The sequence below is a fragment of the Mus musculus genome, chromosome 10 (genome assembly GCF_000001635.26).
Source record: "Mus musculus strain C57BL/6J chromosome 10, GRCm38.p6 C57BL/6J".
In the NCBI taxonomy this organism is placed as follows: Eukaryota; Metazoa; Chordata; class Mammalia; order Rodentia; family Muridae; genus Mus; species Mus musculus.
In genome coordinates, this window is record NC_000076.6 from 70,428,563 (window position 1) to 70,716,920 (window position 288,358).

Genomic DNA, 288,358 nt, shown 5'->3' on the forward strand with positions numbered 1-288,358 from the left:
TAAGCAATCATCTTAGATACTGTAGCAAAGAACAACAAAAGCGAGAAGGCCTGGGAGACCCCCAAGAATGCAAACCATGACACCCACAGAACTGAGGTGTGAGGTGTGTGTGGAACTGACTTCACTCTTCAGCTGCCTTGATAATATCACTGTTCCAACTGCCCCATCAGTCTGATCATACCAGGTCACTCTTGTCTGGGAAGACAAGTGTTGACAACACATGACTCCCCCCACCACCACCCCGAATCTTCCCCTAAGAATATTAAATGTCTATCAAATGACTCAACTCCCTAACAGAAAGCACAGATCCGGGCTGACTCTAAGAAGTTACATCATTCTAATCGGGCCTCCTCCCATTGGTAGACTTACCTTGAACTAGACACCAAAGCTCATACATATCCTAAGTATGGCATCTTTACATCAATGGGGCATCAAAACTCAGCCAAGACAGAGTCTCTTCCTTACCCAGAAGAGGATCAGCTCAGCTTTGTTTTATCAGTTGATTGTTTGGATGGTAAATGGGAATCTGTTTGTCATTCTAGTTATTATAACATTTGTGTCTATTAGAAAAGTTTTTATTTATTTATTTATTTATTTATGTATTAAAGGACACCTGGGCGTGGTATAAAAGGTTTAAAATTCAAACACTTTGGAGGTAGAGGCAGAAGAGAAATCAAGGTTATCCTTGGATCTACAATGTATTGAAAGGCAGGCTGGGATATGTGGGTTTCAATTGCTGTGGTAAAACACCATGGCCAAGACAGCGTATAGTAGGAAGAGTTTATTGGAGGCTTATCAATCCGGAGGGATAAGAGTCCATCGATGTAGGCGTATCATGGCCTCGAGTGGCAGACACAGCGCCAGGAACACCAGAGAGCTCAGATCACAAGCAGCAGACAGGAAGCCGGCAGAGCTAACTCAAAATGGCACGAATCTTTTGAAACATCAAAGCCCGCCTCCAGTGATGTACTTCCTTTAGCAAGGCCACACCCCCTAAGCCTCCCTAAACAGCCACCAACTGGGGACAGGGTATTCAAATGCTTGAACTACGGGGAACATCCCATTCAGAGACTCAGTCTTTTAAGCAAAAAAAAAAAAAAAAAAAAAAAAAAACAACAACAAAAAAAAAAAACAAAATAAAACAAAACAAAAAACAAAAACAAAAAACAAACAGACTAGAAACCTTTGAGTTAAGACGTCACTGGCCTAGAGGAAGAGAGCTGCAGAACTGGGGACGAGAGCCACAGATAACATGAAACGTAGGACAGAGGCAGCCCCTGTAGCCGCTTCCTCTGGTTCCCATTAGTTGCTATAGCTTGAACCTACATCTCCAACTCAATGTTTGACCACATACTGTACAGCAGGCAATGCCTGGCCAACTTCATGAGAACCACAAGGTAGGCCCCCAACCACACCACCATTCTCACAAGCACGCAGTATCAGGGACCACATTCACTCTACACCCTGGAGAGCATGAGTGGATTCATTCACCATGGGGCTAACTCTCATAACGTTAGAAAGAGCGTGGATCAGAAATGAATAATACCAGATCTTGACTGGAAATGTGGGTGTTCCCCTTGCCCCCAACCAGCCCCACCCCTTCATCCCACCAGGCCTTTGATGCTTCTCATCCTTGGCGGTCTCCTCGGCCTTCCCCTTGACCTCAGAAGCCCTCAAGCTTCAGCTACCGCTCCTCCTCCTCTTCTTTCTCCCCTCCTTCCTCCTCCTTATAGTAGAGGGGAGATGTGGGGCTGTGGTGTAGGGGAAAGAGGGAGGAGGGAGAGAGTTCTGGCGCACTGGTCGGGCAGACTCGGGAGGACTGTGGGACGCTTTCCACTCGGTCCTGGGTGGGTGGCTGTGTGAAGCCATTGACCCCACACGGCGGGGGGTGGACAAGGGGCAGCCTCCATACCAGGTTCGCAGTCTCTGGCATCCCACGCTGGATATGGCAGAGGAGCTGAGAACAGAATAGGAGCTCTTCCCTTTTCGTTTTCTCTTCTCTCTTCTCTTTCAAAAATGAGATATACAAGTTTAATTTTACATTTACCCAAAAATCCTAGGCTTCAAGGAGACCAAACCACTAAAAACCGTGAGATCTAGCTGACCATGTCTTGGGCGCACTGGGTTCCAGAAATGGTTAGCTACAATGTTAGTTACTTCCTTGTTGCTGTAACAAAATACTTCACAGAAGAATCTCAAAGGAGGAAAGGTTGAGGCTGGCTCATAGCTTCTAAAAGATTTTGGTCCATCGTGGAAAGGAAGACATGACAGTCAGAGTGGCTTTGTCCTTCGTAGCAGCAACACGCAGCAGAGACAGGAAGAAGCTAGAGCTAGACCCAAATCAGTGGTGGGTATAGCTGTCAAAGGCGTGTTACAGGTGATCTGCAGCTACCAGCCAAGGAAGCAGGGGAGAGCTTTCAGGTGGCCTCGCAGGTAAACTGGTGATAGCCCAGGAAGCAAAGGATGGGACCTAAACCTGGCTAGGCTGTCCTTTGTCTATGCCTCTAAGTGGTTTCAGATCCTTCAAATGAGTGCCAAAAACTGGAGACTTCCTTATTGTGGTAACAACAGGGAGAGGGGAGGGGAAGGGCGGGATACCAAAAAGGAGAAAGGGAAGGGGTCAGGAGAGCATATATGTCTCTGGTCACTCAAGAATAAGGTACACGTGATGAAAGGACACTTCTGGGTCCCCAAACCCCCTGTGTTCTGAATTCCTTCCTTTCTTCCTTCCTTCCTTCCTTCCTTCCTTCCTTCCTTCCTTCCTTCCTTCCTTCCTTCCTTCCTTCCTCAAGACAGGGTTTCTCTGTGTAGCCCTGGCTGTCCTGGAATCACTTTGTAGACCAAGCTGGCCTCCAACTCAGAAATCCACCAGCCTCCACCTCCCAAGTGCTGGGATTAAAGGTGTGCACCACCACTGCCTGGCCCAAACCAGTGCTCTGAACAGCTGAGCCATCTCCCTAGTTCATGAACAGCATTTCTGTAGGAGGTAGACTTTGAAACCACTTTTTAAACACATTGAATTTTAATTTGTGTGTGTACACTTGCACATGCACGTGTCTATGTGGAGATCAGAGGACAGCTCCTGAGCATTGGTTCCCTCCTTCTATCATGTAGGAGCCAGGAGACTTCAGGTTGTCCAGGCTTGGCGGTAAGCGCCTCACTCATTGAGCTGTCTTCCCAGCCCCATTCAATGCTTTCTTGAGGCAAGTAAGAGGTCTGTTGTCACCAGTACACAAGGCAACTCTAGTGCCGATAAGGCCAGCAATGATGTGAGGTAAACCCTGCATTGAGGGACTCAAGCAAAATATGGGCAGTCGGGTCTATACTTCAGAGCCCCAGGGAATGCTACTGTCTGTGGGTATGTGTGCACCAGTCAAGGGTGATGAGTGGATTATGTCAGAAGGTTAGTCAGTTGTGGAGTTAGATGTGAGGCTGCCAGAGCTAGACACGGATTTATCCTATTCAAAATGTTGAATTCAATGTATTCAAATGTTGTATTCAAAATGTACACCATTCCTGCCTCAACTTTACCGAAGCATACCGCTTAGCTATTTTCCCAGGACAATTGGTAGCTGCTACATTTTTCTAAGTCTTGTTATGGCAGTTTGCAGACCCTCAGAGGGAAAGGCCAGAGGAAGGAGAGAGAGAGAAACAGAAGGCAGGACCAGACGGTGTTTCACTAGTGCTAACCAATAGCAAAGAATTTCAGATTTTTTTTCTGTAATTGGATTTTGCCCAGCTGTTCTCCGGGTGGCTACCACTTCTTGGGCAGCAAAAGGCTCTAAGCTACACATTTTAAAACCTTTTGTTTTTGTTTTTTTCTTCTTCAAGTTGTGGATGATGGATTGATGTATGATGGTTGGGGTGTGGAAGTTTTCTATCAGGGTGCCTTGGTGATGAGCAGTTTCCAATGGAAAAACTGTAACAAGTCCATCCCTTTGTCTCCACTGATGAATGGAGTTAGATATGTATGCATACCAGATGGAGATTACTGCAGAGAAAGAGTTGGACCTTCTCTAATTTATTATTTAAGAACTGAATTATTCACAATTGTCAATATTTGACAAATGACTTACAAGTTGTAATACACCTTGCAGTTCCTGGCATGACAGGCTGTTGAAATGAAACTGTCTATGACTGGTGCTTTGTGGTAGCCACTTTGATGAGGCAGACACACTACCAGTGGTTTGTATATGCTTGACACAGGGAGTGGCACTATTAGGAGGTGTGGCTGCGTTGGAGTAGGTGTGCCACTGTGGGTGTGGGCTTTAATACCCTAGTCCTAGCTGTCTGGAAGCCAGTCTTCTAGCTTTCTCCAGATGAAGATGTAGAACTCTCAGCTCCTCCTGTATCATGCCAGCCTGAATGCTGCCATGCTCCTGCCTTGATGATAACAGACTGAACCTCTGAACCTGTCAGCCAGCCCCAGTGAAATGTTCTTTACAAGAGTTGCCTTGGTCATGGCATCTGTTCACAGCAGTAAAACCCTAAGGAAGACACCTGGCTCATTTCACCAGTGGGGACATGATCTCTTGTCAGAAGTTGGAGGCGCATTGAGACACCTAAATAATGAAGCGACGCCTAGTGAAGTTAGGGAACACTGAGCCATTTACTGTGAGAGTGAAGACACCATTTTGAAAGATGGCATCCAGCCACATAGAGGTCCCCCCTCCCCTGCCCTCCTGCAGAACTACAAGCACCAGCCATTAGCAGCCCAGCGGTAGCAGTAGTGGAACTTTCCTGAAACTCTTTCCTGAAACTCTTGACCCTCAAAATTGGAACAAAAAGAAGTGGTTGCTTTAGGCTATTGAGACAACAGAGGATAATGATAGCCATGGCTTGGGAATTTTAAAGAGATGCGGGGCTAATTGTGTGGAAATTAGACCTGAGCACTTCTGTGAGGAGTACTCAGGTGAGGTGTGGGTAGCCTTGCCTGGGTCCTTTGTCAGAGAGTACTTATAAAGACTTCCAACAGAGGAGTAGTTAATGGCAGCTGTGGGAGGAGAAAGAGCTTACAAACTTCTCTTCCAAGCCAAGGCGTAGGAGGAAATGCACTTTCTCTTTCCTTGGGGCGTGGAGGTGGTGCTTGGCTGAGTCTAAGAACTTTTTTTTTTTTTTTTTTTTTTGAGTAGCCCTGGCTGTCCTGGAACTCACTCTGTAGATCAGGCTGGCCTTGAACTCATAAAGATGCGCCTGCTTCTGCCCCCCCCCCCCCCCCGACTGCTGGGATTAAAGGCACTCGCCACTCCTGAGTTTAGGTATCTAGATTGTTCAGATTTATGTTAACCAAGGATTTGTTTTTCTTTTGGGTTACCGCACTGTGATGGTTTGAATATGCTTGGCCCAGGGAGTGGCACTATTAGGAGGTGTGGCCTTGTTGGAGTGGGTGTATCAATGTGGGCGTGGGCTTTAAGTTCCTACTCCTAGCTGCCTGGAAGCCAAGTCTTCTCTTAGAGGCCTGCAGATGAACATGTAGAACTCTCAGCTCCTCCTGCACCATGCCTGCCTGGATGCTGCCACATTCCTGCCTTGATGATAATGGACTGAACCTCTGAACCTGTAAGCTAGCCCCAATGAAATGTTGTCTTTATAAGAGTTGCCTTGGTCATGATATCTGTTCACAGCAGGAAAACCCTGACTACGACACACATCAAATTTCCATTTGTGTTAACTGGAGCTTCAGTTCTGCCTCTTTTCTGGGCAGTGATGATGCTGAAGGGCAGAGAAATGCTACCTCTGCCTTCCGGGATTCTTGTCTTCTTGCTGCCCCAGAAGCCTGGCCCCAACCCCTCAGCTATTTCTCATCCTAAGCGTACCTCCGATATTGGGGATGAGATCTTTTTTTCTCACTTCTTTTCTTTCTACACAAAACTTGCAAAGAAAGTGATTTCACGTAGTCTAAATACTGATATTTTAAATGATTATTTTGTTACTTCCCCTAATTTATATGAGCCAGACAACATGAATTGAATGAACCTGTATTTAGTAAATATTACATCTCTTTGAAAGAGTTATATCCACAGGCTACTGAGTCTATGAAACTGTAAGGGCTGATAATATTATCTTTGCTAAATCATGTAGCAACAATGGATCCAAGAAGTTGGGTTTAAGAGTATGAAATACCAAGTCAAACATTTTCGTGAAATATATGCAAAACTGGCTCAGACATTCAGTACTGCAAGAATCCAATTCCTCTCCTTCTGGGTGGCACAAAGGAGGTTCTAGAACATCATTTAACTTTGAGAATTGTAGGCAAGACACAACTGGGAAACTCCCAAGGATCCTGGGCCATAGACAAGAGCTTACTGTCCAAGTGAAGGAGGTGGAAATCATGTTTTACTCTTGTGGATAGACCATGCCCAGACTCACATGTGCAGGGAAGGGGCGGCTTCTACATTTTATTCAGTGTATAGAAAGATTCCAGAGTCTAAGCATGTCATATGGGGATCTAAAGAAGAAACTGACAATATTTGGCTAGACAACAGAAGATGGAATAGATTAGTTCTGAGGGTCACCCCAGCCAGAGGTGGAAGTAACAGGGGCAGAGGACTCAATTTGTCATGTTTGTTTGTTTTGTTTTTGTGAGGTTTTGTTGTTGTTTTTTGTTTTTCAGTTTTGTTTTGTTTTTTATTTTTGCAAGAACTAGAAGATCCAGAAAGGCAGTTTTATGGAATATGAATTTCTGGACATCAAATATGTAAAGACTAGAGAGACAGTTTGTCCTGGAAGTTTGGGTGTTAAGAGCAAGAATCAGACAGGGTAACTCCAAAAGTCAAAGGTTCCTCAGAACCACATCAACATCAAGGATGGTTGGCTCTATGAAAGTTAATTCAAGTGCCAGGACTGAAAGTGAAATATGTTTTGTTCTAAAACAGTCTTTAGTTCCATGGGTTCCATGTTGAAACCTCCGCTGTCTGACCATATCCCAATTCTACCACCACTTGCAGACATTTCTGAGGAGCCAACTTATACCTCTCCTGGTTGGACTGGGACCCACTGAGTTTGTCAGAACAGCATGGGTCTGTTTGTTGTCCCTGCTAAGCAAAGGAAGGAGGAATGCCTGGTCGAGGATAGACTTGTTGCCTAAAAATAACTTGTCTTGAGAAAAATCTTCTTTAAAGTGAGATTTTTATACCAAATGGGGGAAAGAAGAGGGGACAAAATGGTAAACAGAGCATTGTCTTGAAAACTGAAGTTAAATATCCACTCATTGATTTCCTTCCACAAATATTTATTCATTAATTGACTTGGTAAAAAGTAATTTTAGCCCTAGGATTACAGTGGTGAATAAGATCCATGGTTCAGCTATTTAGAAACAATCACATGCCAACTGCATGAAGGTACACCAAACGCCAACACAAAACAGTATGGAGTCGATGAAGCAAATAAAGGGAGAAGAGTGGGAGCTTCCAGGCTTGGGAGGGCTTCAGGGAAGATGTTCTTAACTCCAGAAATCATGGTTGAATATCCCAGCTAAAGAATGGCATTCCCACAGGCCCTAGGATAGGATGACATCACCTGTTATCACACCGAGGGAGGCCCATGTGGTTAGATAGTCACCCCAGGGCTGAAGAGGCATGATCTGATGAATGTATACTAGGATTCTTAGCTTTCATTGTAGACATAATTGGGAGAGCAACCTAATTCTTATAAACATGAGAAATTATATCCTTTCCATTAGAGGGATTACATATCTGTTTTTACCTCAAGATTACTTATTTGTGTGTGTGTGTGTGTGTGTGTGTGTGTGTGTATAGGTGTGTATGTAAGCAGGCCTGGCACATGCATGCCATGGCATGTTCATGGAGGTCAGGAGACTACCGTAGGAGCTGGTTCACTCCTTCTACCTTAAAGATCTCCGGGATCTAACCTGGGTCCTTGCGTTCAGTAGAAGAGTCTTAATTCACAAAACCATCTTGATGAACCTTTGAAAAATATTTTAATAGCTCAAATTGATAACCTTTGCCTCACATTCAGCATCCAATGTATTATGGATACATCATTTATGCGATTAATTTTATAAATATTTTCAGGTGTCTTGTTAGGGTTTCCATTACTGTGAAGCCATGACCAAGGCAACTCTTACAAAGGCAAACATTTAATCAGGACTGGCTTATAGTTTCAGAGGTTTAGTTCATTGTCATCATGGTGGAAAGCATGGTAGCATGCAGGCAGACACGGTCCTGGAAGAACCCAGAGTTCTGCATCCTGATACAAAGGCCGCCAGGAGAAGCCTGATTTGTACAGGCAGCCAGGGGGAGGGTCTCTTCTGCGCTGGATGGAGCTTGAGCACTAGAAGCCCTCAGATCCCCCTCCCCCACAGTGACGCACTTCCTCCAACCAGGCCACACCTCCTCATAGTGCCACTCCACATGGGCCAAGCATATTCAAACCACCACAGCAGGTATCTATTCCAGCTTGTTTTTATTTGATGTCATCCTTACTCTTTTGCTCCTCATACAACATCTCCACCCAACACTGGTTTTAAATGTTATTTAAGATAATTCTCACACCACGAAATCCAGAATCCTCTGTAAGATTTAATACTTCATTTTCCCACCTATCTGGACTGAATGTGCCCTTTAAGTTAGGCAGAACAGAGAGAGACTGTGTGACAAAGTGGACAGGGTATACACAAACATTAATTTAGAGATATGTGCTTTGATGGAGGTGACCCAGCCCATAAAGAGAATTTTACCTGTGTCTGTTGAGCACTCAATAGCTTAGACAATAACCACTCAGAGAAATGAGGCCCCCTTTTGCTATGGTGTCAAAGACTAGGCGGGGAGGAAGGGTTAGAGGATACAGATATAAGCAGAGGGATTTAATCTTTTTAGTGGAAAATTATCTCTGCAGGGAGGCAAGAGTCCTCTGTGCATACACCAGGAGGTCTGGCTATTCCCTGGAGGACTGGCAGGAAGCACCAAGTCACTGTGTCCAGGCCAATGGAGCAGGCCTCCGTTGACTTCCTGGCATTGTAAAGATTCTGGCCCGATGCCCCAGCATCCCTCAGAAAGTGATTTCTCAGAATTGTCTGGTCCTCCAGGGATGTGCAAGCATTTTAAATTGAGTTACAAAGAGAATACACAAACATTGTCCGTGGAGCATCTGGTCAAACGTGATGATTTTCAGAGACGTTAAGAAGCCATGGAACAGCATGAAAGCCTGGGCGTAGAAAGTCAGCAGTGTCTATAAACCTGTTATCCATTTGTAGTCATCTTTTCTCTTTCAAACTCCATGTTTACATGTTTCTTATTATAGCAATAATGAGAACAAGGATAACGTTAGCATTTATTAACTGTTTAAAACAATTTTAACTTCTCAGTTCCAAAAATGTCATTTAATCTTTGGAATAACCCCTGTAACAGAGTCTATCTCTACCTAAGAATGAGGAAAGCAAGTCATAAGGTGATTAAAAAAAAAAAAATTGGGCTGGAGAGATGGCTCAGTGGTTAAGGACACTGATTGCTCTTCCAGAGGACCTGGGTTCAATTCCCAGGACCCACATGGCAGCTTAGTCTGTAACTCCACTTCTAAGGGATCTGACACTCTCATACAGACATACACGAAGGCAAAACACCAAGGCACATAAGATAAAAATAAATAGATAAGAATACTGAAAAAATTAAGAAGGAAAAGGGAACTATTAGAACTAAGTATGAAATTCAGATGGTTTGCTTTCAGAAAAACTGAAACTTTTAACAAGAAGGTGAGCTAATTACATTCAAATTCTAGCCTATTTTTCCCCAGTTATTCTATTTATTGAATTGAAAACCACGCACCCTGTCCATTCTATACACACTGGCATACCTAAGAGCAAAGGCTTCCTGTTAACAGGGACTGCATCTGTGATATCGTTAAGAATGTGCATCATTAGTTCAGCAAACAACGCCAGGTGATGTTTTCTCTGAAGCCCTTTGTAGGCATGATGGTGGTCGGTCTGTTTAGCCTAAGTTACATTTTACTTTAAGGAGTTTGAGAAGCCCAACTACCCAGTACCTTTGTTTTTCCCTTTTGTTCTCCACTTGTGCACAACATTCTGCCTACCTAGGTGCAGTCTCAGAGTTGAAAAGACAGAATAGCTTTCTTTGCTGTCCTTGAATTTGTAACGTCTCCTCTCCTTTAACCCCCCCCCCCAAAAAAAAAAAAACCAAAAAACCATGTTTTAGCCATGCTACATACAACCACAGAGAAGTCTGGACCCTGTCGCTGGCCTGGGAAATACTCTGGCTTCCTTACAGATCTCTGTGACAATGTTCCTCTTCTCCCTTTGAACTTTTCCCAAACTGTTGTTCAGATAAGCCGAAGGCTCCAAAGGAACCTTTGCTGATATCCATCAGTATTGTTCATTCCAGGGTGAACAGGACATCTCATTTTAAAAAGGCACTTGAAAACCTCTTACCAAAAAAAAAAAAAAAAAAAAAAAAAAAAAAAAAAAACAGATGAAGATACGATCAAGAATTGGATGAGTGTTTAAAAACCCCAAGTGGTTTCCATCAGGGTTTTAATCTAGAGTATTCTTAACTTTTAGCCATAATATACTGAACTGACTGTCTTTCTTCTGTATGAATAGTTCTTACAAGCTTTTCTGGATCCTTTCTGTTTGTGGGCTGTGGAGAACTAGTCTTTTCCTCCCTCTGGGCATTATTGAATCTCTGGATTTGTGGAGCACGTTTATTATTTCATTTTATTTTATTTTTATTTTTTAAAAATTTATTTATTTATTTATTTTTATTCTGGTCTGCCATTCACCCCGCCCCCGCTCACCATTCCATCCCCGCCCCCAAGAGGATGTCGCCACCCCCTCCCCTCACTTTACCAGACCTCCCCACTCCCCAGGGCCTCAAGTCTCTCAAGGGTTAGGTGCATCTTCTCTGAGGCCAGACCCAGCAGTCCTCTGCTGTATATGTGTTGGCCGCCTCATATCAGCTGGTGTATGACGCCTGGCTGGTGGCTCAGTTTCTGAGAGATCTCCGGGTTCCAGGTCAGTTGAGACTGCTGGTCTTCCCATGGGGCTGCCCTCCTCCTCAGCTTCTTCCAGCTTTTCCCCAATTCATCCACAGGGGTCCCCCGCTTCTGTCCATTGGTTGGGTGCTAGTATCTGCATCTGACTCTTTCAGCTGCTTGTTGGGCCTCTCAGAGGGTTCATTATATTTTCAACTGGTCCACAGCATATTCATATCAACTGCTGTTTTTCAGGTGAAAGCATTGTTCCTTCTGTTCTAGATGAATCACTGGAGATGTTTACGCAATCAAAAGGCTGGTCTTTCTTCACACTGAACTACCCAGAATGGGCACCACAGCCCTCGAGCGCAGGGGCGTTTGGGAAAGTGACAGTCTTTGGATCTGAGGACAGGAAGATATCCTGTGATTAGACTTCACGTTGCCATCTAGAACCTAGTTCCATGGGACAGTAGGATTAAGAACACATGCATAGTATAGTTCAACACGTAAGTCTGTGATCGTATTTCAAAATTCAGAGGCAGGTCTTTCCAAGTCAAGGTCAACATGTCAGGAAACATGGACAATGGGAACGGGGCAGGGTAAACATCTCCAAGCAAGAATAAAGCGGGGTGGGGGTGGGGCTGACCGGCCCTCCCTTCCCCCAACAAAGTAGACTCCATCAAAGGGAACAACGTTTGTGAGTTGTCATTCCATCCTTTGTGAAGGTGCGGGGCTGCTGTGGGGGTAGGAGTCCATCTCCCCGCCTGGCACGGTGTCCTAGGCATCAGCGAAGGCCTGGAAAGCATTCTACATTCGCCTGCATAGGTTCATTCACATCTCTGTGGTCCTGCGCTGGGCGCTTCCTCTAGCGGAGTAAAATAACAAGAGCGCAGACGGACCTGTCGGGATGCAGCCCGCCCTTGGGAGCCCTTTTGTTCTAGGCAATAAAAACCAACACACAGTGAAAATAAATCAAAACTCAGCATCCATATCCCTCTCCTCCTTCTCGATCTCTCCATGCTTTCAGGAAAAGCGACAGAAGCATCTTTGCTCGTTTGCATCCCTAGGGTGGGGTGGGGGCTGGGGAGGTAACAAGCCATGGGAGGCGGGCATTGTATCCACTGGGGGGTGGGGGGGACGACGCAATCTGTATTGCCAGCTGAGGCTGAGGTGGCAGGCTCAAGCAGCTTGGACTCTCTGTAGCTCCTAGCTGCCTACCAGGGTTGCGCGGAGCAGCTCCAGGTTCCTGAGGCTGAAGCCCCCGGTCGCGCGCCGCCGCGCCCCGCCCCATCGTCCCCGCAGCCTCGCGGGCTGCTGGGCTTTGTGGTTCGCCGGTGCCGCTGGGCCCCTGCTGGGGGTGTCGTCAGGAGCATGTGCAGACAGCAGCCCAAGGTAGAGCGAGCGTGCCGGGCGAGCCCTAAGACTTGCCTGGCAATGCCATGTTTGTGTGGGTGCTCTAACTCCGGGAGAGCAATTAGGGAGACGGCTCCCCGGCCGCACTTGGCTCATGTTTTCTTGTTTCTGTTTCAGCCTTCAGGATAATTCCTTCGGCAGCGCCGCTGTAACTGAGTAAGTGCTTCTTGCCCTTACAATCGACTTGCATTCCTGTCTCCGAAGCAACTATGGTGAAGGTATCCCCTCCCGCTGCCACCCCACTCCACCCCACCCCACCCCTGTCCCCAAGCCCTCTTTCCAGGCGATGCATTGTCTCCTGGATCCTGAGGCTGCGAGGCTGGCGGGGCCCACAAACCTCACACAGGTTGCAGCCAGTATTTTGGCAGCTCGGGGTGGAGGGTGCGCGGGGGTAGGGAGTGAGGAGCGGAAGCGGGGGGTGGGGGGAGTAATAAACCTAGCTTGATTGCTGCGGGAGGCTCCGTGGCCCAAAATATGCAATCTTGGAGCTTAGCTTAAAAAAAAATCTATGTGACATGTCAGAAAGGAAGCTGGGTTGTATTTTGCCAACATGAGTGTCAGTTTTCATGGAGTGCACGCAGTGTACATTTGCCCCAAATAGACGGATGTGAGCTAGCAGGAGTTTAATTCCAGCATATTTAAACAGGGTAAACTCACCTTCCCTCTCCGTGTGTACAGATTTTTAAGACACAGTGCGGTAAACTTTTCTAGATGCCTTTTTGTGATTTTTCTCGTCTGGCCACAATAATGTGACTATAGAGAAACGCCTTGCCTGACTAACAACCTAATAACAGTTCATAGTGGAGGGAAGGGAAATAATGTTTTACTCTAGGCCAGCCCGTGTGTGTGCGTGTGTGTGTGTGTGTGTGTGTGTGTGTGTTGATATTGATAGTGCTTTGTTTTTATTTTGGTCATCTCTTCCTTAGTATTTTCTTAATAGAATCTATATATCAGAGGTGAACGTGGAGTAGATTTTGCTGGCACTGTATGCAATTCACATATAGCTGGGAGTATAAACTATATGTATTCCATTTTATCGTAGGGAAATTAGTGTTTACTTCTGGGACCTTTTGGTAAAAGCTACTCGGTAAAAGCTTTTTGCAGCAGGCTGTGTGTGTGTGTGCATGCGCAAAGTTGTGTATCCCACTACTTAAGAGAATTGTGAGTTTCATACAGAGGCTACAAGTGGCTTAGAAGCTGTTTGCTAAAGAAACCTGAACAGTGACGAGAGCATCTTTTGGCTTTCAGATCCTGCCACTGTTGCAGAGACTTGGAGAGGGAGGGCTGAGGTTCCACTGTGCTTTCTGGGCCTCTTCCCCATGCACTTTTGCTTGTCTGGTTTGCTACTGACTTAGTACCCCGCTTTGAGCTCATCTAAGTGGGGTCTCTTTAAAATAAGGACCAGGTTGACTTTCAATGATTCACTATGGCCTGTCCACTGGAACCCTGGACACGATAGTGACATTGCCTTGCAATAGAAAGATAGAGAAAGAGAGAGGTGGGGAGAGATACCTGTGGGCCAAGGATGAGGCCTGAATTTCCTGGATAAGTGGTCAGGTAACATCTCTCTTTTCCTCTGGGTTCCTTGGCACCACATGTTTTTCTGGGCCTGATTCTTGGGAGTGTTGTGTGGCTGTATTCCTAGAGTCAGCCATAGTCACAGGCCCAGGAGTTTCAAGATGGAGACTTTTAGTTCCAGCTTTCATATGGTGTGTGTGTGTGTGTGTGTGTGTGTGTGTGTGTGTGTGTTTGTTATGGTTAAATGCTGGGGAGACTCTTGGTGTCTTGTCCTTGGATACTCCCCAAGGAGTTCTGATTGCATAAGATCACGTTACCCTCAGAGAAGTGACAGAGGTTCCTTTTAAAAGGCTGTGAGTAGTGTCTGGGAAGCCATCTGGCTAATGCAAGAATCTAAGGAACTTGCAACACACCCAAAGCCCCACAGGTGTGACCCGGCTCAGCTGAGGGGCGTCCTAAACCAGTGGTTGTCAAAACGGAACATTGTTCATCTTCTCCTCTCAATAATATGAAACTGTTCCTGGGTCTGTGGACTCCCGGCAGGACCAGAGGGTGCTATCCTGAGACACAGACATAGCAGCTTGTCCTGGAAGTGTTTGGGTGCCATGTTAGTCTGTCCCGAGGAGGTTCTTTCCTCTTCAATGTTTCTGAGAGGCAAAGATCCTCTGGCTCCTGTCTTCACCCATGTCCAGTGCCTCCTCTCCAGACCACTGAAAGTTCAGGCCTCTGGTGTTGATCCTTATTAAAATGGAAATTAAAAACTCTGTGCCTTGGAAGGCGCATCCAAGCAGTCATTAGAGTTCCCTATGAATTATTTTATCAGATAGACTTATGTGAGAGGATGCTGCTTGACCAGTCGTGATTATTTGTATGTGCGCGCGCGCCTGTGTGTGTATGCATATGTGTGCCGTGTGCGCTCATACAGTGTGTGCATGAGGGAGCCTTTGGAGGTCAGAGGTTAACATCCTATGTCTCCTTTGATTTCATTCAACCTCATTTCTCACTGAACTTGGAGTTTATGATGGGTTAAGACTGGCCAATGAGCTCTGGGGAATCCTCCGGTCTCCATCCATCCCCAGACCCAAGGCTTTATAGGTACCACCACTAGGATGGACTGACTTTAAAGTGGTTGCTGGGGACTCACATTCAGGTCTTCATACCTGAGCCTAAGACAGTGTCCCACTGAGCCAGGGCTCTGTCTCCCCAGCTGGAGGTCCTGGGAAGAGTCACAGGAAGAGTGGAATTAGGAATCAAGGGGCAGAATCCTTTTCGTTTTGTTTTTCTCAGGCCTTGAAAGGCCTGTGCAGATCTGGGTGAATTTAACTCATTCTCTATACAATCCCTCCCCCAGCCCCCTCCCCCAACATCAGAGTGGCCTTAGCCTTTTGTTACTTCTGCAGCATCTTTTCAGGACGTGCTGTTTTTAAAGTCTGTTGCTGGGTCACTGTGTTTAGATTGGTGCCTCCTTTGCCAAAGTCCTGCCTAGGAGCCTCTAAGGGTGGTTAACACAATGACCTGATAACCTCCACCTGGAGAAGACTGACTCTGGTGAAAGCTATAGACCCTCCAGGCTAAGAGAAGACCTAGAATTTGGATGCGAGTCAGGTCAGAGGTAGCTTGGGTTCTAGAAACAGTTAGATGACATCATTTTAGAAGCATATACTAGTTAAGTGGCTGGGCAATGCTGCTTAAAAGTTTACATTACAAGAAGCTGGAGAGATGGCCTAGTGGGTTACGTGCACTGGCTGCTTTTCCAGAGGATCAGGGTTCAATTCCCAGCACCCATGTGGCTGTCTGTAACTCTAGTTCCAGGGGATCTGATGCCTTCACATAGACATACATGTAGGCAAACACCAATGCTCATTAAAAAAAAAAAAGTTTACATGACAGGGCTGGGGGGGCCCTGGGTTTGATTCCGAGCACCAAATAAAACTGAATGGTGGTAGTGGTTGTGAATACCATAATCTCTAGTACTTGGTGGTAGAGACAGGAGGATCAGATTGGAGTTCAAGGTCATCTTTGGCTACACATAGCACAGTTTTAGACCAGGCTGGATTACAAGAGATGTTTCAAAAAACAGAACCCTACAGACAACCTGCCCCATTACACAGTTTCACATTTTACCTGAGCTCAGAGCTGTATGGGGCTGAGGCGGGGCCAGGCTGGTGTCTGCTCATCTCAATCAGGTGGTCCATCGAGCACTGGTGCAGGTGGCTCAGGAAAATTCCCCAAGAGGTTGGCTCTCGGCAACTTCGCCATCAGGGGTCTGATGTTGCAGGGAAAGAGAAACCATTTCTCCTCCACCCAGGCAAGCTGGGGCCTCTCTTCCTATTTAACCAGAGAAGATAACTTCTCATGGACACACTTTTAGCTCCCATTAGAGATCCCATTATTCCAAGAAGTCTGGTTCTCCTGTCTCCCAAGCCTGTGGGAATATGGACTGGCAATGTCACGTGACTTCTGTCTGTCGTCTGTGAGGTGTGGTGCAGGAACTAGTGAGGTTCCCTGGAGTAAAATCTTGGAATCTTGGGTATTAACTTAGCCTTCCTGGGGCGGTATTTCTTCCTAATGTCAGGCTGGACTGAGAAGTCGTGGACGGTCATGTGGGCTGTGACCTGGGCACCTCTTTCTTTTGTTTGTGCTTGCCAGAGCGAGCCAAAGTAAGAGAGGGAGAAAAGTCACAGGTCGAAGTTGTGGCAGCCAGATCCAGACAATCCCAGGTGAAGGGCTTTCTGACTTAGTCTGCTGAGGAGAGCTACTGAGGGCTCACTGGCTAGAAGTGGCTTTTTTTGTTTTGTTTTGTTTTGTTTTCCTTTTACCATGGCCAGTCATAAGAAAACCATTCTCCATCACAGTCGGGTCGCACCCAGACATGGGATTTCAGTGACATGCAGGAAGCAGCTTTGTTGGCATTTTCTATTCTGCCTAAGCACACTGGCCGTATAATGTTGGTAGCTAGGCTCTGTGCACAGACCCGCTGGGATGCTCTCACAATAAAGTAGCATGTCCCGATGCTCTTCATTCTGATGCTACTTTATTGTGAGACTTTTGAGATTTCCTTCTATTGAATTCATGACTGATTACAAATATTTATGCAACATGCCACGCTTCCAAACAACCACTTCTGAACGCATCATCATGATGGGCTATTTTTTTTTTCTTCTTCTTTGAGTTTATGTTAGTACCTAATAATAGGTTTGCTTGCAGTGCTCTCATGCACCCTTGGTTTCTGTCAGGTGTCTTCCTCCATCCCTCCCCACATCTCTCTACGCCTGCCTTTCCTCGTCCGTATCTTCTAGTCTTTTCCCTCTTGTGGATCTTCTCTAGTTTCCCAACCTCCACCCTACCCACTCCTACACAAATACACTCAGACAAAAGCCAGGATCCTCATCTGCAGTGTCTGCTTTTGTGAGCCTATATAATACTTTTCAGTTTTGAGAACCTACAAGGGAAATCAGAAAACGGATGGGCTCTTAAGCTTCCGTTCAGCACTCCAGGGTTGTAAGAGAACCCTGTGCTCCGTCAGGAAGCCTCTTGGTCTGACTTGATGGCCTTCCAGACATGGAGAGCCAAGCTCATAGCTCTGCATGGCAGAATCCAGTTTCATAAGTGGGCTGGTATTGTCCTTTTGTAAGGCCCTCCTGGGCGAGGACAGAAATGAGGTGCTGATTGAGTGAGGGTCCATGGTCCCCTAGGAGAGCAACTGAGAATTTTCTACCCCATGAAAAGAGCAGAGATGGGCTCTGAGGTCTGTGATTTTCACTGCTGGGCCAAGGATCTTGAGCTTGTGTGTCCTGAGTGCCAATTGGCCATTGGTTAGGAGATATTTCTCCTCTACTAATTTGGTCCAGCCTTCATGGCACACCAAGCACCTACCCCTCTCTGTAGGTTCTGGTGCTGAATTTCCATCTTCAGGCCGTCATGGTTGGAGGAGAAAACAGCAACTCACAGAAGGTAGAGACACATTACCACCCAGGTAGCATTGCTGAACTCAGGGCTGGGACTGTGGGTTAAACCCTAGTTCTTAGAACTGAGGTCTCTAGGTTTCTATATTCTGTGACTTCTACTTTATTCTTGGAAAACACTGTCCTTCACTTTCCAGAGCCTACACCACTGAGCTGTGTCTGAACACCAATGACGAGTGAGAACACAAAAACTTAGGAACTTAATTGCTCTTTTTCGTGAGATAAATAAAATGGGGTGGTTGGTTGGTAACCAAACACTTGAGAGAGCAAAGAAGTTTAGATTATTCAGTCAAAAAAATGAGCATTTTGTTAACTTGGCCAACTTTATTTTATTGCCAGAGGAACAGAATATTCTGTTAGATAAAGAGGGTTCAAGTCTGTAGGTGGCCTTTGTATAATTCACTACAAAAGCCGTAATTTAAAAAGAGGCTGTAAGGGAAGGGAACGGGCGATTTCTCCAGTTAATTTTGTGGGCTAATTATACAGCATTTCCAGTGATGAATATATAAATATGCCATTGAATGTAGCATAAGCACTGTATTGTATTTGCACATATGTGTTTGTTTTACATTTGCCTACTCACTCCACAGAATTTCTCAGAACAGGATCCAGTTCTCTCTAAAATCTTGTATACTTTAGAAATAATGTTTCTTTGAGTGTAGATACGTCTAACTTGAGTATAGGTATGTCTAACTTGTCTGAATCAAGAATAGAAAGAAGGGAAGAGGGCATTCACACGTAATATCTTTAATAGGAATTTGATATTGCTGTCACACATTTACCTTGGTGGATTGGACATTCAAGCAAAATGAATAGGTTGTTCCTTAACCCTAGAAAATGTAAGACACATTGGTTCAACGTTTCATCTTGCTGTGGCAAGATAACTTGACAGAAGCAACTTAGGGAAGGATTTATTTTAGCTCACAGTCTGAGGGGATGGTCAGTCCATCATGGTGGGCAAGGCACAAGGCAGGGGCTTGAGGAGGTTGCCCACATTGCATCTAGTCAGGAAGCCACAAGAGATGAGCCCCTGGCATGGCGCTGTCCACAATCAGGCCGGGTCTTTCCACATCAAGTAACATAATCTAGAAACTCCCCACTATCAACTCTCACAAAAGGCAAACTGAGCGCCTGGGAAGCAGTCAAAGGCTTAATAAACACTCATCTTTATAGTTGTTTAAACTGCTCAGTTATTCTGCCTAGGGAGCAAAGTCGTTCTAAAACCAAGGATTCTTCGAGCATCCTCTGGAAGCAATGCTATGCTTGGGAGTCATGGTGGTGTCTCTAGAAAAAGAATTGTAGTTGTTTTATAAGTATAGTTGTGTCCACAGATGCTTCATGCAATAAGAAACCAACTCAAAGCATCCCAGAGGCACAAAAGCCATCAGAACCTAAGGATGAAGAGTAATCATTTATACCTGTTCCTGGTACCTCCTGGCTTTGGCCAGTGAAAGGTGAACATGAATGGCGATGGGAAACTGTTCCAGGGTGGGGCTGGGCGGGGCAGGGTGGGGCTGGGAAAAGGAATAAAGGCTTTCTCCTACTTAGGGAGAACAACACTCTCACTCTAGATTCCCCTGGGGAGTTGGAGACACCAGGGATTTTTTTTTTTTTCAACGTGGAAGAGCCAAGCCTTTTTCATCTGGCTAATTAGGAAGTCTTGTGGAAAAAAAAAAAAAAAAGATAAAGTCCAAGGCCAGTGGTTGCTGTTGTAGCTTGGGGAAACGGACAGAGTGCCTGATACAGAGGGTTGTGGGCTCTCTTTTGAGAGCCCTCCTCTTAGTGCCTGGTATTCCCCTGGTGGGAGCACACCTTGGCATTAGTGAGGTCCTGTTAGTTTAGTCCAGGCTGTTCTTAACCCGTGGGTCGGGACCCCTTGGGTGGGGGGCTGACTGACTCTTTCCCAGGGGTCCCATATCAGATATCCTGTATATCAGATATTTGCAATTTGATTCATAACAGTAGCCACATTACAGTTATGAAGAAGCAACAAAATAAGTTTATGGTTGGGGGCCAGAACAGCATGAAGAACTGTATTTAAAGGGTCGCAGCGTTGGGAAGGTTGAGAACCGTTTGCTTAGACTACGGAGCTGTGGAGGTGAAAGTGAAAAGTTACCGCTGGTTCAAAGTTTTTAGCTCAGGAGCTTTGGTGTGTACGTCTTTATTGTATTGTTGCCCGGTCGACATGATGACTCTAAGCTGAATGCTGTTCTGTTTGTCTTTGGAGAGACAGTGGTGAGGATCATTGCGTTTTATTATTTTTCCACGCTAGCCTTGACACAGTTATAGACTTCTTCGTTGCTTGTACGGCAGTAGGCGTTTGTATCTGACAAGCCATTCTCCCTTTTGCCTCAGGTGTGACGAAGATACAGTCTCTGTACATGAAGACGAAGACGACTGCTCTGGGCTCAGGTATATCTCAACCTTGGTTCTGATCTGTGAGAAAAAGAGACCACCTGGATCTGGCATCCCGGTTTTTGAATCCAAACATCCTCTCTCTGAGGTTCTTTCTCCTCAGGGAAGTTTCCCGCTTGTCAGCTTTGAGATCCTCAGAAGAGAGCCTTGTATTGGAAACGTCTCCGTTAAATTCGATAACATGCCCTTCGTTATTCACCACATTGAACGTGTCAGACTTTGTTATCGAGGGTTTCAGATTCCTACCAGAATGAGGAAGAAACGTTCCTGTAAAAGATGCTGTTCATTTCTTTCTTTGGAAAGAACACGCGTAGCTGCTTAGCGTTCCTAGGACAAGCCGTACACTTAACTAGAGTGGATTCAGTTCTCAGCCCTGGCTGGGAATGTCCAAAGCCTTTGGTGATATAGTAAAAAGTTATCAGTTGAATCACCAGTTGTTATTTCCCCCAGCTACTAACCCACTTGTTGGATGTCCCACCGGAGAGACTCCACTTTAACTGTTTTGAATACATTTATTCACGCCCCTTGCTCTCTGCCCTCAACCCACGCTCAGGACCACCAATCCTGGCGTTGCTCCGCCCCCTTGCCTCCCTTCCCCCCTCCCGCAGCTTCGTGAGTTTAGTCTTCACCAGTAGGAAGGTGTGTGGGGTGGGGCTGGGGACCCTTCCTTGCTGGGGCTTCTCTCTCTGGCTTTATGTGTGTGAGCAGCATGGGGTGTCAGGGGAGGGAACTGCTGCTTCCTATTTCACCTTACCAGAGCGTTGTTTTGGGTGCACATATGAAAACATCTGGGAAGCAGCCGCTCTCAGCGAATCGCCACACAGTTATCCGATACTGATCATCTAAGGCGAAAAACCCTATTTATACCGTCATTTAGTTATGGCTGCCGTTACTTGTATTGCCTAGCAATATGGAAAACAAACGGCGTAGAGGTTTAAGAGGGGGAAATGAATTCAGAGACCATTACCTTTTGGGTATGCACTATATGGAGTTTGACGGTTGACAGAAAACTTACAAGAGCTATCCCTACCAGAACCTAGTAGGATGTGTGCATGTGAGACTGGGGATTGAACCTGGGACCTTGACTATGTAAGACATTTACTCTGCCTCTAAGCCATATCTCTAGCTCCCATCTTCCATTCTTTTATTTTTTGTTTTGAGTTGCGGCTAAGTTTCCCCAGGCTGGCCTTGAGCTTTTGATCTTCTAAAATAGCTGGGATGGCAGACCCGTGTCTCTCAGTAACTCAGCCTTGCGGGAGCCCACACATCGGGATCTTCTATGTTGGGTCTAAGGCATTGCTCAAACGCCTGGTGAGGGAAAATTTATCACTTGACTTAAAAATTGCCTGGGTGACTTGCCTCCTCTCCGAACAGATCCATGTGGCAAACTATCTTTGCCAATGGATCTGCTACAGCCTAAGAGACTGACACCTGTTCGATCATTCTGGGAGTGTTTGAGTTGGTCTGTCCGCTACACGCGCCTGCTGTTTAACCACTGCGTTTTAGAATCTTAATCTATAAATTTGGGATTTTAGGATGTAACCTGAAGGTCTCACCTTGTGAGGGAAATAGGATCCCCTTGGGAGCAAACTGTTTTCAAGAGAAGACCAGGAAGAAAGAGTGATATGAAGAATGAAATTCATGGGGGCTGTCCTCAGTTCGCCTGGGTTCAGTTCTCCCTACATGAAACAGGCATGATGGTACATGTGTGTAGTCCTAGCATTTGATGGGTGTAGGAGGAAGGACAGGAACTGAAGTAACACAAACCAAAAGCAAAGCAAAACAAACAAACAAACAAATACAACAAAACTCAAGAAACAAAACAAACAAGGATGACATTCAATTTTTTTTTATTTTATTTATTTATTTTTTTGATACAGCGTTTCTCTGTGTAGCCCTGGCTGTCCTGGAATTCACTCTGTAGACCAGGCTGGCCTAGAACTCAAATCCACCTGCTTCTCAAGTGCTGGGATTAAAGGCGTGCGCGCCACCACTGCCCGGCTAGTTTTTTTTGTTTTGTTTTGTTTGTTTTTGTTTTTGTTTTTGTTTTTTTTTAAGTCTATAATATTGCCTGTACCTGAGCTCCCTTTGAAAAAACAGCCTGGTGAATTCCAGCAGCTCATTTGAAAACAGGTTTATTCTGTTTAGGTGTATTCTAAATTGGTCTTTTTTTTTTTTTTCTTTTTTTCTTTTTTTCTTTTTCCTGCAGAGATGAAGACAATAAAGAGAATTACCCCCAGGTGGCAGCTCGCTTAGATGAGCTCGCCCTGCCCTCCCACGAGGCTCAGCAGCATGTAGAACAGACCCTGCCTGTGGATGGAGTGCTGAGAACCAGTATGGGCAACTTCAAGTCCCGAAAGCCCAAATCCATCCTCAGAGCCGAGAGTGGTCGGAACCACGGAGAAAGCCAGGTACAGCTTCACTATCCGATCTCGGCCATGGGGAGGCCTCCGTGGTGCAAGGGCACAGCCTGCCTAGTGGGGGTGCTGCAAAGTTAGCGCATATGTGGTCTGAGATGTAGCAATACCGTCTTTAGGGACTGGGTACTCCGAGAAAGCTAATATTTTGTGGCATCCTTCCAAACTGGCATCTTTCCTCTCTCTCATCTCCCCCCACTCCCCCTTTCTTTCTAAGGTAGGGTCTTACGTAGGCGGGTATGAATGCCATACGTAGCTGAAGCTGACCTGCTAATACTCCTGCCTTTGCCTCCACCCACCAAGGATTACAGATGCGCAGTTTGTGTGGTACTGGGGTATCAAACCGAGGGCTTCATGTATGATAGGCAAGCATCCTACCAACTGAGCTCTACCCTCAGCTCCGAACTGGCGGCCTTGAATAGGAGATTTCCATCGGAAGTTACACTATGCTCCTTGGAGAGGGCTTGGCACTCATGCAGGATGATGTAGCCTTTGTATAGAACTGGGGATTCCACTCAGTGTACTAGGAGTCCCCCGTTGATCTCAAGCCATTCTCCTTAGCTAAAGAGGAGCCTCTTTGTGTGATCAGCTATGCATGTATGTTTGTTGTGTTGTATTTGTATGTAGCATTTGGTTTTCTGAAGTCAACTATTATTAAAATGGATGATGAAGAAAGCATCTTACCTAGTACTTTGCTAATAAGTTTATATATATACATATATATATATACACATATATATGCTTATTTATTTATTTGTTTGTTTATTAGACAGGCGTTTCCTATGTAACTCAGGCTGGCCCCAAACTTGCTAGCCTCCTGCCTCAGCCCCAGATGACAGTGCTGGATGACAGATGTGTATCATCACTACACTACTCTGATATTTTATATGTTTAAAATTTTTCTAGTTGTCTAGAAATGCAGCAAAGAAAACAATCTTTTAGTCAAACAGTCCCTGATAATTTATGTTCTTAGAAGATATTTAATAAACAGGACCTATCACAATCTCACTGGGAAGTCACATTTCCCATCCTGAGATTACATTTGTAATGTACCAAACATAACCTTTGGGGCATGGCAAATATTAGGTTTGACCTGATAACATCACCTAAAAAATAATGCAGGAGACCCAAGGCATGGTAGGTTAATTCCATGTTAGTGTTAAGTCTGGTCCAGGTTGCAGACTGTCACCAGGTGATCTTCCGGTCAGAACAGCCCTGGCTAGGTGGCTTATTTGACCTGATTGTTTGTGCATTTTTAGTTTTTATGATTTTGGCATTTTGACCTCTTAGGTGTTTCATTTTTCAGCGACTCATAAATATTGGTTGCTTTGTGAAGGTGAGAGATAATTATCTTAAGCTTCCACTGTTATTGTGGAGAGAGTCAGGCATGTGAAACATCCCTGGTTTCTAATAAGCCTGAGACTCTAAATCCACTGCACCCTCTCTGTAGAGGAGGGTTCTGGTGGGGATGCAGGTTCCAAATGGATTGGTTCTGGGGTGGGGATCTGATCTGATCATGTCCCAGGGGACTGCCTGTGACACTTCAGGGTGACCAGCCGCTCCTCTCAGAATGCCTTCCTTCTTGCTGTTCTCTAGTGTGGCCTCAAAGAGATGACACTGTCATCACTTGTAATAAGGTGGCAATGGGGCGCGGAATTCCCAGCCTATTGCTGAAGGTTACAGGAGCGAGGCGAGCTGGCTGAGAGCTCCCTGTAATTCTGCACTGCAGTCCTGGTTGGAAGGTAGACCTCCCAGTAGAAGCTAAGTGGCCTATTCTGATTCAGTGAGCTTCGTTCTCAGAGGCAATGCCTTAGGCAAAACCGATTTTCCCCAATTCTGTGTCCTGCTTAAAGGGAATACCGTGTATGATTGAAGATCTACAAATAGCCCCATTGCTGTGAAAACATGCAAATGTAGGGATATGGATGGGGTAGGCACGGATATGGGGTAGAGGGGACGAGGTATCGCTTTCAAGTGTTTCTTTTAGTTCACATAAGCACCTTGCACTAAATTGTGAGGGGTTACCAATAGGTGAAAGTGACAGAGGAAATGTGTATGATTTCAAAAAAAATAGCAAAGTGCTAAACCAGAGGTTCTCAACCTGTGGGTCTTGACCCCCTGCAGAGTTGAACAACCCTTCACAGGGGTGGCTCACAGCTATTGGAAAACACAGATATTTATATTACTGTTCATAGCAGCAAAATTACACTTATGAAGTAGCAGCAAAAATAATTGTATGGTTGTGTGTATGTGGTGTCACACAACATGAGGAACTGTATTAGGAAGATTGAGAACCACTGTGTTAAAGGAGAAGCCATGATGAAATCTTCCTGATTGGCCCATTGGGTCTTTAACTCTTGTTCCTCCTATTCTTGGGTTGGCTGTCGTGAAGCCGTGACCTTTTCATTAAAGTTTTTTTTTTTTTTTTTTTTTTTTAAATCCTGCTTCCACTCCACTGATGACATCAGGGTATACCCTAGGTACTGGCTTTTCTTTGTCATGTCAAGGGCTTAACGTATCTTGTTCTTCACGATGAAGGCGCTTGAGGTTGTTCTTGGTTAAAGACCCAAACCAGCCCTAACACTAACACTAAGATGGAGATTAAGTACACTTGAGATTAAGTAGGATCCCAAGCCGACTCTGGGCGACCAACAGCTGCCTACAGGTGACAGAAACGGAAGAAGGAGCTGTGACAGACTGACTCCCAGTCATTTTGAAATCTGAAAGGTCTGAGCATCCGTCATACCAGCAATGCAAACAGATAATAAAATAAATTTGTCCAAAATTAGAAAGAGTACCTTTGTAGGATGGCAATTAAGGCTGTGTTCAAAGGAGATAGGCAGTCTAAGTTCTGAGCTTTATAAAAATGGGTGGTTATAGTTCTTACATGGGAAACAATACCTTAATCTATAGCCTGATCCTAGAAAACAGTTCTAAGAATATCAGAAAAGCAAAGGTCTGTATTTTTATTAAGCTCTGTAGGCCATCTGCCTTGCTTTTAGCTAGGATATAATTGGGAAAGAATCTATTATGCAACCAGCATTTTATCTGCATTGTTATATTTGAGATATGAAGTTTGTTTTATCAGAACAGGCCACATAGTCCCACTGGGAATGTGGCCTCTAATGAAATGTGAGCTAACAGTGTACCTCCCCATCTGAAAACCAGTGGCTTTGGTAACTTAGGTTCAAATGAAAAAGGCTACAGACAGGCTTACACAAGAACCATGATCACCCCTGACACTTAGCACTGGCTAGTAGCGTGTAAAGCCCCACTGTGACTTGGATAAACATAGACTGGGTCATTCCATAAGGGTTTGGGTTGCAAGGTAAATGTGACATTTACGCGGTTCATCTTACAGGGTTATAGAGAGTTCTTGGTGTAAGACTAGTGGATTCTTTGGAAGGGGGCTGGACCTGAGCCTCCTTTGTAGCAGTAAACTCTGCCTGTTACAGGCTTTCCCCCAAAACACCTGCGAAAACCCACAAGTGTCAGCTTCTTAAATTTAAAAGCGTTGTCTTGGAAGCTGTAGAGCGCTCCTGTAGGGCTATGGTTGCAGCTGGTTCGGAGTTTTCTGTTCATAAAGTTAGAATGCACAGCCTTAAAGTTGCCCATCAGTTCGATCCTAACCAGTGTTAGTCTTAAGAGAAAGGAGGCCCCCCGCAGTTATAGACAGTGTGGCTTCATTCCCCTACTTTTCTTGCTTTCTCTTAATAAACTCCATATTCAGAAATAGCAGGTCCCATCTGATAGGCCAGGTTCAGCAACCTTTCTTCCCTCTTGACCTTGGCCTCATCCATGAGAAGGAAAGTACAGTAAGAAAATCTGGAGGTTGTCTTTGTGTTTGAAGGTTCCAGGTTTGCATCCCACTAAAACAATTTAAAGAGGGAGGAACTTAGGCAGACTTAATGATAGAGGACCAGGAACCTTGGAGAGAATGCAAGACTACATTCTAAGATGCTAAAGTGTTTGAGATTTGAATGTTTCTTTGAGCCACAGTTTTCCTTTATGCTTGCTTATTGTACTGGCTGGTTTTGTGTGTCAACTTGACACAAGCTGGAGTTGTCACAGAGAAAGGAGCCTCCCTTGAGGAAATGCCTCTATGAGATCCAGCTGTAAGGCATTTTCTCAACTAGTGATCAAGCGGGGAGGGCCCAGCTCATTGTGGGTGGTGCCATCCCTGGGCTGGTAGTCCTGGATTCTATAAGAAAATAAGTTGAACAAGTCAGGGGAAGCAATCCAGTAAGCAGCACCCTCCATGGCCTCTGCATCAGCTCCTGCCTCCAGGTTCCTACTCTGTGTGAGTTCCAGTCCTGACTTCCTTTGGTGATGAACAGCAGCATGGAAGTGTAAGCCGAATAAACCCTTTCCTCCCCAACTTGCTTCTTGGGCATGATGTTTTGTGCAGCAATAGAAACCCTGACTAAGACACATATCCTTTTATCTCTTAGACCATAAGCTATGTGGGAAAACATGGCAAGGGACCCCTATTGAGTGGTCCCTTGAAAAGCCAGGGTAACTGTTAGTAAAATTCTTTGATATGGTGGAAGTCAGAGCAAGGTGTGCTCTTCCTAAAGCCTGGTCCGGCTAGAACCCAGGGACAGATTGTCCCTGTTTAGAGTGTCAAATCCAATAAGCAAACACTCTACCCAAGGAGGGGAACTGACTCAAGGCATGAATCATCTCTCTGCGTGTTTTGTGAAAGATTACAAGCTTCTGTTTTGAGTGCTGTAGAAGTCAGAACATCTGTCCCCCACAACCTGAAGTGGGAAGATGAGGTTTGGATGGTAGAAGCAACTTCCTGTGTTGGCGCTCCAAGCTGTCCAGAGGGCATTCATTCTTAGTGTTGGAAGATGAAGTCTTGTCTTCCTCACGTCTCACCATCTGGCACTAGGCTGCACCCCACCCGTATGGCCTCCCCTCTGGTGGCTATTTTAACAGAAGACAAAAAGTAGCAGGCTCGAAGGAGAGCTTTTCCGCAGTTGAGCTATGGACTGCCAGCCTCCCGCTAACCCACTTCCTTGGGGAGACCAGCTGTTTGGTCTGGCATATATAAGCACCGGGTTTCTTCCATTTGGCTGTAGTTAGGTATGTTAAGAGGCTGGCACACGATCCAGGTCTATTTGTGATTTTTTTTTTCCGTTTTCATCCTTCTGCAGAAAGAAAGAAAAAAAAAAAACCCTGTAAATACTTTGAGTCAAACTAACCTATTAAATATTTACTGTCTTTCTCTTTTTAGTAGACATAGTTCTTACTGGGATTGACACTAAATTAAGAGAAAGATAGTTTTCATTCTGTGCCGCTGTCTCCTGCCACCATAAACAACTAAGATGTCGTCTTAGGGTTTTACTGCTGTGAAAAGACACCATGACCAAGGCAAGTCTTATAAGGACATTTCATTGGAGCTAGCTTACAAGTTCACAGGTTCAGTTCATTATCATCAAGGCAGGAACATGGCAGCATCCAGGTAGGCATGGGGCTGGCAGAGCTGAGAGTTCTACATCTTCATCTGAAGACTGCTAGCAGAATGCTGGCTTCTAGGCAGCTAGGATGAGGGGCTTACAGCCCACATTCACAGTGACACACTTCCTCCAACAAGGCCACACCCACTTCAGCGAGGCTACGCCCACTCCAACAGGGCCACACCTCCAAATAGTGCCACTCCCTGGGCCAAGCATATCCAAACCATCACAGATGCTATTGCGGTTTATGGATCTACCTTGAATGCGGTTCTTTTTCTTCCTTCCTGAGTCAGTTGAGAACATGGACACACTGTGGTTCCCGCACTTGTTTGGGTCATTGATTTCACTCACAGCTTCTGTTAGCCGACCTCTCACGTATGATTTCTCAGCACCGTGTAGATATTTTACTTCAATTCCTGCCATGGTATAGGTTTCTGTAAGATCTTCCCCGGTCAGAAAGAAAAGTGGACCATTGATTTCTTAGTGTTCTTTCTTACAAGAGGAAAGCAGAGTAATGATCCAGCGGATGGAGTGGAGTCCTGGTGAGTTGAACATCTTTGGAAGTGAGGTCAGTAGGGTTAGCATTCAACTTCTCTGGTATCCTACCATGGCCCCTCAGCTTCAGAAGTTAATCTTTTGATTAACAACCCACTAAGTGATGAATGAAACGGATGAAATGTATTTTTAGAAAGGAATCTGGGATGTCTATAAAGTAATTTTATCACTTTGGCATTTATTTTATTTTATTTTTTACTTTGTGTTTAGTTATTTTAGCTATTTAGTTAGCTATTGGGTTCTTACACTGCTACCTCCCTTCCAACCCTTATTCCACCCTGATCCCTTACAACCCCCCCCAGCACTAGGTAGGAGAGAGAGGAGGTTAGAGGAGAACCAACAAAACAGACTCCCTGCTGAGTAAGGGTTTTGGGTTCCTTGGGAACAAGTCCAAACTTTGTCATCAGGATATCAAACTCCTTCTTGTCTCTTTGCTCATGAACACTTGACAAACTACAGTAACAGGAACCAGGAGCAGCAGACGCCACAGGCTCTCTCAGGGTTCTCCCATTTATGCTCTCTCCAGAGCCCCCAGAATAAAACTCTCTGCAGCTGGCAAAGATCACGTCCCTGCTCGTGCACGAGGCAAATCATAATCACCTGCTGTGAAGCAGCCTCTTATCCCACACCGGGGATTATAATAGAGATATTCACATAACTTGGTTTTTAGAGAAGCCAAAATTCTAACTACATCACTTTTTCCGAATAGACAAATGCATTATGCTGGATGGCGTGAACCCTCAAACTGTGGGTCAAAATAAGCTCTTCCTTCTGTGGCTCCTATCCCGTGTTTTATCACAACAACAATATCACCTGGTCAAAGAAGGAGCAGATACAGGAGTGGATGGATGTGGGCTCCCACGCCTCCGTAGTCATTGGCTTTCTGTGTGACTTAGGGAATCAAAGTCACTCCCTTATGTGCCTTTTCTATTTTCATAAGATGAAGATGATCAAATTTCTCTTAAGAGGTTTTTGAGGATTAGACGGTATGAGACCAAGCTCAGTGCTTGAGCACTTGTTTAATACCCAGAAAGCCTTGGGGTCCATCCCTACAAGTTAAAAATAAAACAGGTAACGATAAAAACCTACATGCTCAGCAACTTTTAGGAGTGGGGTACAAGTAGTTTATAGGATGTGTTATTACCATTTGGATGAGTATATATTAAACCTAAGTAGACGAATACCCTGACTTAAAGTAGACTGCTAACCGAACCAACAATCTGGAGCTTTAGTGATGTAAACCCACAAAGATGCACTTCTCCCGTATGCCGTGTAGCCTTGGTTGATTGATGGGAGGGCCCTGTTCACTGAAGTTAGTCAAGAAGCTCTGTTTAGAAAAACTGAGCACTTCCGGTTTTGAGTCTCAGAGAAATCAGGATCTGGAGGTTATTATGCTAAGCACTCGAAGTCCCACGGCTACAGGGCTACACTGAGCTTGTGTTCTCTCCTAATTAATTATCCAGAGCTGGTCATGTGCTAGCCTGCTAATTACAACCCTGCAATGCACTGGACCAGGAAGAAATGCTCTACACAGTGCTGTGGGGGACAGGGTATGACTGATGGCCAATGGCACAAATGACTGTCACGTTGTTTATTCAGAAGAGCGTCTAACCCAAGGAACACTATATTAGTTGGCCCTTTCCTCTTCTTCTGGTCCTTCAAAATACTGAAGTATTAATGATGTTAATGGCAAAGACCAGAAGAGAAAAGAGCAGTAATCAGCGTGGTTGTCATGTTATATTATTGAAGCGGGAGCTCAGGTTTCCTGCAGCATTCCATCAATTAAGCGCTCCCTTTATTCTGAGGAACAAGAAAAGGAGGTCTAGTTTTAAATACTCCCCATGGCCAAGTGAAACGTCAGAGCCCACGAATCTTGCTGTTTTATTTAGAGGGCAAAGAAAGAGTAGTCTTTCTAACTAGGTGCATGGCAACTAACCTTTGGATTGGGGACAGCTGTGAGGTGTGTCACAACTTGGAAGCATTCTAAAACGTGATATAAAAAGACTTCTAATAGGACGATTTGACCATCTGTATATCTGTGTAACATGGGAGCTGCGCTCCTACTTATCAACAATCCGCACCCTCCCGTGCTTAGTGACATTGTCAAGAACAGACCTTCATTCTTTTGACAAGATAGAAGATGGTTTAGTAAGTGCTGACACAGACTGTTCTGGAGCTAGGAGGAAAAGATGTTTAGAAAGTCTGGACAGCAGAAAAATAATGAGCTGACATTTTGGGTAACTAAGAATTGCCACTCTAAATGTTGTCAACTCTGGTTAGGTCGGACGGTGAGATTATGTCCATTGCAAGCCTGCAGTTTGGAGCTCTGCTTTTCAGCAAGGTATAGTTGCCAGATTAAATATAGACTGGCCTACTAAATTTAAATTTCAGATTAGTAATATTTTTAGAATAAAAGTGGTCTAAATATTATATGTTACTTAATTAAACTACTTAGCATAAACTCAAGGTTTTTCTGAAACGTAAATTCCTATATTTTATTGGCTAACTCTGGTGAACCTATCAGGAGTGACCATGCTACCTCTTCCTAGGGCACATTTGTACAATTGTACCTCTGCCACTCCAGACCTGTCAGAAGTTAGAATTTTCTTAGCAGGAATTGGAGAGATAGCTCAGTGGTTAAGAGCACTTGCTGCTCTTGCAGAGGACCCAGCATTAGATCCTAGCACCTATATGGTGCAGCTCACAATCACCCGGAACACCAGCTTCAGTAGATTTTACCGGCCTCTTCTGGCCTCTGGGGGTGCTGCACTCATATGCACATGCACATAAAATTAAACCTTTAAATAGTTTTTGTATACCTTTTGAGGATAAAGGTGATTTAATAAGGGGACTGTGTTAGGGTTTTATTGCTGTGAACAGACATCATGGCCAAGGCAACTCTTAAAAAGACAAACATTTAGTTGGGGATAGATTATAGTTTCAGAGCTTCAATCCATTATCATCATGGTGGGAAGCAAGGCATCATGCAGGCAGACATGGTGTTGGAGAAGTTTAGAGTTCTACATCTTGAGCTGAAGGCAAACAGGAGAAGACTGGCTTCTGGAGGCAGCCAGGAGGAGGCTCTCTCCACATTGGATGGAACCTGAGCATAGGAGCCTCAAAGCCTACCCTCATAGTGCCACACTTCCTCCAGCAAGGCCACACCTCCTCCAATAATGCCACACCTCCTAATAGTGCCACTCCCATGGGCCAAGCATATTTAAGCCACCACAGGGACACAATAGTTTGTGGAAATCAAGATTTGTTCCAGTATTTGTTTTCTGTCTAGAGTTTAAATCATATAAATACCCAGAGGAAAGTTGCTGACAGTCCGGATGAGGAGGTACCTAGAAGGGTTGAAACTCTTTACCCAGAGTTTTTGGACTATTACAGGCTCTGCCTTGCCTGGGTAGTGGCCATGATAACACAATAAGAAGTCTGTCTGTCTGTCTGTCTGTCTATCTATCTATCATCTGTGTGTATATATGTATGTATCACCTATCTGTGTATCTATATCTATCTATGTATCTATCATCTCTGTATCTATCATCTATTTATCTTATCATATCATATCATATCCATCCATCCATCCATTTTTTATTAAGAAGGCTGACTTCAACGAGCTACTTCTGTATTAAAATCATAAAAAGTGACACACTTTCTGCCACTGAAAAATAGTACCATGTTCTGTGCTCTAATCCTATTGAAGATATGCAGCCAGCCCAATCTTGCTGGTTTGGAATCTTGCAGCTTTTTACTGAGGCTTGTGTTGCATGCATACTCACACATGAGGACCACTGAACTCTAGTACCGTGTCCCATAGCTGCCTCTGGCATGGCTATCTTATCGATCCTCTGTGGTCATGGTTAGACTTGGCTTTCTCATCCAACAGGTCTTGACTTTGTCTGCAGAGAACGTTCTTGTCCCCCACGAACCTCCCAACTCCATGGCTTGATAAGCTGCAGTCACTAGAAATAGAGCATGGGGGCTGGAGGCTTGCCTTCCTCACCGTGCTGAGTAGTCGCACTGTTAGAATTGCTGGCTGGGTAATGGCAGGGGCCAGGGAAAGTTACTGCAGCCAAAGCTCACTCAGGTATCTGATTTGAGGGATGTTTAGCTGCAACTAACATTCAACCCCAGCAGGAAACTAAGGGTTAGAGCTAAGTCAGTCAACCAGCATGGCCTAAGCGTTATAGTTGACCCGTTCCCTTCACTGTCTTCCTGGTCTCTGTTTAGTTTGCACATTTATGAGAAAAAATGTGACGTGTATCCCTCTGTGTGGTTTATTTCATTTAACATGGTATTTTTCGGCTTCGTCCACTTTCCCGCAAGGGACATGAATTCCTGTTCTTATTTTCTTTACCCACTCATGTGTTCATGGGCACAAAGGCTCATTCCATCTCATGGCCATTATGAATAACACTTTAATAAGTATGGGAAGTGCCATTCTTTAATTTCATTTAATTTGATTTAATTTTGTTTTATCTGTTACATGCAGGGACTCTGACAGCTCTGATGACCTTTTCTACCCACGAGGAGAATTAAAAGACAGCAATTCCCTCCACCAAGCCCCCCCCAAAAAAAAACCCCCAAAACAACCCCCTTGTTGATTTCCCAAAGGTTTCACCCTTGTGCTAAACAAACAAACAAAACCCCCAAATCACAAAGCCCAACATCATGGGAAATTAGGAACCATAACTGGTGGGAGAAGTGTCTGTAGGGACAAGGATTGGTGGTTAGAGGAGTTGGTAGGCCATGTGCTGGGCAGGAATCACGGCGACTTCAGAGCTTGCTGTTCCATCAAGCCACTTACAGCTGTGTGCAGGCCTGGGTGGTGCAATGGTTAGCAATTACAGTTTGATTACATTGATCAAAGCACTCCCTTGCGTGTGTGCAGCAGGGGGCAGCTTCCATAGACCGGAGGCTGGCATGGAATAAAAGAGAAGAAGGAAGAGGGAAAATAAACTCTCCCTCCTTTCAAGGTGTTTGCCTGGAATGACTTCACAGTGACGAAAACGTCTGACTAGCGAGAGTGGACTCAAGGTAGATTCAGGGTTGTCAGTCAGCATGAAGATGCCTCAGGCTCATGATGGGTCAGTCAAAGGCTCTAATCTCTGGATGGTAGGCACAGAATTCTGATTCGAAACATCGTGGAGGCCTTTGTGGACTCCATTTTTAAAGAACCATTTTTTCAAAACTCAAAACTTGGTAGCTACGACAATTCTTCAGCTTTATTCTGCTTTCCAAGAATTGAACTCTCAGTATTTGGTTCATGTCTTCGAAACGACACAACCGGAGCTTATGACGGTATCCATTTATGGGATGCTCCGCCTCTGAATACATTTTGCTGACTAATTGCTTTTGGAGTTGGTTTACTTCAACGCTTCTTCCTGTGGTCAAGGTGGAGGTAACTGATTTCTGATGCTCCATGCATCTCTGCGCTTACTCCATCTTAACACTGGTTGATGGTGGCTTCTACACTGGGTGTCTGTGTGCAGCCTTGCCTTGAGTGTCAGAAGCAATAACTCATTTAAGTCTCATAACGACCCCTGGAGGTCCATTGGCTCTCACGGTCCCTTTTTGCCATTGAGGAAATGGAAGAGCAGAGAGAATTCATTTGCTCCAGGTCATAGCAACTGAATAAGAGGCTGAGAGGGGGAGGTACTAGACGGTGATGAAAACATCTGACTAGCGTTGGTGGACTTCATCCCGGTGATTGCATTAAAAGCTGACTTGGGCTGCTTATTGATTTGGAGGGCATATTAAACACACAAGGAGTTATCAATGCCCACAGTAAATGGTCTCTACTGAGTTTGCATGTGTCTAGAACGTTGGAGGAGAAAGCCTGCCTAGACTCAGGAGAAGGGGAATTTCCTTCCAACTCTAGGAGATTAGGTCTAATAAATAATGCATTATTTATGTGTACAGATGTTTTGCCAGCATGTATGTCTGTGCAGGGCATATATACCTGGTGCCCACATTGGCCAGAAGAATACATCACATCCCCTGGAACTGGACTTACAGCTGTGAGCCAGCATGTGGGTGCTAGGAATCGAATCCTGGTCCTCTGGAATTGCAGCCAGGGTGTTCAACCACTAAACCATCTCTCTAGTTCCAAGGTCCAAATTTTTCTATGTGAAAAAGAGTTTTGTTTTGTTTTTCCAACTTACAGTTACAGACACTTATTGTGAGGAAAGCAAGAGAGGAACTTTAAACAGCTAGTCGCATCACACGTACAATGAAGAGCTTAGAGAAATGAGTGCAAGCATGCTCGCTTGCTTACCAAGGTCTAATTTTTAATAGAGAGATCCATTAAAGAGGTGGACTTCTTCAGACCTCCTTGTGTTTGTTGAGAAGAGATGGGGTGGGAATAGAGAGATACTCTGGTGTCATCAAAGACCCTTCGTAGTATATAAATACTATGATTTGTCACTTTCTATATGACAGTCTTGAGGCATTAAGGGGATACTTGTGTCTCAGGTACTGTCTAAGTTGAGTTTTACTGCTGTGAGCAGACTCCATGACCAAGGCAACTCTTATAAGGACAACATTTAACTGGGGCTGGCTTACAGGTTCAGAGGTTCAGTTCATTATCAAGGCCAGAGCATGGCAGCATCCAGGCAGGCCTGGTGCAGGAGGTGCTGAGAGTTCTACATCTTCATCTGAAGGCTACTAGGAGAAGACTGGCTCCCACATGATTAGGAGGAGGGTCTTCAAGCCCATGCCCACAGTGGCACATTTCCTCCCACAAAACTACACCTGCTCTAACAAGGCCATGCCTCCAAATAGTGCCACTCCCTGGACCAAGCCTATTCAGATCACCACAGGTAGTAGTGACCAGGGCAGTTCTGTTTAAGTGTAGTGTAGGAGCAGAAAGTAGCAAGGTAAGTTTCTGCCTATTTCATAGAATTGTGGAATTCTGTCTGTCTTTATGCTTCTGGGAGCTGTTGTCTGCAGAAGCTGACACAGGCTGATAACAGGTTTCTTGAGTTTAAGCAGTTTTATTTAGGATGAAGAATGAAATCTGAAGTAATTGGTGACCAGGTAGACTATGTGACCTTTAAGGTCTGACTTTTTTAAAGTTACAGTTGTAGAAGACACACTGCTCCAAGTATTAATTTACCACCAACTTGGGTCATGGTGGGATGGCAAACTGCAAAGATCATAGACATTAAAACTAGGTTTTGAACTATCAGAACATCCCAGGGTGTTCTCACTCCCCCCTCCCCCTTTACTATGATATCCAGTATCTTTATACAAGGTACCTTGAAACACTCTTGTTGGCGTGATGCAGAGAGATGCAGAGACTTGTGCTTGTCGCTCGGATGGATGTAGAATCCACCCAGGAAGAGACAGTGATACCTACAGACATGGCCTTTCCCATCCTGTCTGGTGGAAGCAAAGTGTGTCATTTTGCTTGTATTTGGATCCCAGTGTGGTACCTCTGATGACCTGTCTGTAAAATGAGGGATGACCTACTTGTAAGTCCTTTTGGAGATTAAATGAGGTAATCCTTTCGAGCACTTACCGCAATGGTAATGGGAGATACCTGGTAAGAGATCAGTAGGTATTAGAACGAGAGCCACGTACCATGGCTGTCACATCCTACTATGTTGTCACTGCAGTGAGGATGAAAATGAAGATGTCTTTTCCTCTTAGGAAAATGCTGGTGTTTTTCCTGGCCCCGGTGACAAGGAACCATTAAAGTCATTGGTTTGGGCAGGGTTTGTGTTTCTTTTAGTCAGCGCACATGACAGTGGACCTAGTTGTAGAGGAAGAGACGAGCTTAACTCTAGCATTTGTACTTCTTTGACTTTACAGTCAGTAGTACTCCAGCTTTGCTCCTGCAGTGAAAGGCAACCAGGTATCCAAAGGTTTCACTTGTGACTGTAAGGTTCTCAGCCTGGTAATCTAAGATCATGAAGCTGTCTGCCCTGCTCAGGAAGTCTTTGTCCCTTAAATGATGGCTTCCCCTTGGCTTAGCATGCAGTAAATTGGGCTTTCTGTTCAGCTCTTGAACTGGGACTTCCTCCCCCAAAGATAGAGATCTGTATGAATGATAGAGGGTCATGAATATGGGGCCATATGGGCAAGTTCACCCAGTGGATCCAATTTATGCAGTAGAAGTTTCTTAGTGGAAAAAATGATAGGGAAGGAGGTTTCCAAAGCTGAGAGAATACACTATACATGACGAGAGAGCACTGATGGGCGTGCAAAGGGGTCCTGTCACGTGTCACTTGCCACATCTGGGCTGTCATACATGGAGGAGAGGTGCACATGCAGTTGGACTGCAAACACCCCATAGAGGCTGCACTATAAGGATTGTGGATTTTATCTCTCCTACTTAGCTTCAGCCACCAGTTTGACAAGCCAATTTTTATCGGAGGGAGCATCAGCTGAGGGGTTGACTCCATCAGAGAGGTTTGTGGGCATTTCCATGGAGGCAGTTCCCTTGACCGTTGATTGATGTGGGAGGACTCAGCTTGCTGTGCTGGTGCCATCCCTGAGCAGGTGGTCCGGGGTTACGTATGTGGGCACGGTCCACAGGGAGCCAGGCTGGAGGCAGCATCCTTCATGGTCGAATGAGCCACAGAGCAAGGCAGTGGGAGGCATCCTTCACAGCTCCTGCCTTTGTTCCTACTTGAGTTCCTGATCTGATTCCCCAAGGTGATGGATTGTGACCGATGATAAACCCGAGTAAACCCACTCCACAGTTGCTTTGACCATGGCATTTATCACAGCAACAGGAAAGAGAACTAGGTCACCATCCAAGAGTGGTTTCTTGTCTAGGATCTTTTCGGACATTTCCCAAGTCTGAGCCTTATTTTAAGAGGAGGTGTCTTTGGAAACCCTCCATACAGAGCATAGTTCTCCTATTTTGGCCACCATGCTTCAGACTTATGCATAGAGAATTTCTCATAGGGGGAAAAAATCAGACCCCTCCCTCACCATACAGAGAAGAAGAAAAAGCCAATGTATGCTTTCCCACCCTCCCTGTCAGGACATGGGGCACCTTGGATTTGGTCACCTGCCCCATTCTTGGCTACAGAATGTATAGCTCATAGAAGGGGGTTCTGGGGTGGAGCCCATGTAGCAGTACGTGAGATCTGAGTGGATGCAGTGGTTGTAGTATGTAGTGTAAGCATTGGACCGTGGTGAATTACTAGTCATCAATCACGTGGCCTCATATTTTAAAAAAGGTTTAAGTTCAAATACGTGTGTGTGTATATACATACATACACACATATATATACACATACGCACACATATATACACATATACACACATATACATATATACACATATATACATACACACATATATACATATACACACACACACATATATACACATACACACAAATATATATGCACATATACACTCATATACATACACACATATACACACATATACACACATGTACACATACACACATATATACATATACACATACTTACACATATATACATATATATATACACACATATCACATATATATCCACACATACACATATACACACATATACATACACACACATATACACACATGAATATTTTGCCTGCATGTATATTGATGTACCATTTATGTGTGTCTGGTGCCTGTGGAGGTCAGAGCAGGGCATCGGGTCTCTTAGAACTGGAATACAGAGAGGTATGAGCTGCTGCCATTTGTGTGCTGGGAACTAAACCCAGGCCATATGGAAGAATAGCCAGCAATGCTCTTATCCAATAAGCCAGTTCTCCAGCCCCATGTTCTTATATTTTAATATCATTTAAATCAAGATGCCTTCTACAGCAAATACAGTACAGTTTGATAACAAGCATTTAATTAACTTTTTAAAAGAAAAACCAACTGTGGCCTCAGATCAGCAGCTTGGACTTGGTACTCAGGGTTCTAGTGAAGCCCCCAGCTGGGTCAGTGCTGAGCTCATTTTAGAGTCCTCCTGAGTTCATAGCCTTGGATGCTGGTTCTCCAACCCAAGTAATTTTCCCTCCTTCCCTCCCTCTCTCCCTCCCTCCCTCCCTCCCTCCCTCCCTCCCTCTTCCTTTCCTTTCCTTTCCTTTCCTTTCCTTTCCTTTCCTTTCCTTTCCTTTCTTCTTTTTCTTTCTTCCTTTCTTTCTTTTGACTCATTCTCCCTTTATTCAATCATTTAGTTTTTTCTTATCATTTCTAGTTAAGAGTCTAGACCCTTCTTTCATGACGTCATTTTGAGACTGCAACTGTGTTAATTATGTTTCTTGTTCCTAAATAAAAGGAACGTAAGGAAGTTCTAGAGAGTAATGGAGTCCGCGGGCCCACTAGGCGGCCAGCCATATCGGGTCCGCAGGCAGGGAGCCCAGAGAATGAGGGTTGTGCTCTCTTTGCCTCTTCCCTTTTATCCACTCCAGCCTGAGGTGCTGCTGTATGGATCCAGGGCAGTCTTCCCACCTCTGCTACCCGTGGTCATCTCGCACAGGCGGGCTTAGCGATGGTCTCCTTTGCAATTCTGAAGCCTGCCAAGTTGCTAGTCAGTATGAACCATGATCGATTCATGTCTTTTGGTTTTTGGTTTTTTTTGTTTTGTTTTGTTTTGTTTTTAAGTCAGGGCCTGTTTATTAATATTTTTAAACTTTTTTGAGATTTAAGTTTTTAATTTGTATTTAATATGCATAGGTGTCTAGCCTATGTGCATTCTGTGCATCGAATGTTCATGCCACCTGCAGAGGCTAGAAAAATTAATATTAGAGTTACTGAGTGTTGAGAGGGTTTTAAACTACTATATAGGTTCTGGGAATCGAGCCCAGACTTCTGGAAGAGCAGTTGCTGCTCTTAATCACCGAGCTATCGTCTCTCTGGACCCTGTTAATGAATTTTAACCAAAAGGAAAAAAAAATGACTCTCAAAACTGTGTCCTGCTAAATTATTCATGTTAGGAATTCATCAGCAAATAGTTACTGGGTATCTGTTACAGATCTTATGGAGAACAAGTCCTTCGAGGGAGGGACCCTTGTGAAGCTTCCGTTTCTACACGTGTCTGTTGGTTGGCAGTGGCAAACTATCAGCAAAGAGAGTGAAGCATCGTTACCATAAGGCCATACCTACTCTGATAAGGCCAACAAGAATGGGCGAGATTGCAAGCTTTCCTCTCATAGATTTGCTTCTGTTATTCTTGCTATCACTGGCCTGGTGTGGTTCTGTCCCCTTTAACCATCCACCAGCTCTAAGCCCTGTGGAAATGAGTTTGAAGCATGGCCTATACGTTAGAAATACTGGGCACCTTCATCCCATCTGTGGGTGCTATATTGAGTGCTGTGCTGTGTTATGTTCCTGTTTTCTTTCATTTTGGCTGCTGTGTTTCGTCTGACTTACAGCCTTCCTGGAAGAAGAGTCAGTACAATTAATATTTTAATCTCATAGCTTTTCTTAGGCTTTCCTCCAACCCACATCAACAGCTCCTTCTGGGCTGGGAGATGGCTCAGTCAGGAAAATGTTTCCCGTGCAAGCATGTAGACATGACTTTGGATTCAGGCAGAAAGCCATGTATGGCAGTGGGCCTGTAGTCCCAATTCTTTGGAAACAGAGACAGGCAGATCCTGGAGGCATGCTGGTCAGTCAGCCTTGCCTAAGGGTGAATATATGAGAGAACCAAACTCAACAAGTAAGGTGGAGATAAATTGAGGAAAACACTTGATATCAACCTCTTGTCTGTAGTCTCTACATGCGTCCTGGTTTGAATATGCTTGGCCAAGGGAGTGGCACTATTAGGAGGTGTGGCCTTGTTGCAGTAGTGTGTCACTGTAGGCATGGGCTTTGAGACCCAACTCCTAGCTGCCTGGAAGCCAGTCTTCTCCTAGTTACCTTCAGATGAGGATGTAGAGCTCTCAGCTCTGCCTGTGCCATGCCTGCCTGGACACTGCCATGCTCTCACCTTGGTGATAATGGACTGAACCTCTGAACCTGTAAGCCAGCCCCAATTAGATGTCCTTATAAGAGTGGCCTTGGTCATGGTGTCTGTTCACAGCAATTGAAACCCAAACTTAGACAACATGCATCCTTCGACAGGCTTGGGAACTTTTACCCACTGGGGTATCTTGTTGACCCAGCATACAGCTCTTGCATAGAAGACCCTTATTTGGAATAGTTCAGTCCAACATGTCTTCTCATCTTTGGAAGTGAAAGCTCTATACGTTCTGCTTGTGTCTGAGAAGTGCATCAGCCGGCTTTGGATCACTCTAATGAAAGACCGGATGCAAGCTTCTTTAAAAGTAAATAGAGGGGACTTTAGCTCTCAGCTTTTTACATTTACAATCCAGGATTGGGCCACGGTGGTGGCCTTGTACTTGACTCTGCTAATAGAAGTGGGGATTGGTACATGGCAGCTGGAATTTATGCAGGAGTATATGGTCCCCTGGGGAAGTGGGGCAGAGAGCAAGTGTGATGCAATCCTTTCAAAGGCAAAGACAAACCTATGTCTTAAGGTTTTATTGCTGTGAAGAGACTCCATGACCAAGACAATTCTTATAAGGACAACATTTAATTGAGGCTGGCTTATAGGTTCAGAGATTCAGTCCATTATCATCATGGTGGGAAGCATGACAGCATCCAGGCAGACATGGTGCTGGAGAAGGAGCTGAGAGTTCTACATCGTGATCTGCAAGCAGTAGAAAGAGACTGTGTCCCATGCTATGCTGTGTTGGTGTCTTGCCTTGCCCCTTCCCTTCCCTTCCCTTCCCTTCCCTTCCCTTCCCTTCCCTTCCCTTCCCTTCCCTTCCCTCCCCTCCCCTCCCCTCCCCTCCCCTCCCCTCCCCTCCCCCCCCTCCCCTCCCCTCCCCTCCCCTCCCCTCCCCTCCCTTCCCCTCCCCTCCCCTCCCCTCCCCCCCCTCCCCTCCCCTTCCCTTCCTTTTCCTTTCCTCTTTTTCTTTCCTCTTTCTTTCCTCTTTTTCTCTCCTCTTTCTCTCCTCTTTCTTTCCTCTTTCTTTCCTCGTTCTTTCGTCTTTCTTTCTTTCTTTCTTTCTTTCTTTCTTCCTTTCTTCCTTCCTTCCTTCCTTCCTTCCTTCCTTCCCTCCCTCCCTCCCTCCCTCCCTCCCTCTCTCCCTCTCTTCTTTCTTTCTTTCTTTCTTTCTTTGATTTGTTTTTTGAGTTTTATATTTCTCTTCCTTCCAATCTTTATTCCACCCTAATCCCTTTCATGCCCCTACCCCCACCCCAACACTCGGTAGAAGAGAAAGAAGGTTAGAGGGAAAAGGGGCTGTAGATCTCTTTAGGCTTCTTCCTGCTGACTAGGGTTGTTGGGTTTCTTGGAGCAAGGCCAGTCTTTGTAGTCAGGATATCTCCTCTCTTTGCCTATGTCCACTTAACAAACCGCAACAATAGCAGCCAGGAGCAGCAGCCTCCTCTTCTCCTGAGTATCTCCAGGCCCTCTTGGAGCTGACATTTATTCCTTGCCCAGAGTCCCCAGAACTCCAAACATAAACTCTCTGCAGCTAGCAAAAATCATGCCCTCCTAGAGCAGGAGAGAATCAGAGTTAATGGCTGAGGACAAACTGAAACAGCTCCGTTTCCCACACCTGGGATTAAAACAAAAACTTATGCACATCACATAACTGGGTTTTTTAAGAAACCAAAAATCTCACTACAACACTGGGTGGGTGGGGCTTTAGCAAAGGAGAGTTCAAAGCCAGGCCCCACAGTGACACAGTTCCTCCAATAAGGACACACATACTCCAACAAAGACACACCTCCAATAGTACCACTCCCTATGAGCTAAACTTTAAAATTTGTGAGTCTATGGGGTCACACCCATTCACACCGCCATACCTAATGATTTAGGAACTTCCTGCAAAGGCTTACAGGACCAAAGCTCCTCCCAGGGCCATCACTATGGTGACCAAGCTCTTACCCATAGCCAAAGTGGCTATAAGACTCAACTAGGAAACCAGATGTAGAAGCCTCTGCATGTGGGCTCTTGTTTTTTGCTGTATTATAGACAGTAGACTTTTAAGAAACTTGTCCCCAAAGCCTCAATCTTGAGGAATGCTAAAGAGGAAGTATTGTTCCCTAGACATTAAGGACAGGGCATCTCAATAAAGGTTGTCAAGTCCTAACTGCTGGTAAAGTTTGCGATTCTAGGATTGCCACTGTTTTCAATGTTGGTTCTCTTGAGACATCATAGTGTCCTTTCCTGGTCAGAATCTCCCTCCTGACGATCAGTTTATGTTCAGTTTGCCAGTCCAGTGTACCATCTCATATCTGCTGCTATTTCTTCTCATTGAACCTCTGGTCCCTGAAGTCATAGGATTTCCCAGTCTGTTGAGATCTCCATTCAAAGAAAGAAGTGAGCACACGTGCGCAGAGGAGAGAGAGAGAGAGAGAGAGAGAGAGAGAGAGAGAGAGAGAGAGAGAGGAGAAAGATAAGAAAGATATACACACACAGACACAGAGAGAGACAGAGACACAGAGAGACAGAAAGAGACACACAGACACACACACACACACACAGAGAGACACAACAGAGAGAGAGAGAGACACAGAGACAGAGACAGACAAGAGAGCAGAGACACAGAGAGACAAAGAGAGAGACAGACAAACAGAGAGAACTGTTGCTAAGCCCAGGGAGAATTGAAAGCATCCTTAAAGAGGCAGCTTGGGCCTACTTGCTGGTTGATCATGCTCCTCTTCCAATCCACAATGTCTGGACCCATGGAAAGCTAGGCACACATTTCTTGATCAGCTTGCTTAGCGACCCAGTGCCCAAGGCTGTGAACCCTTGCTTGATGCCTTGTTTTGTTCGACTCTTGGAAGGAGCTTAACGTTACACAAGTAAATTGAAGGCCAGTGGATTTAAATATGCTCAGAAATGTCTGAGAAAATTTCTGATTTGAATTTTATGAGACCATCATCCCTAAAAGTTTGTTTTGAATAATGATAAGGCAGAAAGAAAAAAAAAAACCTACTGAAAAAAATGCATACTTGACAAACACCCAAGTGCTCACATAAAGCCATCCTTGAAAAGTCAGGCTAACACAGGGATGCCGCTGGAAGAATCTGCATTTTGCCAGTGCTAATGGCTATGTTTAGTAGTTTATTTTTTTTCAGTAGAACAAGCCTTGCCTGAGGCCAGGCTTTCCCAGGCTCAGTCCAGCTGCAGCACACTAGAAGGTGTGGGTGGAGAGAGAGATGCCCTGTAAAGAGGTCTATTGCCTCGATGCATGCTTTGCCAAGCTCTGGAGTACTAGTCAGGTAAGTGTGGGGAAGACAGATCGGACACTCTGCTTTCATGCACTAGCGTGGGAGGAGCCCGTTGTGGAAAGCTGTCTCCTTGGCCTGAGTGGCATGGCTGTTGCCCTCCAGAACTATTAGCATCTCTGATTAATAGTCAGAGACCTGTGTAAGATTGGGCTCGTTAGCTTTCCAGCGTGGGGTGGGGGTGGGGTGAGGGGCTCACCAGGCTTTTGAGCCTTTCCTGAAGATCTATAAGCAGTTAATGGTTGCTTGGGAGTAGGGGCTCATGAGACCCTGCCCCTCCATAAGGATTTATCATTAGGGACAATTTGCTACTGGGGAGGGGCTCATTAGCCTCTTATCAAGTTTCTCTATGGATAGTTTAATGATTCCTCTGCAAAGGGGCTCATAAACTCCCCCTTGATTTGTAATCAACTAATGGATTACTAATGGAGGGGTCCATGAAGCCCCTGTCAGAGTTACTATTGCTACAGTGAAACTATTGTTACAGCATGACCAAAAGCAACATGGGGAGAAAAGGGCTAATTTCACTCACAGTTCCATATTACAGTTTATCATCAAAGGAAGTCAGGACAGAAACTCACACAGGGCAGGAACCCTGGAGGCAGGAGCTGATGCAGAGGCCATGGAGGGATGCTGCTTACTGGCTTGCTTCCCATGGTTTTCTCTGTCTGCTTTCTTATAGAACCCAGGGCCACCAGCCCAGGGATGACACCACCCACAACGAGCTAAGCATTTCCGAATTGGGGAAATTAATTGGTTATTAATTGGGGAAAAAATGCCTTGCAGCTGGATCTCATGGAAGCAATTCTTCAAGGGAGTCTCTTTCCTCTCTCATGACACTGGCTCACATCAAGTTGACACACAAGACTAGTGCAGCCCCCATATGCTTATATTTTTTTGGATGTTTGATATCCCATTTGTGGAACTATTTGGGAAGGATTGGGAGGTCTGGCCTTATTGAAGGAGGTGTGTTACTGGGGGATGGGCTTTGAGGTTTCAAAAGCCCATGTTAGGTCCAGTTTGTTTACCCTCCCCTACTTTGTTGCAACTTGTTGATGAGATATAAGCTTTCATCCTCTGTTTCACATCTGCCTGCCACCGTCCTCTCTGCGATGATGATAATGGATTGTCTTGGTTAGAGTTTTACTGCTGTGAAGAGACACCATGACAGAGGCAACTCTTAAAGGACAACATTTCATTGGGGTTGGCTTACAGGTTCAGAGGTTCAGTCCGTTATCATCAAGGTGGGAGCATGGCAGCATCCAGGCAGGCATAGTGTGGGAAATGCTGAGAGTTCTACATCTTCATCTGTAGGCTGCTACGAGAAGACTGGCTTCTAGGCAGTTAGGATGAGGGTCTTAAAGCCCACACCCATAGTGACACACCTACTCCAACAGGGCCAAACCTCTTAATAGTGAGACTCCCTGGGCCAAGCATATGTAAACCATCACATAAATTAACCCTCCAAAACTGTATGCAAGTCTTCAATTAAGTGCCTTCTTTTATAAATTGTCGTGGTCATGTATCTTCACAGCAACAGAACCGTAACTTTAATAAAGGACAACATTTAATTGGGGCTGGCTTACAGTCTCAGAGATTCAGTCCATTATCATCATGGCAGGAAGCATGACAGCATACTAAGGGAGTGGAGAATTTTACATCTTGATCAGAGGACCACCAGAAGGAGACTTGTCTTCCGCAGGCAGCAAGGAGGAGACTTGATTCCACATTGGGCAGAGCCTGAGCACAGAAGACCTCTAAGTCCTGCCTACACAGCAATTCACTTCCTTGAACAAGGCCACACCTCCTCCAATAAGGTCACACTTCCTAATAGTGATATTTCCTGTGACGAAAGCATTCAAACACATGAATCTATGGGGCCAAGCCTATTCAAACCACCACACTCACCTAGTATTTGACAGAGAGAACTCTTCACGAATGGAAAACTTTATGGTGGATCATGGTTTTATTAGCATTTTTCTACCCACCTTCTCTCACGAACGTGGACAGAGCACCATGGCAGCGGGACCTTCACAGCAGTAGATACTAGAGCTAGAGGCTGGTTTGCATTTCTTAGCAGACAGGAGAACAGAAGATGTAACCAGGAAGCGGCCAGGAATGATACACTCTCAAAGACTCCCAGCCACCTATATCTGTCAGCAAAATTCAACATCTTGAATCGCCCATGCCTGCCTCCTGGAATAACACCACCAGCTGGACATCAAGAGCCCAGTGCAAGAGTCCACAAGGAATGTTTCACATCTGCTCCATAATGACGCCATTCCAAGAGCCTCTGCGGGCAAGAGGCAGGAAGGTGTAAGTTCCTGGAAAGAGGCAGCCAGACTGGGAGTAGTTCTTTGTCAAAATACCCAAGGGAGCTAATTCTTACTTCCCACTCGATTTCCTCTGAGATGTTCACTGAAGACTTTTTCTTACAATTCTCTCCCCACTTCAGAGCCCCTATTCAGTCGTCGTATGGGGCAGAGACGGAAAACAAGTATGGAAGCCACATATGATCGATCAATCTTGTCCTCTACTACCAGCAGGCCAGCTGTTAGTGTCTTTCAGTGCAGCTGAGCCCACACGGGTGGCGAATGGATCGTTGAAAGATGTCGAGACCAACTCTGGATCTGGATTAGGGAGATTAGGACTAAAGTATGGGCTCTGTAGCTCAGCCAAGTAACATGGAGTGGTCCAGTTTTATTTTGAATTAAGCACTGAATTGACTTTATGGTCTCTCTTAATGAAAGCCACTTTAAATAATTCAGTTTTTCTTAGCTTAATATGAAATTATATAATTTCAGTGATTTGAGGCCTGTTAAGTTGCAAGCTGTACTTGTTACTAATTTAGTAGGTGAACAGAAATGTCTACTGTCAAGGGAACAGTCTTAAAAATGTATAAATGGGGCTGGTGAGATGGCTCAGTGGGTAAGAGCACCTGACTGCTCTTCCGAAGGTCCGGAGTTCAAATCCCAGCAACCACATGGTGGCTCACAACCATCCGTAACAAGATATGACTCCCTCTTCTGGAGTGTCTGAAGACAGCTACAGTGTACTTATGCATAATCAATCAATCGAACAATCAATCAATCAATCTTAAAAAAAAAGAATGCTATACCCTGCAAAACTATCAAAAAATGTATAAATGTCAGGTATATATTTCAAAGTCCTTTTGAATTCATCTTTTGCATAAAAGGCCATCGTCCTAGCTTGGGTAGGTCTCTCTCTCTCTCTCTCTCTCTCTCTCTCTCTCTCTCTCTCTCTCTCGGCAGGGTTAGTTGTAGCATGAATGTTTTTGTATTATTCACTGCGGCTCAGCCCTCAGAAGGGTTTTTACATCAGTGGCAATGACACCGTGGGCACTTGGGAATTGGGGTCTGTGTGGATGCTGGGTAAACTGATGGGCATAATTACATACAGTGGAGAGAGAGCAGGCAGACATGGGACTGGAGTACATGGGACAAGTGTGCCTTAGTGTTCAGACTCGCTTTAAGTTATTTCTTCATACAGAAAGAACATTTTTCTCTGTTATAGAAAATTTGGGAAATCTATATGGAACCCTAAATGTAGCAAAAATGACATCTTCACAGAGAATTATTAAGATTTTAGTTTAGCTCCTCCCAACCTGTTTGTGTCTGTGAGTATTCAGACATTATTTTCCATAAGAATGAATATCTTGTAAGTGTTGATATGTTAAATTTATAGCTATTATTATGAGGTATTCTATAATGTTCTTTAAAAAACTATTTCATTTGGGCTCAGCAGTTAAAAGCACTTGTTGCTTTTTTAGAGGCTCTGGGCTTGGTTCTTAGCATCCACATGGTGATTCACAATCATCTGTAATTCTCTTAGGGGGTTGAAAGGGTGAAAGAACAAACCGACAAAGTAGCCAAAGTCAGACTACAATGGTCTGTCCATGACTGCATTTTTTTTTTTTTAAGATTTACTTATTTTAAGTATATGAGTACACTGTAGCTATCTTCACATACACCAGAAGAGGGCATTGGATCCCATTACAGATGGTTGTGCGCCACCATGTGGATGCTGGGAATTGAACTCAGGACCTCTGGAAGAGCAGTCAGTGCTCTTAACCACTGAGCCAGCTCTCCAGCCCAACCATCTGTAGTTCTAGTGCTGGGCATCCAATACCTCTTCTGGCCTCTCTCTGGATACCCAGCCAGCATGCACCTGATGCATACCTACATGTAGGCGAAGGACTCCCAAAACACAGGAATCTCTAAGCATGTTTTAACTCTTTAACACTATGCCTCTGTGCATGTGTGCACACTTGAGTGCAGCTGCCTTTGGAACCTAGAATGGTGGGATCCCTCTGGGCCTGGAGTTATAGACAGTCGTGAGCTGCAAGTATGGGTGCTGGGAACCGAACTCACATCCTCTGCAAGAAGAGTACAAACTCTTAACTGTTGAGCCATCTCTCTTGTCCCTACTATATAATTTGTAATGCCTAAAAAATCTTTTATTTTTGGAAGTGGTATCCCCCCCCATAATCTCAGGTCATCAATTGAGTGGGAGAAAAAAAAATACCTATTAAATTTGGTCATTGAAATGTCTCCTTGCCTCTTGCCCTGAACTGAGCCCAGCCCAGAGGTAGTGCCATGGAAATGACTGCCTCAGACAGCTCATCTGTAGGATGACTACTTTTTTTTGTCTTGTAGGAGACAGAGCATGTGGTACCCAGCCAGTCAGAGTGCCAGGGCAGAGCAGGAACACCGGCTCATGAGAGTCCACAAAGCAGCATCTTCAGGTGCCAGGAAACGGTGCGACTTCAACCAAGGTGAGTGAGCCTTTGTTCAGAAGCTACACATCATCTCTAGTTTGCTTCCTAGATGTGCTGACCTGTATCAGCATGTGAGTCAAGGATTCCTGACTTTATTGGCTTTCCTCACAGTCAGGGAAACTACTTAAAGGGGCCTTGAAGGGAAGAAGCCCATTGCATTAAAGAGAGAGGCTCAGGGCTGTCCTCGTCTTCTGTTTGAAGATCGCAAGTCCTGAGATTCAGGGAGGATAGGGTGGTAGGTCTGTTTGTGGAGGAGAATTTGTGTAGCCCATTGTTTTATGGCTGAGAAAATTCAGTGCTCATTTGTGATCTCTGTCGATCCCGACGTTTAATGATGGTGGTCGAATCCACACCATGCCAGTTGCTTTTGACTGAGATCACAGTAGGTCTCTATGGGCTCAGAGATCAGTTGCATGGAGGACCTGAGCCTGAGAGATGCTAAATAAGTTCCCTTAGCCTGGTCTGGCACAAATAAAGAACTGAGCTGGAGTGAGCACCTCCAGCGCGTGATCCTGGCAGGACAGGTGTAGTGTCTGTGTCGACGTATGTGTTGTCGAGTGACCTCAGTCCAGAAGCAGCCCAGGACTGGCTTCAGTCCCACTAGACCTCCTTAGAGAGAGCTCTGAATCCAGAGCCAGGATATGGGTGGAAAGCTGCCTACAGAAGGTTGGCATGGCCCTCTGACAGGACCTTGGCATGGCAGCTGTCTACGGAAAGTCTCTTCTGGAAATAAACAGAAGGAAGGATTCAACGGCTTGTTCTGTGAGCCGTCTTGTAGCACCCTGCTCTTGGATCATAGTAGCCTTCACTCAGGGGACGGGGAGTGCTCTGCCTCTGAGCGTGACCTTTAGGAATTTGTTTTTGAAGGCAGTGCGGTCTGAGTCATAAAGAGAACGCAGCCTGGGCCCAACATACTAAATTTAGGAGCATAGAACCCTGAAAGGGACGGTCCACTCTTTGAAGTGGAGTCATGGCCGCCATTTGACTCTGCTGTGGTTGGAGTGGGGAATTTCTCCCATAGGTTTATATGGTTGAACCCTTGTTACCTCTAGGAAGGTGGGTCACTAAGGGGAGGTCTTAAGACTTTAGAGCCTGCACCCCGCTCTCTGTTTTCTCTGTGCTTTCTGACTGCACATGCAACATAACGACCAGTTTTAAGTTCTTGTCACCCTGCTTTTCCCACCATGATGACCTTTGTCCCTTAAACAGTGACCCAAAGTAAGTCTTCCTGCTGCATGTTGCTTCTTGCAGGGATGCACCCTCCTTCTGGGTCATTGCCTATTTTATAGATTGTTTGACCTCAGGAACTCACAGTTGTACGCTCTGTTATTTCCTCACCGATGAGGAGTCTGTCCCTCCTGTTTGAGGCTTTACTCTAACAGACCTCTTTTCATCTGGGCTTGACTCTGTTGTGCAGTGACCGGCTCGCCTGTTCTCCCACCCCAACAGCCTGATGAAGGCTGTTCTCAGCCAGAATAAGGTCAGCCCATTCCCATGCATATTTCAGAACAGCACGGAACAAACAAAAAAAACCAACCAATCCCAAAGCTAAAGCATGCATGCTTGTGTATGGAACATGGGGTATGGTCCTTTGGGTGTGGGCGTTTAGCAGAGGCTAATGGGGAAATGGCATTAGCCAGCTAAGCTTCTCCAGTTCAACAAACTGGAAACCGTGTTATGTTGTATGTGTGGTTGGGATGTTAACTGGGAATTTTACTGTGGTCAGAAAAAAGGATGAGGGTGTTTGGTGATCATTTGCGCATGACCCGCTAAGAAAAAGTATGGACCTGGATGGTTCCAGGAGAGACCGGATAGAGCAGGAGTTCTGAATTATTGGGGTTGGTGAGTTGTGCTCAAAGGTGATGATTGAAAAAAAAAAAACGTGATATGGGCTGGAGAGATGGATGGACCAGTGGTTAAGACCATTGACTGCTCTTCCAGAGGTCTTGTGTTCAATTCCCAGCAACCACGTGATGGCTCACAACTATCTGTAGTGAGATCCGATGCCCTCTTCTGGTGTGTCTGAAGACAGTGTACTCATATACATGAAATAAATAAACTAAATCTTTAAAAAAAAAACATGATATACACCTGTGTATATGTATATAAGACTTTGAAAAGTTCCTAGACTATTAACTGTGAGGAAAACCAGGCGTTGAGTCACCAGTAAGCTTTCCTAATTCAGTGAGCCTGCTGCAGTCCTCAGCGCCTTCTGGTTAGCAATTCTCCAGAGATCCCTGCCATCCATCCTCCAAGCCTCTGTGCCTGACTTTCTCCTTTCCACAGGATCTAGCTTTCTGAGCTCGTAGCATTCCAGAATATTCTGTGCGCTGTGCTGCTGTTAGCAATCACAGGGTCTTGTGCTAAGTCACAGGTCATGAGTGATGTCATGCCAGTTAGGACTAGTCCTGTTGGTTTCCCAGCTAGATTAGACTGGCAGCACTCAGCTATGGAGTCATTGAGCACAACCATCGTGTTGTTACCCAGCGACAGTCTCAGGGAACTTTTAAAAACCTCAAAATATTACAGGAATCATGTAATGGGATGACCAGGTGAGATGAGATCTCTGGGTGAACATATCTTTGAGTCCAGTATCTCACATTCATCACAATAGGCCCAGTTGTATCAGCCCAACACATGGCTAGACTCAGGCATATGTGCGTCCTCCTCCTCCTCCTCCTTCTCCTTCTCCTCCTTCTTCCTTCTCCTTCTCCTCCTTCTTCCTTCTCTTCCTTCTTCCTTATTCTCCTCTTTCTTTTCCTCCTCCTCCTTATTTCTCCTCCCTCCGTCCTCCTCTTTTCCCTCCCATCTTCTTCCTCCCTCTTCTCATCTTTCCCCTCTTCTTCCTCCCCCCTTCTTCCTCCTCCTCTTCTCATTTAAAAGGCGATTTTTATTTTTTTAAAGATTAGCAACTTTTTGGTAAGTATACAAAATACAAAAATAATTAACTGGGTCTCATTGTGACATTGTTATTCATGCAAATCACTGTAATGAGACTTTGTCACATTTTCTCCTCTATGCCACCCCTGCCAAACCCCAGTGTGCCTTCCTCATTGTAACATCGCCCTCTGGCTTTGTGTATGTGTGCGTTTAAATCTTGGTTCCACATCAACAGAATGTGATAGTTGTTTGTCTGTCTGTCTGTCTGTCTGTCTCCCTCCCTCCCTCCCTCCCTCCCTCCCTCCCTCCCTCCCTCCCTTCCTTCCTTCCTTCCTTCCTTCCTTCCTTCCTTCCTTCCTTCCTTCCCATAGCACTTGAGGAAAAGGGGACCTCACCTGAGGAGTGGCTTCCATTGGAATCACCTAGGAGCATGTCCATGAGGGCATTTTCTTGACTGCTAATTGATGTGGGAGTGCCCAGGCCACCATGGGCCATCCTAAGGCAGGTGGATTCAGGCTGTATAAGACAGGTAACTGAGCAAGCCAGCAAGCAGTGTTTCACCAAGGGCTCTGCTTCAGTTCCTGCCCCCAGGCTCCTGCTTTGGGTACCTGCCTTGGCTTCCCTTGATGATGGAATATGGAAGCCAAATAAGTAAGCAAACCCTTTCCTCCCACATTGCTTTAGGTCATGGTGTTAAGACAGTAACAAAAAGCAACAGGGGATCCAGTATCCTCTCTTGTTCTCTCTTTAAATCCCTTCTCTCTCCTAATAGTTCCCTCTACTTTGACACCATATTCTTTTTTTTTAAAAGATTTATTTATTTTATGTATATGAGTACATCATTGCTCTCTTCAGACACACCACTAGAGGGCATCAGATCCCATTACAGATGGTTGTTAGCCACCATGTGGTTGCTGGGAATTGAACTCAGGACCTCTGGAAGAAGAGTCAGTGCTCTTAACTGCTGAGCCATCTCTCCAGCTCCCAATGCCATATTCCTTAGATGTATGCATGTCTGTATTTAAATGAAGACTATGTATGAGAGAAAACATGATTATTGTCTGAATCTGGCTTATCTTACCTGACATGATCTCAAGGTTCGTGTGTTTTTCTGAAGGTTATATAATGATGTTGAAAGTGATATTTTCTTTGTCATTCATCCACGGATGGACATTTAGACCAGTCCTATTTCCTAGCTATTGAAAACAGTGCAGCAATAGTCACGGAAGTGCAAATACATCTGTAGGGTGTTGACTTTTTTTTAGTCTTTTGGGTATCTGTCCAGGAGTGGTATGACATGTTGCTTGTACTTGAGGTTTGTGAGGAACCTCTTCTGTGATGTCTGTAGTACTGCACGGCTCTGCGTCACAGCTACTCGTGTCTCGTGTGTGTCTCCCCACACCCTCGTCAGCATTTGCTGTCCCTTCGTTTACTCTTATATGTGTGTTGTGTGTGAGTACACGCATGGGTGTGCACGAATGTGTGCACGGGGGTCCTGAAGAAGCCAGAAGCCAGAAGAGAACAGTGGACCCTCTGGAGCTGAAATTAAAGAAGTAGTTACGAGCTCCCTCACAGAGGTGCAGGTAGCCAAACTTGGGTCCTCTGCAAGTGTGAGCCGACACTGTTAACCACTGAGCCAAGTCTCCAGCCTGAATCATTTGTTTTCTTGATTGGGGTCATTCAGGCTGGGGTGAGTTGAATCCCAATGTAGCATTCATTTGCTGGCTAAGAGTGGTTGGGGATTGGTACCAATGCTTTGAATTAATCCCCCCTCCCCCAAAATTGGGACTCTGAGTGTCTAAACCCTGAAGGTCTTTGTCCCCAATTGGTTTTTGATCAATCTATAAAGAGCCAACAGCCAGTGGCTGGGTAGGTAGGCAGAGGTAGGACCTTTAGATGTGCATGGGCTAGGAACTGGGAGAAAGGAAGGAGAGAGAGAATCTCCATGACTCGGGGGGGGGGGGGGGGGGATGGGACGTAAGAGCTGCAGGAGTGAAAGCCAACCAGTCATGTAAGAATTCAGCTAAGTGGCCACTGGCAGCATCCCTGATTGGGCCTGGGGTAGCATGGGAAGTTTTAGGTATCTCAGGAGTACTGGAGGGTATGTTTGCTAGCAGGGGAAGGTTTAGGAGTGTCCAGCCTTTGAGATACTCATTGTATGTCAAAAAGTTAACTGACGTGTCTGTGTGTCTGTGTCTGTGTGCCATTTGAGAGTCCAGATAGCTCCTGGGCGGGTGAGTGCATGCAACCCGCAGGGAGCCAAATTAGTGTAGCCAAACTTGCAGCTACAAAGGATGTTAACCAGTTTTTCATTTGATTATTGACCATTTGTGTTCTCTTAAGAACTGCCTCCCTTCATTTCCCCATTTATTAATGAAGTTATTTGGTTTTTTTTGTATTTAATTTTTATCTCTTCATTTATTCCAGATATTAATACTTCATCATGTGTATAGTTTGTAATGCTCTCCTTTTATTCTGCAGGTATTCTTTTCTCTTTGGCGATTGTTTTCTTTGCTGGATGGAAGGTTCTTAATTTCATGTGATTCCCATAATTCAGTCATAATCTCGAGTTATCAGAGTCCTTCTCAGAACGTCCTCACCTGGGCTTATATCTTGAAATGTTTTCCTGGATAGTTTCAGAGTTGCAGGTCTTAGATTAAGGTCTTTAATTTTTATTTTTTGGTATAGAATAAGAAATAGGGTTTTGTTTCATTCCCTCACATGTGGATATCCAGCCTGTCTAGCACCACCTATTGAAGAGGCAGTGTTTTCTTCAATGTATGTTCTGACTGTGTTCTTGAAAAGTAGGTAGCCATAGACAAATGGGTTTAGTTCTACATCTTTTACTCTTGTCTTCTACGTGTCTGTTTTTTTGTTCTTTGTTTTTGTTTTTGTTTTGTGTGTGTGTGTGTGTGTGCTAATCCCTGTTTGTTGTGATTGTTACGAGGCCTCTGCAGGGTAATCTAATTTGATCTCCGCTGTTGTGATGGTAGCACCAATAGATTTCTGATGGAGACATATATAGACATATATAGTAACAGGATCCTGCCAGACTCTGGTCTGGGTCAGAAATGCTTGAAGAAGTCGGAATGGAATCTCAAGAGGGTAAAGTGCTACGTTCTTGGTGTTGGGAGAACATTAAAGTAGTGAGTGTCAAAGATCATTCTGTGACAAAGGCCTTGAAGGGGCCATTCATGTTTGGGGTAATTGTGAAGGGTAGTCCTCAGGGACTTCGTCAGTCCTTGTAGCTATGGTGAGTTCTGGAGCTGCTGGAGACAGAGGACTAGATGCTATATCTGCATCTCAGATGCTGGAGACAAGGGACTAGATGCTATATCTGCCTCTTAGGTACTTTATACCCACAGCCTGATGCATTGACAAAATTTGGACATATCTTTTTTTTTTTTTTTTTTTTTTTAATGTCAGTGTGACAAATGATCACCATGATCACCAACTGTGGCCTAAAATAACACTCTTAGGTCTTTTAGGTTAAAGTGAGAAAAGTATGGCGTCCTGTCTGAATGCACAGAAGGTCCTATGATGGGCGCAGGCAAAGGCTGAGGTTAAGGACATCTTGGGTGGTTATTACACTGTACCTTTTCAGGAACAATTCCTAAAACATTTGTTGGGGGAACTCTTTTTAAAAAAGTTTTGAAACTGTTATCTTGATCTCCTCTTCTTGTAAGACTCCCATGGCTGTCTGGAATGTTCTCTTAGCCACCTCAGGTTATTTTAGCCTCCTCACTCCACTTGGCCTCCTGCCCATCTGCCCTTCCTGCCCCCGTCCTACATCCCTCAGCAGTACAAATACAGCGCCTATGTGGATGTGTAGTGAGGGGACACATTCGACTCCCACAGTGTTGTAAACGATTATGAGTCTGTTTTGAAAAATCTAGAGTTTTCAGCTTTTGTTTGAAAACTTCCAAGAGTGGGGCTGCCTGGCGTATGCATACCTTGCCTCGGTATGCATACCTTGCCTCGCACAGATATAGTGATCAGACAGTCTCCCTGACCCCGCCCCCCATTTACTTATGCTGGCTACTTGGCATTTGATTAAGGATGCCTACTTCAATCCTCTTCCTGGCAACTGCTCATCTTGCGAGCTCCAGCTAACTCCTCATCTAGAACGCAGAGGCCAGCAGTGTTTTTTTTTGTTTGTTTGTTTGTTTTTTTTTTTTTTTTTTGAGACAGGGTTTCTCTGTATAGCCCTGGCTGTCCTGGACCTCACTTTGTAGACCAGGCTGGCCTCGAACTCAGAAGTCCGCCTGCCTCTGCCTCCCGAGTGCTGGGATTAAAGGCGTGGACCACCACGCCCGGCCCGGCCAGCAGTGTTTTAAAGACCCTTTTCTAGTTGACAGTTTACATGTTACCACGGACTTTTGGTGCCTCTGAGTACTTTTCAGATGTTTGGCTACTCTGGATGCTCCTCTGTGTCTGGTATTTAACGAGATCAGTACACCTAGAGAATTGCTTTTCCCCTCGGAACTAGAAAGCCCACCAATGGCTTACCACACACAACCCAGAGAGGCTGTGGCTTCCTTCGGTTCTCACTCCCGTGGGTTCCAGGGCCAAGACAAGAACTGTAAATCAGTTTAGAGCAACTGCATGAATATGCATCAGTTTAACTGAGGTTTATTGCTAAAGCCTATGCCTTCAGCTATGAGAAAAGAGGGGGAATTCAGGAATCTCAGAGACTGCTAATGAAGGTGGGGATTTCTTCCCCAGCCCAGTGAATTTACTTTGGAGAGTGATTAACTCACTTGTATTTAAAATACTGTATTAAAATTTATGACAAAATTAAGCCTTCAGTGTCATTAAAGACCTCCTCTGTATCAACAGGAGCTGTTTCTCAGCAGCATTGGTATTAATTAGGCCGGTGGCTAAACTGGAAGCTCACTGGCTTCTTTATCTGTGAGTCCCCAGTTTTCCAGGGAGCCGTGGACCCTGCGCAAGCATAATAGCCTTTGATGCTTTTCCTGTTTCTCTGTTTGTGATCCTTTAGATGAAAGGAAAGCCTGAAAGCTTTGTTGCTTTTTGGAGAGAGGAAGTTTTCTTGGCAGCTACTTTTCCTTGGGGGGAATAAAGCCTTTTATCTTTTGTTTTGAGACAGTGTGTGTGTGTGTGTGTGTGTGTGTGTGTGTCTCACTAGTTGTTTTTATTTAAAAAAATTTTTTTTTAAAATAGAAGTGAGCAGATTCCTAATGAGTTCCGCTTGAAGGAGAAAAGATGTTTAAGAGGCGAGCGAGCGGGACAGAGCTTTCTAGCAATACAAAAGGAGCTATCCCCATGCGCATGCGTGGACTGTTCCAGGGCAGGGGCTCTGAGCATTCCCACACCTGCTTTCTCTTTATTGAGCTACTTGGGTTCTGTTTGGTGTTTTGTGAGAAGGGCAGGGATGAAATAGAAATAGCAAATAGCTTCTCTTACTGATGTCAAGACTCCCTAGTACACGCTTGGGTCATGAGCGGGTTCTCTGGGGTGTGTTTCAAACAGCAAGTCCCAATCCCACTTCCTTCCTCCCCTATAGACACAGACCAACCTGTGAGATACAAGAACATTTGCATTAAGAAGTTCATGGTCTTACAGGTGACCTTGCTCGTCTTGGTCTTTTTTATTTTGTTTCTTGGCTAATGAGAGCAGAGTCTCATTAGCCATAAGTATTCCCAAAATCACTCCATGGCTGAAGATGCCCTTGAACTTGTGATCTCCCTGCTTCCGTCTCTCAGGTTCTCTTCTAATATAAAGAGTTGGTTCTTCCAATGAATGGTTAAGGCCCTTTTGGCTCTCATATTGAAAAAGCCCACTGCTTTAGCTGTGTAAAAGCTTAGACATAGATGGACATTAGTTTAAGAATACTGGTTCTCACTGACACAGATAAAAATATTTCCCTCCTCTTGTTATGGAGACCAGAGTTCCACACGAAGTCCTTGCACTGATTGAAGAAGACTTCGTGATCATTACGGGAAGGAAACCCTGTAGGTATTTTCTGCTTCCCATCTTCCTCCCCCTCCTCCTCCTCTAAGAAACCCACCCTTGGACATTTGATACATAGTTATCACTTTTATCTAACATTGGTGTGGTACAAGGCAAAGGGACATTTATTAACATTGACAGTAATAGTAGTAATAGTAATTAAAATAATAATAATAATAATAATAATAATAACAATGTTGGAAAATGTAGAAATTCATCCACATGTTAGTCTTGTAATCTTTCCACTTATATAGAACCACTATTGTAATGTTCACTTAGGCCTCGTTGCTACTGTTTCAATGTTGATGTGAAAAAGAATTGTGTGTGAAAGAGAATTCCTGCTGGAATGATACTTGATTCCAGTTCAGACCAGTCTCAGAGTAGACAGGACCACCAAGAATACTTTCGGAGCACAGAATACTTAAATGTATCCACGAGTTTGTTCAAGGTCAGAGAGCACCAAGTAGGCTGATAATTATCACAAGATGAGTTTGCTTCTGTCTAAAAGGAACAGTCTTAATTTCTAGAACTAAGCATTTGAACATCCAATTCCCAGAAGGAACATGTTTGATAAGCTTAGGGATCATTGTTAGATGCATTTCCTGGAGAAAGAACATGCTGTCCTTGATGACTGAATGTTTTAGAAACCTTGGTGGTTTAACGTGGGGTAGAGTCAGGAACAAAAGAGACAGAGGTGTATATGAGCTGAACGTCAGCTGAGGACTCGGACAGTGGGTTCAAGGGCTGTGGTCAAGGCCACTTGGAGACCGGGAAAGTTACTTCTCATCTTCTCAGTGATGCAATGACTTCTCTTGTCAACAACGCTGTCTCTTTTCAAGATGTACACTACATACTATGTATGCACTACACACACAACACACAAAGATCCCTTTCGTCTCCTCTCTGTATTTTTTTCTTCTGTTCATAACCTGTGTGGGATTAGAGTTTTGAAGGACTAAGTGTGTGTGTGTGTGTGTGTGTGTGTGTGTGTGTGTTTTACACACATTGCTGAGTTATTTGTTCTACTTAATTTTGTAGTTGCACATTTTATAGTAGACTCTGAACCACATTTACTCTTAAAGACTTGTTTTAAAATGTGTGTGTGTGTGAGAGAGAGAGAGAGAGAAGAGAGGGGGGGATGTTTATGTCACGTGTGTGGGTACTTGCAGAGGACAGAAGAAGGTTCTAGATCCCCTAGAACTGAAGTTACAGGAGCTTGACATGGGTTGTAGGACCCAAACAACTCAGGTCATCTGCAAAAGCAATACATGCTTCTAACCAGTGAGCTATCTCTTCAGCCTCTAGAATAGAATGAATGAATGAATGGATGAATGAGTGAATTTATTTATTTTAGTTTTTCAAAACAGGGTTTCTCTGTGTAGCCCTGGCTGTCCTGGAACTACCTCTGCAGACCAGATTGGGCTCAGAGTCACTGAGATTCAGCTGCCTCTGTCTGAGTGCTGGGATTGAAGGTGTGTGCCACCACTGCCCTGCTTAGAATGGAAGTTTTCATGGTCATGGTGGTCATTATGATTTAGTTTAGCTGGGAATAAAATATTAAACATGGCTTTTATAATGAGGTCAGATGATGTTTAAAATCAATCTGTGGCCCAGTCACCTGTTGCTCTAAGTGATTTATTTTTGTGGGTAAAGGTTTTTTTTTTCCCTCTTGCTGAGCAAAATTGCATTTCTGGAGAAGCCCAATAGCGCAGAGAAAGTTATGAACAAGCACCCAGTCCCCTGCGGGTGCCAGGAACAAAGGAAATTCCAAGGTCCTTTCACGTGGGTGGGGTCTGGGGGAGAAAGGCTGAGAAGAAGAATCAGGAGTAACCTAAATGTCAGAGGCTTCTTAGACTGCGCCCTGACATTAGACAACAAGCTTGCTCACACATTGAATAAACCTGGACCCATGGCAAAGAGCCCCCTGGGAAAGGCCTTGAGCTATGAAAGGAGGGACTTTGGCAGTGGAAGAGCCCTGAGTGTTAATTCTAGCTCTGCTTCTTTCTTGGGTGTATTTCTTAACAAGGGAATGAAGAGGTCTATGGCCCAGGGTTACTGTTGTTAAGGGTTAAATGAGGGGTCTTGCCTAGGGCTATGCACAGACGCTGGCTTCCAGCAGGTGCTTTACTCACTGATACTGGTGGTCCACTGGTGATCATGTCCTTGCCCTCCTTCCCACTCCACAAGACTTGATCTACCTTCTTCCCACAGTCCCTCTTCTCACTAACACTTCTCTTCTCCCCTTCATTTAATTCCACCCCGACCTCAGAGTCTTGTTCTTCACCACCCCAGCTTTCCATGCAGTTTTCCCCTCTTTTTTTGAACATAAATTTCCACATTTAGAAGGATGTTCTGTGGATCCAGCCACCTGGTTGACCTCAAGAGTTCTTTGGATTGTTGCTTCAAACAGCATCCAAGCTGTTAATCTCACCAGCTGAGAATGAGACCACTACTGCAATTTCAAGGCAAATTTGAAGCAAGCTTTAGTTAAATACTGGACAGACTGATGGGCTCTCTGGTCAAGTCCATCTCTGGGTTTCTAGAGAATGGCTCCGAGTCATGTTTTGCATGGGCTTAAAAAGGCAAAACCAATGATTCGTAGTATTTACCATCTTGTCCAATCAGGGGCAAGCATACATCCTGAGGTACTCCCTGTTCACATACCTCCCGCCCAAATGTGGTCAAACACATCTGGTGTGGATCAATCTAACAAACTTGTTTAGGGGAGTGAAGCCTTAGGGAGTTAGCTTGTTATCGCCCACAAATAATAGCTGGCAGCATTTCAAGAAGTTTTTATCCTTGGGCAAGGGGCTTTTAGGGTCCATGGATCTCTTCAGGACAGTAATTAAAACTTAAAATATAACTTTGGCTTTCAAAGAGCTTACTTTAATTCTTTGGAGTGAGTGGTTCTCTCTGTATTCAGGAAATGTTCACTATGATGCTTACTGTTTCCTAGGTAGGCAAAACCTTGAAGTCTAGATCACCCTCCATGGTCCCAAGATTTCCTTAGCAACATTGTATTATTATCATAGGGTCTGGGTTGGGGGGCATCTGCCCTGTACATCTTTAAGCTAGACTTTAACTTCTCCTTGGTTGGATAACCGAACTCTGCGTTGATTTGCTAGTTGAGGCTCTGGTGATTTGGATCCTTCTTTGCTCAAGTTATGATGAGGTTATGATGTTTCAAAGACATTTGCATAGAGTATACATGGCAAAGGTAGCCCTTGGCGGCCATGGTGGCTGTTGGAGAATCAACGTCAAGGAACGTGGTCCTTCCATGTGTAGTTTCTGCCTGTCTTGCTGATCTTGTTAGTGTATAGCCAATGATCTCCAGGGTGTCAATGTCCAAATGGTTGGTTTTTTTGGCAACATTAGCGTCTGTGAGAAGATGATGAGTTGATGTGCTTTGAAAACTCAGGTGGTTTGAAGAAGGACAGGTGGTCTGTAGCTGGCTAGTTTTACTGTCAAGTTGACAAAACCTGGAATCACCAGTTGTATTAGTCAGAGTTCTCTAGAGTCACAGAAACTATGGAATGCCTCTCTATATTGAGGGAATTTATGGTGATGAGTTACAGTCTGTAGTCCAACTAACCCAACAATGGTCAGCTGTGGATGGGAAGTCCAAGAATCTAATAGTTTCTCAGTCCCATGAGGCTAGTTGTTTCAGCTGGTCTTCTGCAGAAGTAGGTTCCAACAGATGTGCTGGCAAGTAAGTGCAAGCAGGCAAAGAAGAGTAAGCCTTCCTTCTTCCAATGTCCTTATGTAGGTCTCCAGCAAAAGGTGTGGCCCAGATTAAAGTTTTGTGCCACCATGCCTGGATCTGGGACTTGCTTGTCTCAGGTTGTCCTTGAACTCAGAGATCTCCTTGCCTCAGTCTCCTGGGATTAAAAGCATGTACTACCTTGCCTGGGCCTAAGCTTTTCATGGCCACTGTGCCTCAAGATCTCCATGCCAAGATCTAGGTCAGAAGCTTGTATCTTCCAGCTTCAAGATCTGGATCACAGGTGAGCCCTCCAATTCTGGATTGTACTTCATTCCAGATGTAGTCAAGTTGACCACCAGGAATAATTATGACACCCTGCAAAGACAGCTTCCCTAGATTAGGGTGGCACATGAGTATGTTGGTGGGAATTGTCTTCCTTGGCAGAAAGACCCACCCTGTTCATGAACGGGCCCATTTCATGGGCTGGGCACTGCACCGTTACAAGCACACAGAAAGCTAGCCAAGCATAAGCAAGCTGGCAGTGTGGATGCATTTAGGAATTGTAAGCGCAATAAACTCTCTTCTTTTTCTACCATAGGTTGCTTCTGGGCAGAGTATTTTTATCACACTAACAGAAATGAATCTTGAAACAGGATCTGATGGTAGATTATGAGACTGGCTTCCTGAATTGAACTAGGGACAAATGGTCTGGCTCTGGAGCTAGAAAAGGATCATGCTTGGTTCATGGAGTTCTGGCATGTCAGGGATAGGGGGTTGACCCTTGGGGTGTCACATTTGGAGATCAGTGCTAAGGACTTTTCATTGGTGCTTGCATTACCATAAAAGAACCAGTGACTTTTCTATTGCTGTGCTAAGATATCATGACCAATGCAACTTATAGAAGAAATAGTTTATTATGGGCTTATGGTTTCAGAAGTTTTGAGTCCATGATGGGAGAGTGGAGGCAGCAGGTAGTAGGCAGCTGGAGCAGTTGCTGAATGTTCGCACCTTGAACTGCAAGGAGGCAGAGAGAACACTGAGACTAGATCTTCTGAAACTTCAAAGACTGTCCCTAGTGATACAAGTCCTCCAGCAAAGCCACCCCTCCTAATCCTTTCCAAACAGTGTGGCAATTAGAGACCAGCTATTCAAACATAAATGCTGCTTAAATATTAACTTCCAGAGAGAAGAAATGGGTGGATCCCCCTGAGACCACATGACATAGAAAAGGAGATAGGCTTCAGAAAATATGGGTGCTTGGGATGGAACGCAGTGGGTAGCTGCGGTCAGTCTTTGGTGGCTTGGTTTTAGGAGAACCAGGAGCCTGAAGAAAGAAGGGAATTAAGCATTAGTTTTGTGATGACTTCAAACAAGAGTCTGGTGTGCCTTGTCAGATTTGAGGGAGACTGGGACTATGCCTCTGATTCTCCAATCACTTCGCCCTTCCCTCTCAGACTGACCCTAAGCCAAGTACCGTTTATCATGAAGTAAGTAGGCCCATATGAACAGGACAAGAAAGGCTGAGTGCACCCCACATTCAGAGGTTGCTTTCTGCCACATCCATGTCTGTTTACCCTCTTTCCTTCTGCTAGTCCAGAGGCTGGCCCATAAGTCTAGGATCACTGTTCTCCTAGCATCTGGGTAGTGATATGGTCTTGGCTGTGTTCTCTGTAGTATCACACCAACATGAAGGGTATACTTAGCCCTAGGAAGCTGAGATGTCTTGAGTTTGAAGTTTTGCCAAATGACTTTAGGAAAAATATTTCCTTCTACAGTAATGTGTTTCCTGGGAGAGATTGATTCTGCATTGGTCGTCTGCTAAACTATTGCCTGTGGGCTTTTAGAATAATATTTTCCAATAAGGAATCCCCCCAAATTGTTGGTTATTACTCTATATCTCTTAATATTTTGATTTAGTAGGTCTGAATTAAGTCATGTCTATCTCTGTTTGATTATTGGTATTTGTTTGTTTGTTTGTTGTTATTGGGGACAGGGTTTTTCTATGTAGCCTTAACTGTCCTAGAACTCGCTCTGTAGACTAGGCTGGCCTTGAACTCATAGGGATCCACCTTCTTCTACCTCCTAAGTTACTGGAACTAAAATTGTATGCTACCATAGCCTGCTAGTAGATATAGACCCTAATCTCCACGAGTATAAGGTAGGAGGTGGGGCCTGAGTCCTTAGTTACTGGGAGTGTGCTATTGGGGATAAGCAATCCTGGGCTTACCTAATGACATCTTTGTCCTCTCAAGAGGAATTTGTTGACCTGGACAAGTGGATGTATGAATTACTAGTCAGTTGATGAGCATCTCTTGACTTCTAATTTTTCGATGTGTGAGTTTCAGTCTGTGATAATTTCTAACTCAGTGACTTTAAAGTTAAAACCTGTGCTCTTTGATCTTCTTTATTTGGCTCAGAAGTTTATAAAGAACCAAGAAGAGGGCCTAGAGAAATGGCTCAGCAGTTAAGAGTGTTAGCTGCTCTTGGAGAAGACCCAAGTTGAGGTTCTGGTTCCTACGTTGGGCAGCTCACAACAGCTCTAGGGATGTGATGCCTTTTGGCTTCTGTGGGCACCTGCATTCATGCCCACATACCCTGAAACAGAGTATATATAATTAAAAATAGGTGTGTTTAAAACAAAGAACCAGTAAGAGATTGTCTTTGGTGTGTACTAGACAACACAGAGAGAAGCCCTTTATAATGCCAGTGCCAAGGGTGGTGGTTGTTTCTAATACAATACTACTGGAGTTTACTGGCATCTCGTCTGTGTCTACGTGTAGAGCTATTGTGTGATGTGAAGAATGTTTTGTTCAGGGTTACCCTCTTGGGATATACCTTTTGTTTTCAGAAAGAGTTTCAGGAAATGACAGCAATCCCACCAGCCAGTAGCCATCCGGCTATACATTCCTGCATCCGAATATCGAGTGCTGCGTCCTAATATTGAGGAATATTGTAAATCTTGTGATGACATTTGTGGTCAGCTTTATTTAGGCCTAAGGCCCAGTTTTCTGTGAAGCACTCTGAATACAGTTAGGTGCTTATCTTCTACTCTTTCTGACAAGGTTCTCTGAATTACAGGTTAGCTGTCTAACTAGTCTTAGGCACCAACTGGCTAGTCAGCCTTCTCAAGGAAGAAACATACTTATGGGAGTGAGAGTCATTGCAGCCTGCAGGCTTTGCTGGCATGCCTCAGGGAGAGAAGGGAGCACGGGTCTTACACACTTAATAATTGATCAGAATTGGCAACTATTCAGGAGTCTGAGATAAATACTTTATTATCAAATATATACATACATATAAATGTATATACTCATATACAAATATACAAACACACACTCATACACACACACATCATACTGGCTGTTGGGCTAGGGAGAAATAAACAGCTTAGAGGACTCTGGGTTAGATCTGTCAGCCATTGGCTAAATGCATGCTTTTAATTGAAGCAAGACTGTTCCATTAACTAAGTGAATTATAATTAAAATGTTGATATAAAATTAAAATCCTATATCCTGTGCTGGGATTGGCTGCAGAGATAAATGTTAAGCAAAATTCATGGTTCCTGTCCCACAGAGCTTGCCATCAAAAGTGACTTTTAAATAATTATAAATATATGGAATTGTGGATTGAGTAGTTCCCTATGCAACAGGTCCCCTTAAAAAGAAGACATATTTGGGAGGTACATGGTTTCTAAAGGATAAATGAATTAATTCAGAAATGGATTGGGAAGGAAGAATTAGGTAGGCACAAGGACATTTTGGTGGTTTGAATATGCTTGGCGCAGTGAGTGGTACTCTTAGGAGGTGTGGCCTTGTTGGAGTAGGTATGGTCTTGTTGGAGGAAGTGTGTCACTGTGGATGTGGGCTCCTCCTCCTAGCTGCCAGGCAGCCAGTCTTCCAATGGCTTTTGGAACAAGATTTAGAACTCTTAGCTCCTCTTTATATGCCTTGAAGATACTGGACTGAACTTCTGAGCCTGTAAACCAGCCCCAATTAAATGTTGCCCTTTAAAAGACTTGCCTTGGTCATGGTGTCTGCTCACAGCAGAAAAACCCTAAGCAGGCATCATGCCTGAAGGCATGAGCTTGGAAGGAGTGTAGTGCTTGGGAGGAACTAGAAGGATGCCCTTTTAACTACAGCACAGATGGGCGTGGCCTGAGAAGACAATGAAGAGGTGGGCCAACACTAAATCCTTCAGACATCATAAGACATTTTCAGAATTGTAGAGTGAGTGTCTCTCTGGGAACTCATGGTTACATGGGTTGTGCTTCACTCCTCCTGCCCAGGTTGTCTAACTCATTCGAGAGCTGCTGGTGAATCCTTAGTAGATTTTCTCAGAATGGTATGCGTTGAGTGCAGTGGGCAGAGGGTAGTGAGTGGCCAGATCTTTTGTGGGAAATGCTCTGGGAAAGGAGGAATAGAGAGACCAGAAGGAAACCTTTGTTATTTCAGCAAAGAGATAATAGCAGCTTTGCTCAAGATGGTAGAGAAGGGTGTGGAGAGGAGGGGACAGATAAACAAGTCATTTGAGGTAAGAAGTTGAAATCCTGGTAACATATTGGCAAGGGAGAGATGAACAGTTTAGGGGACGCTGGGATAGCTTCTCTCAGCCACTGGCTAGCTGGAAGCTTTTCACTGAAGCAGGACTGTTCCATCAACTAATTAAATTATAGTTAAAATGCTGATGTAAAAAAATCAAACCTTGAGCTAAAATACAGTGTTTCTTTCACAAATTATCACATCCTGTGGTCTGAAGTTGTTCTGGGGCCAAGAAAAATATTTGAATGCTTAGTTGGTTTTGTTGTTTTGAATTCCTGAACACCTCCCCAGAGAGGCCCACTGCAGGATGGCCCTGCAGCCCGACTCTGCAAACACTTCAGGAATCCAGCAAAAAGGGCATGCCAATTTTTAAAGCTGCCTTTCAATGGGCTGTTCACAAGCTCAGAGGCATAGATCCAGAGGAGAAGCCATTTTAACATCAGTACACAATTACCGTTGGTATTTCTCTATTGAAGTTCATTTTAAGCATCCGTATTTTTACTTACTGTATTGTGTTGATTTTGGCACTGATGGTGGAGGTATGACAGTGGTGACACTTTAGTCATATAAGAGTGGTGGCATTGCTCAGGGTAACGTCGGAAGTGTTGCTTGTGGTGGTGGTGATGTTACCAGGTGGTGTTGGTGGATGTATTGCTTGTGTGATGTTGGAGGCATTGCTTGTGTGATATTAGGGGTATTGCTCATAGATGTTGGAGGTATTGCTTGTGTAACATTAGAGGTATTGCTTGTGGTGATGTTGAGGTGTTGTCCATGATGATGTTGGAGGTGATGTCAGAGGTATTCTTGTGGTAATGGTACTGGTGCTGCTGCTGGTGCTGCTGGTGGAGGTATGGCTTGTGATGCTGTTAGTGGTGATGGTGGTAATACTGCTGATGGAGGTGAAGATGCTAATGGTGGTGTTGGTGGCAGATGCTGGCAGTGGTGGTGGTGATTGTGCCAGCCATTGTTGCAACCAGAATGATGGTATCTGTGATGAACAAGGCATCAGTATTGAGGGCCACTGTTGGGCTCTGGAGAGTACACGCTGCATGCCTTCTTGCTTACCTAGGCCTTGGCTAGGAACCAAAGTTGTGATGGATTGGCAGTGTTCTGAATTGCTCATCTCTGCCTTCCAGAGATGTGGGTTTGATGGAGACATGTAGCTGTTTGCCTGCTGCTGTGGGTGGAGGGAAGGCAGTAGAACTGAAGGGAGAATTTCAGTCTGGTGCGAATATTATGTATAAGACAATTTCTTGGCAGGATTGACCATGGTTGAAGCAATGTCTTAAGGGTGTGGGGGAGAAGGAATTGAACTCAGCTGCATACTTGTCTCCTCAGTCACGACTGAGCTTTTCCAGTAAGACTTCTGTTTATTTTTGCCTCCTTATATGACCTTTAACACTCTTTATTTTACATGAGTATACTGTTGCTCTCTTCAGACACACCAGAAGAGGGCATGGGATTTCATTACAGATGGTTGTGAGCCACCATGTGGTTGCAGGGAATTGAACTCAGGTCCCCTGGAAGAGCACTCAGTGCTCTTAACTGCTGAGCCATCTCTCCAGCCCTGAGCTTTAACATTCTTATGTCAGGCTGTCATGCTCCTTGTCTCTGGGTGATTGGCACTTTCTGACTGTGAGGGTTTGAACAGTTTTCCTTCTAGTCTGGTCTCATGTGCCTTGCTTTCTGTTTCTCCACAATCCTGCCATCCGGTGGGTCATCAGTTATTGTTGACTTACTGTTTTTTTATGTCTTTGTTCCTTTCATGAAAATACAGAGCCTAGGGCTGGAGAGATGGTTTGGCAATAGACAGCACTGGCTGCTCTCCGGAGGACTTAGTTTGATTCCCAGCACCCACATGATGGCCACAAGCATTTGTAACTCCATTCCCCGAGGATCTGATGCCCTCTTCTAGCTTCTGTGGGGACCAGGCACACATTTGGTATACAGACACATATACAGGCAGAACATCCATACATGTAAAATTAGAGATAAATCCTAAAATGAATCTATGACAGTGGACTTTTTATGCACTGTCTTGTCCCAATACCTGATCTAGATTAAGGTACATAATTGATACTTACTAAATATGTGTTGAATAAACAATGAATTATTTAGCTGCCCTTCCTTCTATTGGGTCAATGGGTATAATAATGTTAATCTCATGTGGTACTCTTGAGGATTAATTGAAGTAATTTGATTAAACCACCTGGCATGACCAGCTGGATGCTGGAGGGCTGGTGAAGTCTTGGATTCCATTATTTTCTTCCTTAAAACTGCTTTCTCTCTGGTAACTACAAAACAGGTTCTGGTTAGCTTCTTGTCTTCGTATGCTGCTTCTTCATTTTCTTCATGACTATCTTTCCTCTTCCTCTCCTTTCCTCTTCCTTCCTTCCCCTCCCCTCCCCTCCTCTCCCCCTCCCCTCCTCTCCCCCTCCTCTCCCCTCCCTTCTCCTAGCCTAACCTATTCCCTCCCTCCCCTTCCCTTCCCTTTTCTTTTTTCCCTTTCTCCTTCCCTTTCTTCCTTCATCAGGTCCGGGATCCAAACCCAGGGCCTTTCACTGCCGAGCAAGGACTCTGCCAATGACCAACTCCCATGGCTTGTCTGTCTTTTGTCTTCTGGGCCAGTTCTAAAGAAGATAGTAATAGCTGCCTCATGGGACATGAAGGGCTGTTCATAAATGATGCTTACTGTTACTGACAGCTGTATAAAAACAATACAGGGGGTCTAGTGTCACATAAAACAGCACACTGGAATCATTACATAATTCTGATGACTAATGGCATATTTTAATAATAACCAAGTTTTGGTGAGCTGCCAGAGAAGCCAACATCCATGACAGATGGCTCACAGCTGCCTGTGGCTTCAGCTGCAGAGGTTGCAACATTGCCTTCTGGCCTCAATGCACCCTGGGCTCACATGCATATTCTCATATACAGACACATGGGCCCATAATTTAAAATAAATCTTTAAAAACACCACACTCCTAGTTTCTTTGGTTTACAACAACCGTGAAAGCATAGTTTGAGGACCACCATAGATAACAAAGAACTTAGGACCAATTCAATGATTTGGAAAGAAGGGATGGCTTAATCTCTGTCCCCAGGAGTCCTTTTGCTACCTTGCCATGTTGGTGGCTCAGGAGACCAAGAGAGGTGGTGCAGCTGAACCTCAAAGTCTTCCTCATTCTCTGCTCATTGTGGCTGTGCATACTTGACCTGGTGACTGGGAGCCCGAGCCTTCTGATGACTGCAGGAGGAAGATGCTAGCCTGTGCAGGCGTGGAGGGCATCCTCAGTGTGCTCCTGCATGGTCGTCCTGTTCCGCCACTCTTTTATATACTCTCAGAAGCACACTGACCCAACTTTCGGCTACAGGGAAAATTTCGCTTATTATTTTGAAGGAACCAGGCCGATGGTGTTGCTCAGTGTACCTTTCTGAATGGGTTATGGCATGCTGAACTCATTAACCTCCGGAGCCGTTCAGAGAGCGTTGTCTTTAGTATCTAAGTTGACTCAGTGTTCCAGCTGTAAATGACTCTATCTGCAAAAGAGTCTTCTTAAAACAAGTTAACTCATGGACTAAGCATCCTAAACTGTATTCAGCAAGACAGCTGGCCTTTTAATAAGAGCTATAATTTGTTTATTACAAACTAAAATAGGAGCTCTGGCAGACAAACTCAGGTGGTGTCTAACATATGCCACCGGGCATAGAATTTGACAAGTCTGGATTTGGACCTGAGCATCTACCAGAAGTAGGGTTTCTTGTTTTATTTTGTTTTTAAGCAAACAAGGGACTCAACATCATACACCTTGCCTTTCTTTCTGCTCCTTTTTCTTCTATTTGGAGATATTGAGTGGCAAAACCCAGCTTCAGTATCTAACCCAGCATCGGCTATAGAATTTGTTGTGTAAATTCAGTGACAGGACAAAACCTTTGTGAGTGTGCATACATATGGTGTGTGTTTGTGTGTGTGTGTGTGTGTGTGTGTGTGTGTGTGTATGGGTCCAGGTGTACATTGTGGAGATCACAGGGCCACCATGGGTGTAGGTCTGTCCCTACCATTTATTACAGTGATCTCTATTGTTAACCCCTGCATATGCATGGATGGGGAGGCTGAGAAGGCCTCCCTGGGGAGGGGATAGTGAGCCGAGCTGATGATTGATTGGCAAGAGCCAGCCATGTGAAGATCTGGGTAAAGCATCCCAGACCCAGAATGGCTGGAGGGGCGGGGTTTGAAGTAGAATAGGGACTGTGTGCTTAGGAAACAGGGGTGACCAGGATGACTGGGAGGAGGGCTAGAGAAACAGAGGAGAGCAGGTCAGAGAGGTTTCCTGTGCTCACATCCTCTGTGTATCCCAGACCACTGAAGGAGGCTGAACGTTGCCCTTTGATGGTAGGGAACCACTTGGGATTTTCAACAGGAACATGACCAAGATCTATGGCCGCCAGCTTCAAATGTGTGTTGTCAAAATGGTTCTTTCAAATGGACATAATTTTCCTTTATATTTTGTAGAATAGACCAGAGGGCTACCATTTGGCCAAAGGATGCTTTTGGAACTCAGCAGGACTTACATGAGGTAGGTGGAAAAATTACGGGTTCTACGAACGTGAGCTAGCCAGTATCAGAACTGCCTATTCTTTTCACAGCTACAGCAAAAACCAATTTTTTCCCCCAATTAAAACCTTCAATCCTTTCCCTTCTAAGTGAACTTTTAAATTTTGGTAATAAAATGTTACTTCTCTAATGTTTTTCTTTGTGTTGGAGCAAATCTCTTAAATGGCATTTTTGGGAATGCGCACCACACCTTGGCCCTTACCCAAGTCTTGTCATTCCTTTGTATACTTTCCAGCTTCACTTTGGGATTATATAACCAGGTCTGGGATAATTAACATTGGTAGGACTTTGCCTTAATTGAATTTTATCTGGATTTCCCTTTCCCTGTTTCCCACTGACTAGTGTTTGCAGCCTCAAACATAATTGGGCTGACTGTTTCTTCGCTGAGCATAATACAAGTCGATGTCTACATCCCAGTTTTCCTCATATGCTTTGAGGTATGGGGGCCTTAGTTTCCGATCCAAATCGCATCCCGCTACACAGGAGAGACAGCACATTAGTTAGCTTGTTCCGGAGTTTCTTTGAAATCTGTAATTGGATTGTAACGTCGGAAATCAGTACAATATAATCAGATCACCTGCCGTCGTGAATGCCTTGGCTGGAGAACTCAGCTGGCTTCTCTCGCCGTCATTAAGCTGGAGCAGTGGGTGGTACGCAGTATCTCTGATTAGGATCAGAGCAAAGAAAATAAATAGACTTGATACCCAGATGCCCAGGAGAGGAAAGGAGCAGCTCCAGGAAGATTACAAATTCAGCATTTTGAAGATCTGGTCCTCTTCTGCCCCTTAGTTCCTAGGCCCCGTAAAAGGCATTTAAATATGTAAGGGATTTATCTCTCCTTACCTGATGATGGTGGTGGTGGTGGTGGTGGTAGAATTTGGTAGAGAAATTTAACCAGGTGTCTGGTTAAGCCAAGTTAAAATATAACACACATGAGAATGCCAAAGGCTGTTAAATTTGTGTGTGTTCAGACACAGCTTTCAGGTAGCACGTTACTCATGGTGGACAAGAGCGGTGAGCTTGAATCAGCACACGTGTCTGTCTCCCTTTCTGCCAGTAAGCAGAGAGCTATATGCGAATCTGCATTTTGTGAATCTGCTGCAGATTGTTTTGACCTTCGCTACTGGGAATGGGCGTGGCCTAGAAGAGGGGGCATGCCCCCCACCCCCAAATCACTCTATGGCTTTTTAAGCCTAGGGAGAAGCTCTGAGTTTTGAGATTGAGATGGCTTGAACAGTTGTGAAAGAGCTCTCTTTGCTCTCCCGTTCTTCTCTCCTTCACTGTGTCGTGTCTTCAGATGGCATGGACTCTATGTAGGAGACTTGTGCTTCTGAGTGGAGACCTGGGCCACCTCCAGGCCAAAGTGGCTTCTTTGGACCCAGTGTGGGAACACAGAAAACGTGTGCTCAGAGTGGCTTAGTCCCAGTCCATGGGGCAGGCTGAATGTGCAGGCCCACGTCCTTGCAGGCATTCCAGCTGTGATGAGAACCTGGGACATGGAAAGAGAATGCAGAGAAGCTAGAAAGGAGGGGAAGGCAGTGGAAGTGAGGCCACAGTGCTAGGAGCCCGGTTGCACTCACTGCTGGAAACATCCCAGGGAGTGTAAATCTAAAACGTGCGTTAAACTTAACAACACTAAACAAAACTTACAAAACAAAACAAAACAAAACAAAAAACAAAGAAAAACCCACTAATATATTTCCAAGTGATAGTCCTATGGGGGAATATATGTATATATATATATATATATATATATGAACTATTATCTTAATGAACGTAGAATGTGCATGCAGAAAAGTATTCCTAGGAAGTGTATGACCAATATCACATTTCTCCATCAGTCTCGAGTATCTAGTTCTTGACTTTGGGTCTCTTGATAGGATTATGGTCTCCATTCTACCCTCTGTACATGCTTCTGGGGATGTGAATCTGCTCTCAAACACTGTATGCCTGCCATTCACCTGAGCTATCTGGCTCCAAACCTAACTGTGTGCCTATGCCTGTCATTCACCGGAGCTATCTGGCTCCCCCTCTGTAAGACACCTAGACTAGAAATCAATCTGTTTCTCATTCATTTTCATCTCTAGTCCAGGCTGTTTTGCCTTGTCCGTATTATTAATAGATCACTAGATCCAAAAAGCACTTTAAAGCTAGAATGAGGGAAAATGGTATTTACCCTCTGTAGCTCATAAGTGTTATTTCTGATTTAAATTCCCCATGAAGAAACTAACAGATTGGTGAAGAAACCTAATGGATGTCCTTCCCACCAAGCAATCATGCTGTGTTAGGGCTTCAGAGATTGTTAGGTGCTTCTGGCAGGAGAGCATGGCTACTCATGTCCCATTGAGAGAAGAATGGCCCTTCTCCACAGGAGAAGGTTACCTTCCTTGATTGAGCATAAAGCCTCAGAAGAAATACACAGAGTGGCAGGGAAGAGAAGGAAACAACCAGGTAGTTGCTGAATCAACCCTGCTGATCAACTAGGTGCCAGATGTCACAGCTGTTATTCCAAATCCTAGACTGCATATCACAGAATAGAAACTAATTTGAATCTCAGATCTGTCAGACTGGAGAGAGGTTTTGAATTAAGTTGACTTTAAAAGGCTTTTCAGTCTTCTATCTATCTATCTATCTATCTAATTAATCATTCCATTCATTTAATCTCTAATGATATCCCACTTCCCAGTTACCCCTCCACAAGCCCCCAACCCCTACCCCCCATCCTGGCTTTTCAGTCTTAACAGGGTGATTCTACACTGTTTTGATTTTCTCCTTGCTTACAGAATTTAGTTAAGGGCACTGTTAGGGAAAGGTTGAAGTAACTTGTTCCAGAGTTATGCAGGGGCGAGACTTCCTCTTAACCAACCCTCTAAGCCCAGATGGGTGTCTTAGGGTTTCCAGTGTTGTGAAGAGATACGATGACCAAGGCAACTCTTATAAAGGCAGGCATTTAATTGGGGCTGGCTTGCAGATTTAGAACACTCATCATAATAGGAAGCATGGTGGCATCCATGCAGACATGGTGCTGGAGAAAGCTGAGAGTTCTGCATCATGATCAGAAGGCAGTAAGGAGAGACTGGCATCCTTGGGCAGCTAGGAGGAAGCTCTCTTCTATAATGGGTGGAGCCTGAGCATAGGAGGAGACCTCCAAAGCCCACCCCACAATGACACACTTCCTCCAATAAGGCTTCACCTAACAGTGCCACTCTCAATGGGCCAAGCTTATTCAAACCACCACAATGGGAAAACAGAACCATGTTATATGAATGACATAGATGCTTATTTATCAGTTATTCAATGGTCTCATGGGTGGGCACCAAGTTATAAGATGAGGGTTGGGAGTGACTGAAGGTCTGAAATGTCCTTTTGTTGCAAGCTGCCATTTTATTTGGTAACTCTATGGTCATTTACATAACTGTCCTCTAAAGCAGTAGTCTGATACCCCTTTGGAATGTAACTGATCCTTTTATGGGGGTCATCAAAGACCAGAAAAAAACATATATTTACATTACAATTCATAGTAGCAAAATTACAGTTATGAAGTAGCAATGAAAATAATTTTATGGTTGGGGTCACCACAACATGAGGAACTTGATTAGGGTTATAGTGTAAGGAAGGTTGAGAACCACTGCTCTAGAAGAAAACAGTCGCTTAAAAATTGTTCACTGTCACAGATTTCTCTGCTCATTTTATTTTTTTCCCTCATAGATGTCATGAAGATGTTGTTTGTTTAATAGTGAGGTGTCAGATAGGCTTGCTTCTGAATTTGCCTTTATCTAGTATGTCAAAACACCAGAGAGGCTGTCCGCTACGACATGAACAGCTCTTAAAGAAAGCTCCGTTTTAGATCCTTCTTATGTTTCTAGCCAAGAACCTACTTAGTTTGGGTCTTAGTTGACTTCGTCAGGCATCCTAGCCATGTGTTTACACTTCTCTGGTTGCTTTGAAATTAGTTTGACTTCACAAAATTAGACGGGAGATTTCCACATTTGTGTGTAGTGTCCAATTTCATGTTCAACAGAGGACCGTAGAGAAGATGCTGAAAGTAGTAATACTGGGTTCAGTCCCAAGTTGTGTGGTATTTTGATGGGGGTTCTACCCACCAGGAACAATGTATTCATTACTTTAATATTCCTGTTAATAATACTCTGATGAAAAGGCACCTTAAGGGAAAGGGGGTTTATTTTGGATCACTGTACCAGAAGCGTCCCAGTCCATAGTGGGGAAGACATGTAGCAGGGACAGGAAATTGACTGGTCATGTGCACACCACAGAGGAGAGAGAGAACCAGAAGTGAGGCGACCTCGTGGCTCCTACCTAGTGACCTGTTTCCTCCAGTGAGGTTCCACCTCCTCCAGGTTCCACAGTCTGTGCCAACAGCACTACCAGTTGGAGATCAAATGCTCAAACCCCTGAATCTGGGGGAAAGTTCACTGCCAAACAACAGAACCCCATTGTAAATTTCCAAACTGGTGTAGGTGATAAGATATAGACGACAAACTATGAGCATGAAACCAATACTCATTGATCTCCTGATAGCAATAGAAAGCTTCACGGAGTCTTAGTGATGATTTGTTCAAAGGGGATATGCTTTTAAGTGTTTACAAATGATCAAAGCGAAGGGTTGGTCCTTCCTTTACATAGTACAATTGCGGACTACCTGTTGAGTTCTGTTTGTCCTAGTAATTCAACGTCAGCCTCAGCGTTACATACCTTGTTTCTCCAGTGTAAAGATAACTGAATACTTAAAATTTCTTAAAAGAGGAGCAGTTGAACATGTGAGTGCTGTCTCTAGTCTCAGTGTGTGTCTACACTTGTGTCTCTGGGAGGAGGGCCTATGTCCTTATCAGCATCTAGAATGTATGAGAGAGATATTTTGATATCAGACCATAAAGACCTCAAGAAGGTAAGAGTTACCTCTTAGCATCCTTTGGTGATTGGCTCCAAGACCCCCACCTCACCCCCAGTTATAAAATCCATGCATTACTAACTCCTTATGTAAAATGGTGTGGTATTAATGAGCAGTCTAATCACACCTCCCTACGTACTTTATTACATCTCTATAGCTTATTACCAACTCAACATACAGTCTGAGTAACTAATTATTATACTGCATTGCTAAAGAATACAAATTTTGTGTACATTAAGTACAGAGAATTTAAAAGTAATTGTTGACCTGTGGTGGATTAAATTCATGGGTGCAGAAATTCACAGATTTGGAGGACTGGCTTTATCGTTTGATTGAGATGACTTCTTCAAAAGTGCTTTAATGCTAAGAAAAAAAACCCATGAAAGCCTTTGATGACACTCCAGTGTTGGCTGAGAAGTGTTCTTTCTGTTAGGAAAGGCAGCCACATTTTTCAATTTAAGTGAAAACCCAGCCTATCGTATTGGATCTGAGTTCAGGTAATGAAGAATATTTTGAAGTATCTGAGGTTTTTTTTTTTTTTTTTTTTTTTTTTTGACACGGTTTCTTTGTGTATCTCTGATTGCCCTGGAACTCACTCTGTAGACCAGGCTGGTCTCGAACTCAGAAATCTGCCTATCTTTGCCTCTAGAGTGCTGGGTTCTAAAGGCGTGTGCCACCATGCTCAGCTCAGTTTTCTCTCCTTTTCCCTTTCTTTCTTCCTTTCTTTCTAGATTGGTTTTCTTATTTATTTTTAAAGATTTATTTTATTATTTATATGAGTATAGGTGTCTTCAGACACACCAGAAGAGGGCATCAGATCCCATTACAGATAGTTGTGAGCTACCATGTGGTTGCTGGGATTTGAACTCAGGACCTCTGAAAGAGCAGTCAGTGCTCTTAACCACTGAGCTATCTCTCCAACCCTATTTGTTTGTTTATTTATTTGCCAGTCAGTCTTGCGCTTTATTGTTGTCGCCGCCTCAGGCCTTGACTGCATACTTGCGACATGGGTACAGCCACTCCTTCCGCTGCTGCTTCTTGGTCTTCAGCTTCTCCTCGTGCTTGGTGAGCTGGCAGTGGCGCATGGCTCTAGTCTTCTTGGGTCGCAGGTCCAGGGCCTGGTCTTCTTGCCCTTGTAGAATTTCCTGAGGTTTTCTTTTGGAGTCTGGTTAAAGGCAGTGAGGACTTGGGCGATGGATTTGCGTACGACTCATATCTTGGGGAGCTTGGACAAGGCGCTGCCTGTCACATTGGCAACTCGAAGCTGGGACAGTTCCACCTTCAGACGGCCCAGTTGTTTCAACAGCTCCTCCTCCTCCTTGCCGAGTAGGCCTCAGTCTTAATCTTAGCCATTGCTGCGTTGTTCACGGCTGAGGCTGCCTGATTTGGGAGAGCTATTTATTTATTTTTTATTAATCATTCCATTCGTTTACACCTCAAATGATATCCCACTTCCCAGTTTCCCCCTCCACAAGCCTCCCCATCCCACAACCACCCTCTCCTCCCTCCCCTTTGCCTCTATGAGTGTGCTCCCCCACTGACCCACCCACCACCCTCTCCTACCCCACCCTTCCAGCATCCCCCTGTGCTGGGGCATCAAACCTCCACAGGACCAAGGGCCTCCCCTTCCATTGATGTCAGACAAGGCCATTCTCTGCTACCTATGTAACTGGAGCCATGGATCCCTCCCTGTACACTCTGTGCTTGGTGGCCTAGTCCCTGGGAGCACTGGGTGGTCCAGCCAGCTGATGTTCTTCTTCCTATAAGGTTGCAATCCCCATCATCCCCTCCAGTCCTTCTGCCCCACTAGGGTCCCTGTCAGCTCAGTTTTCTATTACTATTATGGTGTAATGCATCACCCAGTCCTTAATGGCTTCAAACATCCATTTATTAGCCCATGGTTATATAAAGCAGCTGGAGTCTCTCTGCTCAGGGTCTCATGAAAGAGACATTAAGGCTTCAGCCAGGCTGAGTTTTCATCTGGAATAGCGGCCGTGGGCAAACTCCTTCCGGTTGTTGCTTTAACCCAGGGTCTTGTACAGGACTGTCATCTCTGCCTCTTTGCTGGTTGGCAGCGGGGGTCATAGCATTCAGTTTCCAAGTCTGCCACACTCTGCTTGTGTGACTGGCTCTCCCTTCAAGCCAGCTATATTGCTTGCAATCTGCCCGTGCTTCTGATGCCTTCTGCCACCAGCTGGAAGATGCTCTGCTTTTAAGGATTTTACTTGATTTGGCCAGGCACACCCAAATAATGGCTGTATCTTTTGGCAGCTGAGTTAGAATTCAATTACCTCTTGGGAGGAAAAAAAAAAAGCCCTTCATAGCAGCACATAGATTAGTATGTGAATAACCAAGGTATGGAAACCCTAGGGGGCATCTTTAGGGTCCTGCCTGCCACATAATGGAGTTAAGTCTTCTAAAACTAGAAAAGTTCTACAAAGCCTTCCCCTTGAGTCTCAGTCATGACTGGGGGCATTTGTCCTTCCTAAACTGTTTGCGATGCCCTTGGTGCTTGGAAGGAGCTGGTTGGCCAGAAGAGGCCCACATTTCCCCCTTTGACACTGGGAATGCTGGTCTGGAGTGGATAGATAATTGGATGTTGCGTCTTTGGAAGCATGTGCTTCAAGGTAATTTTCCTCTTGGCTGCATCACGGCAGGATGCCACTGGACGGTTTTTTTCTGGTTTGGTTTTGAGTTGGGATAAAGTGACCTTGCTCCCCTACCCACTGGTTCTTCTTCCTCAGCTGGAGCAGTGTCCTGTGAGTCATTTAATTTTAGCCACCCTTTGTTGTCAGTGTCAGCGGGGACCTCTTGTGGCCGGCGTTGTCATGGTGTGAGTTTTAATTCTCATTCCCAGGTGAGTGAAGCAGACAACCAAGGAGCTGGACTGCTTTTAGAGCTGGTAGATTCCGCCCAGCACCCTCCCTCCTTCCATCAGAGGCCACTCTCCAGCCTGGCTGCTTATTTCTAGGAGAACCAGGTCTGTCCTCACCTCCAAGGGAATCCTAAATGGAGCTGTACATAAAGGAAGAAATCACGCCAATGCCAGCAGGTGCTCACATTAGCTTGGAGAAGCAGGCTGACTCACCTCGTTTGCTTCCTCCTTATCAGCTGTCCCCACGGGTTCCCCTATTTTTTGCTCTGGCGTGCCGTCTCCATTCTTTTCCTTCGTATCCCCTTTGTATTCATTCCACTTCCAGCTACTAACTCCCGCCCCCTCATTCCACTTCCGGTTACTAATTTTCATCCCCCTCCCCCCATTCCACTTCCTGTTACTTATTCTCTACACCCCCACCTCGATCGCACGTCCCCCTCCGTTTTCATGAGAATCCAGAGAGGCTGTTGGGTTCCATAACTGTTAGGGGCCAGCCGGGTGTTGCAGTTTTTGCTGCTTTCTGACAAAAGGATAAATGCAGAAACCACGTGCGTCGTGGGCTTTCCACGAAGGTAACAACATCTATGAGTAGCTCTTTCCTTTTAATGTGAATGTGTATGCATGCCTATGGGTCCTAAGGCCAAATTTCGACTGGGAGCTTTGCCTGTTGGGACTTTTTTCCCCCTGCTAAGGAAATAATTAGGTATTTCAGTAGTATTTGTGGAGAAGCACTTGTGTGTCCCAATCCAGGACTGTTATGATAGATAGCGGAGCACTGTCAACCCAATATCCTAGAAGTTCACAGACCAGTGTCCTAGAGCTTAGCTGTCCTCGCGTGGATGCATCGCGTGTCTCTTTGCATATTAGGCAATTACGGCCCTTCTTAGGGCCATAAAGGTCAAGCTTCAGGGCAGGAAGAGATGTTAAGTTTTATGATTTTCCAACAAAATATTAGTATTTGGGAAAATAGCCAATGCTTTCTAGTGTGATCCGTCATCCTTAACGAGGCAGGAGCCTCACTTATTTCGTAGGACGTCCAGCAGGAGAGTTACTGGTTTCCAATATTCAGCAATATCTAGAAAGTGGGTTAAAGTAGTGTCCTCAGAAATAAGAGTGGACTGGGGGCAGGCAGAGAGAGAGAGAGAGAGAGTTGCCCCAGTGGCACAAAATGGACCATATAAGGGATCAGTGGGTTTTCTGTAGTGTCCCTTTCCTATTGAGTTTAGTTATCTGTAGTGGTTTAGTTCATTTTTACTTATGTAACTGGACCTGTGTCTGCCATCTGTGTGCAATACCTCTTGCGGCCAGAAGGGGTCTCCCTAGCTCTCTGGAGCTGGAGTTTTCGGAAGTTAAAAGCTTTCTCGGCTGGTGCTGAGAATTTCACCTGGGTCCTTTGCCAGAGCAGCATGCCATCTCTCTAGCTCACTGAGGTTAGGTTTTAGAAGGATTTTTTTAAAGACTGATACAAATTGCTGCAGGAATGGCCACAAGAAGTAACCATATGGGCAATACTATAGAGTCCAACAACCGAGAGTCCAATCCCATGAGAGACAACTAATGTAGACAAGGTGGTGTGGATTTATCATAACACCCTCCTTCTTCTCCTCCTCCTCCTCCTCCTCCTCCTCCTCCTCCTCCTCCTCCTCCTTCTTCTTCTTCTTCTTCTTCTTCAAGATTTATTTATTATTATACATAAGTACACTGTAGCTGACTTCAGATGCACCAGGAGAGGGAGTCAGATCTCATTATGGGTGGTTGGGAGCTACCATGTGGTTGCTGGGATTTAAACTCAGGACCTTTGGAAGAGCAGTCAGTGCTCTTACCTGCTGAGCCATCTCTCCAGCCCCAACAGCCTGCTTCTTAGCAAGTCCCTTAGGAAGTGCACTCCGTAGGCTACACATGTTGTGTTTAAGGAAGAAAAAAAAAAAAGCCTTACCTAGAAAACCTCTGACTCAGAATATGAGATTATGAAGGACTGTTTCCTGTCCTATAATTTGCTTGTTAATTCAGTGAGGTAAGGGCAACAAGAGTCTCCCCGTGAGATGTGATAATCTGGGCTCCCCACTCCCAGGAAGAAATCCTTTGGCTGAAAGGAAGAGCTAGCTGTTCTGTTTCTGTGTGCTGCAGCTGTGTCATTTCTGGTTTTTAAAAAGTACGGACAGGATGCAATCAAGAGCTGGATACCTTGGTCAGCACTCTGGCTCCTTGATTCGAGTAGCTGCTGCTTAGTTCTGCCAGCAAGAAAGCAAGAGAAGCCTGTTTGCATCCTATATAGAGGGACGCTGGACTGTGTGAACTGAGGCGTGGCCTGACGCAAAGCATGCTGGGTTATAAGCATACTGTCCCCAGGGAGGCTAGTGACAGCCCAGTGCCTCTACAGGGAGAGAGAATTTGGGCTTCTCCTTGAAGCAGCAATTCCCTTTCATGGGGGTTACCTACGGCCATTAGAAAACACACATTTGGCTGGGAGACTATTAATGACTGCTTCTATTTCTTTAGGGGATATAGGACTGTTGAGATCATTAACCTGATCTTGATTTAGCTTTGGTACCTGGTATCTTTCTAGAAACTTGTCCATTTCATCCAGGTTTTCCAGTTTTGTTGAGTATAGCCTTTTGTAGAAGGATCTGATGGTGTTTTGGATTTCTTCAGGATCTGTTGTTATGTCTCCCTTTTCATTTCTGATTTTGTTAATTAGGATGCTTTCCCTGTGCCCTCTAGTGAGTCTGGCTAAGGGTTTATCTACCTTGTTGATTTTCTCAAAGAACCAGCTCCTTGATTGGTTGATTCTTTGAATAGTTCTTCTTGTTTCCACTTGGTTGATTTCACCCCTGAGTTTGATTATTTCCTGCCTTCTACTCCTCTTGGGTGAATTTGCTTCCTTTTCTTCTAGACATTTTAGGTGTGTTGTCAAGCTGCTAATGTGTGCTCTCTCTAGTTTCTTTTTGGAGGCACTCAGAGCTATGAGTTTTCCTCTTAGGAATGCTTTCATTGTGTCCCATAAGTTTGGGAATGCTGTGGCTTCATTTTCATTAAACTCCAAAAAGTCCTTAATTTCTTTCTTTATTCCTTCCTTGACCAAGGTATCATTGAGAAGAGTGTTGTTCAGTTTCCACGTGAATGTTGGCTTTCTATTATTTATTTTGTTATTGAAGATCAGCCTTAGTCCATGGTGATCTGATAGGATGCATGGGACAATTTCAATATTTTTGTATATGTTGAGGCTTGTTTTGTGACCAATTATGTGATCAATTTTAGAGAAGGTACCATGAGGTGCTGAGAAGAAGGTATATCCTTTTGTTTTAGGATAAAATGTTCTGTAGATATCTGTTAAGTCCATTTGTTTCATCACTTCTGTTAGTTTCACTGTGTCCCTGTTTAGTTTCTGTTTCCATGATCTGTCCATTGGTGAAAGTGCTAATAGTCTCCCAGCCAAAAAAAGCCCAGGACCAGATGGCTTTAGTGCAGAGTTCTATCAGACCTTCAAAGAAGACCTAATTCAAGTTCTTCACAAACTATTCCACAAAATAGAAACGGAAGGTACTCTACCCAACTCATTCTATGAAGCCACAATTACTCTGATACCTAAACCACAAAAAGACCCAACAAAGATAGAGAACTTCAGACCAATTTCCCTTATGAATATCGATGCAAAAATCCTCAATAAAGTTCTTGCTAACCGAATCCAAGAACACATTACAGCAATCATCCATCCTGACCAAGTAGGTTTCATCCCAGCGATGCAGGGATGGTTCAATATATGGAAATCCATCAATGTAATCCAGTATATAAACAAACTCAAAGACAAAAACCACATGATCATCTCGTTAGATGCTGAGAAAGCATTTGACAAAATCCAACACCCATTCATGATAAAAGTCTTGGAAAGATCAGGAATTCAAGGCCCATACCTAAATATGATAAAAGCAATCTACAGCAAAACAATAGCCAACATCAAAGTAAATGGTGAGAAGCTGGAAGCAATCCCACTAAAATCAGGGACTAGACAAGGCTGTCCACTCTCGCCCTACCTATTCAACATTGTACTTGAAGTCCTAGCCAGAGCAATTAGACAACAAAAGGAGATCAAGGGGATACAAATTGGAAAGGAAGAAGTCAAAATATCACTTTTTGCAGATGATATGATAGTATATATAAGTGACCCTAAAAATTCCACCAGAGAACTCCTAAGCCTGATAAACAGCTTCAATGAAGTAGCTGGATATAAAATTAACTCAAACAAGTCAATGGCCTTTCTGTACACAAAGGATAAACAGGCTGAGAAAGAAATTAGGGAAACAACACCCTTCTCAATAGTCACAAATAATATAAAATACCTTGGCGTAACTCTTAACTAAGGAAGTGAAAGATCTGTATGATAAGAACTTCAAGTCTCTAAAGAAAGAAATTAAAGAAGATCTCAGAAGATGGAAAGATCTCCCATGTTCATGGATTGGCAGGATCAACATTGTAAAAATGGGTATCTTGCCAAAAGCAATCTACAGATTCAATGCAATCCCCATCAAAATTCACACTCAATTCTTCAACAAATTAGAAAGGGCAATCGGCAGATTCATCTGGAATAACAAAAAACCGAGGATAGCAAAAACTCTTCTCAAGGATAAAAGAACCTCTGGTGGAATCACCATGCTGGACCTAAAACTGTACTACAGAGCAATTGTGATCAAAACTGCATGGTACTGGTATAGTGACAGACAAGTAGACCAATGGAACAGAATTGAAGACCCAGAGATAAATCCACACAACTATGGTCACTTGATCTTTGACAAGGGAGCTAAAACCATCCAGTGGAAAAAAGACAGCATTTTCAACAAATGGTGCTGGCACAACTGGCGGTTATCATGTAGAAGAATGCAAATTGATCCATTCCTATCTCCTTGTACTAAGGTCAAATCTAAGTGGATTAAGGAACTCCACATAAAACCAGAGACACTGAAACTTATAGAGGAGAAAGTAGGGAAAAGCCTCGAAGATATGGGTACAGGGGAAAAATTCCTGAATAGAACAGCAATGGCTTGTGCTGTAAGATCAAGAATCGATAAATGGGACCTCATAAAATTGCAAAGCTTCTGCAAAGCAAAAGACACTGTCAATAAGACAAAAAGGCCACCAACAGATTGGGAAAGGATCTTTACCTATCCCAAATCGGATAGGGGACTAATATCCAATATATATAAAGAACTCAAGAAGGTGGACTCCAGAAAATCAAATAACCCCATTAAAAAATGGGGCTCAGAGATGAACAAAGAATTCTCACCTGAGGAATACCAAATGGCAGAGAAGCACCTGAAAAAATGTTCAACATCCTTAATCATCAGGGAAATGCAAATCAAAACAACCCTGAGATTCCACTTCACTCCAGTCAGAATGGCTAAGATCAAAAACTCAGGTGACAGCAGATGCTGGCGAGGATGTGGAGAAAGGGGAACACTCCTCCATTGTTGGTGGGATTGCAAGCTTGTACAACCACTCTGGAAATCAGTCTGGCGGTTCCTCAGAAAATTGGACATAGTACTACCGGAGGATCCAGCAATACCTCTCCTGGGCATATATCCAGAAGATGTCCTAACCGGTAAGAAGAACACATGCTCCACTATGTTCATAGCAGCCTTGTTTATAATAGCCAGAAGCTGGAAAGAACCCAGATGCCCCTCAACAGAGGAATGAATACAGAAAATGTGGTACATTTACACAATGGAATACTACTCAGCTATTAAAAAAATGAATTTATGAAATTCCTAGGCAAATGGATGGACCTGGAGGGCATCATCCTGAGTGAAGTAACCCAATCACAAAGGAACTCGCACAATATGTACTCACTGATAGTGGATATTAGCCCAGAAACTTAGGATACCCAAGATATAATATACAACTTGCCAAACGCATGAAATTCAAGAAGAACGAAGACCAAAGTGTGGATACTTTACCCTTTCTTAGAAATGGGAACAAAACACCCATGGAAGGAGTTACAGAGACAAAATTTGGAGCTGTGACGAAAGGATGGACCATCTAGTGATTGCCATATGCAGGGATCCATCCCATAATCAGCTTCCAAATGCTGACACCATTGCATACACTAGCAAGATTTTGCTGAAAGGACCCAGATATGGCTTTCTCTTGTGAGACTATGCCGGGGCCTAGCAAACACAGAAGTGGATGATCACAGTCAGCTATTGGATGGATCACAGGGCCCCCAATGGAGGAGCTAGAGAAATTACCCAAGGAGCTAAAGGGAACTGCAACCCTATAGGTGGAACAACAATATGAACTAACCAGTACCCGGGAGCTCTTGTCTTTAGCTGCATATGTATCAAAAGATGGCCTAGTCGGCCATCACTGCAAAGAGAGGCCCATTGGACTTGCAAACTTTATATGCCCCCGTACAGGGGAACGCCAGGGCCAAAAAGGGGGAGTGGGTGGGTAGGGGATTGGGGGGATGGGTATGGGGGACCTTTGGGATAGCATTGAAAATGTAAACGAGGTTCCTAATTAAAAAAAATTCATGAATAAAATTAGCTAACTACTTACTCTACTTTAGGAGATGTTGGTGATAAATATATAATATTTGGCTCATTGTATGTATTGACTCTGCATGAATTTAATATCATTATGTACTGTTTTGCCTGTCTCAACAACCTTAAACAACAGTGATTTTATCTTCTGTTAAAATTTTAACAATTTGCTTATTGGTGTTAAATGTTGAGACCAGGTTCATCCATAGCTATTACCCTCACTGGAGAATACAACTTTTTTCTTTTTTCTTCACTGGCCATACGACATCCTAGTTATATTAGGATATCCTATCTTTTGTGAACAACCATGTGTTTGAGTGTCAGCAATCTGAATTCTTAAATGATTTGTCAATAAATGATCCAGTGACGCAAAAAAAAAAAAAAAAAAGAAAACACACATTTATACATTATGATTGCTAACAGCAGTAAAGTTACAGTTATGAAGTAGCAATGAAAATAATTTAATGGTTGGGGGTTCAGCATAACATGAGGAACTGTATTAAAGCGTCACAGTGTTAGGAAGGTCAAGAATCACGGCCTTAGAGACATTATCATTAGAAGAAGCCCCATTTTGTTTGTTGAGAACATTGAGAGTCTCTGAGTCCGCCATTGGGAGGTGACCTGTTGATCTTGTGCACCTCATATTTTATACTCCCGAGTGTGTTTGGGTCTAGGTCTCAAGGGAAGATCAAGGCTATAAGACAATGGGGTGGCAGAGTGCTGGGGCTCAGGGAAAAGTGTTTGTCCCTGGGCTTGGTGATATTAAGCAGACAACCAAGAAACCATTTAGGGTAGGTCAGGGTCCCAGAAGATCGGATAGTATTTCTCAAGGCCTATATAGACCTTGAGCACTTTAGTATTAAAGTGTTCTTGCTCCAGACCCCCTAAATCAGCACAAAAATGATATGATTTGGGGAATGTATATATTTTGTAAACTCCCCAGCGGGTTTAAAAAAACAAAAAACAAAAAACACCTTGAAGTTTATTAACCAGAGCGTCAGAGAGTCTTCAAATTTGATACTCCGAGTCTCATCCTGCCAAAACTGAACCTGACAGGTATAGACAGTCTTTTTACCGATAGACTCTACAGGGCGATGTGCTCGTGGTGTGAAAAATGGAGGATATTGTTCCGGCCCACGAACAAGTACATCACTGTAGTGATGTCAAATTACCAGACACAGACAGCTCGAAAGAGGAAGCTTCCTCCATTCAGCCCTCCTCATATGTGACTGGCTCATGGTTTCAGAAGGTTCAGTCCATCATGGTGGGGAAGCTCGGTTCACATCACAGCAGGTAGGAAGAAGAGGGAGGGGAACTCGCATGCTCAGTTGGCTCGCTTCCCCGCCCCCTTTAGTGGGCTATTCGTAGGACGATGCCAAATAGGATCTGGGGACCCTGGGGATGTTGGAGCAGGGAGCAGGTAAATGAATGTATTATTAAGGGACAGTCTCCTGCGTTTATTGAGAGCGTATGTGGGGTTGGGAGTTTATGCCCATGATCATGAAAATTGAGGGGATCATAGCAGTAAGTAGATGTCTAGGAACTGACCCACATCCCAGGTTTTCAGCAAGGTTCCCGTTCACTGTGTTTCACGTCAGAGCGAGAATCTGTGTACACTTCCTGGACGTATAAAGGGATGGGAAGGTGCCATAAAACCCCTTCCTAGAAACCAACCGTGAATGGTTCCTGCTCTCTAATTGCACAGTCACAGATGAAGACACCTCAAAATAGTTCTCCTCCAACCCACCCACGTGGGTGTTCTCTTTCCCAGCCCAGCTAAAGTGGGACCCGAGTAATTGCAGAGACAGGGGAATGAGTATTTTTCTAAAACAAGCTATGTATGCTCTACTGTGTGAAAAAGAAGAGTTAACTTTAGAAAATCATACCTAGGCCGTGCAGACTTCTCTTTAGTTGGCTTCTCACAGGGTGCGCTGGAGAGGCAGGGGTGGTTGTCATTCCCCAGGGGGTCATTATCTGCCATGTGATCTCCCTCCTGATTTTAGGTGCCTTAACATGGTGACTTTGGATGTAAGGAGTGTGTGAGTGTGTGAGTGAGTGTGTGTGTGTGTGTGTGTGTGTGTGTGAGAGAGACTGTGTGAGTGTGTGAGTGAGTGAGTGTCTGTGTGTGTGTGACTGTGTGAGTGTGTGAGTGAGTGAGTGTGTGTGTGTGAGACTGTGTGAGTGTGTGAGTGTCTGTTTGTGTGTGTGACTGTGTGAGTGTGTGAGTGAGTGAGTGTGTGTGTGTGTGTGTGTGAGTGAGTGTGTGTGTGAAGCATCAGCATTCTGACCTGAGCCATTGCCTGGAGGCACCATGGTCTTGAAGGAAATCAAGTCATATATGAGAAGGGCTTGATTGGTGGGGGGGGGATAGGGAGTGGGGGCTTGGAGGGAGGGATGGGGGGGTGTAGCTTCCAGACCACAGCTTCATTTTTCTGTAGAAAGGAGAGTATGTCTTTGTGTAAAAGGTCACTAAGTCCCGAGTGATTGGTCGGTGAAATGGCTGGGTTGTTACTCTCTCCTCCCAAAGTTTGCCATTGCTTTCCAGCATGGACTAGGGAAATAACACCTTGTTATTTGTTGGCTTGTTAACGGTTTCCTTGCTGGGCTGGATGCTCCAGGAGAAAGAACCTGATGTCAGTGTCTTAGTCTTCATGCAAGTCTGGCTCTTGCCTTGAGTATCCAAGCATCATGTGACTAGCACATCTGCTCAGACCCCGCCAGTGCCGGGAAGTGTCCACGGGGCTTCTTGGGTTAGCTCTACAGCGCTTCATCCTGATTGGATAGGCTAGATAGCTCCCATCATTCCCTGGGCAAACATTGTATGTGATGGTGGGATTGGCTTTTTCACAGTTCAGTCTCTGCACTGTTACCCTGGAGTATTCCATCCAGAACCATCCACACAGGGTGTCCATGTGAGAAGAACTCTACTGAGGAGGGCTGTGGGGCTGAGTGACAGGGAATGGAGTGGCACGTGGTGGGGACAGAAGGGCTTCTGAGATCCTTCCGTTCCACTGTCTGTCTTGCCTTTGGCCCCCGGCGGTTGTCTTCCCTTCTGCTTAAAGGTCTCCCTGGATGGTTAATGTTCATCCTGTCTTGCTTGGATTTCCTCCCCCTCCTCCTCCTCCTCCTCCTCCTCCTCCTCCTCCTCCTCCTCCTCCTCCTCCTCCTCCTCTTCCTCCTCCTCCTCCTCCTCCTCATTCCTTTATGCTTGGTTCTCTGCAGTGTCTCAGAGAGGAGCAACCCAACCATTCGAGTAGATGCCCGTGTCATTCAGTGTTGTTCCAGTGAGCATGCAGGAGGGAGAAGGTAGTTTCCCAGGTTACAGCATCCGAACGCACTCCCAGTTAGGGCCTGATGTGCCCCTGTGTACTGACATCCCTTGCTGCTCCTCTAACTCGGTCGTTGGTTCTGCTCCAGACCCAAGTCTAGGTACCCACATGCGCCAGGTTCTGCACCTCCATCCTCAGTAAACGTGCATGCTTGGCTTTCTTTCCATTCAGTAGAAGGGGACTCCAAAGTCATTTAGAGCGAGGTTCCTGGTAGGCAGGCTGGCCCAGAAGTGAAACCCTGGGAGGTAGAGTGATGAGTCACGAACAGTAGGTACCTCATGTGGCTTGTCAACACGGCCAGGCCTCTTCCCTGCAGCCGGTGTTTGGGGGGCATCCACCCTGAACACAGAGTCCAGTCCTGGAGTGATGACCACCTACCTACTGCTGCTTTTAGAGAGTGCCTTCTCCCCTCCCCTCAGTTCCCCTGGGAACAGCCCTCCTAGCCAGGGTTCTAACTCATTACGGTTACATCTGCCTCTTTTTACAGGTGACAGAAAAATAACAATCTAGGTTTGCAATAGCCAGGATGCTTTCCCATAGTCAGGCAGGATACAGAGCACCGTGGGCATCCCCCGTGGTTCTGTGAGAACCTGAAAGACATCTTTTGCTTTTGCAGATTACACAAGAACACACAGGCGTCTGAGCCAGGCTGCACGCACCACATTAAAAAAATAAAATAAAAAGATTGAAGCCGGGCGTTGGTGGCGCACGCCTTTAATCCCAGCACTTGGGAGGCAGAGGCAGGCAGGTTTCTGAGTTCGAGGCCAGCTTGGTCTACAGAGTGAGTTCCAGGACAGCCAGGGCTACACAGAGAAACCCTGTCTCAAAAATAAAATAAATAAATAAATAAATAAATAAAGATTGAGAGTGTATCTCTCTGCTAGAATGCTTGCCTAATGTGTGGGAAGCCCTGGGTTCTTTCCCTCCGCTGCCTAATACCAGGCATGGTGATACACACCCATGATCCCACGGCTCAGGGGGGTAGAGTCATGGGGATCAGAAATTCAAGATCGTCCAGAGTGTTGGCTAGCCTGGGCTACACAAGACTCTGCCACTCAAGAGAGAATCAGAAATGTCCACCTCCTTTTACACATGATTCTTTTTAAAAAGTCATTGTGAAATACATTTAATAGGAAAAACATGCCGTCCTAAGCCCTCGTAAGTATACCACTCAGCCATACTAAGTCCATACACCTTTCTGTGAATTCTTCACACCTGCGTCTTTCTTTCTTCATCACACAGAACTGAAATTCCAAACCCATGAGACAACTCTCTCCCTTTCCCCACCAGCCCTGGGGAATCCGTGTTCTGCTTCCTGGCTTTATGGGGTTTCTATACTCTTGTGTATAAGTGGAATTACATAGGATTTATCTTTCTGTGGCTGGTTCTTTTCACTCTATGGTAGCCTATGTCAGTCACTGTCTTCCCCTTGAATTTTAAGGACTGTTCTCTGTAAGGTCATCCACGTTTTGAGCATCCATTCATCTGCCTGTGGACCCTTGGGCTCTATCACCTGGCATTAGTCTTTGAGGTGTACCATTGCAAAGTACCCACAGACTGGGTAGCTTAAACAGCAAACATGTTTCTCACAGCTTTGAGTTTGGAAATTCAACATCAGAGTTCCCACTGTCTTAGTTTCTCCTGAGGCCTCCTCTCTCCTTGGCCTGTACAGGGTTGCATTCAAATGGGACCCTTATGGAGCCTTCTGGATGTGAATGCCCCCATGGTCTCAGGTTCTTACCAGGCCATCAATCTTATTGGGATGGGTTCTGATCTGTATGGGATCTTTTAACCTTATTTACATCCTTAAAAGGCCCTGTCTTTAAGTATAGTCACATTGAGAATAGAGCTTCAATGGAGGAACTTTGGAATGGAATTCAACCAATAACACCTCTAAGCTCCTGAAACGCCGTAGATGTGGGTGCTCACAAAACTGTCCAAGCCTTTGAGTTCAGTTCTTTCCAGTACATACCTGACAATGAGGCTGTGTAATATGGTATCTGTATCCTTAAGATACGCAGGGCCCACCATGCTCTTTCCTGCATGGCTCTATCACGCCACAGTTCCATGGCATTGTCTAGCTCTTTACTGTACATGAAAGTGCTTGTGAAGAGACCATTCTGATTTCCTTGATGTCGACCTTGGTGTCCATCAACTGATTGATATCCACCGAGTGATTGATTGGTTATCATCAACTGATTGGTATCTACCAACTGATTGATTGGTATTCATCAATTGATTGGTTACCTCCAACTTATTGGTTACCTCCAACTGATTGGTGTCCTCCAACTGATTGGTGTCCTCCAACTGATTGGTGCCCTCTAACTGATTGGTGACTGATGGCTAGATTCTTCTAGAAACTTGGTGCCTTTGCTCTATCTGCTTCTCTTCTCAGCAACCTTGAGCTCTCTCTCAGCTGCTGGAGTCATGTCCCAGCAGGGAGAAGAGGGCCACGGAAATCATCTACTCTCAGGCTATGCTTGCTGCTTTGGCTGTTAGGAATCACCTCTGAGGGCAGACAGTGTTCATGTCAGCTCGTGAGCGTATCTGTGCCCGGTGGAGAAGGGACCTGAGTTGCTGAGGTGCCCACTGACTTCAGAATGTCTGAGAAAGTTTCAAACATCCCTCGGGGGAGCATCATGTGAAAAACACTGCTGCCATGTCAGCTCAGTGGCTAAAAGCAGTGGGGAGAAATTGGTAGAGGGATGCGGGAGGAGATACTTGGGTAGGTAGGCATACAAGAGTGTATATAAGGCAGAGTGTTGTGAGTTAGAGGCACAATGTGAAGGAACAGGGGTTGGTATGAGGGTATTGAACATGCATGAAGAAGGATATGGGCCAGTCAGAAGTAGGGGTGTATGTGTGAAAGAGGAGGAAGAGTGGGGGGTCTTGTTAGTATGGGAGTGGTAGGTAAAGAGATGTGCTTGTAGAATAGGGTATGTAAGTGGGGGTTGAGGTTGGCATGAAAATGTACATAGTATGAGCATTTGGGGGTTAAGGTATGTTAGAGTATATGTATGTGTGAGTGGTATTGGAGGCAAGGTGTGTGGGGGAGGTGTGTGTGTATGTGTGTGTGTGTGTGTAGGTATGTGGGCCAGGCGGGGGTTGGAGCTGTAGAGTGGGGTGCTCCAGCGTGTGCCTGCGTGGCATATGTGAGGGGGCGAATAGTGTAAGAGTTGCCGATGTTGGAAGGTTTGGGTAGGGAAGAGGACCAATGGCCCTGCTTCCTGTGGCTGCCCTTGCCGCAGCTGGAGGGAGGTGGGCGGATTCGTAACCTGCTGAGCTGTCCCGCTGTGGCCTGGAAGTGCCCAGCCTGGACTCAGGCATGATTCATTTTCACCTGCCAGGGGAATCAGTTTGCCGGGGCTGCTGCATCAGAAGTGCGTCAGTCTGCATGACTTGTCCTTACTAAGAACCTGGGAGAAATTAAAAATGCGACACGAGGGGGTAGGCGGGAGATTGTACTGTAGGCTGCAAAGGATCAATTGCTCTCCATCAAGTAGCTGAGTTAGGCTAAAGGGGCCAGCGCCAGCTCCCAAGACTCCTTTCCCCAGAGGAGGCAGCTGCAGCATCCCCCACCCCTCACCCCCGCCCCCTGCAAGAGAAGTAACTTTAGAAGGCGTGCTGTAAAGCTAGGTGAAAGGGCCCAGAAGCCCCTCCTAGATGCCAGGCAGCCTCTGCAGCTGTAACTCTTTGTGTGCTGCGGTCTGCCGCAGTCTGTGTCTTGGAGGGACGGTGGCTTTTATGAATGGTAGCCTGGGAGTGGCCTAATGTCTGGCTCCTGATGTCAGCACAGTGAATGAACAGTTGCGCGGAGGAGCGTAAAAGCCCCAGCACTTGCGAAGCGGACACCTTCTGAGATTGGCTCTCCAGATGCAGTGTCTCTTGCTGACGAAATCCCAGGTCCCATGTATCACGGATAAACCGTATACGTTAGGATTGTAACGAGCCAGAAACTGAAGCTGCTGAGGACCATTGTGCATCTGACTGGGGACCAGCAGCTCCTTTCCCCGAGAAACAGCTGCAGCTAGCCGAGACCCCTTTCCTGCCAGGCACCGGACGAAGCTGCCGGAGAGCTGCAGCCCCCAGAGCTGTGTGTTAAGGCAACCGCTTAGCTGGCTTCATGTTCTGCTTTTGTTGGCAGAATTCCTTGCTGAAGCTCCAAGCCCTCGAGTCTGGTCTGTGCTCCGCGTTTCTGACGACCCAGGAAGAAGATGGCCAGGTGCACGGAGTTAAGGACCCGGCCCCAGCTTCCACGCAGAGTGCGCCTGCCGACAGCGCAGATCCTGCAGGTAAGAGGCAGAGTCTGGGGGATGTCCCGCGTGGTACTCAGGAGACAGCTCAGCCTCCGCCTGGACTCCGGACAGAAATGATGCAACATCAAAGCCCAAGCCTAGGAGCTGCTGAGGGGGAACGGGAGGTTTTAGGATTAGTTGCCAGGCAGACTTTCTTAAATGGGAGTCAGCTGGAAGCATCGGGTTACAACTTCTTGCAATTTTTCTGGTTGCTCTGTAATGAGGAGTAGTGTGTTCTACTGGACTTAGATGGTCTGTACTATCTTAAAACTTAGCATGCGTTTGGGACACTGAGGACCAGGGGAGTTTCATCTCCTCTGTTCACTCTCTGTATAACTGATCTTACGCTGAGTAAGCAGGGATGAGTGGTTAGCTCTGGGCTCATTCCGATCGTGTATCCTTGTTCCAGCTTCTTCTGCGTCTGATTTTTTTCCCCCTTCGGTTTTTCTACTTTCAATCCTAGGGACGGCTGTTTGGCTAGCCAACAGAAGGCAAATTAATACTCTCAGGAAGAATTCCAGAGGAAGGAAATAGCAATTTACCTGAGGAGGAAGTTTATCCTTCTCTATACAAATCTGACAGAGGCTTGCAGCCGGCTCCCTGGATTGAGGGCGGGGCCTCAAAGGGCTTAGGGAAGCTAGCTCTAGAAGAGGCCTGTAATCTCCAGGGTTTAGAGGAAGAGATTGGAAATGGCAATCCAATTCAGTAGCATGAACAGCAGTCCTTACTTAACACACTTCTGTTTAAGAACATCTCACGTGCCCTAAGCAGGCCGGATGGTCATCTGCAGTGTTGGAATTTGTTTTAATTAACAGTGCTTATAGGAGCTGCTAAGGGTAGCTAGTCCTGTTACTTATATTCCTATGATCAGGGAACTGTTTATGCATTTTTATGGTAGTAACTTACTGAAGTGAACCATGGAGCAATACTCGTGGCCATGAGGACCCTGAGGCCTAGTGGGACATAGTAAGTGTCAAAAGACTGCCCTGTGGCCACATGTCATTGACAGTTGATGGCCTCCTTGGGGGTAAGTGCCTCTTGTATTGGGCACTGTGTTTGGGTCAAATGTAGGTAGAATACTGATTGGGACAGGGGCCAGTCAGTGCTTTAAATAAGTTGTGAATTTACTTAGGGGCTGCCCACAGAAAGGGACAAGCAAGACTTCCAGTGACAGTGTTCAGTGACAATTGGTAGGAACCAGGCAAAAGGTTCCTTTGAGACAGGGCTCGTGGTTCGGATACTGGCTTCTATTTTTTTAATTTTTAGATTTATTTTTATTATTTTATGCACCACACGTGCTTGTGCTTGAGAAGGTGGCAAGCCTCCACATAGGTACTGGGAATGGAACCTGGGTTCTTACAACGACACTCATGAGTTGCGCTTAACCCTTGAGACAACTCTCCAGCCTGGGTACTGAATTTTTTTAAATGCAGAAAACTTGAAAGTACTGAGAGCTTCTGCCCGGGTAACCAAACTCTGAATAGAGAACTAAGGGTTTTCACAGACCCCAGAGAGTTTCTTCATCCAGCTGAGGAGTTGTCAAGTTGAATTTGTAAATATTTTCATGGGGTAAGGTTTGGTCTGATTCACTCCACAGGAAGCCTGTGTAGTTTATAGCTCACTGGTTATGGTTTGGAACAGTAGGGTTTTTTGTTTGTTTGTTTGTTTTGTTTTTTGTTTGTTTGTTTGTTTTTTGCTGGTTAGAATGTAATTACAGCATTTGTTTCCATATTTTTCTGTTCCCCAACTCTTCCTACTACCTCCTTAAATTCCTGGCCTCCTCATTTTTTGTTATCTCCTTTTCTCTCTCTCTCCTCTTTCTCCACACACACGCACGCACACACGTACACACGCACATAACCTGCTGAATCTGTTAAGTATTTCTTGCTTGTATATTATTTCAGGGCTGACTACTTGCTATTGGATGAGCAGTTAGGGAGCTCCTCCCTGGGGGAAGGCCTACTTCTCACCCTCAACAATTGCCTGTAGTTCTTTGTCTAGGGGTGGGCCCTGTGAGATTTCCAAACCTCCCATGGTTAGATCGATCAGCAGTTCTTAGTTGGTAGGGAGTATATATGGATTTCTGGGGTTATTATTATTAATTTTTAAGGCTTTGGAATAGTAGGGGGTGTGTGTCTATGTGTGTATAAAATACCCATGGTGTATGAGTACATGTGTTTGCACACACATATATTTAAATCCCTGGTGAAAAGAGGACTGTATAAGATTATCATAAATGACCACAAGTCCATAGAAGATTATATTACAAATTTAATAACCCTGTATTCCATGTCAATAGTAGATTCAATAATCATTATAAATAGTACAAAATCCACCCAATGGTTTTTATAGGAATTCCTGGATATGATCTGCCAGCAGTGACTACTAATGGTAAAATTCACAAATAGAAACTGTTGTCACTATAAAAAAGTTTAGATTCACTTTAGACAACTAGTACATGACTTAAGTTACTTAAATCTCACAGTCCAGGTTTGAACTAATGGTCTGATAGAACAGCGGTAGTAAATTGTCTGTTGTTCAAACCTTGGTCTTTAAGTTGATCTATAGGTTATGAAGTTCCCACTCACTCAGTAAGATGCTTGAAATGGCATCTTGTTCTGTGAAGTCAGTTTCAAACACAGTCAGCCACAAGAGTGGATTTCCTGGTGCCCTGTAGGCACAGACTGGTCTCAACAGCATTCTAGAGATTTCTTATACTCCATAGTCATCAAGAGGATTGACCCACAGGGAGGTTTTCACTCTTTATCCTAAACCATCTTGGGTACCAGTTCCAGAGTCTGATACATTGATAATCACTCTGAGCAAAAGGATCCAGTAGTCAAGAGGATAATGTCTCAGAGAGAGAATTTCAAGGCTTCTGACTGTGCTTTACCACTGTTATCAACGGACCACAGGAGACTTACGACTCAGCATCTAGGGGCATATCAATCAACTAGGTCATATCAATCAATCTAGGTCGGAATCAATCATCTTCATCTATTAAGATGGAGATTAGAAAGTACTCATGCACCAAGGTCACAGGCAGGTGAGATGGCTCATGGACAAGGACCAGTGCATAGACAACATCTTAATACAGGGGTCCCTGTATTAAGTAATTTGAGAGCATCGGAAGGCCCATGAACTGTTCTTGCTTGTGGAGTACTGTCTGGTTTGGGACTAAAATGTCTCTCACATGCTTGAGGTGTGTCCTAAGCCCCAGATATAATCTCGCATAGGTCATCCTACCTATGACTTGCCAAACACATCGTCTAAGATAGGAACTGTTAGGGTATGGGTCTTTGTGTCTTTCTGGTTGACTCTGCTCTCCATTGTAAAAGTCCTGGAGAAGGGACCATGTGGATGCAGCCCATAGGAATGGGGTGACTCCTGTCAGAAGAGTCCAGAAGTCTAGCTGACTGACTTTCTACTATTTTAGGGTAGAATGAGAAGCCAGTTAATTGAAGCCTGGAAGAGGAGGGCCCTCTCAATGGCTAGACATGGCCGTTTCCTTGAACTCATCAGACTTCCCACCTGCAGAACTGTGAGAAAGGAACTCCCCTTCTTTACTAGCCCCTCAGCCTCGGGCAGTTTGTCATAGCAGCACAGACTGACTAAGACAGAAATCCGTATGATAGTCTCAAAAACTCACTGTAGCTGGATCAGCATTTATCATTCTGGTCTGAGTGAATGTCTATTCTGGTGTCACTGGGTGGAAAATGGCCCGAGGGTTGTCCTTATGATGGCTTTCCATTTTGAAGTCTGCACAGAGACAGTTTGGCATTTCATAGGACTGAGAATAGCCCTGTTCTGTGTCTCCAAGGGTGACTGTAGAATGGAAGTTACGGTCAACGTTGTCCTTAAAGATGGCTGAATACCCACTGCTCCAAATAGTCCTTTAGCAGTACACAGTTCCTTTTTCTAAGGCCTTGATTTATAAGTTCTCCATTTGAGTAAGACAGTGATGTGATGTAGACCATCTATTTTCTCTTAAAGGTTTCCCTGTCAACTATAGGTCTTGTCTTAATCTCCGTCAAAATGGGCGCTGTCTTCTTATCCCTACTTCACGAGTTGCAGATTACTTGGAAATGCTAACATATCTCTAGATGATGTGGTTACACACCTCTGAACGCAAAATTAAAAGGTGGGGATGGAACTAGATGCTAGACAAGCTTCCCTGAACTCAGCGCCATGCTGGGGTGTCATGAAATACATTTTTGTTGTAGCTACAGTTTACAGTTGGATTTATAGAGCAGAAAAGTATCTCAGGTGTACCAGTAGGTGGGCATCGTCATTCATATAACCTGTTCCTTTATTTACCTGAGGGCTAGCCTCAGATAGGCTTTGAAGGTTTTGTTAGAGAGGATGTATGTCATTCCAACCTCAGAAGCTCACATAGTTCCCAAAGACCTCTTAGATGCTTCATTACTTACATGGTTGAGTAGAAATGCATGGATTTTTGTGCCTATATATGACTGCAAACCTTTCTTGAACCTTCTATATATTATTTTTATATAAAATAAGTATGTCTATTTTTATTTATATAAATATTTTGTCTGTCTGTCTGTATGCATGCATGCATGTATGCATGTGCACCATGTGTGCATGGTGCCTATGGAGGCCAGAATATGGTGTTGGTTCCTCTGGAACTGGAGTTACACAAGGTCATGAGCTGCCATGTGGGTTCTGGGAAATTCACTCAGATCTTCTGTAAGGACTGTGAGGGCTCCTAACCACTGAAATACCTCTCCAGGCACTTTCTAGGACCTTTTGATCTTCTCAGACTGCACCACCCGCTGCTCGAAGTACAAAATGGCTACTGCTGCAGAGAGTAGCCCTGCAGTATTTGTCTTTATTCGACTTCAGCGGGGTTCCATTTTGTGTTGCTTCTGTTGGGTGCCTTTAGCGATACTGGAGATGAATTTAGTACTCACATCTGGAGTGAGTGGTTGTACTATTTGCTGGAGACCAGGATTCCTGCTAAGCATTTTCTATAATGCACTGAAGTTGTGCCCTCCCTGACCAAAGACCTTCAGCTCCCAGTGCCATGCTTAGGCCTGGAAGTGTGCTATATAGCATTTGGGGTGTGTGTGTGTGTGTATGAATGTATGTATATACATTTGTTTGTATGTTTGTATGGATGCTTTTCAGTTTTTAAAATCTATTTGGAACATTAAACATGATAGAAGTTGGGAAAAAAAAGAAAAAACCTCTTATGAAGTCCTCTATGAAAGGAATTGTGACAAGTTCCTGATTAGACAGAAACCGTTCCATCTCCAAGGGAGAATACGCAGTGTAACTGTGGCTTCATGGAATGAATTGGATAGTGTTCCTTCTGTTTCTATTTTGTGGAATAGTTTGAAGAGTATTGGTATTAGGTCTTCTTTGAAGGTCTGATAGAATTCTACACTAAACCCATCTGGTCCTGGGCTTTTTTTGATTGGGAGACTTTTAATGACTGTTTCTATTTCTTTAGGAGATTTGGGACTGTTTAAATGGTTTATCTGATTGGTATTTGGTATCTGTCTAGAAAATTGTCCATTTCATCTAGATTTTCCAGTTTTGTTGAATATAGGCTTTCGTAGTAGGATCTGATGATTTTTAAAATTTTCTTCAGTTTCTGTTATTATGTCTTCCTTTTCATTTCTGATTTTGTTAATTTGGATACTGTCTCTGTGCCCTCTGGTTAGTCTGGCTAAGGGTTTATCTATCTTGTTGTTTTGTATGTTTGTTTGTTTTAATCTGTCTTGTTAAACTAGCTCCTGGTTTTGTCGATTCTTTGTATAGTTCTTTTTGTTTCTTTTGTATTTGCTTCTTTTTGATCTAGAGCTTTCAGATGTGCTGTTAAGCTGCTAATGTGTGGTGGGTATTTCTATCTTATCTTAATCAAATCAGGCCGCTTTCCTCTCAATCCCGAGATTAAAGAGGAGAAAATAACTTTGGAGAGTCAGTGCAACTTGTGGGAGGTGTCACAGGCAGAGCTGGGCAGTGATTGGGAACAAAGGGGACCTGTTGGGACGGGACTTCTCCAGTTCTTTTCCACTAGCAGTCACTGTCCAACTCAACTTAGTGCTCATACTTAAAATCTTCCAGATTTTGAAATTAAGTTGGTACCTTATTTACACTTCCTATAACTGCTTTGTTTTGAAAGTGACTGTTTGAATCTATGCCCTTTTCAAAAAGAGTTATTTATTTATTTATTTATTTATTTATTTATTGTATGTGAGTACACTGACGTTATCTTCAGACACCCCAGAAGAGGGCGTCAGATCCCATTACAGATGGTCATGAGCCACCATGTGGTTGCTGGGATTTGAACTCAGGACCTCTGGAAGAGCAGCCAGTGCTCCTAATGACTGAGCACTCATCTCTCCAGCCCTTGAATCTGGTCTTACACTGAAACCCTAAGACCCAGATTTGTGGTTAATGTGTCTGTTTTAGCTCACTATTCCATGGTCATTTTCCCTTCTCTGGCGTTTGTGCCTGCCTTGAGGGTTCTATTTGATTCCTACTGGACTGAATTAGAATATTATTCATGAATATGGGGAGAGATGGTTTAGTTACCAAATGTTATCATTCATGGGCATGGGGCAAGGCAAAATGAACAGGGGACCTCTGTCCATCAAATCTCATAACACCATGGGAATCCATAATTGTATCAGTTCAAAAAATAATTTAGTGCCTTTCAAACTATGGGCATAAAACTTTCCTTTTTATTTTAACAAAATAACGCTGGCTTTAGGATTGCCTCCCAAGCCATCCCTGCTGATGTGTATCATTGTGTCAGTTTTTCTGTTATATTCCTGTGGTCTGTAAGAAGTCACTCAGAGCTTCTTACACACTGAAAACAGTTGGGGCAGGTCCCACTCACTCCATCCCCACTGGCTCACATTGCCAGTCATCTGCCCTCCTGGTGCCTCCCATGGTTTGAGACCTTGACCTGAGGCTGTTTGGTATTTTACTCCAGCTGGGGCTGGAGAGATGGATCATTAGTCAAGAGCACTGGCTGCTCTTCCACAGATCCCTGGTTTAATTCCTGGCACCTCCATGGTGACTCATGACTACCTGTAGTTCCAGTTCTAGGGGATTCCATGGGCTGTAGACTTCTTGGGCATTGGCAAATGTGGCACACAGCAGCTAAGACACCCAAATATATTTTTAAAAAATGCAGCACCTGCAAACTGACACATTATAATATTAGAAATGTAAATGAAGATTAATCTAAGATCTGTTTGCAAGCATTGGTACTGACATGCCTGTCAAAAAGATATTAATTCAACTTTGCCCTTTGCTACATATGTCAAGAGAGTTTGTGTTCATTGCAAAACATGACCCAGTTCTTTGGTTTTATTTTTAAAATGACCTTGGTATGAAATTTGGACCATAATCCTCTTGAAAGGCTAGATATGTTATATTCAATATTCAGCTTTGTTCTGAGATAATAACTCCTTGCACGTTTTCATAAGCTAGCTTGGTGACTTCGTATAAGCCGTCTAATCTTCCATACCTCATCCTTCTTGTCTTTAAATGGCAGAAAGGACGCTATCCACTCTAAGTTTTGTTGTAAAACTGCATAGAATAAGAGCTGTGAAATATTCCACATGTCAATCCTGGTATATGTTCAAGAAATGTTAGCTTTTATTATTTTCAACTTTTAATTTAGATTATTTTAATTTATATGTGTGCGTGGTGTGTGTGTTTGTTTGCATATGGGTACACGTACACGTCTTTATGAACTTGTAGAGGTCAGAGGGCAACTTTTCAGGAGTCGAGTCTCTTCTTCAATGATGGCAGCAAGAGCCCTGGCCCACTGTGTCATCTCCACAGCCTACCTCTCATTATTGAACAGGTGGGCATTCTTGAATTCAGAGTATATTCCTTTGGTTCCAGCTCATGATGATCACATTTGCCTTTAGACACCGACTGTCTCTTACTTTCTAATGTTTTCAGGGGGTGGGGACAGCATCCACAGTTCATTTTGCAGAGACTCTCGGATGTGGTTGACATGATTCTAGCTTCTGTAAGCAGGAGAGTATCCCTAACGGCAGGAGAGTATCCCTAACGACAATAATCTATGGAGCGGATGGCTGAAGCGTCACCACCATCAAAGCTGAAACCACATTTGCTGTAATACGTTATAGCCTGCACTCTGCCTATGAGCCCAGTTAACTTTTCTCTCGTGCTTTTAGCATCATGCTGACACTTTGTTTACCAAAGAAAGCTCTTCAACACATATAGATGGCCATGCCCTTGTCTGAGGTCGTTTCTGCAGCTTCCTTTTCGAAAGGAAGAGAGTAGGACTCCTATGACTGTTAACTGCCAGATAGTTATGTAAGTGGCTGGCCCAACCCAGAATGCCTTGCATCTGCCCTGATGCTCATGGCCACCTTAGCATGGTGATGCTTTCCTCTATCCTGATGGATCTCTTCACCAAGCCAGACCGTCTGCTTCCTCAGTGGCCAATACATCGCCACAACTCTATGCTTACCCCGTCCTCTTTCCTGCCTCCTTGTGGACCTGTTAGCTCCTTCAGAAGCTTAAATATTGCATCCCTACAGTGCAACTCAGCAGAATCCACCAGGTATTTTTGGTTGGTGTCCTAGTTTGCTTTCTGGTGCAGTAATGGAATGCTGATCGACCAACCAACCAACCAACCAACCAACCCACCTTAGGCAGGACAAGGTTTATTTCCCCTTAGGCTTTTACAGTCGGCCTTCAGAGGAAGCCAGGGCAGGAACCTGGAACTGAAACAGAGGCATGGGGAGGAGGAGCCTAGCTCTCTGGATCTCTTTCTCTGGCTTGATTTCCCTGCATCACACATAACTACTACTCATACAGAGCCCAGCCATACCTGCCTAGGGATGGTGGGCTCAGTCCTCTTCCATCAATTAGCAATGAAGAAAATGTCACACAGATGGAATGGAACCATAGGTCATTTTTGTCTCCTCTTCACTGGTGATTCTAGGTTCTCGGCAAGTTGACTGATGAAGCCCACCGTGACATTTGAGTTTGTCTCCATGTCCTTCCCTTTGTGTGTGACACAGAGCCCTCCATGCTTTCTGTTCTGGGACCACCGGGGCCAGAATGCTTAGACTTGAAACTTGCTAAGGTCATGGGCATGCGTTGGGCTCGTTCCACGTCCCAAGCCAGCCAAGGCTCGAGTCTGGCCATTGGGATGTATCTGAAAGTTGCCTAGGGCCCACCACAATAGCAAACCCCGGAGTGAAAATAATGAGTCTGTAAGTCTCTGGCTTACACAGCTGAGCAAGCTCTCTCCGGCTCTTGCAGAGATTTATTTAAAGTTTGAGTTGCTGTTTTAAAAACCCGCATTAGGAAGATACATTTTTAAATCTGACTGAGTCACTGTAACGTAACATCTGCTTCTGCCTGGGGTTGCAGCCAGATCAGAAGTGGTCTCTTGGCCTCCACATACTGGAGGTAATTATTTCTCGGCTTTGTCTTCCCTACTGTTCAGTGAGTGGGCTGCCAGAGACACTTTGGCTTTCAGCAACAGAAATGTGTCATCTTCTACTTGAGGAACTGGTCATAGCTAGAACTCCCCCCCCCCACACCCCCCAATCCTGCCCCGCTTCCTCCTGCATCGCCGCCAGAATGGGTCAGCCTAGTTCTATATCTTCCTACAGAACTGAAAAGCGTGGCTTCACATGACCGTGATGCAAAACTCTGAGGGCAAGTATTGGGACATTGTGAGTCACTCCACAAATGCCCAGTGATATTCTTTGGAAATAAGCACTAACGGGGAGGTCCAAAATGTTGAGACATAATTGATTGACAGCCCTCGTGGTGTACCCGATAGGTACCTCCTAGGAGGTTCTCAGAATATTTATCTTCCTAATTTTATGATAGTCACTAAAATGATGTTTCTCAAGGGGAGCACCTATCATATCTTCATATGCCCTATCCTAATGTCTCACCAAAGTTTCTCGAACAAACTTTGGCTTCGTTTCAGAGATTTTTTTTAAAGACTGTGCTCAGGGACCCCTGTTTGCTAGTGCAAGTGTGCAGCCCCCAAACTCGTCCCCAGCCCAGCCCTGAGAAGTTTAAGGTGAATTCAGTCGAATGTTGATTAGTTTAATAGCTATGGGTAGCCAGTCAGATTAACATCTTAAATAGAGTTCTCCTGACTAAACTGAAAATTTCAAAACCTAAGTTGCAATCACGTCTAGGTAAATACAAGTAATAGGAAAAATGATGTGTACGGATATGCTAAGAGCGTGTCAGACTGTGGCTTAATTTAATGTCACCCTCGCTTAGCCTTTGAGGAAGCTTTCATTTTTCTCATTCAATCCATGGGAAAAAAATGAGTTTTAAAGAAGTTTCATTTTTGAGGCCAGTGGGTTAAAGTGCTTGCTGCCAAGCCTGATCCTGTAAGTTTGATCCCCCAGTATCATATTATGGGATGAGAAAACCAGCTTGGAAAAGTTATCTTCTGGGCCTCACATGTTATATGTATGTGAGTGTGTGTGTGTGTGTGTGTGTGTGTGTGTGTGTGTGTGTATGTTTGTGTGTGTGTGTACACATGCCGGTACACATTGGTATGTGCATCATTCACGCACGTACGTGCACACCCTCACACACACACACACACACACACACACACACTGTTAAAAGCTTCACTTGGTCCATATCCCTTAGCCAATGGAAGACCTGGTATTCACGCTTACAGTTTCTGCTCTGTTGCACTTAATGTGACCACTCCAAAAGGCCGTGGGACCTGGAAGAATGGAGCCAATCAACGAGGCAGACTAAAAGTCTCTTGCAACAGCCAACTTTCTTCAGAGCCTCAGACAATTCACACTCTGAGGGTCAAGAGAGGTCACATGAGTGAGGGTCTCATGGGTTTAAGTTGTATACAGTCCTAAGGACTAGCCACAAGTGGCAAAAACACGTCTTTCCATAGAGGCGTATAAAGGACAGTTTAAACATTTAATCCAATAACAGCAGCCAACAACCATGAGCCATTTGGTGTGAACTCACTCCTACCCACTACACCTAGGAGGAGCATGGAAATATATCCCAAGAACAATTCTGTGATTTGAAGACACTGAAGTCACTAGACTCCTGACTTGGCCTTATATTACTGTAGGCTTTCTTTCTCTAAGATGTAAGATACCATGTTACAGAGATTTTTGGAAAGTATAAAGAAGAATTTCTTTTGTCATGGCGTGAGTGCTCAACCGCTGTTTGTAAGTGGGGTCCCGCGTTGCTTACCTGTAGAGCAGACCTCCTCTTGTGTCTTTTCACAGCCCTGCGGGTTTGATACAAGGAAACAGAAGGAAGCCAGCAAACTGGCTGAGTTCGCCCCCCCCCCCCCAAGCATGCATCGGCCCCCCTCTACCCCCAGCATGCATTTTCCAGGCTCTCAGCCCTCAGCCCTTCCTCTAGGCCACGACATACCATGCCGCGGGCCCTGGCAAGCTGCCCCTTCTTCAGAAGAAACAGAGATCACGTCCTCGGGATCGTTGAGAAGCCACCACGTTCTGGGTGGCCACACGCTTCTTCTCCCTGTGCAGTTGGTTGGCAGAGGCTGCAAACTGTCTTCCCAGATGGCAGCACTGGCTTTGAGTCCTGCCTTGGCCTCTTTTGAGCAGAGGGCCCAGTGAATCTGTCTACACAAGTGTATACACAAATACACTTGCCAACTGATTTAATTAAGCCTGTTCTCAATTCAGATGGTATGTTTGGACAAGAACTAAGGCTCTATGAAGTTACCAGTAGTATTCATCCTCTAGAGGAACAGAACTTACAGAGTAGCACATATATAATTAATATAATACAAAACATATTTAATATATAATGCTATAGATGATTCCCTCTATATTTCTATATACATATATATGCATACACATATACACATATATACATACATGTATACTATATTATGTATAAACATATGTATATCATACATGTATGCTTATGTGTACATATTATACACATATGTACACACATATACTTTTATGTATATGTATAGATGCACAGTATATAATATACACTATTACACATAATGTATATTATACAATGTACATATATTATATAATATCCATATATATTGTGTATTTGTATATTATATAATATGTACACGTATATAAACCATGTATATAAACACACATATATTCTTTACATAAACATATATTCTTTATATATACATATGTATATATGTGTATGTATATATATATACATACATATATATACACACACACACACACACACACACACACACAGAGGATTTATTAAGACAGCTTACAGGCTATAGTCCAACAATGGCTGTCTACAAATTGAAGGTCTATGAGTCCAATAGTTCTTTCAGTCTACAGGGCTGTTGTCTCAGCTGGTCTTCACTGGGCTCCAGAATCCTGAGGAAACAGGCTATAATGCCTGTGAAGGAATGAACTTGCCAGCAAGATTGAGAGCCAGCAGGCAAAGAGAGCAAGCTTCCTTCTCCCATGTCCTTTATTTAGGCTGCCAGCAGGAGGCATGGCCCAGATTAGAAGCGTTTCTTCCCACCTCAAAGGATCGCGATTAAAGTTATGTGTTTGCACCTCAAATGATTTAATTAAGAAAATGAAATCTGGGCTGGGTGGTGCAAGCCTTTAGTCCCAGCACTTGAGAGTCAAAGGAGCTGTGAGCTGGAGACTAGCCTCGAGTATCTCAGGGATCCTCTGCTAGCGTGCCTACCTCTCATCTCCCCCTTGTACAGGCGAAGCTGACCTCTGGACTGGCCCTGGTGGGAACTAAACAGGGACAGGGGAGGAGGTCACATCAAAAATCGGAGCCCAGAGCTGGCCTGCAGGGCGGAGGCACTGCAGTAGGCTTTGCTTTCATTTTAGTGTTGTTCAAAAGAGAATGTTATGTAATATTTTGGAAAACAGAACAGTCATTGCTAACTCTCTGTGTTGGAGTGATTGTGTAGTCTCTTTGGTTTCTCATCTATTTTTCTTTCTATCTATCTATCTATCTATCTATCTATCTATCTATCTATCTATCTATCGTCTACATCTCTCTCCCTCTCTCCTTTCCTCTTTCCTCCTTCTTTTTCTTATTCTCCTCATTTTAGGATGTTACTACATTTACTTGTGTGCAGAAGCGCTTGCTCACATGATGTCGGGACACACGTGTGAGGATGACCTGGAGTCAGAGTTGGTTTTCTTCTCTAGCCACGTGGGTCCCGGCGATTGAACTCAGCACATCCAGCCCTGGCCTTTGCCCACCGATCCATCCATCGTCTCCCTGGCCTGGGAGTATTACTGCTGTGCTTTGAACTCTGTGCTTTCTGCTGGGCAGGCTCTGAGCAGCGTGTGTGCATGCTGACGCAACCTCGTTCCTCTTCTTCCTCTCTTCTCACCCCCTCCCTCTACTCCTTTCCTGGCAAATAATTCTGCTAGTCTCCCTTTTCCTCACAATCTGTATCTTTTAAACCGAACTCTGATGTTCTCTTAGCTCCTTCCAGGGTGCCCTCCGCCTCACACAAATGACGTCAAATGAGATCCTCGTGCCGGCTGGAACAACTCATTCTGGAATTTGTCTCCCAGCACCTTTGTTGGTGGCTTTGTAATATTTTCTATCCAGGTTTTTTTGGAGAACAAACATGACAGTGTTTTGAAAGCTTTTCCTACCTCCAGAAGGAAGACACAACAGAAACATGCCACTACCATGGATGCTATGATCTTTATTTAGGAGCGTGGCAGCCTCGGGCTCTCTGTCACTTCTAAGTCTGGGTCTCTCATCTTGTTTCCCCAGATCCCATGCCAGCTCATAAGGATGCACCGGGTGACGCCGACGGTACCTCAGAAGACCTCCAGTCTGCAGGGACCAGCAGGCTACTCTATCACATCACCGATGGTGACAATCCGTTGCTGTCACCACGGTGCTCCATCTTTAGCCAAAGTCAGAGGTTCAACTTGGACCCTGAGTCCGCTCCATCTCCACCCAGCAGCCAGCAGTTCATGATGTAAGAAAGCCTGCATCCTCATTTCATGTGGTTTCCCAAAGACCTTCATAACATACAGTGAAATTCAGCTCTGAAATAGGGCAGATGTGCCCATGGAGTACTCTGTCAGGCTGTAATAAAGCAAAGCTTCTCTCTCTCTCTTTCTCTCTCTCTCTTTCTCTCTCTCTCTCTTTCTCTCCAGTTCACAATAATACTTCAATACTGAGTTGGGGTCTCAGAGAGAAATGCTCATGAAAATCAAAATACATGTTGGGTATTTTGGAAAGAATGAAGTGTGTGTCTTGGCACACATCTTAAGAATCATTTTTTTTTAAGATATATTTTATTTTTATGACTACACTGTAACTGTTTTCAGACACACCAGAAGAGGGCATCGGATTCCATTACAGAAGGTTGTGAGCCATCATGTGGTTGCTGGGAATTGAACTCAGGACCCCTGGAAGTGCAGTCAGTGCTCTTAACCGCTGAGCCGTCTCTCCAGCCCTGAAGTGCCATTCCTAATCAGCTCAGTCTGCTTGCCCTGCCCAGCAGTGGAGGAAATGTTCATTAGCCAGTTCTAGAGAAGTAGTATCTAAAAATAACCATCGTCCTCCCCAGATTCAACGGGCAGCCAGAGGTAGCAGTCTCTGTGTATGTACCAGATGTGACCTCCCCACGGTTCATTGAGTGGCATCTCGCCATGTGTCAGATGTGACCTCCACATTGGTCATTTAGCAGCATCCCCTTGTATGCCAGAAGCACCCCCCGCCCCCGCTCCCTGCATTGGCTCTTTGTGTTTGTGATCGGGGTCAGTTCTAGGAACTGTGTCGTGCTCCACTTTCGCTTGCACGGATACTTTTGACGTGTAATTAAAAGGCAGACGCCCTTGGCCAAAGTTTGCCCTGTTTCCATGGCCCTAGTTTCTCTCCCACAGCTTAACTGCTGTTCCTGAGTTTATCCAGGGATCAAGGGTGACGTGCTAGAGATGCATGGCGAGTCATTGCAGGTGCATGGAAATCACATGTCATGTTGAGACTGTGGAGATATTTTGTGGGGAGAGGGTCACTCCTTTTGACATATTTGAAAGGGTTTTCTTATGTCAGAATTGTTAACTACCCATTTAAATCTTGATTTGAAAATGTTATTAGGTGTGGCGTGTGCAACCTGTTGAAGAGTGTACCTCAGCCGTACCTCAGCAGGGCTTCCCTTCTGAGTCCCACGTTGACTTTACTATGCTTTGAAATATGTATCTCTTGTGCTGATATTTGTATACAAAAAATCCTGGGGGAGATTGGCCCATAATGCATGTCACAAGGTCAGAGGTTACAGGGAGGAGTGGGGGGCTCCTGGTACACTAGTCACATAAGTACACTATGCGATAGTGTACCAGGAGCCGCCGCCTGGAATTCTGATATCCTGGGTTCAAAGGTCAGGCAGCCATGTTCCCCGAGGCCCCTTTCTGGAACTATTTGTCCATCTCTAACCATGGCAGGCCACGAAGCTCTTCCCGATGTGGCAGTGGGGACGGCAAGGAGCCGCAGACCATTACACAGCTCACCAAGCACATCCAAAGCCTCAAGAGGAAGATTCGCAAGTTTGAAGAAAAATTTGAACAAGAAAAGAAATACCGCGTAAGTACCCCTAGGGTTTACGGGAAAGCAGAGATTGTGTCTGAGAAGGGTGTGTGCATCTCCATCCCTTGGTTGTGGCTGCCCCTTCCTTGCTGGAGCTCTGAACCCCACTGGTCACCCATCCCCTCCACATCATGAGCTGAGTTTAATTGTGTTTAAAGCCCTGTCTGTCTTGTTCTCACTTGTAAGCAGCTAACCTGTGTTAGGAGACTTCCTACTCGCTATATCTCTTATTTCCCCAGTCTTTCTGAGCATCTTTATTGGCACTAGCTTTTCTTTTCCAATTTTTAAAGAAAAAAAAACCCACCAATTTACTGACTTTATATCCCAATACCAGCCCCCCTTCCAGCACCCCTTCATGTAGATCCTCCCCCCCAATTCCTCCCTTCTTCTTTGAACAGGGGGAACTTCCATCTGGGTATCACTCTTTCATTACTCCCTCCACTAACACCCTTCCATCCCCAGACACATCAAGTCACAGCAGGACTAGGTGCATTCTCTCCCACTGAGGCCATTAGAGGAGCAGGATCCGCAGGCAGGCAGGCAGGCAGGCAGGCAGGCAGGCAGGCAGGCAACAGATTCAGAAGAACATACATGACAGGAGCCTAGAGTAACCGTCCTCTGAAAAGCTCCACCCAGCAGCCAATGGAGAGAGATGCAGAGACCCAACAGTAGATGGAGTCTCACAGAAGAGTTGGGGGAACGATTGAGGTCAGAGACTCCCACGGGAAGACCAACAGAGTCAACTAACTCGGGGCACTAGGTTTTCTAAATCAAAAATGTGGAAAGCTTCGTGTTGAACTTTCTTCACCTGTATGTTGATAGGAACTTTGGGTCTCAACATGCAGAAACTCTTAACGGAAGAACATAATGACGAGACTTCTGGGTTCTGAGTATTGGTTTTATTTATTTATTTATTTATGTTTGTTGTTGTTGTTTGCCATGAAGGAACTTCCTGGTAGGAGAGTGGTGATTTCTCAGGTGGTACCTGCTGAGGCCACTCCCAAAAACCAAACAGAACCATCTCTTCCCAGAAGACCCCAGTCCTTCTGCTGGGCCCGCAGGGCTGCCGGCGCAGTCCTTCTGCTGGGCCCGCAGGGCTGCCGGCGCAGTCCTTCTGCTGGGCCCGCAGGGCTGCCGGCGCAGTCCTTCTGCTGGGCCCGCAGGGCTGCCGGCGCAGTCCTTCTGCTGGGCCCGCAGGGCTGCCGGCGCAGCTCTGTCTTCTCTCGCACTTGAACCCACAGAGTCGTAGATACATGTCTGCTCGACTGAAGAAGCCTGTGTCTCTTTTCTTAGTGACCAAGGAGTAGAGAAAATTCAAGTTCACAGGGAATCACATAAAGATAGTGTGGGTCTCTGGCAGAGAGCCCAGGACAGCTTGTTATTAGAATAAACTGGAGCAGGGAACAATCTCTCAAACATGTTGAAATATTAAAAGGCTCGCTAAGCATTCCATACAGAGGCGACTGGAGTGTTCCTGTGAGCGTTGTGATAAGTTTTGGGGCAGAGTGGTGAGTAGGTAGTGGTCTGCTCCTCCCTTCCTGTCCTTCCTGGCTATGGCTTTGCAGAGAGAGAGCGTGTTTGGGGAATGGTATCTAGTCTTATAGAAAGGGAGCCATCAGATTGGCTTTTAAGGCCATCTGAACAAGGATGCTGCGTAGTTTCCATTCAGTCATGGCTGTACTCTGTCCATGCAGCAGGGAAGCCCCTGCCTATTGGCTCGGTCTTTATCCCGCAGATAAGTAAGCCCTGACCCACTGAAGACTTCTAACCAGCTACGAGCTATCCCTTGAGGCCTGGAGCAGTGAGTTAAAGATGACCAGACCTGGAGTGATGGTGTTGTAGGGTTCTTCGTGTCTATCTTTGGCAGCCCCAGTATTCTGGGAGCAGCTGGTTTCACCTTTGATCTACCGGAGTTTACCAGGCCTGTCACACCCTCATGATGGACACCAAGGAGTGACAAATGGGGTTCTATTTTTGAGCCTGTTAACACCTGTGACCTGGCCTTTCCCGAGTCTGACTGTTGTAGATTTCGACCCAATATAAACCCTCAGCAGCCTTGTGTCTCTGGACAGGCTACTTCCTGTTCTGAGTCATCCAGCAGTAACTGAAGTTTGAGGACACTGTTGGAGGAACCCGTGTGGCACTTACTGCAGTGTTGGCAATGAAGGAAGCAAAAGGTTCTAGTTGCCACCAACTTCTTAATCTGTCTGAGAGATACCGAGCAGGTCACAGGACAGGCTCTGTCTTGGGAGAACAGGAAGGGGGCTCGTGCAGGTTAAAGATGCACTGGGTCCCCACCTGAGCTGTGCACATGGGTTATTGTTTTTCAACTCTTACAGCCACATCTGTTTTACTTAGAGAATTTCTTTTGGCATCCGTCTTAGTCAGGGTTTTACTGCTGTGAACAGACACCATGACCATGGCAAGTCTTATAAAAAACAACATTTAAATGGGGCCGGCTTACAGGTTCAGAGGTTCAGTCCATCATCAAGTGGGAGGATGGCAGCGTCCGGGCAGGCATGGCTCAGGCAAAGCTGGGAATTCTATGTCTTCATCCAAAGGCTGTTAGTAGAAAACTGACTTCCAGGCACCTAGGGTGAGAGTATTAAGCCCACACCCACAATGACACACCTACTCTAACCAGGTCACACCTATTCCAACAAGGCCACACCTCCAAATGGTGCCACTCCCTGGTCCAAGAATATATAAACTATCACAGCATCTTTTACCCGGTCCTGAGAAGCATTAAAGGCAAATGAAGAGGCAGTCACTGCCAACACTCCCTGCCTCATGTATGCACGCACGCACGCACAGAGGAGGGGCATAGATGCTAGAGCAGTAGGCGGGGAGGGTTCATATTCACTGCTCCTTCAGTGTTTACCTCCCCCGCCTCCTTCAGTCAGCACCCCATGTATCTTAGGAAACAGGCCATTCGGTCACTCCTCTTGTCAGGTGCCAAGCTGTGGTTAGAAGCCTGTCAAGCCACCTGCCACGTGTAAGGCCTACTTTCCTTCCCATCCCTCGGACAGTGGCATTACCATCCTCCGCTGGTTGTTTCTGAATCTTAGCTCCTACTGGGCATCTCAGGTTTTGCCATGTCTTCATAAACACAAGTCTTTCTGTCTCAGCCAAATGTAGCCCTGGGTAGAAAGGCAGGTTCTCTCCCTCTCCCTCCCTCTCCCCCCCCCCCCCCCCCCCCGCCTTGAACTCACAGAGATCCACCTGCCTCACCCTCCTGAATGCTGGAATTAAAGGCTTATGCCATTGCTGCCTGGCTCAGATGTTCACTTTCAATAAAACATGTGAAAACTGGAAAACTGGACAAACCAGACAGACTCTCCACCCCTCCCCCCAGTGACTGAAGAAACAGGCCCAGAAAGGTGACATGAATTTTAAGAGTCACACAGCCAAGAATCTAGACAGGGTAAACCAGGTCTTTTCATGGCCGACCAGAAGTCTTTTTAAAGTGTCTTATGAATGATTCTTTTCTTAGCAGAAATATACCACAATAGTGTCTGTAATAGTAGATTTGGCTGCCTCATTTTAATTACCCCTAACAAAGCCTATATTAGTGAGTTTGGGTGTCCAACCGTAGACCTTTCCATTCAGACACGAAGAGGCCTAAAGAGCTATTATGAATGTGTAAAAACTTCTGTGGCTTGAAAGCCATCTCCTACCCAAGCTGATGGTAACCTTAAGAAAGCTCCACTAAGGGCAGAGCCATAAAAAGAAAATTCATTTCTGCAACCGATTGCGGGCTTTCAAGTACTGTGTCATAAAGTTCAGCCTCTGATCCTTCCTTCATTTTGTGGGTGGAAAAAAAAAACCCAAAAAACCAAAACACACACACAAAAAAACCCAAAACCAAAACAAAAAATCCAAAGCTGTTGGTCACTGGCTTGAGATCCTGGTGTGTTCTGTATGTTTCGTATATCCCTTTGGTGGGGTGTTGAGTGGATCCAGAGACGCGTAGCTTTACCTGCACACATACGTCCTTAGTCTGGAGAATCCTGTGAGGGTTCTACAGTCCATATGTAATGCTTGGGCTGTCAGCTAAGCCCAAAGAATTAGGCCACACAACAGGCTTCTAAACAGAAGACTTCCTCCTGGAGGCCATCAGTGGGATTACACTAAACAATATTTATATATTTTCCTCTCATGAGGGAAGCTTTGGGCAGCCTGTGTCTCTGTCCGTGGTTCTGACAATGTAGGGCTCCATCACAGGAGGGACAGTGACTTTTCCTTCAGTCTTCCTTTCTAGCTTGTTTTTAGATGTATATTTCCATGTCACCCTATAACTGGTGGGATCCTTCCAGGTTCTCATGGCGAGCATGCGTTCTTTCATCAGGTGACGTCATGCAAAGCACCACTATGTGCTCTTGTTAAGTACCCTGAATGTGCTGTGTCTGTCACTGAAGACATTTCTCCTGTTGCTCATCTTACATGGGCAAAGTGGGTCTTCACGGGCTGGCTGTGGACAGTGCAGGCATTTCAGCCCAGGTACCTCTGTGCAGGAGGCCTCCCAACCCTCCCAGCCAAGTTCCTTGTGTAGTCTCAGGTGGGGATAACTCTCTGGAGCATGCTTTTAAGTTAGCTTCAGATGGAGGATTCTCATTGTGATCTATGGCAGAGTGTAAGGGCTTGTTGCCGAATTTATTTATGTATTCATTCATTCATTCATTCATTCATTCACTTTATATCCCACTCACTGCCCCACTTTCTGGTCACCCCTTCCTACAATTCTCTCCCTACCCTCTACCCTTCTCCTCTGAGAAGTTAGGCTACCCTGGGCATTCCCCGACCCTGGCACATCGAGTCTCAGTGAGGCTAGGTGCATCCTCTCCCACTGAGGCCAGACAAGACAGCCCAGCTAGAACATGTCCCATGGACAGGCAACAGCTTTTGGGATAGCCCCCGCTCCAGTTGTTGGGGACCCACATGAAGACCAGGCTGCACATCTGCTACCTATGTGCAGGGAGGCCTAGGTCCAGCCTGTGTATACTCGTTGGTTCATGGACCAGTCTCTGAGAGCTCCAAAGGCTAGCCTTACAACCAAAAATATTTTGCCATTTTTAATCTACTGATTACTCTTTTCTGGGGACAGTTCCCTTTTGTGCTGAGAAGGAATTCAGAAGTAAATGATCTGACGGACTTACATGACCCTCTCCGTGTGTGTGTGTGTGTGTGTGTGTGTGTGTGTGTGTGTGGTTGTCAGTGAAGATACATTCAGGATTCCTTTGAAGGTTTGGTGGAAATATTCCTGCTACTGCCCTCTGCTTATCCAACCCAGTGAGGCTAAGTCAGTAACAGTAACATTTATGGTTTGAGCTAGCACTTCTGCATTGCTTGGCATGCACCCAGAGCTGTTTTCTGGGCTTCACAGGCATTAATGCACCACAGGAACTCTGTGAAGGAGATACTGTAATCCTCACATGTAATATGTGAGATAGCAGAGCCCAGGGAAGCTAAGCCATCGGCCCAAGGTCAGAAGTGTTACGTTTCACTTTGATGGTAGCTCAGTGGGGTCTTTAGTACTAAGAGAGTGATTAGAATGAGGGCTGTTTGCTCCTAGATCAGCTATTGGACCATTATCAAGTTTCAGAGACCATGGGGCCTGCTTTCTTGAGCTCCAAGGACTCAGCCTCCCAGTTGGTTAGTGTTCCCCAGCAGGACCCAGTCCTGAGCCACGGACAAAGCAGGAAGCATTCGGTTTTTGGTCCTATCATTGCTCTCATCCCTGTTGGCAGGGAGTATGGCCTGCCAATGGGATGGGCTGTGGATGGCTTATAAGGTGATGGAGGATGGACAGCCGGATGCAGGGAATCACTACGATGTCTGGAAATGTGCTGAGTGCCTCAGCATGCTTTGAAATAATGCCCATGGAGGAACAAAGGTGCAGAGCTGGACACCACGCACTAGAACTCTGCCCCAGTGTTCAGCTCGACGTGTCTCTGAATTCTCTGTGTGGCTCGGCTGTTTAACATTTTTGCTTTTCTTTTTTTTCTCTTTTGTCTCCTTTTTCTCTCTCCCTCCCTTTCCCCATCTCCCCATTTCACCTTCTCCTTCTCTCTTTCCTCCTGCCTACCCCCCACCCCCCCTCATTCCCATCCACTTCTACTTTCTCCTCTCCCCATAGCCGTCGCATGGGGACAAGACTTCAAATCCCGAAGTTCTGAAATGGATGAACGATTTGGCCAAGGGGCGCAAACAGCTCAAAGGCAAGTGTCCCTTCCCTCAGAGAGCACCATCGGTAATAGCGTAATGTCCAGGACAATTGCAGCCCATTTCCACCTGAGCCTCCTTGGGCTTTGGTTTCCTTCTTGAACTGAGGCTGCATTTGAGACGACCCCACACATCATTCAGGCCCCATTTAATAAACCCCCTTACGAGAGAGACCTGGGACCTCCAGTCAACCTGCGGAGTTCTAACTTCTCTGGTTACCAGATTATTGGAAACAAAACCACCCTAATCCACTTCTCAGATCCAGAGCACAGGTGAGTGTGCTAATCCACGCCAGGACTGCCATGTGGCTTGGACGTATTGAGCCATGCAGACGACTTGGCTCCCTGCCTCTGGGACCAATTCTCTTCTTCTTTTGTCCCTTTCTGGGATGGCAGTGTACTGTTACTGCTAAGGACAATCACTGTAGGCTCATACCGTTCTTTTCTTCCTTCCTTTGTTCTGTAGGTCCATATTTAAGATACAGGGGAGTTGGTCCAAATTTCTGGAAGTTTCATGACCAAGAATTGGAAGGGACGAGTACTTTGATGCTAGTGGTGTATCATGCTTATAAAATATGCAGTGTTTAAACTTCAAGCCGGAGCTTGGCATGGTGGCTTATCATCTCAGGATTTGGAAAGCTGAGGCAAGAGAATTGATAGGCTGGACTATATAGTAGATTTCAGGCAAGCATACACTACAGCTAGATGCCAAGTGAAACAGCAACATAAAAACAAAAGCAAAAAATCCTCATAAAGCCAGCACAAAGCTAAATGAATAAAGTGAGCTATACTGTATAATTGAAAAAAAAATCAGAATAAATGGTCTTATTCAACTTCTTGCTATGGCATACTCTGAAATGCAATTCCCTGTTAAGTCCTAGGCAGGTTTTTTTGTTTTTGTTTTTTTTGTTTGTTTGTTTGTTTGTTTTTTAATGTCTTCTGTTGAGAAAAGCCACATTGTTAGAATGGTGGGCTCTGGATTTTGAAAATTAACATTTTCAAAATTGTGGTGAAGAAGGGTTGAAGAGTGCTTGCTTCTCTTTTAGAAGACCCAAGTTTAGTCCTCAGCACCCTCACTGCTAGGGGACTCACAGCTAGCTATCACAGAGTTAAACCTTTGAGGGGAAAGAGCATTCGATAAAAATGTGAGGTGTGTCAAGCGTGTGAGCTGGAATTCCCAAAGCCCTTCTCATCTCTTCTAGTTCCTCAGGTTTGCGTATGTGATGCCAAGCCTCTGAATCTCAAGAGGTTTTACTATACACATGCCTTTTACCATGCACACCAACAAACTGCTGCACAGAGAGTTTCAAGTGCTAGAGTGGGCAACAGTGGAAACCTGGGGGCAGGGGAGAGGAGGTCTCCCCCCAGAAGTCTGCTGCAATCCAAATCCGAATTCTTGTCTCATGGGGTTCTTTCCACGAGAGCCCAGTCTCTAGGGCTCTGTCTGCGAGGCTGGCTGGGTGCTTATGATATCGGGCATGGTTAAGGCTGACTTTCCTAGCTTTGCTCATACCTAGGGAATTCAGGAGAAGCAGCTCTGTTTTCATCTGGGCCAGTGAGTCCTTTCCTGCTCATGGTAACTCAAGGCATTTCTCTTAGAACTAAAGCTGAAGCTGTCGGAAGAGCAAGGGAGTACGCCCAAGGGCCCTCGGAGAAACCTGTCCTGTGAACAGCCTCCAGTCCCCAGAGAAAATGGCAAGTCGGAAGCCGTGGGCCCCGAACCAGGCTCCTCTGGCGAGGAGACTTCAGATGCTGTGGTGCCGGAGAAGAGAGAACAGACCCCTCCCCAGGACGATGGGAAGGTACCTCAGCAGCCTCAGCATGGCGGGGCAAGGACATGCTTTTGGTCACCTGTCAGAGCACTTCACCACCAGAGTCACATCTTTAGGAGATTGTTGAGTTCCTGGTGGGTTAATGACTGTGACGTAGGAGCACTGCTGTGGGATTCTAGGAGGTTCCACTTCCGGAGGAGGGGTGTGTTGGAGGACGATGGTAAGGATAGGATATGGTCTCTGCTCCACCACATTAGTAAATAATTCCCAAGTCTAGGCAATATGCATATAAGCTCCAACATTGTCCTTTCCTCCATGGTGAAGTGTTATAAAGAGGGGAGAGGCATACAGCAAGAGTTTCATGCCCTAAGAATAGAGCTGTGATTTCTCGGGAGTGATAGGCTGGGATCAAAGATTTCAGCTACAGATATAAGTTTTGAAATCTGAGGCAGCTGGATAGTGTTGTCAGTGAGGTATTAGGATATGTAAGCCTGGAGCTTAGCGGGAAAAAAAGATTATATTTTATAAAGAAAAGCAGCACTGACCTGGGTAATCCCTTTCCATGAGGCTTTCCATCTGGCTTAGGCCTGGGGAGCTTTCTTAAGGTCCCTCCCGTATCAAAGCTGAGGCTGATGTAGTTGACCTTTGACTTGCTGTGTAAGGGCAGGAGTCACCTTGTCGCCTCTTGGATCCCTTCCACCATCTTCCACCCCAGCCACCCCATTGTGCAGCTTGCACAGAAAGACTGTTTCCTGTTCAGAGCATCACGGTGTCTATACACGATAGGTATTGTATATGTGTTTGCTCGAGGGAACTGACAAATGAATGACATTCGACCCTGGAATGAAGTCCTGTGGAGAAGTGTGCTCACCTTTCCTATTCTGCCATGCATGATCTGGTCTTACTGAGGCCACATGCCAGATCTCAGAAGGCTTGGATGTCCTGCTTCAGTTTTTTTTTTCCCCCTGGGCCTTGTGTACTGCAGGTACACACGGCACCCCAGTCACTGCCATCTTGTTTTCACCCTTTATGTTTGAGAAAGAACCAATGTGTCCTGAGTAGTAAGGGAAGACCAGTGATGCTTTGCTCACAGGCTGGTCTGTTCTTTTTCACACATGGCTAACCTATCCCCCAATCCCAACATTCTAGACTCTAAGGATGACCAACGGGTAATGTCTATGGTCATGTGTACACATAAGCACATCTTGGATTTCCTATTGATTAGTATTTCCTAGGGACTTTCTTGTATTTTAGAGTTAACTTGTCCATATCTGTATAAACATCTTTGTTAGTATCGATGGCCTGATGATTGGTCGATCAGTATCCTCTGACTAGGCTCCAACTCCCAGGAGTCTCCTCAGCTCTTAATCAGTCAGTGGGTTAATCCATTGATGACGTCACTAGCCTCTGTCACCTCTCAATAGAGCTACCAAGCTGGGAAATAAGGACCCAACACATGAGATTTTTGGAGGGGCACTTCATATCCAAACCATAATGGTTGATGATTGATGGACAGTTACATATTTCCAAAAGGATTCAAATGCTTGTCGTATGAGTTCAGGTAAATCAAGACAGAGATGTCATGTCAGGACTGCTGTCCTGGACTGCCTTTCTGCAGAGAGCTGGGATGTAGGAAGTGGTTTAAATAGACAAGGATTTCGTTCGGTAAGCACATGTCAGAAGACAATAGGAACAATCTTTCTTGAATAGGGTAATTGGAGGAACAAGACAGTTGACAATTAATCAAGAAAGTGGGCCAGCCAAGAGAGCAGCAAAGAACATTCTCGATAGAACTCCCCAGAACTAAGGCCATGAAGAAGGAAGAGCTTTTTGTATACACAAGAATATGAGGGAGCCGGGCAGTGGTGGCGCATGCCTTTAATCCCAGCCCTTGGGAGGCAGAGGCAGGCAGATTTCTGAGTTCGAGGCCTGCCTGGTCTACAGAGTGAGTTCCAGGACAGCCAGGGCTACACAGAGAAACCCTGTCTCGAAAAACAAAAACAAAAACAACAAAAAAACAACAACAAAAAGAATCTCAGAGATGGGGACTGAGATGTGGGGAACTGTGGCCAGTGGGATGATGCTGGCCCTCTCGGGCTGTGAAGTGGAGATAACAGGTGGCCAAGTGGGAACAGAAAACCAGTGGGGGATGATAACCAGTTAAAAGATCTGATTACGGTGAGAATAAATCACCCAGCAAACGAGAAGGTGAGACGGGTGGCTTGGTCAGTATAGTGGCACCAGCAGAGAGACAGCATACTCAAAGCACATTTTAGTTGGAACAAAGGAACATGGTGAAGATTTACACCAGTGGCTCTCAACCCTCTTAGTGCTGAGATCTCTTAAATACAGTTCCTCATGTTGGGACCACCCCAACTATAAAAGTATTCCCGTTGCTATGTCCAAGCTGTAACCTTGCTACTGTTATGAATCATAACGTAAATATATGATAGGCAAGATATCTGACATATAAACTCCCACAGGGTGAGAACCAGTGCCTTAGCGGGAAGCCTAGCAAGGTGGGATCCATGGAGACCAGTCCGCTCACTGACATGCCAGAACCTTGGGAGCTGGCAGACTTTGGAGGAGAGATGAAAACGTTGAAAAGTGATACATGCTGGGGCGCATCAAATTTAAGAGGTTCGAGGAACTGGGTAACCAACCCTCCTAGTTTTGCACAGTGTTTTCATTGCTTGAGCACCGGAAACCCCTGGTGGTCCTGGGCAAGCAGGGAAGGTTGGTTGGCCTTCTGTGACAACTGAGTGAAATGCGTCTCCAGACAAGAAGCTGAACGCTTAGAAATCACCCTTGTACAAATGGCGGAAATTCTTATTATTTCCAACAGAATAGCTATTGAGTGGCTTCCTGTGTGTCAGAATAGTTCTTCGAATAGCCCTGGGCGCTTGATAGTAGAGCTGGGCCTTTTAGGGAGGGGCTGTCTGCCCTGGGATGTGCAGGCTTTGATCGCACATTTCAGTACTGCTCCAGAGAAGTGTAACCCGGAACCCTAGGGCGTCACAGGGAGGGGATCCAGAGTGAGTTCCGAGGCCACAGCAGAGCTCAAGGAGTGGTCATTATAATATCTAGCCTGTCCCCTGCCTCTTTCACAAGCTGTGGCATGCTAGTTCATCTTGCTAAGTCCAGTTTCTCAAAGCTAGAGTAGATAGATGACTTTCATCTGGCCTTCTTGCCATATAGTTAAATCAAATTAAAATGGTCACGATGAGTGATTCCCGCCCCCCCTCGCCCCCCACCCCCAGACTTTCCGGGAACTTCTTGCATTGGTGTTTAGTCAGAGCTCATACTGAAGCTAGTAAGCCCTACAGCAGCAGTTCTCAGCCTGAGGGTCGAGACCCCTTTGGGGTTACATATTCAGGGATCCTGCATATCAGATATTTATTTACACTATGGTTTATGGCAGTGGCAAAGTTATAGTTATGAAGTAGCAATAAAATAAATTTATAGTTGGGGTGAGGGGTCACCACAACATGAGGAACTGTATTAAAGGGGTGCAGCATTAGGAAGGTTGAGAACCACTGCCTTACAGCGTGGCCTTGTTAGTTCAGATTTTGTGACTCAGCCTCCCCCCCCCAATCCCCTACCTCACCCCACTCGCCTTTATTTATTATTTATGGATTTTTTTTGAAAGAGAAATAACCATTGGGAAAAATCATTGGAAACAAATCTATTTTCTGTTTCTACTTCTGTATATTGCTGGCTATCTACACTACAAAAAAAAATGTTATATTTTGATTTTTTTTTTTTTTTTTAATGTGTGAAGGGAATTACACTGAGTAAAATGTGACTTACTAATAGCTACCACTGTCCACATAAAATAGCCAGAGAGCTATCTAGGGTGACTGGTGGGTGTCGTTTTCTAGGTCAATATGCACAGATAAACCCCAAAGGTAAGTAATTTTCGTCCACCTGTTGTGGAATCAGGAGTAAACGGTAGGGGGAGGTTAAGGAAGGGAGAGCTCTAACAAAAGATAATTTGCTAATATCTGTCTGCAGTGTGTGGCACTTCTGCTAAGAACTCGTTACTTCCTAAGCGTCTCACCTTCTTCGGCTTGGCATTGCATCCCAAAGAGAAACTGGCGTCCCAAACTGCCACAAAGTAGTCAGCCCAGATATTTTCTGCCTGCCGCTGGGCAGGAGGGTACTTCCGGTTACTGTACTTCCGATGACTTCCCGCACAAAGCTCCGGGAGCTCGAGCAGCTTTATCCCTGTTTGTTTTCCGTGCCCCAGGGTACTCTGGCCAGAGCCTCTTTCTCAGAAAAGCACAGGAACTTTTAAATATAATCATTGCTCCATTCATATCTACAAACGTGCTTCTGCTCAGGGAGATAGATAGGTAAAACCGGCATTTCCCTCTCTGGATAGGAAACTTTTTTTTTTAGTTTGAGGACCCAAGGCCTGTCAACATTTCTTTGTGTCTGAGGCCCGCATGTAGGCTGGCTTCTCACGATCGTTTCTATTTGGAGATTAGTTAGTAATGATCCCAGGAGTAAAATCATTAGCATGGAGAGGATTTGCGTGTACTGTATGAGTATTTCAGTCTTCATCTAGTATCCGGCGAAGGTCATTTTGAAAGCAGTCTCCTCATTCTCATTTTTAATTAACTAATTAATTAATGAAATTTTGTTGCTTTTAAAAGCTTCTTTGTATTTGTGTATTTTAATTTTAAAAATTTTCTTTTTAATTAAAAGACATCATTTCCCTCATCCTTAACTCTTTCCATGCTGTCCCTGTCTCTGTCCTGCGCCCTCTAAAGCTCATGGCCTCTCTTTAACATGCAAGTGTTAACATGCACACAAGCATGCACAAATATATAAATGCAACGTGCCAAGTCCATTTAGTATTGCTTATATGCATGCTTTTAAGGCTCGGTCAATTAGGGAAGTCATCCCTGGGGAAGACTAAATTTCCCTCTCTCAATATTTAGCTTCCTGTAGCTCTGTCCTGGGGTGTAGCTATGTAAGATTTTCCCCATCCATACTGGCATATCAACTAGTGTCTCCGCTGGTCAGGTCTTGTTTAGGCAGCCATAGAGTTGAGATTACATAGGTGCAGCTTCTAGGTCCTATCTGGAAGACATGATCTTGCAGCAGATATCCTGATCTTTCTGCCCGTTTGGATTCTCCTAGAATCTGGGTTTGGGGGGTGGGGGGGATATACTAGATAGAAAAACCACAGTCAAATTTCGAAAGAGACCAATGCTCTAAGTACATTGTTTTGTTTTCTGTAAAATGTAAGTCCCCAGTGAGGTACTGAAAAGAAAAAAACTAATGTTTTCTGAATTTAACATTTATATTTCCCCTCTTAAAATATATTAAAATCCCATGGACTACATATTGGCTGCATGTAGTGTATGTGTGCGCACGAGTGTGTAAAAGATATAAAGAAAATGCAAATGTTTAAAGAGTGAATTTAGTTAGAAAATTAAAGGCTCTCTCTTTTTTTTCAAAACATTTATTTATTTTAAGTATATGAGTACACTGTCGCTGTCTTCAGACACACCAGAAGAGGGCATCAGATCCCATTATAGATGATAATGAGCCACCGTTTGGTTGGAGGGAATTTAACTAAGGACCTCTGTCCATCTCTCCGGCCCTAAAGGCTCTTAAAGTTATGAATCAAAAAGCTTCTACAGCAAATTCTCTTTCTCCTGAAAATACAAACGAGTCTTAGGTTACAGCCTAGGTTGTGCATGTACATGTTTACATAAGATTGTCATATATAGCCAGCGATGGTGGCCTTTAATCCCAGCACTCGAGGGGCAGAGGCAGGTAGATCTCTGTGAGTTCAAGGCCATGATACACACACACACACAAACACACACACATATGGAGATTTTTACCTATGACCTTCTTAATATTCAGAGCAGGGATGTGGTAGATTGTGGTAAGAAGTTAAAGAAGTAATATGGCGGTATCTTGGGCCTCAGTGAACTTTTATTTGGGCAAGTAAGACTGAAACAGAAAAGTTCAGGTCCAGATACCAGACACTAAAATAGAAAGGTTCATAGAAAAGGGAGATCAACATGGACCAGTGTGGCTTGTAGCCGTGATGGGTATGGACCATCATAAATGTCTCTGAGGAGCTATTTTCTCTTGTCTCAAGACTCTGGGAGGTCTGGAAGGCAGAGCTAATTGGCATTTTGTGGTAGGTACGTCCATAAAAGACAGCGTGGGTGACTACGTGGTGACTTGTTTCCTCCCATACTTTGCCCTGATGAGTATAAACCATTGGTTGAGAATGGAGTGGAGGGAGGGCTGCGTGTAATGAGTATATAGTAAGTTAGTGCATGGGAATATAGTAAATTAGTGCATGGGACAGCATGTGGATGGGGGTGGGGGGCAAGGGAAAAGAGGGGCTTAGCCACTTCGGATAGATACATGGATAAACAGACGTGAGAGAGTGAATTTTTATGTGAAACCTGACCTGCTATAATGATGCCTATGGATGCATCATGCAGCAGATGGGCACAGAACGCATCAGCACACTACGAGGCTGGGAATTGTTTTAATTGGAATGTTAGCAAGTCAATTGAAATACCTGTCTATCATTGGAACAGCCTGGAACAAACTCTGGACCTCTAGCCCCTTTGTTGTGTGGGCATGAAACTGAGGACTCAAAAGCCAAATGTTTTATCCCAAATAACTAAAGGTTTATATGAGAATGAACTAGTAAGGCAGTGTGCATTCTATGTGTGTAATAGTGGAGGTCTATACAGAGTTTGTGTTTGTGATGTAATCACCAAAGCCCAAACAACATAGTTGTTCAGGAGAAAAAAATGATTGGTCTTGATTTGTCACTTAAAAATAAATTAGAGGCTTAACACTACTCATGTTTTGCAGACTAGTCCACAAAGCCCTATGGTCCAATTTCTATACTTGCTCCAGTCCTTTATGGGAATATTTTTCTAGGAAAAAATGATGTGCAACAAACACCATCTTTTGACTTCCTTCCTGTGAATCTCTGCTGCATTAAAGTGTTATGATCTCCGAGGCTCCAAATCGTGGCTGTGTTGGCCTACTGGACTATCGCCTTAGGGAATGACTTTGTCTCGGTCCACACTGCTTGTCAAGCTTGTATGGGTTCTGGCTGGGATAAATCCTCAACACGTGCTGGGTGCAGGGAGATTATTGTCTGAGGAAAAAAAAATTTAGAACGGATTTTATATTTTTCAGGGAACTAAGCAAGACAAGAACCTCATAAAGCCTCTTTATGACCGATGCAGAGGTATCAAGCAAATCTTGCCGACACCATCCCTTATCCCAACAATTGTAAGTAAACATGGCGGCACTAACTGGAAACTGAGTAGCACCTTGAATCGATGCTGTTTAGTGCCCTATCATAGACCGCACCATGAATGTTAACAAGTGGCCTTCCTAGCTGTGTATACTATGTTCCTACCAGCTACTGTGGTCTTCCCAGCCCAGTGCTTAACAATGGCTACTAGAAACTGCTGTGAAACAGAACATACCAAACTGAAATGATTTATATTTGATTTTTTTTCTACCCTCCTTTTGGGCAAGGACAAGTCACAATGGCTCCCTCTCTCATTGTGGCATTGTCTAATTTTTAATACAGCTAGACAAGATGGAATCTCTCTGTTTTATGTGCGGTGGTTAATAAAACGGGTAATGCATTATTTGAAATATTGAAACATTGTTTTGGTTCCGTCTGATCACACTATACGAGACATAAATAAATTTATCCCAATAAAAAGTACTGAAACTGAGCTAGGCTATTTTCTTAAAAACAAATGTATAGGCAGACAGAGCTAGGAAAGCGCCCCGCATCCGGCCCGGCTTCTTCAATTTCAAAGCAGCTACTCAAGGTATCAGCAAATATTAACAACTATGAATTTAAATCTACTTGCGTATACTTATGAATCTATGTTTTAAAGACTGTTAGAATGATACATCCTGTCTAAAATCTTCCCTTTGAGGGAGAAGAATAGTTTAAAGGACAGTTTGCCTTTCAAGGTTGAAGAAAACCCTTTGGCTGTCATAATTACTGGAAAGGTTAAGGAATAACTGTTGCTGCTGCTTCTTGGGCCTTCTAGGGGCTCTTCTGAAATCCTCACCTACACAGCCTCCGGATTGCCTGTGGCCTGCTCTGGGTCTGAGTGTTGTAATTTCTGAATAAGGTGTCTATAGAACATTTTGTCCTCATCCATATCACTGCTGTGAAGTTGGAGTGCAGAGGGCCCCGGGGGAAGGGAGGACCCACTTGGCTGAACAGTATAAGCTCAGCCAGGTCCCAAGTGCCTATCTTCCTTGGCCCAGTGAATATGAGTAAACTAGGGAAGCAGTGTAGCCAAGCAAGGATGTCTCTTTCCTCACTGACTTCTGTAGGTTCTTAATGGAGCTGAGAAGGGGCTCTTGGTAGTTGCCAATCCGGTTCTCAGGAACCATGTGGGCTGCGTGTCTGCTGGATTTTAGGGTCTTGTAAGTCCTTGTGCATACTCAAGGGACATGAAGCACTCTGTGACTATTTGGCTTTGCTCGTTGACAAGCAGGAGGAAGAGGACTCTGATGAAGACTGTCCACAGGGAAGTCAGCAACCCTCTTTACCAGATCCAGTGTCCCGCCTACCTGTCGGTGATCACCTCATCTACTCGGAGACAGAGCCTGTGAGGACCCTGCTACCAGATGAAAAGAAAGAAGGGAAGCAGCCAGCTCTCTCCATGTCCAACTTACACGAGGCCACCATGTGAGTGAGCAGCCTGGGTGTGGGCTCTCAAACCTCCTGGCCTGGGTACCTTACCCGTATGTTAAAAACCCAGCATCCGTTCAGAGCCTAAAATGTGCTCTCCAGCAGAGAATAGACCTAAAAATGCACCATCCAGTTGGCTTCTCAACTGGGAAATATAGGTGACAAAGCTGTGAAGAGCCACAGGAAAACCCTCCATGTGTCAGAAGTAGTCATGTGCAATTGACTTTGAGCCTTCTTTTCAGCTGTGTTCTGGTACTAGTAACCCTTGTAACCCCGAGCCAACTTGAAGGAGAGCTGGTCTTTGATATATTGAACCCAAAGGAGTCAGACCCTTAGTGGGCTAACAATGGCCAGAGCCTTTTTCTTTTCTTCCTTTCTTACATGCAGATGGCATAGTGCTCCAGATAGGAGCGAGCGGTCTTTATCTCCTAATGACTCCTTAGTTAAGAACTGTCTGGACCTTTCACTACTGTTGTTACTCAGTGGTTGGTACACCTCTTAGTCATGTGGGTTTGCTTTTGGGTTTGCATGTGACAAACCCACAGTGTGAGGTCATCTTTAACATGCATTATATGGTCTGCTTAGGGTGTGTCCCACATGGAGATGAGGCAAGACCGGGGACAGTATGTAATATTTAGCTTGCTGGAAGAACAGAACATAGTTCTTTTTCTTCTCCCATTGTCGCTTAAAAAAAAAATCATTCCTAAACTTGGGTTGGTGGAGGCATTTTTGAAATTGATAGACTTGGCCTATAGAAAATGCCTATAGATAACTTTAGTATGCAGTCTCTGGAAGCATAATGGATGCATTCTACCATGAAGTAGATAGCGGTGGAATGTCAGCCCTCCCCTGGTTCAGTTTCATTCCCAAGGCCTTTGTCCTTCTCCCCCACTCCAAGGACATAATCTCTTTCCTCTTGCATCTCTTACCTTTGTCAACAAACCTTTGTGTGTATTCCTTAGATACCTATTGCCGCCTATCATCTTGCTATAGCACCATAACTGCCACCATTCCTGACAGCAGATTCAGTCCATCACCCTTTCCCTTTGGCCGTGGCACTGTTAACGTTAGGGAATACTAGGCTTGTGTGCTTTTCCAACACCGAGGCACACATTATAATGTACTCACTCACTCAGAACTTCCTCCCATAATCACTTTTCTGTGATAACAGACCCAATTTGCTGGTCTCATATAATGCAGGCATGATCATTCGGTCAGAGCAGCACTTAATAATGGCAAATGTGTTTCACCTGATTCAGGCCCGTCCTCCTCGACCATCTCCGAGAAACTAGGGCTGACAAGAAGAGGCTACGGAAAGCCCTGCGAGAATTTGAAGAACAATTTTTTAAACAGACGGGAAGGTAAGTGTGAGTGGAGAGGTTTTGTATTTTGTTTTTATTTTTAAATGCTGACATTTCCTAAAGAACTCTAGTTCCAAATGAACTCTGCTTTTGTAAGAACGGGGGTTGAGATGTAAATCCTTGCAGGAGACTGTGCTCTCTCCAATGCAGTACCCTGATGTACAGTGTTGGGGGTGCTTGACGGGATATTGTCGTTAATGGCTGTCAGGTGTCAACATCTGCCTTTACAAAAGGAAACCTTAACTCTGAAAGTATCTGGTATATGAGTTTCATTCCAACTACTGATTATCTTAAGCTTTTAAAAAGTTTACTTTTCAGCCCTTGTTCTTAGACTCTTAGTTTCATAAAGTATCCTCTGTGTATTACATGAATGTTTCCTTTAAATATCTGCTCTAACATCACCCCCCCCCCGCCCATTCCTGTTTGTTTTATTCCAGGGTTCAGTCAAAAAGTTCATAGCTATTTCTCTTTCCCTTAAATATTTAGTTGGACCATCTGCCTTCCTATATTTTTCTATCGTAACCCAGCTGTTACTATACACTCATTAATTTCTAGTAATTTTTTTTTACTGCATTACCAAAAAAGTTCTATATATAATCAGGTAATGAATGTTAGTGTCTTTTGGAGAAGAGACCAATTACTTAGCTGTCCTCAGTAAGCTGCAATGCTTTATCTCCTGGGATAAGTTTGAAAGCTATGACTATGACCATGAGTCATTAATCTTAGCACACCCTCCCGATCCCCAGTGTTTCTAACCTGCCACAACTGCCAGAAGATCGCACTGTAAATGTTCTGACAAAACCCAATACAATGACTTTTTTTTTTCAATTTAAAGAGCTAGATTGTGTGTTCTCCAGCCAGAACTTGGTAGATAACAACACGGTGCAATGTCAAAAGGTTGGACACTCTTGCAAGCACATAACTTTCCCAGTCACAGAGCTTCTAAATGGCAGCAGAGACGAGCTGAGAGGCCCTTCCTCACCCAGTGCCTCTCTTTGCTGCCTTGCTGTCCTTTCCTCTCAGCCCACAGGCTGCTGGGAGGGAGTGGGACAGTGCTGAAGCACCTTGAGACATCCACCTAGCACACCTGCTTTATCGCCCTCGGTAGCTTTTCAGTTGTGCTAGGCATCAGCAGTGGGCTCCCCAGGCGAGACACTTGGGGCTCCCTAGGGGCTTTAAGCACACAGTCTAATTAGCATTTAGGTTCCCCTTTAAAATTATTCAGTGGAAGCTTTCATTCAGTGAAAGATCTGCCGTGGGCTTAGGATTTTTAGTTTAAATTGACATTGCATGAAAAGGTGAGTTAATTAGGTTTAAGACACATATCAAGTCTTTTGATCACTTTGAGTTTCCTAAAGAAATTTATACTTTGACCCATTTGAACAGAGTGTACATTAGATTCTGGGAGGTTTCAGTGTGCCAAGTCTGCCTATAGGCTCTGTCAGTATTATTTGCCATGCTTTTTGGCAACAATGGTAGTTTGTTCTGCCTGTTCTTAGAAGTAGTCGTCATTGACTGTGGCTATATAAAAATCTATGCATCAGTATATATCTAAGAATGTATATGCAGGAGACCATGAGTACAGCTTACCCATGCCCTACTGCAGTCAAGGAACAGCCCATTTTACTGTACTTACATGGCCTAAACCTACTCAAGATATGTCTGTGCTTGATCTACATGAAGCTGTATGTCCTCCAGTGGTGATAAAATGTCATCTGAATAAGAAAATGATCACTTATTAATCCTAAACTCTAACTGTTGAATGGCAAGAAAACAGAGCACTGTCTTGTTTCCCTAAGACTATTTACTGCTAAGATTTAACCCATCTAAACCCAGCTAAAATGTCCATGCAAATGGATTTTTCTATACATTTAGAGGCACTGTAAATATGGCAATAAGACAAGAGCCCTCAGACTGTTCATGAACCAAGCAAGGTCTATGCATTAGAACATGCTCAGCCTTTGAACTAGTGTGCAGAAAGAGAGCCATTGCAACTTAAACTGTGGATGTGTTTATATGGAGGCCAGAGAACAACTTTGGGGATCAGTTCTTTCTTCCACCATGTGGAGCATCAGGTCATCAGGTTTGGTAGCAGTCACCTCTGCTACCCACTGAGCCTTGCCCCTGGCCGCAATTCAAACGATTTAGACTTGTGATCCCGTTGTCGAGGGGAAGCTCAGAAGTTCTATTACACATCAGCAGAAACGGGTCTAACTACAAGGACACTTGGAAACATTGCCAGCGTACAGTGCAGCCCCTGGGAAGGTTTTGCCACTATGAATGTGTGGGTTACTTGTATAATCGAATAACTGCAGTATTTTCAGGATACTATTATGGAACTACTGAAGTATGAGGATGAGTGGAAAGGCGATGCATCGGAGGCTCTAGCCTTTGCTTTTCCTTCAATTCTTTTTCGCCTGCACCATCGTTCTGTGCTCAGGCATGGGGTCTCATATTTGCAAAAACACATGGCCAAAGGGTGCTGCTGCTTAGAGAAACGGAGCAGGCATGGAATGATACCAAAGGGCTGTAAAGAGGGCACCATTAAAAAAGAGCCACATGGAAGTCACAGACCCCTGTCAGTTATAAAAGGATCTTTAATGACCTGGCTCTAGTATCAACTACTATAATGTATCTTCCCTTCCTGCAGAAGCCCCCAGAAGGAAGACAGGATGCCGATGGCAGATGAGTACTGTGAATACAAGCACATAAAAGCCAAGCTGAGACTACTGGAGGTCCTCATCAGCAAGCAGGATGTGGCCAAAACTATTTGAGGTTCAGCTCTGCTCACTTCCCTCTCAAGATGAAGTCAAGTTCATTTTGCTCTACTGTTCTTGCTACGTAGTTTTGATGTACTGAAAACGGAAGCACTTTAGAGATAGTATTAGCTGTTTTGACAAAGGAAAAGCTAGTATAATTATACCCAACCAAGGCATTTAAATAGGGAAATAACAGGTAATGTTGGGATTGGCAAAAAGCATTTAGCCTCCATGCCAAACTGAAATCCAGAGTCAAATGTAAGTGTCTCAAAAACTGTCTAATATCTTGTCAAACCTAAAATCACACGTAGGCAGGCTACCTGCTAGCGAAGATTTAGTAGTGGCCCCAAATTGATTTTATTGATGTATGGAAAGAGCATGGTTTAAATACATTGGTGAGACAAAGAAAATTTCTGCTCTTCACCCAGGGAGGAAAACAGCTAGAAGGAAGGTAATTTAAGCGAGACAACATCCACTACCTTGTCCTGTAAGCCTGTAGGCGTTCAGCACTCTAAAATAACTCGACTGTGTCACTGCTAATCTCTTATTTCTATATGAAAGTAGTGCATTATTTTATCTGTTATTTGAAAATTTACATTTCCAGTTACCAAAGTTCACTTGGATGGCATGTACTTTGTGAATTATCTTTGTCTATGACTGACAAATGTTTATATTAAAGTAAAATATTAAAATAGGTATTTTGGATAGATGTGTCTGCAGTAATAACCTAATGTGACCATAGTACTATTGCTGATTTTCTTGTTTCCTATACTAAGATTATATAACTATTTTTCCATTGGGAATATGCATCTTTCTTAATGTTCCAAGGTCTGTACTTTATAAAGTGAAATAACTTTCTTGTGAGCTGCATTCATTCTGCACAGGGTGAAAAGCTTGGAAATCACCAAGAGACCTTTTATTTGCTTTATTTAGTGTATCTTGCTTTTTCTCCACTCACACACTTACTGGTTTGGTTTTTGTAAAATCAAGTAACAGGTAGACATTTTCTCATTATCAACATTGTTCCTATTTCTGTTTTCTGTCATGTTTAAGCATGGTGTTGAAGAAACTCAGATTTTCCTATTGCTTGGGCGGAAAAAAAAACCCAACCCAGATTCTAGACACAGACTATGTCAGAGGCGTGTTGTTCTCTCTGTATTCACCTGCTGTTTATGAATCAGAGTAATGGCCTTCATAAATTTGTTTAATCGAAGTCATCTACTTGTAACAGGACAGATACACAACTATTTGAGGTTTACAAATTACATCTTTGATAAGGGAAATGGTTTCGTGAGATGTATACAATTGCTATTAAAATGTAACTATATTCTATATGATTGTAAATATTTTATACAACGTACAAATAAAATATTTTTCTATTATATTTATTATGTTGAAAGCACAGTAACTGTTTCCTGTTAGCTAATATAAATAACATAAATAACACTGTCAAACAACAAGGCGGAAGTGCTGACAAGTCTAGGCTTTTAGGATTTAACTCATGCTGCAATTACTCTCTCTCATGCGGTTTGGAGTTATCCCGATATTTATTCAGTAGATTAAAATGGATGCACATTTAAACACCATTGATAAGCCATTATTTTGTACTTTGCTAAAGCGGTCTATATAACTGTCTTGTTATGTTTGGCATAAAGGAAACATAAAAGCATTGCAGCATCTAGGCAAACAGTGTCAGGACAACCTGGGGACATCGTTGAAAGTGGTGGACAAGGGCGGGCAAGAGGAGACACGGAAAGGCTCTGAATGACAGAGTTTGCTTTTGGTGACAGCGGCATATGCATGCTTCAGTGGGGACATCTGATGGCAGATGGACAACAGAGGGTAATGCTCCTATGGGAAGACAGGGTGTGTGGGGCGGGGAAGGGGCGAAAGTGGTGTTAGCGTCCGACACTGATGTTACAGGTTTTGCAGCTGGGGTCTTTCTTTGCATTTGCAGTAGACAAACTCATGAGCTGATGACCAGTGATTTCTGCCACGGTGCCCAGGGAAAGAGCCACAGGGTCAGTGTAAATGACTTCTAAAATGACATCCTGGGCGTGGTGGTACACCAGCACCCCATCTTCTTCTGTACAGGTCAAAAAATTATTATCCTTGGAATTTAGTTGAGGAAGGCGCTGCTTACAAAATTCATCTCCTGGTGATCCCACAGGGGCAATGACAAGAATCACATAATGATAAGCCGTGTACATACAGTAGAAGTCCCCAAAGTATAAGTTAGTATTGGGGTTGAAAAGTTTTTCTGCTGCAATCTCAAACCTGTATCTTCCATATGGTGAATCCTGGGGTGGCTTCCCTGTATTGAACTCAGTGCTGCAGCTGAAGAAGATGCCTTCCAGTTTCCCACTGATGGGTGAGCCATGGCTACCACTGTTATCCTTGATGGAAGGCTGCATAGCATTCCCATAGTGTTCTCTGCCAGAGAAAGGAAATAGCCACTGCTCAGTACAATCATGGTAATTTTACTGATTTACAGATTCGAATGGCACACAAATCACTACCCACTGCTAAAGGTCTGAAAGATCAGGCTATAATCAAATCAAAGGGAATATATATATATCTTTTGACACTAATCATGGATTGGACCCAGAATAAAGATGACCTACAAACCTTGGGGTTTCCTGGACTGAAAACCTGAATCGCAATTAGAAGTCCCACAGGTGAAACTGACTCCATCTGTACTTAATGAGTTTCACAAGTGACTTTACTAAAAAGAAAACTACTGAAAATATCGAACATATGAACACTGCTAAGGAGAACTTGGTTTGAACGTGTGCTGTCTACCCAAAGAAGGTCGATCCTGTCTGGTGGCTCCAGAACTGAGCTGCTGCTGTCACAGGTCCAGACACCTCCCGTCTTCGGTCCTAGAATCTCCTTCACATTCCGTGGTTTGAAGATAGGGGCTGCTGTCACACAACTGTTGGAGTCTCCTGTGCTGATTGATACTGAGGCACCTTGCAACTGGCCACAAGTTCTAGTAACATCAGTGCTAGACTGGAGTCTGGGGACACTGTAGAGTCAGACAGTTGCCTTGGCTACTGATCCCAGCATTGCAAGACAAATCACAGAGACTATACTTTTCAGTTTATGATCAAACTCAAAAGCATCCAACCTAACTCAAATTCAATATGCCATCTGAATCACATGCCAATGAATGAAAACATGTTTTTGGGTTGAGTTTTTTTTGTTTGTTTGTTTGTTTGTTTTTGTTTGTTTTGTTTTGTTTTTCAAGACAGGGTTTCTCTGTGTAGCCCTGGCTGTCCAGGCTGGCCTCGAACCTAGAAATCCACCTGCCTCTGCCTCCCAGGTGCTGGGATTAAAGGCATGAACCACCACTGCCCAGTCAAAAACACGTTCTTAGAGTAGGTATTTCATAAAATCACAACCACATGAACAGACTAAGGCAAAGGAAATAGAACTCCAAAGGAAAACAACCCATAGTCCGAAATGTTTGAAAGACAATCAAAATGAGGATTTCAACAAACTCGTGAGCATCCAGAGTATATAAATACAAGGCAATGAAGAAACTGTTTTAGGGCAAAGTGTTTCCAAGGATATTTAAAAAAAAAATCATAAAATACGCCTGTCTTAGGGTTTTACTGCTGTGAACAGACACCATGACCAAGGCAAATCTTATAAAGGACAACATTTAATTGGGGCTGGCTTACAGGTTCAGAGGTTCAGTCTGTTATCAAGGTGGGAGCATGGCAGCATCCAGAGAGACATGGTCCAGGAGGACTGAGAGCTCTATGTCTTCATCTGAAGGCTGCTAGCAGAATACTGACTTCCAGGCAGCTAGGGTGAGGGTCTTAAAGTCCATACCCACAGTGCCACACTCCTCCAACAAGGCCACCCCTATTCTAACAAGGCCACACCTCTAAATAGTGCTACTCCCTGGGCCAAGCATATACAAACCATCACAAGAACGAATCAGAAACCTTGGTGCAAAATAGTCAATGAACTAAATACAATTGCACAAGCTGCTAAGACACGTGAGGATGGAATTTCTGAACCTAGCCGGTCTTATAGCCAACAAAAGAACAGAATGCACAAAGAAAGCCTGTAAGATTTAGGATGTAGTTAATCAAATATTCATGTCCCAGCAGTTTTAGGGTGAACAGAACAGGATTAAAATTTTTTTTAAAGAAGTAGACTTTTTTGAGATGAGGTCTCACTTTGAAGCTCCAGGTGGTTTCAAACTCAGAATTTCCCAACTCAGTGTCCCAAGGGCTGGGATGTGATACCACACCTGGCCAAAGACAAAATTTCTATTGCCCTGGTTATTATTATACAATGTATATCAATTATCACAACATAAAGATGTTCATTATACACTACTGGTCACAGAAGACCAAGCATGGCTCAAGGATTATACCTTCACACTACAGAGGACAGAAAAAGCAAGAAACCTGTTAGTGTGTGTATTTTCAAAGGCAATTTGGAAAACCATACTTGTTTACTAATGTGAAAAGAGGAGCCTAACCCTAGCAGCTCAATCCTGGAAGGAATCCCAACATATTTTCAAATTAAGCGAAAGGGAGTAGAGGAGAGACACAATAGACAGGTTCTCATGCTCCATATCTGTTTCTGCCTTGAGAGCCTATACAGTTGTATTTGTTATTTGAAAAGGAAGAAATTTTGTCACCCACTTAGACCAGATAGAAGTGTTTGCTCCATATGTTTTGGCCATTTTAAGTCCAGACACAGGCCTGCTTGTCAGGTTACCTCTCATTGTTTGTTTGACAGCACCAACATTTTTCCCAAACACATTGTCTACCTCTCTTGCCTTCGGTGTGGCCCAGGCCTCTATTATTCCGTGCCTTGACTCTCCCCTCACTGTGAACTCCTACAGTGTTAAGCAGCAGCTGATCTAGGGTAGAGACAAGGTAAGCCTTGGCTGTCTTCCTGACCTCCTCATGGGTCAGGATGTGGTTCCATCAAGGCTGGGTTCTGCCCACTGCTGCTGCTGTTGGCTGACTCTAGCCTCCCTGTGTTCCCAAGAAGAGTAAAACCACATCTTGATATTTGCTGGTTGCTTTAGTGTCTCATTAGCAGCTCAGCTATGCTTAAATTTGAGTGGAGGTCTCATTAATTAATTTGTGAATGGAGGTTCTCTGTAGAGTTGCCCCATTCTTGTTTTTCTTGATGGGTGCCTACCAGCATTTTTAAGAATGGAAAGTTCAAGCTAGTATTCTAATAAGGATTTTTTTTTTTTTTTATCATTACTATCACTAGGCTTCTCAGAGTCTGTGAGACAATGAGGTAGGCTGGGGACCTGCCACCATCATTAGAAAAGCAATAGGCTTCCAATTCCATCACCTGACTACTATCCAGTGGTGTTTATTAAAGAAGTAGATTAGAGGCAAGACCAGGCCACATGGAGGCCAGGCGAGAAACACACTCCAGGAGCAAAGCCTGTATCTTCTCTAACTTGCTTTCTTACCACCTGAAATATCCCTTTTTTTTTCCTTCATTTTCTTCAGTTTTCAAGATGTTCCTTGGTATAAATTTCATCAGATCCTTATACCATTTGGGGGTCTCTCAGCTAAAACTCATAGGCATATGCTATTTGCTAAATTTGGAAATATTCCAGCTCTGTGAGTCTCAGCCCCACCCTCCTGTTCTTTCTGGGTCTCTGACAACCAGGCAGAAAAAGGAGAAAGAAAATGTATTCAGATAGAGAAGCCCCTAGCCTCACTAGTGAACGTGAACAAGGTCGGATGCAGGAGGCATTTTCACTGAAGGTGTGCTCATGTTTTAGTCTTTTTTTTAGAAGAGAAGACAATTAGTTCAGCCCTTATGGACTGAAACAGGATTTATCCACAACTTCTTCAGTTATAATGACGTATAAAGATTACCGGGTAATTGTAAGATTTCTTCATCAAGCATTCTGAAGATAACATTCTAAAGGGATTCTAATCAAGGAAATGTACCCTGACAAACACTTTCCTAATTAAAATGCAAATCAAGATCCACGGAAGTAAATACCCTTACTAAAGTTCACTGCGTAGAAAAGGGAGTAGTTTTGTTGTTATTTGTGGTCTTGGGGCTTGAACCTAGACTACTGCATGCCTGGCAAGCATTCTCCTAGAGCCCCACCTCCAGCAGAGAGAGAGGGGGCTTTATTTATTTTTAAATAAAGCTTTTCAAAATGATGAGGAATTCTACCTATGCCTTAGTTAACGGTGTTTGTATTTAATGCTTCAAGATACAAGTTACATGGGTTTTACTGCTATTATTTTTGAAATTAAATCAAAAGTAAGTTTTGTTGTTGATACAAACATTTTTCATGCGGGTAAACTGGATTTAAATCATGTAATGTGTACAATTACTTCATCCATTTCCAGGTGCTCAGAGTTTGACTGGTTTGAATTTTTGGAAACATTTATGAGAACAAATTAAGCAAATATTCTATGCCAGGAAAGCCTCTTCCCACAGAAGAGTCAGAAAATCCTAGAGAAATACTGACCCCCAGTGGCCGCACTGGGCAGTGATTGGCAGCAACCCAGCAACCTGAATATACAGCAAAGCTGTGTTCTTTTGATGTGTTTCTTAACAGAGGCAGTAGCAATCGTGGAAAGTTTTTGGTCTCCACATTTTATATTTAAAAACATAAAAACTGTTTGGGCTGAATTTACCAGCCATTCTCAATTAATGACTGACAAGCATAATAATTTGTCATTCAGTTTAAATTAGGTGAATGGCATCCACTCAAAATTATATAGACTCCTGGCCACTTAGAACAACAGACTGAAATCTGTACTTATAAGCTATTCAGACAAAAAGCAGATGCGTTTGCTATCATCAAAATACAATACAAACACAGGGCACAACAAAGTACTTTGTTTTTTGTTCAAACATCCCCTCAGGCTCATGCATTTGAACACTTGCAGGTCTCCCTCCAGCTGGTGGCTCTGTTTGAATAAGGGCTACAACCTCAGCAGGTGGTACCTTGCTGGGGGAAGGAGTCCCTGGGGTGGGCCCTTAGGGTTTAGCCTAGCACGGCAGGCCACAGTCTCCCAGGATGTCTGGCAGTCTCAGTAGCCTGCTACCATGCTATCTTATACCTGCTACCATGTCTTCCTGGACAGACTCTGCCCCCAAAGCAGCTACAAGGCAAAAATGTTCTTCCCATAGTGTGCTTCTCAGGACCTCAGTGGTGAAAAGTGACGGAGGTCTTCTAATTCTACAACATATATGCCGAACACACTTCTTCCACTATGATTCCTTGCATTTCTACAGCTTGGAGCTCATGACTGATTTAAGAGAAATTAGAAAAGTATGCAAAAATTTAAAAATCTATCAAAACTTCCTGATTTTTTTCATACATAGTCATGTAAAGACAAAACTCCTTTATAACTCTAAAGGCATTAGGTTCTTATTCATTTTGACTGATTTCCTTTTGATCCGGGTCCCTTGGCGGCACCCTAAACTGAGCTTGAATTCATGGTGACCCTCCTGCCTCATCCTCTCAAGAGCTATTAATATAAGATTGAGGTGCCACATGCAGGCTAAGGCTTCAAAAGAAAACATTGTGTGGATTGTGTGCAGAAGTTCAGAATCACTGTAGTGTGTCATTTTCAAAGGCTTTGTCTCCCAGGGCTGGAGAGATGGCTCAGCAGATTACAACATTTGCAGCAATTCCAGAGAATCCAGTTTTGGATTCTCAGCTCACGTGTTGACTCCCGCCCATCGGTAACTCCAGTTCCAGGCGACCCAACGCCCTTCTCTGGGCTCTACAAGAATGTGCTCTTCAGACATATATGAAACCAAGATACCTGAACGCATAGATACTGGTGACTCTTACCTCACATAGTCAAAATACTCTTTGTGCTGGTTCCGATAGAAAACAGAGAACTTAAGCATGCGTCCTGCAATCACGTCAGCCTTCTCCAGCAGCTGTGTTAGATGAACTTTGGAGTAATCTGAAAAATTTAAAAGTGTCATATTAAGCAATACAGTACCAGAAGTGTCAGCCACAGAATTGATAAATCAGAGATTATTAAAATACATCTTTACGGGATTCAACTTTGTAAAATAGGAACTTATAAAAAAAATCCATCGTCTTTCTTTGGCTTGTTTTTATTTCTACATAAATATTTGTTATGGTTCATGGTTATTTCTTAAAATATTTGTGTGCTTTTTTACTCTTTCAAGTTTTAAAGACCCTGAAGCAACAGCATTCAACAGTGTTTCATAAGCTAGCGGCACTCTTCAGTGCCCAATCAGCTGATACAATGAGTCAAGGTACCTCCCACTCTGAAGGACAGCACAGCAGGAAACCAGAGCTAGTAACTGCCTGAGGTTGACAAGATCAGTATAGCCATTTTACTGGTACAGAAATTGCATCTGGCCAAAGTGTAATGATTCTCCCAGCTGTCGGCTTCAAGGCTAGGCCTCTGGAGCCTACTTGAAGGTCTCCAGCTCTTACAGCCCTCAGCATGCTTAGATGGTTTTGGTTAGCTTTTGTTTTAAAAAATTGAGAACTGCTGTCAAACTCCTACATCAAAAAATAAGAAAAAATTTTTGATATATAAGGATTAGTCAAAATCCAACCTGGTTAAACTGATGCATGTAACTGATTTATTTTAAAGCATGCAATGTACCAGACACACGCACAATTAGATAGCAAGGCTAAAAGAGAACAATTATATGGTTCTCTTTGAAGAACTCACAGTCTAAAGGAAGAGAAATATAAACAAGAACATTTTTTTTCAAATGGTGTTGGGTTGTTATAGACTAGAGACTGGTTAGCCCATGAGAGAATAGTCTATTCTATTTCCAATACCTTGCACAGTGCCTAAGTCACAGTATTAAAGACTTAATTGATAAGACTTAAATGAAATGGTCCTTAGTTAGTTGATAAGCCTGAGCAGCAAGTTCCCCTTAGCTTTTAACTCTGAAAATAAGGAAAAAGTCATGTACAGAGAAATACTGTAGACCAGTTAAAAGCTGGCAGTTGGCATTTTCCTCCTAACTCTTCACAAAAGTTATGAGATGTAGGAAAAATGATAAAGTAATACAGAGATCACTCTAAAAAGACTGGTTTTGTTCTTTTTATTCCTAGAAGTAAAAACAATGTATCATATGACAGCTATGCATCCCTGTGTGTGTGTGTCTGTGTGTGTATGTGTCTGTGTGTGTGTTTGTGTGTGTTAGAACTGCCAAGCGTTTTCTTTAAGCTAAAGAAGTCATAGTATATCAGACCTTTCTTTAGTATAACGTTGGTTCTGGCAGATAAACTATATAGCTCCCTTGAGTCGGAAAATACCAGGATACTATTTGTGTATTTACCCAGAAAAACGAATGTCATCTAGGTGGGGCTCCATTTACCAGCAATGCTTGAGACCAGAAGTGTTTCAGAGTTTTGAATTTGGGGAGGTTGGAGTATTTGCAAATACTTGCATAGTTTTACCACCTCATTCCAAATTCAAAACTGCTCCAAAGTTCCAAATATTCTGGGCACCTTTTTCAGTGCTCAAAACGTTTCCAATTTCAGGGGCTGGAGAGACAGCAGAGTAGTTAAGAGCACTTGCTCCTCTTTCAGAGAATCTGGTTTAATTCCCAGCACCCACCTGGTGCTCACGAGCATTTACCATGGATCCGATAACCTTTTCTGCCTCCACCCTCACTACCCAACACCAAGTCTACACACTGAAGCTCAGATACCCCTTCAGGCCTATTTATAAGTTTCAGACTTCAGAGCATTCCAATTTAATTTCTGGGCTGTGGATATACAACCAACAATATAATACGCAAAGACTGTGTGTGTGTGACTTAAATTAAACTTCCCTTGTTGGGTGCTATAAAAATAAATAAAAGGGATTCAGGAGAGGATGAAAGTTGAGGTAGACACTGGAGAACTGTCTCCAGGGGAGAGCATTCTGCTACTGTTAATTTAATGCAGGCATCTCTAGCTATTTCATTGCTGACTAGTGAACTATCATAATTATACCTAATCTATCCTAAAATATCTATTTACATTTTAACATCTCTGATATTGTCTAACCATCTTTTAGTTGGCATTTTTTCCTTAATGACACGTTAAAACGCTGGATCTTATAATCCACAAAATAAAGAGAAATATAAAAAATATGGTACTTGCAAGGAAATTTTTTACCTTGTCCTCAGACACTGAAATCTTTAGCAGTCAAGGGTGTTAAAAATTCTTATCAGCTTCACAGAGTAAACAAAGAAGCATGAAGATGAAACCAAAATGAGACAGGATGTCAGCCATAGAATATGTTCTTAGAGTTTTATACTGGGGTTTGAGGTTAAGAAACAACAATAGAAACCAGGATAAGTAGTGGGCACTCCTGTGTAGCATCTAAAAGAATGCAGGTGTGAAGCCATAGAGAAAGGTTGAGGGCTTATCTAAAGATACCCACAGATGAGAAAGTTGCTAACCAACCTGGAAACAGACCAGCCTATTATTTTCTGGATTTTTTTTTTCTACAAGCTCTTTCATGTTTAATAGCCTCTCTCTCTCTCTCTCTCTCTCTCTCTCTCTCTCTCTCTCTCTTTTGTGAAGTGTATCTGGGTGCATGTATGTGCATAGTGTAGAGGTCAGAGGTCACCTCAAGGCCACCCACCTTACTTTTTGAGGCAGGTCACTCTCAGTGACCTAGCGCTTTCCCAGAAGCTAGGCTGCTTGGCTACCAAGTCCCTGGGAACTTCCTGCCCTTGCTATTCTAGAGCTGGGGTTACAAGCATATGCCAGCACACCTGGCTTTTAAAAATGGCTTCTGGGATCCATGCTTGTAAGGCAAGCAGTATGAGCTATCTCCCCAGCCTTCTCGGAATTTTTTTAAAAAAATAGGAAAAAGTCACCCAGGTAAAGAGGAAACAGTAAAACCCCATCTGATCTTCAAAAGGAGACAATGACAAAGGACACCAGTAAATGTGTCCTATGACTGTGTAAACAAGAGCAGGAGGAAGGATGGCCAGCATTCCCAAGAGAACACTGGACCATTCAAATGAATATGAGCGGTCCTATCAGAGGACAGGCTCTCCATGGCAGGATTATCCAGACCAAATGACTACTTAGGAAGTTTAATAAAGCAAAGGTACTCAAACAAGACAAAAGCTTAGGGAGAGCTTTCTCAAGCCCTCTGGCACTTAGGTGGAAATGACAGAAACAGTTTTGCTGGGTAGTTACTGAGGTCTGTCTGTAACCTAAATGCTGTTTCTGGTTTGCTCTGTTCAAAATCTGTGACAATGAACACCCTCTTTATAGTATGAGGCTGCAAGAATGTTGAGTTGATTCAGAAATTACTTCTGATTTTCCTTGCAGAGCTTTCACTTTGAAGAAAGCTACAATGCAGTAGAAAGGCAATCTGAGTGTATTCCTCAAGTTGCTTGCCTGAGGACCTCAGTTCATTCCGACCAATATGAATTTTTTTGCACCTATTACACAATACAACCAACAGCACTACCTCTCCAATGCAATACTCACTCACCTTGTAGGTACACAGAGTCCATAATCATGAGTACCCTCCCAAGAACATTAATTGGTATAATTTATAGCTCCCTTACCTGCTGTACAGAATTCTATAATCTCACTCCATTCAGACACGACGTAATCACCATCAACCTGTTTTGAGGCAGTCTGTACCGCTACTGTATACTCAGTCCTTGGGCTCAAAAACCAGTGTCCACGAACAGTCATTGGCAAAGGAACAGCTTTGGCCACCAATTTTGTTGGAACATCCTAGGAAGAAAAAACAAATGAAAGAAAGAGCTGGGAACGAATAAAGGGAGGAACAAATAGGGCAGGAGGAGATAGGAAGACGGAAGGACTTTCATCAACTATGAACAACAGAGAGGAAGCTAAATTCCCAGCTAAGAGCAGGGCTCCTGTTTAAGAACACCCAAAAATTACCATATTTAAACTTTAGTCTCTGTATGCAGAAATTAAGCCCGGAAGACCAAGAGACAGACTTTACATCCTACAGTTCAAAAACAGAAAAGGACTTGTATTCAAGTTGCCATTATTTATAACATACAGTTTCCCTCTGTTCCCGATATCTTCCTCAAAGCAGAATGAAAAACAGACATAAAGAACCATGATTTATTGATTTAATGTCTATTAAGTTAAAAATATATTCACTTGATTTTTATGGCTTGATAATTTTACTAGAGAGGTTCATTACTAAATATTTTGTATGCAAAGGAGAGACTGCTTTCAAAGTAAATATTAAAAGAGACAAATTCATTTCATATACAGATTAGGGAATTTTCCTGCGAGTATAGTGTCTATGTGTCTGAGAAAAGGCTAGGTCTTTTTCAAGCAACGATTAATAAGTTAACCTGCAGGTTGAACACACACTACATTTCCAAAGTTGCAGAATGAGTGAAGTAGAGTCAAGCCTTCGAGTCTTCATCACTTAATGGAAAGCATAGCAAAGATGCTTCAGGAAGTTGAGCGGCAGCAAAGAGAATTCCCCCGATGAGAATGGAAACGATAAAAATGACTGATGTTCTCTCTTTCCCACATTTCTGCAGTGTGTAAACTCCTCACTTATATTTAGTTTGTGTAAGCATCCATACAGTAAAAGGCAACAATTTCGGGAAATCTAAGATGCATAGAATTTTCCCAAGTTAAAATGAGTAGCACCATCTTTTCCGAAGACCGGGTTTTTGTCTGTTTTCATCATCAGTAAAAGCAATGAAGCAGTGGAGAAACACTGGGGCCAGGTAATGGTTCTTGCTAACAGCCACATCTGGAGGAAGAGCTAGCTGCATGTATCACAGAGGGTGGCCAGGTAATGGTCCTTGCTAACTGCCACATCTGGAGGAAGAGCTTCATGTATCACAAAAGGGTGAACGACAGCAGAGACAGCAGGAAAATTTGCCATATGTGAAGCTTAGTAAATGAAACAACCTCCCCACTATTAAAAAACAAACAAACAAACAACTTTTTTTTTTACTCTTTTCAGGCCTAAAGTGTTCAAACAACTCCACAAGTTTCTAAACCAATCTGTTTGACTTAGGGAATGTAGTACTGCAGCAGAAAACTATAGAGAGCTTATAGCACATTCTTCTGCTTCTATGGAAGGATCTTCCCAGCTTGGTAAACACTCTAGTTATTCTTCTGTACATAGAATAACTGAATTGTGTGCTGGGGACAGCCTTCCTTTCTGCTCCAAAGTCCACTGCCCTTGCCAAGATACTTTCAACTTCATTTGCATAGCTTTTAATATAAATGACTCATAATGGATTATCTCTTGAACTATCCTTATAGCCCAGGATCAATTTCCTCTAATGAGTTTACTGTTGATTTTTATCTCTGCATATAGTCATGATTTACCCTTTTACGTGGCATTTCATTTTCCTCAAGAATTCATTATGGGCAATAATGTTTTAAATCACACAGAATTCTGATTCTTCTTCATTGAAAGTATTCTTTCATTTAAAATGTCTACCAGATGAAATGGCCTAAGACTGCCCGGTTTACCTTGTGTTTAAACTTGTTCGAGTTCTTGTTCTCTTTCTTGTTGAGGTCAATGAAGTAGTGCGTGATGCGGTCCTTCGACTTGGAGTCCATATCCCATGAGATCTTGAAGGAGTCACATGTGATGTTATTTATTTTGATGTTATGTGGGACAGGTAGCTCTTCCATCTCTGCTATGCCACTGTCTTGTGATTTGTTACCTGCCAGAAAATAATGCACAGAAAATTAGTTGCTGGTGAATGGATTTTCCCAGTTTTCAAAAATCTTTAGTGTGTCTGTATATATATGTATATATATATATACATACACACACACACACATTTATATATAATCTGAAATCAATTATCTAAGTTCTAAATCTAAGATTCTGGTTTGCTCGTGGAGTCATTCAAATGCTAACAAAAGATATTTACGAGGCCATATCATCAGTTAAAAAAACCCAGATAGTTCAATCCTATGATCTCTATATTTCCATTTCCCAATTTCTGATTTATAGAAACACACTGCTGATCCAACTTGCCTACAAAACATCAGCTGCCAAGTTAGGTTCTCTCTGAAAAGCCTCAAAGGACCATTTTTCCTATATGACCAGTCAACGCTGATCCCAAGTAAGACAGGTGTTTTGTTAGACCCAGATGGTGCCCCAGAAATGCTGACAATGAAGTGGTCCAGTCAAGGGAAGGAGACGCTTCTGTAAAATGAGAGGTAGCAATGGGCGGCGACAGAGACTTGCTCCTCCTAGTTCAGTCTGGGAACATCGGATAGAATAACAGTGTACAAAGGCACTACTGTACATTCAACTAACACTAATGTCTACTCATTTACTCTGCCAAGGGTGTCTGTGGTAATCATTTCTCTATGACACCTTGATGAATTCAATTCTGAGAGCTGGAATGATAAACAAGGCTAAAGACAAAGCTGCATCGCCATGCTGACTGAGCGAGTTAAAACTCAAGAATCATCGCACACGCTCACCGGAGAAATCATCGTCACCTTCCTACAGCACAACCGAAGGGCTGAAGGACAGAACAGAGAAGTGGATTTGCCATTTCAACTTCAGCAATTTATCTTATTCTGCTAAATGGGATGAATATTGATACATATCTCATGAAAAGCTTTTGTTGTTGTTAAAATGTGAGAAGAAAAACAAATTAAAATGTGGAGATCTGCGATTAAATCCTATTTTTTTCCCTAAGGACAAGGCTTTCATTATGTCAAGAATCTCTGTTTTAAGGCTATTCCTCACAGCCCCGGTTCTAGACAGACTAACTGCGTCTATGCAGCCTTCTAACTTGCTTAGGAGATGTGAAGAATCAGGCTAACTTTCTTCCTCCTCATTCATCATGGGTCACTTTCTAACTGAGACTCTGAGCTAAGTGACAGGAAAAAAAGAGATTTTTGCCTCTGAAAACCGACAGACTGAGAGTGGGCAAACACCACCACCATGCAATAACCACCCTGTCCTCTCAGCTCTGTCAAGTGTGCTTTCACAGTCAGCTTTCCCTCCTCAGTAAGACAAGACTTGGAGAGTAATTCTGGGGACTGGCCTCTTGGTTCAGTGTGCACGCCACTCTTGCAGAGAACCCAGCATGCACATCTGCACTCCACAGCCATCTGTATTCCAGTTCCTGGGGATCTGCTCCCAGCGTCCGTGAGCACCAGGCATGCATGCATGCAATTCATTATATGCACAAAATAAAGAATAAGAATTCTGGCCACAATACTTTAATGTTAGATGATTCTAACCGGCACTGCTACTGTGCTAATTAGAAATACTGAATACAGAGCAGATACATGGTTTCATACATCCTGTCTATTCAAACATGACTCCTACTTTACAAAAATATTTCACAAGCAGTTCCTAACAACAGCATTTATTGACGTGCAGGATAAAAACATTGGCAGATTATGCCTAGGAATATTTACACATGACTTACTCACTGAGCTTAAAGTGCCTTATATATTTGTACATCAATGTCCAAACTAAGCACAGATCATTTATTTAACTCTTGTGTGTGTGTGTGTGGGGGGGGGACCCACTCATATTATCATTCCATCCTTACCTACACCCATACTCCATTCCCTCAGTACTAGAGAGTCACTACTCTGTCACGTGTCTTCGGAGATGATCTGTTCTGCACAACACGATCCTCCATGATTGCAACACAATGCTTCCAATGCTTTCAAGCAACACAGTGCTTCCCAGGTTCATCTGTACTACATTGTGCTTTCATTTAGTTTTCCTGCTTCACAGGGCTGCATGGTATGGATGGACCCCCTTCCATTTATGTCTTGAGCAGCCAATGGAAAGCTGCTTCGCCTTTGTACCCATCACAGATGCTGATGCTATGCACGGCCGTGTATGAGTTGTGGTGTGCACACACATTGAATTCTCTTGTGTGTATCCCCAGGAGTGAGAGGGATTAGAAGATCAGATACTAACTCTCCCTTATTGAGGAACCAGAAGACTAGTTTTTCTAAAGAAGCTACACCACTTCTCCATCCACCACTTGGATGTGGACTCTTACCAAAGCCTTTACAGTCTGGCATTTTGACTGTGGTTAGCCTTGGCACCTCTTGTGGAGTTAGATTACAGCATGTGCACCTTTGGAAGGGTGTAACAACAAAGGACCGTCTTAAACCAGAAAGACGCTCTAACAGACCTTGAACCTGCTGGCCCCTTGACTGTACACTTTATCCCCTCACACTGTGAGCACTACATTTCTATCATACAAAATACCCAGATTAGGCACTGTGTTAGAGCAGCAGGAGTGGATTAAGACCATTCTGTTACTATCACTGTTTATTTCCTTACTCAACCTGTCATCCATGCAGCCAGTAGAAGGCCCACACTTCTTTTGGGCATGCATCCAGGTAACTACTTAATCAAGTGTTTTCTTGCTTTCTTCTACCAACAAGGTTTTCCTAGCCCTTGTCCTATGCTTCCGTGGAAGTACTGAAATCAATCACTTCTCAGAGAGCTCTGGTTCAGAGATTCGCAGGCAGAGACTAAAACCTAAGTTGTAGTTGTGATTAGCTCCGTTAAATGTTCCTTTTTCTAGGGCCTCTGAATAGCTAGGAGAGCCAGGAACCCATCATGTGATCAGTAATATCTGCATCCATGTACTTACACATGACAGCATCAGTGAGTATACTCACACGCCAGCCAATTCTAACCCAACAGCACACAGCAACACTCCTCCTTAGAACTTCTATCATAATTTCAACAGCCAGAAAATTGTTTTAATTATTCATAATGTGCTTATTTGTTCAACATCGAATATAGCCCAGGAACTTCTGAACTGCAGTTCATCTCATTAAAGGAAGCAAATGTACTGCTATTTCAATACTGGTAATAGTTTTATCTTTAGTCAAAGCTAAATCGTCAAACTATTACTTTGCAAATCTGAACCAAGCTAACTCAAAATAGTTTCCCAATGAACAATACCAGTAAATCATGTGCATGGTTACGTGCAGTGCCGCATTAAACCAGTGCATGCCATGCTAAGGAGCACTGCTGGCTGCGTATTTCAGCTTTTCTGTATGCTTGGATATTTAAAGCTGTATTAAAAATAAAGTATACTAGCAAAATTACCATTTCCTTAAAAAAAACGATTAAACATAGTTTCTCTCTGCTTTTTGTTGAAGACACAATATAGTTTCAAATGACTAAGGAAGAGCAATATTCAGGAAAAATCTCACCGTTAGGTTCCTGTTTAAAGCTAACCCTTGCTGATAGATGCTATATTTGAAATGAGATGCTCAAATCTACTGCACGGAGGCCAGAAATACTGCATGGAAGATTCTACTAATAATTGACAGGAAGAAGGCAAGGCATAAGTAACACGTGGGAGAGATCCAAACATCAAGGCAACTCAACTCTCAGACCTTTCCGTTGTTCCCTTCCTATTCCCAAGTACTTTCTCCTCTCATAGTGGAAATGGGCTACGTCCCATAAATCTGAACATTGTAGGTTTACTTACAAGACTAGGTCTGTCTCGATAGGCATTTCATAAATAAGGACTCTTCACTAGGATTGTGCTGGGGAATACTAGTGTATTTAAAAGTAAGTCGAATCAAACATGTTTGAGACAGGATTTAGCCAGGCCAATCTCCCTCCCCGCAACCCTTCTCTCTCTTCCTGAAATCCCTGGTGAGAAGAGTATCCATGTTGCAGGTCCACCCCAGCCATTAACCAATCACATTATCAATCTGTGTTCTGCAGCTACTTATTTGGTTTTTAGCAAAACTAAGCAACCATGGGCATATTTTATTTTCCTTATTCAGTATTCAGATAACCAAAACTCTTTAAAAGTATTAGAAGTATGCATGAATGTCTCAAGTTTTTAAAGTGCCTTAAAATTTAAGTGGTTATTTGTCCCATCTACTTGGACATTTGTTTCCTTTTTTAGCTAGCATTTTTTGTTGGTTTTAGAAAAATGGGCTCTGAATATTGTTGCATTAGTGAGGCTTAGTTTTTTTCTCTCTTTTTAATTTTTTGCATTTATCTTTACTGGCTTACTATTTTTGCAATCAGATAGCCCTGTTTCAGGATGAACCCTGAATTCACTGTATTTGCTTTCGCTGTCTCACTCTTACATTCTTTAACTATTTACACTGATTATCTTTGCTTGGCCAGTGCTTTAAGTATATCCCGTACGTTCTGATGGATGGTCTTTTCACTGTATTTTCAGAGACATTCTAGATTTTTTCTTCCTCTAACACCCATACATGACTAACAGAAGTTGCTGTTTTCTCCCAAAGGTGAAAGCATATTTTTCTATCTTAATTTCTAGTCCTATTGACTGCATGTGACCAGTGTTGTGTGTGGTGCCTTAGTTTCTATGACTGTTGCCCGAGGGCTCATTCTCTGCTAGTGCAGTATGGAGGTGCGAGGCTGGATTCAGGTACAGGCAAGTGGGCTGGTGTTTCTGAATTCTAAGTCACATTGTTGGTACGTTTCCTTACTGTTATTCACTATATCCATCTTGTACAAAAAGTGGCATCTTAAATCCCTTATTGGTAACAGGCTGTTCTCTGATAGCGTCATCCACAGGAGCTGCTGCTCTTAAATACGGATGTTTGGGTTACTTGGTTTAGGAGGCCCTGAATGTTTCTCTAATGGTTATGAGTTATAGCTTTTAATATTTAACATTGTCCTTTGTTCTTCTAGCTTGAATTATTATCTAATTGGCGGAAAGCAACACCTACTTTCTTATTTCTTTTCTTTCTGTGCATTTTTCTGCCATTTAATTTTAGGTTGCTAAATGACTATTTTAAGGATCTCTCTACCACATTCTCAAAGCCATAAGTGATTTTGAAGTTCGTAGGTGAACCGAGCACACTCAGCACCGTGGAATTCAGTTTACTTACTTCTCCACCAATCTGTCACAGGCTGTGCGAGGGTTGTCTTCTATCTACCTGCAGTTGTGTTTCTTCCTGCTCACTCCTTTGGTTGTTTTCTTTACATTTCTTTTAATATTTAGAGAATATTATATTTTTTTTACCCAGGGTTACCACTGTGTTTGTTCTCAAAATATGATTAATCTCCTTTTTTCCTTAGCCATTTGTCAAGCCTTCCTGTTAAGAATGGCAACTGTTGCTATCATGCACTGTCTTTGTAATCAACAGGGAGCTTGGTTTGCATTCTTCATTTCCTATTTTCAGTTATATAATTTCTACCTTGCCAGAATATGCATACATACATAGACACACATACTGCCCCCTCCCCATCTCTTCTTTTTTAATTCTTCTTTTACCTTTAAAAAAACAAGCAGGCAGCAGCAAAAGAGGACTCGTCATTCTGTAAGAGACATGCATGAGTTCCAGGACTGATGGGGAAAGTAGCTGGGAAGCAGGACCAAGTTCAGGGGCAGAGGCTAAGGGAGCACATGTGCAGACCTCACAAACAAGGCAAAGGACAATGTGGCCTTTAAATTTGCATTTTCAACTAGGTATTTGTTCTGATACTTCTAATCAATCATTACAGATTACATAGTTCCATTATGCTAATGCCTAAGCTATTTTCCTCCTCCGACTGCTGAATCTCCCTTGCAGAAGGGCCCAACTATTAATTACAGAATGGTTAAATGTGTGCCTACAGGTCAGGCAGTCTTAGAGATGTGTGACCTTGAGCAAGTATTTCCAATCCTCTAGGCTGTTTCTTCATAGGCCAGCTAGTATAGAAAGAGGTAAGAACCCACATATGAAAAACTAAGTTCTGGGCCTGAACTAGACAATCAATGTTAGCTTACACTCACATAAAAGGAAATGATTAAAACTACTCTCTCCTCTGGCCTAATTAATATATAACTCTGCTAACACTGTCAATACTCCTAGTAATCTTTAAAGATTTATTTCTTTGGAAATTCTATTTTGTTGACATTTGTTAGTGTCCATATATATCTAAGTACTTTTTAGTAAATTCATGTTAAAAGAGACTTCAATTTCTGAGTTTTGATGTAAAATGTATGTGTGAATTTATATTTAATTTCATGCTTCTCTCTCAAATACACTTCTCCCTCTTTTTATTTTCTGCTAAGGGAATCTCCAAGAGCTATCTTTAAAGTTCCATTTCAGCCCAGAGTTGGCGGTGCTTCTTGGTAATACACAAGAAGGAAGTCTAGAGCTTTATTTGCATATGATATGTTATACTTTATTGTTCCTTTTTATATACCTAACATTTAAGCCATTCTTCAAAAAAACATCTTTCTTTTCATCTAGGCTTACAATGCCTGTAATTATCTGCACTTCTAACAAAAGTTTTATATCCAAATAAGTAACTTTTTTTGAGGAACATGTACATAGTAGTTATGATTCAAACAACATTTCGTCCCCATTTTCATTCTCAAAACTATAAATCATAAAAAACTAGCACTGGGTTATAGCCACTATTCCTGTTGGGTTAGGAGTCACAATGGAGTGGGCTGGTGAGACGACTCAGCCGTTAAGAGCACTGGCTGCTCTTCCAGAGGTCCTGAGTTCAATTCCCAGCAACCACATAGTAGCTCACAACCATCTATAGGGGGATATGATGCCCTCTTCAGGTAGGCGGATGTATATGCAGCAGAGCAGTCATACATTAAATAAATAAAGTAAAAAACAAAAACAAAAACCAACACTCACTTTAAAAAAAAAGAAAAAAAAAAGGATTCACAATGGAGGACATGGAAAACGAGCTGTCCAACAGGGAATACTGTGACACCTGAATTTCAGTAAAACCTTCTGTCTCCTTTCTGTGTTGGTAAACTATGAGGTCAAAGTAGAACATGACTGTCAGCAAACTCAGATGCTCTACAGCCAGCACTGGAAAGAAGCTGAGTGTAGTTAGTATGTTCTGCTCCTTGGTTTAGAGTATTAAGCTCTTATGACACCCCCCCCCCCTTGCACACCCCAGGAAACCCTGTTTATCCTGCAGGGCTGATCCTTCACACACACAACACTAGATTTTCCAGTTCATAGAAGTAACATAAGTTTATGGTTTCACTAAAACATGAAATGGCACAAAATTACTACTTCACATTTCTACTCATAAACTCAATTCTAATAGCAGTATCTGGTATCAGAGTCTAAGTTACATTATCTAATTAGTTTTAAAGCAGATTCGGATCAATGTCCCTAAATTCAAACCGAGGAACAGTAAACATGCAACAAGAGAAAATACATGTGCATGCACCTACTCACACATATACCAAATTAAATATATATATGGAATATATGTATATGTATATGGAAAAAAGACTTCTCTACCACCTGCCTCCTTGAAGTGAGATAACTAAAATTATATGTATATATGAGTAAAAGAAATAAAATGTTTGTTACCTTTCCATTTCCATATACAAATGACAGAAGATCATATTATTAAGCATGCTTTAAAGATGAGGTGATTTCATTTCGATTGGTATCACAGCTCAAAAGTATTAAAAACCATTCAGTGTGCACAACTGCAAAGCCTCTGCCAGATGCTAACATGAAACACAAACAGTTTTTCTAAAGTTCAGCAGATATTTTTAATAAGAGGGATCATTTGATATGATTATTAAAAAAAAGAAGCTGGCCATTCTAGCTAAGGCTCTCCCACTATCTAGGCAAACTAAGGTACAAATAGGGTCCCAGTTAACTACTATAGATAATATTAAATATAGCATCAGACCAGAACTTTAAGTGATGGAAAATCTTAGAGGCACTTATACTAGCATCCTATACTAGCACCTATACTAAATCCTTAACATATATTGTCTTTTCTTTCTTTCTTTTTTATTGTGTGTACATGTGTGTCTGTGCAAGTGTATGTCACACGTGATCATGTGCCCATCAAGGCCAGAAGAGGGCATTAAATCCCCTAGAATTGAGTTATATGTAGTTGTGAGCTCCCTATTGTGGGTGTTGGGAAAAGAAATCAGATCATTTGTAAGAACAGCAAGTGCTCTTAACTACTAAGCCATCTCTCCAGCCCTGGTTTCAATTCCTAAGGAAGTTTATGACAAGTATCAGTATCATCTCCATTCTAACAAATGAGGGAATAAGGGACATTCAAAGACTTTTCATAATGTGGTCAGTGCCTAACAACTGGTATAAAAGCCATTTCAAACCAAGTGCTGGAGCATTTCAAGGGTGGGCTTATAACCATCAAATTACCTCCAGATGGTCTAACTTACCTGCTCTAGAACTATTTGCATTCTGGGGGCAGGAGGGATCTCCTATCATTCACTCTCCTTAATCAATAGACTAGAAATGGTTTGCATGAGAATTCAAAGTCACTTCTAGCTCTGATATATGAATCACTTGAGTTACCATTTTGTCAAGCTTAGTTTTCTTGAACTTAAAGACAACTGAACAAAGTGGAGGATCCCCTGGAATTGGGGTTTTAATGATTGCGAGCTGAGCCATGTGGGTGCTGGGAACTGAACCTGGCTCTCCTGGAAGAACCAGTTCTCGTAACTGCTGAGCCTTCTCTCCAGCCCCTGGGTTTTCTTGAGCTTTTAATGTTTATTTGTTGGACGTATTTTCTACTCCCTCGTGATTAAATATCCTTGTATTCAGGATTCTTTTGTCATTATTTCCTTGCAAAAGTTCAGTTCACTGAGGATCAACCATGCAGTGTCTCACTGGAATGTTGTGTAGCCTTAGCTGAATCATTTCACATATTTTGCCCATTAACTCCCATTCTTCTGAATAATCCAATTTTCATTTTTCATATGCGCTCTCTCTCTCTCTCTCTCTCTCTCTCTCTCTCTCTCTCTCTCCTCTGGCGTGGACAGTACCTATATACAGACAGGCCAGAGCCTTCTCATCTACACCACTCTCCCCTATCGTGTCTGTTTTGGAATCAGAGATTGAGATGTTACCTTTGGTTCCATGATTTGAGATTACTTAGATTATTTGTGTTCACAGGACAGGTAAATTGATCAGGAAGCCAACGAAGCTTACAGTTTAAGAGACCCTCACTTATATTTCTTATATTCAAAATAGTATGCTGCTTTTCTCAAGGCACCCACATTGCAAAAACTTTGACACACATAAAATCTGGATCCATTGCTGCCTATAACAATAACATAAATATGCACTCCCAACAAAGTAAGTGACCAGCTAGTTAACTAACAGTCCTTAGCCAAGGGGCTTGGATGACACAGGCTACTGGTATGTATACAAATGAGATTAATTTCAGGGAAACATAAGTTAATACTACAACATATTTATTATTATTATTATTATTATTATTATTGTTTGTCAACTGCAAAGTAACAATGACTGAACAGAATGTAAGTTTTCTCTTGGTTGAAAGTTGACATCCGCAACATACCTGGGTTCCTGGGTAGAAAGGACTAAGTATTTTAAAAAACCAGTTTTCAAATGAGGCAGGCATGATGCAATGCTATTATATTTATCCAGGAAAACCTGATTTTTTTTTTGCTTAATATTTTATTTTATTTTTTAATTAGGTATTGTCTTCATTTACATTTCAAATGCTATCCCAAAAGTTCCTCAGACCCTACCCCCCACTCCCCTACCCACCCACTCCCACTTCTTCCTTTTTTTAAAAAAAAAATTGGGTATTTATTTTATTTACATTTCCAATGCTATCCCAAAAGTCCCCCACACGCTCCCCCACCCACTCCCCTACCCACCTACTCCCACTTCTTGGCCCTGGCATTCCCCTGTACTGAGGCATATAAAGTTTGCACGACTAATGGGCCTCTCTTTCCACTGATGGCCAACTAGGCCATCTTCTGATTCATATGCAGCTAGAGACACGAGCTCAGGGGCGGGGGGTATTGGCTAGTTCATATTGTTGTTCCACCTATAGGATTGCAGATCCCTTCAGCTCCTTGGGTACTTTCTCTAGCTCCTCCATTGGGGGAAACCTGATTTAACATTCCCTCTTTTTTTACTTTCTTGTTATGAATCTTTATGGTTGTATTTGAGAATATTTTTAATTAAATGATTTTAAAAGATAATTCAGTATGTATCCCATTTTGGGTAGTTGTTTTCCATATTTACCCTTCTATCATGAGATAATTCTGTATAAAGTGTTTTAAAATGCAGTGTACAATAGCAGTATACTAGCCACAGAGACCAGAAGGCACAGGAGCATCTGAGACCCTCCAAGGGAAGGAGCTTCTACATGTAAAAACCACAGTGTCTACTACAGAGAAAATGAAGATGGACATCTTTATGCCCTTGAAAAAAATTAAAACTGCACCTTAAAACATTTAAGTGCTGTTATTGACAAATTACTTAGTTATTTTTATAGTTTTCTGATTTTTCACCATGCCAACGTAAACAAGACAATCTACTGCACTCTAATGTGTTTTCCCTTAAAAACGAGGCTGTGCTCAGAGAGCTGTCACAAAGTTGATAAGCCCAATGACATCTAACTTCCCCAACGGGAACAGATGGTTCATTTCCCCTATCACTTCAAATTCCCTTCATACTTGATGGTTAAAAGGTGTCTCAGTTTCAAAACAAATACAGGCGATAATGTCTTTTGGTAGAAGGCACTACAGTGTACTATCGCCTGCCAACTACAGGCTATAGAAGGCAAAAGTAGTCTTGCTAAGGAAATCTGTGCATTACTTTTCTATTCACTGTGACCAAACACCTAACAAGCAACTCAGAGAGGAAGGATGAGGATTTATTTTTGGCTCACCATTTGAGGAAAGGCAGTCTAGCATGCTGAGAAAGGCACAGCAGCGGGAGCATGAGGCCTTGGTCCCACTGTGCTCACCCACAGTCAGAAAGCAGCTGGTGCTGATGCTGGTGCTGGTGCCCAACAGGCTTTCTCTTTCCTCCCTCCTATTAGGTCCCAGGTTCCAGACCCTTGCTCGAGCTACCTGCATTTAGCACTAGCCTCCCCTTACTCAATTAAACCTCTCTGAAGAAGTCCTCACAGACAGGTCCAGAAATCTGTCTCCTAAGTGATTCTAAATGCAGGCCAGCTGACAGTTAAAATTAACTATCACAAGTCGACCCCTTGTCAATATCCAAACCACATCACTGTAAAACTGTAATAGTAAATATATACATTTTGAAGTTAGTCTCAGGCTCAGACTAGATTAAAAAAATCAAACCATTTATGCTGACAGAAGGTTGTGACTTATATTCAACAGACATGTATATTTGTTGGCTATTCATCAGTACAAGAGGATTAGAGATGAGATTATGACACACTGTGGTCCATGCTTTCGAAATTGTGTATCACAGTCTAGAAACATACTTATGTGTCTATATGCAAAATTTAAACCCTTACTGCTACACATCTTTTTCCAGATAAGTTATTTGCTTTCCTTCATAACTAAATTTCTCAGGAAATTCCCCCCCCCCTTTTTTTTAAATTCTTACTAACTCTTTTTTTTTCTCTCTCTCTTTTCTTACTAACTCTTAAGCTCGGTCAAATTTAGTTTCAGTCTCTAGAACTCCAGCAAATCTCCTCTTGTCAGATGGCAGCAGCAGCTCCTTCTCAGTCCTCCTCTGACTCTCCTCTGATGGGGCTTAGGACATGCTACCTCATGCACACTTGCACTGGAGGGAACACTCGAAGTAACCCTCTTCCACCAGCAGAAAAATTCTGACATTCTTCCAAAGTAGGTTTTAAGACTCATTCCTGAAGTATCTTCCCTATATCTAGAAGGAAAGAATGTCATTATCTCTGAAGATCCAGAGAAGAATTTGAACAACCAAACCTCACCATGGGTCACCTCCTCCTCCCCTTGTCCAGTCCCCTCTACAGTGACTTATTTCATCACACTGAGCATAAAATACACACAGATTTCTCATTTTCTTATGCCCTCATTTCTAAAAGCCCTTTGTTATACTAAATGCCTATCCAATAAATGTGTATGCTTTTCTCTTGGTAGCTTCCTTGGTCACCTGGGTCTCAAGGCATGGATTGTTTTAGAATTAGGTAAGTGATGCATGAGATCTTTTCCTCTGGCACCTACTCCTTCCCACCCTTGAGAACTTTGCCACGTTAAAACCTAGTGTATCTCAGTGTGTCTCAGGGTCTGCTGAAGACTTTCCTGATGAATGCCACCTTTCAGAGTGAACAACAAACCTTCAGCCATGGTAGAAATGCAGTGTGATAGCCATATGCTCCATTTCATGTTGTGTTTCAAAGACACTTCAAATCTAAAAGAATCTGAAACATAGCATTAAATTGTTTTTCTCCAAATTACTCCCAAACCCAGTATTCTGTCCTATAGCAAATGGCTCTAATATTACTGAACTACACCATCCATAAAATTTATATATATTACTTCAACAACTAATGCCGGTTAATAATCTTTTGTTATTTTTCTAGAATCTCATTTTTTTTCCTACATGAAGGCTGTGTTCTGTATCTTACAATGCTTTACTTCCAGTGCTGTTTTTTTTTAAGATCTATTTCTCCTCATGCTTCAATTGGTTTTCTAACATAAAAACAATCATCCATTGATTCATTTATTCATAGGTATATAAGATCTCACTGTGTAGCTTGCCTGGCCTGGAACTCGACAATGAGCCCACAATGGTCTTAACTTTAGGATCCTCTTACCTAAGCTTTATGAGTCTTGAGATTACAAGTGTGTATAACCATACTTAGCTAGATTCAAAACTATCCCTTTTTTAAAAAGTTTTTTTTTTTTGTATTTTTGTAAGTGTATTTGTGTGTCTGTGTGTGCACATGAATTTAGCTACTCATCAAGGCCAGAAAGAGGGTGTTATGTCCCCTGTAGCTGAAGCTACATGTAGTGAAGACATGCCCAGTGTAGGTGTTAGGGACTGAACTCTGGTCTTCTGAAAGAGCAGCAAGCACTCTTAACCTCTGAGCCACCACTCCACCCTCCCCCAAAACAATTTTTTGAATAAGGGTTTTCTATAAATGTTCCCAAACTTTCAAAGGTGACCCTAGACTATTAAAGAAAATGCAAAAAAAAAAAAGGTTAAAACAATTTAATTAAAGTGGTTAGAAATATGGCTGGGGTAGGAGGCAGGGGCCAAATCCCATGGAGTTTCTTTTTTTTAATACTAGAGAATGAGTAACTAGTACTAGGTATTAGTAACTAGCTGGCATTCCACTTCATTGCCATTTTGCATTTCTGCCAAATTCTTCAGAAGCATTGAAAGAGATCACAATTTAGGGGAAAAAACCTGTTCCATCATTAGTATATTTTATAAGTTTATGTTTCAGATATATGATCTTAAAGTACATCTGCATTTTAAAGCACAATGAAAATAAGACACAAACGATCTGTGTAAACAGCATGGATGTATACCTAGAAACACGTGTACTATTGTCACTAAAATATTACATAATAACGAGTCTTAAGAGGTATTTGCATGTCAGAAAATTAAGACCAGAAAGTATTAAACCACAGGCAAAGACGACTGGAGAAGTCTTTAGACTATGAAGGAGAGGTGCGAGGGAAGGCTCAGCAGGTGATCCAGATGAGACTCTTACCGAGTGTTTGTGAAGCTGCAGAGGGTGTGCACAGGGGTGAACAGGAATCTACATCCCAGACAAAGCATGTTCTGCTGCTAGAAGTGACTGCACTGTATCTGATGATTTATTTATCATTATTTCAAGTTCAAATCTTATTGCTGTAAATTGTGTCATTAGAATTTCATGAGCAAAGCTTTTAACAAAGCAAGTGGCTTAAATATTAGTTTCCAAAATCAATAGTTTCTGCTCAATTGAACTTCCTTTTTTTTTTTTTTTTTTTTTTTTTTTGTAAGCACTAAAAATACCTTAGAAAGGTCTATTAAAGTTTTAAAGTTTAAGTCCCAGGAAAGATAAGTTGCACCAGAAGACAATAGATCCAAATGCCTGATCATGACATACAAAATGTTATGCAAAAAGATGCTTGTTAAATAGAGTAAAAGATTTATTTTAAAATAATCTGTAAGAACAAAATTTAAGTGTAAAAAGATACTAGCACTAAACAAATACCCCACTGAACACTCAAATTGAGAGATGGAGGGCAAAAGGATATGTTAGAAATAAATATTGAAGGGAGCTGGAGAGATGGCTCAGAGGCTGTTCTTCCAGAGGTCCTGAGTTCAATCCCCAGCAACCACATGGCAGTTCACAGCTGTCTGTAAATTCAGTTCTAGGGGGGGCTGATGCCCTCACACAGACATACATGAAAGCAAAACACCAAAACACATTAAAAAAAGAAGAAGAAATGTGTGTTCAAACAGGAACTTCAAAAACAGCTTTGGCAAATATCTTAGTTTCCCTTTAACTTCCTTCTGGTACCATTATTTTTCTGCCAATCAATTGTTTTATGAATTAATATTTGCTTCATCAGACTATACTGCTAAGAGAGAAAAAAATCTGGTGTCTTCCACAGTAAACATGAAAAGCTTACCATTTAAAAGTAGGGAAATCTCTGTGTTACAAGGGCTTAGGTCATTGTTTCCATGTTAACTGTTCCATAGCAATACCATTTCTATAAAGAACTATATCAAAAGTTTTTAGATGACAAACCAACCAACCAACTAGGCACCAGCCTCCTATCTAATCACTTCCATGCTTAATTATGAACACTGACTAAAATCGAGAGGACTAAAAGGTCTCCTTTGTAAGGAGACGGAGGTCGACTAAGCAGCTTGGGACAGACCACCAAGTTTCCCTTGTCCTCACCCTCTCTTCCTAGGAGAATCAGGTGGATGTTTCTAACAGTCTTTCTTCCAGATGGTTCTTGTTTTTGTTTTTCTAGGTACATCACAGACATTTCAAATCCCAGTTGTTCAGATGACTTCAATCACTTATTACTGAGTATATTCTTTCAGATTCCCTTCACTTAACCATTCCAATCTTATTTACTTGTATCAAAAAATATCCAACCCCCAATCTAGCACATTAAGCCATCATCAACTTTTATTTCATATACCATCCTGTCAAATAATCACAAAGCTCACAGATGTTTGCTTCAAATGTTGATTAACTACAGCACTCTTTTTGAGGGGGATACAAATTCCTCTGGCTCTGGTACTTCCTCAGGGCAATGGACCATGGGTTAATATAGTTTCCCAGCCTAAGAAACCATTTGGTCATGCTTCTCAGAGAACTGCTTCTTCAGGTGTAGACCCTGGATTACTATGAGTACTCACAGGCCAGCCTGGGACTTGCTGTGTCCAAACTCAAGAGATCCATCAGTCTGTGCTTCCTGAGTGCTGGGACTAGGGACATGTAGCATCACAGGGGACTTGACTCTACTGATGATCTCTAAATACATTGACAATTTATTCTTTAAAATTGGGATGTGTGAGTTCATTGGTCATTGGATGCCAGAGTAGTTCCTAAAACCCAAGTATGCACAGACTTCTTCCAAAGGTTTGGGTGTAGTTTGTCCCCTAAGGGTTCATATGTTAGGAGTGCAACAATACTCAGTGAAGTTGGGACCAATTAGATTGCTAGGTGGATAAGTTCACTTGCCACCAAGGGTGATGACCTGAGTTCCATCTTTTGGGTCCATATGACAAAAGGAGGGAACCAATTCTCATAAGTTGTCCTCAGACCTTCACATAAGCATTACATATGCCCACAATCACAAAAATAAACATACAAACAAACAAAATGTAAAAGGCATGATGGGACCTTTTAAGAGGTGGGACTTAGTGAGAGGTCATTTAGGTCACCAGGGTCACTTCTCCAGGAAAAATTAAAGGACTTCTGGGCCCTGGTTAGTTCTTATAAAAGGGTTGTTATAAAGACCTCCCTGGTTTCTTCATGGCTTCCTGTCTTGCCATGTGACACTCCCCCACCCCACCCTCCTGTCACGATGCCATGTGCCATGAGGTAATAAAACCAGGTGAACACTTTCTAGATCCAGCATCCTGCTATTTACGGTTTCAGTCATTGAATCAGTGACGTAAATAAACCTGTTTTCTTTACAAATCCCTCTGGCTCTGACACTTTCTCTGGGCAATGAACCACAGGTTAACATAGTTCCCCAGCCTAAGGAACCATTTGGTCATGCTTTTTAAGAGCACTGCTTCTCCAGGTGGAGACCCTGGATTACTAAGAGGAGCTCAACTGGAAACTTGTTAGAAAAACAAATTCTTGGGCTCCACCCCAGAGCCAACCAATCACAAACTCAGGGAATGAGGCCTAAAAGCTGTGTTCAGACAGGCCCTCCAGGGGATACATTTTGAGAATACATTTTGAGAATCAGACCCAATGACAAGAGATTTAAACTTTTTAAATACAGGGATGATTAAAGGATTACCAAACATCATTTAGCTTTGTGATTATTTTAAGCTATTTTAAAAACTGGGACACAAATAGCATATATCAAATTGGGCTGCAGTACCTGATTTGGAATAAATATCAAATAAGAAAACGTTGCCTACTACACAGCATCTGAAAAGATGGGGTTCTGTCCCATAGTGTTTATATTCAAGTATGTACAAATACACACTCCACTGAATTTCTAAAATACTTTGGGCATTTGCATGTAGCATTTAGTTCTTTTTTAGTCTAGGTCCATGTGTTTCTATTGGGTTCTTCCTTTCAGCAGAAAAATTCAATATGCTAAGAGAGCAGAATGACTTTTGTGTCCTCTGTTGCTTTTAACAAAATCTCAAGCATTTGATTTTACCAATAAAGACGTGGCAGCCAGATGCTGGGGGAAAGAAAGCCTGCTAGCTCTGAGAGGCAGAGAAAGCACCCAGCTGACCTTCCTCCTCCCTCCTCCACCAATGTCCCAGAAGGAAGCTCTCCTTTTTCATGCTTCTCAAACTGAACGTCCCTCCCTTCTACTTCCTGTAGGGCTGTCTCTCTATCCATCTTCTCATCTCCTATTACTCTCTCTGTTTTCTTTCCCCTATGTTCACTCCCTGTCAACTGGTTGCTTGCCCCTCCTCTTGACCTATAGGCTGACTTTACTTAATCCTGTTGACAATAAACAGAAAGCTCTCGGATTAAAGGCATGTGCTAGGACTGAGCTACAATACAACTAGGAATAGTTTTGGTTTTTTGTTACTGTTTTTTTTTCCCAGTAAATAACACAATCTTGGGGTTTACAGTGTGATTAAATATCCTTCAGTCTTCTATAATTATACCAGTAATGAATCCTGGAGTATAGCTATATTTAAAATACCTATATGAAGCATGGATAATAGTAAAAATTAAAATGCATTCTAGATTTAAAAAAAAAACAACTCAAGAACCACTGAACAAGTTTACATGGATATATTGAGACCAACTTAGTTTAAAATGTCAAAATTGTTTGTTACTTACAGCTAATTTTTCAGCTATCCTTGACCACACTGCCAGCTATGTTTAAAATGAGACAGATCTGCTATAAGCTTTCAGAAATTGTTACTAAAACTAAATAAAAATAGTCTTTTTTTTTTTTTTTGGTCAGGATTTACACTATAGTGATGAAAATTGACAAATTTTCCTTGGGTTTTATATGAAAATATTTTGTAAGACAATTATATTTTCTCTGACAGTTCCAGAACTTTGCAGCAAAATAGTGGCTGAAGTTCTTATAAATCAGATAATTAAAATGTGTTAAAAATGAACTCATCATAGCACATAAGAAAAGAGATAACCCATGGCTTTTTAAAAAATTACTAAATTTGCATTTCTAGTATTGCAAGCTATATGCTAACTAAATAAGCTCTTATTTAAAAAGTTAAACAGAACATTGATACATGTCTTCAAGTGCAGAGACTACAGAAGGTATTCAGTAGAGTCCTGACAGACTGAAATGCTGAGTTTAGCTAACATCTTTACGGAATTCGCAGAATGAGAACAGGGATTGTGTGGCAGAGTTCCACGTGTGGCTTTGAAACATTTAAAAATGGTAAAGCCCCAAACAACAGAGAAAGAATGAATGTCAAAGTCAATTTTTAATGCCCCATCAGTGAGATACTAAGAAATGTTGAGACACAACATTAAGGGGAGAAGATGAAGTTAAAAACATCAGGAGGGGCAGCTCTTGTAAATCGCCATCAGATCTCATAATGAAGTAGTTGTCATTGGTAAGGATTAGACATTAAGGTGTTTGAAAGTGTTGGATCATCACATATAAACTGTTCTTTTATAGTGTAGATGATTTTTCCACAAGCGAACTATAATATTATAGACAGAAAATATCAAAAATCATTAGCTCAGCGCTGTGAAACAAAATATGAATATTCCAGAGGAAATAAAAATTTTATCAACTAAAATTTTTGAACAGCATCTTTCAAATATAATAACTTGGAAAAAACAAATTTATCTAAATCTTTTAGAAAGCTAAAAGAAACCTTAGTAGGGCTGGAGAGATGGCTCAGCAGTTAAAAGCACTGACTGCTCTTCTGAAGGTCCTGAGTTCAAATCCCAGTAACCACATGGCGGCTCTCAACCATCTGTAATGAAATTTAATGCCCTCTTCTGGGGTGTCTGAAGACAAAGACAGCTACAGTGTATTTACATATAATAAATGAATAAATCTTTAAAAAAATCTTAGCCTGAAAATATGTCCACAATATTTCCATGTTTATAAAATACAAGTAATTTTTCAGTAATAAACTATATATTAAAGATGAGATTCAACATTCAAGCAATATAAATTGGTCTGAAATCTTAATAAAGAAAAGCTTAAAGAATGAGCACTTAAAATATGATCAATAGTATGTGACTTTCATAAAGCAGTATTACATCGACAATGAAAGCCAAACTGACACATTGTCACTGCCCTCCTGATGAAACACTCCACCCTTTATAATTCAAGTGTGGGAGACTTACTATTTCTCAGTGAGTCTAGATTAGCAAACTTGAAGAATACACAGAGAAAGAAAAGAAGGCTAAAAAAAAAATCAGTTTGCCATTCCTTTTTGTCTGAATCAGAATTTTAGACCTATAATGCAGTGAAAAATAAAAGACAAAAAAGGTTCTCTACCAATTAGAAAGTTTGAGAGCAGCTATCTACTAACAAGATAAACTTATACTTGGAACTGAACCATTAGGTTATGGCATGATTACAAGATATATATATATATACACACACATACATATATATATATATATATTGCACATTACATATATGTATATGCACATGTAATATGTAATATACATTTACAATATACATATACAATGTACAATATATGTATTACACATTACATATACATATATGTATATTACAAATTACTTGTTAGCCAGCTCTAAGAAGCTTCTAGCATACTCTCCTATCCCAGGCACACTTCCTTCCCACCCAGTGTACCCTGTGAGCATGAGTAAGCACACACATGCATCCAGCCTGCTCTCATCTCTATCAGAAATGCTTGTCTTCTACTTCCTCCCCTGATATTTTACTTTTAACATCCAGAAAAATGTTGCTTCCCAAACCAATGGCAGAGTTATTTAATACTCTTTCTCCACATTATTCGACTTACTTTGAATGCAGGATCCAAATAAACATGTATTCTGGGAGCCTTCCTTCTACCTCTAACTGTTCTGAATATAAACCCTTAAGGTTGGACCACATATACAAATAAATAGCAAAAAATAGCGTGTAGAAGAACACTAGGAAACAAAGTAGGCCTCTTTTAGGTTTTCTCTTTATTTTATGTGTAAGGGTGTTTTGTGTACATGCATGTCTGTGCACCACATGTGTGCAGTGCCTGAAGGGGTGGGAGTTTTTGGATTCCCTGAAACTGGAGTTATAAAGGGTTGTGAGCCACCATGTAAGTGCTGGTAAACAAACCTGAGTCCTCCAGACGGCAGTGCTTGTAATGCTGAGCCATCATCTCTCCTGCCCTAAAGCAGGACTCGTATTAATTACTGAAGATCAGGGCCTGTAAATAAATGAATCCCCAGAGAACAAAATGGCACTGCTCTCTAGTATTGCTTTGACAGTTGCTCCATCCACTAAGGATGGTCTGTGAACTGTCAATCTCTAAGCCACTCATTTAGAAACTTAAAGAATATTAGTTGATTTTTGTGTGCTGATACCTTTATAATTTTTTTTTCATTTTCATTTTTAGTAACTTGCATTTATCAGGCAATGGCAGGTAGGAAATTTTTTCTCAAAACGTCTTTTACTCTACATGGTTAGGTAGATTATAGACAACAAAATGGTAAGATGTTGATTCTGTTTGAGGCTAGATGTCATGTAGCTCAGGCTGACCTTGAATTCCTGATCCTCTTGCCTCTACTTCCCAAGTTCTACAATGACTCTACAATGAATACATGTTTCACCATGCCAGGCTCAACTCCTTCTTAATAGTATGGTTTAGAATAAAGAATATGATCTGTATAAAAATCATAAGTAATATTTATTACTATAACAACATGTCTTCAGAGTTGATACACACCTCTGGCACTTGAAAACATATTAGTACTAGAATTGTAAGTACACTTGTATATGTCTGCACTTAGAAACATTCCTTCCTAAACTCAGATGCGAAGACATATAGGGCTATCCATCTTGGAGTAACCCTACACAGGACTAACCTACTGCATTATTTAAGTTCCTATGGATCTCTGAATAATGTATATAATCTCAAAACTTTGGTAATAGGCAAAAGTAAATCAGTCTACAACTTTCTTTAACAAACTTCAACATCTTTATCCTGTCAAGAGGGGTTAGCTCACAGCCAGTTTTATAGTAGGTGTTAGTGCATACTTTAGTTAATGGTCACAAAGTAACTATTTTAAAGGGTTTGTGGGTTTGTAGATTATGTGGTCTCTGTCACAGCCAGTTACCTCTTCTCTAAGAACACTGTAGTCACAGATAATATGTAATTAATAGAAAATAAATTTATAAATATAAACTTATTATGTTTATATAAAACAGGCATGTCTGTGTTCCAGTATAGTTTTACATATATTAAGAGGTGGCAGGCTTGGGAATCTGGCTCAAGGACCATAATAACTAACTTCTGGTTTACATCATAGACATAAAATACTGCCATTAGGAACTGGTCACATAATAAATGTGCAAGATTATCTTGGTTCTTGTTGGCTTTAGTCAGTAGCTTTTAAAATTTTAAAGACTGAGAAATTCATCAGCTTCTGACTCATGGAAGACAAGTTTTCATCAAAACCAAAGTATACAGTAAAATTGTGTGTGCCTTATCTTTAATGGCATATGACTAGTGAATGAAGCTATAAACCTTCTATGCTATTCATAGGTAGCAAAACCCTCCATGGTACAGAAAACAAAACAAAAAGATGTATCCATAGAAGTTGCCTCTACCACTGTAGCCAATAGTATTAACAGGGAATCCCCAGAGCAGCTTAGTAAATGGACCACAACCACAGTTCCAATGTTCATACAATGGCAAACTAGCTACATATGCAGTTGAGATGCTCTTTGTCCCATCGTAGCTATGACACGACTTTGAGCTATTAGACTCTTGCTAGCATTCTTTAACAAACCTGGATTGCAGCAGACTTAGTTCATCTTTGGGATTCAACTTTGGCCTTCCCCAGACTGTGTTCACTCTTCGTCGGGGAGTGAAATAGAGCAAAGCTCCTTAAAGACCACTCTAAAGCTGATGGCAAATACAAACCTCTTTCTTCCCCATAAGTTCTGGTCTCCCTAGTGACCTGGGTATTTTCCATGACTAATTGTTCTCCCTGTTCTAGAACTCCTCTTCAGAGAACACAACTGAAGAACAGCTGCTATGTTTCCAAGTGGTTTTCTAAAGTTGGATTTTAACTGCCTTAGCTCAAATGCTTCTTGTCTTTATAGTAATCCATCTAAAATGACTCCCAAGATTTCAACACTCTCCTCATGTTGATGAGAAAAGGGACCTCTGTTTCACAATCTCCCTTAAAGCAGCAGAGTTCTTTTTATCAACTAATAATTCTAAAACATCTATCACTAGACTTTAGGTATTCTGCATTTCTGCTGGAAACTTTCCAAACATTATTTTTCTTCTCAAAGATATATGTATAAAACACATCCTTTTCGGGGAGACAATTCAGGTAAAAAGTCTGAACTATAGAGTAGCATAAATGAAGAAAAAGATGACCCTAGAAAGAATATGCTTTCCCCTCATGGCATTCCCTCTGAAACAATGGCAAAGCAGTGCATAGTACAAATACAGCCACAGAGTGGCTCGGATCTAGAGCTCTTCTTCAAAAAGAAGGTAGAACAGAGACCTAACATTCGAAGTTTAAAAAAAGCAAAGGTTATCGAGATGTCTTCAAACATTTGCTTTGCTTCATTTTCACTCATCAATAATTCCGATTTCCAACTTTCCAGACTTAAAATTCTAGTTATTCCTGACCATATTCCACACTGCCTGGAATTCTGTCCTGAAGTCGGTACTTGTGCATCCTCCTGCCCTGCCAACCCGCTGCATTCTGACACCAGGGAGCAGAGCATGCTAAAGCTCTCTGCGCATTTAAGCCCAAATGTTCCTGCTTGGCTACACAGTTCTGCTCCCAGTCTTTGCAAATGCTGACTTTCCCCCTTCAATGTATATGTACAAACATATTCTACTCTGTGAGACATTAATTATAGTCTGACAGTAATAAACTATTTTAAATAGCTAAAATATTAGGTAATTAGCACAGTAAGAAGATAATTGAACAGATTAATAACGAATTAAGAGATTCTTGGGAAGGCATTTAAGATACATTGAAAATAAAGCCAAGAAAGAGATATATTCAACAAGGCAAAACTTGAGTTTTGAAACTTTTCCCGAGGGCAGAGAAGTGAATGTAGAAATTAGAGTATTGTGCTTCAACTGCTGTGATTGCTGAAACTGATTTACAAATGAAAGCACACAGGGAGAAGACGCACTTGAATTAGAGGAAAGCAAAGTGGATCAAAACAAGTAGGAAATCTTAGTGAAGACAAAACCAAGTGACCTGGGTGTGTCTACACAGTGCTCTACCTAGAGTCAGGCTCTGAGAGGCTGGCCAGGGCAGCCAGTCAAGTGCCAGTTACTGCTTGGGCCACACACATTCTGCCACTGGAGGGAGTCTGTTCACATTGTCTTTGATGTGACTTTCCCTCTAAAACTTCTTGGTCTTCTATGGAAATGAGATAGAGCTCCTACCAAGAGTAAGAATTGGATTAACACAGCTGATGGTTTTCTTGCTCTTGTGTGCTTCTTTTAGCTTTTATTCATTCATTTGGGTTCTTTGCTCCCTAATGAAAATGTACATTCCCCCTCGCAGTGGTATCTGAGGCAAAGAAATGAATACAGAGACATATGACCGAGAGCAGGGCAGCTGTTAGGAAAGAGCATGAAGGAGAATATTGTCAAGCCAGGGCAGAGGGGAGCTAAGGCAGACACTGGTTTAAAGAGTGTGCTCAGGTCATAAGGCACAAGGAAAGCATCAGCAGATGTCAACTGGAAGCCAAGAACAGCTTCTAGAACTAGGGTTGACAACAGTGTTACTGTTGGGATGCTACCAAGCAAAGGGTCTCAATACCACCACTGAGATTTTTTTTTCAATTTGCCCTTAAAATTCAGAATTTATGGTCGTCAATAATCTCTCATACAATGCTTTCCTAAACAGCACACAACTGAATTGCAAATACTGGCCAGAGAGAGAAAGAGACAAGGAGGGAGGAAGGGAGGAAGGGAGGGAGAGAGTGAGGGAGAGAGGGAGGGAGGGAGGGAGGGAGGGAGGGAGGGAGGGAGGGAGGGAGGGAGGGAGAGAGAGAGAGAGAGAGAGAGAGAGACTTTAAAAAGTACTGGGTTCAACTCAAGAGAGTATGTAGAAGATAACATTCCACTCCCAATAATGTTTCTCTATTTTGCAACAAGAATTATGGTCTATGCTACATAATACTTCATTTTACATTTCAAAATCCTATATGACATTACTATGCCTGTTTTGGACAAGAGTGCCTCTGGCTAAAACAGGTTAAGTAACTGGCCCACGGTTACAGGGCTAACAAGGACCAACAATCTAACCTGGCCATGTGATCTGAAATGGTATCCCTGCTATTCCATGCTGCACGTCAGTGGGACTGAGTCATGATTATGTCACATTCTTGTGATGAAGGCATTAAAGGGACACATTCCAGGTGTTCTTCCCAGGCGTTTGCTTGCTTTAGACATGTTATTACAGGCCACCTGATTCAGACTGAGCCATTACACATTTGGGTTATTATGTTCCCAATGTTAAGCTGTGTTCTGATCATATGTCAAAAGCATAAAAGGAGGTTTCAGCTCCTGTAACTTAAGTAGACAAGGTTCCTTAAAGAAATCTATGTTTTGAATATATAAAAGAGAAAAACTTTCCTTTCCCTTTCTCCACCGAACGATGATTACAAAGAAACTGTAGGTTACTTAAGTTATATTCACTTGCTTAGTAGCATCATAAACCTCATACCATATCTAGACACCATATCTAGACAGTCATAAAATGATCTACTCAGAGGAATAATGACTGTTAAAGAGAGAAAGCTGGGGGGCAGTGTTAATACTATTAAAAAAAAAACCTAGTCTTTTCTACTTCTCTATAACAACAATATTGTTAGCTTGGAGAAACACATAGAGATCTATTTATCAGCTCTATCTATTGGTCTATCTGTCTATCTATCTATCTATCTATCTATCTATCTATCTATCTATCTATGGTAACATGTGAGTAAACCCTTTTTAGAAAGGAACAGAAGCTTGTGTGTGTGTGTGTGTGTGTGTGTGTGTGTATGTAATAAAAACATGACAAGAGTCAGAATTAATATGGAACTTTGTATGGGGTGGTGAGCATTTTCTTTTCTTTTTTTCTTTTCTTTTTCTTTCTTGTCACAGGTCAGCAAGTGCTTCATGCTATTATGGGAAGAAACAAACTAAGAATGGATTCCCATATTACTGATATTTTCAGGTGAAAGACTGGATTTTTTTCCTTCCATTAAAAAAAAAAAACCATTATGAAGCTACATGGTGCACTCAATGAAGTATACCAGAGCACTCTAGAGCTAGGAAAGAAGTACTTGCCTGATTAGAACAGGAATTAACAGATGCCCCCATAGCTACAGTACATATTCCAACAGTTTCCTAACAGAGTCCTATCTAGAATCCTCATTTTGAACTACAGTGACTAGCACATAGGCAGGAACCATGTACCAGCAACAAAGTGGACATGCCTAGGAACGACTACTCACAAGGATATATGCATGTACACTTACAGGAATCCCCTTACTTTATTAAAAAGTGAATGCATGACTATTTGAACTCAGATATCCTCCCAAGATTACTAAATATTTTGAAAATAACGGGGGGGGGGCAATGCTGTGAGATGGTGCTAGTAACATAAACTACAATTTAGAGGAAAAATCAGCTACAAACAAAGCATAAAAGAGAAGAGCCAACGAAATGAGAGACAGTGATGTTTTACTAGGAACCATAGCTTGTGACTCATGAGACACACAGAGCATGATACAATTAAAAACCTCTGTGAGTAGAAAGGAACAGAAATCCACGATTACCCACTACTTTGCCCTAGACTACTTTATTTCATTTCCAAGGAACTTACGTTTTCCTCCGTCAATACCAAATTACCAAGAGTGAAATGGAAGAGTAAAAAGTAAAAAAACCACATACTCCCATATTCATAAAATAAAACTATAGCTCCGTAGACCTAAGACACAAAGAAATATATGATCAGCTATGTCTGCTGCCATAATCTTGCCTCATGTATTGATAACAGTGAGACTTAAGGGGAAGGGAAGTGAGTGAGGTGTAGGGAGCAGACACCATGAATCTGTTATTTGCTCACTGTGAAATCGTACTAAGGAAAGTCGTAATAGAGACTGAATGCAGCATCCTACAAGCTGTTCCATAAGAACCTGTGTTGTTCCCTCTAAATGACTGTCATGACGCCAACTTACTGATTAGAAATTGCCATATATTGGGACTGGGTCACAAGGGGGAGGGAGAAACAGAAGCATGTGACAGCCTTTCAGTGGAATGTCTCCATTTTTTTCCTCACATTTTTTAAAAACATGGTTCTTTGTAACTCCTTGGTTTAAACTACTTTACAAAGTGAAACCTGACTAGTCTAGAGGACTATAAGTGATTATTGTTATAGCTATTGCTTGATCCCAACATCCCCCTCAATTAAATGTTACATAATTTGCTCATTTTGCAGGATTCATAATGCCAACTGAAACAACTAAAAATGGATCAAAAGAGCTACAACTCCAGAGCAGAATATAGTAAAAGCAGAACTAACTCCCACAGCCTACCTTAGTACTCTGAACTTTATTAAACAAACATTTCCCTGACACCCCTGATAAACACAGAAAACACAATTTTAAAAACTGAAATTATTAAGGTCTGAGGAACAGCATTAGGTTGTCTAGTTCCACTTATTATTTGAATGAGTATTTGATAAATTGCTGAATCAAATAAAAATCAAATCTACTTTTATTAGAATCTTGGTTTTCTCTGAAACCAATCTGAGAAAATAAAAATAGCTGCAATTTACAAAGCTAATCTACCGACAAAGGAAATAAACAGTCTTTACAAGAATACTTAATTATTCAGACTACACCTCTTTCATAAGTTAAGGTTTGTTGTGTTCAAAGAGTTTGAATTTTCATTTAGAGATTATTAAAAATAAATTCACACTAACAATTAAAAATTATTAGTAAGCAGGACTTTAGTGCTCAGTCGACTTAAATGTCCATTTCAATGCCTTTAAAAAAAATCAAGATCTTTGTTTCCTATATGAGTTATCCTGCTACATTTAATGACCTTACCGTGCACCAATTAATAGCTCTCATAACTTTTCTTTTAAAATGTTCTATAGCTATTACTCATATACAGTTGAACATTTTCACTGATAATCGTATTTCCATGTCAACCGGTTTTATATGCAGAATTTAACAATTATTTGGCCAATCAGCAATCAGACGACTTCTTTACAAATGAAGTTTTATTCCAAATCACTGAAACAACTCTTATCCTCCAACTAGCCCAACACACCATTCTGTGCCCAACACTGATACTCTAACTAGCCCAACACACAGCGCCGTGCCCACACTGCAGAGTACTAGCTAGCTAGCACTTTAACACTCGGACCCTGTGATCAGTCATTTCCTTTTCGTAGACTGCCAACTTTAACAATAGAGTACTGACACATCAACACACAATGGTGTGTGCTGCACACACACCGAATCTCAGCAAACGTAGAGGAAGGACCAATATCCTGTTCGGATTTTTGACAGCCTCATAATCCCTGCCCAGAACCAAGAGCCTAGTGTCTGTCCTTGGTGCTGAAACGCAGCTTTTCTGTCCCCGACTAAAATACTAGGAGGCTCACCCCAGTTAGACAGACACTCCTGGGGTTCAGAGGTTTGCAAGAGAATGGGTAAGTTTTTGTTCAAGCCTATCCAGTCTAGCCTTCGCGGTGGCGGGTAAGTCCCTGGTCGGGAGACCCAAGATCTGCCTGCTGCAGAATAGGCAACACCGGGCCGCGGACCCGAGAGGCGCCCTCTCCACCGCGGAGCATTCTCCCGCGGATCCGAACGGTTCCTTTTCCCCAGTGGAGCCCTCTCCCGCGGACCCATTGGATCCCTCTCCCCCGGTAGCCTTCTCCCGCGGACCTGAGCGGCGCCCTCTCCTAAAGACCAGAGAGGCGCCCTCTTCCCCCAGCAGCCTTCTCCCGCGGACCCGAGAGGCGCCCTCTCCCTCCAGCAGCCTTCTCCCGCGGACCCGAGAGGCGCCCTCTCCCAGGGACCGGACACCTCCGCCCGCGTCCTTTTGTCTCCCGCCGGTGCCTCCGTTCCTCACCATCACGGTCGCACAGCTGGATGGCCTCCAGGCTGAGGTTCTTGATCTCCTCACACGGACTACTGGGGCTGCTGAGGGCATGGTCCAGGCGCGGCACCTCCATCTTCGCGACCCCGCGTCGAAGCCAGGCGCCAGCGGCCGGCGGGGCGAAGGGCGGGAAAGGCCTGAGAAGGCTGAGGACGAGGGCAACCTCCGGTCGGGAGTCGCGGCCGAGGCGGCGGCGGCGGTGGTGGTGGCGGCGGCGGCAGCGGCGGCAGAAGCTCCTTCGAGTGCGCGGCTCGTAGACTGAACGCCGGCCGGCGCGAGCGCGGGAAGAGCGCGCTCTCGCCTGAAGGGAGGGCCGCGCACGCTCACGGGGGCGGGGCTGGCGGTGGACGCGCCTACCTGCCTGCACCCGGGCCCCGCCCCTTTCCTACCTCTCGCAGACCCCGCCCCCTGCCTGCCGCCCGCCCTTGCGCACACGCGCACGGAGGACAGGGGTCCGGGGTCGCGCCTACCTGCCTGCACAGGGCCCCGCCCCTTTTTTACGGCACGCGGACCCCGCCCCCTACCTGCCGCGCGCGCGTACGCGCACGGACGCGGACGCGCCCTCCGCTCTCCTCTCTAGGGCTCCGCTCCCAGCCAGTGGCGCGCCCACGCTCTGACACGCCTCCATCGCTGCCCTTGTCCTGGGGCGCGCACCCGCAACCTACCTGCGGGCGCGTAGACCGTACCCCCCGGGGCGCCTGTCGCGCGCACGCGCATGCGCGCCCCACTGCTTCCCTGCGCATCCCGACCCCGCCTGCCGCGCGCACGCGCCCTCGCTTGGCTCTCCCGCGCGCCTTCTCCCGCTGGAAGCGAAGGAGGATGGAGCGCGCGAGGAGCGCGGGCTGTGGCAAGCTGCTCGGCGCGTCGCGCTCGCCCGGCGATGGCGGCTAGGCTCTTTTCACAATGCCAGGTAGAGCCGGACGGCCACCCCGGGCTGCGGCGAGGCGAGCGCGCGCCTGTTGCTTGTTGAACACACATTGGGAAACTGAGGCCCGAGCCGCCTAGGGTTCCCGGTCCCCGCTCTGCGCGCCCAGCCGCCGTTCCTCACCAGGCCCCGCAGTGAGCAATGAGCGGCCACCTGAGGACTGCACCGGGCAGCGAGCGCGAACTCAGGTCGGTGCTGCGGGACAGGTGAGGCTACACAGGATGCTGGCGGCTGGCTGCTGAGGAGGCAGCTTCCGGGTGACAGCCACTTGTCAGCTTGCCTCCTCACCCACTCAGCTAACAAACAAGTCTTCAGTGCTCTCCCTGGGCCCGGCATTGTTCTGACTGAAAAATACAGGCTGAAACACATCACCTGTTCTTTGTTACCCTAGAAAATGAAAGGGGGACCTGTGGTCTTCCAGTGATGGCCATATTTGCACGCCCCATTGCTTTCAGGAGCACCTAAGATATTTCAGTGCACTCTGATGGTGCAAAGGTTTTAAAAATAAAGCCTATATAGATGACAGCCTGTTGGCCTCTGTTCTCATTTACTGATTCGGAATGTTATTTTGTTTTTCTTGGTATCACGGGATCAAAAGAAGCCCCTCTCCCCCTTGTATTATTTATAGTTATTGGTAATAATTTATGTTCCATGTTTACTCATTTTCCAATTTCAAACATTGATATTCACCAATAAAAACAATTTACATATAGATTACTATATGCTGCCTTTTCTAGTCACATCCATTTAGCCATAAACAACTAAATCTAGTTAATTGATGTCTCATAAAATGGAAGGCCCCGCTTTAGATAAAATAAACCCGTGAGGAAATTTGGCACAATTGAAGGTTGATAAACATCCGTGTAAGGTAATTTGGTATCATTAAGTGAAATGTCCTCGTTATGAACTTCGGGATTAATGAGATGGACCTTTGTTTTGAGCTGGGAAAAACATTCCAGTATCAAGGTAGGAGATACCTTAAGGAGAGAGTAAATTACTGTTTGTCAAGAAAAATGGTGAATTTCTTATGTTCAAAAACCTAGATCAGCAGAACTAGATATTGACAGCCAAAGCACAGTGGGTTCATCTTTCAGAGAATTCTCAGATTTATAAATCACAAGAGGAGCTGCAAACTACAAAAATAGCTTACCCACAATTGAAAGATATAATATGTATACATTAGAACTTTAATTCACACAAATATTACAAGTGTATCAGGACAATATACCAGGTGCCGAGAATATATATCCCAGTTGGGGTCCACATTCAGTCAACTGTGAGCAGGACATCATAGGCAAAGAAAAAGTATTAATTACTTTTCCACTACTATTACCGAATTGCTAACATGTCTGAGAAGTGAAAAGGTTTCCTTTGGTTCAGTTTTGATATAGTCAGTCTATCTTAATGAGGAAAGCCATGTTCACAAATGGCAGATGAGAAAGTGTATATAGTGGCAGGAAGCTGTCAAGGATAATACACTCCCAAGGACCTGGCCCAATGACCCACTTCTTCATCCAGGTCTCCATTTTCCAGATCTCCATTTTCAAGTTCTCCAGTCTCCCCAATAGCATCAACTAGACCGAGATCAATTAGACTGAGAACCTGAGGCAGAGATTTCAGATTCAAACCATAACAGGGAAAGCAGGAGTTCCTGTTCCTGCTAAAAGTTCCTCAGTACTAAAAATGCAGCTGGATCAATATCCAATAGAATGGCCATGGACCATATTAAGAGCAAGGTGTCTTTAGCAAACACTATGATATTTACTTTCTGGGCCGGAAATATTCAAACTACCAAAGACGTGCTACTCTTCAGTCAAAAAAGCCACCAGGCTGAACTGAAAACAAACAAACAAAAACAAATACACAGGCAAAGATTGTAGTCACCATCTTAAAGCAAACTACTAGAAACAACCAGAAGAAAGGAGTGTCATTATAGACATTATAGAAGTAGAAGGCTTCATTCTATTCCAAATCCTTTGGTATGACCCTCAAGCTCATGGAACCTCTTTCTTTTTTTTAAAATTATTTTATTTACTTATTTATTTTATATTCCAATATCAGCCCCCTTAAGTCCTGCCTCACAGCTCCTCTCCTCACTCCTCCCAAGAAAGGGGAACCCCTGGGTATCACCCCTCTCCTCCCTGCATATCAGTCACTGCAGGACTAGGTGTATCCTCTCTCACTGAGGCTAAACGTGGAAGCCCAGTTAGGGGAAGATGATCCACAGGCAGGCAACAGATTCAGGGGCAGCCCCTGCTCCAATTATTGGGGAACCCAAATGAAGACCATGCTGCACATCTGCTATATATAAGAGGGTATTGGGTGGGGGGAATGTGAGTGTGGGGCTAGTTCCAGTCCATGCTCATTCTTTGGTGGTTCAGTCTCTGAGAGTCCCCAAAAGTCCAGGTTAGTTGACTCTGTTGGTCTTCCTGTAGAGTCCCTGTCCTCTTTGGGTCCCTCAATCCTTCCTCCGACTCTTCCACAAGACTCCCCAAGCTCCGTCTAAATGTTGGGCTGTGGGTCTTTGCATCTGTTTCAGCCAGCTGTTGGGTGGAGCCTTTCAGAAGACAGTTTTGCTAGGTTCCTGTCCACAAGCAAAGCAGAGTATCATTAATAGTGTCAGGGATTGGTTCTTGCTTATGGGATAGGTTTCAACTTGGGCCAGTCATTGGTTGGCCATTTCCTCTGTCTCTGCTCCATCTTTGTCCATGCACAGTTTGTAGGCAGGACACATTTGGGTAGAAGGTTTTGTGGGCAGGTTGCTGTCCTTATCCCTCCACTGGAAGTTCTGCCTAGCTACAGGAAGTGGCCACTTCAAGACCCCTTTCCCTTACTGCTAGGAGTTTCAACTAGAGTCACTCCCATAGACACTCTGGGGCCTCCCCAATTCCAGGTCTCTGGCATGTGCTAGAGATGCCACCCACTGCCACTTTCCAATTTCTTTCTACCTTCTGATATTTTCCTCGATTTCTCTCTTCAGACACATGAAGTTCTTGTCATACAGATACTTCACTTGCTTGTTTAGAGTTACACCAAGATATTTTACATCTTTTTGTGGCTATTGTAAAAGATGTTTTCTCCCTAGCTTCTTTCTTAGCCCATTTATCATTTGTATAAAGGAGATCTACTGATTTCTTTGAGCCACTTTGCTGAAGGTGTTTATCAGCTGTAGTTCTCTGGTAGAAGTTTTGAGGTCAGTTATATTTACTATCATATCATCTGTGAATAGCAATACTTTGACTTCTTCCTTTCCTATTTGTATCCCTTGATCTCCTTTAGTTGTCTTATTGCTCTGGTTAAAACTTCAAGTACTATATTGAAGACATTTGGAGAGAGCGAACAGCCTTGTATTGTTCCCGTTTTTATGGAATTGCTTTAAGTTTTTCTGCATTTAGTTTGATGTTGGCTATTGGCTTGTTGTGTTTATGTATGGACTTTGTATCCATGATCTCTCCACAACTTTTAAATGAAGGTGTGTTTGGCTTTTGGAAAAGGCTTTTTCAGCATCTTTCAGTTTCTTTATATGGTAGATTATATTGATGAGTTTTCATAATGAACCACCCCTGCATCCCTGGGATGAAGCCTTATTGATCATGGTGGATGATTTCTTTGATGTGTTCTTTGATTTGGTTTGTATTTTATTGAGTGTTGTTACATAAATGCTCATAAGGAAAATTAGTTAGAAATTCTCTTTCTTTATTGAGTATTTATGTGGTCTAGGTATCAGGGTTACTATGGCCTCATAGAATGAATTTGGCAATATTCCTTCTGCTTCTATTTTGTGGAATAGTTTGAGGAGTATTGGTGTTAGCTCTTCTTTGAAAGTCTGGTAGAATTCTGCTCTAAAACCATCTGGCCCTGTTTCTTTTGTGGGGGGCAGGGGGGACTTTCAATGACTGCTTCTATTTCCTTGGGGGTTATAGGATTACTTAGTTTATCTGATCTTGATTTAAGATCAAGTGGTAAGTAGTATCTGTCTAGAAAAATCATCTATTTCATTTAGATTTTCCAATTTCATGGAGAACAGACTTTTGAAGTAAGACCTAATGATTCTTTGAATTTCCTCAGTGTCTGTTGTTATGTCTCCCTTTTCAGTTTTAATTTTGTTAATTTGTGTGCTGTCTCTCAGCCTATTAGATAGTTTGGTTAAGGGTTTGTCTATCTTGTTGATTTTTTATCAAAGAATCATCTCTTGGCTTCATTGATTCTTTGTATTGTTCTCTGGGTTTCTTATTGATTAATTTCAGCCTTGATTTTGATTATTTCCTAACATCTACTCCTGGTGGGTGTGTTTACTTCCTTATTTCCTAGAGTTTCTGAAACTTGTGGTTCTTTGGAAAGTCAGTTATGTTAAATGGTGTTTTGCTGGGGCACACAGGTGAAAGGATGCCTTGCTAAAGCAGACATATGAAAGAGTGTTTTCCTGAAGCAGACACAGGTGAAAGGATGTTTGGATATAACAGACACGTGAAAGGACACTTGATGAAGGAGTATAAATATGACCCCACAGAGAGTGGGAGGTGAGCACCGAGCCTTGGTTTGGTTTACTCTGCCTCACTATTCTTGGCTAATTTCATGCATGTATTGGTTCACATTACATAGCGTTGTTGAGCTCAACTTGTGATAACTCCGACATTGAGAGAAACATGCCCAAGAACTGCTCATGAGGTTCCTGCAGCAGCTTGCTGATTCCACAGCCTTGCCTCAGGCCTATTGGTGAGTCTACCAATTTCTTCAGGATTGAATTATACAGCTGCTGGTTTGTGTGTGGTGTCTGCCTGCCTAGAGGGTCTGCAGCTGCTGAGTCATATTTGGTGGTTGCTATGGAACTGACTGAACGTCTGCCAAAGAAGACAGAGCTGGTTCCCAAAGAACTGTTGTTGAACAGGTTCATGTCCCCAATTTCCTAATAACTTTTCCACTATCTCTGCTGGGTCATGGGCTAGAGGACAGGTTGAACTCTTATTAAAAGTAGGTTGCAAAAAATTTATGCCTACAGCTTTCAGGTGTACTTTTAAATTGCTGATATGATAACTTTCTAATTTCTTTATGGAGGCACTTAGTGCTATGAACTTTTGTCTTAGAACTGTTTTCATTGTGTCCCATAAGTTTGGGTATGTTCATTTTCAATGAATTCTAGAAAGTCTTTAATTTCTTTCTTTATTTCTTTCCTGACCCAGTGATTATTGAGTAGAGAATTGTTTAATTCCCGTAAGTATGTAGACTTTCTGTTGTTGTCAAAGTCCAGTCTTAATTCATGGTGGTCTGATAAGATACAAAGTGTTATTTCAGTTTATTTTTGTGCTTGTTTTTCGTTTTTGTTTTTGTAGCTATTGAGGCGTGCTTTGTGACTTAGTATATGTTCAATTTTGGAGAAGGTTCCATGAGGTGCTGGAAAGAATGTACAAGCTTTTGTGTTCAGACAAATGTTCTGTAAATATCTGTTAGGTCCATTTGATTCATAACCTCTGTTAGTTTCATTATTTCTCTGTTTAGTTCCTGTCTCCTTGACCTGTCAATTGGTGAGAGTGGGATGTTGAAGTCTCCCACTATAAATATGTAGGGTTCCATGTATGATTTAAGCTTTAGTAATGTTTCTTTTGCAAATGCAGGTGCCTTTGCATTTGGCAAAGATGTTCAGAATTGAGATGTCATCTTGGTTGATTTTTCCTTTGATGAGTATGAAGTGCCTTTCTGTATCTCTTTTGATCACTTTTGGTTGAAAGTCTATCTTATTAGATATTAAAATGGCTATTCGAGGTTGTTTCTTGGTTCCAAAAAGTTTTTGCTTAGAAATCCCTTTCTAGCTCTTTACTCTGAGGTTATGCCTATTTTTTGTTGCTGAAGTGTGTTTCTTGCATGCAGCAGAATGATGAATGCTGTTTATGCATCCACTCTGTTAACCTGTGTCTTTTTATGGGGGGGGGGGGAGTTGAGACAATTGGTGTTGAGAGATATTAATTGACCAATGATTGTTAGTTCCTGTTATTTTGATGTTTGTGGTGGACCTGTGTGTGAGTGTGTGTGTGTGTCTGTCTGTCTGTGATTCTCTTATTTTGGATTTGCTGGTTGGAATTATCTATTCCCTGTGTTTTCTTGGGTGTAGTTACCCTCTTTGTGTTAGAGTTTTCCATTTAGTATCCTCTGTAGGGCTGGCTTAAATAAAAAATATTGTTTAATTTTGGTTTTGTCATAGAATATCTTGGTTTTTTCTGTCTATGGTGATTGAAAATTTCGCTGGGTATAGAAGTCTTGGCTGGCATCTGTGATCTCTTAGAGACAGTAAGACATTTGCCCAGGCCCTTCTGGCTTTTAAAGTCTCTGTTGAGAAGTCTTGTGTAGGCTAATAGGTCTTCCTTTATATGTTAGTTGGCCTTTATCCCTTGTGACTTTTAATATTATTTCTTTGTTCTGTACATTAAGTATTTTTATTATTATGTGGCAGGAGGATTTTCTTTTTTGGTACACTCTATTTGGTGTTCTATAAGCTTCTTATATGTTTATAGACGTTTCTTTTTTCAGGTTAGGAATTTTTCATCTACAATTTTGTTATTTTCTGGGTCTTTGAGTTGGGAGTCTTCTCCTTCTTCTCTTCCTGTTATTCTTTTTTGTTTTATTTTGTTTTTGTTTTTCGAGACAGGGTTTCTCTGTGCAGTCCTGGCTGTCCTGGAACTCACTCTATAGACCAGGCTGGCCTCAAACTCAGAAATCCACCTGCCTCTGCCTCCCAAATGCTGGGATTACAGGCATGCACCACCACTACCCGGCCTTCTTCCTGTTATTCTTACTTAGGTTTGGTCTTTTCACAGTGTCCTGAACTGTTTTGTGTTAGAAACTTTCCAGCGTTAGCATTTTCTTTGACCAATCTATCAGTTCCTTCTATGGTATCTTCTACACCTGAGATTCTCTCTTTCATCTCTTATATTTGTTGGCAGTGCTTGCATCTGTTGTTCCTGTTCTCTTCCCTAGGTTTTTCTTATCTCCAGGATTCCCTCAGTTTGTGTTTTCTTTATTGCTTCTATTTCTAGTTTCAAGTCTTTAATTGTTTTATTCATTCCCTTTACCTGTTTAATTGTATCTTCTTGTACTTCTTTAAGGGATTTATTCATTTTCTCTTTAAAGGCCTCTATCATATTCATAAGATGAGATTTAAGGTTATTGTCTCTGGGATTAAAGGTAGAGCTAGTGGTTCCTGATGGTAGCAGGCTTCCAGGGATGCAGGTATAACTGATAGACAGACCCTGATGGCTTCAGGCTGCTAGTTGTCCTGGGTTAGGGCAGGCCTTCAGGAATGCAAGTAGAACTGGTGGTCCCTGATGTTTGCAAGCCTCTTTGTCCTGGGCAGCAGCAGGCCTCCATGGATATATGTGGCATTGTGGCCCTGGAAAAGGAGTGCAGAAGGGGCAGGGTGGGACTTAATGTTGTTGAGTTTTCCCAGAGGAGCCCTCAGGCAGGGGATTGGGGTCAGAGGGGAGCAGAACCTCTTTCTTATGTTTCCAGGTATCATTTGAAATAAGACACGTCACTTACCTGCTTGAGCCATTTGCTGTCATGGTGAAAACCTGTGGAGCTGGTCTGTGTGATTGCATTCACTTCTTCCAGCACCTTTCTTGTTTTCTTGTTACAGTTGTTACTTATAGTTTCCTTATAAAGACAACCACATTATGGTTTGTAAATTAATGTACATCAAGAATTGAATCAAATTTGAGAAGCCCCTCAACGATATCCTAACCAGCACCTTACCTAACATTAGAGCCCTTGACAAGAAGGGCTTCTTCCTGTACAGAGAACGTCCTCATGTACTCATTTAGAGTATATTTATTTTGAACACAAACATGCCTCCAACCTTAGGACCTTAATTTTTCCTTTTTATAAAAAGAGATTTCTTTATTTATGCATGTGGGTGCTTTTGTCTGTATGTATATGTGCATGCTAGAAGAGGGCACTGGTATTCATGAGACTACAGTCATAGATAATTGTTAAGTACCATGTATGTGCTGGGAATTGAACTCAGGACCTCTGGAAGAGCAGCCAGTATTCTTAACCACTGAGTCATCACTCCAGCCCCATTTTTTCCTCCTTTAATATTGGTTGTGTGACAAAACTTTTTTTAGGGGAGATACAATGCACACTCAGTCTGCTTGCTCAGATAGAGAGTCCTCAACAGACGAAAGTATGGATTCCAAAGAATAAAAATGGGTCTGGAAAGGTGACTGAGCCATTAAGAGCCTGCTCTGCTCTTGCAGAGGATCAGAGTTCAGTCTTCAACATTATGTACTTTGCAGCTCAGAACCCATTCCAAGAATCCAACATCTTTTTCTGGCCCATACAGGTACTTAAAACTCATGTACATACTCTCACACATATACATATACACATAATTAAGTATAAAGTAAATTACAAAAACTAAAGTGTTTAAGGGATAAAATTAACCAATGATGTGGAAGATCCCTAAAATAAAACCTGCCGAACATTTAATAAATAATTTTTTAAACGGCAAATAAATGGAAGTTATCCATTTACTTCTATATCTGAAAAGTGATATAAAAATGTCCACAGTAACCAATATAGTGTACAGATTCTATGTAATTTCTAACAATCTCTAGTGACATTTTCTACAGAAACACACACACACACACACAAATCCCTTTAATGTCATGAAGCTATAAAATGTTTCAAAGAGCTAAAGCAAGCTTGAGTAAAAAGTATAAAACTGGAGACACCACACATTCTGTTTTTAAGCTATATTTAAAAGCTTTTGTGCTCAAAACATTGTATTGTTAGCCTAAAAACAGACATGTTGACTAGTGGAACCAAATAGAAGACTAAGAAATGCACATGTGCAGTCAGTGTTCTATAGAACTATATACATTAGACTATACACTAGAGAAAGAAAGGGATCAGAAAAACTGGATTTCCCTTATATAAAAATAATGAAATTGGACCTTCCCCTATACACAAGAATTAACTCAAAATGGACTAAGGACTTAAATTTAATGTCTGAAAACATAAAGCAACAAGAAAACACAGAGTAAGCATGGATCTAAAAGTGGATTTTTAGAATTGACACCAAATATACAGGTATTAAAACCAAAAAAATAGACAACAGGGAGAATATCAAATTGGAAGGTATCTGCATAGCAAAATATCACAGTGGTGCATCCTAAGTAATGCAAAAAAAATTGTAGAATGTATGGTTATAATCATTTTACTAAACATATAAGAATCTCAGTAACAAAATACAAGTAACCCAATGAAAAAATGGACAAAGGATCTAAATGGACATTTTTTTCCAAAATGCAAAATGCCTACATTTGGATATAAAAAAATATTTAAGATGTCAATGACAATAATCATAGAAGTAAAACGCCACAATATCAACTAATACAGTCATCAAAAAGTCCAAAGATAACAAGTGTGGGCAAGAATATGCAATAAAGGAAAACTTGAGGGAATCTAACTCTGTATGAGCACTATGGAAATACCAGTATCGAGTTGTCTCAAGGTCATAGTATAACAGTTATCATATGACCCAACAATTCCACCACTGGACAGTTACCTAAAAGTGAGAGTGCTTTGTAGATATACCTGCACTCCTATGTTTGTTTACAAGATCATTCAAGGCTGAGGTATTGGTAGAGCTTGAACATCCATGAACTGGTGAATATGTAATAGACTATTATTTGGCATTAACAAAGGAGATCTTACCATTTGTATCAACATGGATGGGTATTGAGGACACTGTATTAAATAGAGTAAGTTGGACACAGTACAATGAACATTTCATTTATATATGAAATCTAAAACAAAGCAAAATGAAAAAACTAAAGTTAGGAATAGAGTGGTAGTGGTTATTTGTGAATGGTAGAGGGAAGGAGGGTCTATTGGTCAAAGAGTTCAAATCTTAGCTGAGTATTGAAGACCTATGTACAGACTGGTGGCTATAGATAAAAGAAAAGTTGGCATTTGTTCTAACAATAGATCAAATATGCTCCTACAAAACACACACACATACACACACACACACACGTGCTGAAGAGACATGATAATTAGCTTGATTGTGCCGATCATTTATACAAATGTATATATACTAACATCAAAACAACATTCTAAATATATGAATTTTTATTTTTCAATCATAGCTCAATAGAGGTAGAAAGCTCTTTAATTTAGAAATGAAAATAATTATCCTAAGGGCTGGGTATAAAGGTTGAAGTGTTAGCTTTTTGCTTCCATCATTGACTCAATGGGTCTTGGTAAAACTTGCTCCTGTTCCCCCAAGCCCCCAGCCGTGCTCCCATCTGATGTTTGTCATTATCTTGCATTTCCCAACTCCAGCTTCTCCAGTCTTTCCCTTTCCCTGATTCTACTAATGCCTCTGCCCACCATCAAGTCTCCTTAATTAGGAAAATACCTTTACTTGAACAAATCACTATTGAGTTTGTTAATGTTTGTTCCAGTACTATGAGAAACTCACTACAAACTGGGGAGTACTGTAAAAGTTATTCACCGTTTACTGCTAACCTTCATAGCATGGAGCGCCAATCTATAGCCTTCTGATTCTTAGTCTTCAAAAGTCATTTCAATTTGGTAAGGTTTTTCAAACCACTAAAATATCAAGGTCTCCTTTCATCTGCAGCCTCTTTGATATTTCAGCGTTTTCTTTCTGCGGAATCTCTGTAGTGCTGACCTCTCCTAGATCTCTCTCTGCCTGGGAACTTAATGCTTCTCAACTCTGGCTTCTACCCTGTCCTCTTGGGGGCAGATATTCTTTAAAGCTCAACCTTTGGCATCATGTTCCTTCCTGTTTAAAGCTATTTCCTTGGAGAATTCACATAGTCTCATGAATTTTAATCTCTTCTCAATGTTTAAACTCCTACATTTATTATCAAATTCCCATTGCTGGTCCTTGGGTCTAAACAACGCTGTTCCCAGTTGTCTAATGAACATGTTTATCATTCTTGTCATTGTTACTAATTTATCAATTTCCCCCTCTAATTGGTTCACTTTTCTGAGTTTCTCCACGACAGACATTGGCGTCATCCCTTATGTCCCCCTGTTTAATCTGAACCACAACTAAGACCGTGCATGAGAACAGTTAATCAGCACTTGCTCCATAAATTACAATGCTGCCATTTTCTAGGATTAATGTGAAGATATCATTAGACAGACATAAAACTGCAAAGTGGTGCTGTAAGGTTAATATGTTTCGTTGGATGAACAGAATAGAGGGACACTGGAGAGACTGGGAGATAATTATAGTGTAGGTAAAAATTTGAGGTATTACAGATTAGGAATTATTCTAATTAGGGTTGGAAAAAGGAACAATAGATATGGTAGTGATGTTACAGTATTATATCTCCAAAAGTGGCACAAAAATATTAAAATTGTCAGTATTTTCTATGATAAAGTTTATTTTATAATATATTTATATGCTATATATAATACTACAATAAGGAGAAGCAACTGAATGTTTTCCCAATATTTAAAACCCAGTAGTTATTTTCCAATGATATATAGTGGAGAGCTCTTGGTGCCACTTCAAGGGTATTGGCAAGAATATTTTTATTGGGCTAGGACAAGAAAGTAGTCTCAGGGGCTGGAGAGATGGCTCAGCTGGTAAGAGCACTGACTGCTCTTCCAGAGGTCCCCAGTTCAATTCCCAGCAACCACATGGTGGCTCACAACCACCCGTAATGAGATCTGATGCCCTCTTCTGGTGTGCCTGAAAATAGCTACAGTGTACTCATATAAATAAAATAAATAAATATTCAAAAAAAAAAGAGAAAGAAAGTAGGCTTAGGCAAGAATTTGACATTGGGCTAGAACAAGGGTCAAGATGAATACAGCTGAGGGATGTGTTCTTTGTATCTTGATTGTCTTGTTAAGTCTCTGAATACAGTAATCACAGGACCTTTGTTTGTTCCTTGACTACTTTGTCTTTGACCTGGAACTGGCCCTATTCTTTGCATGTACCTAGAATGGTATAAAAGCAGACTGGGGGAAAAAATCCATTTCAGCACTTGCAGGAGTCATGTTATAGTGTTATCTAATTGTCTTTTCTTTCTTTAATCCTTACTCCCTCCCTATTGACTATTGAGACCCTATTGACTGACTGAGCTGGCTTGGTCAATATATCAGTAGATTATTAGCAAAAGCTAAAGCAAATTCTCTAGATGTTGCGATCCTAAGCTTACAAACAAATAAAGTTAGACAAAAATGACCCCTAGGTCAGGATGCCTTGAACCATCCTCTGATGTCACTACTCAAAATTTAAAGAAATTTGTGTTGGTAGAAGGAGTCTTAACACAGAGTGGGGGAAAGAAAGGTTTCTTTATGGATGAAGGTACTCAGTGTTTTTCTCTTCTCCTTAGTGGTCCTACTCTACCCTTTCTATTCATTATCTGCTGCAGAGCAGCTTCACATTCAAGGATGTAGACATGATGAGCAGGGGCTGAGTAAGTATGTAGTCATCATAAGTCATAATATGGCCATTTTTTGCTGCAAGTTATTTTTCATGCCTTCACACATATATTTTTATAGGTTATGCTTTTCCATAGGCTAAAAGTGAAGTAATTTTGTTTCAGGGGATAAAAGAAGGTAGGATGGGGTCTTAATTTGACCTCACTATGTAACAAAGGCTATGCACTAAGTTATGGGATTATAGGTGTATTACACCCAACATCCTTTTGTTCTTTACTGACAAATGAGGCTTTTGGTATAGTCTCCTTTACAATAGTTCCAAATTGTTCTTCTGAAACACTGTTGTTGTTGTTGTTTTTTTATCTCTTTAAATATAGCACAGAGATGGCTTGACAACATTTTATCTTAGCAGAATTAGAGCACTCCCTCAAATAATAATGTGCACGTCTTAGTTTTCTAGAGGTTTTTTTTTTTCCCTAAGCTAAAACAAAAGCCTATAGAAACCTAAATGCCTTTCTATTTTTGTAAACATTCTGCAGATCCCTCTTTGATTGTACTGTTGCATCTGTGCACTTGTATGCCTTTTCTGCTATAGACTCATTACTGGAAAAATGGCTAATTTAACAGTCACATGTGGCCTAGAGACTTCTATGTGATATCTATATATACAAAACTGTCATACAGCACTCAGCTAGAGTTTATTTCTAAACCCTGTCTACACAAGACCTCCTCCAAGGGCCATAATGAGAAATTTCAGGTAAGTAGACTCAATACATAATACACACACACACATGTGCTCACATGGAAAGAGGGAGAAATAAATGCACATTATTGACTATTAGGGTTGTTGTTGTTGTTGGTGGTGGTGGTGGGGTGTGTGTCTGTGTGTGTGTGTGTGTGTGTGTGTGAGAGAGAGAGAGAGAGAGAGAGAGAGAGAGAGAGAGAGAGAGAGAGAATACAAAAATACTTTCCTATCAGGATTTTTCCTACTGTAAGTTATCACTTTTATAGTGGTGATAAGTGGGTAGACACTTAGAATGCACGTGTATCAAAGATACTTAGCAAGGGGAGATGTCAGAAGCTATTCACAAGAGGACCTTAAGACGTTGGAAATAGTGAAGGGCATGTAAGACAGGTAATTATCAGCTTTTACTAGCCAAGACATTCTATTTTGGGAACGTGCGAATGAGATGTTAATGTTCTCGTCTGTTTTCACATATATTGTGTAAAATTCATAAAGGTGTCAAATTTTCGTAGGATTTCTGATTTCTTTTACTACCAATATAAAGTTTATCTATAATAGCTAAGACAAGTTGCATATGGGTATTTCTAGTATTAGGGAAGCTATCTTACCTCTTGAAGTAGTGTGGTCTACCTAAAGAGCAAGATAACCAATCACCTTGTTATATTGAGTATATATACTTTTTGGGCTTCTCCTGGAGGCATGAAATATTCTTCATAAGTTTTTGTCTTTTTGTTTCCTTCCTTCTCTCCCCCCTTTGTTATCTCCCTCCTTCCCCTCTCTGTGTTTCAAAACATCTCTTCTGATTCTTTTCTCTAGACAAAAATCTTTGCAAATACTGCAGCCTGTCTCAAGATTGTGTTCTTGTTGCTCTCTGAATGAGTTCTAAAGTTTCCTGTTAAGGATACAATGTCTAGGTCTAAGGACCATAAATGCAGAGGGTCTGTTGCCTGAAGAGCAGCTTGCAGCCATCTGAACTGTTTGATTACAAAAGCTTTTCAATTACTTACCAGCTTTTTTCATATTCAAAAATTCTCTTTACTATTTGTCAGTGTGTGACTGTTCATAGTTGATCAAACATAGCTTTAGTATTCCACATAACAGCTGCCTTGAAGTCTTGTGTTCTGAGATGGAAAAAAAATACCAACTGGTCTCATTCTTATAAATCATAGGTGATATTAAAATTAATTATGCCTAGCATATAAAAAGGACATAATTGTTACAGTATAAACATTTTATGCAGTATCTTGGCTATTCTGTAGTATCTTTAAGATTTTAAAATCATGATATGTCAAGAGATATGGTAATGAGAGTTTCTTTTTAGGATAAATGTCATATGCCCACAATGTATTATTGGCTTCACACATTTTGTGGGGCAGATTCTGAGCTAATCTTCCATTCTATGCAGGTTTTGAGAGTCCATGAAATGCAAGGAAGGGGTCTCATTTTAGACATCTGTGGAGCAGGTCTCACAGACTTCTGTGGATTTAGCTAATGCCACGATTTGTGATAGAGAGAACTATCTCATCATATGACAGTCCTCTTATAATACAGTCACAGTGAGTTTAATTTTCCTTCACAAAGACATTGGACATCTTAGCTGGTGACTGATCTGCCTCACAAAGCTGAGTTCTCAGAGGTCGTACTTGTTCCCTAAGACTGCAGAAAAACTGGCTGACGGATACAAGTTCAGCTTAGTCTAGCTCACGGCCCCTCAGCCTTCCTAATGCTGCGACCCTTTAGTACAGTTCCTCATGTTGTGGTGACCCCTCAACCGTGAAACTATTTCCATTCGTACTTCATAACTGTAACTTTTGCTACTTTTGTGAATCATAATATAAATGTATGCTTTCTGATGGTCTTAGGTGACCCCTGTGAAATGGTCCTTTGACCCCCAACATGGTCACAACCCACAGGCTGAGAACCACTGGTCTAGCCACTTGCAAACTGAACTCCAGAGAAGACTAAGCATGCTTAGTTCACGCTGGCCAGGCACTGCACTGCTAATTCTGTTGTCCTGGTTTCTATCGTCAAGCTAAAGAGATCTCACAGGTTCTCACTGGTCTGCCATAATCTCTCAGGAGTCTCTTTATCCTGTCTCTTTCTTACGGGTGTCTTGAACCACATGACCCCAAATAAGTGTTATTAGAGAGCTGTGTCAGTGCAGGTCGATCAGTCCAGTCTGTCTGGTGTCATGTGAACAGAACAAAGCAAGTACTTGACTTCTTATGCTTGGGTGATAGTTTTTCAGGGTTTGGTGAAACCACTTTTATGCTTCTCACTGTCACGTGCCATAGTGGATGGCACAGATGACACTTATTAGTCTCACATATAGATGAGCAGCCATTTCTGTACGGCCCCAAACCTGGGTTTGATTTTTTTTTTTCTTCGCTGACACTTCAGGAAGTTAATTTGGATGTGTTACATTTGTTTTCAGGCTTCCATTTTTTTTGTATGTTTTTTTTCCCTCACTCTTAAGACTCATGTGTCTTTGTAACAACAATGGCTTCTAAAAGGAGGGAGAAGAGAAACTTACTGAAAACTTTATATATCCAAGTTTTAAGGTGATTTAAAGTTTACCCTAGAGTTCTAACTCTGGAGACTTTGCACATGCCTGTTTGCTGTCCCTCAACTCACACACCACGGAAACCATGTCTTCCCCTCTCCCTCCTCTTTTCCTCTCTCATGGTTGGTAAGTATTAGGGAGATCGTCTACCACATTGTTGCTTTGGCTTATATACTAGAACCAGCGAATGCAATCTCCATTGGTTTGATTTACAAACTTGAACAAATGCTTTTAGCTCTTTAGTGCTAACACACTGGTAAGTAAAAACAACTTTATTCTGAGAATGAATGTACCTGTGAGAGGGATATTACCTTCATGCAGATAACCCACTTCTCAGAATTTGGTATATACTAAAAAGATTGGTGTTTTGTTTTAATGAAAGACATTGGCAGTTTTCTGGAGACTAAAGTTTTCATCTGAAGGAAAATATATAAAGCATGACACTGTGACTTTAATTCACTTTTAAAAAATTTTTCCATGGTACTGTTTTTTTTTTTTTTTTTTGGTTTTGGTTTTTATGATGGTAGTTGACCTTGGCATTCTTTATAGTCAACATATCATGTATGTTGAGGGTGTTGATTAAGAAAATTGTCAATAAGTAGGATAAAGAAGTAGAAGAACATCAAAGATTCCCCCAAACTATTCGTAAATACTGATGTTTCATACTCTCACACAAATGGTAGAACTTACACTAAGACACAAAGTAGCAAGAGCTGTGGTAGAGTAAATAGCCATTGTTATGGGGGGGGGGTTGTTACAAAAATGACGGATTAGTATCAGGAGGGGAAATCTGTGGATAAACCCTCATCGCAAGCACTGGAAGGACAGGGATCTCCTGTCTGCACACTGCATGTGGACTGCTCATGGACGAGCCAGAGGGCTGTAAAGCAGCTGTTCTCAACCTGTGGGTCGCGACCCCCACAGGGTCACAGGTCAGATATCCTGCTTATGGGATAAGCTACAGTAGCATTCATAGCGGTAGCAAAGGGTAGCAAAATTACAGTTATGAAGTAGCAATGAAATAATCCCCATGGTTGGGGGGTCACCACAACATGAGGGGTCCCACAGCATTAGGGAGGTTGAGAACTGCTGCTCCAAAGCAGTATGCAAGCCGTAGCCTGTGTGCCCCAAGCTGCTTTGTTTTTGAAGAAGTATCGTTCTTTTAATAGAAAGTGTGAGCTCTGTATATGCAGTGGCCTTTTTTAAAAAGCAAAGAATGTAAGACGAGGTGTCATTTTATGTAAGGAAGGACTTTGTGTGTCTCATAAAATACCTTCATATTACTTCTCAGATGGATTCTTCTTTGTTTTGCTATTTTGTCTAACTATAAAACCCACTTAAGTTGGTCTAACGATGCCACTATTTGAAAATATATACTAATGCATATTGTTTTAACTCTAGTTGATTTTGAACGCACAACTATCATATAATTACTGTATTTTTTCTTTACCTGTAAAAACACTTTTATATTAGCTTTTCTACTTTTAGATTTTACATTAATAGGTTTTTTCATTGAGACATACATGCATTTGTCAAGATTTCTAATTACTTCTTCTATGTAAGCTCTGTGCTTACAAAATATAGAAGAGTCTACATATCTTTTTAGTACACTAGGAAATTATTCCATTATTTTCCAAATAATTCACCTGTCCTTCCAAAACCAGCCATTCTTCTGGTCTTTGCTAGCATATTCTACAACTCATCACATATGCCTTACCGCTCACTCTAGAGTGATATCATGGTTCTTTAAAGATAAACATGTAAGTAAATATTCATAACATGGTGATTTTTTATTGTTAAAAAAATACCTGTATATGGGTTATTTTTACCAGGACAAAGGATTGGGTCCAGGGCTTCATAGGTGCTAGGCATGTACTCTATCCCTGGTCTGTATCCTCAGATCTGTTCTAAACTTTCTCTCTCTCTTTTTTTTTTTTTTTTTTTTTTTTTTTTTTTCGAGACAGGGTTTCTCTGTGTAGCCCTGGCTGTCTTGGAACTCACTTTGTAAACCAGGCTGGCCTCGAACTCAGAAATCCGCCTGCCTCTGCCTTCTGAGTGCTGGGATTTGTTTTAAACTTTCTTAAAGACAGTTTACTCTGTAGGCCAGGCAGTCCCTGAACTTGTAGTTTTTCTGTCTTAGCCTACAAACTTTCTTTCTCAACTTTCTCTCTCTCTCTGTCTCTCCATATATATGTAAATATGTACATATTATATTCATACATACTTATATATTTATAGTAGCGTAAGTATCATATATATGTGTGTATATATATATGTACTATATACTATATATAGTAAGTGTGTGTGTGTGTGTGTGTATGTGCATTTATCCATTTTTCTTCAATAGGAAAGAATACGAGTATTGTTTCACACCCAACTTCTTACAGCTAAAAAAAAGAAAGTACATTTTCCTTATCCATTCAACTGTTGAGTGACTTCTAGGCTAGTTCCCTTTATTTCTCTTGTGAAAGGAGTGCCAATAAACATGGACACTCAAGTACCTCTTTAATGTGGAATGGGGACCAAGGAGACAAGGCAGGGGAGAGAAATCAGCCAAAATGGAAGATGCATGCAAACCCATGGAAACAATATGCTCTGGGTTAATTTAAGAATTAAAAATTTAAACACTAACAGAGCAGGATCGATTGTCTTGCTTCCAAGAAAAGAAAAACACCAAGACTTATCCACTTTTAATTCTTCAAATACTGTGTGCTTTCTCACATTGTGACTTGGTCATTCCCCCGCCCACAGTAACCGTGATATAAAACGGAATTGGGGAGCAGCTCCAAAATCGGCGATACCTACACTTCCTGCACCCCCAGTACTGTAAATATCAGGTTTATGAAACATGTTTACTTCTATTTGAAACAGAATGCGTTTCCATTCTTATTTATAATTCAGGGATGTACCTGTGTTCAAACTCTTTGAGTAGCAAAAAGAAATCTCATGTGACCTATGGTCAACCTAACTTAACAGCTTCATCTCTCCATGGACAAAAAGAAACAAACAAACAAACAACAACAACAACAACAAAAACCAAAAACCACCACTACTGTAAACCGATGCTGACCCTAGAGTTAGCTAACGTAAATTTATAGCAAAAGTACAGAATTAATGAGAATTAAAATACTCTTAAAAATAGCAAATTAGAAACTTTAAACTCAGTCATTTCCTTGATGATATTTACTTAATTACAATTTGATAGTACCTGTTGAAGAAGTGATGAGCCATCTATCTTTAGAACAATTAATTTAGGCTATTTGCATGTGTAATGGATAACTAAGAAAAAGAAAACCGGCAGACGGGTAATTATGCCTGTGTTATTTTCTCTGATGTGGAATGGGAAAGCAACTTGATCGTATAATGACTTATCCCCAGGAGAGTCACTGGATGAGGACGTTCGCAAGCACTAGTGACATTAGTAAGCTGCCTCTACATGGTCTTGCTTTGCAGCATTTACAAGCTTTTGTGTGACAGATACTTCATACAGCCTGATTTAACAACTAGCCCTCATCTAAAAACATCTTGAAAATTGGTAATCAGAGCTTTTAGCACATTCACTATGACTTAGTTGCGTCTTTCCGATGATGATAAATGAAGTAGATTAGCTGCACCAGTGGCGCCAATCCTTCATACGTCATATACTCATGGTCTGTGCCATGCTCCCTTGTTCTGTCTTCCTGCTGTTTTTCTGGGCCCATCCAAGAAACTTGCTTTGACCAAGGAGATGTTCATAGTTATGAGACAAATGGAGGAGCAAAATAATTCATAGTTTTGCTCTTTCTCTTGAAGATGCTATTACCCTGCAGGATAAACTGAAGACATTGGGAGTATACCTTGTTTATACCCTGGCTTATGTGTCAGGATAAAAGGCTGCTTACGTGATAATGAAAGAAATCTAAAAGCAACTCAGGAAATAGATGAGAGAGGGAGAGAGAGAGAGAGAGGGAGAGAGAGAAAGAGAGAGAGAGAGAGAGAGAGAGAGAGAGAGAGAGAGAGAGAGAGAGAGAGAAAACCAATGCCAAAGGCTAACATGGAGCAGAACTCACTACAAAGCAGGAGGAATTCATATTAAATATAGTTAACTGTGCACATATGTATTGTGTATGTGAGCCAGCATCCCTTCATGGACCTAGAGGGTGCAGGAGAGCATTGTCTCAAGCATGGGGGTCTGCAGTCAAGTGATCACGTATGTGTGGTGCCTATGGCTGATTGCTTCACCCCTGACTTTAATTTCTTAGCCCTATGGCCTGCAGCCACCTAAACATCAGTGACCTTAGAGGACAACTCCAGCTAGCCCTGTCTGACTCTTGACAATCCAAACATCAAAATTTCTGGGATTTTGCAAGCTGGTTGTTAAACACAGTGGTTACTAGAAACTACATAGCACACAACTAAATCTTATGCAAGTAAGATTATATGTATGCTGTGTCATCTTTTAATTGATTATTTTCTGTGTTCTTGAGGTGACAAACATCTATTTTATCTGACCTGAGGAAGTACTGTATAACAGAGAGCAGTTACCCATATCTTCTAAGCTCTGTACAGTGATGTTTGGTGGTTAGCTTAAAATAGCCATGGAAGGAAATTGACTGGCTAATGCTATAAATCAGAGATCCTCTGTCCTGGGGCCAGTTGTTAGGCCCTTACCAGCATATCGCTGAAGAGCTGATAGACCATAGCTTTCCCCTACTGCAAATCCTGAGCCCTAGCACTGTGCTATTTATAGGATAGCAGAAATGCATTCAAAATATGACTTCTCAGCATCTGGTGTTACTTGAGAGCCACACTGGTTGTCCAAGGTGTTTCAAGAGTCCTGGAAAAATAGTTAAATAGACCACTTTATTTCTGTCTTATCCAGAGAGATACTGTTTCCTTTAGCTTAGACAAGTTAATCACTGGACATTCTGGTTTTGACTTCCTTAAACTTTTGCCATTCCTTCATACAGAAATTTTAATCTTTACCAGCTCTTCATAAAACTCATGTTTAGGGCTGAGGAGATGGCTGGGTTAGTAAAATGCTTGTTGTGAGTACCTGAGTTTGGATTTCCCAGGACCCAAACAAAAGAAAATAAAAATTGTTTTATGGTGCTGGAGAAGATCTGGCTGATACCAAAGCTTGAACCCAGACAAAAGAACTCTAGCAAGCTCCATATTCACTGAGAGACCACGCATGAAGGAAATAGCATGGATCGCAGTATAACAGGACACCCAGTGTTCTCCTCTGTCCTCTGCATACTGCATACAAGTGCAGTCTCTCTCTCTCTCTCTCTCTCTCTCTCTCTCTCTCTCTCTCTCTCACACACATCCATGTATATATATATATATACATATATATATATATACATACATACATATATACACACATGCATACACATCACACACATCACATACATTCATACACACACATCACACACATTCATACACACGCATATATATCATACACATCACAGATATGCATACACATACATACACACATTCATACACACATATACACATCATACACACACCACACAAATCATACACACATATATACATACATGTACATACACACACATACACATATCACACACACACATACACACACACCAAGGAAATAAATAGAAAAAAGAATATCTGAAGTAATTCATATATAATATGTTGAAAAATATCAAGCATTGGGGCAAGAATGTGCCAAAATATTATTCCTCAAATTCTAATTATGTACATATTGCATGAACTATCATAGTTGAAAACTACACTAACATGATATAACAGAAAAAGTAATTTAGCTGTGCTACATACAAATGAATTGTTCAGTGACCTACTTATATCAGTAGTTCTATGAGAGCAGGAGCCCACTGGTCAGATGTAGACAAGTCTTTAGGATGTTCTTCTTAGGATAAAAACCACTGGGGCACTTTTGGCTTTTTAAACACTGCAGTAATAATGCCTCAAATGTGAATAAAGAATTATGAATACTCAATAGTTATGATCCCAGTGGAGATGGCCCTAATTTTTAAAATTTCCCAATTATTTAATGACTCAGAAGTAATTATGAGTGAGATTGCTTTGATCTGAGCTTTGAAGCAAGAAAAAAAAAGTACGTAAAGAAAATTTTGGTGGCATTTTACAAAAATACTAACCAAAAATATCAGTGCACTAGTCGCTTTTATCCTAGACTGTTAAGAAACTTGTTGGCTACCACTTTTATCTGTTTATAGGCTCTTCCTCTTTAGAGATTATAATTAGTATGTACTAGATGTCTATAGTATTTTAGTTGATGATGAGAGTCTCTCTGTGTGTGTAGTCTGCATAAATGCACCCTACAGACAAAATTATGACTTCGCTCATTGAATTCTGTTATTTGTGAATCTGACTTGTTATTCCAATTATATTAATGTTACATTAACATTACATTAATGCTAGCTGACAAACTTTAGATATGAAAATACTAGACTAATTCATTATCATTACTGGCTTATAATGACGATACCAGGTGTTTTCTCTCTCTCTCTCTCTCTCTCTCTCTCTCTCTCTCTCTCTCTCTGTATGCGTGTGTGTATATCTATGTATGTATGTGTATGGTGTGTATGGTGTGTGTGTGTGTATGTGTGTGTGTGTGTGTGTGTGTGTGTGTGTGTGCACGTCTAGTCCTGGGGTTACAGATATGTAACAACCTGCCTGACTTTCATGTAGAAACTATGGATCAAATCCAGGTCCTTGTACTTAACACAGCAGACTATTTACCTGCCGAGCCATTTCCACAGCCCAATGTTAGGGTTTTTCATTGTGACACAAACTCAAGTTTTGTGCTAAAGTGCAAAATTACCTCAGATGATGAAGAACATAGATAAGAAAAAAACACATTTGGCCAGTTTGGACCTGGATCTGTAAATATGGCCGAAATGACACACATGAGCAATGTGGAGCGGAATGATTTGTGTCATTGATAGTGAATCTCTTCTTGTTCCAGACACTTAGTGGACAGAAATTTAAATCACTTAATTTGTTTCGCCTATTGGATTCTCTTATTTCTTTTTTCTTATCCTCTATCAAGTAGTCATTTGAGTAAAAGAGGAAAACATCTTTTATAAATGAGCAAATTACAAGAATGTCAGGGGAAAATAACCTAAAAACCAGGGTTGTCTGTCAGCTCTGTGCTGTTCGAATGAGTCTCTTGTAGGCAAGCAAACAGATTTTCTTGAAAGCCAAAACTAAATGTTGTTTCTTGAAATTCAGTCCTTTATGTGCGCATTCACGTGTGCATTCTGGGGATGTGTTCGGTGTTACGCCCTAAGAGCTTTTCATTACCTTGTAAAAAGTTGACTAAAAGCACAGTGTCATAATTAGGATTTCTGTGGCTGTGGTAAAACACCACAATCAAAAGCAACGTGTGGGGGAAAGAGTTTATTTCTCTCACCACTCTTGGGTCATATTCTATCACTGAGTAAAGTCAGGGGGAACTCAAGGCAGGAGCCTGGAGGCAAGCATAAGCCCATGGAGGGATGCTGCTCACTGGCTTGCTCCTCAAGCTTGCTCAGCCTGCTTTCTTAGATAACTGAGGGCTACCTGCCCAGGGTTGCCACTACCCACAGTGACCTGGGCCTTCCCACATCAATCCTCAATCAAGAAAATGTCCTACAGGCTTTGCTATAAGACCGATCTTACAGAGGGATTGAGAAATTGAGAGTCTTTCTTTCCATGTGACTCTTGCTGTCTAGGGTTGATAAACAAACAAAAAACCAAACTGGACAGTCAGATGTAGCCAATGGACTGACACCTAGTTGAAAAGCTATTTTAATCATTTAAAGTCACTCTGCACAAAAATTCATCTACATATGGATTAAAGACTTCAACAGAAACATGAACCTCTGAAACTTCCAGAAGAGAAGGTTGGAATTTGTCACAACATACAAGTCTAGGCAAAGATTTACTAATAGAACTCTGGTCACTCAGGAAAGAGGATCAACAGTTAACAAATGGGACCTCATGGAATGGAAAAGTTTCCACAAAGCGAAGGAAATATTCCAGTGACGCGACAGCCTATGAAATGAGAGGAAACCTTTGCCATCTGTACACATGACAGAGGATTAATCTCAAGAAAACACTAAGAGCTCAAAAAACAAAACACCAACCTAATAAAAATGGGCTGTAGATATGAACAGAGAATCCTCAAAATAAGGTGCAAAGGGCTAAGATCCCTTACAGGTCTTCAACATTCTTAGTTACCACGGGATTGCACATTAACAGTACTTGAAATTCTATCAGAATGGCTATCAGGGAATAATCAAATAACAAATGCTGTCGAGACGGGGAAAAGGGAACATGTATTCTCCATAGATGGGAGTGCAGACTGATGGAGCTAATATGGAAATCAGTGTTTGCCCAAAAGCTAGAAATGGAACTGCCAGATGGGGCATCGTCCTTAAAGACACCATACCCTATTAGAGATATTTGCTCGTCCTCGTTCATTACCACACCACTCTATTCACCATAGCTAAGTCTGAAGGCTGATGGTGATAACATGATGCATATACACAATGGAGTTTCACTCAGCTGTAAAGAAAAATTAAATCATGACATCCGCAGGTAAGTGTATGTTACTGTTAAAACATTATACTGATAGAGGTAAACTAGACATAGAAAAAATAGCACATGTTCTCCTTCATATAGTATTACTAGCTTTGAATCTCTAATGCATGTTCAATTTGCAGTTCCTCTAGAAGCCAGGAAAGTAGGAAGAAGCCATTTGGAGTGAGATGCCTTAAGAGATGGGTGAAATTAGAATGTAGGACACATGAAAGTAGGGGGGAGAAATACTAGGGGTAGATAGGTTCCAGAAGAGAGGGGTGTTTAAATACCCAGCATGGCTAGAAAAAATCTGTTCCTAGAAACTTTTATCAAACAGAACCTCCAGTGTTTGGTGTGGGGTCCCTCCTTATGAGTTATTGATCAGAGGGACTCCAAAGGCCTCCAAACAACACAGACTCTTATTTGCCTACCAGAACTTGTTGATAAGATCATATAGCTGAAGATGCCACAAACCTCCGTTGTACATTATAGGGAAATCAAGAGAACTGATCTGGAAGCTTCTTTGCTGATTCACTGTCATAGTGTCAGAGGTGCTATTCAGGATGCTGAGGGAATCACTGGTCTTGTCCAGCTGTGAACCCCAGGAATTATGACACTAACCTGATAGGCATGATGTGCCTATGTGTGCCACAGTGGCATAACAGTGATGGGACTTGCCGGTCACTCCCTAAATGGGCCTACTCCACAATGAGAACCCATCCTTGTTACTTAAAACCCATTCAGGAACCCCATGGTGGAGGCCAGGAAACAAAGGCTCAGTGGATGAAGGCACTTGCTGAGCAAGCCTGGAACCCACATAGCTTGAGCCATAAAGCCTACCTAAAGGTGGAAGGAGAGAACCAGTTCCACAAAGTAGTCCCCTGACTTCCACACATGTGCTATGGCATGAGTACTTCCATACACAGATGTTACACTAATACATTTTAAAAACATGTTATTGGTAGAAACAGTTATAGAGCATCTTTGATTTCTTACATATATAATTTGAAAAATATAGTGATAAATAAGGCCTCTGAAAAGTCTGTTCCTGTACAATAATGTCTTATTTCATAAAAAATTGTTTATTTTTTTGCTACCAAAAAAGAAATGTGGGAGACAGAGTAACTAGCAAAACAACATGATTGTCATCTTGACCATAGAGTATTAAGTGAGATAAAATATTGTTTTAAAATTGCTATTCTTAAATTTACATTTAAGTGCTTGAAAATTTACAAGCATAATGTAATCTTTGGATTACTGGATAAATTTAACCTGGTAAACATAATTTGAGACAAACGGCTCTGGGTCATGTTCATCTAACCTTGATTCAGTCATTGAGCACAGAAACCTATGGCTATTATTAGGAACTCAATCTAGAGAAATTAATTTCACCTTATTATAAGAGCTTTAAGCCCCAACGGAGAAAGCTAAATGAGTATTTACATCTAACTAATAAGAGGAAACTGGGCAGAAGCCAAGCTGCCCGAGGCTTACCTGTAGTCAATTTTAAGTATTCCTTCTGAAACTTCTCAGTCCTGTTGAGAATTTCAAGTTTTATGTTACAATCTATGAAAGAAAGGAAGAAAAACCAATTGCTAAATGCATTCTTAGAAATTTCCCATAGTGATTTGTCAAGGCAACTTAGTGTGTGCATCCTAATATCAGGCCATTTCTGTGAGTCAGCAGTAGTCGTAATATATAGCCTAGAGATATATAGATGTGTAGCCTAGAGATGGCTCAGTCAAGTTACTAAATGCTACTGAATTTTAAAATGATCTACCTTAATTGCAGTTGATATTAAAAATAAGTATTTCTGTTATTTGTCAAGGGCATGAAACATGACAGGCACCCCAATATGTGCTTTATACCTTTAAGTTTATTCCGCATAAGATTGACAAAGTATGCGTGACCCATTTTTCTCTTCACTTGAGAGAGAGGTGCCTGGGACAGACAAGATAAGGTATTTGCTTTGGAACATGTTGCTTCTGAATCACACAGCCATGAATCTAATCAAACCTTTGACATTCAGCGACGTGCTCATCTACATGGTACTCCATTTCCTCTGTCGTAGTTGGAATTCTCTGATAGTTTGGCTTGATGAAGAAGAAATGTACAAAATGAAAAAAAAAAATCTGTCAAGTACGTTTCTGACCTGTAACAGAAAGTTAGAACCATATTCACAATCTGAGGTGAAGCAGTTGTGAAGGGCCAAGGAAAAACTGCAGGAAGCATAGATGTGAGGTGGTGGACTTTGGGGGGACCTTGGTTACTTTTTGAGGTAACCCCTTTTCTTGGTACGTTGACTAAGAAAAATCAAGGACAGAAAAGAATCTCTCTTAATGTTTGCTTTTTACATTTTATGTGTATGAGTGTTTGCCTGCATGTATGACTATGTGTGTGTTCCTTGTCCCTCAGAAGCCAGACAAGGGCATTAAATCTCCTGGAACTGAGTCTACAGATGCTTGTGAGCCGCCATATGAGTGCTAGGAACTGAACCCAGGTCCTCTGCAAGAGCAGCAGGTGCTCTTAGTCACTGAGTCATCACGCCAGCTTCTCTAAGGTGTTTTTCTTTTCAGAATTATTACATGATATGATGCATATAAAGTTCTTGGCACTATCTATGACATTATCACATGGCAAAATGTATCATGGTTATTGGTTTATTGATAAGGAGCTGAAACGTAGTAAGCAGAATGTTTAACTGAGTCCAGACCAGAGGACAATGAAAATAAATGCCTGATAGAAGCAACTTAAGGGTAAGAGGGGGTCCCAGTTGGAAGGGGCGCATTTATTACAGCAGCAAAGGTGTGGCAAGGTTCATGGTGGTGGGATTGTGGGCTGGGCACTTCAGCAAAACACAACACTGACATTCATCTGCCTTTTCCTTTTTCCTCTTTTTATTCAGTTGGGACCCAGTCACCAGGTTATGGGATAGTGGTACCCACATTCTGGGATAGTGGTACCCACATTCTGTATAATTTGAGTCCCATCATTAAATCCCATCTGGAAATGTATCAGATGTACGCAAAAAGTACTTCACGAACACCCTAGGCAATTCTGCAATTAAATTGACAATCAAAATTCAACACCACCACAGACATACATACTTCGAATGGAAACAACTAACATATCCAACAATTTATGAGTGGAAAGATAAAATGTAATGCATATGATATATGAATATATTAGGATATTACACATCAACATAAAGCATGAAACACTGATACACACTGCCACACTATTGAAGCATCAATACTTATGGTGAGTAAAAGAAACCAGTCATCAAAGGCCATGTATTATATAGTCCAATTTATATTCGTTGTCCAGAGTGGGACATTCCATAGATATGAAACAGAGACTTATAATTTCTTAGAGCTTGAAGATATGGAGGTACTAGAGAATAGTCAGTTACTGCTCATCACAATGGATTTTTTAAAATGAAACACAAATCATCTAAACTTAGAGTAGGTAATGGTTGGACAATTGTATTAATATATAACAACTCTTTATTATAATATATACTATATGATATATATGTGTATATATATATATATAAAACACATATATAGCATAGTATATTATATATGGGTAATTGTATGCTTTGTGACCTATACCTCTACAACTCTTTTTAAAAAGACAACCACACAAGGAACCTGACCAAACAAGCAAACCAAAAAAATCAAAAACAGAAAAACACAATGAATTTTTTAATAAAACAAAACCTAACTGAAACAAATGAGAGTAACTGTGCATTATTTCATGACTTCATTGCACAGAGAAATCTTTTAAGTAATTTTAAAAGTCAGGAATTTGAGTTGATTAATAAGATAGATCTTAAAAATCATGTGGGTGTGTGACAGGCGAAGCTGTCACCTGCAGTAGACCTTCCACAAGGTTTAAGAAAGAGTGGCTAGAAAAGCGGTCTTGTACACTCACCTGAGATGCCAGCCCCCCCCCCCCCTCTCTCACAGCTCTCTGTAGTTCTACCGCAGCTGCCCGTGGTTTCTGGTGGTGTCAGAGTAAGTAGAAGGTGGAAAGCTAGCTGAAAGGGGAAGGTCAGCATTTGTTCTGAAACCTTTCTGTGGTATAGCTGACAGAAGGTCAGTCATACTCCTGTAAGACGCCCGTCACCCTTGTTCCTGTGAATAAGCTTAACAAGCCCATTGGTTCACCAAGGTGGACCTGAGTGGATTCTTTATCATGTCTGCCATTGGTGCCCCGTCTGCGGTGATTCATTCATGATTCCCCAGGAGAAGTTAACAGTGCCACTATTTTATAAATCAATGAAGATAGATATGTGTAATGTTCTCATAGAGGCTATTAACTTGCTTACTTAGTTTGCCCATAAATAATTGTGTCAACCTCTTTAGGAGATCTTATTCTCAAGTGAACAGGATGGAGTGCAAACGTCATCAAATAAGTTAAAGGGAAAAAAGTCTTCATTTAAAACTTTAATTGTTTAGACCAATATAAACTCATGATTATTTTTACTTGAGAGAGAGAGAGAGACAGAGACAGAGACAGAGACAGAGACAGAGACAGAGACAGAGATTAGGTCTTAGTTTTACTCAGTAAAAATCCCTGGAAGCAATTTCAGCAGAGTAAAAATTATCCATGACCAAGCTTTTAAAGTGCCTTTTTGAACTAAAAGTAGCCAGAGATTCTCAGAGAAAGCTGGTGCCATCTCTTGAGGGAAATGTATAGGATTAGCCTGCAATGGTTTAGGATGTTAGGGAGGAAAGTGTTCAAAGACCCTATGTCCTTTTCAGGACGACTCAAGATACTACAGTGTCAGAACCACTGTAGGTCAAAGAAGGGTGCGTCAATAAAATAATGATTCCGATGGACTGAAGCAAACTCATTTAGACTTAGCAATCCAACAAAAATATTTTGAGAGCTAGAAAGAAAGCTCTGTGGTCAAGGCTTCTTCCTGCTCTTTCAAAGACCCAAGTTTGAGTCCTGCACATATGTTTCCCACAACTGTCTTCAATTCCAGATCCAGTAAGAATCTACATCTCCAGTCTACAAGAGCATCTACATTCACCTGCACATACTCACCTACAAATGCACACATCATTTAAGATAAGAAAAAATAGTCTTTTAAAAACTAATTTTGGGGGGAGCAAGATGGCTTAATGTGTAGAGGTATGTGATGGTTTGTATATGCAAGGCCCAGGGAGTGGCACTGTTAGAAGGTATGGCCCTCTTTGAGTAGATGTGTCACTGTGGGTGTGGGCTATAAGACCCTCATCCTAGCTGTCTAGAAGCCAGTCATCTCCCAGCAGCTTTCAGATGAAGATGTAAAACTCTCAGATCCTCCTGTACCATGCGTGCCTGGATGCTGCCATGTTCCCACCTTGATGATGGACTGAACCTCTGAACCTGTAAGCCAGCCCTAATTATTGGCTTTATAAGAGTTGCCTTGGTCATCGGGTCTTTTCATAGCAATAAAACCCTAAATAAGACAAGGTGTAGTTTAAAAATCCTACTCCTTTAATCCCAGCACTCGGGAGGCAGAGGCAGGCAGATTTCTGAGTTTGAGGCCAGCCTGGTCTACAAAGTGAGTTCCAGGACAGCCAGAGCTATAAAGAGAACCCCTGTCTCGAAAAAAACAAAAAACCAAAAAACCAAAAGAATCCTGATGACTGGAGTCCAACTACCACAACCTGCACAAAACTGTAAGGAGGTAACAAACTCCCACAAAGTTTATTGGTCACCTTTCAAGACTACTAGGTACCAGATCATTATTCCTAGAACTAGCAAACAAGAGGAAATAAAAATAAAATATTAATTTTACCCTGGTACAATCTGTGGAATCAAAGCATCAAAAGTTCTTAGAAGAATTCCACCTGATAAACTTAAAGGACATATGCGAGAAGCCGGTCACAACATCTAATGAGAGAATTCACTTTGACTGTGAGAAGACTTAAGAGAAAGCTATCTAGAGAAAGCCACACTAGAGAGATTAGACTGACGGTGTCTAAACCCACGGAAGCATTTCAAGCAACAAGACACAACCCAGGTGTTTTGTTCCTTCCCGGATAGGCAGTAGTCAAAAGTGTACAGTATTGCCTGCAATACGTTCATGCTAACAAAATGAACTCTGAACTTAGGAATGAATGAAATACCAAGAAGAGAAACATCCCTAAGATACAGTGAGCCACGTTCAGAAGGGAAAATTCCAATGTGCTAATTTCTTTAGCAAGCGAATGGCAGGTAATTAAGAAGGGAAAATTATTTCTGTTGCTGAAAGAATCTGGTATGCTTTCAACTCAATACAAGGGTAATTTTGTTTAAATAATGATTAAGAAATCCACAGGAAATTAGTGTGGTCCATAAGCAATTCTTTTCTGAAATGCTTCATATCCTGTCACAGGGCATGTCTGAGCACCAAGAGGCCACTACTCTATAGGATGTTCTATGTTATGTTGATGCTTGGTTGAGATGTTAGGTTGGTCAGATCTATGGTTCTTTCTTCTTAAAGATGTTCAGACAGCATGTGCAAAAATGGCTGGAGTTGACACAAAACAACAGTTATTGGTCAAAAATTTTATGATCACACAAAAATTAGTTGTGAATTGTGTCAGAAAAATGTGTTTTAACAAGAGGAGGGTTTTTAATGCAATCAGAATGAAAAAAAAAAAAACCTCCTGTGTTATTTTTTTTAAAAAATCAATGAAAAATAAACCACTAGGTTGCTCTAACAAAGAAAGATGCCAGTTTCAAATTTACTCAGACTATACAATAGGAAGTAGACAAAGTATGGTAGATTTTGTTTTTTAAAGATAGCCACACCTACATTTTACTTTCCATGTGGCCTTTTAAAGGAGATTTTTGAAAACTGCCCAAGAAGTTTTTTTTTTCCTATGTGAACTGATTGAATTTTGTTTGTTCTTCTAACTAGCTTTGATTAACAGAATGTAGCACAAAGGATGACATCAAAATTAGGATGTTGGCTATGCTGAGAGCTTCCATTTTCTGCTATTACATTCTAGAGTCTGGTAAAGAGATCCAGCTTCCGTGCTACAGAGACCACACAGAGAAGGATGCCTGTCCAGGCTGTGCCTACTCAGCCATCACAGCCAAGTTCCCAGACTTGACAACAAAGACTTCTAGACATTTTGACCCAACTGTGTCACAGCTAAATGTGAGCCCAGAAGCCCATGGACCTGTCACTTGAATATAGTCACACAAGTGACCACAACTAATGCCACATGGAGAAGAAAGGCTACTCAGCTGCAGTCTATGAATTCCTCAGCAAATGATGTCACTTCAGTTTGTGGCAGCAACAGATAATATTGTACATAAGAACTCAATTCAAATGTCATCCTGGCCTCTGAAGTCTTTACATGTAAGCTTGTTTTTTTTAAAAAAAATAGCAAAACCAACCAAGCCAAAAAAAAAAAAAATAGACACAGAATTTATGTGCTAGAATGATGCTGAGCTTGATTAAAAATTCCTTACATTGTGTGCAAATTAAAGGAAAAACTATAAACCCTGGCCAAAGTCAGTCCACAGAGACATAGCGTTGGGTTTGGCTGAGTAAGACTGACACATAGATGGGTAAACTCCAGATCGCTCCAGTAGTATAGAGTTGAGAAACAGCAAGGCTGTAACTTGCCTTCTTGTGTTGAAATGCTGAAATAGTGGGATAGCACCCTCCTTAGTTTTTCTCTTGAACTTCTTTAGATCTTAATTTGTATGCCAAAAAGGCAGAGAAACTATGAAAAATAAAAGTTATGGTTCCACGGCTTTAGAGAATTCTGACCAAGCACACTTTGCTGTTTCACCCGGTTATCCAAGCGACACGCTCCACAAACCTGTGTCCTCCAACGAAGTGGCTTCATCCACACTACGAGTACCTCTGCCACCCTTTTGGGAGGAAGGGCCAAGTGAAAAGCAGTGACCTGAAGAGTGGGGGGCTGGGAGGGGGGGAAGCTCAGCAAAGGAAGAAGCAAGGAAGAGGGAAGGGGTAGACAAGAGCTCCCAGTAAAGCCCATGAGCAGCAAGGGAAGATGAAGAAGGTAGCAGTAACTTGATGACACATGATTTGAAAAACAAGTTTCATAAAGGACTTTATTTGTACTATGTAATCTAGGTTTCTACCATATTCAGTAATGATGTATTCTTCATAGTCTATGGGTGAGACAATAGAGATGGGATGAAAGACTACAACTTGATTATTATTATTATTTCTATTAGGTTATTTACTGAATGTTCACTTTGTGACTGAGCTATTCTGCACATCTGAGAGGGAAAAATACTGTCACAAATCAATCGTGGTATCTCTCTATATATAACATGCAATCTAGTAGGAACCTTAGTTATTCCAAAACACAAAAGTTCAAATTTAATATAGTATCATCAACATAGAAGATGTCAGATTATTCAAGCCATAGACCTTTTGACAAACACATTTGTTAAGTTGCCATGCCTGAATCTGTTCTATGAACAGATTTTGTCCAAATATGATTTCACATCGAGAAACTGAGAAGGATTCTAAAGCCAGTTTTGTAAATTTAATACATTGAATCACTTTCAAGGTAAAGATAACGGCTTTTCTTCCTTTGGGGACATAAGTGACCCAATTACTTTATTAGACTATTATGCTCTGTAAGTTTTAGTTAAGAATTGGCTAACAAGGTCACTAAGGGTGGGAATAGAGAGGAATGTTCTTCACAAGTTTAATGAGTTGTACAAGAGTTCCATCATCTTGGAAAGTGTCACTCAGCCAGGGATGATTAAAGTCTAGCCTCTAGTGCCCAGGCCTTAATTCCCTGAGACTTCTCAGGGTAAATGGTAGCCTTATTCATCATCAGATGGAAGAGATCCTGGCCATTCAAAACCTACAGTCATCTGCTCTTTTCTAATTCTGAGAAAACACACTGACCATCCAGCAGTACTACTGCCCTAAGGAATAAAGCCTAGATCATCATCTTCTCAAGTTATGAGCGGCTTCAGATTGCCAATTCATTAATGCTTGCAAGAGCCCACGGCTAAAGTTGATCCAAATAAACAGAAAATTAAGATACAGAGAGTCGAGTTGCCATGTTCAGGATGTGCTGAGGTCAACAGGAAAAAGAGCTGTGAAGATCCTTTCCTCAGTATGGATGCTAAAAGAACCTGTGAATGAATGGAGAATTGTAAAGTGTGGACCATTTTCACCTTATGTGATAATTAACTTATTTAATAGTTTGTTTCTCCACCTTTGCTTTTTTATCTGGAAATCCTCACACTTAAGTTATCCTTTATAAGTTTTTTATTGTTGCCCAGAGCTTGACATTTGGACATTTTATAATATATCTTTTGTTTTATATTATGTTGATGAATATTTTCTGTCCAATAATATTTATGCATGAATTGTAGCACACTGTCTCTTCAGTAGGTCCAGTAAGTTTGTCTGTATATTCTGATCTACAACAAACCGTCAGATGTGTTAGTTACTGATTTTTTTTTATCTACTTTTATTGTGGCTAGAAAATATACTTTGTGTGACTTTGGTGACTATATCATGTGCACTTGAAAATTATGTGTATTTTGTTGTTAGGGATATAGTTTATTCTCATACATTATTACTGATTTTTCCTAGGTTCTTGTCATTTTTCTCAAGCCCTCAGCTTCCCTCTTGTGATGGTTTGAATATACTTGGCCCAGGGAGTGGCACTATTTGGAGGTGTGGCCCTGTTGAAGTAGGTATGAGCTTGTGGGTATAGGTGTGTCACTGAGGGAATGGGCTTTAAGATGCTCATTCTAGCTGCCTGGAAGTCAGTCATCTCCTAGCAGCCTTCAGATGAAGATGTAGAACTCTCCCCTCTTCCTGCACCATGCTGTCTGGATGCTGACAGGTTCCCACCTTGATAATGGACGAACCTCTGAACCTGTAAGCCACCCCCAACTAAATGTTGTCCTTTCTAAGAGTTGCTTTGGTCATGGTGTCTGTTGACAGCAATAAAACCCTAACTAAGACACCTCTGGTATTCCCTACTGTTTCTGAAGAACTGTGATTAGAACCTTGGTTTCCAATGTTTATAGGACCTTTCCCCTGGCTGCCACCAATATATTCTGGGATGCTCCTTTCTGAAATAATATTCTATCACACTCACAGTTGCATTCATAATTGCTGTGTTTTCCCCTCACATTGACTGACAATTTCTTCATGTGAGAAACCAAGTTTTAGTCATTCCAGAAACCTTTTGTCCTTAGGCTTCTAGATGGTTCCTACATCTTGGTGTATCCCGTTTATTCTTCTGGTGGGCAGAAGGAACAAAGGCTTCTAGGAGAATGACTTAGATATCCAAGTTTGCCTGAGAGTTGCTCGTTTTTAACCCTGGGAGTCCTCAATTCCAATAATGGAAGAGGAGGAGGAAGAGGAGGAGGAGCAGAAGGAGGAGGAAGAGGAGGAGAAGGAGGAGGAAGAGAAGGAGGAGGAGGAGGAGGGGGAGGAGGAAGAGGAGGAGGAGGAGGAGGGCAGTGGGCAGTGTTTTCAGCTTTCACCCTTGGGTTGTTCTTCATGTCTGAGAAAAAAACAATCTATAGTATTCCAAAATAAAAATTAGCCTATTCATCCTTCTGCAAAGATAGAGTCTGACCAAACTGTAGTCACAACTCATAGTCAGCTTATTGGATTGTTAGGAATTACTGGACTCTTTAGCTTATGACATTAATGATATACTTGGTCATCTCCAGAGACCAGAATTCAGAATTCTAGAATTCAGTGAATAATTTAGTTAAACACTGCCACCATCACTCTACAAAGCTTTTCAAATAATGGCCAACTATTTATATTATGAAACAAAGTATACAAAATCAAAGGCAAAAATCAGAATTATGTTGATTTAATATTTTAAAGTGTGGTGTAAATGATACAATACAACGAAAAAGTTAATGCCTTGATAGTTGCAGTAAACTGAGTAGCAAGTTGAAAAATAGATTCACTGAAAGTAATACACATTCATATTTGTATTTAATTCATCAGAATAAAATTTATATGTTTATGCTATTGAGATTAAACATATGTCTTTTATGGTCTGATTGTTTTTGTTATCAATGGAATCATGGACACACAGATTCAAAACTATTGAACTTTCTGTCTGGTCTGCTCATTAAGTTTATCTCCTAAGCTGTAGAGTAATATTTTCTAGTCATAGGAGCTGCACACAGCTTTGTCCAAGGGAAACACAAGACTATCTAACCATCTGGTTAATAATTATGTAAGAGCTGTCTTATGTAACCTGATATTGCATAAGAACAATTAAGGATGTGTAGCATTTGCCCAGTGTAGTAAAAACACAAAACAAGCAAAAAAAAATAAAAATAATCACTTGAGTTTTCTTTTTTTCTCAACTCATTTCCACAAGCTAGTAATCACAGGAGTGAATATTAATAAAGCCACTCTTACGTTTTAAACAAACACTGTCAGGCATTTTCCCTTATGTCTAAGAATTATGCAGCACAAATGTCTCTCAGCTTTGTTTCAGCAATTAAAACAAAATGCAGTTTTTTTCCTACAAACAAAACCAAGCATTTTATTTTTATACAAGAGATCCTTTAGGAAGAAGAAGAGGAATGAGCGGGAGGGGGAGGGGGAGGAGGAAGAGGAGGAGGAAGTCTATTTTTAAGCACTATTCTCTGACCCTAAGACCCTAAGGGAGCAACTTCTCTGACTTCAGCTGCCAAATTAATGTAAGAAGAAATGCAATTGTCTTCTTTGAAGGGCTTTGAAATAAAGGCTGTTAGGAAGTTTGGTATGTAGGGATCCTGAACATAGTGTGGCTGTTGTCCATACATTCAACAAACAACTAATGAGAAAGTATGTGAATCTAAAATTCTATGTCCTCAATACAATTGGCAAACCCTAGCTCAAGTTTTGGCCATCCCTTGCTCTTATCCCTTCCCATCACTATACTAAATCCCTGAGATAATAAACGTATATAGAGACGATTATAGAGAAAATCAGGTTCATTCTGGTCCAGGCTTCTAAGTTTTCAGAGCATTATAACAACAGCACCCACCTGCCTTTTATGCAATCAATAATGGCCTGAAGCCGCCATAACCCTGAACCAGAGTTAGCCTTTCCTTTCTATAAATTGACTGTCTTGGATATTTACTTTACTGATGACTATTATTCTGGTTTGTGAAATTGCTTCATCAGAACTTCTGCTATGCCTGCCACCGTTAGAACTCTTATCTGGATAACTGCTCATGCAAGCAAGACTTGGTGCCCCATTGACTTAAATGAAGTAAGAAATTATCCTTGAGTCTACCATATCATCCTGTAACTAGCTGTGTAAAGTAACCATTTGACATCTCTCAGGACCAGCAAGCCACACAGATGAAATCAAATATTTCGTACCCCACTTCCTCCTCTATATTTACCTGTTGCTATATCTTCAAGTCAAAATATATTTGGGGGTGAACTCTGAGCAATGTCAAAGACAATACAATCATCTGTGTCATAGTGCACGAAGCGGTAGACTTTGGGAGGAGTAGGAGGAAATGTTCAGTTGGCATCTCTTTAAGGAGAGACGCTGCGGTTCAATGGATGATTGTGAATGAAGGTAACTGTCTGAGAATTAGCTTTCCCATTTTCCATGTGTAAGGGACGTACTATCCGATAGGTAGCATGGAGCAGTACCAGACTGACTTTGAGGAAGGTGAGTCTGAGTACTGAATGCCCCATCTTACTTTGCTAAGTACTATTTATCAATGCTGTTCTACGTAAAGAACATGGAGGCTCAAGGTTAAAACAGTCTACCTTAAATCACTCTACACATCCAAGCAGACACTCTGAAGCACTCACACTCCCATCCTCAAATTTCTTCTTCTTATGGTTTTAAATTCCCCTGAGGCTTTCTCAGAAAGTCATCAGTGTATTGTAATTTAGAAACGAGTGCAGAAACCTGCTGTGTCTCCAAGGGTTAACACCCTCTCCTGGACCTGTTTGCTTACAAACCGTCACCTCCTTTCCATCCACTCATTCCCCAGCCCCTGTCCACCCACCACGCTGTCCCCTTTCCTGTGCAATGTGATACTTTCCCAGAACACTCTATTCATGTTGACTGTCGTGAAGGTGTGCCAAAGGCACTCACTGCTCTAGATGATGATGAGGTGAACTCTGATTCTAGATGTGGATCCAAGAACTAACTTTTTAGTTCTAGGTTTTATGTCCCCTCCCCCATAGATGCTATATATCACCACCAGACTGGGACAGATATGTTCCCGTTGAGAAATCCCTATGATATTTGTTATGGAAGTCCAATCTGATTGACACAAGTGGCTCCAAGCATTGAAGTATTCTATTTCCTGATCTCAGTAAGAGAAGCCACAGCATGTGTTCGCATGAGATATGGACAGCTTTTCTTCCTCTCTTCTCCCTCTTTGTTTCCCTCTTTTCTTTCTATTAAAATGTGGCTGGCTCCTGCCCCCTTTCAGCTCTCTACTTGGCACAGTTGGTGCTATTAACGTGTTGAGAAACACAGATGCCGTCTCCTGGTATTCAGGAGCAATGGAGCCTCTACGGTCTTTCTCCTTCTCCCTCTTCTCTCCCGCTAAATCGATAGTTCATGGTTGCCTTCCCGTTGTTCTGCTCACATTTGTTTCCGCGCCTCACACTTTTAGTTCATTAGGCAAACACAGTGCAGATGATAAATAGCCACTGGGAAAATAACATGTTAGAAAAAAAAGTACAACAAAGTGTTCACAGAAGTGGATGTCATAGAGCCATTGTGTTCGGAGGCGAACAATTTAAGGATCCTTTGTGCTATGGAAAAAGCATCTGTTGCAGGGAGAGCCTCAGGAAAACACCATCCCCACCTGATATTGAGATGTTAACAGCAAGCAGAAATAAAAGATTCAATGTACGCTTGGCCAGAGTCCTGTAGTCTTCCTACACAATCCTGTAATACCCCATATGTGCTTCTCAGAGTGGCACTGGGTACAGGGTCCCTGTGCCTGTGGCATCCTCTTTGAAATAAGGGACTTCTAGCTTCGTTTGCCCATCATGTGGGTCATAACTTTCAGTGCACATTTGCTGTACTGAATTACATAAGAGATGTCTAGTGGATCTTTTTTTTAAAAATGAAGCTAGTCAACGTATTTCCTTAAACACTGGAAAAGCTGTATTTTGACTCCCCCTCCCTCCCGCTTACATACCAAGATGTGCCACTTAATAATATGTTTCTCCCAGTTAAACTGTGTTGTGCATGGGATTCTTGGAAGAACAGAGGCACTTGAAATGAGGCTGAGGACAGAAGTGGCTAATTTCTGAATTTCACTGCCCAAACCACTAGAGATACATCCTTTCGCTTCAGGAGACAGAAGCATTACTTCAGGAACACAAAAGGCGAAAGCGTGTGCGAACAGGCAGCTACCTCTCTTGGTGAGTGAATCGAGGTGTGGCAAAAGGATTGTGTCAGATGTAAAATGACTTGTGACCATGGATCAAGGCCAGGTAGCAGGATCCCAGGGGAACCTTCTCAAGTAGGATGGGGGCCACTTAGCTTTCTGGAATCACACTTGATTACTTGATTGTTTTTGGTTTTTGTTTGTTTGTTTGTTTATTTTTTTCTTTCAAGATCCATTTTAGTACCCCTGACCATGATTCTTTTTAAAAATAATCTTCTATTTTGAAATAATTTTAGACTTACAGAAGTGATATTAATCTAATGCAAAAATATCCTGTACTCTCTCCCCCAAACATTCCCCTGTAACATCTTAATGCAGCTATGATATAAGTGTGAAAATGGAAATTCATGCTGAGCCATTGTTATTCACTGGCCCATAGAATTATTTCAAACTTCTCCAGTCTTTTTTCTTTCCACTGAAATGGTTTCTATTCCAAAGTTTAGTCTAGTAATGTGTGGACCTTTACATTTCTCTCTTGGTCTAGACTTAAGTACAGTGCTATGGCAGAGTCCTTACTGCAAACTGCGAGTGTGTTCAGTTGTTCCCTGATTTGTCCTGTCTGCGTTCCACCTGTTCATCATTATCTCTGTCCATGGAGCCAGTTTAAAATTTCAAGGTTGAAATCTCCAGTCCACGGCCTGTCTATAACACCTCCCTTGGCCCTCACCCCGGCTCTGTTTCTCCTGGTTCTCTGTGAGTATTCTCTGAAGACCCCTTGCCTCTGACCAGATGAGCATTTTACATGAACAAGATCAACTGAAATGTGCAGTTTTTACTGTTCCCCTCACAGAAGTCAGGCCCTTAGAGAGAATGCATAAGCAGCCTTAGTCAGGTCAGCCCGACAGCCCTGTTAACATTGTGTTTAATTTGTACTGGAACATAAACAGAGTGAAAATGTTAATTTCTCAGAGTTTGGGATTAAGGAAAAAAAAATCCTGTTTCTTCTAATGCTTACCTCCTGAGGTCATCACAATCCATTGGCCGAAAGAGTCATTCTGAAAAATGATGATTTGTAACTGATTCATCAGGTCAGTTCTGTTTCAGTCTCATCAGAGAATATTGGAATCCCACACATAAAGGCCCGATGCATGAGCTAGTCCACAGAGGTCAGGCTCCATAACTCTAGTTCTTTAAGGTATGAGAAATAACGTGCTTTAAAAACCTGAAAAGCCGTATCCCTAGGGCTGGAAACACAAGGATGTCTATACCATTAAACAGATCTGACATCCAGGTTTTAGTGGAAAATATTTTGAGTATTAAAATAAGCCTCGAATGCTTTATATTCCAAAAAGCCCACATAATAGTTTAGAAACTCAGTGTTTCCTGGGATCCGGTTTTCTAAAAACTGTTTTGTTTCTCGCTCTCTGTTCCGTTGTGGATGAAACCTTGGTTTCCACCATTCGTTCCCAGCATCCTTCTCCTGCCTTAGCCTCTGCTTTTCAAATTGTTCTTTCCTCCGTGGTTCTGAACCCATGACTTTTCCCACCGAAACTGCTTGCTAGGCGTTTTCCTGCTGCCCCTTCTTTTCTGTATCCTGCACCTCCGCTTGCTCAAAGGAAGTGCCTGGGCTAACAGGGTGTGTAACCATAGAGACTGCCCGTGCTACCTGCATACCAAAACCACAAGTATGGAAAACACATTAGCCTGATCCTTTTGCAGCCTGTCTCAACAGAAAGCAGCCTGTGTCTCCATACGGAGGACGTGATTGATAGCGTGGGACTTAATTGGAACACAAAATAAAACCCCCTCGTTTGTGAGAACACCCTAGTCAGAGTCACCAGAAGGAGAGGAGTGGCGGCTAGGTGGGAAGGAAGGAAAGTATTTCTCGCCCATTCCACTTCGGACAACAATGTTCCCACGCTGACGGCCACAGTGTGGGACCACCCTGTAATGTTAAAACTCTGCTACACAGTCTTCAATCGTTGGAAGATTAAGTAAGAGCTCCTTAGTGTGCCTTCCAAGATCCTCAGACCTGCACTGGGACCCTCTTGAACTGTAATTCTCCCACCTACTTTTTACCCTGCCCTGCTGAGTGTTGTGCAGGCCTGTCTGGATGTTGTTGGTCCTTTGGTGTACCGATTCCTGTCATCGCTCCCAACAATAGAGGATGTTTGTGTGGGGTCGTTCCCAGTTTGACTTTTAAATTGTATTCATTCTTTCCATCTTAACACACACTTCTTCGTGTGCTAGAGTTTGGGGTTTGCGGTCTGAAGCCACTTTAAGTGCTGTTGGTTTTTAGATTGTAGGGTTGTGATGTAGAGGACGCAGACTAGAGATCGGATCAGTGAGAGTTACTGGACTATAGACAAAGATGGTGATGATTACCCGCCAGGGGAAACAGCCACCTGCTAACGGTGTTTGAACATGCTGAGGAAGTGAGTGTTCACTTCAGCTGGGATTGATAGCACAAATTTCCATGGAAGGAATCAGTCCCTGAGCTGCCAAGCCCATGACTGCTTAAAAACGAGTATTAATCCAATGTTGGCTCTGATCCATAGGCTTCATAGTCCACCTTAAACCAGCTATGTAGTCCAGTGACAGGAAACAACAAGGTTTTGGAAGTAGGCAGATTATCGCTGTGATGTACTCTGAAGTACACATTAAAAGAAAAAAAATGGATTCTAAATGATGTAAAAAAAATTTTTTTAATTATAAAAGCAGCCTGGCAGAAAGGCTCAGTGGATAAAAGCTGATGCTGCCAAACCTGACAAATTGAGTTCAGCCTGAGAGAACACATGGTAGACAGAGAGAACTGACTCATATAACTTGTCTTCCAATTGTCACGTGCACGCCATGGCATAGACGTACCTCCCTACACACATGCATGCAAACACACACACACACACACACACACACACACACACACACATTAAATAAAACCAAGTGGATGAGGATTGACTTATTTTACTGATGATTAAACTCAGTGAACCCGTCCCAGTTTACACCCCTCGCTAAATCTGCCAGTGCAGATAAAGTCTTTTTGAGCTGGTGTGCTTCAGAAATGTCTGCCAGCCAAATTAATCTGAATGTTTAGTATCATCAATAATGAGGAAAACAAACCTTCATTAAAGATCTAGACGTGGGGTCAGAGGAGATGGCTTAGCTGGTAAAGTGTTTGTCACACAGACATGAGGACCCCAACACCCATGCAAAGGCCAGATGCCTACCCATAGTGTGCTCCTACGGTCTAAGCATTAGGGAAGCAGAGCCAAGCAGATTCCTAGGACTGCCTCACTGGCCAGCCAGTCCAGCTGAACCAGTAAGTGCCAGGTTCAATGAGAGACTCTGACTCTGAAGCTAAGGAGGGGAGTGATTGAAAAGGGGAGCAGTTTACCCCTGACACTGGCCTCTGGCCTCTACAAGCTCACTGGAAGACACACAGTTACCTACATCATACACAGGAATACAAACACAGAAAAGATCCTTCATCGCTTGCACACACCAAATAGCAATTGTTCTCTGTGCTGACAAGATAAGCTGAGTGGAATGGATCAGTAACTCCCCAGTAACTTGGGCTACCAGCTGAAATGCATTTTGACATTAGTTTCATACTCAATTCATGTTTTGGATGTTTATTTAGAAGTCACTTTTTCTCCTATGCCCTTAACTGTGTTAAGCACAATATGACACCATACCTGCTCAGACAGGACTTAGACTCTAAACAACTCAGGTGTTACATCATTAGCCATTAGTTACACTGCTGCAGAGCAGTCAGAGGAGAAAGATCCTTAAGTTCCTGTGACCTTGTGAGCCCTGGTCTAGATTAACCTAAACTTGCAATATCATGGAATTGCTAAACTGAGGTTAAAACTTTTTCTTCATTCTATGCAAATTGTCACATACAGTCATCTAGTCAATATTTCTCTCAGTTTCCGTAAGTTATATTACTTACAAAGGACTGAGCACGGGAACCCCAATGGAAATTAGGGGTAAGACTGTAGGAGCGGAAGGGGTTTGCAACCCCACAGGAAGAACAATATCAACCCCCCAGAGCTCCCAAGGGATCAAACCACCAACCAAAGAGTACACATGGAGGCACCCCTCGCTCTAGCCGCAAATGTAGCAGAGGATGGCCTTATCTGTCATCAATGGGAGGGGAAGCCTTTAGCCTTCGTAGGCTTGATGCCCCAGCATAGGGGGATGATAGGGCGGTGAGGCAGGAGTGGGTGGGTGGGTGGAGCACCGTCATAGAGGCAGGGGATTTGCAGAAGAGAAACCGGGAAGGAGGATAACATTTGAAATGTAAATAAATAAAATAACCAATTAAAAAATTAACTACAAAGACTATGATGATATCCAGGGCAACCATTTCTCTACTTCCCTCTATAGGTTTTGCACATTGGAGGAGCTATAGAGCTCAGTGTGTTGGGAAACAGATCCCACACTTTCTCCCTCTTCTGAAACCCAAGGACGATGCTTCTTAAGGTAACAGGAAGCACTCTGGGAACGGCTTCTCTGAGCTCCTGCCGTGGGTGAACAATAGACCATACCACAAATCACCCTACGCCTGTGGGCCAAGCTTTTATCATACCTCTTCTCAGGCTGAAGAGAATTATCTCTTATTTTCAGAATGAGTAGATGGAAATAATTGACGGCAAAGAACTTCCCTGAGGCAGCGTACCGTAGAGCAACCTGGTAACGAAGCATGTGGAAACCAACATTCCGGAGTGTTAATCATTCACCAAACAGTGGGACTCAGCTTAGTACTGTATTTAAAGGGTTTTAAATTAATAATCCACCACGAGGATCAGTGCAAGAAGACATGCGATGGAAACTTACTACAGTCAAGTGGGGAAAGCGGCTCAACCAAAACTCAGATGGCTCCCTACCTCAAAGCAGAGAAACACATTCTTAAGCTGACATGTGAGGAAAAAAGGCTTGGGGGAAAATCAAAGGTACAAGGAAACCCAAAGACCAGAAACAGAGCCTGGGCCTTGTGCATCCTTCAGAAACAAAAGGAGCAGGTAGCCCACAGTTCCAGCAGCCAGGAAGGGAAGTAGAGAAGGGAAGGAGACTTCGAACTCTCCAGAACAACTTGTTGGGGGGTATTGGCATTTGGCAGGATGGTAATTCTGCGGCCACACTTTCTCCCTTTTACACTTCACTCTTTCAGGCACTTCTACAAACCACTCAAGTGTCTCTCTCAATTTTATGGAAACCCATTGTGAGTCCGATGCCCCATAATTCACTTTTCCTCCACTTCTCTGCTTGTAACACGTTGCTTCCTGTAGAGAAGGGACCATTGAATTTTCAAATAGCACACGCAAAAAATTACACATTTCAACTGAAAATGTATTTTTTTAAACCAACTGTCAAAAATCCATTTTTAGGAAATCAATTCCACACCTGATTTCTTACAACAGAGTAGAGAGACTTATCAAGTGGCTCTGGGGGAGTGAGTATGTGAGAGGTGCTTTCTCATTTTTAGACTAGGCCTTCTTCCACTATCTTTATTGTGCCTCCTTTTGTCTTCCCTGAATATAGGCTACTTTTAGCTTAGACCAGCTCTTTGCACATCTCCGTATTCATATGTCCCGGGGTGGGGGTGGGGGGGTGGGGAATGTTTTTATCTCTTTAGCATAAAACATGGCACCTTGGTTGTCCAATGTGGTTAGCACTGACATAAGCAATGCTAACTGGAACCAGAGGGTTGAATTTATATATTTATATGGTGCATACATGTGTGTGTGTGTGCATGCATGTGTGTGGTGTGTGGTGTGTATGGGGTGTGTGATGTGTGTATATGATATGTGTGTATATGATATGTGTGTATGTGTATGTGTAATATGTGTTTAGTATGTCGTGTGTGGTGTGTATGGATGTGTGATGTGTGTGTATGATATGTGTGTATGTGTGTGTACTGTGTGTGTGTGTGTGATGTGTGTGATATGTGTGTGGTATGTGTGGTGTGTATGTGTGATGTATATGTATGGTATGTGTGTGTGTGGTATGTGTGGTGTGTGTATATGGTGTGGTGTGTGTGTGTGTGTGTGTGTGTGTGTGTGTGTGTGCAAAACAATAATAAAGAATAAGAGGCCATGAATTTGGGAGGATTAAAGGGCAGGCATATGAAGGGTTGGAGGAGGAAAATGGGATGGAGAAATGATGTAATTGTATTTTAAATGAAAACATAAGAGGTGTCATTTTCTTAAGCTTCAGAAGGTGGTTTGTGTCTTTCCAATGATTAATGGTGTTCAACATCTTTTTTGCATGTTTATGTGCTGTTCATAGTACTATATACCCATCACAGAATGAGTAATTAAAAAAAAATAACCCTTCACCCCAAAACTAGTAACATCAAGTTTTGACAGTGTGGAAGCCCTGGGGTTTTCACACATTAGTTACTTGTTGAGATGCTTAATGTCATGCTCAAGCAAGAAAGGGTTTAACAGTTCCTTAGGAAGGTATACCTATACCTACTGCATGACCCAACAATACTTTCTAAGTATTTTTCTTTAGAGACAAGGAAAATTTGTATTTACATTTAAAAACTGTAAAAAATTATTTAAGTAGCATATTAATAGTTGCCTCAAATTGAAGACAACCCAAATTTACTTCAGCAAGTGAATGGTTAAGCCAACTGCCATAAATCTCAATGGTGGACTATTCCTCAGTAGAAAATAGGAATAGACTCCTGATGCGTGAAAACCACGGAGGAATTCCCAATGTATTCTGGGTAAGTGAAATAAGCCAATCTAAAAATGTGGCCTGTGGCATCAGAATTTATGTGGTAGTTTTTAAAAGAAAGGACTGTCCTGACAAAAATCAAGTCAGTGGCTTTGGGAATATATGGATGTCAGAAACAAGACAAGGGTACGGTCACCAGAAACAGCACAAAAGGGATCACCTAAATTACTCATTACTTACTTGTCAAGAGAAGATAGTAGAAAACTATATCCTATGAGACCCGCATGCACACCGAGGTGCTGATGCACATAAAAGGCCTACCAGCTAGCACCACACAGAACAGATGTTTTTCTTGTAGATATTTATTTCCATCATTGGTCAACCATTTTGGATAAGGGAGAGGGTTTCTAAGGAATGGGTTCAGCTGAGTTAAAAATAGAATGTTGCCTGGATCTAGTCAAGGGATTAGGGATTATTTGGGGTTTAAATTTTCATCTTACCAGAAAGACCTGGTAGAGCTCACTAAATTCTCATCTTTAGCGTTGCCGTTGATATTTGCTGCCCTAGACTTATTTTTAACATCCATCCTTTCTCATGTGCTTTTTTTGAGTTTCCTTTATCACAAATTTTTCTCGAGAGTGATCCGTTGAGACTTGTGCGAGCTCTTGGCAATAGTTCCTTCTCCCTAGGGCAATTTGTTTTCCAGTGTATTCAATATGTACTGACAGGTTATATATACCGAAGCAACTACAGGTGTCAAGAACTGAGAAAAGGAATTCTCATATGTTGGAAACGTCTAATGAATCAGAAATATATATCTACCTCCTCTGGTTGAGTGTAGAGCTGGATAAGCAAAAATCAGATAATGGAAAAAAGGTTCTGTCTTAGTTAGGGTTTTACTGATGTGAATAGACACCATGACCAAGGCAACTCTTATAAGGATAATGTTTAATTGGGGCTGGCTTACAGGTTCAGAGGTTCAGTCCATTATCATCAAGGTGGGAGCATGACAGCATCCAGGCCGGCATGGTGCAGGCAGAGCTGAGAGTTCTACATCTTCATCTGAAGGCTGCTAGTGGAAGACTGACTTCCAGGCAGCTAGGATGAGGGTCTTAAAGCCCATGCCCACAGTGACACACCTATTCCAACATGGCCACACTTACTCCAATGAGGCCACACCTCCAAATAGTGCCACTCCTTGGGCCAAGCATATACAAACCATCATAGGCACTGTATGCCACTTGGTAACTTTACCAAAGGGGAATTGGGTTTATAATCCCTCAAGAGACTTGAGACCCCATGGAGGCCTGGTAGTGTGGGTGGAGACATCCTCTTGGAGACTGGGGTGTGGGTGGGCTCAGGAACTGTCGGAGGGTGGACCAGGAGAGGGATAACAACTATACTATAAAAACAAAAGATTAAAGATAATAATAATAAAAATAAAAGGCAAGTTTTTTATTTTTTTGTTGTTGTTTTCTTTTTAAGAAAAGTATTGTTCTCGTGAATAGCATTGATAACCCTAATGAGTAAACCAAGCAACTCTCAGAAGATAAGTCTCATGTTCTCTCTCATTTAGGGATTCCAGATTTACCAGATTGTACCATCTACACATGTAGGGCATGAAATGAAGGCAATATTTAGGTAAGGAAGAGGTCTGATGGGATGAGGCTCAAAATGGGAGGCAAGGCTTGACATGTGCTGTGGACTTGCGTGAAAAATAATTTAAAGGAAAGAAAATATGCATTTCTTTTTTTGTTTTTTTTTTAAAAAAAAAAAAAAAGCCTTTTCATACTTAAACTCTCTCTGGCTACAAGGACAGAGTAAAAGACACTGCCTTCTTTTCCTGACAGCTCTATGATCCTGTCTGACACAAATATATTTGCCCCAGGACTGCAGGAACATTCCAGAAGGACTGTGCTCAGACAGACATCTGGTCCCATTACTAGTGCTACGGCCAACTGGAAGCCTCAGTTCCCAGATCTATAAAATTAAGAGAGTGACTTCATTCTTAATGGCTACTATGATTTTTTTTAATCCTCAATTATAGAGATAAACCCAGGCCTGGTGCATGCCAGGCAAGCATTGTACCACCAAGCAGTTTGCCTGGCCTTTCCCAAAAAAATTTCTTAAAAAAAAAAAAAAGATGAAGTCTAAGTTGCAATCCTCCTGCCTCAGACTCCTTTATAGCTGAGATTACAAGGATGTGCTACCATGCCTGGCTAGGATTTTTTTTAAAAATTTTTTTCATATAATATGTGTTGAATAAAAAATTCCCCCATCTTCCTCCCTACCCACTCATCTCCAAGTTCTCTCTCCAGAAAAACCACTCTCTCTCTCTCTCTTTCTCTTTCTCTTTCTCTTTCTCTTTCTCTTTCTCTTTCTCTCTCTCTCTCTCTCTCTCTCTCTCTCTCACACACACACACACACACACACACACATACACACACACACACACACAAACAATAAAACCTCATAAAAATGAAAATAAAAATAAACAATCAAAGGACCAATAAGACAAAACCAAAAAACAACAAAAAACAACCAAACAACAACTAAAACGGTAAAACAAATTTAAAAACTCCACAAAAATACCATTGAGTTTGTTTTTTGTTAAACCATTTACTCCTGGGTATGGGGCCTGCCCTGGAGGGTGGTTGATATACCTGGTGATACACCATTGGAGGAAACTGATCTTTCCCGTTACCAGAGGGTATCAACTGTAGTTATCGTCTTAGTTAGGGGTAGTACCCCGTGTCTACTTTTCCTTTTCAGTGCTGTGAGCCTCTCTGCCTTGAACTTGTACAGGTCTTGCATGTGCCACCCCAAGACTCTGTGAGATCGTATATGCACCAGCCTTGTTATGTCTGGAACATACTGTTTCCGTAGAGTCATCTCCTCTGGCTCTTACGATCTTTCTGCCTCCTCTTCCATATAGATCCTTGATCCTTGAGGAGGCAGAGTCAATGAAGACATCCTATTTAGGACTGAGACCTGCTAGAATTTTATAGTCCTACCTTGACTATCACTGACTGCCTCGGGTCCTGATCTGAGATAGCTCCATCGTTTTGTGGTAGGAGAATGTTTCCTGATAAGTTGCACAAGGGACAGGAATGAGGCCCCTTATGCCTGACGCTTGTCTCCTCTGGACTAGGCAATCTCTAGGGTCATTCTAGTCTTAGCATCCCACCAGGCTATGATGGAGTCTCTTCTTGCTGTAGATGAAACCTTTGCCCTCAAAGTAGGTCAGCCATCTACAGTAAACAGATTGCTGTTCACATGTAGCGAACAACAATTTGAGGCACCATAAGAAACTTAAATATCACAGATTCTTTGTAAAACAGAGAAAAATCAGAAAAGCATTTCGCAAAGGGGAAGGGAAAATAATAGAAAACGAAATCCAACTAAAATTCAAGAGTTGATTTGAATGTGGCCTTATGTTCTGGCATCCTGTTAAGTCTTTTCCATGCCCGTAGATCATGGCTAGCGGTAAAGGAGTCACGGTGACCTGGTACCACTGTGTGAAACCCCTGGCATTAAAAAAAAAAAATTCCTCCTGAAAACATCTGGTGGAATCCTGAGATTTGTTTAGGATTCTATGAAGAGAGAAATGCTTTTGCAGGCTCAGTGAGTCAGACTTTAGCAGAGCAATCAAAATGATTGTTCTATTTAAAATTCACAGCAGAAACGATCACTTGAACGAGCCACAAAAGACATGCCTCTTCTCACAGAAAGGCATTCAGAGCCTGGTTGCCACCCACAGTTCCTCTCAGATGGAAGTTACTGGAAGCCAGTAAACAGATCAGCCCAGCTAAATTAGGGCAAAGGGGATGGTCACGTGTTTTAAAACGAAACCAACTTCTAGGACCGGAATGATGCTTTTGCTTTTATAGTTTACATGGAAATTGTGTAAAAGGACTGATGCTGTGAAGAAATTTATAAGGCACACTTATAAATAATATATTTCTTAAAGCTGTTTTCTGGCTTTTCTGCAAGTTGGATATAAAAACCTGTGCTATTATAATGTTTTTTTATTTGTATATTCAAAAATTCATCCACTCATACTCATTAGGACTATTCCTGCCATCCAAATGCTTTGAAACTTTTACCTCAGTGATTTCTGTCTTTTTACCCTCTTTTCTAAGTATAGTTAGATTACTCTTTAAAACATTTTTTACAGACTTAGGGTTCCAACAAGGAGAAATTAACAGGAATTGAATTTAACCTCTTGCCTGAACAGCTAACCTCTCAAAGTAAAGGCATTTGTTTATTTAGATACGGGAACAAAGAGCCTAGATGTAGTAACTAAACAAGCTTGGTCAGTGCCTCGAGAGTTTCCAGGCCAACCCACAGTGAAGAGAAACCTTAAGAGCAGAGCCAGAGAAATCCTTGTGTTGTGGAGCTGGGCAGAGTGCTAGAAAGGAGAGGTTCAAAGAGTGATCTGGGGGGTCAGCAGGGAAGCCGATTGTATTGTATTAGAATAAACTACAAACATTCATGTTATAGCACCTGGTCAGACAAAATATACAATGTCTGAGATCCGTCCTGAAGCATTCAGCATCCAGTAACACCATGAAGAGGAGAAAATCCTATCAAACCAAATTAATCTGCAGTTAAAAGATGTGTGAGAACCAACTGACAGAGCATGAGAACATTGCAATTCTATTGCCTATTTTCAAAGCTAGAAGAAATGTTGAACATGTGAATAGAGATGCAACAAACAAAAAGACCCAATCAGACATCAGAAGCAAAAATTAGAGGATCTATCATAGACATGAAACATACATACACACACACATATACATACTTACATGTATGTTATATATGTGCCTTATATATCATATACTATAAATGTATAATATATATTTATAAATATATATAATATATAAATGTTATAAACATATTTATAAATATATACTATATAATATATTTATATTTATTTAAATATATATTTTATGTAGCAGAGTTGATGGCACATTAAGTGTTTCTGAAGGACAGTGAACTTGAAGACATGACAACAGATGTCTAAAATGAGACAGGCTAAGAGGCCAGACTATAAGAAGAACAGGGGAACCAGTACAGCAACTCAGAACGACCAAGTCTGTGCTTGAGTTCGTGAAGGAAAGTGGAGGCTACAGAAATGTATAGTTGGGGAATAACAGACAAAGGCTCTCCGATTCAAGAAAACTTTAACCTGTCAAGAAAGTCAAGAACCTGGGGTTGGACCACCTACCTGTTCCATGGTGCCAGAAGCTCTGGGTTCTACTCCCAGCAACAAAGGCAAAACATTGATCCCTGTAAACCACACCCATTACATATGGCTGTAGTCTAGTGGGATGGGAGCTGAGAAGGGAGGGTCTCGATGGTAGGACTAACTTGGGCTTCATTCATAACAAGACCCTGTCTGGAAACAGCAAACAAACAACAGCTAAGAAACCCTGGAGGCCCCCAGAAGGAAGAATGTAAAGAATACAGTACCAACACATGGCATAAACAATAAATATCAGTCACAATGAGAGAAATTTTCATAAGTTTAAGGACAGAGATGATATCCAATATCTTGTCCAAAGCAACACCATTGGAAACAAAACAAAGCAACCTTTTAAAGGACCGGCTGGCAGCAAAGCCTGCCCATCTAGAATTCTGTACCCAATGAAGGCATCTTTCAACACAATGTAACATGAAGCTTTGGTCCAGCACTGAAAGGTGGGAAGGGTTTAATACAGGTCACCTTGCATTTGTAGAAGGAGTCCCAGGAGTCCTTCAGGCACACATGAAGAACACCTGAAAATTTGCTTAGACATAAAGGTGAGAAAGTCCTGCCGTCAGACTCAGACATCTCCCGGGAATTTTACAATGTAATATGAACAGAGGAAGGATGCAGAGTTGTAGCGTATGTGGAAGCAGCCGGTGTAAGGACTGTATAAAAACCAAGAGGAGAGATGAAAATCAAGGACTGTGAGGTTCTTGTGGTTCATGAGAAAAGGTAAAATTATCACTTAAAGTTAGTTTCCTCTGAGTTAAAGATGTTTATTATAAACCTCAGGGAGCGTCCTAAAACAAGAAAACAAGTTTATCCAAAAGAAGTCAGAAAAAAACAAAGCAAACAAACAAAAACCAAAAACCAAAAAAAAAAAAAAAAAAAAAAAAAAAAAAAAATACCAAGGATGGATAAAGAGGATATGCAACAAGAAAAAAAAAAAACAATGAAATATTTAAAGTTTGCTATAATAATAATCTCACGATGTGCAAATGATCTAAACACGTCAAAGTAAAGGCAGAGTTATTATTTTGAATAAAATGACATGGATAAGAGTCCTATCACACTGAAAGGCACAAATAAATTGGAGAGTAAAATTATAGGTGTTGTGTGTTACAGTCACGATAAGTAGATTTCAGAGCTAAGGATCTTATTCAAAGATCAATAAATTATAATATCAAAGAAAACTTGTGTTGCTAGTGTTATCTAAAAGAAGCAGTCTATAAGGAACACAGTTTGGATGTGATCTAGCCTTTCTACCTCTTGGCATTTATTCATGAGAAATATGCGTGTGTATGCTCATAGAAAGGCTTACCCAGAAAGATTCATCAAAGGTAGTCTTGCCACAGCCTCAAAACAGAGTCCACCCTCATGTTCATGAATCACTAAGCAAACCGTGCCAGGCCCCATTCGATGGAATACTAGTTAGTAATAAAAGGAATGAACTTGATGCATGCATGCGCTTCCCGAAGGACTCTGAGAATAGTTGATCGGTTTAAACAAATGGCAAAAGGAGATGCAGCCTTATAATCCTATTTGCATACAAGCCTAGGAAATGTAAATGAGCGCACAGTGACAAAGAGCAAATCACCGGTTGCCTGGTAACCACTAGCAACAGGGGAGGCAGGGAGGAAGGGGGTGATGACCAAGACCCACAGTTTAACTTAGGGGAGTACTGTGCAGAGTCATTATCTTAACTGTGTAATAGATTCATGGTCACATAGAACATACGCATCCAGACAGCATAGATCATGACGTAAAATTATCTACTTTAAAGCCTGAAGTTCCCCGCATATCGATTAAAATTCGGTAAAACTGTCAACAGGTGGAAAACAGTAGTGTGCAGATAAGGTATTTCCTCGGGGTAATTAGGATGCAGATAAGTCATGTTCTCTCTGCTTTGCCTCTTGAGCATCACCCTCTCCTTCTATCAACAGAACAGCACACTTGATAACTGTCTCAGACAGAAAGCACTTGCTCACTGAGGAGCTTACTGGCTTTGTGTTTACTGGCTGTGTTAGTCAAAAATACTGTGTGTCAGCTTTCAGTATCTGTACGATTTTAATCTTTCCTTTAAATTGAAATTGGCAACCTCGTCCCAAATCACCCAAGCCTTTTTTTCAAGGTACATTTGCGAATGCCCATAGACTGTAAGAACCTCAGGCATCTCTGGTTTGCTGGGGTTTTTTCTTTGTAGAGATGCAGGGATGGTGAAATGGTGACATGCTTTGGGTAATGCAAGAAGTGGAAGCTGAACTCGCATCTGATGACGCCGAGAGTGAATAGTTCAGCCTTTCAGAATCTGCGGGGCTTCAGTGTAGAGACCAATTAATCAGTATTTGCTAAGTTCAGACTCAATGGCACAGATTGATATTCTGACGTGGTATTCTGTTTTACTGTCCATTGACTTACGGTCATCGAAGTGAACACTCTGGTAGCATCCTGATTACCTCTGTTTCCTATATAAGCAAGCTTTTGGGGTGTGGGGGGATAGTAGGAAGAAGGTAATCTGCCCTGTGTCTTTTGGTTCTGCCATTTATACTCTTACATGTAGGACATGGCCCATTTGTTTCCATTGATACAAACATGAACAAGGGGCAACTCTGCTGTTCTTATCTGTTTTCCCTCACTTCTGCATTTCTCATTTCCCTGGATCTTTATCTGCCGCTATGTATTGGTTGACTACATAACCAGCCACAGCTTCTCTAGGGTTCCTGGGCATATTCAAGTCTTCTTAAAGAGACTTGACAAATAAGACATGCATGGAGGCTAAAGGGAGAAAGAGAATTCATGTAAAGTTGAAAGGAGGGGAGATGGGCACACAACACAGATCCATCAGGATGAATGCGGACATCATGTGCATAAACTAGTTATTAAAATCCCCAACAGTAAATAAAGGGATAAGAGTCTTGTCATGATCGCACACACAGGATAACCGAGTCTTCTCAACCCAACACTTCCCGTTCATCTACCCTTCCAATTCCTGTCTAAAGTGGGATCACATGACATGTGTCTTTTAAAGAAAGTCTCACTCCATAGCTCAGATTAGCTTCAGCTCACGGAAATCCTCCTGCTCCGGCTTCCCAAGGGTTGTGATTATAGATGTGTGCCACTATGCACAGGCATTATGAACTCTTTATGTAGGTTCTCTCTTCAGAACTTCTCGTGATCCGCACGAGCAGCACCGGAAGTAAAGGCCAATCAGGCGAGGATGCCGCAGAGTCTGCAAAGTAGTTGGAGCATGGTTTGAGGGATGCTGTGGCAGTTCATAGTAGTAAGAGCTATGGGTCTTACTGGAACACGGTGAAGCTCACTATTTGCATTTTCCTCAAATTTCATGGGTGATATTCCTGTCTGTGGATTTTTGTTGGTAAAACTTGGTTAGACAAATACTTCTTTTGTGGCTAACAAAACCCCCAAATTCCAGTTCTACAATTTATTAACTAGGAGTCCTGGGTAGAACCCAATGATCTCATATATAAAATAAGAATAGTAATAAATGGTTTTATATGAACTAATGAAATAATATACATAAATATATGTAATTAATATATATTAATTAACATACATAAATGAGTGCTTAACTAATATTAGTTTATTTTTCTGAATACACATTTCTTCTTAATCTAAGGCTGAACTAGAATGTATCACTCTTTTAACTCCTAATCTGAATATCAACAACTCCACATATTTAAGACTATAAACAAATATGTTGCATGCCTCCACTCTGGGACCAGCTGCCAGTCCCAGAAGCGTTTGTGCCATCTGACAGTTGAGGCATGAGTGAACACTGACACAGTTAATCATGAGACAAGACCTGCAGATGGAAGACTTTGAAACCTGGAGTAAAAATGTGGCTCAGAGCCCACGCCTGCCACCAACGTTGCATCCTGTTTGCTAAAGTAAAAACATCTCTTTAGAATGAACTAGAAACCCCAGACCATCCCTGCTTCTAGGCAAGTATTTAGGGTAAATCCCAACCCATTTTTAAAAATATCTAGTCTTAGTTCTCAGCCTCTTATTTCCATATTTACCCAAAAGAGAGATCCTGCAAGGTATCCTGACAGTTGTGGAGGATTTAAGCACTAGTTCTGCACACACTCAGGCAACACAAAAGAACATCTTTTCACAACAAGAACAACAAGCAGCAATACTAAGGAGCAGCCCAGCTGCTCAGATACACACTCACAACTCAGCCCTAGGAGCCTTGTGAAAATCCATCTTCGTATTCATCACAGTTCAAAGCCAAAGAGGCTATGCACACACTCTGACTGGGCGCCTTCCAGAAAAACATGAGCCCTGCAGTTGTTACATACCTGCCACCGAGCCTGCTGTTGCATTCCTAATCTGCACGCCAGGAGAGGTATCACCAGCCTTTAGCATGGCACCAGAAAGCATGAAGGGAGGAAGCTCACCAAGCATTGTCATGTGCCACAAGAAGTCAAAAGGCACTGTTTTAAATTGGTAATTATTTTTAATCAAAATTACACACATTTTTAAAAGCCTGGACTGTTAACTGCTTTATAGTAAGACTAGAGAGCTTACACTCATTCCCAGTGACAGCAGCCTCTTCCATCGAAGGCCACCTCTTCCAAATCTCTCATCTGCTGCTTCTCTCTACTGCCACCCGAAAGAGCTTTAGGCTTGATTTTACCGGTATAAGGATAATAATTTTGTTTTATTCTCTGAACATACTTTTTGTTCCTAGATTATCACATCTCTTTTGAAGAATACAATTTACTTTGAGTCTACATTTACCCCTAAGCTTATTATACATCCCCTAACAGTCAATATTTCGATAGTCACCTCCACACATTATCCATCACATGACTTTGCATTTCATTTTTGCCACTGGAGATCTCCTAGGTGCTACTTGGGCCATCAAGTTAGCTGGTTCAAGTTGGACACACACGAATCTGAATCTGACCCATCTCTTGTCTTACTACATTTTTTGAGTGATGGTTAGCTCATTTTTAAGGGCAAGATAAGATTAATTACAAAGGGCCCACAGAGACGGGAGTGGGGGGCCGTTTACCAATGATTTCATTTACGATTTAGGAACATCCAAAATAGAAAATTAACAATTTACACATGCATGGTAATGGCAGTAGCTGATCATTCTCTCAAATGGCAAAATATAAACAGCCTGATAAAGCAATCTAAAAATGGTACTCTCCAGATGAGAAACCAAGAGGCTGGGAGAAGCTTTAAAACTTTCCACCTCCCCCCACCCTTGAGCCCCATAGCGTCTCTGATGGCCAATTGTCATCTGATTTTAGAAATTCACTATAATTGAATACTATGTATAATTAGCAAGGAAAATCAATTCAATGACCATGAAAAACGAAATGAGCTATACACTCACGGGGAACATTCATAAAGCCTTCTCTGCTGGGTTTAGTTACTGCTTTCTCTTCAAAATAGCAGCACTGAAGCATTTAAAAATGCCTGTAATTGGGGTCAGTGTATGGTCAGACACCCCACCCCCCAAATGATCTCAAGCCAACCAGCATATGTTGGGCAGTACTCGTCTGTTAAAATAAAACTTTGCCTTCAACGAGCATGTGATGCCTCTAACTTTCCCATTAAATAAAGTTAATGAGTTTCTTTTTACCGAAGTGCTCTAAAGGTGTGAGTCTCGGGAATAGAAGTCTCCATATATCAAAGTCTGTGTCTAAAAGCGATACTCTTGCAAGGACACGAAGTGTACGTTCATTTCACTGCCCCTTTAAAAGCAAAAATAAAAAAGTTTGACAAGAAAAGGCAAGAGATGAAGCTCAAGGTTCTTATCCAGAGAGACACATTTTTAAAAAAGAAATCAGGGACAAAATTCAATGTCACAGTCAAAGGGGACAGCGAGGCAGAGGGGTAGGGTGCTGGGGTTTTGCCCAGCTTGCCCTGGAGAGGCTTGTGCTTGCTCTGTGGCCTGGGAAGAGACAGAAAGGAACACTGACTTTTCTGAAAGATGCTAACGTGTCCTGAATGTCAGAGGTCGCCTGCTCACGCCCCTGAGTCCAGTGTGTACTGACAGACACGTCTCTAAAGCTGCCACTTGGTCTCCCTGAGTATCAGTATCTTAAACTGCAAATAATAGCGTTGCTTTCAAGAGCTGTTCAGAGAATGGAACTTCACAGAAACAAATTGTATTCACAGAGCTCCCATAGGGCCTTGAAGATTCAGGCCACAAGCACATGAGCATCTCAGAAGCTGCTTCCGCTCCCGGAAAGTCCCCAGATCAATGTGGAAAAGTCAAGGCAAGATTTCTTTCCTTCTTATCTTTCCGTCTACAGAAACTCTTCTGCCCGGCTACTCCAGTTCATTCTAGCCATTGGTGACTTCTCATTTCTAAACGTTAGCTGGGGTCTGGGGTTCTGATCCATTCAAAGAATCACATCTTAAAGCCATTTGGCTTCTTCCTCTCTCTAAGTGGAAATCTTCTCTAACAACCAGCTGAAGAGCTCCTTAAGGAAAGCTGTAAGGGGCTAGAGAAAGCGCCCAGCAGTTGAATGAGCTGCCTGCTCTTGCAGAGCAGTTTGATTTTCCATACCCACACAAGGCACCTATAACTCCATCTCCAAGGGATCCAATGCACTGCATGGATACCTAAATGCACACCCACACACAAACAGAAAAATAAACTGCCTGCAAATTACATTCAATTTGAGAGGACAGGGCTCAATATACTGATGTCTGATGCCATGTCCAGAGATTCTAAGATGGTTGGTCTTAGGTAAAATGTGAGAACTGTAGAGTTTGAACATTCCTGTAACTTAACATTGCTCCCTGCTCTCTGTTAAGACAAGCACTTCTATAAAATTGGGTAGAGAGAGAAACATGGCTGGTCCGAGAGGAGTCTGGGATATTTAGAAGCTGAGCAGTCTCTTTGTGGGGAGCGGGTGTGGCGGCAGTCCCAAAGGCGCCAGAGACTGCAGCTAAGTCATATGACTTGCACCTGACTTCCTCATATAAGACACAAACATCTTGAGTGCTGCGCAGGTATACCAGGATACAGGTGAATCCAATTTGGTGGAGATTTGCCCCTGCTGCCCTGATTAGCTGAAGCCTCGTGACTGGTGAGGGGGCGTGGCCTGCGGTGCGTGGATGAGAGAGAGTATAAAAGGAGTGAGAGGCCCAGGGTTCGGGGGAGATATAAAAACAAGGGGGAGATATAAAAACAAGGGAGATATAAAAACAAGGGAGATATATAAACAAGAGAGATATAAACAAGGGAGATATATAGAGAAAGAAGAAACAGGACTGAATAAATGTGTGCAGAAGGATCCTGTAGCAGCGTCGTTCTTCCTGGCCAGTTGAGCGCGCGTAACAAGTGGTGCTGAAACCCGGGAAAAGAAACATCTTCAGGCACGAGCGAAGACCCCCTGCTACAGGAAGGATTCAGAACTGCATCACGGGGAAGGAGTGGTTAATAAAGGTTCCCGTGAAACAGACTGTTGAGAAGGATCCGGCGTGGATTCAGAACTCTTCAGCTGGGGAACGGTACTGATGAAGAGAAAGAAGAGAGATGAAGACTGAATAAACTGCTGTTAGAAGGACTGGTGGTCGCGTCGTTCTTGCTGGTCGAGAGCGGGCGCGACAATTGGTGGCCCGTACGGGGAACCGACTCCCCCACCGAGTTCAGAACTTTCAGCAGTCAGTGGTTGCCGGCAGGGTAAGTTCACAGTGAGTGAAACTTGCGACTCCAGGAGTTTGGGAAGGACCTCGGATAAAATAGAGGTGAGCATAAAGTTGCCAGGAAGTAGGCACAAAGTAACCCAGGAGTTTGGGAAGGACCTCGGATAAAATAGAGGCAAGTATAAAGTTGCCAGGAAGCAGGCACAAAGTAAAGATAAGGTTCACGGCTTTGGGACAAGTTAAGGTTCCTGGTTTGGGGACAAGTTAAGGAACTATGATAACCTCAGTGTAGTGATCAATAGATCCTCGCTGTGTAGTTATGCTTTTTTCTCCCATTGACCCTTTGTGGGTAGGTCTGATAGTTTTGGTCTTGTTTGTTCTGATATATGGACTCTGTTACTGTTTGAAACTGTGTGTAGAGGCAGTCAAGACAGGTCAGAAAATCCTTACAGAGCAACAAGAAATTATGTCAGAAGAGGAAAAGGGCTTAAAAAGAAAAAGGAAAAAGAAAGGAGACACAGTGTTATCAGGTAGACAGAAAGGACAAAATAAAAGAGCTGAGGCGGAGGAGGAAGGCGAATTAGCTTCTGCGTCCTCTCCCTATGCCTCCTCAGCAGCCACCTGTAGGTGGACCTTCTGTCTGGAGATTTGGAGAGGATCGACCAGATCAGGTGTTGACGTGGGCGAGAGGGTCTGTTTGTGTGTTTCCACAGGACCAGACGGAACCTCTTTGGGTGCTGGAGAGATTGGTGAGACACTGCAAGAATGAGGCTCCTGATCCAGTTGCCCCTGTGGATGTGGTGGATGATCCCACAAGCACAAAGGATGGAGCCGAGATGAGAGATCCTTTCGGTATTCCAGAAGCCGATACCAGCTCGACATGACATTCAAATTTTTCCACGCTTTTTGATCCCTGAATTCCCCTTAAAGAGATAGCCTCTCTGGCTATCTATCCCTTGCTTTAGGGAAGATGAGCGGGGGTGAGAGCCCTGGGATGTATGCTTGTTATAGTGTGTGTGTGTGTGTTTTGTGTTTGGCACATGTGTTAGGTGCAGAGTGTGCGGCCCGCACTTTCGCCATGGTAGCGTAGGCTTTTGCTGCAGTGGAGGCGGGGCAATCTCCTCAGATTCGGTTTGCCACTCTAAAAGAAATTATGCTGCGTTATGCCGTGGGTTGCGAGGCTAAGCACTGCACAGAGGATAGCTTGCTGTTGGCATCCTGTGGAAGGCACATCTGATTGCATGAAGGTTCAGTGTCCTAGTTCCCTTCCCCCAGGAAAAACGACACGGGAGCTGGCCAAGACCTCTCTGGGTGATGAGCCTAAGGGATGGTTTTGTGTAGGGCCCCTATGCTTGCACACTGGGGATCAGACCTCTACCTTCACCCATGAGGCTTGCTTGCAGCAATTAAGATCTGGCCATAAGTTAATTAACATCCTGGCCTTTTGATGCACCTGCCGCAAGCAAAACACAATCTCCCCAGGAGTGGCTTGGCATGATTGAGAGGTAGTCAGTGATAAGACTCCCTGGGCATGTCACCAACCTAAGACAGGGATCAAACCAATGCTGTTTGTCACCCAAGGACGGGTAAGGGACATGGCTGCTGGGGGCTTTCTACAGACATTCTCTCTGCCAAAAAAGAAAAAAGGGGGAATTGTGGGGAGCGGGTGTGGCGGCAGTCCCAAAGGCGCCAGAGACTGCAGCTAAGTCATATGACTTGCACCTGACTTCCTCATATAAGACACAAACATCTTGAGTGCTGCGCAGGTATACCAGGATACAGGTGAATCCAATTTGGTGGAGATTTGCCCCTGCTGCCCTGATTAGCTGAAGCCTCGTGACTGGTGAGGGGGCGTGGCCTGCGGTGCGTGGATGAGAGAGAGTATAAAAGGAGTGAGAGGCCCAGGGTTCGGGGGAGATATAAAAACAAGGGGGAGATATAAAAACAAGGGAGATATAAAAACAAGGGAGATATATAAACAAGAGAGATATAAACAAGGGAGATATATAGAGAAAGAAGAAACAGGACTGAATAAATGTGTGCAGAAGGATCCTGTAGCAGCGTCGTTCTTCCTGGCCAGTTGAGCGCGCGTAACAAGTGGTGCTGAAACCCGGGAAAAGAAACATCTTCAGGCACGAGCGAAGACCCCCTGCTACAGGAAGGATTCAGAACTGCATCACGGGGAAGGAGTGGTTAATAAAGGTTCCCGTGAAACAGACTGTTGAGAAGGATCCGGCGTGGATTCAGAACTCTTCAGCTGGGGAACGGTACTGATGAAGAGAAAGAAGAGAGATGAAGACTGAATAAACTGCTGTTAGAAGGACTGGTGGTCGCGTCGTTCTTGCTGGTCGAGAGCGGGCGCGACACTCTTCTCAGATGCTAATTATCTGGCAAACTTACTGAGCTGACTCAGGCAGTCCAGGCCTTCAGGGACACATGTTTTGTGCAGCCAAAGCCCAAGTCTCTACTGGTGAGCACATTTCTCTGGGCATGGGGGATTCAGATACTAGAAGGGAATCTCTGTTTCAAGTCCACATTGATTTTAAAACCTGATAAATCTGCACATGTTGATTCTAGCCATGGAGACAATCCTAGACCAAATGTGTTCCATGCTCAGGAGCCATTGATAAAAAGAGATGGTGTTTTAGAAGCAACGATGTGTAATGGAAAACATCCATGTATGACTATCATGGTGTGAGTATCAATGTATAAATATAGTGTGATGGTTTGTATATTCTTGGACCAGAGTGGCACCATTTGGAGGTGTGACCCTGTTGGAATAGGTGTGACCTGATTGGAGTAGGTGTGTCACTGTGTGTGTGGGCTTAATATTCTCATGCTAGGTGCCTGGAAGTCAGTCTTCCACTAGCAGCCTTTGGATGAAGACGTAGAACTCTCAGCTCCTCCTCCACCATGCCTGCCTGGATGCTGCCATGCATCATCCTTGATGATAATGGACTGTCTGTACCTGTAAGCCAGCCCCAATTAAATGTTGTTTTTTTGTAAGACTTGCCTTGGTCATGGTGTCTGTTCATAGCAGTAAAACTCTGACTAATACCTATAGTGTTACCTTCAAGGGCCTTTCTGGGAATGAAACTTCACCAAAACAAATTGTATTCACAGAGCTCTGGGTAGGGCCTTGACAATTCAGGCTACAGCAGGTAAGCATGGTAGAAACTGCTTCCATTGCGGAATACACAGTGTATCAGTGTGGAATACATTTGTACACTGAGAACAATATACTCTGTTCTCAGTGACTTTATACTAAGTGAATTAAGGTATGAAACCTAGCAAACAAAATAAGAATATCAAGAGACATACATACCAATGGCTACTTTTTGAGGTTGTTTGGTATTTTCACAGCATGCAAAGCACAGTGCCACATGTTTGACTGCCACTGTCCCCTTAGTCCTGTCAACTCTGTGAGTCAAGGGCATAAGATGTCATATTCATTTCATGCATTAGGGATCTAAGATGTGGAAAGGTCCAATTTTTATATTGATGAACATATAAAGGTAGCGGTGACTCTCCTGAGCTTGATATCAATATGCGGGAATGTGGACCAGGGATGGATTCAGAGAGATAGTGTGATTTCTGTGGGTCCTGGGATGGTGGATTTGGCGTTTTCATCACATGAATATCAACAGGTCAGAAGCCTTTCAAGAGACTGGATCAAAGATGGCTACAGAAAATACCCAAGGTCATCTCCAAGAGCAACCTTCAGTCCCAGAGAACTGCAGGGATCATGTTCTGCCTCCGGGCATCATGCTAACATCTGAGTGGCTTAATCCAGAGTGAATCCACTGTGGGGTTAATTCCATTATGAAATGAAAACTCTGACTACCATTCCTCCTGTTATGATTGCTTGGAAAAAAAATGTTTCCCTAAGACAGTTCCCATGAAACACTGTTTGTTATGTAGTCTTTCATCCTTCCCTTTATTTGAGAGCCATTTTTGTTTAGTGTTTATCACATAAATAGCAATGATGAGCAAAACCCAGCCTCTGTCCAGTACAGTGGTGGAACATGAATCACCTGGGGCCCTTTAACTAAACATGTCAATATTCTGACGCACTTGAGGCTGGAGGAAGGGAGTCTAATACATAAAATTGAGATCTACTGTGGGTCTAGTAGGAAAATAGCATTTACCAAAGCTCTGTGGTAAGAGATACAAGCAAATGTAAGAAGACAGAGACAGAAGGATTGCAAAGAAGAGCACCATATGCGAGGAGTCCTGGGGATTGGGTAAAAACAGGATTTAAGAAGTAAACAGACAAGTCCCTTCTGGTCCACTTGAGCACCGGGGTGCCTTGCCAGTGGAGTCTCCGGACACCCACAAGGACCCACACAGGATTCCCCACGGGATCCTAAGACCTCTGGTGGGTGGAACACAGCATCTGCACCAATCCAATCACACGGAACCTGAGACTGCATTAACTAGGGAAGCAGACAACCTGGCCTGACCTGGGGCACAAGTCCCTTCCGGTCCACTTGAGCACTGGGGTGCCTTGCCAGCGGAGTCTCCGGACACCCACAAGGACCCATACAGGATTCCCCATGGGATCCTAAGACTTCTGGTGAGTGGAACACAACTTCTGCCAGGAGGCAGGTTCGAACACCAGATATCTGGGCACCTTCCCTGCAAGAAGAGAGCTTGCCTGCAGAGAATACTCTGATCACTGAAACTAAGGAGAGAGCTAGCCTCCCAGGTCTGCTTATAGAGGCTAACAGAGTCACCTGAGGAACAAGCTCTAACCAGAGACAACTATAACGGCTAGCTTCAGAGATTACCAGATGGCAAAAGGCAAATGTAAGAATCCTACTAACAGAAATCAAGACCACTCACCATCATCAGAACGCAGCACTCCCACCCCACCTAGTCCTGGGCACCCCAACACAACCAAAAATCTAGACCCAGATTTAAAAGCATATCTCATGATGATGGTAGAGGACATCAAGAAGGACTTTCATAACTCACTTAAAGAAATACAGGAGAGCACTGCTAAAGAGTTACAGGTCCTTTAAGAAAAAGAGGAAAACACAACCAAACAGGTAGAAGTCCTTACAGAAAAACAGGAAAACACATCCAAACAGGTGATGGAAATGAACAAAACCATACTAGACCTAAAAAGGGAAGTAGACACAATAAAGAAAACCCAAAGTGAGGCAACACTGGAGATAGAAACCCTAGGAAAGAAATCTGGAACCATAGATGCAAGCATCAGCAACAGAATACAAGAGATGGAAGAGAGAATCTCAGGTGTAGAAGATTCCATAGAGAACATCGGGACAACAATCAAAGAAAATACAAAATGCAAAAGGATCCTAACTCAAAACATCCAGGAAATCCAGGACGCAATGAGAAGACCAAAACTACGGATAATAGGAGTTGATGAGAATGAAGATTTTCAACTTAAAAGGCCAGCAAATATCTTCAACAAAATAATAGAAGAAAACTTCCCAAACATAAAGAAAGAGATGCCCATGATCATACAAGAAGCCTACAGAACTCCAAATAGACTGGACCAGAAAAGAAATTCCTCCAGATACATAATAATCAGAACAACAAATACACTAAATAAAGATAGAATATTAAAAGCAGTAAGGGAGAAAGGTCAAGTAACATATAAAGGCAGGCCTATCAGAATTACACCAGACTTTTCACCAGAGACTATGAAAGCCAGAAGAGCCTGGACAGATGTTATACAGACACTAAGAGAACACAAATGCCAGCCCAGGCTACTATACCCGGCCAAACTCTCAATTACCATAGATGGAGAAACCAAAGTATTCCACGACAAAACCAAATTCACACATTAGCTTTCCAAGAATCTAGCCCTTCAAAGGATAATAACAGAAAGAAAAAAAAATACATGGATGGAAATCACGCCCTAGAAAAAGCAAGAAAGTAATCCCTCAACGAATCAAAAAGAAGACTGCCACAAGAAAAGAATGCCAACTCTAACAACAAAAATAAAAGGAAGCAACAATTGCTTTTCCTTAATATCTCTTAATATCAATGGACTCAATTCCCCAATAAAAAGAAATAGACTAACAGACTGGCTACACAAACAGGACCCAACATTCTGCTGCTTACAGGAAACCCATCTCAGGGAAAAAGACAGATACTATCTCAGAGTGAAAGGCTGGAAAACAATTTTCCAAGCAAATGGTCTGAAGAAACAAGATGGAGTAGCCATTCTGATAACGAATAAAATCGACTTCCAACCCAAAGTTATCAAAAAAGACAAGGAGGGACACTTCATACTCATCAAAGGCAAAATCCTCCAAGAGGAACTCTCAATTCTGAATATCTATGCCCCAAATGCAAGGGCAGCCACATTCATTAAAGACACTTTAGTAAAGTTCAAAGCACACATTGCACCTCACACAATAATAGTGGGAGACTTCAACACACCACTTTCATTAATGGACAGATCATGGAAACAGAAACTAAACAGGGACACAGTGAAACTAACAGAAGTTATGAAACAAATGGACTTAACAGATATCTACAGAACATTTTATCCTACAACAAAAGGATATACCTTCTTCTCAGCACCTCACGGGACCTTCTCCAAGATTGACCATATAATTGGTCACAAAACAGGCCTCAACAGATACAAAAATATTGAAATTGTCCCATGCATCCTATCAGACCACCATGGCCTAAGGCTGATCTTCAATAACAACATAAATAATGGAAAGCCAACATTCACTTGGAAACTGAATAACACTCTTCTCAATGATACCTTGGTCAAGGATGGAATAAAGAAAGAAATTAAAGACTTTTTAGAGTTTAATGAAAATGAAGCCACAACATACCCAAACCTATGGGACACAATGAAAGCATTTCTAAGAGGGAAACTCATAGCTCTGAGTGCCTCCAAAAAGAAACTGGAGAGAACACACACTAGCAGCTTGACAACACATCTAAAAGCTCTAGAAAAAAAAAAGGAAGCAAATTCACCCAAGAGGAGTAGACGGCAGGAAATAATCAAACTCAGGGGTGAAATCAACCAAGTGGAAACAAGAAGAACTATTCAAAGAATTAACCAAACGAGGAGTTGGTTCTTTGAGAAAATCAACAAGATAGATAAACCCTTAGCTAGACTCACTAGAGGGCACAGGGAAAACATCCTAATTAACAAAATCAGAACTGAAAAGGGAGACATAATAACAGATCCTGAAGAAATCCAAAACACCATCAGATCCTTCTACAAAAGGCTATACTCAACAAAACTGGAAAACCTGGACGAAATGGACAAATTTCTAGACAGATACCAGGTACCAAAGTTAAATCAGGATCAAGTTAACGTTCTAAACAGTCCCATATCCCCTAAAGAAATAGAAGCAGTCATTAATAGTCTCCCAGCCAAAAAAAGCCAAGGACCAGATGGGTTTAGTGCAGAGTTCTATCAGACCTTCATAGAAGATCTAATTCCAGTTCTGCACAAAGTATTCCACAAAATAGAAGTAGAAGGAACTCTACCCAACTCATTCTATGAAGCCACAATTACTCTGATACCTAAACCACAGAAAGATCCAACAAAGATAGAGAACTTCAGACCAATTTCCCTTATGAATATTAATGCAAAAATCCTCAATAAAATTCTCGCTAACCGAATCCAAGAACACATTAAAGCAATCATCCATCCTGACCAAGCAGGTCTTATTCCAGGGATGCAGGGATGGTTTAATATAGGGAAATCCATCAACGTAATCCATTATATAAACAAACTCAAGACAAAAACCACATGATCATCTCGTTAGATTTGGAGAAAGCATTTGACAAGATCCAACACCCATTCATGATAAAAGTCTTGGAAAGATCAGGAATTCAAGGCCCATACCTAAACATGATAAAAGCAATCTACAGCAAACCAGTAGCCAACATCAAAGTAAATGGTGAGAAGCTTGAAGCAATCCCACTAGAATCAGGGACTAGACAAGGCTGTCCACTCTCTCCATACCTATTCAACATGGTACTTGAAGTCCTAGCCAGAGCAATTAGACATCAAAAGGAGATCAAGGGGATACGAATTGGAAAAGATGAAGTCAAAATATCACTTTTTGCAGATGATATGATAGTATATATAAGTGACCCTAAAAATTCCACCAGAGAACTCCTAAACCTGATAAACAGCTTTGGTGAAGTAGCTAGATATAAAATTAACTCAAACAAGTCACTGGCCTTTCTCTACACAAAGAATAAACAGGCTGAGAAAGAAATTAGGGAAACAACACCCTTCTCAATAGTCACAAATAATATAAAATATCTTGGCATGACTCTAACTAAGGAAGTGAAAGATCTGTATAATAAAAACTTCAAGTCCCTGAAGAAAGAAATTAAAGAAGATCTCAGAAGATGGAAAGATCTCCCATGCTCATGGATTGGCATGATCAACATTGTAAAAATGGCTATCTTGCCAAAAGCAATCTACAGATTCAATGCAATCCCCATCAAAATTCCAACTCAATTCTTCAAAGAATTAGAAAGAGCAATCTGCAAATTCATCTGGAATAACAAAAAACCTAGGATAGCAAAAGCTCTTCTCAAGGATAAAAGAACCTCTGGTGGAATCACCATGCCTGACCTAAAGCTGTAATACAGAGCAATTGTGATAAAAACTGCATGGTACTGGTATACTGACAGACAAGTAGACCAATGGAATAGAATTGAAGACCCAGAAATGAACCCACACACCTATGGTCACTTGATCTTCGACAAGGGAGCTAAAACCATCCAGTGGAAAAAAGACAGCATTTTCAACAAATGGTGCTGGCACAACTGGTTGTTATCATGTAGAAGAATGCGAATTGATCCATTCCTATCTCCTTGTACTAAGGTCAAATCTAAGTGGATCAAGGAACTTCACATAAAACCAGAAACACTGAAACTTATAGAGGAGAAAGTGGGGGAAAGCCTTGAAGATATAGGCACAGGGGAAAAATTCCTGAATAGAGCAGCAATGGCTTGTGCTGTAAGATTGAGAATTGACAAATGGGACCTCATGAAACTGCAAAGCTTCTGCAAGGCAAAAGACACTGTCAATAAGCCAAAAAGACCACCAACAGATTGGGAAAGGATCTTTACCTATCCCAAATCGGATAGGGGACTAATATCCAATATATATATATAAAGAACTCAAGAAGGTGGACTCCAGAAAATCAAGTAATCCCATTAAAAAATGGGGCTCAGAACTGAACAAAGAATTCTTACCTGAAGAATACCAAATGGCAGAGAAGCACCTGAAAAAATGTTCAACATCCTTAATCATCAGGGAAATGCAAATCAAAACAACCCTGAGATTCCATCTCACACCAGTCAGAATGGCTAAGATCAAAAATTCAGGTGACAGCAGATGCTGGCGAGGATGTGGAGAAAGAGGAACACTCCTCCATTGTTGGTGGGATTGCAGGCTTGTACAACCACTCTGGAAATCAGTCTGGCGGTTTTTTAGAAAATTGGACATAATACTACCAGAGGATCCAGCAATACCTCTCCTGGGCATATATCCAGAAGATGTCCCAACCGGTAAGAAGGACACATGCTCCACTATGTTCATAGCAGCCTTATTTATAATAGCCAGAAGCTGGAAAGAACCCAGATGCCCCTCAACAGAGGAATGGATACGGAAAATGTGGTACATTTACACAATGGAGTACTACTCAGCTATTAAAAATAATGAATTTATGAAATTCCTAGCCAAATGGATGGACCTGGAGGGCATCATCCTGAGTGAGGTAACACATTCACAAAGGAACTCACACAATATGTACTCACTGATAAGTGGATATTAGCCCAAAATTTAGGATGCCCAAGATATAAGATACAATTTGCTAAACACATGAAACTCAAGAAGAATGAAGACTGAAGTGTGGACACTATGCCCCTCCTTAGAATTGGGAACGAAACACCCATGGAAGGAGTTACAGAGACAAAGTTTGGAGCTGTGACGAAAGGATGGACCATCTTGAGACTGCCATATCCAGGGATCCACCCCATAATCAGCTTCCAAACGCTGACACCATTGCATACACTAGCAAGATTTTGCTGAAAGGACCCAGATGTAGCTGTCTCTTGTGAGACTGTGCCGGGGCCTAGCAAACACAGAAGTGGATGCTCACAGTCAGCTAGTGGATGGATCACAGGGCTCCCAATGGAGGAGCTAGAGAAAGTACCCAAGGAGCTAAAGGGATCTGCAACCCTATAGGTGAAACAATATCATGAACTAAGCAGTACCCCGGAGTTCTTGACTCTAGCTGCATATGTATCAAAAGATTGCCTAGTCGGCCATCACTGGAAAGAGAGGCCCATTGGACACGCAAACTTTATATGCCCCAGTACAGGGGAACGGCAGGGCCAAAAAAATGGGAATGGTTGGGTAGGGAAGTGGGAAGGGGGGAGGGTATGGGGGACTTTTGGGATAGCATTGGAAATGTAATTGAGGAAAATATGTAGTAAAAAAATATTAAAAAAAAAAAAAGAAGAAGTAAACAGAGCCGGGCATGGTGGCGCACGCCTTTGATCCCAGCACTCGGGAGGCAGAGGCAGGCAGATTTCTGAGTTTGAGGCCAGCCTGGTCTACAAAGTGAGAGTTCCAGGAAAGCCAGGGCTATACAGAGAAACCCTGTCTCAAAAAAAAAAAAAAAAAAAAGAAAATGAAGTAAACAGGTTTCTTTACTGTGATGGTTTGTATATACTTAGCCCAGGGAGTGGCACTGTTAGAAGGTGTGGCCCTCTTGGAGTAGGTGTGGCACTGTGGATGTGGGCTTTAAGACACTCATCCTAGCTGCCTGGAAGTCAGTATTCTCCTAGCTGCCTTCAGGTGAAGATGTAGAACTCTCAACTCCTCCTGCACCATGCTTGCAGGAATGCTGCCATGTGCCTGCCTTGATGATAAGGGACTGAACCTCTGAACCTGTAAGCCAGCCCCAATTAAATGTTGTCCTTATAAGAGTTGACTTGGTCATGGTGTCTGCTCACAGCAGTAAAACCCTAACTAAGATATTCACTACAATTTTTTCCAGTATCTTCTGTGGTCTAATATACTCACCCACAATTATGCCACATGGAATTTTGAGACGCTAGGATCTCATTTAAGGAAATCCTACTTCCACATATATAAATATAGAATGAAAGGGGAATGTAGGAAGGGGTGGGTGGAATAATTTGGTTCCTGAATTTAAGAAGATTGATAGTAAATAAATCTTCCAAAAGAAATCTTCTTAATCTTAATCTCTAGAGGATCTTAAAAGGGATTTTAAATCGGAATAAAGAGCTGTTTATAAATAGCACAAAATACCATACACTAATTTGTTCAATTTTGCCAATTGACTCTTAATTACTTTTTGAAAAGCCTTTAATTATTTATTCTAGTTTCCACAAAAAGGGGGCTTATTTCAACATTTCTAAGTGTAAAAAGGAAAGTATGAATGCTGAAGGAATTAATTATATTCATGATTTCAGCTAGAATTAAGGCTGAGAATTACTAATCTTTTGAGTACAGCCTGTGTTCTTAATCTGCAGCAGGAAGACTGGCAGTGTGCGCTAAATAGAATTACACTGGGGAAGAACTTCATGAGACCTTGTTTTGATGGGAAATAACTGAAACTGACTATTAGGGATGTTTTCTGAACAAACACGATTGCCAAGATTATTCGCTGATTAACCTTTGCATATTAAGTACACCTGACTGGAATTTGAAAGTCATGAGTCTATTTCAGTTATATAACTTTGAAAACCACCTTTGACCTATTTAGGAGACGCATTAAAGGTGAGAACTTTAGCCCCACGTATAGAAGTCTTTTATTGCCCGGGACATTCCTGAATGGCTCTGCTCTGCCATGCATCAGCGTTATTGATTTTTGAATCAAATGAAACAAACACAAAAAACCTTACTGAGCTCTTCTAAGTATCAAAAAGAAATAACTGGCTCCACATTCCAGCTTCCCAAATGTTTGCCACAAGGCTTGGATGACCAGCTAGGCATGGCAAAGCAGGCCTGTCATCTCAGGGAGTGGAAGGTGAGCCAGGAGAATCAGGGGCTTGAGACTAGTTTGAGTTATATAGCAAGACTATATGAAGAAGGAGTGGGGAGAAGAGAAGGGAGGGAGGGAAGGAGGGAAAGAGCAGGTATTCTAGTTTTCTTCTGGGCTTGCTAACTTGAGGGGGGATGAGACTTTATTCTATCTTTACTTCTGCACCATAGTCTATCAACTGAGGAAAGCCATGGCAGAAACCTAGAGGCAGGAAAGAAAGCAGAGGCCATAGTGGCATGGTGCTTGCTCTCATACTCATGCTCAGCTCACTTATAAACCTACAACCGTCAACGTGTGGCATTGACCACAGTGGGCTAGTCCATCTCACATCATTCAGCAATTAGGAAGGTGCCCTAATTGATGGCCAATCTGATGGTGGCGTTTTCTCAACTGAGATTACCGTCTTCCCACATACATCTAGGTTGTGTCAAGTTGACAAAAACTAACCATTACAGTGGGTTGGCCTAAAACTGCTTGTATTCTAATGCTAATTTGGGGCCCCCAAGACTGTTGTGTCACATAAGACACCGAGTGACCCTGCCCCCAGCTAATTGTGATTGGTGAATAAAGATGCCAACAGCCAATAACTGGCCAGAAGAGACATAGGTGGGGTTGAGGTTTCAGGTACTTGGAAAGAGAGGACCATGAGGGGAGGGGAGGAGGAAGAAGAAGCCACCATGAAATGAAGGAAGAACGCAGGAGAGGAGAAAGGAAAAGCCACCATGGGTTAGCTGGGCCATAAAAACATGGCCCTGAGGGCTGCCCAGTAGGAGTTAAGAGCATCCTAGATGGAACATAGGCATTAGCAAGTAATAACTCAGGGGCATCCATAGGGAAATAGATTCTATCAACATGGAGGGTAGGCAGCTGCCCAGCTATTGTACTTGATAAAGTTTATTAAAAATATAAAGGCTGTGTGTGTTTTTTATCCGGAACTCAACAACCAAAGGTGGGGTAGATGCCCCGGGGCTGGGATTTTGAATAATTTTTACTACAGGGTCCTAAACATGTTTAAAATTATAAGCTTCTTCAGAGTCACTATAGTTCCAGCCTGGAGCCAGAATCAGGAAACTTGTGCTGCTATTGTTTAACTCTATGAAGAGTCTGTCTCCTCTTGAAGGTGGTTCTCCACCGCCACCCTCTGTATGTTGTCTTCTTGACATTTGAACTGTGTTAGAATTCTCAGTCCCGAGTGAAATCAGTACATTTTAGTCTTCTTGAAAACACTAAAGAATCAAGCAGAAGTGTTTGAGGTTCTAAACTTGACAAAAAGGAGAAGGGAGTAGAGATTTGAAAATAAAGGCAAACTCGAACTCACGACAGAGGCCAAAGTCTCTCTCTCTGTCTCTCTATGTCTCTCTGTGTGTGTCTCTCTCTATGTGTCTCTTTCTCTGTCTCTCTGTCTCTCTTTGTCTCTTTCTCTGTCTGTCTGTCTTTCTCTGTCTTTCTGCCTCTGTCTCTGTCTCTGTCTCTCTCTGTCTCTCTCTGTCTCTCTCTGTCTCTCTCTGTCTCTCTCTGTCTCTCTCTCTCTCTCTCTCTCTCTCTCTCTCTCTCTCTCTCTCTCTCTCCCTCTCTCCACATACACACACTCACTCAGGCTTCTGGTGACTTGTTCTCCATTTCTGGTCCAATCAATGCCCCACAAGTGTAAAATAGGGTTATTATAGACCTGAAAACACATGGTGTTTAAATGCTGCAGTACCAGTGCTACCACCATAGCAATAAGATGGGAGCTCTGCACACTGCAGTGTCTTGTGCTTTTGAGACCCTTTCAGACTACTTATGTGATCTCTAAAGGAAAGCCCAGTGAGGTAGCAGGGACCCTGTTTTTTTTTTTCCTTTGATATAGAAGACAGTGACGGAGAACAGAGAGAAACTAGAATTCTAGAATTCAAGAGTCCAAAAATAGCACTCTTTCCAGGAAGTCTGAGTCCTGCAGAGGAACGCCGTCACCAGCAAATCCATTAGGAAACAGTGTGCTGTCTCCTTAAATCCAGAGGGTTTGCCGATCTCCAGCTCCATCTAGGGTAACGTAGAGAAGAACCGAGAGAATCGGTTTCCCTCCTTGGGTCTTTTACGGGAAAGTGGTAAGCTTGATTATCAAAGGGACTCTTTTCTTTGCTACAAAGGCAAGTCCTCTCAATAAGCACATTAACGTTCCTAGCACATCAGTAACCTCCCACAGCTGCCCCAGTTCAATCATTTCAAAAAGGACTCGTCAAATTCAAGGAATCGAACCAACCCAAAACATACTACTGTTCCCTACGGAGCTTCAAGGATGGAAGAGGACGAGGATACCGCCTCACCTAAATTTATGTAACAGCCTTCCCAAGCAGCTTCGTCAGCTGGGCAGCAAGCTGCAAGATCTAGGGAACAAATGTATTGAAGAGATACCTCTCCTGGGCATATACCCAGAAGATGTTCCAACCGGTAATAAGGACACATGCTCCACTATATTCATAGCAGCCTTATTTATAATAGCCAGAAGCTGGAAAGAACCCAGATGTCCCTCAATAGAAGAATGGATACAGAACATATGGTACATTTACACAATGGAGTACTACTCAGCTATTAAAAACAATGGATTTATGAAATTCTTGGACAAATGGATGTATCTGGAGAATATCATCCTTAGTGAGGTAACCCAATCACAAAAGAAGTCATTAGATATACACTCACTGATAAGTGGTTACTAGCCCAGATACAGAACACCCAAGATACAATTTGCAAAACACAAGAAAATCAAGAAGAGGGAAGACCAATGGGTGGATACTTCATTCCTCCTTAGAATAGGGAACAAAATACCCATGAAAAGAGTTACAGAGACAAAAGTTTGGAGCTGAGATGAAAGGATGGACTATCCAGAGACTACCCCACCCGGGGATCCATCCCATAATCAGCCACCAAACCCAGACACTATTGCATATGCCAGAAAGATTTTGCTGAAGGGACCCTGTTATAGCTGTCTCGTATGAGGCTATGCCAGTGCCTGGCAAATACAGAAGTGGATGCTCACAGTCAGCTATTGGATGGAACACAGGACCCCCAATGGAGAAGTTAGGGAAAGCACCCAAGGAGCTGAAGGGGTCTGCAACCCTATAGGAGGAACAACAATATGAACTAACCAGTACCCCCAGAGCTCCAATCTCTAGCTGCATATGTAGCAGAAGATGGCCTAGTCTGCCATCACTGGGAAGAGAGGCCCCTTGGTATTGCAAACTTTATATGCCCCAGTACAGGGGAATGCCAGGGCCAAGAAGCGGGAGTGGGTGGGTAGGGGAGCAGGGCAGAGGGAGGGTATATGGAACTTTCGGGATAGCATTTGAAATGTATTTAAAGAAAATATCTAATAAAATAAAGAAGAGATTCAAGATACTGCCATTACTCTCAGGTCATGGGACATGGAGGTCCAGTGCTCTTCCTTAAGTTTTGTTCAAACTCGAGATTTGCAGATGGATAATATTAGGGAAGTGGCTGCCTCTCTCTGAGCCTCAAATACTGATGTTTCCCTAAATACTAAAACAAGGCTAACAACATAACCTTCACAGGCTCTAATATTAAATGGGATATGTTCTATTTCCGTGGCGTATGCAAAGCATGGCATGTTTAGTATTTCCAGAACTATCAGCTTCTGTGTTTCCCTAAGCCACGTGTCCCGTGAATTGATCTCCTTATATTGAGGAAGAAAGCAAAACCTGAAGCTTGGTAGTCTATGCTTTGTGTCAGCTGCCTAGGAATGTGGGCATCATGTAATCCATTGGGATCCAGAGCACGCTACATTTACGATATACAGAACACACGCTCACGGAGTATATCAAGGCTACTGGGCAACTCTAGGACATAAGTCTTATCCAGGTCTGTTGTCACATGAGAAGAATTCCCTTCTGTTTCTCGAAACCACGACCCATGAAAATTTATAATGTCTACAGACATTTTTTTTTAATCTGAGATCTCTCTGTGGTTAAAAGGATTAACATACGTAGTAGTTATTATAGTTTGAATCTGGTGTGACCCCCATCCATTGTGGTGCCTGGCGCTGGCCCATGGTTATTTGAATGATGTGACACAATCATAAGGAAGGTCTCAGCTGAAACAGGTAGCTCACTAGAGTGGGTACTTTAAGGATTATCCTGCCCCTGGGCACCACCCACTTTCTTTGATTCCTGGTCTGTCAGTGTGTGGAAACCCACGCCAGTCTCCCTCGGCACCGCTGAGCCCTGAGTTGATGGGTTTCCTCTGGAATGATGCGCTAAAACCATAGGAACCTTGATCTAGGATATATGTTTCCTCCACTAAACTGTCTGTCCATTATTCTGATGTAGTGACTAAATGCATTCATTTGAAAAATTATGCTAGATTATTTGGGCAAGGACTGAGCACTGTCATGGCATTTAATTGCCCAGTTTTACATTTGAAAGTTTGTCTGCGCTCCTGTGAGGTCAGGTTAAAGTGCTGTTACATGTGCGTACCAATTAAGATTAACAAATAAATGAGACCTTCTATTTGGGACACAAATTGAAGCCAGAAGACTGTCTTAAGTTGAAATAAGGAGATGGAAAAGTGAGTTACCATATGGAGAAGGATAATAGGTGGGATGCCCATCTCAAAACTAATATGATGGAGCCGGGTGTGGTGGCGCATGCCTTTAATCTCAGCACTTGGGAGGCAGAGGCAGGCAGATTTCTGAGTTTAAGGCCAGCCTGGTCTACAAAGTGAGTTCCAGGACAGCCAGGGCTACACAGAGAAATCCTGTCTCAGAAAAAAAAAAAAAAAAAAAAAAGCAAAAACAAAAAACAAAGAAACAAACAAAACCCCCAATTATTATGATGGGTCTCATACTCATATTAAAGAAAAGAAATGTTATCATCAATTTTGTAATTTTTGTTCATATTTAATCTGTAAATGTGGTTTGGCCTCATTATTATATTAATGCCATAAGATAATGGTTTGGTACACATTCTATGCACTTTGTAAACTGAACCCTTGAAAACCATAGTTTTTAAAAATCCTTTATCATTTTCTATTTAGAAATCTGAGTCTACATAGATAAAAATGAAAGTAATTTTATTTTTCCCACACCATCCTAAATACCTTTATTACTTTTTCTTGCCATATCACATTGGCCAGGACATACAGTACAATATTGAATGGTAGTGACTTAGTTCATCATGAGGAGTCATAACTTTTGATCTTTCTGTAAACCTGACTTTGCTTGGCTTGCTTGTATGCCCTGAGTCAGCATTATCATCATCTTATTACAAGAGCGTTCAATCCATTGATCGGATAACATTGCACAGCTCAGGAGATCGTCTCTGAAGAGCAGTGAGCCTCTGACAACGGGATCTGCTCTCCTTCCCTCAGAGTGCACGGCCCAGGAAAGAGTAAGGGAACATGGAGATATTGGTTAAGGCGCCACTTCAGGAATAAATTTCTGATAAAGATCCTACGCCACCTCCGAGAACTCAATGCACAATCCTAATGACTGTTGTATAGTGCTGTGTCCAAAGTGGGTAAAAACATAAGGGCCCAAGAGCCAAGGAATACAGATAAGAACAGCCTTGTCTGTCAGGTTGACATTGCTCCTTTGACCCTCTCAGGGGTTTGCTTGCTGCTTGAACAGCTCCAGGTTCCGTGAGTGCAATGGCAAGAGTCCCGTTGACCTTTCTTCAGATCTCATTCTCTGAATGGTCCAGCTGGCCCGAGAGGAAATACATTATGGATGTGTGTGTGTGTGTGTATGAATGATATATAATACTGCCTCTCAATTTGGGGTATAATCCTTGAAAACTATTTCTTTTATTTTATGTGTCTGTATTTTTGCCTGCATGTATGCCTGGTGCCACATGTGTGCCTGGTGGCCACAAATGTTGATTTAGGGTCCTTTGGTAAATAGTCAGGAATGAAGTAGCTGTATCATATAGTAGATTTCGTTTTGGGGTTTGGGAAGAACTGTCCCCCCTGATTTCCATTGTGGATAGACTACTTTACATTCCATCCACAGTGCATGAGAACTGCCTTGTGTCCACACTCTTGCTGGCATCTATAGTTAACTTGTTTCTTCAGGACTGCCCTTCTAACTGTGGTAAGATGGACTCCTAATGTAGATTTAATTTGCATCTCTCTGATGACTAGTGGTGGTGGTCATTTTGCATATACCTATTTGCCATGTGTCTTTCATCTCTTGATGAAAGACCTTTTAATTAGCCCATTTTTTAAAAGTAATTTGTTTTTACCTTGTATGTATGTGTGTTGTCTATGCGTGCATGTGGGCACGAACACCTAGCCTGGTGGAGGCCAGACGTATCAGATCTCCCTGAAGCTGGAGTTGCAGGCAGCTGGGCGCTACCCTGTGTGTTCTGAGAACTCAATCCGGGACCTCTGAAAGAGCAGCAAGTGCTCCAAAGCCATTTCTCCACCCCACCCAATTCATCCTGATTCATTATTAAGTCATCCTAATCCATTACTGATTGGATCACTTCTCGACATGTCCACCCTCCTCTGTTTCTTTAATTGAGAATTTCATGCGCTCATATACCATGCCTTGATCAAATCAATGCATGCCTAAGACTCTCCTCCATTCTGATCCACCTCCATCCGTCTTTAAGAGCTCTGTTCCCGAGAAGTACTGAGCTTCCTCCCTTGGTTTTATTTTGTTTCTTTCCTTTGTTAGTCTCTCCCACAACATGAAGATGGATAGTTTTTATTCACTTTACATCTTGGTCATGTCCCCCCTCCCACAATCCTTTTCCTTACCCCTTCCCCTTCTTCTCTGAGCAGGTGGAGGCCCCCTGGGTATCCCCAAACCCTAACGCATCAAGTCTCTGCAGAGCTAGGTACATCCTCTCTCACTGAGGCCAGATACGGCAGCCCAGCTAGATGAACATATTCCACCAACAGGCAACAGCTTTTGAGGTGCCCCTGCTCCATTGTTCAAGATCCACGTGAAGACCAAGCTGCACATCTGCTACATGTGCGCTGAGGAGACGTAGGTCCAGCCTGTGTATGATCCCTAGGTGGTGGTTCAGACACTGAGAGTCCCAAGTGTCTAGGTTAGTTGACTCTGTTGGTCTTCCTATGGAGTTCCTATCCCCTTCAGGGCTGCAGTCCTTCCCCAAACTCTTTCATGAGAAGATGGAAATGTTTTAAGAACCATATCCACTGTGTAATCCCTAGCACAGTGCCCAGCACACAGAGGCTGACTATCCTGTGGGCAGTTGATTTTTCCAGTATTAGTCATTTAAATATAATGGGCTCACTAAACAGTATTTGTGATATAGTTTGAAAAGTCTGATTAAGATTAGTATGTTAATATTAGTATGTTATTATTATTAGATTAATAATGCTGACTGTACCCAGAACATAGGAATGAATATGATGATGAATAGTCTTTCCCAATAGTTGTATTTATATGTTCTGATTTTTCTCTACAACGGTCATAAGCAGCTTTTAAAATGAGAAGCTAATTTTAATAACAATGATAATAAATTAATTAAATTAATTATTAATTAAACAATTTAATAAATAATAAATTACATTATTGTCCATGCAGTAAACCAAAATCCTTGACTGTAGCTGAGTCTGGAGTATATAATCTTTACCTCTGGAGTTGTGGTTCTGAAGGCAGGCAGTGTTTAATTTTAGAGAGTTCGTGGTAATAATACCTGGTGGCAGTTTAGTCTGGTGTAGCTTGAGATGGGAAGTTGTGGCCGACAAGCTGTTGATAATGGTCAGAGACACTGAGAAACACCCTCCACTGCATAGTGAAAATCCCCAACAACCAGGTTAGTTCAGTGTTAGTAGTGAATCTGGGAGACACAGAGGGGAAGACTCCTGAATGGTAAGATGCAGGATTCCAGCTTCAGGGCACCAAAGGAAATGTTTTTAGTCAGTAAACAAGACATTGTTCACTCTGACTACAGGTAGGTCTTGGAAGCTAGTCAAGGTGGCTTACCCTGTAACCCACAGGGCAGGAGGCTGAGACAAGGTGTTTGCTGAGTTTGAGGTCAGTCTGGTTTACCTAGCCAGTTTCTGGACCAGTCTGGACCATAGTGTGAGGACCTTCCTCAAACAAGTGTGTGCAAGCATGTGCATGTTCATGACAGAGGAAGGAGACGGTTAATAAAAGGAACAGCTAGATGAGAACACAGTAAAATTGGCTGCTTTCACTGAGTGACTCAGATGCATGTAAACTATTGAGACCACAGGGATCTGTCTCTCCAGAGCCCACTGACTGCTCACTAACCAAAGCTCAGGGTTCCAAGGCAGGGCAACGACGCACACCAGGTGTCCTAAGGGCAGCCTAAAAAGAAAAATCTTTAAAATACATACTAGGTAGAGTTCAAGAATTATCTTTATTAACTTATTGATAAGTCACCATTAAGGAGACAAGAACGTGTTTGCATATATGATTGTTTAACTGAATAGACAAGTTGTGTAATATGCCATTTTAAGAAACAACAGTAACGTTTGTTATAAAATGCTTCCTGGGGATTCATGTTCTCTTCCCACTACTGTATAATTTCTCTCCTAGTTAACTGCAAAAGCAGCCTCACCTGCCCATCTCTACCTTCTAATGCAGATGTTGCTCATAAATCTAAAGTAATCTCTGAGTATTAGCTCCAGCAGCCGAGGGTCAGAGAGTAAAATGAAACAGCATCTATAAACATCGCAAGATGTTAAATTAAAAAATTAAAACAATGTTTACGCTCTTGGAGTGATGCCTCTCACAACCCCATACAAGGTCAACCTCAACACGTTAAGCTTGTATAACTTGTTTGAAATCCTAGCCCCAAACCCCTCCCTGCTGGGTCTTCAGCAAGCCCAGCAGCCAAGAGGTCGGCCTTGTCCCCTCTGGGCTCCATCTTCCGGTTCATACTTCTACCCATAATCCTAGATGCCTGCAGCCATCAGCGACCACCATCCTAGCATGGCTGACCTCTGAGAGGCTCCACATAGCAGCTAATGGAGGTAGATGCAGAGACCCACAGCCAAATATTAGATGGAGTTTGGGAAGTCTTGTGAAGGAGTTGGGGGAGGGATTGGGGGATCCAAAGAAGATAGGGACTTCATGGGAAGACCAATAGAGTTGGCTAGCCTGGAACTTTGAGGGCTCCCAGAGACTGAACCACCAACCAGGGAGTAAACATGGGCTAGACCTGATGCCCTCCTCAACATATGTCAAGGCTGTGCAGCTTGGTCTTCCTGCAGGTCCCATAGAGACTTGAGCAAAAGATGTTCCTGAGTCTGTTGCCTGTTTGTTCTTCTAGCTGGACTGCCTTGTCTGGCCTCAGTAGTAGGGAATGAGCCGGGTCCTGCAGTGACCTTGGTGTGCCAGGGTGAGGTGATAAGAGGGGCTTGCTCTTCACAGAGGAGAAGGGGAGTGGGGAATGGGGACAGGAGCTGTGTGTTGGGGGTGGGAGGCTGGGAGTGGCTGATATTAGGATGTAAAGTGAATAAACAAATTAATGAAGAAAGAAAAGGAAATCCTAGAAAGAAGGTTCAAGTTCGCCCCCCGACACACACACATTTGCCATGGGGTTATTTTGTCATTTCAAAAATAATTTTATTAATTATCTGAGAGGTTAATATGATGTATTCTGATCATATTCACCAGCCACTCCTTCCTCTAACTCCCCCCAACCTGCCCTCCCCTATTCCCTTCAACTTCTTTTCATCTTTAATTTTCTTCAATAACCACCAACTCCTGTTTTGTGTCGCCCCCGTCAGACTCCACACCCTTAAAGAAAACTCACTCTCTCCCCTCTGCAACCATGGTCTGCTGTTTCTCCCCAGTTATGAATGGAATCTCACGCTCTATGCTGCCCCATGAACTCCATGCTAGAACACTGGCTGCCTTGATCTTTGGTGGACAACCAGAGCTACCTACAGCGCTGAGCGGTGTTGCTGTCAAGTCCAGAAGACACAGTTTTGTTCCACTAACAACATCTTTTCCCATGAATAAGCTTTACATGACCCCAAATATGTAAGTATATGAAATAGTTATACAAGTAAAAAATGTACTGGTGATAAATAAACATTTCATTTAAAAACAATTCCTTGTTATGCACATGTGGTGGTTTGAATAGGCATGGCCGGTGAGAAGTGACACTATTAGGAGGTGTGGCCTTGATGGAGGAAAGTGTGTCACTGCAGGGGGTGAGATTTGAGGTCCTGTGCTTAAGCTCCACCCAGTGAGGAAGAGAATCTGCTCCTGGCTGCCTGCAGAAGACAGTCTCCTCCTGACTGCCTTCAGATGAAAATGTAGAACTCTTGGCTCTTCTAGCACCATGCCCGTCTGGATGCTACCATGCTTCCCACCATAGTGATAATGGACTGAACCTTAGAACCAGTAAGCCAGCCCCAATTAAATGTTGTCCTTTATAAGAGTTGCCTTGGTCATGGTGTCTCTTCACAGCAATGAAACTCAAATAAGACAACATATTATAATAATCTTACCCTTTTTTTTAAAGGACTAAATTAAATCTGTTCACCAGCAATGTGGATGTGCCCATTTATATTTACATAAAGAATTAAATTCTGGTTGAATGTTTGATCCTATAGGTCACAGAGCATCTTCTGTGTTCTTCAGAGTTGTTCAGTATTTTCATGTTTGGGGCATAGTTGTCAATGCTAGGAATGCAAATTCACATAAATATGGAATTCAAAATGCCAAAATTATGTTTATGGCCATTTCAGAAATTCTTGTTGGGTACCAATCACAGGCAAAACTTCATTTGGTAATTTATGAAACCCAAATGGGAACTCAGTGGCTTCCAAAATCAAGCATTCTAATACAGTGTAACTATCCCGAGCTTTTGTCCCCACCGGCAAGAACACGCTCAGGACAACCGGAATCTTCTGCGGCAAAAGCTTTATTGCTTACTTCTTCAGGAGCAAGAGGAGAAGAGGAGCGAATGGCAAAACTCCGTCCCTTTTATGGAGGATTGTCCTCCACCTCGGACGTGTTGCTCCCTGATTGGCTGCAGCCCATCGACCGAGTTGTTGTCACGGGGAAGGCAGAGCACATGGAGTGAAAAACTACCCCGGCACATGCGCAGATTATTTGTTTACTACTTAGAACACAGGATGTCGGCGCCATCTTGTAATGGCGAATGTGAGGGCGGCTCTTCACATGTAACCCAAAGGTATATTAAATTGATATACACTGAAGAATAGAGTAGAAATATATTAACAGTCTGTTTTCTGTAATTAAACCATTGCATTTCTGTAAGAGTGGGAGATTTTGTGTGAACAGCAAAACCAGCAATTTGTAAGACATGACCATCTCAAATCTGAGCCAAGGGGTCTCGGTGTTCTTTAGCAGAGCATGGTATGACGGCATGCACAGCTCAGTGAGCATGTTTCGAGTTCACACCCAAAGCAGAAGTAAAGTCACGTGATACAACTCAGGTAGTCATGGCCAGAAACACCTGTCTTTATGTGCTTGGTTTTGAATCAAGTTCTGACCACTGACCATTCAGAAGCAGTTTATGATTGGCAAGTGTGTTTGTTTCTTTGTTTGTTTGTGATCCCCAAGAGAACACCTAAAGTGAAAAAGAAAATCAGATTCTGGCTAGTGGGAGCCTGAAAAGTATTTCAACTGTTTTTTAAAAAAATAATTTATATTTTGGGAGAAGAATTTTCCTATTTGGATTCATGCGAACCAACAACCCACTGTGACCTTGTTCTTAGCAGACACAACTCTGCTAAGTTAGCTGGTCTCTGCAAAACAATGATGGCTTCCTTTGCAATCACTTCCAGAAACAATGAAAATCTGACAGCATTGTCTGAGACAATAACTTGCTGCAAAGTCCTGTTGTCTATTGGCTTTATCGTTCCGATCTCACTCAGACTCTAAAAATAGCTGCCATTGACCCTGTTTATGGATGGGGAATATTTTGAGAAACTGTGGTTTGTTTGGGTCACACACCTGTCAGTGACATGATATGGATGCTGAAACCTGGACCCAACATCAGGTTTCTCTGATTTGTCTGCAAACTTCTTCCTAGCAACATGGTAGGAAGGGAAGCAGATCTGTTTAAACTTTTATCTGCTTAAGCTTTCCCTGAGAGGAGTTTGTTTGTATCCTTACAGCTTGGGCCAGAGAGGGGTCTTGGCTTTCCTCAAGAACTCAAAAGGCCCTCCTGGCACTGAGCAGAGACACCTTGGTGTTGTGGGTGGTGCTTTTGGATCAGTCAGGGGCAGAGCAGGTGGTAGTCCTTTTCTTCATCTTAGCTTGATGCCTGGCTGGGTGGCCAAAGCTGTCTTATGTTTAGGACTCATAAAAATGAAATCAAATCATATCCAGACAGCGTGGTGTATAAGCTGGAAAACAGACAGACCTGCATTCCACCATGTGCTGCTGTGCTGGTGGGGAAGATGACCATAGACTTGCCCTCGACACACAGAGCCCCACCTACCATTACCCACTACAGCAAGGGAGGAGGAAGACAGAGACCAAAGTCATGCCACCTACAGACCAGCCCTCAGTACATGACACAGACGGGCCATAGACCCCTCTTGCCACCATGCCATGTAGCTCAGCCAGAGAGTGTCACCCAGGGGCCTGCCAGCTGAGAGGCCAGCCTGCAGCCGGAAGGATGTGCAAGTATGTGGTGGACGGATGGGAAAGAAAGACAAGTAGAGCTGATTGAGTGTTATGGAGGAGACACAAGGATGGAGAGGGGGACCCTGTTGGGAGTGGCCAACCATGCTACTTGGGACCAGGGTATTGCAGTGAGTTTAGCTAAACCACTTTGTGCTCCCAATGGATTGGTCACATGTGCACACCCACCCAAGAGCTAACTGGATTCAAGAAAGAAAGCCATCCCCTGCACCCCCCCCCACACCAGTTAATTTTAATATGCCTTGACTAGCTTAATGGCTGGGCATTTCTAATTCTTGCCCCTGCTAGCAAACACTCCCTACCGGTATGCCTGAGTTAACATCTTTTAAAATCTATATTTCATCTCTGCTATCCAGACCCAATCAGGGAAGTGGCCAGTGTGGCTGTTTTCCCTGATTCTTAATGTTGGCAGGCTTTTAGGTCTGGTCTTTCTCATTTCATGTCATGGTGATCTCTCCCTTCTTCTCTTCCAGTTCCTAGCCCAAGCACATCTAAAAGTTTCACCCCTCTCTTTCTCTGCCTAGCCATTGGGCATTGGCTCTTTATCGATCAATCAAAAAACCAACTGGAAACAGGGACCTTCAGCGTTTGGCCATGCAGATTCTAGATTAATTCAAAGCATCAGAACCAATTCCCAACACCATGGTTAGGTCCCAGGCTGAGCTATCACTACAGGCCATGTCGGGGTACCTGGCTACTCAGCAACAGGGGTTGGTATCAACGTTCATGGCTCATATTACTGCTTGAGACCATGAGGATGCCCCCGGTCTGGGACCATGTGGATGTCCAAGGGCTGTGCTAAATTGGCTCCGTCCCTCACTGGCTGCAGAGCTCTGGAGAGCTAGCCCTAGGGAGAGCAGGCCTTGCAGCACACCCAGTCAGCACAGTGGAGCTGACCCTGGTGGTGAGGCTATGGGTGAGCAGGCCCCTAGGGTGTGAATGAAGAAGTGATGGCCTTGCCATTCCAATGTCATGAAATGGTGTGGGCAGGGGGAGATGCCCTCTGCCTCCTCAACCCTGCCACAGGGAGCAGTCAGGAGAGTTGACCCCAGGGTCATTATTAGAGTGAGTCATTAGCTTTGCAGGCTGTGGCACTTGGGCAAGTGGTCCCAGAGCTTTGACTGGGCAGCACAGTGGAGCTGGCTTTGGAGGTCCTGTAACATTTGTATGTTCCAGTGTTTGATTGGGGAAAAGCAGGTGTGTGCTTTTGTGTTAGGACCCCCCCTTGCTTCTGCATGCTGGGTGACTTCTAAGGAGCTGTGGGCTTTTCTAAAAGGCAACTCCTCCTCTCCCTCGCTCAGAAGAGAGACCAAGGCAGCCTGCTCCCCTTTTAAACTTGGAGTATTGATTTTTGCCTAAATTTTTGCTACTGATTCCTTCCCAAGTGCTAATGTAATTTTATATTAATCCAAAGAAAAATGAGAATCATTCAAAAGATATAGACTATAGCTTAGGTGTAAACTCTATAGACATTTATTTAAATGCTATGACCCAGCCCTCAAGAATCTGCTAATATGCTTTGTGTGTCCTCTCCCTCTCCCCCTCCCCCTTTCTCCCTCCCTCTCTCCCCCTCCCCCTCTCCCCTTCCCCCTCCCCCTTCTCCTTCTCTCTCCCTCTCCCTCTTCCCCTTCTCCCCACCTCTCTCTGGTTTCTGTCTTTCTACAACAGATGACCAACCATAGCTTTGGAAGTGAGCCATAATGATGACTGTTAGAATAAACAATATATACAATATAATACCATATACAAGAATTTACAATAAACTGCACAGGGCTAAATAACCTCCAGTACCATAGGTAAACAGCATCAAACTAAGCTACCTGTATCAACATTCTACAAAGAAATTGCCCTGGGTTCAGTCTCTAACAGAGAGAAAGAGTGGGAGGGAGGGAGGGAGGAAGGGAGAGAGGGACAGAGACTTTTGCAGACACACACAGAGAAAGTATTACATTCTCACTTTCCTCCATAGTCACAAAAATCATCGCCCTATCTGCTGGCAGCTAGTCAAGATGGTCCGTCCTTGCTGTTCACTCTCTATTATAACTGAAGTCTGCTTGAATAGTCATGGTTCTGTGCTCAGCTTTGTAATTAGACGAAGTGATGAAAATAACTTCTACTTGAGTCCAATTTTCTTGGCACAAAAATAACTCTGTGAGCTCTCTGATGTAATAAATTATAGAAAACCCAAGGTAGGACTAGGTCTAAAAATGGAGTCTGGCTTAAGGCTGATGCCTGTAAGAGACGTTGGGACCATCTTCTACATTGCTTGATCCATGTGGGGACTGAGCCATTGGTTCTGGAGAGTTTTAGCTGATGACCAGTGGGACATTGTGAATAGGTTGTGAATGGTCGTTGTAAATGGTTGGCCCAGGATGTTGTGATGCTTGGCCCAGGGAGTAGCACTATTAGGAGGTGTGGCCATGTTGGAGTAGGGGTGACCTTGTTGGAGTGGGTGTGGCCTTAATGGAGTAGGTGTGTTACTGTGGGTGTGGGCTTTAAGACACTCATCCTAGCTGTCTTGAAGTCAATCTTCTACTAGTGGTCTTCAGATGAAAATGTAGAACTCTCAGCTCTGCCTGCACCATGCCTACTTGGATGCTGCCATGCTTCCTGCCTTGAATATAATGAACTGAACCTCTGAACCTGTAAACCAACCTCAATTAAATGTTGTCCTTTATAAGACTTGCTTTGGTCATGGTGTCTGTTCACAGCAGTAAAACCCTAACTAGGACAGACATCAAATCTTCTTCAAGCCCAGCACTTACCTTGAACCTGAAATAGTTTGTTCACAGAGTAAGGGATGGGGATCAAATCTCAGAGCTTTCTTCAGGCCTGCTGTTTCTGTTGCTTCTTTCTTTAAAGTATCATATTCACATATGCAGCCCACGGAGTAACAGTGGACCTTAGGATTTGAATCCTCTGCCTCATTTTCTGTATTATTCGTTTATGAGTGTTTTGTGCAACATATTTTGATAATATTTATGTCCTCTCCTCCAACTCTTCCCAGATCTACCCCTTTCCATAACTACCATACTTGTATCTTTTTTTAAAAAAGTCCTTTAATATCAAATTGTGCTGCCCAAATATTCTTGGATGTGTGGTCTTCCACTGGAATCTAGCCATCCTACCAGGGGCTGTACTCTTAGAGGAAACTATCTCTTCCTCTACCAGTGTCTAACAGTTGCCAATAGCTCCGTGGCCAGGGGTAAGATTATTCCCTGCTTTATTCTGGGATTTCATATGGCTTGGGTTTGCACAGGTTATGAGCACTCTGTTAGAACCCTGGCATCCAGTGGGCTGGTCTTTGTTCTGCTGTAATCAACAAACAAACAAAATAAGTAAATAATAACTTCTCTGACATGTGCAGGAAAAAACTCACATTGTTTAAAAGTGTGTCAGGGGAGGTGATTCTTTTTTTTTCCCCCCAACTTACTGTCATATGGTACTAAAATTAGTATCTGCACTTATGCTATGAAACACTGTAACTTGATGTAACTCACAAATTAAATTCAGGATGACAGACTGAAATTCCTAGTGGGTCAATTAAGTCTTCTAAACAAACGGAGCTGGATGGGATTCTGGTAGACAGGCAATCGTGCCAGAGAGTCTAACTAGAATATCTGATATGATTCACATACATACAACCTGGTACAAAACTGTAAAACATGAAGGAGCACTGAAGCTCCCAAGGGCTGGGCTAGCATCCCTAAAAGTCCCTGGGAAGAGGGGAGTGACCCAGACAGGCAGGGCGGTTTTATTCTTTAAACCCCCCTCTGTGTAGCAGAGACATCAGGGCTCCAGGGCTGGCCCTCATTAGGAAAGTGTAAAGAACTGGGCCAGTCCCTTGCTGAAACACAAAGGCCCTTTGCCTCTTTTGTTGTCTCAGATGCTTCAATGGACTTCAGAGTTTCAAAGGTTTATTTCCAACCAGGCTAGGATGGATCAGTGCCCAGGGTACTGTGCTAGGAAACAGTGTGTCTGTCCACCCAGTAAGCCCGAGCTGGCAAGATCCCCTTCTGAAGGTTAGAACACAGTGGTTTATGACTTAAGCCATCACGGGAAAGGCAGAGAGCTGGGTGATGAAATTCCACTTTACCCTTCACTTTCAAATCACTATTTATTACTTGGCAACCTTTGAAAGAACATAAACAACTGTTCTTAAAGACTTACCGGACCCTGGCTCTTAAACATCGCACATTCAGGGCAGACAGCATCCTTTGAAAACTAAAAAAGAGCCAGGCCATCTTAGCTTGTCGTTAAAGGAGGCGGTGATGGACAGATACATAAAAGCCAAGTTAAGTGAAAGGAAAAGAAAAAAAGGAGACATTAGGAAGGGGCACCGCAACTCAGAAGCAAAGTCGCAGAAGGACTGGCAAGAGTGAAGAGCAGTGGTATTTCCCTCAGCTTGAGCCAAGTGAGGAGGAAGAGGTAGATGACCAGCATACTGAGAACCCACTAGTCAGGATTGCTACCTCAATCCCCCCTCTGATACCAGGCAGATAGCAATCGCTTTAAAAGGACGATTCCAAAGAGGCAACTTGGTGTCAAATGTAACTCATTCATCCCCCTTGTTGTATTTTATAAAAAGATAAAGAAAGAAGGAATAGTTTGGTGGAGGTGTGAGGTGTGGGGGAAGGGGGCGCCTCTGAGGGCCCATGCGGAGGCATCCCTTCCCCCTGAGAGACCAGCCACATGATGGTATAGTATCGAATAGAGTTTATTCAGGGCATGGAAAGGAGTTGAGAGAGTAGAAGAGACAGAGAAAGGCCAAGGGGGGGAGAGAGGGGGGGAAGGAGAGGAGAGGAGGCAGGCCATGGGGGGGGGGGTGAATGGGGAGAGAAGGGGAAGGGGCAAAAGGACAGAAGAGAGCAAGAAGGCAAGAGAGAGCAGAGGGAGAGCAGCTCCTTTTATAGTGAGTTAGGCACACCTGGCTATTGCCAGGTAACTGTGGGGCAGAGCCTAGACAAGGCGCTAACACCCCTTGCTTTGCTCCCATTACCCAGGCCTCATTCACACAAATCAACCTTTCACATTTTATTAATTATGTTAACTCCACATATCTGCTATCTCTTTCACCGATGACCAAGCCATTGAGAAGACACAGGTGTTGGAACAGTGACTGGAATGCACTTGGCTAGATAGCAGTCGTGAAGCTGGAGTGTCACATAGCCAGCTGGAAAGAGCTCCGCCTTCAGACCCAGATAAACTGGATTTGAACCCCTTTCTAGCCATCTTGTGCCAGTCAGCTGTCTGGTGGCATAACAATGTACCTATTAACTTAGCTCTGCTTGTAGCAGCCTGGTTTTTTCCTACCCACATCTCTGGACCCTTCTTGCTGCAAAATAATTCCAGTGTCCTCTGAGCCTTATTATCAGGCACAGCAATAGCAATGACTCCATGTCGTGGTCCAATTCTCTATGTTAGTTAGCTTCCTGCTGCTGTGATTAAAAACATGCAGAAGAAACAACTTAGAAAGGAGAAAATATTTTAGGGAGGCTTGTGACTTCAGAGAGGTTTTAGTCTGTGATTGGCTAACTCCATTGCTCCATTCTGGAGCTGTGTCCTGGCAGAGAACACATCATGCATGATAGAGCAAAGCTGGAGAATTCATAGCAGCTGAGAGGGAGGGAGGGAGGGAGGGAAGGAGGGAGGGAGGGTGAGGGTCCCAAGAAACAGCAAGAGAGACACAGAGAAGGAGAGACACAATGATGGAGAGACTGAGTCAGACAGACAGACAAAACAAGACAGACAGACAGACACACACCCAACACAATCACAAACAATTAGAGGTTATTCTGCTCCTGGTTCTGGAGTTGCTGAGGGCAAGGGCCTTCCTGCTGGGTCATACTTGTGCAATGTCATACCTGTGCAATGTCAAATGTGAGACAGAGACACCGCCGTTCCCACAGTGAGCTCTTGGGACCTAGATACCTCTAAAATTATTCCTTCCGGTAACATGATCTGGCAGTCAGAACTCAACATAGGCTCTGAAAAGGATTTCCCAACCATAGCAGACCCCTTATTTAGAAAGCATTCAGAAGGTCAGTAACTCAAGGCTGCAGCAGATCGTGACAACAGCCGTCAGCCTTGAGGTGGGTGGCGGGGGAATGCACACCAACACTTAACCTCCTGTGCTCTTACTCAAGTCTAAGCGAGATATGGCACACGTGAGGATGGTGGCTGTTAGCTGGTGGTTATAGACCCTGTAAGTACAGATTCCCTAGGCTGAAGAAACTTCAGATCCAAACACACAGAAGAGCCGAGCGCTTTCTAGCTAATGGAACATGACAGCCAATGGCAAAGCTAAGGATAAGCAAAATAGTTTCCTAGTACAGGGAGCTGGCTGAGTGCCTGATTCTGCACCAAACACTGAAAATGTGTGCGTGCCCAGAAACAACAGAAGTGTCATCTTTTTTTTTTTTTCTATTTTGCCTATATCATAGTCCTGTGAAAGACACAGGTCTATTATTGTTGTTGTTGTTGTTGTTGTTGTTGTTGTTATGTAATCATTCAGAAACCAAAGGCCCAGAGCCTTTCTGGTGTTCTTCCTTATAGTTCTTTAGAATCCCTTTCACTTAGGTAAGCGCGGGAGGGGGAGAGAGTTGGGGAATGGATGGATGGCGCAGGACACTACACACAACGATCCTGCATGTGTTTTCCACAGGCCACTACTAGATTGTATTCCATGTTGTATGACAGTGATGGATGTATCTGTCTCAGCCACTGAGGACTCGTTGTGGCACCTTGGCCCTAAGCTCTCTTTCTGAGAAGGCTTCCTCTTGCTCCTTCTTTTCATCTCCCTACACACTCCCAGTTTGGACAGAAGTGTGCCCATGGCCTGTAATGTTCAGATTATACTGTGTACATGCAGCGGTAAGACATAGAAGCCTCACTCAGAGAGCATGTGCAGAGAGCCCAGCACTATTTGACTAAATCAACTCTGAGAAATGCCTCCTTATCAGACTGTAGGAAACACCGTCTACAAATAAATAAATCAGTGACTGTGGTTTGCCTGTGTTAGCAATCCTCCTGTCTCTGTTGACGAGCCTCTGTGCTGTGGACTGTCATGTCTGCACCCAGGCACGGTCTCTGCTCCTAGTGTTTGCAAAGTAGCCAGAGAAGGGAGATTGCAGAAGGATATTCCAGCTCGATTTGGGAGTTGGCGAACATCTGGATAAAAGTGAAAGGAGACAGATATGCCAGTTCAAGAGACAGCTGCTTCTTCTCTAACATGTGGGCTTCACATCTGGATTCAGGACAGTTGAATTCTTTATTTCCCTAGATGAGTGTAAGAGTGAGTATCACAGAGGCTGTTGTCTGTCTTGTCTGTCTGTCTTTCATTTGGAAAGCTTGCTAGGGCATTCTCCTGGGCAGGTTCGCTTGTATTTCAAGCCTTCTTGTGCAGGGAAATATTGTTTCTACCTTTTAAAATGATTTAAAGTCTGCCTTTGGGGACCTGACCTTATTCGAGGCCAGTGTTGCTGGAAACAGTTGATTGAAGTAGAGAGGAAGACTAAGAAATACAGCAGGAACTCAGTTTTCTGTTACATCCCTTTTTAAAAAATTCGTCAGTAGCTTTAGCTCTCATCAGAGTGTCAACTTCGTCTTGATATTTGCAATCTCCACAGGAATAACTAGTAGGAACATTGTGTTAAGTCGTGAGATTCCCCAAGTTTTAATTAAGGGTCCATCTACAACCCAGTTGTAAGAAAAAGGCAATTATGCAGGAAGAGTGATTCAATTTCTCTAGAGCAGTGGCTCTCAAACTTCTTAATGCCAGCAACCCTTTAACATGGCTCTTCCCATTGTGAAAATCTCCCTGCCCCCAAATCATAAAGTTATTTTCACCGCTATTTCAAAGCTGATGTTGTGAATGTAAATACCTGATATGTGACTAGTATAAAAGAGCTGGGGTCACAACGGACAGGTTAAGAACCACTGCCCTAGTGGGTTAGACCTGGGCATGTTGTTATTTTGCTCCTTTATGGAGAAACCCACATTATCCCGTTCTCTGTCCACATGTTGTATGTGAGATGTGATGGGTACCCAGGCACCCAGGAGACAAAGTAAGCTGTCATTCTGATATATGTGGGAATTCTGTAAGGAGTGACGGGTGTCCAAGCACCCAGGGGGAAGGGTAAACTGATCTCCAAGTCTCCACACAATCAATCTGTCCACTGGGAACACACAAGAGGCAATCTGGAGTTTGTAGGAGGCTCTTAGGTGTGGTTACCTCCAAAGTCAGCTCAAGGGCAGGAGTGGATACTGTTCAGTTTTCTCTATTTGGAAACAGAAGATGCAGGAGCAACTATCTTATAGACAGTGGCAAGTGATGAACAGCCACGGGAACATGTTTTCTTAATGAGAGACAGGTTCTACCCCCAACCGCTGCTTGAAGGAGATTCATTGGCAATGCTAGACAAACACCTGCCAACAGAGGAGAGGCAGATTGAGGTCTGGGCATACAAGTGATCTCTTATGCCCCACTCACAGTTTGTGGAAGGCGAGCCACTGAGGTTTATCAGTTGGTTCACCAATTCTTATGGAATGACAGGGTACTGCCGTCCTGATGGCTTCATAAGCTAAGCACAACAGTGACTATACCAGTAAAATGCGGTACCTTCCCCTGCTACATGTCTGCATTCAACCACAATTGAATGCTGCATTTTAATAGTCTATTTATATGATAAACGTCCATACAGAAGCACCTTGTGTAGACGGTTATTGAAGGTACTGCCCATTTTTTGGTTTCAGTACATTTACTCTTATGATAAATGCCAGAAGGAAACCTAATCTCTTTGAAAGATGAGGGTTTTCCCTGTTATTGGGATATGAGTTCTATCTAATTTTATTTACTTCCTTCCCCTTTCTTTGGGTTGCTATCAGGAACTTGGGCTCTGATACACACTTAGTCACTGTCACCGGCTCACCTTGCTTCATCTCCATATTTTTTTTATCTTGCTCCTACAAACATCCCAAACAAAGAAGAGATCCTTCTATGGAGAGATTTACCTCATTGATGGATCGTGGTCTCCGAAGTGGTACTGTGTTTCAGAAGGTCACCTAAATGCAAGTGGAGAAGCGTGACCCTCTAGGTGAAGTCACTAGGGACCCAAGGCCTGCCTCTTTTCTCTATGTGATTGTCAAACTCATTTTCCTGTTGACTTTAATCTCCATATGGTAATAAATTGACTTTTATTTCAAGATACTTAAAACTTACTTTGTGAAGAAGAAAAATTATAAACTATTAAAGGTCATGAATTATAAATATTTGGCCTCAAGACTTCAGCAACCATGCCATCTCCCTAGAACACGCATGAGAGCCATCACCAAACCAAAGTGGCTATGGAGGAATGCTAACCTGCGGGAAGTTGCTGTAGCTCTTCATAAACAAACCATTTAAACTTCAGATGGATGGCACTTGGGACTAGTGACCTGAACAAGCACAGGAAGGAAGCCGAGAAATTGTAATTATTTTTAACTTTCTCCTGTGTAGAGAAAGCAGAAGCTGGGTTGAGTTTCTTTCCAACTGAGCAGATACACGCATCTTCTGAGACACATAGCAAAGCACGGGCCACAGTTAAATTGTACCCCAGTCCTCCCAGCTCTTCTGTGGATGCTTCTGGGCACTGTCAACTCCTGCAACCACACTGAACAGCCCCAGCATCCCCGTGTCTAGAAGACCTCTTTCCCTAGCTGATCTCAGATTCCTTGGTGCTGAGCCAGAGTAGGTCAAGACCATAGCATTGTGGGAGGGAGGAAGCTGTTGTTCCAGAGGAAGCAGTGCAGGTGAGGAGCCAGAGAAGAACATCGTTCTAACTGAAAGTGTCCGAGAGAAGCAGAGAGGGCTGGTGGTCTTTTCTGAGATGAAGTAGAGAGTGGTGGATAATAGAACTTTGGGGAATGTTTTTAAAATGTCTGCATGTACAGGCTGGGAGGAACTATCACAGATCAAAAGCTCAGCACTGATTCTAGAAAGGTCTATGGGAGTATCCAGTGTGGATTAAAGGCTATGAAGTTAGCACCAAGTACTGAAACCAAGGAGCTGTTATAGAAGTCAAGCCAGAGACAAGGTGGGGTGTAAAGTCTTGATCGAAGGTCATGATGGTTGCTCATGTTTGAGTGTAGAAAAGAACAGGGATTTATTGAGCACCTACTTTGTGCTCAACCTTTACATGTCTACTGCTCACTGTCGGTCTGACATTAGGCAGGACTGTTCCAGGCCTGTAGATAAACAGAGAGACATTACTTTCAAAAGTTCCCTCAGTGATGACAGCCAGCCAGCATCTTAATTCAGTAACATCCAGCCCCAAACCATGATCTTTCTATCTGGACTTTAGCTCTTCTGAGGACCAAACAACAAAAACTGGGGTTTGTTTCTAAAGCTGATACCTTTACACAATGAAAAAGACAACTTCCGGAGACTTTTTACACTCAACTTAAGAAACAAAATGGGGTCAGAGAGATGGCTCAGCGGTTAGGAGCACTGACTGCTCTTCCAGAGGTCCTGAGTTCAAATCCCAGCAACCACATGGTGGCTCAAAACCATCTGTAATGAGATCAGATGCCTTCTTCTAGTGTGTCTGAAGTCAGCTATAGTGTACTTACATATAATAAATAAATAAATCTTTTTTTAAAAAGAGAAACAAAATGGTGTCAGATGGAGATGAAAAAGATACAGAGTGAGGATGGCAAGGCTGGTCTGGGGACTACATTTTGAGAATTGTTCACGTTGCCAAGGGTATCAGTCTGCCAAAGGGAATAGTTCCCCCTATGAAGGAACTCCGAAAGAGAAAATATGCTTGGTTTAAGAGGCTCTACGTGGAAAAAATAAAAGAAATGTCATGCGCTGTCAATGTGTCTCAAGAAACAATCGTGAAACTGAAGACTCCCAAAAAGCGAAGGGATTTGGATCTCGTTGGAGCTTGACTTTAGAATGAGGGAGCACGAGGATGCTATCACAAGAGCTGTGATATCACAGCTAAATCTTTGTGTCTAGAGTACCCTGGATGTGCTCTCGCTTCTTTGTTGGTAGTTTGTTTGTTTGTTTTTGTTGTTACTGCTGCTTGTGGGGGGGTGGTATGTGTTATTTTCCTACATTTGATGAATACCTGGTAAAAAAAAAAAGGAACAAGACTGAGAGAAATACTTTACAACTTCTAGAGAGATCACAGTCTAATGGGGATGGAAAACAAGAATGCAATTAAATGTAAAACTGTCTGGTAAACGTTAAGAGAAAATAGGATTGTAATGATGTAGGAAAGAAAGCAAGGCTTTGCCTCAGAAAACTGACAGAGAGTTTCATAAATGGACACGAAGGATAGAGGCGTCTGCCAAGTGAAGAAGAGAAGGAAGGACACTCTAGGCCGAGGGAACTCCATGTAAAACATTGCAGGACATTGCACCCAATATTATGCCCACTCACCTGCTCTAGGCACCCATTGAATTAGTCTGTAAAGTTTCCGTGCATCCGTTAAAGGGTGGACTTTATCTTATAAATGGGGGGAGTTAGAACAAACTTTGGCACAAGTAGGTTTAGTTGTGAAGAGCTGAGGTTTAGGGAAACTTCTAGACGAAATTCTAAAAGATTGGTTGAGAAAATAAAGCATTAAGGATTTGGAAACGAAAACTGAAACAGAACCAACACAAGACCCTCTTCCTGCCGAGTAGAGCAGCCTAAGACTCAAAGGTGTGAACGAAGCCAGGTACGGAGGTAATGCCAGATGTCCCAGACACTGAGGCAGGAAAGCAGGAGGTTCCAGGATAACCTGAGCGCTTAGTGAGAGTTTGTCTCAAAATTAACACAAAAGACTGGGAATGTAGCTTTCTGGTGGAACACTTGCGGAGCAGAAGGTCTTGTATTTTGTACTGAGGACAAAAAAAAATTCAGAATTAGAAAGCAACAGTCCAAGTGGATACAGATATAGCACATGGAACAGGGGAGTTACTTTACTTAAAAGTCCTTCTCTTGAATGTGTGAGTCCCTTGTCTGACTGTCAGGGTAATAACACACTCTGGTCTTCCCATAATGCTTAGAGTTTGTTTGCTTTGTTACTTAGTATCATTCCATATATCGCCATGTCAAGGAACCTAAGGTAAAATTCCTTCCCTGCTTCCCAACTTCCCAGTCATGGGATCTCTTTTTCATAAGCTGTCTCTTATAGAATTTGTGTTCCCCTTATGCAGAGCCTGGAAACGTCCATTTAGGGGGCGTCCTCTTTGGCAGCACATGATTTAGCCGATATGAAAAGGTGGGAAAGCCTCTCTCTTCCTACAAGGAGGTCGTGTGGAAGAGTGGACAGGCATGGCCTCAGAGGTGGTCAGATCTGTACCCTCTTTCTGCATCTAACCTGCTCACAATCTGTGAAAATCAGGTCCGCTCTGGGTTTAGTATGCTCAACTGTGAATAGGAAATAATGATGCCTCCCTTGCAGGCATATAGAGGAATCATGGGAAAAATATAGAATGTCAGCTGCTACGTCCACATGGGGAGGCCTCACATTTTCATGTGTACTAGTGCTGTGTTCTGATGTTGGGCCCAAGCTGCACACCGACCGGTGCTGCTTTATGTCCACACTGGTTGCTTCACAGGTTTCACAGTGCCTTACTCCTGCCTTTGCCGGAGGTTGGCACTGGCTGCTCTATGCTTTCATGTTAGCTTTCTGCACAGAACGGTCAGCTTACTAGAAGAAGGCCAAATGATGGATGGTGTGGACCTAGACCCAGTGGCTTTCAGAGTCAGGGATGATTGTAACCAGAGTTTGGGGGGTTGTGTGTGTGTGTGTTTTGACAACTCTAACCATAGTTCTGAACTACAGCTGTTGCTGTACAATTTCTATGGCTCCAGAGCTAATTTCTGTTTTGTTCAACAGGGTGACTCGTAAGGCTAAAACCACAAGCCTCTCAGAAACAGACAATTGTTAGGACCTCTTCAGGCTGCAGTTGAAAGTGATTAATAGGCTATTAGGGCATGTCCTTTGGCAAGGAGGAGGTCACGTGTATACTACAGAACTTGGCTAGGTGTATTCTGTTCTCAGTTATAAAAATTGGGGACTGGAGAGATGGCTCAGTGATTAAGAGCACTGGCTGCTCTTCCAGAAGTCCTGAGTTCAATTCCCAGCAACCACGTGGTGGCTCACAATCATCTGTAATAGGATCCGATATCCTCTTCTGGTGTGTCTGAAGACAGCTACAGTGAGTGTACTCATTTACATAAATAAATAAATCTTTAAAAAAATTAAAACGAGGGGCCCAAGAGGTGGCTCAGTGGTTAAGAGCATTTGCTGTTTTTGCAAAGAACTGAGTTCAGTTCCCAACATTCATGAGAAGGCTCACAACTATCTGTAATTCCAGTTCCATACTCTCTTCTGATATATGTAGGCTCCTGCACACACACACAGCATGTATCCATACACAAAGGCACACACTCGTACACAAACACAATACATAAATACTTTTAAGAGAATCTAAGCCAGTGAGCTTTTATTGAAGCATCATATAATATCAGTATCTAATATTTTCCAGTCAAATAGCAATAAGCTCCTCTTTCTTGTTTTATTTTGTTTTGCTTTTTGCTTTTTATTTGTTTGTTGTGACTAGTTGGTTTTTGTTTTGTTTTTGTTTGTTTGTTTGTTTGTTTGAGACAGGTGTTATTTTGTAACTCGGGCTGACCTAGAACTTCTGATAACACTCCTGTGTGCACAGATTAAAAGACCTAAGCCACCATGCCTGGCCTTCAAATGCCACCATCTAACATCAGCTTTTATTCAAATTTCTGATAACCCAAAGTAATGTGGACTCTTTAGTGGGACAACATTACCATTAGTTATCAAAACCAACACATCTGAAGCATGCGATATTTCATTTTCCTGCTTTAAATCTTCCACGGCCACCATTGCTCATTGAATTCACCACATTCTGCTCACTGCGCTAGGGAAGGCTCCCTGAGGGCACCAGGAGGTGAAGGAGAGCAGAGTTCTGCTTTAGAACAGTACCTTTTAAACTTTAACGCGCGCGCGCGCGCACACACACACACACACACACACACACACACACACACACGGATGACCTGGCACCCTTGATAAAGTTGTGCTTCTTACTCAGCGGGGCTCGGGTCGTGCAAGGTCATGGCAGTTTTCCAGCGATGAGGAAGCAGGGATGAGCTTTAAGCATTAAACTCCAGTGCGGTGGAAACAGGTCTGAGAAGGGCTTCAGGAGGAAACAGAGCATGTGACGTGTTACCCTGGAGAGATCTTCATAGCAGTTTATGTTCAAATGTCACATTCAGTCAGATAAACGGGGGTGGGGTGGGGGAGGGGCGGCTGGCGGGCAGCTGGAGGATTTCATTCATTCTTACGATTTCCTTCTTCATCTGTCCGGCTGCTCGGCACCGAGTGTCCTGAGTTTCTGGAACCAAGAGTCCAACCCTGTTCTCTACAGTACTAGGACTGGGTCTGAAAGGGTCAGTATGGGCTGTGGTTTCCCCACGCTTGATGGAAAGAGGTCGTTATTTCTCTTTTGAAACTGCCGTGATAGTAAGAGCCTAGCCATGAGTTACAAAGTCCAGGACAAAATTCCTACGTTCATGACTCCTGGGGCAGGATTCCAGACTCCTAATGTGTTTCAAAGATGGAGATGGGGTGATCAACTGCCTGAAGATGCGATTCCATTTGATTCGTACTACCTCAGATCAAAAGCCACTGAGTCTGCTCCATGGAACAGATGTCACACAACGCAACACTAAAACCTTCCTCAGGTCATTAGGGTTAACCAGATCTTTATATAAATACACACCAGGGCTGTGCTTGTTATTTATTATCCAATGCTGCTGATTGTTTAGCTTCTCTTTGCAGTTTGGAAGAGTATGCAGCTCAGACCCCAGAAGACTCTACTCCTGGTCTGGAGGTGACTTTAAGCATTAAAGATCCATTTGAAGCGTCCTGATTTGGTGTTTAGAGATAAACCATTCTTCTGAAACGTTGGGGTCCCTGGCACTATTATTCCATCTTGGTTCCTTAACTGAGTCTTTTCCATTTGAATCAAGCCATGGCTTGAAGCTATGATGGCACACAGCAAGCTCGAGAAACCACCTCCCTTTGGTTTATACACAACTGACCCTCAGTTCTGAAACAGTCTCTAGTTTGTCTTCCATGCTGGCTACTGTGAAGGTAAAACATTAAGTGTACTAAGTTGTAAGTTGCTTACTTGTCATTTCAGTCAAAAGTTAATAAAATGAACGGCTTTCTCACCAAATACTTTGGTTGTAATATTTAACTTCTAATTTGCCTCTGGGGGCAGCTCCATGCAGAAACTGATCTTATCCCTTGACATTAAGTAACCAGGGCTGCTTTGGGTGTTGACCTCCACTATCAAGATTGTAAATGAAGTGGTGTGTAGGGTATTTATAAAAGTCTAGATCTTCAGCAACTTACCACATCCTTGATTGGTGGGCATTCAAGGTGTGCCTGGGAAGTTTCCAAGCCCCACCCGCAATGTTATTAACATCTAGCTCACCAAGTGAGACTTGCCCGGACAGATTTGGGATTACAACCTCAGACAAGGAAATGACTGCACTGTAGCTGACTGAAAAACGGAAGGGCCTACGTCTTCACGACTTAAAGACTCTGAACTGTGTTCTAGGGAAGGAACATCTACATAACTGTCTCCTACAGGACTTGCTTAGAAACCCAATTCCCACCTCCTGTAACCAGGCAAGACTTCCAATGGAGGGATGGGGACACCACAAAATCTTCGACCCCTAATCTGTCCTTCCTACAAGATGTGCAGGGATAAAGATGGAACAGAGACTGAGGGAATAGTTGACCAATGACTGGCCCAACTTGAGACCCATCCTATGAGAGAGAGCCAACTCCTGACACTATTAATGATATTCTGCTATGCTTGCAGACAGGAGCTTAACAAAACTGTCCTCTAAGAGGCTTCACCCCTCAGCTGATGAAAACAGATGTAGAGACCCGCAGTCAAACATTAGTCGGAGCTCTGGGAGTCTTGTGGAAGAAGGGGAAGGAAGGACTGAAGGAGCCAGAGAGGTCAAGCATATTACAAGAAAAACTACAGAATCAACTAACCTGGGTCCATATGGGCTCACATGGGACTGAGCCACCAACCAGAGAGCATGCATAGGACCAACTTAGGCCCCCTACATATATGTAACTGATGTGCAGCTTGGTCTTCATGTGGGACCCCTAACAACTGGAGCAGGGACTGTCTCTGACTCTGTTGCCTGCCTTTGGGTCCCTATTTACTGACTGAGCTGCCTTGCCTAGCCTCAACAGGAGAAGACACACCTAGTCCTACTGCAACTTGATTTGCCAAGGTGGGCTGATATCCGTGGGAGGCCTCCTCTTCTCTGAGGAGAAAGAATGGTGAGGTAGGAGAAGGGGAGGAGAGAGGAGGGCAGAGGAAGGGACCAGGAGGAGAGGAGGGAGGGAAGCTTTGATTGGGATGTAAATTAATTAATTAACTAATTAATTGATTAATGGAAAATATCCCAAACCATGTGCTTAGATTTATTAAGTGCCCTTGAAATCTAATACCTTGGACTCTCTGCTACTATCAAAAGCCAGAGGGGTTTCCTTACACAGTGACATTTCAAGACTCCTCTCAAGACAAATGAGAAGCCAATTGCTAAGGTGGATAATCTGCCTAGTTCCATAAGATTCAAATCCTGATCTGTAGAGGCCACGATTCTAAGAACTCAACCAGCAGTGCTGACAGTCTGAGGGAGGAGGCTAGAAAATCGTCAAGGTCTCAACTCACAGTTGTATCATCTTATTTCTGCTGCTGGGCGCATATTCTAACATTGAACCACCCCTCCGATTCCATAATTTAAACGCCTGGCTTTTGCAGCTAGGAAGTTGACCATATGGGAGACAATCGCACTGATCTGGGCACACACAAGAGGACTCAGGTACAATGTCCTCTTGGCATTGGTCACTGGACGGCCAATGACCAAAGGTGGATAAGAAGAAATAACATCAGGATCAGGTCTAACACTGTAGGGAAGAAAGTCAAGAGGGGTGGCCCCACATCTCACTATAGTGAGTACATATTCATACATGTCCCCTTTCCAGTCCCTCAGAAGTGAATGCTGACAACTTCCTGTCTGGGTCGGCAATCTCCCTTTGCCTGTCTCAGGTATAGCTGATACACAGGCAGGCCAGGTGGCTCCAAGTCACTTGTTAGGTTCCGGCACATTTCCCTGGCTTTAGCAGAGGTTAATCTTTGAGGGAAGAGAGCCTTAGATTCACACTTTAGTAACAAATATCTATACTGTTTGCAGGGTGAATTTTCCAGCGTATTACGAGATGATTGCTGCTCAATGGTTTTCTTTTGTTGGCGATGCTCTGATTTTACCTTACCAAGTTATTTGCTTTACTTCCAGATAATGAGGGTCCTTGATAACTTTCTGGCAAAAGCTGCAATATAACAAATATTCCTTAGAATCACATGTTTAGTCATAGAAAATATTAGACCCCTTTCACTTGCTGACTGGAGAAAATGGCTTGATCTCGCAGAACTTACTCCTCTTAAAGCACGGGGCTCTGTGTCACGATGAGACTGTCTTACCAAGGCGGCTGTCTCGGCCAGGCAGCTCCTCTTCAATCAAAACAGCCACGCTCTACACACGCTTTCAAACTGCCAAGAGGACACACAAGGATGCCTGTGTGCCTCCAACAGCCTTGATTGAGTCAGGAGACTCTGACATCTCTGTTTGTTGTGATGTCTTTATTAGTCAGCCACTAACCAGTCACTTTTCATCACCCCCCCCCCCCCCTGCATGTCCGCATTGCACTCTCTGTGTTAGCAGATCAGGATCTTCTTCGGGCATAAATATTTCACGGCCCCAAACAGCGTTGATATAGCAACCATTTACTTTCTGCTTGTACAGAGTCTTTGCTATCCAGCTGGTTGTGTAGTCTCTAACTAAGATTGTCCCAAATGGAAAGAGCTCTCAAGAGGATTTGAAAGTTGTATTTGGTTAATAACTGGCTTTTAGCCATAGCTTGCTAACCAGAATCCAGTACACAACCTTAATGCTGAATGTCTGGGAAGCAGGAGGATAAGGTTGGAGACTCAGAACTGGCAATGAGAAAGGAGACAAGGCTTGAGAGTAACCCTTGGCCTCGCAGAGATGTGAACCAATTAGGGCGATGGGGAGAGAGGCAACTGGGAATGGCCAAACACCTCTCCAATTCATTTCTATGAGGTGAGGGTTTATGATTCACTCAGCAATCATTACACAGCTACTTTTTCCTGAGGTCTGACCCATGTACTGTGTGTCAAACACATCTAACTCTCAATATCACTTTTCAAGGAGGAACAAAGACAGAGAAGGCACCTTGCTGCCCAAACACAGCAGTGAGCACCACAGTAGACATATTGGCTTCCTAGATTTGCTGTGACAAGGGTTCTAGCTGGGGTGGCTTCAAGCAGCAAAGCTATGTTGTTACCATTCTGAAAGTCAGAAGTCTGAACGGGTCAGCAGGACCACATTCCCTCTAGGCAGACTCTTTCCCTGCCTTGGCCTCAGTTCTAGGGTAGCCACCCATCTTTGCCTGGTAGCTATAATCTCCCTCATCTGCTTTTCTTCAATCCTGTGTGTCTCACATGGCCTTTTTCTCTTATGAAGATAAGACATATTGCAACCTCATCTTAGCCCCATGACACTTTCGATGAACCTCTTTCCAAAGAGGTCACATTGGCAGGTACCATGGATTAGGACCTTAAAGTCTGTCAGCAGTGTACAACTGCACCCGTAAAAGAAGTGATTTCAGAATGTTTGGAAAATTCACAGGAGCAATATTCAGAGAAATGTAGGGAGATCATGTCTAAGCTAAGCCCTTCAGTACCTGCAGTGAACATGTGAAATGAAAACTCAGACCGGCATTCCAGATGGCCACCAGCAGGTTCAAGGCCAATGTGCATGTGTAGGATTCAGTATGCCGAAAGATGGTGTTCTGGCTAGATTGTGCGTCAGCTTGGGTGGCCAGGATAACAGATCAAATGTTATCTCTGAGTATGTTTATGAGGGTGTTTTCAAAAGAGACTGGATTGTAACAGGCACAGTGAGAAGAAACCCCGCCCTGTGCATGAACTTGGTAGAGGAGGCGCTGTCCAATCCCTCACGATTGCAAGCAGAACAGGTTTTCTTTGTCCTCTGTCAGAGACGCCTATCTGCTTCTGCACCCATACCCTGGGGCTCCTGGTTGTCGGCTTTTGGATCTTACGAAGCTCAGGTGACATCCTCAACTCCGGCCAGTCCTCAGCACTTTACCCAAGGTCTCAGGCCCTTCAGACTTCACTGAGTCCACTGACTTCTCTGCTTCTCTGGCCTTGGAACTAGACCTCAGTGAGCTGCCAGCTTTTTTTGGTCTCACCCTGGAAGATGGCATTTTGTAGAAATGGTTAGCCTCTGCAATTTTGAGAGCTGGTTCACATAATAAAACATTTTTAAAAATCTATTATATGTCTGTCATCTACCTACCTACTGTCTGTTTGTCTCTGACTGTCTCTGACTATCTGTCTCTGTTTTTCTCTCTGTCTTTGTTCATCTACCTATCCATCTATTGGTCTGTCTCTCTGTCATATCTATCTGTCTCTCTCTGTCTGATTCTATCTATCTATCTATCTATCTATCTATCTATCTATCTATCTATCTATCTATCTATTGGTCTGTCTCTGTTTCTATCTACCTATCTACCTATCTACCTATCTACCTATCTACCTATCTACCTATCTACCTATCTACCTATCTACCTATCTACCTATCTACCTATCTACCTATCTACCTATCTATCTATCTATCTATCTATCTATCTATCTATCTATCTGTTGGTCTTACTGTTACCCCGGGGTATTGAAGTCCAGAAATGCAGACTCACCAAAAAGGCCCAAGTTGTGACTCTGCTTACCTGGCTCTGAAATGCCTTTGTGATCTTTTCATTCAATTAGCCAAGTATTCAGAGGTTTTTTTCAGAGCCTTTCTGGGTGGAAGTGCAACTAAGCTTAGGGAGGAGAATTAAAAACAACAAAACAAAAACTAAACTAAAATAAGCATGTAAAGAAGGATGCTGAGTCACTGACCAAAAGGAAACCTTCAGGATCCGATGACCTCAGTAGACACCACTCACCTACTCTCTCAGGGAGCACTCTGAGCAATTCTTTATGCCTTTTAAAACTAGTCCTTTAGACCCTATTGGAGGTACCTGGTTCAATTATCTCGTAAGACCAGAAATGTTAATAGGGTCTTCATAGAAATCTTAAATACAGGGGTAAATTCTTGAATGGAATCTCACTGGAAGAAGTCAGAGAATCGGAGAGGTTAAAGGTGTTTATTAGGGGAGTAGGGGGCATAGGAGGAGTGGAGGGGAGACTGAGCTTGCCCGTGTGGAAAAGACAATTCAAGCCTGGAATCAGCGGGAGAGAGGGGATGGGGCGGTGGAGACAGAAGGCAGCTTTAGCAGCTAATCTGCAAAGCCTCTGCAGTGTTCCTGAAATGGTACTACTGTCTCAAGTGATGCCTCTTCAGTTTAGGAAGGAGGAGGGTGATTGGTCCACACAGTACTGCCTTGGTGAGTGACTGTTGAGCCCTCTCTGGGATGAGGAGGACGCCAGTTCAAGGAGTGCTTCCTGAGAGAGTGGGTGAGTGGTGTCTACTGAGGTCATCAGATCCTTAACGTTTCCTTTTGGTCAGTGACTCAGCATCCTTCTTTACACGCCTATTTTAGTTTTAATCCCCATGAGAAAAATGAGGGTGCTTTTCAAATAAAAGAAAGATCATTCTAACGCTGTAATAGTGGAGACTCATTGTAGTCTTAATAGAAGGCACTGTGGAACCAAGTGTTGACCAGAGATGAGAGGGAGTCTGTGCCCTTGGCCCATTATCGTGGATGGTTTTATGTCAATGTGACACAAGCTAGAGCTTTTTATAAGGAGGGCAACTCACCTGAGAAAATGGCCCCATAAGATCCAGCATTTTCTTAATTCATAGTTGATCGGGAAAGGACCAGCTCAGTGTGAGTGGTGCCATCCCTGGGCTGGTGGTCCTGGGTACAATAAGAAAGCAAGCAGAGCAAGCTATGAGGAGCAAGCCAGTAAGCAGCACCATGGCCATGGCCTCTGCATCAGCTCATGCTGGAGGTATCTGCCCTGCTTGAGTTCCGGCTGTGACTTCCTTTAGTCATGGACTTACATATTGAAGTGTAAGCCAAATAAACCCTTTCATCCCCAACTTGCTTTTGGTCATGGTGTTTCACTACAGCAATAGTAACCCTAATTAGGACAGAAGTTGCTAAGAGAATGGTGGACCACTGCTGTGCTAGACCCGACCATCTTGTTCAGGGGAGGACAGGAAAGGACTTTGGAACTTGGAGCTGGAGAGTCAGGTGGACTTTCCTGCAGGTGCTTGGGAGAGAAGAATGTTGAGCAGTGTAGATGATAGAGGCCTGGCTTGTGAAGTTTCAGAGGGAAGCAAAGATTCTACAGGGCCTTTTGTGTGGAGAATCTGTGGTTCTGGTCAGCTGGAGCTGAAGAGTCAGCTTTGATTAACAAGAGACAAGAACCACTAAAGTGAAACCTTTGTTTTGCTGAGACAATGAATGCTGGTCAGCTGGGGCTGAAGAATCAGCCCCGATTAAGAAGAGACAAGCATCACTGAGGTGAAACTTCTGGGAAGTGGTTCCTGCGAGTCAGCACCGGCAAGCCATGTTCCAAAGGCGGCTGAAATTGTATCTTGTCCTGGCAGCTGAACTTGGTAATGTAAGGATCACCCAGCAGGTACTGGTATTGAAGGTGTGAAGGGCATGGAGATCAGCTGAGGCTTAACACTGTGGAGTAGGGCAGGAGTTCCTGAAGAGAGCCCAGGAGAGGCTATTGGTGAAAGTGCACCCTAGTTGCAGCAAGAGACCCCAGTATTTTAGAGATGCTAGTATCATAGCCTGACTAGCAAGAACAGCAACAGTGGTGAAATGGAGCCAGCCTGAGCCTAGAATATAATCGAATAGGAGACAAGAAGTGATCCAAGCCCCTTCCTTGGAGGAGCCCATGAGATCGTGAGTGAATCTTCAGCAATTGACCTTGGAGTTATTTATAATGTTGGAGTGAGGTTTTGCTTTGTTCAGATTGTTACTGTGCCCTGGTTCTTTGCCTCTTGAAATAAGAAAGTATTTGACTTATTTTTGGTTTATAGGAGCCCATAGTTGAGAGACTAAATTTTTAAAAAGAATTTAGGTTTTAAAAAGGACTTTGGGTCTTTTAAAGAGACCGAATTTTAAAGTGTTTGAATCCTTAAAGTTCATGTGACTTTTAAAGTTTGTGAAATGCTTTATACTGTGATGTCGATGTTAATGTGTGATCTTGGAGATGATCGAAAAAGGAAAGGTTTTGGTTTTAAAGTGATGTGTTTGTGTTTCAATTTGACAAGGGTCAACATTCCTGGCTAGTTTTAGGTCAACTTGAAACAAGCTAGAGTCATCTGAAAGGAGGGAACCTCAGTTAAGATATGCCTGCATAGGATCCACCTGTAGGACATTTTCTTAATTACTGATTGATAGGGGGAGGGCCCAGCCCTTTTGTGGGTGGGGCCATCCCTGGGCTGGTGGTCCTGGGTTCTTAAGAAAGCAGACTAAGTAAGCCATGAGGAGCAAGCAAGTAAGCAGCACCTCTCTGTGGCCTGTCAGCTCCTGCCTTCAGGTTCCTGCCTTGCTTGGGTTCCTGTCCTGACTTCCTTTGATGATGAGCCAGATTAACCCTTTCCTCCCCAACTTGCTTTTAGTCATAGTGTTTCATCACACCCTAACTTGGTGTCATGGTGGGCACTGGTCTTCACCAGACCTTGCTTTCCGTGGTTAAACAGAATGCCACAGGAGGCTTTCTTGAATGAGACTTTCAGCTCTGTTGTCCTAAAATAGTCTTCTAACTGTGTTATTACTGTTACCCCAGGGTACTCAAGTCTAGGAATGCAGAAAAGATTCAAGTTGTGACTCTACTTGTGTGGCTCTGAAATGCCTTGGTGATCATTTGTTTGTTTGTTTTGTGTGTGTTTTGTTTTTGTTTTTTGTTTTTTGAGACAGGGTTTCTCTGTGTAGCCCTGGCTGTCCTGGAACTCACTCTGTAGACCAGGCTGGCCTTGAACTCAGAAATCCACCTGCCTCTGCCTCCCAAGTGCTGGGATTAAAGGCAAGTGCCTCCACCACCTGGCCTTGGTGATCTTTTTAATTCAATTAGCCAAACATTCAGAGGTTTTTCAGAGCCTCTGCGGGTGGAAGCGCCACTAAGCTTAGGTGCCAATCCCTTATGCCTTTTTAAAATAATCCTTTGGACACTATTGGAGGGAGGTACCTGGTTCAATTATAAGAACAGAAATTTTAGAGGGTCTTCATAAAAATTATATATATGTGTGTGTGTGTATGTGTATGTGTATATATATATATCCCTGACTAGCCACAAGATCATAATCCTCTTGCCTCAGCAGCTGCATGTTGGGATTACAGGTGTGTGTAACCATGCTCCATGGGTTCTGTTCTTCAACTTTAATGTACTTACGGTAATTTAAATATGCAAGGGGAAATGCAAATTCCTGGACTTTCACCTTAGGGAGTTTGCTACTGAAGGCTGATGGTGGTACCCAAGTCTCTGCATTTCACAAAGTTAAGAGTAAAACCTGCCAGAGGAATCTATTGGCCGTTAAGTGAAACAAAAGTCATCTCGGCAAGAAAAGATGTTGAAAAACACTGTCAATGCCGTGAATGGTTTGTGGTTTCTGAAGTATGAGTTTAAATGCAGGGCTTGTATGTGCTGCTATTGGAATGGCAGATAGTTACAACTAGCACCTCCAGGCTCTGAAGGGAGGGCATCCATCTACAGGCAGGATGGGACCGGGCAGAGCTCAGTGGCTTCTCATACTGTGCTTTGATCCAGGTCAGCCTTTGTCATGGGGTTTCTTCACTGAATTCCAGGTAACTCTTCCAAGTGTCCAGTCCCAATCCAGGCTAGGCACCAGGATCCTCAGCGTCCTACGAGAAGACTCCCTTTTTACTTGAAATATCTATTAAGCAGACTCCTGTTTATAGAGGCTCAACAATTCACAAATTGACATTTACAGTGAGCACATTTTGACTGAATCCACCTGGACCTCAGTAGATCCATCAACCTGACAGTTTATAAGCACACAAGCACCTTGCAGTCCTGACTTGACTGTCTGCCCTTCCCAGCACTTCCCTGTTTCCCCAGACCTGATAACCTTCACCCTGTATTCAGCACGCTCTCCTTAGGATGCAGGAGTGGGGGGGGGGGGGGGGCAGACGATGAAAATGCAATTTCGTACTGTGAGTTTTCAGATATCCAGGTTTGTACTAAGAAGGTGAGAACTTAAAGGAACACCCTAAGTCAGTGGTTCTCAGCCTGTGGGTCGTGACCCTTTCATGGGGGGTGTGTCACATAGCATATATCCTGCCTATCAGATGGTTACATTATGATTCAAAACAGTAGCAAAATTACAGTTATGAAGTCTCAACGACAACAGTTTTATGGTTGGGGGAGGTCACCACGTGAGGAGCTGTGGTGTTCTACCACATGAAGAACATATATGTGGATTCCAGCATTAGGAAGGTTGAGAGCCACTGCCCTAAATGGTGATGATGCTAATGACCTCCTGGGGGAAACATCAGTTACTTTTCTTTTCCTTCATGTAAACGTGTTTTTGGCCAGACCATAGGCATTTGAGTCTGGAGCCCTTTACTAAGTTGCTCTGCTGAAATGTCCACGCCAATCCCAATCCAAGTAGAAGAATTGAAATTTCAGTTTACCCTTCTCTCATCTGGCATACTTGAGACTCTGTTCTCCACACTGCTCTGCTATTGCTCCATGTTCCTGCCATGTCTTCTAAACCACTCATCATCATAACATACAGATAGTTGTTTACAGGGCATTTTTCTACTGTGAGACAGGACCCTACAGTCTCTGTTCTCTGGGTGCCCAGCAGTAGTGTGTCTGGCATGGTAGGCATACACTCTCTTTCTCTCTCTCTCTCTCTCTCTCTCTCTCTCTATATATATATATATATATATATATATATATATATACACACATATATATATATGCACACATACATACATATATATACACACATATATATATGTATATATACATATATATATATACACACATATATATATATACATATATATATACACATATACATATATACACATTAATTCTATGAAACCAGGAAAGACATAGCCATAGATAAGTTACACATGAGAACAAGCCATGATTGTCTTCTTTGTATGTTCTAAATATAAGTTAGATGGTCACCCTTCTTCCAAGACTGTAAGCATATGCTGGAGATGCAATGTCTTTATCTGGAAGCCCTGATTGACAGACAGTTCATGTGTAATGATTGTCTCTACTTTAATAACATTTGCCAGGATTTTATTACAGAATCAGTATTTTCTCCGTTGTGCTCTGAGTGAGTCACTACCAGGGTACACAGTAGAGAAAAACAGAGGCCACAGGGGGACATTTTATAGGCAAGGGCCAGGACCTGACTCTACATTGGGTGGCTTTCCATCACCAAGTGAGGGGGCTGGCTTTTGCCTTGTTTGTCTGCCTTGAGTCATCTGAGAAGCCACAGCACCATGGGAACAGCGAATGCTGTGGTATAGCAAGCATTTAAGCATCTATTACAGGGAGATGAAAAGAATATTAGATGTGACCGGCATAAGAGAGAAGGGTGTGGCAGAGGATGATGTTCAGAGGCTGGTGGGACACCTTCTTGCTGGTGGGAGTAACCTGTGGCCAGTGGGGGTTATGGTTGTCATGGACTGCACCTCAGATTCAATTATGAGGGGACCTAGGACCATCCCTCTTTTTCTTCAGTCATCTGCAATGATCTCAGAGCATCAGGCAGAGTTTTGAGAGTTTGGAAGCAAATGCAGCTCTTAATAAATCCAGCTTATTTTGCGGTCAGTGTATACCCTCTTCCTGAAATCCACCTTGGTTTATACTAGGATGAACCTTCCTCTGTGCCTTTCCCCCAGCCTTAAATAGGCTCTCAGAGGGTTTTACAACCTGGCTGGAGTTGCCTGGCCTGCATTGCAATTTCCTATGCAACCTTGAGGAGTTGACCACCTGCTGAGCTTGCTTTGCAATTCAATCCAGCTAAAACAAAAGAAGGGTCTTTAGGTTTTGCCTATATAAATGCAGAGCTGAAAATTAAACTTTGAGCCTTTGTCTTGGCTTCATTCTTCTCTTGTGTGCCATCCTTTTGCGTTCCCAGTCTCCCTTTCAGGTGTACCCAGTTCTCTGTGGCCGCTGGACAGCTACAGTCCTCCAGGAAATATTTCATAAAGATGGTTTCTTTGTTCTATCCCTTGTTCCAGCGCCACTTTAGAACAGACAGACAGACAGACAGTCACAGTCTTAATGTTAGAGATGAGGACCCTGAGTGTGTTACTTAGGCTCGGCCTAACCACAGGGGCTTATGGGAGTGCCATCCTTCCCTCTGCTATGCCAACACACAGGACTGGGTGTGCACCCACTGTTTCCTCTCCTAGACAAAAAGTACAAGAAACCAGAAGTGACATGTTTAATTTCGCTGTTTCTACATAGCTGATGAAAGGAGAGCTGTTGACGGCAGATCTGAGGACATGAAGTTCCAAAGGGGGCCTTTAATTGGTGACGGTCAGTGTGGGGAGATTACTGTGTAACTTGTCCTCGCTATCAGCAGCCTTTGCTAGAAAGCACCTATTGCCACAACACAGCAAGAGCAGGCCCTCTTTCCTACAGGCTACCGGGATCAAAGCAATTCCATATTGGGCAGAAATGAGTTTTTTTGAAAAAGCACCCTTTATCATCTATCTCCAGTTGCCGTGCTGAGAACGAGGCCATTACTTTCCTCCAAACCTCTGGTGTTGACTCTTAGGCCTCAGTGAACACAACCCAGCCTTCTGGAAGGAATCGGCTACACTGCCGGCTTCAGACCGTGCAGGGCTTGGATGATGGCAGAAGTTCAAAGTTCCAGGAAATCACTTTTAAGGAAGTCAGCACAGGGGCTGTGGAGGTGGCATTTGCCACGCCCCATGAGAGTCGGAGTACAGGTCCCCAGAAACCTATGTAAATTCTGAGTGAGTCAGCAATGCACCCAAATATGCAAACATGTACACACAAACATGCACACACCACAAACACGTGAGCACATGCAAAATGGGAAAGCAAAACAAGTCAGTATGCACTCATACATACCTGAATAAGACCAGGCACTGCCGAGACATGAACAGCCAAGATGGAGGAATGGGAAGATGGCAATGTTGAATAGAACCGCCAGAAGTCCAGGCAGCAAACTGACCGCTTCAGCAAACCCCAGATTGTGAAGAGCACTATGTGTTCTTTTAAAACACAATTCCATGGAGAGTTTTACATATGGAATTCTCTAACAGTGAGTTGAAGCTCAACCTTTGTTTGTTTTAGTCCATTTCTCACACTGGATACTCACGAATGAATGAATTTTGGTCTTCCCCTTGCTTAGTCTTTTTCTTTTCTTTTTTTCCAGTCCTGAGGTAGGGTTGAGGGCTGAGGGCCTCTTGTATACTAGGCAAGCACCTGCAGGTAAATTTTAGAAGCATTTCTGCCACCCTTAAAAGAGCCTTCATCTCATTCTTCATAGTAGTCTATAGATTTAATTCCCACCTCCACTCCATCCCTGAACAACCACAAACCTGTTTTGTGTGTCTACAGACTTGCCATTTTTTTGTTTGTTTCAAATTAGTGGAATCTTAAAATCTGCCATCTTGCAACTGAGATCTTTCACCTAGTATAATATTTTTGAAGTTTGTCAATACTACAGGAGGTAACAGTTGTTTTCCCCTTTATATTGCTCAGTAGTTTTCTACTATATAATATACACTGCGTCCATCTATTTACCTATTGGTAGTTCTTCAGTCATCTTCCTATTTGGGACTACTATGAACAACATAAAACACTGGTATGCAAGTAATTCGTTGGCTACATATTTTCTTTTTAATTTCTCTTAAGAATATACCTAGAAGTAAAACTGTTTGTCTTAGCTTTTTTTTCTTTCTTATTTCATATGTGATGCTGTCAGAATGGCTCTTCGGGTCCTGGATATGTCATCTGACTCACCCTTTGGATATACAAGAAGTCATTCAAATAACAAAGAGGTGTTTCACTGGAGAGTCGCCCCTATAGCAGGGAACGGTTAAATACACGCCAGCATATCAATCAGCAGAGGAAAAAACTGAAAATTTGGGCTGTCTGTTTCTTCTTGTCTTCTAGTCTCATGCCAGTGCATTCTTTTAAGCAAATCTAGACAGAAATCAGTTGGCAAGCGTATCTATCTAGAAAACTCAAGAGGGTGGGACCAGGGCAGACACTAAGTCTAGCTCCTTGCCAACACTCTGCCCACTCTATACTTAAGCATGATTCTCAGCCTCTGGGGTCTCTGAGAATCACCCAAAGAAATTTAAATAATTGTATAGATACCCTCCTGTCTTGGCTGCCCAATAACACTTCATATTAGAGAGTAATTTGGGCCTTTAGGTATAGAACCCAGAACATCTATTCACTAACACCAAGACCCCCTTGAGCAAACTTAGTTACAATTGTCAGCCGGCCTATGTTTGTAAATCTCTTTCCCAATTAGGGTTTATTTAAGTACCTTGGACCCTTAGGTAGCAGTTGCAAAGGATCCTAACGCTTGCTCCAAGCCACAGGACACAGAGTTGACTTAAACTTTAGAGTCCTGTGCCCCTAGGATGGGTGCTCTTTCTCAGTCCTGCAGGAAATTGTCTTCAGCATCATTACGACTGTTCCTAAAATGGTATGCACTCCAAAACTGAAATGATTTCCAAGTGACGGTGTTTGGGCCTTCCATTCCAGGAAGCATGCTGTCTTTTGGCTTCACAAAGGCTTTGGGCCACAATGCTCCTCCTCTTCAGCTCTAGTGACTGGTGGGGGGGGGGGGCTTTCTCTGACCTTCTCAGTGTACACAAATGCGGTTCCCTTCCCATTTCTCAATCATAGGGAAATCATAAATGAGAGAAAGACATTGTCCTCTTTATTTTGGGGGAAACTCTGTAACCAGATTCTTTTAAGCTCAGTTTTCTGGAAGTCTTGAGTGTTTTTCAGTTTTTGTTGGGCAGGGTTCTCCGTTTTGCTATTTCTAGGTCTGCAGTTGTTGTCTCTTCTGGCCTTAACCCACGGCCACATAGCCTTCGTAGAAGCATGGGTTTCCCAACTACTCTCTGTGTGCTTGGCATTGGGAGGAGGGATACGGCAGTATGAGAGCGTACACATGTGTGGGGAGTGGGAAGGGCAGAGGAAGACTTTGGAACTCATTTCTTAGGTACCATCTAATTATGGTATCGTTGAGACAGCATCTCCCACTGGTACGTGGCTGGGCTGCCTGGCCAGTGAGTCCTGTGGATCCACCTCCTAGCCCTGGAGTTAGAGGGGCTTACCGGGCTTAAACAATTCCTTATGAGATTGTCAAACTAAGCCCTGTAATCACAGGGCAAGTGCCCCGTTTATCAACTGAGTGGTCCTCCCAGCCTGACTTCCCTTAGGGGAACCTTTCACAAGAAGTTAATGGATCCTGTATGCAAATAAAACCATAGTGAGGTTTTGGCTTGGTTTTTGGTTTTTATGCATGTGTATTTGTTTTATTTATGCAAGTTCACCTGTGTGCAGGTGCACAAGTGAGCAAGCAGACATGGAGGCCAGAGGTTCCTGTGGGGGTCTTTACTTCCTATCTACCTGACAAATGGAAACAGTGGCCTCTATTGAATCCAGAGCTTGTTCATATGGTAAAACTAGCTAGCTAACTTGTTCCATGGATCCCTGCATCAGCCTTCCAAATGCTGGAATTACAGATGGGCAGCCAAACATGCCTAGTCCACATTTAAGTGGGAGCTGGGGATTTGAACTCCAGTCTTCATACTTGTGTGCTCTACCCACTGAGCAATGGCCCCACCACTCACAGTAAGTTGACTCTCCTGTTTAGCAAAGTCAGTTTTCCTTATTAGGTATCAAAGATAGGAGCTCTCCTAATCGAGAGAAAGATGGATTTTTCCAAGGTAAAACACAAGATGAAAGCAATAAGAATCCCTAGTTGGGCTGGAGAGATAGCTCAGTGGTTAAGGGCACTGTCTGCTCTTCCAGAGGTCCTGAGTTCAATTCCCAGCAACCACATGGTGGCTCATAACCATCTGTAATGGGATCCAATGCCCTCTTCTGGTGTTTCTGCAGACAGCTATAGTGTACTCATATATAAATAAATAAATAAATAAATAAATAAATCTTTTTTTTTTTAAAGAATCCCCAAATATCTGAACATCCTGTACAATCAAGATATTATTGTCAGTGTATAATACGGTGGATATTGGCAGTCCTTGATGTATATCCTAAGTCACAAACTGAGTTCGCATCTCCAGCATTGGTGTGTGCACGGCAAACGTCCGAGAAGCATTTAAAGTATTATTCCCATCCTGGGACTCTGATTCTGCAGTCCCCAGGCAGGGCCGAGAATCAGCATTTCCCAGACAACTCTGGTTAAGTTAGACCAGCACCTTTTCCTGAGAAACTCCTTCACAAGCCAAGACTTCTAAATCTGAACTGATTTTGGAAGCTTTTCTTAAAAAGCCTTCACACGGTTTTCACTTCAGAGCTATTTTGGGCCGGAATCTAAAGAGGAAGGAAGGCAGGAGAAGAACAGTGAATCAGCACAGCAGCTCATAAGACCATCTAGCATGGCATTGTGGCTCTCATTCTCAACCAGGGGGTGAGACCCCCCTTGGGAGGTCGCAGATCAGATCTCCTGCACTTCAGATATTTACATGACAGCTTATAACAGTAGCGAAATTACACTTATGAAGGAACAATGAAAACAAATTTCATTCACGGACATCACAACATGTGGGGCTGTATTCAAGGGTTGAAGCATTAGGAAGGCTGAGAGCCACTGGCCTATCATCAGAAGCCAAAAGGTTAGCTGTTTTTTGTTTTATTTTGTTGTTCTTAAAATTACAAGCTTTTATCAACATTTGAAAATTAGTCACATGACTTGATGTCTCGGGTCTCCATATGTGTGAAAAGAAGGGAAAGCTCTGTGCATGCATGCGTACATGTACGTGTGCGTGCGCGTGCGTGCGTGTGTGCGTCTGTTTATGACATTACGTACTGTCGTAAACTGTGATGTTCCAGTGTCTCATCGTCATGTGGTGATTCTGGGTATTTAATAACTTCTGTGTTGGCTTCGCTTTGTCTCTCCTTGGGATTATTCTAAGCTCACGGGTTCAGGTCAGTCGAAGTCCTGGGGCTCCATTCAGTTCACTCTGAGTTTTCCCTCTCCTGTCTCTTTCCTCGGTTAGCAACTAGACAGATTAATTTCACCTACTGTTACGCTGTCTCTCCACATCAGATGTCGTTGGAAAAGAATCTAACAAGGCTAATAGGCTTAAGAAGATGACGAGACAGAATGTTTCAAATCAGTCCTACCTGGAAAATGCAAAACGCACGTTTTTCTGCCCGAAATCCTGGGATTTTCTTATCCTTGGTGATATCATTCAGCTGTTCTAAGCGCCCTCCTGGTATACCAGCTGTTAGGTGCAACTTAATTAATTTAAATACAATGTTGAGGCTTGCTTCCAACTGCTGCCCTCAGATTTACAACGATGTTTCCAACACACCCTGCTTTGATGACACAGTCTTTCGAATTAGCCGAGCTGGTAAAGTCTTTTCTAAAATGCATGCAAACATGGATTTAAATGGCTTTTCCTCCTCCTTGCCTTCCACTCCTAAGAGTTACCCGTCATTCTACATACATCTATGAAGGGGCAGGGAGGGACTGCATTGCACCCTGGGTGTGAAATTGAAGACAGCTGACCCCAGTGTATCTCAAGGTCTGGAGGAGGAGAGGCTGCTGGTTATGAAAAGAAATTATTTCTTCCACACCAATTCTAAGTGAGACTAAGAACTACATCGAATTGAGTGTCTTAGGATTTTACTGCTGTGAATAGACACCATGACCAAGGCAACTCTGATAAAGGACAACATTTAATTGCGGCTGGATTACAGGTTCAGAGGTTCAGTCCATTATCATCAAGGTGGGAACATGGCAGCATCCAGGCAGGCATGGTTCAGGAGGAGCTGAGAGTTCTCTACATCTTCATCTGAAGGCTGCTAGCAGAATAGTGGCTTCCAGGCAGCTAGGATGAGGGTCTTAAAGCCCACACCCACAGTGACTCATCTACTCCAACATGGCCATGCCAACTCCAACAGGGCCACACACACTTCAACAAGGCCACGCCTACTCCAACAGGGCCACACACACTTCAACAAGGCCACGCCTACTCCAACAAGGTCATGTCTCCAAATAGTGCCATTCCCTGGGCCAAGCATATACAGACAATCACATTGAGCAAGAAGTTGTAGAGAAGTAGAGGAAATGCCCGAGAAGGATGAGGGAGGACTCTTCAAAGATGTCACAGTGGAGGGACATATTATGTAGGGCTCGACTGTATAAATGGGTCAGGAACAGATAGAGGGGAACAAGCAATTGGCTAGGAAAACCAGATTCAGTTGGGATGCAAAGCAAAGCCTGAAAGTATAAAGGACATCTCAGGACATCCATGGGCTTCCGAGGAACATCCTACAGCCAGGGAAATCTGCAAGAGAGAGAGAACTTTGGTCAGAACCCTCCCTGTAGCTGTGAAGAACCGACCAGAAGAGGACCAATCAGAGGACCCAGCTCGCTCGCCTGGTATGGTAACTACCCCACGACAGGAAGGCTCATGCTTCCTCAGGGCCCCAGCATGGCAAAAGATTGCTTCCAGCTTAGACTAGAATGGTGTGAACTCTTCATAGCCACAGATTTGCATGCCACAAGTGTGTGGCTTCAACCCACGGGATTCAGTCAAACACGGATCAAAATATTCAGAAAAACAGTGCGCCTTTACTGAACATGGTTACAGTCTCCTAAACAAATAGTTTGTTTATACACAGCACCTATGTGGTCCTGAGTATCAGATGTAATCTGGAGATGATTTGAAGTATGCAGGAACATGTGTACGGGCTGGACACAAGACTACACCATTATATCATCTAAGGGGTCTGGGCATTCTTGGATGAGTTTCTCCTGTAAACCTCAGAGCCAACTCACACCAATGGTGAAGGCCAGCTTTAAACCTTCACTAAAGAGCAGATGAAACACAGAGAGGACAAGCATGGGCCACTGAAAAAGAATAATAACGGAAACAGCTCTCAACACTCTCTGGACACCCAGTCCTCCAAAGTTGCGCTGGCTCCTCTTCCTAAAACACAGCTCTTTGGGGTTATTCTCCGGCTGACCTGTGATCCCTACCAGCCTTCCTAAATGCCTGAGTTGCTTTGTGTCAGATTTTTGTCACAAGCACCCAGGCACACTAAGGATGAGACCCACATTCACCTCTCCTCTACCAGAAATGCCCGTAGGAACCCCTGATTATGGGAAAACAGATCTTAATAAATATGGGGAAATAGTGTCTTAATAGACCCATAGTCAGAACACTCAGAGCAGAAAAGAGCTTTTTTCATAGATTAAAGATAAAACTCTGTCCTTGGAAGAGGCGACTAACAGAAAAACACGTTCCTATGGGAAGGACACCCCAGACCATTTGCTTGAACTGTGAGTCAGACTCACAAAATGACACGTAGAACAACTGTTACACTCACAAACACAAAACGGGTGGAAACTCTGAGACCCTCCCTTCTATCTGTGAACGTCCTCCATCTTGTCTGTTTGGCTAGGAGAAGACAGGCAATTTAGGAGGTTAAGTCTCTGGCCTTAGTTTCCACCACAGGAGCTGTACAATCAAAAGGTGTGTTTTAATATTTTTTTTTCCATCCGATGCCTGCAGAATCCCGTGTTACAGTTATCCAGAGAGCGCAGAAAGTGAATGAGTCCGGTGTGTGGTCAGAACCCCGACACTACTCGCTTCCCCCCCCCCCCAAACCAGAAGGACTTAAATTTATCACGTACTCCCGTTCTTTAAGCCTATGACTTGAATGAATGAATAA

The 288,358-nt window shown here is 42.9% G+C and overlaps 2 protein-coding genes, 4 long non-coding RNA genes and 1 pseudogene across 16 annotated transcripts in view; 3 read left to right on the forward strand and 4 right to left on the reverse strand.

The window, feature by feature from the left end:
• The first annotated feature begins 11,409 nt into the window (after nucleotides 1–11,409).
• Nucleotides 11,410–130,174, forward strand: Fam13c (family with sequence similarity 13, member C). Of its 7 annotated transcripts, none has more exons than XM_017314101.2 (15): nucleotides 11,410–12,336; nucleotides 12,475–12,575; nucleotides 20,196–20,252; nucleotides 22,465–22,666; nucleotides 48,592–48,710; nucleotides 70,324–70,387; nucleotides 92,216–92,363; nucleotides 106,122–106,332; nucleotides 107,804–107,942; nucleotides 114,082–114,163; nucleotides 115,766–115,968; nucleotides 123,133–123,228; nucleotides 124,467–124,663; nucleotides 125,926–126,027; nucleotides 128,678–130,174. In XM_017314101.2, the coding sequence occupies exons 4-15, from the start codon at nucleotides 22,592–22,594 to the stop codon at nucleotides 128,799–128,801; spliced, it is 1,560 nt and encodes a 519-aa protein (XP_017169590.1). In that variant the 5' UTR covers nucleotides 11,410–12,336; nucleotides 12,475–12,575; nucleotides 20,196–20,252; nucleotides 22,465–22,591; the 3' UTR covers nucleotides 128,802–130,174. The 7 variants fall into 7 exon arrangements, with proteins under 7 accessions (XP_017169590.1, XP_030101145.1, NP_001137249.1 ...); NM_001143777.1 differs by having other exon boundaries at nucleotides 12,106–12,336; nucleotides 12,475–12,513; nucleotides 128,678–130,170; NM_001359551.1 differs by having other exon boundaries at nucleotides 12,106–12,336; nucleotides 12,475–12,513; nucleotides 124,470–124,663; nucleotides 128,678–130,170.
• Gm29783 lies at nucleotides 76,217–76,687 on the reverse strand (annotated as a pseudogene).
• Phyhipl (phytanoyl-CoA hydroxylase interacting protein-like) lies at nucleotides 129,124–170,729 on the reverse strand. 3 transcript variants are annotated; one of them, NM_178621.4, is made up of 5 exons: nucleotides 170,443–170,729; nucleotides 142,261–142,457; nucleotides 140,340–140,514; nucleotides 136,612–136,729; nucleotides 129,124–131,219 (listed from the first exon to the last, which is right to left on the reverse strand). In NM_178621.4, the coding sequence occupies exons 1-5, from the start codon at nucleotides 170,543–170,545 to the stop codon at nucleotides 130,685–130,687; spliced, it is 1,128 nt and encodes a 375-aa protein (NP_848736.2). In that variant the 5' UTR covers nucleotides 170,546–170,729; the 3' UTR covers nucleotides 129,124–130,684. The 3 variants fall into 3 exon arrangements, with proteins under 3 accessions (NP_848736.2, NP_001156318.1, XP_006514175.1); NM_001162846.1 differs by lacking the exon at nucleotides 170,443–170,729 and adding an exon at nucleotides 164,114–164,250; XM_006514112.3 differs by lacking the exon at nucleotides 170,443–170,729 and adding an exon at nucleotides 164,248–164,622 and having other exon boundaries at nucleotides 130,156–131,219.
• A 1,757-nt stretch (nucleotides 170,730–172,486) lies between these two features.
• Nucleotides 172,487–227,401, reverse strand: D630013N20Rik (RIKEN cDNA D630013N20 gene). Of its 2 annotated transcripts, NR_045291.1 has the most exons (6): nucleotides 223,281–223,363; nucleotides 197,695–197,830; nucleotides 197,173–197,244; nucleotides 185,570–185,683; nucleotides 178,925–179,038; nucleotides 172,487–173,978 (listed from the first exon to the last, which is right to left on the reverse strand). It is a non-coding gene; the product is annotated as an RIKEN cDNA D630013N20 gene (long non-coding RNA). The 2 variants fall into 2 exon arrangements; NR_045292.1 differs by lacking the exons at nucleotides 185,570–185,683; nucleotides 197,695–197,830; nucleotides 223,281–223,363 and adding an exon at nucleotides 227,331–227,401.
• Nucleotides 198,094–206,701, forward strand: Gm40688. Of its 2 annotated transcripts, none has more exons than XR_003948907.1 (2): nucleotides 198,094–198,238; nucleotides 202,583–206,701. It is a non-coding gene; the product is annotated as a predicted gene, 40688 (long non-coding RNA). The 2 variants fall into 2 exon arrangements; XR_871815.3 differs by having other exon boundaries at nucleotides 198,156–198,238; nucleotides 202,674–206,701.
• Gm51772 lies at nucleotides 208,469–215,582 on the forward strand. Its single transcript, XR_003948906.1, has 3 exons — nucleotides 208,469–210,055; nucleotides 210,566–210,774; nucleotides 214,411–215,582. It is a non-coding gene; the product is annotated as a predicted gene, 51772 (long non-coding RNA).
• Nucleotides 227,402–286,686: 59,285 nt separating the features above from the next.
• The window catches only part of Gm33979, a 24,988-nt gene continuing 23,316 nt past the window's right edge, over nucleotides 286,687–288,358 (reverse strand). Inside the window, exon 3 of the long non-coding RNA XR_380559.3 lies at nucleotides 286,687–286,968. This is a non-coding gene — a long non-coding RNA (predicted gene, 33979). The remainder of the gene's footprint in view (nucleotides 286,969–288,358) is intronic.

Excerpts from the sequence above, each read along its gene's own strand:
- Fam13c (NM_024244.4), top strand. The coding sequence starts at position 12,452 with ATGTTTTCTTGTTTCTGTTTCAGCCTTCAGGATAATTCCTTCGGCAGC. Across the intron at positions 124,664-125,925 it reads AACTTACACGAGGCCACCAT|GCCCGTCCTCCTCGACCATC; the intron begins GTGAGTGAGCAG and ends CACCTGATTCAG. Across the intron at positions 126,028-128,677 it reads TTTTTTAAACAGACGGGAAG|AAGCCCCCAGAAGGAAGACA; the intron begins GTAAGTGTGAGT and ends CCCTTCCTGCAG.
- Phyhipl (NM_178621.4), bottom strand. The coding sequence starts at position 170,545 with ATGGAGGTGCCGCGCCTGGACCATGCCCTCAGCAGCCCCAGTAGTCCG. Across the intron at positions 142,458-170,442 it reads CCAGCTGTGCGACCGTGATG|GTAACAAATCACAAGACAGT; the intron begins GTGAGGAACGGA and ends ATTTTCTGGCAG. Across the intron at positions 131,220-136,611 it reads GAGTATTTTGACTATGTGAG|AGAACACTATGGGAATGCTA; the intron begins GTAAGAGTCACC and ends TTTCTCTGGCAG.